The sequence below is a fragment of the Nomascus leucogenys genome, chromosome 7b (assembly GCF_006542625.1).
Source record: "Nomascus leucogenys isolate Asia chromosome 7b, Asia_NLE_v1, whole genome shotgun sequence".
NCBI classification, from domain to species: Eukaryota; Metazoa; Chordata; class Mammalia; order Primates; family Hylobatidae; genus Nomascus; species Nomascus leucogenys.
In genome coordinates, this window is record NC_044387.1 from 96,839,738 (window position 1) to 97,128,095 (window position 288,358).

At 36.7% G+C, this 288,358-nt stretch overlaps 1 protein-coding gene across 1 annotated transcript; it reads right to left on the bottom strand.

Moving 5' to 3' along the window:
• Positions 1-66,456: 66,456 nt before the first annotated feature.
• VEGFC (vascular endothelial growth factor C) lies at positions 66,457-183,648 on the bottom strand. Its single transcript, XM_012507985.2, has 7 exons — positions 182,905-183,648; positions 104,041-104,254; positions 102,282-102,472; positions 86,098-86,249; positions 70,841-70,947; positions 70,210-70,543; positions 66,457-66,962 (listed from the first exon to the last, which is right to left on the bottom strand). The coding sequence occupies exons 1-7, from the start codon at positions 183,046-183,048 to the stop codon at positions 66,848-66,850; spliced, it is 1,257 nt and encodes a 418-aa protein (XP_012363439.2). The 5' UTR covers positions 183,049-183,648; the 3' UTR covers positions 66,457-66,847.
• Positions 183,649-288,358: the final 104,710 nt, after the last annotated feature.

Genomic DNA, 288,358 nt, shown 5'->3' on the forward strand with positions numbered 1-288,358 from the left:
TGAAGAACTGTGATCCTCTCCCACGCTGGAAGCAGGACATCCATCACAGATACTGGTGGACTGTAGGATGCTCACCAGCCGTAGTGAGCACAGAGGTCTCATAGTTTGTATCTAGTTATACTAATATGTTGAGTTCTTGCAGATGTTTCTGTTGGCTGTGACTTCCAGAGCATTTTATCATGGGGATTTGTTTACTTATGTGTCAGGTTATTTTTGATGGTGTGATGGTCACTGTAGTTACAAAATTATTTTTAAGAAACTTTGAGACCTAATATAACTGTATCATTTTTTAAGAGAAATTTTGCATTAGCTTCTGCCAAGCACCTTGGGGCACTACCAGTCTGAGATCATCTTAATAAAGAGTAAAGTTTCAGGTTCCCTGGACTGTCTAGAGGACACACACTTGGGCTGCAAGTTTGCACAAGAGCTAATTAATTTCTAGTTCAGAGCAATTCTGGGTGTATAGTCATTGGCTCCTAGCTTAAGGAGGAGCCAATGGAAGAGGATTAAATTGGAAGAGGATGTAAATTGATTTTCCACATTAAGTGGTTCCTGGCGTTTGTTCTATTCTTCCTGAAAGGCCAACATAGCCAGTTCTTAGCTTGGTAGCTATTTCTTCTGATGAATAAAAGTCCACAGCACAGAGTTTTTTTGTATAGTAGGCTTACATCTCAAGAATATTGCATTTTTTTCAGATTTCGGACCCACAATTCTTTACTGTTATTTCAGTGTTTTTTTTTTTAATCATGTATATTTTATTGACTTAAAATTTGTCCTCAGTGGGAAGATTAGCTCAAATGATCTTCCTTGCCATGAGTCAGAAGTAATTAGATCAGGGTTTTGCATTCTTAGTACCATTAACATTTTGGGCTGGACAATTCTTTCAGGGCACTGTACTGTGCAATGTAGACATTTAGCAATGTCTCTGGCTCTACAGACTAGATGTCAGTGGTACCCTCCTCACCCCCACAATCATGACAATAAAAAATGTCTCCAGACATTGCCAAATAGCCCCTGGGAAGCACAATTCTCCTTAGTTGAGAAGCACTGCCCTAGAGTATTGATATTTTAAAATAAAGATTATGAAGATATTTGTAGTGTGTTGTGAATTAAAAATAATTGCATTCTGGTTCATTTGCCTCAGATTTCACTCTGTGATACAGAGGACATGGGTCTTTAAGATCCATTGGGAAACTGCAGAAACAATGTGGTAGAGTGGAAAGAACACTAGCTTTGGAGCCAGACAGGATTGGATTCTAAACCTGCCTCAACTGCTTACCTTGACAGACTACTAATTGCACGGCCTCAGGCAAGTACTTAACCTCTTCACCCTAACTTTCTACTTCTGTAAATTATGATTCCTCAAACGGTTGTTTGTGAGTAATTTACTTCTCATTTTGGTTCAGTTATTCACTCAGAGCACATAGAGTATGTAATGCTAACTTCTAGTTTATTTTTCAGATATTTTCTCAAGTATAGGCTCTTTCACTAAAGGCTTTGTTGAAAAAAAAATTGAAGAAAATCTATTGAACTAAATGTAGTAATCCACAAAATATTTTATTTTACTTGGATTCTTAAAGACTCGGTTTCAATTTTACTTTAAAAATGTTTTACAGGTTGGGAAAAAAGGGCAAAGAAAATTTTACACAAAGCTAAAGCAGTGCTTCATTTTTTTGGTATGTTTTTTCACATTATTGTGTAAAAATTGAAGAGGTAGAAAATAGGAGCCTTTTGCTGTAAGATAAGTGACGAACTTTTTTAATTTTATAATTTTAATTTTCTACTTCAACTTGAATCAGAGAAGTCAATATATTCTCTATAGTTATAAAAGAGCATTTAATGAGCAACAGTTTCCAGACAACATGGCAAGTTTTTTTTTGACGTGTTATCTTATTTGATTTTCACAAGAAACACATGAAGTAAGTGCTATTCCCATCTCACAGATTCAGGCATCTCACATATATGGAAGGTGTTTATCCACATTCACCCAGCTAAAAATAAATAGTATTAGATTTGTCTGCCTCAGACCCAGGGTTCTTAAACACTACATCATGCCACCTCTGACAACCAAATGCAAGAAAAGGAACAAAGATTTCAGGGATACCAATAAATCATGTCCTATGAGAGGAACATGAGCTTCATGAAATAAAATGGGAAGGAATCTCGAGGAAACACAGAGTTCATGGCTGGGTGTGGTGGCTCACACCTGTAATCCCAGTACTTTGGGAAGTCATGGTGTGAGGATCGCTTCAGCCTAGGAGTTCAAGACCAGTCTGGACAACAAAGTGAGATCTCATCTCTACGAAAATAAAAATAATATATTTTTATTTTTTATGAAAAATACAAAATACAAAATAAAAATAGTTCCAGCTACATGGGAAATTGAGGCAGGAGGCTAACTTAAGCCCAGGAGGTTGAGGCTGCAATGAGCTCTGCTCATAACACTGCACTCCAGCCTGGATGATAGAGTGAGACTCTGTCTAAAAGAAAAAAAAAAAAAAGAGGTTCAGGATATAAAAAATAGAAGACAGAAATAAACAACAGAAAAAGATGGAAGGTGGGGTCAGAATATGGGTTTATAGATAATTCATAACACTTATCAGACAGACCAAAGGAAACATCTTTATTTGTGTGCTTAAATACAGGATTATAAATGATACCTTCCTGCCCACCAAGTTTGCTTATAGAAAATGCTCCTCCCTTTGACACAGAGACAAGCTTCTTAATCATCAGATAAGTTCTAGCATTTGGACATTTATGGAACCAATGAATTACATTTTAAAGCTTCTGCCAAGTGCAGAAGTGCTCAATGGGTATTTTGTCTCAGTAAGGAGCATAGATTTTAGCCCATAGATCTTAGATAGAAAAGGCCTTTGAGACTCTCAGGTGGATTTTGCTGCCTGGGCAGAAGTAGTAATAAATGTTATTACACAGATACTCTAAAGACCACACTTCAGCCGTGACTGCTTAGCAATGCCTAACACTTCAGACTGTATTTGTCAAGTGAAGATTAAGTAGCTCCTAAGCCATTTCAGAGCTTGGCTCCCATTTCACCATCAGGTCTGATCTCCCTCTCAGTTTATAGCAGATACTAGTTTAATTAGTATAATTTTTCCTTCTAGGTACCTACATTTTTCTATTTGGCTTTGCATATCCAGGTACTATTCATAAGTTGCTATTAGATGGGGTTTAGCCTTAGTTCTATGGACTCCTAACAGGGACTTAATTTACAGTCTATGAATGGGTATAGAAGTTTTTCAAGAGAAGCTGGAAATTTATATTTTGATATTATTATCTCTCTAGTTTTAAATATTTGCAACTAATCCCGAATTTGCAAATGCTACGTGCTTCACACAGAGTCATTCTGTGGTTTGAATATTAATAGATCTGGGGGCTGCCAGTTTGCCACTTCTGAAGGCAAACAGAAATTCAGGTGGGATTGAGATCACCTGGGTACTCTGTCGGAATATTCCACAACTGTAAAGAGAAAAGAAAGAATGAAGTTTGGGGTCAAACTGTCTTGGGAGTTGATAGCTATGTCTTTGAACTAGTTACTTAATCTTTCTTATTCTCTATTCTAATTGGACAAAGAAGATAATGGGACCTGTCTCACTGGGTTGCTTTGAGAAACAAATAAAACAGCCCATGTAGCCACAAAATGGTAAATGAGAATCAGCTCAATACCTGTTTCCATTGTCCTGACGGATTCCAGTGATGACTGGTTTAACCGGAGAGTTATCAAGTGTTGTGTTGGAAACTCAAATAATTTGATGCCTATAGAAGCCTTATGTAAAGAAGAAGAAAGGGGTAGAAATATAGTATGAGACTACAGAGTTGGGGATAGAGTAGCACTGGTTTCCTAATTAAGTTATCTGTGCTTGAATTCGGTGATGTATTTGTTTTCCCGTTCCCAGTTAGCCTCACTGATCCCAATTTATTGTCCACTGATGAATGGCAATGTTCACAAATTTGGAAAACAGAGCTTCATTTTTCATAAAGGATTGCAGCCTACAGCGTGGCCATTCTTACAGGCAGGGAAGCACAGCCTCTGGTCAGGAGCCAAAAACAGACACCTGGAGGGAGGGGCAAAGAGAACAGGAATGTGTGTGTGTGTGTGTGTGTGTGTGTGTGGGGTGACTATACATATTCAATGAACTGGGGGGAGTTATGAATATTCATAAAGCAAGAGCACACACATGCACAACTGAGCTTCATGCCTCTTCATGGGACCCATGTCCAAAAAATGGTGGTATTAGCATAATCCTAGGGTGGAGTTTTCAGCCCTCAGATGTCAAAAAGTGAAGCAGAGGACATGAAAGCCCTGTCTCTGCATCCTCCCTAGAGTGGCCAGAACCACTCCATGGTCGGTGGTCTCTTACTAGGAAGGCATGCTTGTCAGATATTGTACAGAAATCACAAAAGGGAAGAGCAGCAGTCAGACCTTTGGTTGAAATCAGCGGTGGAGCCAGTCTTTCCAAAGGGCTGGCTTCTCTTTAGACTTTGGGGTAGAAAGCCTAATGGTGGTTAGAGAGGGTGAGGGTATAGCGAGACGTGCCTATCATGGCCAGAAACTCAGTTTTCAAGGTTTTTCTGGGGTCCCCTTGGCCAAGAGGGGCTTCTTTCCATTGGTTGGAGGGTGTAGGATTGCATTTTTATTTCTCGTTATTTAACCCCATTGCCTTATTATCTTGCCTCTTTAGAAGTTTGGAATTCAATGACTGGCACTTGAGAACACCCTCTCCACCCCTACTACCCCTCAGGCAGAAGCTTGAACTCCTCCTCCCCAGGGGGCACCCAATCTTGTATCCTCTTCTGCAGCGTTCATCTGCACAGGGTTACTAAGAATGAGTACACAGAAAAAGCATCATTTAGACTCTGATACACCTGAGTGGCAATGAAGCTGGGAAGCTGGCACCATCAGCAATGGGTGACTCTCTTCTTGCCAGCCGTGGCATAGCAATAGATAAGGACTTGATGCCATTCTCTGTAGTTAGTTTTCTATGAGATGTGAAGAAACATGCTAGGAAAGCTACTTTGTGAGTCTCACTTGATCCAAAAGAAATAAGGGAAGGCTTTTTTCCAAACTAGGTCCCCAGCCTAGAAACAGTAACTTGGGAGTAACAATAATCTGCAAGGGGAAAATGAAATAAAATGTGAATGTTGCTTTTTAAGTGAGCACATTGACCTGGTTAGACCTCAACGCTAAAATAACACAGTAGCAGGAAATGATTCAAATGTATATTTTAAGAGAATATTGTGTAGGTATACGCATACACACCAATACATTTTACTGCCAAATCATGCAATCTGTCAGGCTATAGATTACTTGGTGAAAAACAAATCCCAAATATAGGTGCTGTGTGGAACCCAAATCCATTTCAGTAAGGTGAAACAGATGGTGACTGAAATTTACTCAACTATAATTACTATCGAAGTTCAATTTGTTGCAAAGAAAGCTTATATGTTTGTCATTTAAAAAAGTAAGTTTTAAAATAAATTTGAAGTAAATAAAAAATAAAATAAAATGAAATAAAATAAATTTGACAGTAAGATGACACAAATTTAAAATATTTTTCAAAATGTTGCCTTGATGTACTCAATCTAGTCATTGATTGTACCCCTTGATTTTAATCCATCCAGTGCTAAACTTCCTTCACAACTTCCCAGAGTAACTATTTGATTCTTCATTCATACAGATACTTTATTCTGGGAGAGACAAGGTTCCACTCTGTCACCCAGGCTGGAGGGCAGTGATGCAATCATACCTCACTGAAGCCTTGAACTCCTGGGCTCCAGCAATCCTTCTACCTCAGCCTCCTGAGTAGCGTAAGCCAGCATGACTGGCTAAATTTTTATTTTCACTTTTGTATTTTTATTTTATTTTACTTTTTTTTTCTTTGAGACAGGATATTGATCTGTTGCTCAAGCTGGAATGCAGTGAGTGAGGCATGACCACAGCTCACTGCAGCCTTGACCTCTCAAGCACAAGCAGTCCTCCCACCTCAGCCTCTTGCCTCCCAAGTAACTGGGATTACCTACATGTGCAACCATGTCTGGCTAATTAAAAATAAAAAAACTGTAAAGACAAAGTCTCCCTGTGTTGCCAGGATTGGTCTTGAACTCCTGAACTTGAGCAATCCTCCCACTTTTGCCTCCCAAAATCTTAGGATTACAGGTGTGAGCCACCATGCCTGGCCCCTTTTTAATTTTTTGTACAGACGAGGTTCGTTGTATGCAGTTAGTCTATCAAGTGTTCATTGGCTCGCAAAATTTCAAATAAATCTCTGTTAATTTTTGGTTTCCTGTAACTTAGCCCCAGAATGTTCTCAGCTGAGGTTCTGTGAGTTCCAGTGTGTTGAATGGATGCAACCAGGAACAATGCTTACCTAGAAAAAACCTCCAACTGGCTCTCAGAGCTGAAGTATCTATTGCAATGCAGAGGGGAAAGGCAACTCTTTCAACAGTCATTTCAGATAAGTCGTTTCTCATCAATACAACTCTTGCACATAGAATTAATGTGCAGAAATATTGAAAAAATGCATTTATTATGTAATAAGGGAATTTGATTTCTATTGCCTACCTCTTTTAATGATTTCAAAGGGGTATAGGAATGGTTTAATAATACATGTAGTTAGGGAATTTGGAAACATATTCCTAACTACAAGACCCAAGAGATAGCAAAAAATAAAAAGCAATATTGTTTCTGTAAGTTGCTTGCATTTTCTATGCATCAATAAGCCATAAATTTTAAGAAGCAATGACTGGCGTGAACTCAAACTTTGTACTTTCAGTTAAAAATCTTAGCTGGTGACACATTGCAGAAGATAAGACTCCATCTTCCTCTTCCAAAATATATATACACTCCTCTCCCCACTCATTTGGCTGGTTTGTCCCATTTTATAGTAGGGTTGAAGTATTTCAAGCTAAGATAACAAAGTCAAATTCAAGGTCTTGTTAGCACAACTTGGGGAAATGCCAAGCATAGCAGCCTGCTATTCCTGACAGGTACAACTCCATCAGTTTCTTAAAAGAGAGAAAGAATGACAGAATACGCCATAGGGAAACAGAGTAAACTCCTTGGTGAGTTGCAATCACTGAATTATATTCTTTGGCACCTTGTGCTTCTATCTTTTATGGAGCCACTAAAAAAAGATGACAGGACTGAAAATAAAATGCAAGTCTTAGTAGAAAGGCTTCTATCTGGTCAGTCAATACTATAAGAAAATAGAGGATTTGAAGGATTTGTCCAAGATAAACACAAGAGAGAATTGTGCAATGTAAATAATACTGCTTGACCTTCTCTTTTTGCAACTAACAAACTGTCTTTAGGCTCTGCCAGCCATCCAGACCTCTTCCTCAAGGATGTTTCCAATGTGTGTTTTCATTGTGCTACTGTCAAACTCTGTAGCTCACCCTAGGATGTGGGCTCATTATTTCTGGAGTGGTTGAACAAAGTTTAAGTATGTGTGTCATCAGCAGGTAGAGAATCAGAGCTTCTCCAAGGATATAACCTGAAATATTTGTCAGCCAAACCTCAACAAATCTCATGTTTTTAAGTGAAAACTCACAGTTATAAAATCAGCATTGCTTTCTATTGCCATAACTTCCTTAGACTTTGCTCAGGAAACCAGAAAACTTTTGGAAAATGCAAGTTTTGTCCTTATCCTTGAAGCAAGGGGAATACGAATTTTTAAAAGTTATTTTTTCTTGTATTTGCTTCTAGGCATCTAGGCAGCTTCTCAGCAACTGTGCTGGGCAGATGGGAATCTAGTCTATTAAAAAAATATCTGCTGAGAAATACACTTCACAGCTGCCCATTTAGCTAATGTTAATTATTTGTAATGTCTTTTTTAATGCATTAGATATTATATTGCACCATGTCCAAACCCAAGCCCATCATTATAATTATATATAATTATCTGAAAGGAATATGTTTTTAAGTAAACAATCATGCCTAAGAAGTGTTTTAAAACAAGCAGATGAATGTATATCCATAAACATTTGAACAGTAGTTTGAAATATTTAGAATTATTATTAAAGCAACCTATAGAATGTGAGTTAATTTTAGGAGAAATTATAGACAGTGGGCCAGGCGCGGTGGCTCACTCCTCTAATCCCAGCACTTTGGGAGGCCGAGGATCACCTGAAGTCAGGAGTTGGAGACCAGGCTGGCCAACATGGCAAAACCCCGTTTCTACTAAAAATACAAAAAAAAAAATAGCTGGGTGCGGTGGCAGGTGCCTGTAATCTCAGCTACGTGGGAGGCTGAGGCAGGAGAATCACTTGAACCTGGGAGGCAAAGGTTTGCAGTGAGCCGAGATCACGCCATTGCACTCCAGCCTGGGCGACAAGAGTGAAACTCCATCTCAAAAATATATATATATATTATTTTATATATATATTTATATATATTTATATATATTTATAAATATATATATATAGAGAGAAAGAGAGACAGTGAAAATGGTAGAAAAAATAAAAAAGATAAGGAGAAACAGTGTATGTGGGGCTCGTCTGAAGCAAATACTGGCATCTGCTTTGTTTTGCTAATCAGAGGTGAATTTGCTATGGCTGGCTTAGACCATCGTTCACCAAAAGGCAACATGCACCGGAGTGCCCTTTATTCCTGATTAAGCAGCCTTAAAACCATGTATGGGTGGGCTCGGGATTCCTGATTGTTTAGTCAGGTTCACAAGATTACTTCCCTTCCATTCACAAAAGGAGAATTCTAGAAGTATGGAGAATAGTAGAATGGGTTTTAGCTAATGACAAGCCTTGTTAAACTGCCCCAGATGACTGCTCAGTCTTTGCCTAGTTAAGGCTTGGTTTCTCAGCGATGTATAGCTAGATCATCTTCTTTCTGTTTTGCATATCCTAAGCCAATGGGTTAGACATGTTGATACAGGAGTTAAAAAGGAATTACTTATACAGATAGCAAGGACCATGGGAGTCCTCAGTAAGGCTTTTTCTTTTTAATGAAAAGCAGCCCCAAATCATTTTCTAACAAATAGCAGCCTGCAAGCTGGGAGCTTGCACCGGTGAATGCTGGCAGGAACTAAGGACTAGACATTTTCAAAATGGTGGCTCCATCTTCCCTTCTCCGCCAGCCACATGTATTGTAAGGAGCAGACAAGATGGCACCCATCAACTGGAAAGTCCATTTGTATAAAGGGATTAGGGTGGGGCGACCAGCCTTCCTCATGCACTATATAAACGTCATACCTGATTGAACCAATCTGTGAGCCCTAGGTAAATTAGACACCACCTCCTCAAACTGGACTATAAAACTCCGGGCATTGGATGCCAGCCACTCCTTTCCGCTAGGAGACCCCTTCTGCTATAGAGGAAGCTGTTTCTCTTTCTCTTCTCTTCTACCTATTAAACCTCCAGTCTTAAACTCCTCCTGTGTGCCCATATTCTGAATTCTTTCTTGGCCACCACGTGACGATGAACCACGGGTTTACACCCCAGATGACGTAAGCTGCTTCAATATTTTATTATATATTCATTAAATCACCATGTAAGTGTCCTGAATTATAAATGAATGGCTGGCATAGAAATTTTCATCATTGACAATAATAAAAGAAAAGGAAGGCAGAAACATAACGCTACTTGCATTAAGAGTCATTCATCCAGTTTTGTTGCATACATATAATTTGCATAGAAAAAATATGACCTCACTAAAATTCCATGATCCTGATTGTGTTGTAAATATGAGATTATGTTTCATCTTTGATTGGAAACTTCGCTTTGCAGCTGGATGAACCCACTTGAATTCAGTCCACACACATGAGGGAGATAGTTGAGGAATATTTGAAAGAGATTTGGCTCAGGGGTCAAACATTTGACTAGAAAAATGGTTTCTTCTACTAATTGGCGTTGTAACCTTGCATATGTCACTTTATCATTTTGCTTCAGTTTCCTCGCTGTATATTTGTCTTTGTTTTCTTATTTTCTTTCTGCAAAAGTTTTTAACTCACAGAGTTGATGTTAGGATTAAAGAGTTAGCATGTGTAAATAAGAGGCACATGATTAATCTTCAAGAGGCAGTCAAGTGCACTAGCTAATAACACAGATTTTAGAGCAAACATACCTAGATATGGATCCTAGATCTGCCTCCTACTGGCTCTGTCCCTAGACAAGTTATTGAACTGTGTCTCAGCTCGCTGACCTGTGAAAGAGGAATGACAGTCATGCCTTGGATTGTTGTGCAGATTAAATGAGTGGCTATATGTAAATTACTTAGAAGGGTATCTGAGAAAAGAATAGATTGGACTGGGCAGGCTGGAAGAGGGAAAACTGGGCTCCTATCTGGGCAATGAAGTGTTGAAAGGGCAGATATGTTCTGAATGATAGTGGCAACAGGAGAGATGGAAAGAGGAGGCGGAATAGGAAATACATTTTCCATAGATAGCTGCTGGCCCATATTCAGGTCTCACTTTAACATAGTTTCACTTCTTTACGAAGGATTTCTCTGTCATACACTGCCCAGAATAAATCAGAGAGCACCACCTTCTCCTTCATAACACTTATCACAGTGTGATTAATTATTAGGTTGGGGCAAAAGTAATTGCAGCTTTTGATTACTTTCGATGACAAAAACTGCAATTACTTTTGCATCAACCTAATACACTCCTTTAAGGCAAGTCCCATAGTCTGTTTTGCTTAGCATTGTGTCTCTGGTATCTAGTAGAGTACCTGGCATCTAATTCTAAGTCAATACTTATTTGTCGAATGAGAGAATAAAATGGGTGCTATATAATCTGCTAAGAAAGAGGGAAAAAATTCTAATTCCCAGAGAGATTATAGAAAATGAAAAGATTAGAAAAAAAGCCCTTTGAATTTGTTATTCAAAGTTTGTTGAGACATAAATTCTAGAAATAGAAGGTTGATAAAGTCAGCTGGAATCAATGGAGCTTATGCTCATCCCCAAAGCCTATACCCACCTACTTCCTTTCTTCCCAGTGTAGTGAATGGGCCCAAACATCAATGACTCCACTCGTGAAATCTTTTTGGATGCCGTGCCACTTGTGAAATGCTAGTCAAATCTGCAAGATTTGAAGGTGATACCTTGCTGAAAGCATGTAAGACCTCATTTCCTAATCTGTGCAATTCCCTTCGGCAATATCCCCAACCAGCATTGTCCAGTTGTATCTGATACAGACAGAGCCAGGTCAGGAAGGCTACAGAGAGGTCTGCTGCTTAAGACTTTGGGGAGATATGTTGGAGACGAAATCCTCACAGCATAGCTATGACTATGCAAATGCTCATGTTTCAAAATACATGAGCAACATTTTTTCCTCTTGCAACAGGTGTGCATCCTTGATTTAGGCTTTAGCTGACTGACTGTGGACTAGTGTCTTCTCCAAGTTCAGGGAGTCTTAATAGGAGCATATTTAGCATCCTTGATTTCGGCTTCAGCTGACTGACTGTAGATTAGTGTGTTCTCCAAGATCAGGGAGTCTGAAGGGTTAGGAGTACATTTAGCTACCAGCTTCTTATCTACAAGTTGGAAGAAATAATCAAGCCTACCATTGTTGAGGATTTATGGGGCTTCTGTATGTGCTATTTGCACTCATTAGACTGGTTAATCCAAATAATGTAGGAGTGATTTATTTTCCACTGAGTTAACCCATAGTTTGAATTAGGCAAAATGACATATTGTTTTCATGTTATATAAGCACAGATAATTTGTAAATTAAGGATCAATGATCAGTGTGAAAAGATAGATCACTTGGATTAAAATAAGTGTTTTTATAACCTTCATGGAAAGAAAATGTGTAAAGAGAATTTATGTCATCTTCTCCTTAACAAGGAATCCCAACCTGTTACCAGCATCTCATAGAATGGAAAAAAAAAGACATATGTGTGCAATGCTGTACACAGAGCCCAAACCTAGAAACAGCCTGACGTTCTTCAACAGGAGAGTGGATAAATAGCACATAAAAGATAATTATGCAGCACAGAAAAAAAAGACACTGCCTGGCATTGATACTAAGGATTCATCTTAAGCTGTATCTTATTAAAGTCACAAGTTAAAAATAAGCATCATTTTTATTTTATTTTATTTTATTTTATTTTACTTTTGAGACTGAGTTTCGCTGTGTTTCCCAGGCTGGAGTGCAGTGGCACAACCTCGGCTCCGTGCAACCTCCGCCTCCAGGTTCAAGTAATTCTCCTGCCTCAGCCTCCCAAGTAGCTGGGATTACAGGCATGTGCCACCACGCTGGGCTACTTTTTTGTATTTAATATAGACAGGGCTTCACTATGTTGGTCAGGCTAGTCTCAAACTCCTGACCTCAGGTCATCCACCCGCCTTGGCCTCCCAAAGTTCTGGGATTACAGGTGTGAGCCACAGTGCCTAGCCAAAAATAAGTATAATTTTTAAATATCCATTTAGGAGCATATATGCATGTCTATATATATCATAAAGCCACATAAAAACAAGGGTTTCAGGATATTGATTGCCTTAGGTTGCGTGGAAGCAGATAGGAAGGGACCAGAGGAACCATAAAATTAGAGGCTGATGACTGTCTCACTGGAGGTTTCTTTTTTCTTTTTGTAAGGAAACGAACCACTTTAAAAAAGTGGGCAAAACATTTGAATAGACTTATCACCAAAGACACGCAGATGGCATGTAGCAGCCGGTTTACAGGAAGTGAACAGGAGAACACCCTACGTGATCCATTGATGCAAACAGGCAGATCTAGAATGTGGGTATACTAAGGACAACTGATCTCATTTTTCAATATAAGAGTGTGTTTTATTTATTTTTTATTTTTCTACCAATAGGAAATTATTTTTTATGTATTTATTTATTTATTTTTCAACTTTTGTTACAGGTTCAGTGGGTACATGTGCAAGTTTGTTGCAAAGGTATATTTCGTGAGGCTGAGGTTTGAAATACGAATGGATCCATCTCCCTGGTAGTGAGCACAGTACCCTACAGGTAGTTTTTCAGCCTTTGTCCCCCTCCCTCCCTCCCCTCTCTTATATTCCCTAGTGGCCATCATTCCCCTCTTTGTGTCCATATGTAGTCAATGTTTAGCTCCCACTTATAAGTGAGAACATACTGTATTTGGTTTTCTGTTTCTGTTAGTTCACTTAGGATAATGGCCTCCAGCTGCATCCATGTTGCTGCAAAACGACGTGATTTCACCCTTTTTTATGACTGTGTAGCATTCCATGGTGTGTATGTACCATATTTTCTGTATCCAATCCAGAGTTGATGGGCTCCTCCCCTCAGGTTATACCTTTTCCATTTTAAGAAGGATTTACTTCCTGACATTCCCCTGGCACTGCCCTCCTGGGCACTCTCTGCCCACTGAGCCCTCTCAGGGTGCCTGGACTGAAGTGGGACCCACCAAGTCCACCACACCCAGCCCAGCGTCTGACAGTCAGCAGATGCTCAATAAGCACTTGTGGTACAAATGCACAGGTGAGCAACAATTACTACATCTTTAACTTCACAGATAAAAATGTCTTGCCTTTGACTCCTTTTCCAGTTTCATATTTCTCTCAGCAGAGAAGAACTCGGATAATACCTCTCTTTTTCTGAGAACAAAACTCAGTTGCAGTGTTATGGATTAATTGAAGTGTTACGGAAGACTGGAATATTTTTAATGGAAGAAGTAGATAAAATGTGTTGAACTTACAACCAAATTTTGTGTGAAATATCTATACTGTTCTTATTTTTTGACAAACAGAAATCGTCTTTCTTGTTTTAAATGTCTCCATCCATGTCAAACGTCAATGATAGTTTAAGAAATAGGGGTCTTTTTACTTAAATCAGAATGTAGTACTTATACTATCTAACTCCAGAGGGTCAAATGAAGTGGAAATAATTTATTCTTACTAATTATGTTAAACAAATGTGTATTTAAAAAAAACACTATCTTTGGATAAAGAAAATGTGGCACATATACACCATGGAATACTATGTAGCCATAAAAAAGGATGAGTTCACGCCCTTTGCAGGGACATGAATGAAGCTGGAAACCATCATTCTTAGTAAACTATCACAAGAACAGAAAACCAAACACTGCATGTTCTCACTCATAAGTGGGAGTTGAACAATTATAACACATGGACACAGGGAGGGGAACATCACACACAGGGGCTTGTCAGGGGGTTGGGGGGTAGGGGAGGGATAACATTAGGAGAAATACCTAATGTAGGTGATGGGTTGATGCGTGCAGCAAACCACATGGCATGTGTACACCTATATAACAAAACTGCACGTTCTGCACATGTATCCCAGAACTTAACATATAATACTAAAAAAAGGCACTAATCTTAAAAAATAAAAAGCACTATCTTATAGTGCTATCAAATTTCAATAGGAGCAATTAAATAACAGCAGTTAAACTAAAAAGACAGAAAATTGCTTTAGAAAAGAGAAAACACAGACAACTCTTCTGTTGCAATTATGGGTGCTCAGAGGTCAGCTGCTGTGAAGGTGGAGTCAAACCTTCATGTGACTCTGGAGTCAAATCTTCATGTGATCCCGTTACAGCTTCAAGCTCTCCCTGCAGATTCAGGGGCTCTCCTGATGTTGTCAGGACCTGTGAGCCGCATGCAGAACAGCAGGAGAAAAGGGGCCACTGGAAAAGACTGGAATTAAAACTCTGTTTTAGCCAATATTTATCTGTTATGGTCATTTTCTTTTCTTAACTCATTGAGAGTTCTCTTGGTCAACAGAGTTGCCATCCAACTTTCTTAAGCCCTTTCCCATAGAAGAGAACCTGGTTTTGATAGGAAAAAATAATTCTTTCCAATTTTTGGCCCAGGCCTTTGGCCATCTTCCCATAGAGGTTGCACTTCTGAGATGTGTAGTTCATGCTAACATACGCTTTGGGAAGTTTGTTCTCTGTTTCTAAGCAGCACATTTTGTCCTTAGCTGATGTTCTCTGAAGCTTCATTGTGTCTTCTTGATGTATTTTAGGCAGTATTTGAAGTTTCAGCTGAAGCTTCTGAATCCCACTTTCAAGCTGTGAGTTTCCAGACTGCAAAGACACTTGCTCAGTTTGGAAACCTTTTACTAGTCCTGTAAGTTATTCATTTGTTTGATTTTTTTCAAATAAGTCTTTGAATATTTCTTATTTTTCTCCTTGAAGGCATTTAGTGGAAACATCTACATTAATAGATTCAATGAGTTTCTTCACCTTCTGAATGCTAGCCTAGGTGATCTCCATTTTCTGATTCACTCTTTGTCTCTAATTCCACGTTGCTATCATTCATGTAATCTTTAAAGAGATCAGGAAAATGTGTGATCTTCAGCACGGTTTCAGTCAGACATCTTAATTGTCTCTTTTTGTTGTTTACAACCGGTTTCATTCCTGGGTTTGAGTTTTCAAACACTTTTTTCTGTTCTTTAAGCTTTGCTTCCATACTGCAGTTTCTTGGGCAAACAGTTTTAGACTTTCCCAAAGATGAGTATTTTCTTTCAAAGCGTGCATTAATTTATTCTGAAGCAATTCTGCATCCTTCTGAGATACTTTTAAGACCTTTTTTTTTTCTTTTTTGCACCAGTCACTTGAGATTGGAGGATTTTCTTTTTTTCATTTTTTGTTTGTTTTTTTGTTTGTTTTCTTTTAGAGACAGGGTCTCACTCTGTCACCCAGGCTGGACGGCAGTGGCGCGATTTCAGCTCACTGTAACCTCCATCTCCCGGATTCAAGTGATTCTCCTGCCTCAGCCTCCCAAGTAGCTGGGATTTCAGGCATGGGCCACCACACTCAGCTAATTTTTGGATTTTTTGTACATATGAGGTTTTGTTACGTTGCCCAGCCTGTTCTGAAGCTCCTGGGCTCAAACAATCTGCCTGCCTTGGCCTCCAAAGTGCTGGGATTATAAGTGTGAGCCACCACACCCAGCCAAGATTAGAGGGATTTTGATGCCTTTTTGAGTGACCGTCATTAGCCTATGCAATGAAAATTCAAGCTCACTTTTCTGTCTTCTTCCGAGGAAATCTCCTATGTCCCCAAGTGAAGACCTGTTCGGACTTTTATTAAGTGCTTTGAAACTCAGAGTTTATTGCTTTGGAGGACTGGCTTTCACCACGGGTGACTTGAGGGCTTGATAGGCTTCTGTAATTATTCCAATCTTTTCACTAACTTTGTGATATGCTTAGATCTGGGCAGAAAGTCTTTTGGCCAGCTCATCTCTCCTTGAAGTCTGTTGGCTGTTTACTATAAAAACAACGATAGCAGCACACACCAGGATCTTCCAGGAAACCCAAAGAGACCTGAGACTTGTCTCAAGCTTTAGGGCAACACCAGAAAAGCACCCCACAGCTGCTCTGAGACCAGCTGGGAGGATAGCTTTGTGACAGAAAGCAGGCCCTCCATGGCTCCAAAGGGCACTGCAGCCCTGCCTCTGATTACCAGTATCCTGTAGGCCACAGCTGACTGCATGGAACCTCAGAGAGCATTGCCTTAAATTCAAACAAGTGCCTGGCAAGCAGGACAGACCACCAGTTGGGCTGGGGAGAGGGGGAAACCAACCAGGTTCTATAAAACGCACTTTGAGGCTGGGCATGGTGGCTCACGCCTATAATCCCAGCACTTTGGGAGGCCGAGGTGGGCACATCGCGAGGTCAGGAGATTGAGACCAGCCTGGCTACAGTGAGCTGAGATCGTGCCACTGCACTCCAGCCTGGGGGACAGAGGGAAACTACGTCTCAAAAAAAAGCACTTTGATTTTCTCTGCACACATAGAAAGTGATATTATTATCCAGTGCGTTTGGGGAAACGGAGAGATCTGAATGCAGCCAGAGACCAGCTTTGAACTTGCACTTTGAACTTGCACCACTCTAGGCCCCACCTGGCCATACAGAAGCCCCAGAAGATCAAAGCAGTGTTAATGCTATTCCCACTTCTCTGCGCATGGGCACTGGGGGGCATGATAATGGGCCTGAAGTAGAAAATGGCTCATGTGCTCATATCCCTGGGTGAGTGAACTCTCTTGAATCAAAGTTTTTCTCTGCAACAGAAAGGCTTGATTCTGTCTTAAAAGTACAGAGATGTCCCTGCGCCGATGGCTCCCACTCTCCCCTGTGTTTGCTCAATGCAAGCAGGCAGATGCAGAGGACTGAAGGGTCTCACTAGAGGTATTAATTAACAGAACTAAAAGGGGTATTAATTATTGAAGAACTCTGGGGAGATCATTTGAAACTGCCAAGGTCTTCAAATTTCATGGACTTTCTGCGGAGCAAGTTAGTCCTTGTTTGATCCAAGTGGATGGGGATGAGTCTTCTCTGGGGCTGCCTTCATGATCCAGGCTCCTTCCCTCATGTGGCCCTGCCATTTTCCGCACATGCCTCTCAAGGTCACCCTGGAGCCAGTCTCCAGTCCACAGAGTCATCTTCAGAAAGTGTGCTGCTGCAGAGAGCAGATCTTCTTTTGGCTAAATTTGCCACTTTTAATTTCTTCAAACCACATCTTATTCTCTTACTATCTTTCCAGTAGACGCAGGCTAAGAGCCTCCTTGTCCATCACCTGGGTCTCTACTATGAATGATTCCTCCCTAGTACAACTTCCAGATTCTCTGCCTCTGTCTGTCCTAAGTCGGGTGTCTGTAGGTAGAGTTCAGTTCTCAGACTGACAGCATCTGTAGTTGCAGTTCTGTGCGGGGAGATAGTCCTTGCTCACACTAATTCCTATTGCTGCTAAAACAAAAGGTCGCTGGCTCAGGCAGCCCTGGAAGAGACATGGGGCTACTCAGGTGGAGAGAATTACACTGCACAGCAATGTAGGGATGGTCTTCTTCCGGGGCATTCCAGCAGCCAGACCTCAGGGCACCATGGCCCAGAGTCATGTTGCGAACAAGAAGTTGCTGAGCACTGACAAGGAAAAGTGCCTGGACCAGTAGAGCTGTTTGGCGGAGCTTCCAGACCCAAATCCTACTATTCATACCCTTATGGGGAATGATGTAGCTCACTGGGTGGAGTGAATGATGTGGGGGCTGGAAAGGGCAGAATGGCAGGCTGGAAATTCAGGGAAGAGTTGAAGTTGTGGTCTTGAGTCTGAAATCTGTATGACAGACAAGCAGGGTGAGAATTTATGCAGGATTTTTATGGTACATTCTTTTTGTTTTTGTTTTGTTTTGTTTCAGTTTAGGAGACTAGGTCTTCCTTTGTCATGCAGGATGGAATGCAGTGGTGTGGTCATAGCACACGGCTGCTTCGAATCCCTGGGCTCAAAAGATCCTCCTGCTTTGGCTTCCCAAAGTGATGGTATGACAGGCATAAGCTTCCACACCTGGCCTCTATGGTACATTGTTGAGACAGAATTCCTTTTCCATCTTCCTACTTTTTAACGTATAATTTTTTTTCAACTATACTGGAAAAAAGGAGGACTTTCAAAAGTAGGAAAAATACAAACTCTAACAAAAAATAATAGTGTAAAATGGCAAAAAGGAATTCCCTTTTCTGGGATTGACAGAGATTTACAATTCAGAAGTAACCCTCAAAATGTAACTGAGAAAGCTCAAAGGAAGAGACAAATTCCCACACTTGATCTAACTCCGAAAGTACAGTTTAGGTAAGGGATGGCCTTACACTTCGACCCAGGGCAGGGGCACAGCTCGTCTCCAGACTCCAAAGCTCAGCCTTCGGAAGGGAGAGAAAATGATGAAAAGGTTCAAACCGTAGATTTCCTGCAGGCTTGACAAATGAAGCCTGACATCTCACCTGATTTTGGGAGTGTCTGCTCTCCTGCAGCAGGTCGTATTTTAACTATTTGACCCTAAGAGCAGGGATTTCTCAGCACAATATAATTGTGACAAAGCATTTGCTCTGACGCAGAAGCTGTTGACCTGGTTGGTGCCAAGGCCAACTTTGAGCAGATTTCCTGTGAGCAGATGGGTCAAGGAAAGTTTTTCACTGATGAGTAATTTATTTAATATTACCACATTGCCCTCTTCCTTTTCTGGGAGTGCCGCTAACAGAATGCTCCTTAGACTTGCCTGAATGACATTCACTGCCCGAGTGTGAGAATACTATCATTATTATTATTTTGTATAGGACAGGTTTGCTTGTTAAGGATGTTTTGTTATTTCAGCAGCCTTCAAACATGTAATAAATAAATTTCCCTTGGGCTGGCACTTCCTCTCATTTCCTGAAGGAGGGACTGATTGTTCTCACAGCTCCCCTGGGATATTTCAGGCCGTCTTCAAATGACTAAAGTGATGATGACGTCATTCCCTTGTGCACACCATTCACGTAGAGAAGCCGGGGAAGGTCATTTATAGTATCAGCATCAAGGCTGGGATTGTCTGCACTGGAATTTCTCTGAAGCTGAAGAAACCACCACATGAAGTTTCCACAGAATATGGTAGAAGAGGCTGAAACTCACTGAGATGCTCCTTTAGAAGATTTGCCTTGCATAGTACCATCTACAGAAGAATAAAAAGACTTGATTATTTCCGAAGAGAATGAGGCAGTGTGACTTCCAACACACAGTGCAGCTAGTTCTGCCTGACACTGGACGAACGCTGTTAAGCAGATAAGCCTTGCAAACATGATGGACATTTCTGGAAGATGATTACTTCTCTTCAGTGCCATGTAATTAGATTTTAATGTATGAAGCAAAGGTGCTAAAGCTATATTGCTGCCCACTCAGAATGATTGAATGATTATGCAAAATTTATTCCTCAGAAGTGTGGGATGCTCAGAGCTCAATTGCTTGCAGTCCTGCAGTAAGGAGCTATAATTTGACGGTCACTTAAACTGATGTTTTTTTCAATAATAATGAATTGTTCATTTTGTAAATGAACCCCAAATCCTCAGTCCTAGTAACTGACCAAACATTCCTGCGCCCTAATTTCAGGGATGTAATTATGAAGTTATTAAGTAAAGCCAAAAAAAATCAATATAAATGATTCTGAGGGTTCAGTGGGTTTATCTAACGTGACAACATTATTGGAATTATTATTAACATGAGTTTCTAAAACATTTATTTCCATAAGTGTTCCAAATCATTGTGCTTTTTAAAGTTTTTCTCCAGGGAGAGAAACAACACAAAAGGGGGGTGGGCTAGAAAAAAGGCTCTTCCTATTCTTTTCCTGTTCAAAATTTTAGCTGATTTCAATGCTACAGATTTATCATTTGGTGAATCCTATATGTTCTCCTTTCTCACTCCAAATCAAATATTTTATTCTTCTTCTATTATCTAAAGTATTAAAGTATATTCTATTTAGAAAATATAAATAAAATAAAGGAAGACAAATATTCTGAAATTTGAAACCAATATTGTTAAACTTAATTTTATTATGAAAATAAACCAGGCCAGGCGCGGTGGCTCAACCCTGTAATCCCAGCACTTTTGGAGGCCAAGGTTGGGGGATCACGAGGTCAAGAGTTCGAGAACAGCCTGGCCAACATGGTGAAACCCCGTCTCTACTAAGAATACAAAAATTAGCTGGGCATCGTGGTGCGTGCCTGTAATCCCAGCTACTCGGGAGGCTGAGGCAGGAGAATTGCTTGAATCCAGGAGGTGGAGGTTGCAGTAAGCTGAGGTTGCACCACTGCACTCCAGCCTGGGCAACAGAGCAAGACTCCATCTTGAAAAAAAAAAAGAAGAAGAAAATAAGCTCCACTCCAATTACACTGAATTTTACAGATATTCATTGAAGTATAGCAATGGCATGCCCTTAGCCTATTAAGTGTATTTGATTGATAATTTAAATATATAATTTATTCTCAATGCTGGCTTAGGAGTTAGATCGCCTGGGTCAGATTTTGTGATTCATCCATCACAGCTGTGTGACCTCTGGAAAATTACTTATTTTTTTCATGCTCCAGCTTCTTCACCTGATACAACGAAGTGTGGATAATAGTACATCTACTTTCTAGGGTTATTGTGAAGATTATGTGAATCAATTATTGAAAGTACTGAGAATAGTGCTTAGCTTATCCTAAGAATTCAATAAATATTAACTATATTGATAGTGATTACAACAGTAGTGTGCAAGACGATACTTAGCTAAATATCTTAGTAGATACAGAAAGCTGGGTGAGGTTAATTCTTGTCCTCAATGAGTTTATAGTGGAATAAGGCAAATAAGTGAATGACAATAATATAAAGATGAGAAGAAAATTCCGAAGTACTTGATATTATGTCGGGTTTAAAGAATCATTAATCCAACACACATTCTGAGGTACCCAGGGATTTTGGTGCCTGTGACAAGTTTTGATAAATCTAATATTTGTTGAATTGCTTAGGACAAAATTTTGATTTGAGAGGGTTCAAGAAAGCAAGAGACTAGAGGTACTTGAGGCATCCAACTATAAACCATTTTATCAAGGAATTTTGCAACAATGGGAAGCAGAAAAATAAGGGTAATGGAGAAAAAATGTGGTGTTCAGATGTTTGTTCTATTTAAGATGGGAGATAGAATCATATAATTTAATGATGAGTGACTGATCCAGTTCAGAGAAAGAGATCATGAAGAAGAGAGTAGAATTGCTGGAATGATGTCCTCTAGTAGGTAAGATTGGATGAAATCTAGAACATAAGTGAGAAGTTGGCCACAGGTAAGATCAGGAGGGCAACAGCTTAAAAGGAGGTAATTTTGGTATAACAGAAGCTGGTCAATGCACAGATATTGGGAAGAACCTTGTGGAAGTGCCCTTCTGATTGCTTCCAAGTTTTCAGTGAAAAAAAGTAGCTGAAAGTAAAGATTGGAGCTGAAATATCAGGTGTTCTAAGAGGGAAGAAAAGGTATATAACAATTGTCTAAGAGGCTGAGGGTGCATGTGGGTAAATGATGAGCAGGTACAGACTTGGGTTTTATCAGGGTTGAAGTGTTTGCCAAGAGTGCATGATGAGCGACAAGGGAATAGTTATAATTAAGAAGTATAAAATTTAATTTAAATTACATCAGAGAGATATGATGTCATTAGGAGGTAGTTGGTTAATGGTTAGCAATTCTCAACAAGCTAAAGATAGTTGTAACCAGAGGGAATGATAAGGAAAGTTCTCATAGAGTGGAATGCATGGAATTGATATTTTAGGGGGATTGTGGATATTGAAACAGACAAGGCCCAGAATATGGCCATGGGAGTAAGAGAATGAGATAGGTGGAGTAGGAGATCCTTCATTCACTTATTAACTAAATATTGTAGAAAAGAAGATCAAGGAACTGAGAAGAGAGGATATTATGTAATCTATATGAGTTTTGGTGTTGTAATATAGGATTGCAAGGAGTAAGAGTCATCCAAGAAAGAACTCTTAATAAAGACTTTCATTAAGAGTTTAGTAGGTGACTGCCATATGGAGGGAAGTGCATGGAGTGTGCTGATGTGTAAGCTGAAGCTAAAGGACTTGACGGGGGTAGAGGGGAGAATGGTCTCAAGAGTAAGGCCTTCCTTGGTCTAGAGGTGCCAGGGATGTGGCCAAGAAACAGTCATCTCTGAAGTGAACTGATTAGAAAAAGCCATGTTCTTAAGAGAAAGCCATATTTGGTTAGAGTTAAGTTTAAAGATAACAGAAATTTTTCTGACTACTGACTTTAAATTATGAAGGGTTCAGTGGAAGAAGGGTTTTAGATGTTGTGGAAGAATGGAGAGAGGTCAGAAAAGGCAATGTAGGTTAGAATCTGAAGGATGACATGACTGGGGAGACCTTGAATTCTTGTGAAAAGCAAGATAAGATGATTTCTCAATATTTTATGGCAGAGAGTGATAGAGAGGCCTGGATTGCTGGATGGAAGGAGAGGGAAGCTCTTGTCAGGAGGGCATGGAGATCCAGGAGGTCCTCTTCATTCAATAATGATGATGTGAAAGAGGGAATGAGTTTTCTTTTTCTTTCTTTTTTTTTTTTTTTTGAGATGGAGTCTCACTCTATCACTCAGGCTGGAATGCAGTGGTGCCATCTCAGCTCACTGCAACCTCCGTCTCCCAGGTTCAAGCGATTCTCCTGCCTCAGGCTCCTGAGTAGCTGAGATTACAGGCACCCACCACCATGTCCCCTTAATTTTTGTATTTTTAGTAGATACAGGGTTTCACCGTGTTGGTCAGGCTGGTCTCGAACTCCTGACCTCAGGTTATCCACCCGCCTTTTCAAATCCAGAGAAACAGAGTTCCTGAGATTCCTCTGGACTGGTGATGTTGGCAGGAGGTGAGCAGATGCACTGGCTTCTCTGATACGGGCAGGCAAGGTGGGTTTGACATAAATCCCGGATCAAGAATGGCCGTCAAGGTGACTTATTCTAGACCAGGGTCCTAGGGTTTCTCCATCTTATTACTATCAATATTTTTTGCTAAGTAACTCTCTGTTGTGGGGGCTATCCTGTAAGTTGTAGAATATTTAACAGAATCTCTGACCTCTACCCGCTCAGTAGCACCATCTCAATTGGGACAACCAATAACGTCTCCAGACGTAGCCAATGTTCTTTGGAGAGCAAAAAATCACCTCCGGTTGAGAACCACTTGTCTAAATCTATGTAAGGAATCATGAGAACGTAGGAGTCAGGGCAGTAAACTTTACTGGAATACATCAGGAAAGGCTTCACACAGGAAGTAATAATTTTCTAGGCAATCCAAACATTTGGGGAAAGAATTCACAGTGAGGAAATATTAAAAGAAACGATGTTGCTGTTTATTAAACTAATCGAGTCATTAGGTGGGACTGTTTCTAAATGAGTTGGTATATAAATTGAGGACTTTTATGTTTGTTTAGATTTGTAGGATGTTGACATGATCAAAAAACACTAATTGTTACCGCTTTGTATATAGAATGAAGAAATCCTATATCTTCCTTAAATTATGGCTTTTCGTGACCCTGAAATATACAACTATTGAAAAAAAAGACACAATCAATTCATATGAAAATGTCATAAGAGTGGAATTTTTCTCACAGATTTGTGACTGCAAACAGATTGTGAAAAATCATGAGAACAAGTCTGTTCATTGTTGAAACTATCTATTCCAAAAGATAGTCCTCATCAAAGTTAGACTCTAAGTCACAGTTTTAGAAAATATTTGAGCTGGTTTAATGCTACCCTTTTCATCTTCATTCTTAGTTTCCTCTTAATGTGTCAGTGCTTTTTATGTATGGGGTATTGCATACCAAAATTGACATTAAATTCAAAATATTGCTTATATAAACTCAAAATTGAGATAATTACAAACAACCGCATAACTGACTGTTCAGCTATTTTTCATTCAGCATCTTGGCCTCAAGTAAATATAGCACAAATATGACTTTAAAACAGATTGTGCCTTTTCAAACTTCTCATACTAAATAGCAGAGCCTGTACAATGGACTAATCTCACTATTTACAATGTCTTAATTCTTACGTTCAATTCTTGTTCAGTTTTCAACATCTATTGTCTTTGTGATGTAATCACCTCCTAACTGAGATAGATGAGAATTATTTTGTCCTCAGGAATGCATAGAGTTACTACGAGCGGTGACATAGTGAAAGTTTGGGACTTCCTTATGTGACTCAGTGCCCTGCTTAGCATCTTTATTCCCGTAGGACAGTCCTCTAGATGATCTTCACCTTGATAACTAGATTGACATAATCAGATGGGAATGATAATCATGAACTGAACCAACTGTGGGAAAAGTCACTTAGTTCAAGCTGATAATGCAAAGGCATTCTTCATATCATTTGGTTTTCTCCTTTCCCGTAAAAAGATAGAGAGAATGATCATTTTGGAGTAGTCTGCCAACAGTGTTCTGATCTTTAAGTAAATTTTAGGTAATTAGAGATACACTAACATATGGGATTATTATAAATGTGATGCCTTTAATCATTAGAATACTATTTGACAGTATTTACTTTTGAAGTTTTCCAAAAGTATTTTCTCCTGAAGGTTCTTCAATAGTAGTATCAATTTGGGACCAACAGTGTGTTGTAGAATCACTAATAAAGTTAATTTTTCCATTATGCCTTTGAGAGAATACCATCTAAAAAATCACACCATAGGACTTCACTTCTTGGAAATAGACATACCTTTTCCAATTTCTCCCTCTAAGAACAACTAAAAGCTAATTATACACACGAAACAAATTCTGAAAAGTGGAGAAAAGAAGGAAGACTGGCTAGGAACCTCAGAACCCAAAGAATAAAACAACAGTATGTCCCCTGGGTTTTCTTTCACCTCATATATATATCCCAGACTTTGAGACGAAGAAGCAGCAACCCAGACTGGCCAACAGGCAAAGACAAGAGAAACCTCAGCGAAGTTTGCTGTCTCTAGCTAAACTCATTAAGACTGTGTGGTATTGGTAAAGGGATAACAGATAAATCAATGGAACAGACTAGCTAAAGGACCAGAAAAAGGGCAGCCTAGTAAGAACACTTTTAGACAATAACTCCTCTACTCTAGCAGAATACCATAGAAAAAACTGTGGCCCCACTCCCACCCATGACAATAAAGACTGAGTGGGTAGCCTAGACTGCTGTTCTCACCACTGTAATGAGGTGCCCCAACCCACCCGGCAGTGTGAGATCAGAGAAGCCTGGGTAGGGAGCCGGAACTTTCATCCCTGCTGAGTGGCCATGAAGCATCCCTCTGAGGAAATGTTGGTGGAGACCTTGTGAAGATGCGGGATTCCCCATCTGTCAGTAACAGGGCACCTCTCCCCATCCCTCTCCCCTGCTGTGGTTATGAAGGTGGAGGCCTAGTGTGAGACTTTCAGCACAGCCCAGAGGCAGTGAGACGCCACCTCATGGTGTCAATGGGGAACAAACAGAGAGACCAAAGAAGAAATTCCTACCCCTCCCAGCCAGGGTAGCATCAGAGGAGAGCCAGAGGGAAGACAGAACCTCACCTCTAGCCAGGATTACCAAGTAGCCCCTCCACTTTGGGTGTCAACAGAAGTCAGCTGCGGTACCTGGATTTCTACCCCTGCCCATCTGTAACAAACTGGCACCCCTCATTACCCCGGCTGAAGAGGTGTCAGAGGACACCAGCTAAAATAAGTTTAAGTAAGATCAAAAGTATTCTACCATCATACCCTAAATGTTAGTAAATTTTAGGTGATTAGAGATACATGAACATATGGGATTAGTATAAATAAGATGCCTTTAATCATAAGAATACTATTTGGTTTTAATTAACATTACTTGTCATACCAAGATACAGTAAAACCACAATTTGAATAAAAAATGTCAACCTATAGACACCAACACTGAGATGACAGACATGTTTGAGTTCTCTGACAAGGATTTTAAAGCAGATGCCATAAACATATTTCAGTGTGTAATTATGAAGACACTTTAAGTAAATGAAAAAATAGAAATCCTCATCAAATACTTTCTATTCTTTTCTTTTTTGATAAGACTTTCTATTTGTTCTGGAAATAAATAGAAGAGATGAAGAAGAACCAAATGGACATTTTAGAACTTAATAATACAAAAAGTGAAATCTCAACAGAAGTTAGAATGAAGCAGCTACCCAATCTGGAAAGCAGAAAACAGTCTGGGAAAGAAATAAAGAGCCTAAAGGATCTGAGGGATTATAGCAAAAGATCTACCATTGGTGTCATTGGAGTCCTGGAGGGGTAGGAGAACAACAGCAGGGAACTGAAAAAGTACTTGAAGAAATAATGTCTAAAACATTTTAAATACAGCAAAAGACACAAACAATATAATGAATGGAATTGCTCTACCCAATTTCATGACATAATATGTTGTTATAATCATCAAGACTGTGTGGTATTGGTAAAGGGATAACACACAAATCAATGGAACAGACTAGAGAACCCAGAAATGTATCCAAACAACTATGTTCAACTAATTTCTGACAAAGGCACACAAGCAATTTGTTGAAGGAAAGATAGAGTTTTAAACAAGTGGTTCTCGGTCAGTTGGCTATTCATCAGCAAAAAATTAAATCTGTATCTAACCGTCACACTATATATAAAAATTAATTCAACATGGATCAAAGACTTAAAGGTAAAATATAAAGTTATGAGATGTAGGACTAGGCAAAGAATTCTTAAATTCAACACCAAAAGGACAATCCATAAAAAAGTTGATAAATTGTACTTCATTGAAAATGCACTGTGAAAGGATTAAAGAAGATTGAAAGGTGAAGATTGAAATACAAGCTACAGACTGGAAGAAAATATTTGCAAACCATATATCTGACAAAGGACTAGTGCCTAGAATATATAAAGGCTTCTCAACACTCAACAGCAAAAAAACGCAAACAAGCAAACAATTCCATAGTTACAAAACAATGAGTATTGGGTGAAAGCCACACAAAAGAAACAGAGCAAAATAGTGTCTTCCATGTTTGGTAAATCCATTGGGACTTAAAACTTAATTTCTTCCTGAATCATCAGTGTGTTTCTAAAGTTTATTTGAAGTTTTTCCTTTTAGATCACCATGTATGAAATTTAATTTTCTGTCTTCTCAACCTGTTATGGAATATCTGACATGTGATGACACATTATTTTCTTAAGAGTTAAGACAAGAGTTCCTCAGGGATGCTTGTATGTATCAACCTCGGAAAGTTTTTTATTACTGTGTAGTTTTAAGGTGATCACAGATAAAATGATTATTTTACATTTGTATGTCTATGAAATCCTTGTGTTAATCAGGGATATCAGTTACTAAATATACTACAGAAGAAAATACTTGGTTTCTTAAATAAGATTTTTCTTTTTTTTTTTTTTTTTACAGAATAAGAACTCATTCTAGAAATGAGTTGGATTTTTCTGGCAAAAAATGTATCACTAAATGATTTCTCCATGTTTTAAATCACTGACATTTTTATCCTTCCTGATGAAAATGAATTGTACAGGTCTGTTAAATACGCTGACCAAACTTCAGGAAAGTTGAGAACTTGACATTTTTTGCCACCTATTTTGCCCAAATTGAATTGGATATTCCTTTATGCTCTAAAAAAATCTCAATGTGAACCAGTGTAAAATCTACCTATCATCTCACTTATTATATTTTTTCTTGGGCTCTTTAAAAATTATGTAAGGAAATTTCACAGAGCAAACAACATAAAGTTTGTCTGGTGGAACAGCTAAAATCACACTGCTTCTTTTGTTATGTTATTCTTTATCCTGGAACTTTATATGGGGTCATTTATTAGCACACACTTTCCCTCTTTCTCATATTCACACTTAACAATGTTAGACTCCTTTCAATACCAGCTTTATTAGACATATGGACTTATGTAGAAATACGCACAAAATGTGTCCAAACATTTCCAAATGTTACTTCTCTATACCCTATTTAAATAATGAAAGTTTTATGCTCTTGTACACTCATGGAATATCCATGTTATATAGCAGAAGAATCCATTTGTTAAAATTGACATGACGTTAGGGAAAGTCTTATAACCTGGAAAAAATCTCAAAAATGGTATCTTTATTTTAGATCTGTTTACTATTCATTTAAAAGAGAGACAGAAACATGAACTACTGCCTTGGCACACATGAAGGACTAATTAGTATCTCTTACTTTTACCCAAATGCCTGAGGCCACACAGGAAAGAAAACAAAAAATTATCAGGGAACCTATGTTTCAGTTATGCCTCTCCCACTTGCCTGAGACTGTTAGTGATTAAGTAAACCTTTGTGTTTCAATTTCTCTATCTTGTAAAGTCCTGATAATATATGCTCCGCTTATTTCCTACAGATTTAAAATAAATCAGTGTTTATTACATAGTTGGCATTATTCCGAGTACTTTACATGCACGGAGGAATAAAATTATAATGACTTACTGTGCTTTTCAGTTCCAGTGTTTCTAGCTCCCTCTGTCTTTTCCCCACCCACTTCTCAAATTTAGGGATGCGTAGAGGCAAGACGTTTTATACTTACTGCCCTTGGGGTAGAGTTCTTACAGTAGTAATACAAGGAATCTACTGAGCATACTTGTTGCTGTTGTTTTAAAGTAGACTTTTGAGCCTCAAGGTCAAGTCCATGTCATTGAGACAAAACTTTTTCGAGTTTTCACATGTATCTATTGAATAGCAAGAGCCAAGTTTCCCTGTCTAAACAATAAACAGAGAATATATAGTAAGAGCTGGGTTTTTTCCTCCCCAGCCACCTAGATTGTATTTAAAATTCCACAGGTTGGGAAGAAGACGAGAAATTACAGAGGGAAGAGTAGAGTGAGGTTCTCTGTACAGGGACACTGGATGGCCCTGGTGCCATCTCCAGAGAGCCATTGGTTGAGATAATCTAAACAGAGCTGTGCACTCCGCTTTCTCGGAAAAGTGAGCAAGCAGGGTGTGAGCTTTTCTTGATGTGTGCCAGCCGGTGGTAGCAGCAGAAGTGTAGAGATGCTAGCATGACTTGCTGAGGCAGAAAAGGCTTGAGGAAATTTACTGAGTCTCTGCACTCTTGAAGATCATCTGTGTTTCTTTTTTTTTTTTTTTTTTTTTTTGAGAGGGAGTCTCGCTCTCTCATCCAGGCTGGAGTGCAGTGGCGCGATCTCGGCTCACTGCAAGCTCCACCTCCCGGGTTCACACCATTCTCCTGCCTCAGCCTCTCCGAGTAGCTGGGACTACAGGCGCCCGCCACCACGCCCAGCTAATTTTTTTCTACTTTTAGTAGAGACGGGATTTCACCGTGGTCTCGATCTCCTGACCTCGTGATCCGCCCGCCTCGACCTCCCAAAGAGCTGGGATTACGAGCGTGAGCCACCGCGCCCGGCCATCATCTGTGTTTCTTACAAGCCCACAAGACTAGGGATAGCCGAAAATGAAGCCATGTATCTGAGATCCTTGAGAGTGAAGTCAAGGAAAATAGAGACTGTGTTGACTAGCAATTGGAGAATTCCAGAAAAGTAGACATCTAAACAAATGACAGTGTGGTTGGCTGACCTCCTCCAAGGACCAGAAAGTGCAGAAATTCACACAGGGCAATATGGAACAGATGCCAGGAGCAGGTGTTCTCTCTCTGCACCACGATGTGTAAATTCCTCATGGCTAAGATGCTACTTGGTTAAATTTAAAGTCTGAAATGACAAAATTTTTCCATAGTTGACCAACATTATTTTTTCATCAGGTATATATTACCTAAAAAGAGAGATAAAATCACATTATAGACAAAAATTACATTATTTATTAAAAATGTTTCATTTTTTGCATTACTGAATAAATGGGATGAAATTCATGCCAATCTCACACACATGATTTTAACACCCACAATAGTTATGTGAAGAAATGATTATTATTATTGTTCTCCTTTTTACGTAGGGAATTGTAGGCTTTGGATAAGAAACTTGCCCAAGATCACATCGACGATATAGGGCAAAACTGGGAACCAAACAAAGTATGCCTGACTGGGGAGACCTAATTCTTAATGAAAAGAAATAATGAATGTGGTAGAATTTGCAAATAATGTGCTACAACAGAAGTTCATCTTACATACTTATTGCAAAATTATTTTTGTAGTCTGCATATCAAAGTATATAATCAACAGAGTGAGAAGACAAAAGACAATCTACAGTGTATTAGTTTGCTGGGGCTGCCATAACAAAAAAAACACAGACTGGTGTCTTAAATAACAGAAATTTGTCTTCCCACAATTCTGGAAGCTGGAAGTCCAAGATCAAGGTGTCACTAGATTAGGTATCTTTTGAGGCTTTGGCACATGGCCGTCTTCTTGCTTGCTGTGTACTCAAATAATCTTTCCTCGGTGTGCATGCATATCTGTGCCCTAACTTTCTCTTCTAAACTGACACCAGTCAAATTGGATTAGGATCTATCCATATGATTTCATTTTACCTTAATTACTTCTTGAAAGGCTTTACCTTCAAACACACATTTTGAGGTAGGGGGAGTTAGGACTTCAACACATCAATTCAGGGGGACACAATTTAGTCCATCACGTGTGGTGTAAGAGAAAACACTTGCAAAACATATCTCTGATACAAATCTAATATCCAGAAAACAGATAGAACTCCTGCACTAAATAACAATAAAATATAGGCTGAAGACTTGAATAGACATTTTGCCAAAGAAGATATAAAAATGGTAAAGAAGCATATGAAAAGATGCTCAGCATCACTCATCATTAGGGAAATGCAAGTCAAAACCACAATGAGATATCACCTCACACCCATTAGGAGAGTTTTTATTTAAAAACAAAAAACAGAAAATGACAAGTGTTGGTGAGGATGTGGAGAAATTAGAATCCTTGTACATTATTGGTAGGAATGGAATACGGTGCAGCACTTTGAATAACAGTATGGCGTTTCCTCGAAAATTCAAAATAGAATTACCATATGATGCAGCAACTCTGCTTTTAAATACATATCCGAAGGAATTGAAAGCAAGATCCCAAGGAAATATTGGAACATCAGTGTTCATTACAGCATTATACACTATAGCCAAGAGGTGGAAGCAGCCAAGGGTCCATCAGTGGTAAATGGATAAACAACACTGTATGTGGAATACACATACAATGGAATATTATTCTGCCTTAACAAAAAAGAAATTCTGACACATACTACATGAATGAACCTTGAGGACATTATGCTAAATGAAATAAGCCAGTGACAAAAGGACAAATACTACATGATTTTATTTACATGATCCATCTAGAGTAGTTGACTCCATAGAGACAGAAAGTAGAATGGCAGTTGCCAGGGGCTGGGAGTTGGGGGCGGGGTGGGAGGGGAGAAAATAAGGTGCTATGGTTTAATGGATGTGGAGTTTCAACTTTATAAGATGAAATGTTCTGGAGATTGGTTGCACAATAATGTGAATAGACTTTAATGCTACTGAACTGTACATTTTAAAATAATACATAAATTTCATGCAATATACACTTTATGCAATTTAAAAAAATATGTTTTCGAAGATTTGCTTAACATTTGACTCCAGGACATAAAATGAAAGACGATTTCTTTTACAAAAAGTATTTTTAAGCCAGCCACAGTGGCTCACACCTGTAATGCTAGCACTTTGGGAGGCCGAGGCGGGCAGATCACTTGAGCCCAGGAGCTTGAGACCAGACTGGCCAACATGGCAAAACCTCGTCTCTACTGAAAATACAAAGATTAGCTGGGCATGATGGCACTCGCCAGTAATCTCAGCTACTGAGAAGGCTGAGGCACAAGAATTGCTTGAACCGGGGAGGCGGCAGATATCCACTGCGCTCCAGCCTGGGCGACAGAGCGGACCCTGTCAAAAAAAAAATTATAAATATATAATAGGTTCAATAAACATATAGGATTCACTCTACAGAAATCTTGAGTTGTAATGTGTAATTTAGATTACATTATAGGTAATGTTTCATTACTTCTTCATGTCTATAATTATAAATCGATATATATGCATTTACAAAAAAAGGATCCATTTCAACTATCAATATCCTTTGTTCTATTTCCCCCACTTATGGAATGTCTGAAAATAAATATATCATCATATTTTATAGCTATCCACTTTCAGGAGATATTTTTTACATATTTTTAGTGCCTAACTACTCAGGTACCATCACCCATGTTACCACTTGGTTTCAAAATGCACATGAATTTCACCTTTACAAAATTAGATGTAGTTCAGAGCCAAATAAAAAATTCATTTCTGGAAATGAATAATTGTATATGGATGCTGTCAAGATAGTCTTGGCTTATGCGCCAATTAACAAACTTCCCCCAAATCTCTGTTCGCTTCATACAGCAAAAGAAGATTTCTAAATCTACTCTGAGTCAGGACAACGGCCACCTGCTATATTCTTTGGCCTTTTGATTTCAGCATGAGGCCTCCTCAGTAGTTAATCTTGAATGAAGAGTGTATTATTATTATTATTTTGAGACAGAGTATCGCCCAGGCTGAAGTACAGTGGTGCAATCTTGGCTCACTGCAACCTCCGCCTCCCGGGTTCAAGCGATTCTCCTGTCAGCCTCTGGAGTAGCTGAGATTACAGGAGCGCGCCACCATGCCTGGCTAATTTTTGTAGTTTTAGTAGAAACAGGGTTTCACCACGTTGGCCAGGCTGGTCTCAAACTCCTGAACTCGGTGATCCATCCACCTCGGCTTCCCAAAGTGCTGGGATTACAGGCATGAGCCACTGTGCCCAGCCAAGAGTATATTATTTTGCTAGCATTGATATAAAATATGCCACAAACTAAGTGGTGTAAAGCAACAGAAATGTATGGTCTCACAGTTCTGGAAGCCAGAGGTCTAAAATCAAGGTGCGGGCAGAGCTCTCTCTCAATTCTCTTAGGAGGAATCTGTTCTATGCTTTTCTCTTGAGCTTCTAGCACCGCTGGTGGTGCTTGACAATCCCTGTCTTGCACCTGTGTGACTCCAGCCTCTGCCTGTGCGTCGCCTGGTGCTCTCTCCTGGTGTGTATTCGCATCGTCTTCTCAGAAGGACCCCAGTCACGTTGGCTGGGGGGCCCACCATCCTCCAGTGTGACCTCATTGTCGTCTACCTAATTACATCTGCAAGAACACTATTCCCAAATGGGTCACCTTCTGAGGTACTGGCGGTTAGGACTTCAATATATTTTGGGAGGTATACAACCAAACTTACAACAAAGGAGAAGAAAGTAAGGGGGAATCACACTGTGACCCTTCAATGCTTTGGTCAAAAGGTGGCACAAGTTGCTTCTGCTCTCAATCCCTTGGCCAGAAGCAGTCACATGGCCCCACTTGACTACAAGTGAGTGAAGACACATCATTCCCATGTGCCCAGAAACTGACAAGCATAAAGCCTAATGGTTTGGATTCATAACATGTGGCTGATCTTCTGGGAGATGTCATCTGCCTCTCTTACTGTGTGGCTTTAAAACATGTCTGCAAATTCTCAGACAATCCTCTCACACAAGGTGGCATCTAAATGTCTTTGAATATGGACATGGCTTTGTGACCCACTTTTATTAGAATGTCGTGAGGCTCGGTTAGAAACAAAGCTGCTGTGGGGTACACGTCTTGGCAGCCCTGAGGGGGCACCTAAGAAGCCCTGCTCTCCTGAAGCCGCCGTGCTGGAAAGACCATGTGGCAAGGCCACAGAGAAATAGAGAGATGATGGAGCCCCACTGACGTTAGAAAGTAGCTATTTTAATATTCCCAGAGCCATCCTCCCACAGAGGTGAGAGAATGAGCCCTCGTATAATTCTAGCCATCAGTCTTGAAGTCCCCCAGTCACAGCTGAGGCCTCATGGGGCTGTGCTGTGCTCTGCTGGAATTCCTGACTCACAGAATCTGTGAGCGGAATAAATGCCACTAAGTGTTGGGGCGATTTGTTGTATTTCCATGGTAATGGGCACCATGCTATTTATATATCTCTGGCAGGATCAGTATCTTGAGAAGAGGGGTAGGTGCAGAGGCAGATGTGTCTCTCGTCTTTTCCATGTGAAAGGAGGAGTGGCATATTCTGGAAAGAGCTGAAAGCAAGAGGCTTACTTCCTGGTATTGCCTAAAAGAATTTAAAAACTATTCAGAAAGTAAATATATTATTTTTAAATATCCCTTCTGAAGATATCCCAGACCTTCTCTTTTCTTTTTTTCATTTTCAAAAATCTTTATTCACTTTTTAATTGATATTTAATAGATATACTTTCAGGGTACACGTGATAATTCGATACATTCATATAATGTATAAAGATCAAATCAGTGTTACTGGGCTATCCATCACCCTAAATATTTATCTTTTCTTTATTCTAGGAACATTCGAATTATTCTCTTTTAGTTATTTTGAAAGGTATAATAGGTTACTGTAAACTATGGTCACCCTACTAATCTTATTTCTTCTAACTGTATATTTGTACCCATTGAGCAATCTACCTGTCTCTTTTGTAAACAGCCTTTATTAATAGAAAACTGTACATATAAATAAATCCACTTTTTCAACATGGAAAATTGATCTCATCTTCTCATATTCTGATTTCAGGAGAAATCACCCTTCTTATTTATCTACTTAAAAATTTTACTAAGTTGTCTCTTTGTGCATTTATCACTTCAAAAAATTACAGTATTAACAGTGATTATCTCTTGATGATAGAATTAAGTGAATTTAAAATTTTAGTCCTAAATTCATTTATTTTCTGAACATTGTATAAAGAATTTATATTCTTTTTATAACCTAGTTTAAAGTGAAAATAGTTTTTGAGAAATATGACATGAGATATCAATTGATTGAGAAGGAATGGAATAGGCACCACAAGAGGGCTAATGGCACCAGGAAAGTTTAGTGTTAGGAAAAGAAAAGAAATATTTGGGAAAAGTAGAGGGTCCAGTCCAAACTTATGAAAAACAAGACAGTGGTAGAAAATGCTACTGGGATTTTTGTGGAGTTCTTTGTAAGCTAGAAGGAAGATTCTGCTTCTGATATAGAATTCAAGATTGTAAATTAAATGTTTAGGTAAATAATATAATCAGAATAGTGTTTTAGGAAGATGATTGTATTCACAGTGCTTCATTTGAAATATAGTGAAAAATGGGGGAGAAGGGGATTGACAAAATAATGCACAGTTGCTTACTTCCTACTTCGAAGAATAAAAGATGTTTGATGATGGACACAAGCTGATCTGAGAGTCAAGGAAGCTTTACAGAGGGTAAAGAAGAAAACTCCTATAATAAGTAAGTCTGGCTGTACTGTATTCTTCCTGAACAAAAGAACCATGTGTTTCTTTGTAGACTCTCTAGAAATAAACAAAGGAGTTAGTTTCTACTGATTAGGTCCTTCTTTAATAAAGTCCCCACCCAATAAACTAGTTTTAAGAACTAGTAGGGGCGGGTCGCCGTGGCTCACGCCTGTAATCCCAGCACTTTGGAAGGCCAAGGCAGGCAGATCACGAGGTCAGTAATTCAAGACCAGCCTGACCAACATGGTGAAAACCCGTCTCTACTAAAAATACAAAACTTAGCTGGGTGAGGTGGCACACACCTGTAGTCCCAGCTACTTGGGAGGCTGAGGCAGGAGAATCACTTGAACCCGGGAGGTGGAGGTTGCAGTGAGCTGAGGTTGTACCACTGCACTCCATCCTGGGCAACAGAGCGAGAGCAAGACTCCGTCCCCCCCCAAAAAAAAAAAATGGTTAATATGAAAAAGTATTACTAGTTCTTTTTTTGTTGTTTTTTGTTTTTTGTTTTTTGAGATGGAGTCTCGCTCTGTAGCCCAGGCTGGAGTGCAGTGGTGTGATCTTGGCTCACTGCAACCTCCGCCTTCCAGGTTCAAGTGATTCTCCTGCCTCAGCCCCCTGAGTGGCTGGGACTGCAGGCGCTCAGCACCACGCCCAGATAATTTTTTTGTATTTTTAGTAGAGATGGAGTTACACTCTGTTGGCTAGGATGGTCTCCATCTCCTGACCTTGTGATCCACCCACCTCGCCCTCCCAAAGTGCTGGGATTACAGGCGTGAGCCACTGCGCCCAGCCTCATATTAACTTTTTAACTATTATTTTTGTGATTGTCACTTTGGATTAATAGTGATTAGGCAACTGAAATATAGCTCTTAGCCCAACAGAAGCGTTATATTGCTTCAATTCTTTTACTGGAAACACATTGGGCAATTCAAAGAAATGAGCAAAGAATCAAATAGAAGTTGGAAAAAATATCCAAACAAGAAAACAATTTGCATTACCTCCTGACAGTTAGTTTTAAACCTTGTCTTACTGAAAGTGTGACTCTTCAATCTATAAACTGACCACTTCCTTATTTAAAATCAGAAGTTGAATATTTGAATTCATCTTCATTTCCAAAAGTTAAAAAATTTCCAAGAGTTTAGATAATTTTTCTTTAATTGAAGAATAAAGTTGTAGAGTTCTCCTCAGTAATATACTTCCAAAATCCTTTATCCTCTCAGCTTTTGTTTTTTTCTTTCCAAACTCCAGTGACAGAAAACAGAAACCAGCTCTGTACTTCCAAATTTCTGGAATAGTTGCAGATGAGTCAATATAAATGCCAATTTTCTGGTCTGGTCTAAAGTGAATATTTTGGTGATAGTTTTGATAGTTTTTGATACCTGGTGCTTTTGAATCCAGTTACAGGAAAAATGCAGCAATTTCTCACTTTTGTTTTTATGGAGAAAAAACACTCAAGCAAGTCATGTTTTTCTAAGTTGTTGTGGTTTTTTTTTTTCAGTATCAGAGAAAAAACAAAAAACATCTGTTTTCCTTCAAGTCTTTGTGACTTTCCATGTCCATTCCTCAGTTATTACCAACTGAATATAAAGTGGGTGATTTTTTTGGGATGCTTTCTGAAGAAGAACAGGAATAAATAAACTTGGGAATCTGATATTTCTGAACCATAAGATCTGCACTTTGGATTGGCAAGGAATTCTCAGCTCCTGAGAAACCAAACTATGACCTAGGTTAACTTGCTATTTGAATCTGGTTTGCACTCACCCCATGGCATCAAGCCGTCTCCATGCATGTGATGGTGGAAACATTTGCAAGATGTGGCACTGACAGCAAAGGTAGCATTATGACCTCAGGGGTCTGTGTAAGACTTGGGGCTTGGTCTGCAGTAGGAGACAATTATTCTGCAATCTTCCTGGTCCTGCCATTAATTTATTTAAGGTCCTGGAAGAACTACTTAAATTGGTCTCAAGTTCCATCAGCAAGATGGGAGTAAGTATACCTATCAATCTCAAGGGCATTGCCTGAATCATGACAAAAATAGATATTGGTAACTTACTTTACAAATCATTAGAGAGAAATATAACTAATACTATAGTCAACTCTTCTGAAAACTAAGATTGTAATAGAATTAATAGGACATTTCCGGGACTTACAGGCATTATATTTGAAATCAAATTTTCCAGATGTTTATTTTTTCTCTTATTCATATCAAATTCTGCCGGTAAACATGCATTGATATTAACTAGTATAGCCCAAATGTGTAACTATCATTATACCCAAAATTAATCTGAAATATTTGTCTGCTGATAGTTTATTGCTCTGCCTTCATTTAGTGTTACAGATGCAAAGGTGGACACATAGTGGATGCTTCATAAAGGATACTGATAAAAGAAAATACACTAAGTACCTGAGGTGATAGAGGTTGAAGTGCAACACTGTGCTTATTGCCCAGCTGCAGCTTTATACAGGAGCGGCATGCAGGGCTGGGGAATTACTTTTGAGTGCCCACTATGTACAATGCATAGCACTAGATATCCTTTAATGTACTAGCTCATTTAATTCTCATAAAAACCCTTTAGAATGTGAATTATTTGTTCCTTTTTTCCAAATGGTAGAACTTGAGGTTCATTGTGATGAATGAATGTGTGTGTAATCACAGCGTTGGTTAGAGGCAGAAGTAGAAGTCAAAGTTCTCTCTGACTCTAAAACTTAGACCCAGCTGATAGGCCACTTTCACTTCCTAAGAGCCGAAACTGGCCATCTAAGTAGGAAGGAATGAAGGTCAATTAGTGGATTTTGTTTGTAGTTTTTACAGTGTGGCTCCATTGATGATAACAAGTTATCTGTTAGGCAGAATTCTAAGATGACCCATGACCTTCTTCCGCTGGATCTTCCTCCTTTGATTGTGTTATATTACGAGGCATGAAGAGTTTGCAGATGTTGGGATTACTGATCAATTGACCTTAAAATAGGGAGATAATCTCGGTGGGTTTAACCTAATCACATGAAACTTTTACAATTTTCTCCAGCTGCTTGCAGAAGAGTAAGTCAGAAATAATCTAAGCATGGAAAGAATTCTACGTGAGGGAAATTAATCACTGCTGATATGAAAGCTGAAACAGATGGCTTCAGGGATGAGAGTGGTGCTAGGGGCTGCAAGGGGCCCCTGGTTAACCTCCAGCAAGACAACAGGTACTCAGCCCTACAACAGCCAGGAACTCAATGCTGCCCATACCGTGAATGAGTTTTGAGGCAGATTTTTCCCAAGAACCTCTAGAGAAGAGTCCAGGCCAGCCAACATCATTAGTTCAACCTTGTAAGGCTTTGAGCAGAATTGGCTTTCTGGACTTCTGATCTATAGGAAGGCAGGCTAATAAATGTGTGCTGTTTTAAGCTGCTAAATTTCTATAATTTGTTTTGCAGCAATTGGGTTACTGGTCAAATTAACATTGTTTGCACTTACACATACTAGTATTGTTCTTGACACAGTTCTGAATTATGAGTTTGGTTGCCTACTGGAGTAATTGGATCAATGTATTACTTTTCTTTAGTATGAGAGTTCCTCCACTGGAAGACTTGTTCTTTATTTGAGCATGTTGACGTGTGCCAAATCAGAGTAATGCATTGATTCTGTCAACTTTTAGTTCTTTAAAGATTACTTCTTTTAAAAGAGGATAGAGTTTGGTCTAAAATGTAATATTTTCTATATGTTCAAAAAGTGGACCATGTTTTTCATAGGAGATGCAAAGGCCTACCTGGTAGTGGAATGCTGTCTACAAAATGAATATGTCTGTGTTTGTGAAGGAAAGAAGTTATTGCAGAAAAAGTGTCTTGTGTACTGTTAAGAATTAAAAAGGCTTTGAATCCACTGGAATATCTGGCAACTTTGCTATAAAGTCTTGTTTTCATTAAAATGGTTTGGGCTGAACCTTTCTTTGATAATTTAAAATTCCTTTTCACTCTCCCTCCTCCTTTCTGCCTCTAACTCCCATGCTTAAAACATCACTGGTATTTTGGCAAATCAGGCTAAGTTAAAAACAAACTACTTGCTTACATATTCTCCAGCATCTGTCTAGCAGTCACACAAGAGTGCGCTGGCGCTTTCTTCCTGCTGCTCTTGTGTACATGTTTCCTGTTGCCCTTATTACTCACTGGCCTCATTATCCCTATCCAGGAATTCTATATTCCATGGAAAGCCTCATTGCTGAAATGGCCTAGACACGTAAACAATAGCATCTGTAATGTCCGTGTCTATTCACTTCTCTGTTTCTTTCTTTCTTTCTTTCTTCTTTCTTTCTTTCTTCTTCTTTCTTTCTTCTTTCTTCTTCTTTCTTCTTTCTTTCTTTCCTTCTTCTTTCTTCTTTCTTTCTTTCTTTTTTCTTTCTTTTTTTTTGAGATGGAGTCTCGCTCTGTCACCCAGGCTGGAGTGCAGTGGCACCATCTCAGCTCACTGTAAGCTCCGCCTCCCAGGTTCAGGCCATTCTCCTGCCTCAGCCTCCCGAGTAGCTGGGACTACAGGTGCCCGCCACCACACCCGGCTAATTTTTTGTATTTTTAGTAGAGACGGGGTTTCACCGTGTTAGCCGGGACAGTCTCAATCTCTTCACCTCGTGATCCACCCACCTCGGCCTCCCAAAGTGCTGGGATTACAGGCATGAGTCACCGCACCTGGCCACTTCTCTGTTTCTTCAGTCGTTTCTTCCTTTACTCTTATATTCTTTGATCTAGCCTTGTTTTGGTTACCAGTGTTATGTAACCAACTATTATTTACCTAGTACTGTAAAATTGCAACAGTTTTGTTACACTCATTGATTCTGTGTGTTAGGAATTCTGGTAGGGCACAGCAGAGATGGCTTATGTCTGCCCCATAATGTCTGTGGCCTCAGCTGAGGGTGATTCAAATATCTGAGGGTTGGAATAACCTGAGGGCTTCTTCACTCAGCAACCCATCTGGTGCCCTGGTACCTGAGTTGATGTGACTCAAAAGCTGGACTAAGGGCCAGGCATGCTGTCTCATGCCTGTAATCCCAGCACTTTGGGAGGTAGAGGCAGGTGGATCACCTGAAGTCAGGAGTTCGAGACCAGCCTGGCCAACATGGTGAAACCCCATCTCTACTAAAAACATAAAAATTAGTGCTTGGTGGCATGCGCCTGTAGTCCCAGCTGCTCAGGAGGCTGAGGCAAGCGACTCACTTGAACCTGGGAAGTGGAGGTTGCAGTGAGCCAAGATCACACCACTGCACTCTAGCTGGGCTAAGCTCTAAAGCCATTAAGAACCCTAGAATAGTTACACCCAGGACTGTGAGTACGCCCAGCCTGGGTGACAGAGTGAAACTCCGTCTCAAAAAAAAAAAACAGAACAAAAACAAAGGCTGGACTCAGCTGGAAATGTTGACTGGAACTGGGTTAGGATATTTACCCATTGGACAGGCTGCAGGTAGGTGTTCCACAATTATGGCTAGGTTCCAGGCTACTTCTGAACCCGCCCAGAACTGTAGCTAGGTTCTGTGAGAAACATACCAAGGGGCGATGTCCAAAGAGTGAGGGTCTCAAACATCCTGACCATAAATGCATTATGATACTTATGATCTGGTATTAAAGGTCACATAGCAGCACTTCCATGTGTGGTTGTACTCTATTAGTTGAAACAACTACAAGTCCACACAGGTGCAAAAGGAGGAGACATAGGTTACACTTTTTGAGGGGAGAGTAGCAAGGCACATTTTAGAGAAATATTTTGAATGGGATCTATTTGGTGGCCATCTTTAGAAAATGCAGCATGCCACAATCTGCCCTAGGACTACAACAATTTGTATCCCACTGACATGCAAAATAAAAACACCCTCTCCCAAGACCCCCAAAAGTCTCCATTTTGACCTTCATTTCAGACTCAAGGTCCAGAATCTTATCATCTAAATTGGGTGATATGGGGCTGGGTGTGCCGACTCATGCCTGTAATCCCAGCACTTTAGGAGGTCCAGGCAGGAGGATCACCTAAGCTCAGGAGTTTGAAACCATCCTGGGCAGCTTAATGAGACCTCGTCTCTGCAAAAAACAAACAAACAAAAACAAACCTAGGTGAGCATGGCGGCATGCCTATGGTCCCAACTACTCAGGAGGCTGAGGTGGCAGGTCACTTGAGCCTGGGAGGTCTAGGCTGCAGTGAGCTGTGATTGCTCCACCATACTCCAGCCTGAGTGACAGAGTGAGACCCCATCTCAATCAATCAAATGGGTGATATGTAAATAAGACACCTCGCATGAAGTTCCCCAAGTATTTCTTGCAATTTGACCTGTAAATGTAAGAGAGAGGTTATCTTTCTCCAAAACACCAAACATAGAATAGTCAAACCAATATAGAATAACCACTGCTATTCAAAAATGGAATGACTGTTTCATAGCAATTCTGAAATCCAGCAGGGAACATGTTACCAGTTCCTTGATAAGGCTTAGATCCACAACCTGAGAGTTCTTCCCTGCAGCTCTTATATTCATCCTAGGTTCTTTCTTTCACCCCGAGTCATTTTTCCTCTTTATAAGGAGTAGTCCATATCTACAGCTAAGCAGATTTGTATTTGTCTGTTTCTTTATTTTTTAAATCATGTATCTTGCCAATAAAAGTTTTGGAGTTCAAAAGCCTTTTTTCATTTGATACTGTCTCTGTCCCTTTTATTCCCATCTGATATAATTTCTTTAAAAATGTTGTGGGTTTGTTGTATGTCAATTTTTACGTCTAACATTTTGAGAGGGAGTCTCACTCTGTCGCCCAGGCTGGAGTGCAGAGCCAATCTTGGCTCATTGCAACCTCCACTTCTGGGTTCGAGAAATTCTCCTGCCTCAGTCTCCCAAGTAGCTGGGATTACAGGTGCACGTCACCAGGCCCAGCTAATTTTTGTATTTTTAGTAGAGACAGGGTTTCACCATTTTGGCCAGGCTGGTCTCGGATTGCTCACCTCAGGTGATCTGCCCACCTCGGCCTCCCAAAGTGCTGGGATTACAGGCGTGAGCCACCGCACCCGACCTGGAATAACATTCTTAAGACCTTTAGAAGCCTTAATATTTTTCTTAACAGAGACACACCCTGAAGATGGTTTGAAAGCTTTTGGTCCATCTCAATGTGTCTACAGGGCACAAACATAAATTTTTCCGAGGTCTGCATAAAGGGTTTTGTAGTCACATCTAAGATTTCATCTTGATTCCAAGACAATGTTTTTCTGCTAGCTCTCTGGATTTAATATTTGATTCAATGACTTTCTTAATTGAGAAGCCTTTTCTCTCTGGAAAGACTCTCCTAAACCCTTGATAGTTGTTCTTGAAAAGGAAGAGTTTATTTTTTAGTTAATTTCTCTCTGCTCTCACATTCTACTATAGCTGGATAGAAGAAGCCATAATGCACCTTCCACTCCTCTTCCAAAAACCTCCTTACCTTGATTAAGGTCATTAGCATATTTCTTATTTTCCGTATTACTGGTGGTAACTGTGTTGACAAGCTTTCTACCATTATATATACAAGTTTCCTTCCTCTAGCTTCCAATAACAATCTCCTCAGTCTCTTTCACGCTTACACTGACTCCTTTTTTGAGGGCTGTGTTACTTTTCTGTGGAAGCTACAATGAAGTACCACAAGCTGGATAGTTTAAACCAACAGAAATTTATTATCTCACAGTTCCGGAGGACAGGTCAAAAATCAGTTTCATTGGGGAAAGTCAAGATATTGGCAGGGCCATGCTCCCTCTGAAAATTCTTTTTTTTTTTTTTTTTTTTGAGATGGAATTTCACTCTCGTCACCCAGGCTGGAGTGCAATGGCGAGATCTCGGCTCACTGCAACCTCCGCCTCCTGAGTTCAAGCAATTCTCATGCCTCAGCCTCCTGAGTAGCTGGAATTACAGACACCCACCAGCACACCCGGCTAATTTTTTTTTATTTTTAGTAGAGATGGGTTTTCACTATGTTGGCCAGGCTGATCTTGAACTCCTGACCTCAGGTGATCCATCTGCCTCGGCCTCCCAATCCCTCTGAAAAATTCTAGGGCAGAATCTGTTCCTCGCCTCTCCCAGCCTCTGGTAGCTGCATCACTCCAATCTCTGCCTCTGTTTTTACTTTCTCTTTGTCTCCGGGTGTGGTCAAATCTCCCTCTGCCTTTGCCTCATAAGGACATTTGTGATCGCACTTAAGGCCCACCTGGATAATCTAGGAAAATCTCCCTATCACAGAATACTTTGATCACACTTGGAAAGAACCTTAAAAAAGATAACATTCACAGTTTCCTGGGTGATGATGTGGACATCTTTTGAAGGGCAATTTTTTAGCCTACTACAAGGCTTTTTGGACATCTGCCTGACACATAATCCTAAAATCAAATTCCACCTGTTTTAGGTTTTGTTTTGGTGGTACTTCATTTCTAGATCCCCAATTCTATTTCATTTACCATGATTGCATAAATAAAGCACCTCAGACCTTGTTCAAATAATTATAATCATGTTATTTTCCTCGAAGATCTTGTGGTTCAGGAATTCAGATAGGATTCAGTGAGATGTCTTGTCTCTGCTCCGTGATATCTGGGGCCTCTGCTGGGCTTTATTGGAATGACAGTGACTTGGAATCATGTGGAAGCTTCCTCACCCATATGTCTGGCACCTGGGCTGGGATGAATCTAAGGCGGTGCTCAGAGGGGAATGTGCACCAGAGCATCCGCATGTGGCCCTTCTGTGTTGCTGAGGCCTCATAGCATGGAAGCAGAGTAACCAAGGGATCCTCCTGAAAGGGTGTTTGGAGAGCCTTATGACCCCACTGGGCTCAGTCACAGCCCACACAGATTCGAGTGGACAGGACTTGTGATGGGGCAACTGCAGTGCCACTTGCCACACCATCTTCCTCCTTTTTTGTTCAGGTGTTTATAACGTGCTAAGTTTCAGTTCTTTTTTTTCTGTTTGAAAACTTTTATCTTAAAATAAATCATCTCTTTTTAGGATAAAGAAAACTCTTTTTAGGTTAAGGGAACCAAAGAGATTCAGCGTTCATGATGAACAAGCATTCACCCCCATCTGTATAATAAATCAGGAAACCGATGTAATGTGCAGACAGCTCCTGAATTAGCAATTGCGTCTCATTTAAGGAGTCCAAAAGAATACAGTGTAAATGTTTTAAGGCTCAACAGCCAGGTAGTGAAAAGAGTGAACTCTGGAGCCAGCTGCTCTGGGTTCAATTCCCAGTTATACCACTTATTAGTTCTTAGTTTAGGAAAATTTATTCAACCTTTTAGTGCATTACTTTCTGCATTTCTAAAATGGAGATCACGTTACCTTCCTCACCCAGTGCAATGGAGACTAAATTAATATCTATATGTAAAGCACATAAAGCAATATAAGAAATAGCAATACTCATTAGTTTCTGTGAAATCAACTTTTCAACTCATCTTTACTACTAGATGGCTAAGAATAGACACACACATAGACACCACCACCCTTCCCCCCAAAAACATGTAAAAACCTTGAATCACTGCCCTTGTGAATCAATGGCTAAGGAAAAGATTGGTACTGTCATGAATGTTTGAGAGCTGAGAGGGTCTAAAACAATTCAGAACACAAAATTTAACAAAAATATAAAAGGCACTAAAGAAAAAGAATCATTTTTATAATACCTGAATCACTTCCCTCTTTTTCTGCCTTAATAATTCTCCAGACAGTGAACTCTTTGGTGAGCCTAAATAACTCCTCAAGATGCCTGGAGGAAACGTCCCACAGAAGCAGGTTTTTTAAAGGACATTAATTAGTAGAATTGTTTTAACTTTATAGTTTTGAATAACAATATTTAAAGAGGGTCTGAATAGTATACCACATAGTTACTTCTCAATTTCTGCCTGTAGAAAATATGTTAAGAGTTTTCAGTAGAGAGCAGACTCAATCATGAAGACATAATAATTATTTACTCGGCTTGCTGTTTTTCATTGCAAATGTAAAGGCATTCTCTTTTTATGGACTCAAAAATCACTTTTTAAAAACCTGATTTTGAAAATAAATAGTAAAAATTATGACACTGGAATATTATCGATGAGTAGGACCGAGGAAAAAAGGGCAGAGTGGAAAATACTGGAAATGGCAAGGCCTGGAATTTCCAAAAGCATGAGCTGACTCTAAACCTTCAGATAAAAATTTTCCTCTCCTCGAACATTGGCCTCACACTTTTCTGGGTGTCATTTTGGACTGTCAAGGCTGAGATGAATAATTTGGGATTTTCTCATGACTTCTGACCTGTAGCAGCTTGGATTTACTTAGACTTCAGTACCTTCAAAATGACATATTAGTGTCATCTATGTTCTTTCATGGAGAAATAATTCTGCCTTCCTCAACTGTCCCCTGCCACTGAATTTAATATGTGAGCATTTTGCTGTTTGGAAGTTTTCCAACTTCCCCATAAAGACCAATCGATCACCTTGTTGCCCTTGTAAAGGTATGACTGCCTCTCTCAAAGAGAAATAGTTGAGATACTTGTGGCTAGAGGCAACTTATTTATTATTATTATTACTGTTATTATTCTTATGTTTGCCCAGTGGCAGATGAAAGGAGTTCTGTAGTAGCAAGGGGTCTGGCACCTTTGTTTCAGCTGGGGTGGCTTTAGAAGTGGGCCAAGCAGTCACCTGTGTGAGCTACCGATTTGTAAGACCTCTGTGTCTACAGATATCCTTTGTTGACACGTTTGAGCACCGTTATAGCCATAATTTTATTTGGTGGCATGTGACTGTTGAAATGCTCTTTGTGTACTTCGTACTTGCAACTCTGTGAGGCTGAAGCTGAACATTGTTTTCTGTGATTTATAACAACACAGGAGAAAGATTAGATCTCTCACATAATTATTCGGGGTTTGGCAGATTCTTGAGCTGGGTTTTCAGTGATTAGAAGAAAAAGGGGGCTTTGGAGCAAAATACTCCTTCATCATCTTGATTTTGGATGACTTTTATACTCAGGGTGGCTAAAATATGCATGTGGATATAGCAATGTAGACCTTATTTCTGAGGCATTAGAAGCCTCCTCTTATTTCTCTCAAGCTTTTGAAGAAGAATGTTCCAAAGGACACTGGACATGCTGCCTTAACCCAAACCACACCCCTCACCCTATGCTCCCCTCACCCTATGCTCCCCTCACCCTATGCTCCCCTCACCCTACGCTCCCCAGCACACTCACCTCACTACTAAAAATCAAGAAATATATTTACCCCACGTATATTACAGGTTTTGAAAAGCCAATAAAATTCTGATTCTAGTCTCCTTAACTCAGCTACTTTCAGCAGGAAATAGCCTGTTTTTTTCCATGAAGTGACTGTGTGATCCCAATACACTAGGGTCTTTTACTGAACAATATTTTGCGTATATTATAACTTTCTATTTCTTTTCTTTTTTCTTTTTTTTTTTTTTTAGACAGAGCCTCACTCTGCCGCCCAGGCTGGAGTGCCGTGGGGCGATCTCGGCTCACTGCAAGCTCCGCCTTCCGGGTTCACGCCATTCTCCTGCCTCAGCCTCCAGAGTAGCTGGGACTACAAGCGCCCACAACCACGCCTGGCTAATGTTTTGTATTTTTAGTAGAGACGGGGTTCCACCATGTTAGCCAGGATGGTCTCAATCTCCTGACCTCGTGATATGCCCACCTCAGGTCCCAAAGTGCTGGGATTACGGGCATGAGCCACTGCCCCCGGCCATAACTTTCTAAGACTGAAGATTCAATAGTAAAATACATTTTTTCTCTGAAATTTGACTGTGCAAATGATAATCTACAGTGACTTCTTTTCTGCCCATTTCTGACTCCCAGCTTTTTGCGTCTACTGGGCTAAAAAGCTTTGTGCTCTATATGAAATAGAGAAAGTGCAGGCTTGGGTTCTTCCAGGGCTCTGACACAGAGAAGGGGTGAGGGGACTCTTACCTATTGGCTATTTAAGACACTAGACAGTAGTATCTTAGTTTGAAGACAAAGACTGAAAAGCAGGGTAACTTGAGAATGACCTGGGATCTGATTTCCGAGATCTTTGGAGATCTGTAGGAAGATCTCCATTGGTCTCATGTTATTGATCTGACTCTCAAAAGCCAAAGAAGGAGCTGAACACCCCAGCTGAGTCTTCCTTGTCTGGAGTCTAGGGAAAGTAGGACTCCTCCAGGTGTTTCTGCAGAAACAGGCAGCTTCTTAACTATCAATAATGAGCCATAGGAATTAGAATCATGATATTCCAATTAATCAGTTCAGTAGATAAATAGCAAGAAAAGTCAATCACCTTTGAAGCTTGAATTATTTGACTGGAAGATCAGGTATAAAAATATTTCAAAGTCCAGAATGAAAATATTATGGAGATGAAAATCATGAGGGAAACGAAAATACCTTTGGGAGGATATATTTAAGAAGTCAAGCAGGTGATTAACAGAACGTCTAGAAGAAAAAACAAATAGCGAAAGGGCAATACATATACAAATAATATTGTATTGTGTAACCAAATTATCCTAAAACAAAGTGGCTTAAAACAGTATACTTTTTTTTAATCCCATAGTTTTGATGGGTCAGGAATCCCAGAGCGCATTAGTGGAGTGGTTCTGGCTCAGGGTCTCACATGGGATTGCAGTCAAACTCTCAGCTGAGTCTGTAACCTCTGAACTTGACTGTTGATAACACATCCGCTTTCAGCTAACTCATATGGCTACTGGTAGAAGGTGAACCATATGAATTGTTTTAAACAGAACAACCCAGAGCAGGGGTGTCCCCAGAGCAAGTGATTTAAGAAAGAGAATGAAAGTGAGTGAGCAACAATGCTCAAGATAGAAGCCAAAGTCTTATACCCGAATCTTGGGAGTGACTTGCCATCTCTTCTACTCTCTGCTGCAACACTTCAACCTTGGTATAACATTCGAGGGGACTCCACAAGAGTGGGAATACAAGGAGGTGGAGATTATTGGCAACCATCTTAGAAGCTGCCTGCCACAAATATTATAGAAGGAATATCTCTAGAGTTGAAGAAGAACCTGAACCTGAAATTTCAGAGGGCACACTCAATTCCAAGCTGGGTCAATAATAAAACATGCACACATATTCTTCATAAAGGTCTCCAATGCTAAATATCAAGTGGAAACCAAATAAGCTTCAAGTTTAAACTCACCTTTTACACCAAAGTAAAAAATGCGCAACTGGCCTGACGTATAGCTCTGCAAGAATGTCGGCCAGAAGACAGTGGGATAATATCTATAAGTGAATAACACACATGACTGCAACTCAAGGATTATAGATCAAAGGCCGAGGGGCGGTGGCTCATGCCTGTAATCCCAGCACTTTGGGAGGCTGAGGTGGGCAGATCACCTGAGGTCAGGATTTTGAGACCAGCCTGCCAACTTGGCAAAACCCCGTCTCTACTAAAAACACAAAAATTTGCCAGGTGTGGTGGCGGATGCCTGTAATCCCAGCTACTCAGGAGGCTTAGGAAGAAGAATCACTTGAACCCAGGAGGCAGAGGTTGCAGTAGTGAGCCAAGATCGCGCCACTGCACTCCAGCCTGGGTGACAGAGCGAGACTCCGAAAAAAAAAAAAAAGAATTATAGATCAAGATATCAAGCTGAGCTAGCATATGCCTAAATAAAATATAAAAGAGAATTTAGAATACATATCAAGCATTTACCCCGTGAGAAAAAGAATTGAGAAAAGACATTAACCAATCACCAAATAGACCATTATACAGAGCTCAAGACAGGGGAAGATAAAAGCAAAAAGGAAATACATGTAAACATTGTTGCATGGATGAGAATATATAATACAAATGGTAACTAGGACTTTTGAAAGGGAAGGATAGAATAAGCTATATTTTGGTAACTCTCAGCCCCCAGATTTCTTTGGCTTTCTACAATAAAAGCTCACTTCTCACTTGCTCATACAAATACTCTTAATGTTGGGCAAATCTCCCAAACAGCCGACCTCCATGAGTCCACTCAAATTTCAAGCTGCTTAAATGTTGTGGCTCTACCATCTTAAGACAAGCACTTCTCCTTGATCCTTGATTTTTCTGGGAGAGGAAGATGGAGGTTCTAGAATTCCACAAGGGCTTTTCACTGCCTCAGCCCAGAAAAACCCAACATGACTTCTTGCATTTTATTGGCCAAGGACCATTTGATGGCCTTGCCTGAGTATACGGGAGCTAGGAGATGAAATGCAGGAAATAAAGGAGAATTTTACGTATCTTAGCAAACATAGGGGTAGGAAATGTGAGGTGAACCAGGGAAAGTCCACTGCTACCATGGGGACATCAAGAAAAGACTACGAGATGATGGAAATCAATGTATTGCAAAGTCGTCATCTAACCGAGGTGGGTAGGACTGTGGGTCTTATTAGAGAAAATGGTTTTTATCTTGTCGTCATATTATAGTTGAATCTCTGCATTAGAGGACAGAAAGTGCAATTATCAATAAATTGAGTGGACATTTGAAGTGGATTTTATCAAACCGACAAAAATAAAGAAAGAGCAGGGCGTGGTGGTTCATGTCTGTAATCCCAGCACTTGGGAGGCCAGTGGAGCGGGGTGGATTGCTTGAGCCCAGGAGTTCAAGACCAGCCTGAGCAACATAGTGAAACTCCATCTCCACAAAAAAAATTAGCTGGGTGTGGTGGTGCGAGACTATGGTCTCAGCTCCTCAGAGGGCTGAGGTGGGAGGATTGCTTGAGCCCAGGAGGTCCAAGCTGCAGTGAGCTGTGATTGTGCCACTGCACTCCAGCCTGGGTGACAGAGTGAAACTTCGTCTCAAAATAACAATAATAAGGATAATAAGTAAAGAGGAAATAACAGTACAAATAAATAATATGATTGTTTATAAAATAAATCAATTATATGGGACATTAAACTAAATATGAACAAATCAAATTCTTACATTAGAATTTAAAAACATATTTGCTGTTTTCAAGAAACAAGCTTAGAACAAATGAATCAAGGAAGACTGAAAATAAAGAGGCAATTGCAAACTGAATTAAAAGAGTGGAGCTATTAATACCAGAAAATATAGCCTTTTAAGATGAAAGCACTGAATAGAATAAAGGGTACATTGTGTAAAACACTTCAATTCCAGTTTGATTTAAAAGTACATCAATCTATTGGGCAAAAATATATTCTTCATAATTGACATCAGAGTAATTAACATTGTGTGTGTCTGACCACGTGCAAAAACCGGTGCTAGGTGCTTCTGTGGAAATTGTATGTATTTTGGAAATGTTCTTATCCTAAGCATTCTGGCATTCTGCTCTCACGCTCTTCAACTTTGTAGATGGTTTGGGGTGCAATATTTAAAATATAAAGATAGATGAATATTTGTCACCATTATTGCAACTTATTTAATGCTACACATGATAAAAAAAATGCTAAATTTCTTCATTTTGTCGATCATTTGAAGTGTCATTGGTTCAATGGCAGAAGTCCTATAATCCAATGTGAAGACACTTCAATCTTCCAACTAAAAATGGTATCATCCTCTTTTTTCAGTAGTTCAACTTTGTTATATATTTTTGTAACTAGACCTAAAATTCAGTTGTGGCAGTTTCATTTATAACTGAATCAGATTTTGTGTTACAAATAATAGTTTTGTAATAATAGTTAAGGCACTATACTGAAAACAGGAAACATTTAAATGAAACCCATTCCTTTAGTCTGAGGCAGATAATATTTTCTTTTTTAGATATTATCTCAAAAGTGAACGTGTTGAGTTTACTTGACTATGAAGAAAACATTTCATAGACTATGAAATTACATGGAAATACCTGGTTTGCTATAAATAGAATTATGTGGCACAGGAGCTCACGAGGCCGTGGCGATTTAAAGTTATTCTGTTTTCGAAAAAAAACTTGGTAAACAGACTGCACATATGAAAGAATAAAGTCAGGCAGGAAATAGGAGGATTGCCAACCTGGCAATGTCTTCACAGGGCCTGACAGGACACAAAATTGGAAAGGTGCTGTCTAAAGTACTGAAATTCTTTTTAGTCACAATAACTTGTGGACAGAAAAAGAATCTGATTTCCTTGGTGATAAAGAAAAAAACTGGCGGACTGAAGTAAATATTTTTAAATGGAATGAATAACATTTGAATATTTTAGTCTGTCTAAAAAACACAAAACATAAACTACTAGATAGTGCTTTATTAGAAATTGTATCTAAAATCAAGCAGGATAGTTTGAGACTTCTTCATACAAATGGCTCCATAGTATATGGGCACACTGGGTGGGTGGATGCAGCTGAAGTTTTCTGAGAAGGTTATCCTATGAAATGAGGACAGCAACAGGGCAAAAGTGAAAAAAATAAAATTTGAGACTATTTCTGCAATGATTCTTTCTTTCAAATATGTCTATTGCTCATAATATTGTGTGAAGAAAAAAATACAAGAAGGCTGCAAGGTATAATGTTTTAAATGTGCTCTGTTACCTGCAACTTATTTGACTTCTGTTTGGAAAATATTCATGGCATTGTAGCCTGAAAAGCCATTTCATGATTGAAAGAGGTCACAGGTTAAATTTATTCTTATTTATTGTAAGTAGCATAGGCTTTTAACAGACATCATTCAGCTTTTAACCAGACACGTTATTTTGAAGTTTCCTAGAGCTGCCACTAGGGGGTTGAGATGTGAGTGTGGGGGTGCAGGAAATGGAAAAAAGACTACATAATTAAAAGTTTCAAAGATAAATGGATTAATCTTGAGCATATCCTGAGTACTACAAAGTCATCGTAAGGATATAAAATGAGAAAATACAGAAAACCACCAGCATGTTCACACTTACTTTGTGAACATTTGGCTTGATGCTTTTGTTTGTTTTTGTGTACCTAGGTGCTATCTTCTTGAACAGTGAAAGAGCAGCTTTTTGAAACATCATAGTCCACAGTCTGAATCCTCTGAATAACACGTGTCTGTTTTAGTTACCAAAACAATGCATCTTTCAAGCATTTATATATTATATATAAATATATAATAACATTGTGAGTTATTTACGTGAAACAAATGCATGCATATTTATTCAATGCTCTCTTCCTATTTAGTGACTCCATTGAAAAGAACCATAATATATGGAAAAATTACTTGAAAGTTTAAGAAAACTGAATGAATGCTTTGGAAAGACACAGTCAAGGTGAGTCAATGTTTTTAAAAAAGCTGAACAATTAGGTATGCACAAGTCAACTATTGATGTTTGGGTCAAACAAAAAAGAATTTTTTTTCAGATTGATTTGAGAAACTTGAATTTCTAATCCACTTTATTGAAATAAAAACTTAGAAACAAAGGATCACAGGTACTATGTCTGTAAGAAAGCCAACACCTAACTCCAAAGAACAGGTCTCGTTCTTACAGCAGAAGCCTAGTGAATCAGTGCACACGTCTATATAAAATTCAGTTATATTTAAAACATGATTATATTATACTTAATGATCCTCAGTTTCACTTTTAGATTAATGAGCCACCAACAATGCGCTCTGATTACTTAATGATAAGACCTTTCTATTTCAATAGATTTCGGTCTTTATGCTGCACAAATAGCAGAGGCTAAAAATGCTTATTTTAATGTTTTTAATTTTGTACAATGAAAATTAAACACCTCATACATTCCACACCTATTGCCAAGGGACATGCACAGCTGGACACAGAACCTCAATTGAGATTCTGTTACCACTTTCATTCGGTGAGTGCCATTCTCTCTCCTGCTTCTAACCTTCCTCTTACCCTGTGTTGTTTTTGACGTTAACAGAAAGATTTTATATTTTTATATGAAGATCAATAACTCAAAACGTCATTAGAAGAGAAAGCAGTTATTTTATATTTTTCTTAGTAGAAAACACCTTCACCAGGATTCCTTACAAGTTACCTGGTTGGTGACTAACAAGAGCTCGTGTCAATTCTGTAACCATCTTTGGGGGCCACTTCTGTATAGAGAGTAAGTTGCAAAGGCCATTTCCAAATTAAGGCATGTTTATTCTCAGCATGTTGAACAGACAAATTGTTAAGATGTGACTTCTTTCAATATCTGTGCTACGTAAACATTATAATCTTAAGAAGCAGTGGGACTTGGAGATAAAATGCCACCAGACTGGCTAGAAGTCCCTCATTCAATTCTGTAAACTCTGTAGTAAAATTCTTATGGAGACCACTGTTAACTCTCTGCTAGACAGATGACACATAGTACCTGGAGGAATTTATTTAAAAAAACTCTAAGACTGAAATAATCAGGTTTAGAAAAAGGCTGGTGATGGATCCAGTCATTTGCCTTCTGAAACAAAGCAGTCAGGCAGATCTGAATAAAACAGCAAGTTGCTGGGTAATTCTCCCACAGTGTGACAGCTGGCTACAGAGATCACCAGGGGAAGTTAGGCCCCCTTCCTCTTCTATATTGATGCTAATTTTGAGGTGATTAAACTAATATTCTCCCCTTCACACACCTCTAGACATCATTTGGAGATTAAAATTCCCAGAAAATACAAAGTAGGGAAGTTGTGGGAGTGATTGATATTATGTCTTATGAGATGAAGTCCTTGTGGCTATTAGGACCTAAGAAAATTAGGTAAAAGAAGAGAAATAAGGAACACATGCTGTATTCACCAGAGAAAAAAATGGTTAAGGCTAAAATATCACAATACTGATGAAAAAATCAAAAAAGATGAATAAAAATAGTATATGGTCTAGGAAGGAACCAAAAATACGTAAGAAAATAATACATAATAAAAGATACATGGAAGAAATACACACACACACATCCCACAGGAGAAAATAATTATTTGAAAATATTGGTAGAGAAATTGACTAAATGATTTGGGCAAAACATAAATCAAACCATACACTGAAATAAATTCTTGTTTAAAAAGTTCAACTTTGTATATATTACCATTAAGTAACCATTTACTTCTTTAAAATAAGATTTTTTTGAGACAAAATAATTGATAATTTATATCACAGATTCTCTGGCATGCTTACAATTTGTAAGTTTGTTTTCTCCTCTGGATAGTTTCACCTCCTTATGCTGGATATGCCACGACTCCACGAATTTTCTAATCTAAGAATGAGCATGTTCAGTGAAATATCATCAGTGTTGCAATACGAAGGAGCACGTGAATGTGCCTGCCGGGCGAGCCAAAAGCCCCTTCTTGTAGAACTGTGAAAGGAAAATAGGAAGTGAAAGCTTTGCCATGTAGAACATTCCTCCACACTGAGAGCACAGAGGATACAGACTTAGTTCGCATCCCAGCTTCAATCTTAGAGTGCCGTGTAGATATTCCTCTGTGAGGAATGACATTTCCTTCATCATTTATATAATCCTGAAATATCTTCTGGTTTCTGCCTTTGGTGTATAGGAAGCAAAAGCACTTCTTTTAAAAGGGGAAGGAGGGTTGGCGCGGTGGCTTATGCCTGTAATCCCGGCACTTTGGGAGGCCGAGGTGGGCGGATCATGAGGTCAAGAGATCCAGACCATCCTGGCCAACATGGTGAAACCCCATCTCTACTAAAAATACAAAAATTAGCTGAGTGAGGTGGCGCATGCCTGTAGTCCCAGCTACTCGGGAGGCTGAGGCAGGAGAATTGCTTGGACCCGGGAGGCGGAGGTTGCAGTGAGCTGAAATCTTGCCACTGCACTCCAGCGACAGAGCAAGACTCCATCTCAAAAAAAAAAAAAAAAAAAAAAAAAAAAAAAAAAAAGAAGAGGGAGGGGAAGTAGGTTAATATAATGAAAGACAGCAAAGTAAAATAGTAGTTTGACTACATAACATTTTGTTTTGTACCTAGAAACAACAAAAAACTACATTCTCAAGATAATAGAAAACAAAAAAATGCAAACAAGCAGAATATCAAAAGTTAAGTAGTATTAACACTTAAAAAGCTCATACAGTTTGATAAGGAAAGCAATCCAATAAAAATTACAAAGGCCTTGAATAGGTTTGTCACAGAGAAATACTTTGTCCATGCTTGAAAGCATGTTCTACCTCACTAGTGATCAATAAAACTGCAAATGAAAACAATTAAGATAGCTTTTTCACTCCCAAATTAGCCAAGATTTTTTGAAGATAGTATTAGTCAAGTTGCTATGAAACTTCAGTCTTTCGAACTCTTGGTTAGGGTACAAATGGCCACCATATTTTCTGGAGGGCAATATTGGGATTATATATCATGATGCCTAAAAAATTAACAGCTTTGACCCATAGGTTCTACAAATAGTAACTAGCCTAAGGAACTAGATCCACGGACAAAAATGTATAAACAAATACAAATTATTATTATATGAAGGATGAAAAATTACGTTCAGCTTTAATATTATGTGGTCATTCAAAATTGAAACATCGTAAAACAAAAATGTGTACACAAAAAATTATGGGCTAACTGCCTGAAACAAATTTGTGTAAGTCATGTGATCTCAGTTTTGTATATTCATTAAAATAGTCATAAAAATATAAACAATGTAATAAGTATGTTTGAATAGTATTATGATGGGCTACTTTAATTTTCTTATATATACATTATTAATTTTCTAGTGTAAACATGAACTTTTTCCAAAATTATTACTTTTAATAAGAGGTAGTAGATAAAATAACAGATTACAATAGCTGTTGTAAAATGAATTATTTCATACTCTGTTGTATCTGATATCTTTTATCCTGCAAAATAAAGTTTGCTTCTTAAAATGTTGAATTTGTGATTTTTTTTTCTCTTTTCCTCCTGCTTCCTCTTCCCCACCTGTACCTACTACTAATAAAAGTGAGCACAGACTGATGCTGAAAGATCTTATGGAATTTGACTAATCAAATCAATCATTCTCCAAAGGAGTAAACAAGTATAGGAAAAAATGAAATATGTGATCGGCTTATGGTATGTCTAATTCCAAAATATTAACTGAAACCTTAACATATGCATGGACAATAAATGGGATATTGAATAAATATTTATTGATCATCATTTACATGCAAAATCTGTTGTAGTTTTGATACACTATTGCATTGAATCTTTACAGCAACACTGACCTCAATGTGGATTAAGGAACTGAGGCTTAGAGAGGTTACATGGCCTAACAGCTATTGAGGAGTGTCGGGATTCAAACCGGGCTCTTTCTCCTACACCAAATGAACTTCATTAGCATAGTTTATTTGGGTCAATCTATTCTTTTTCACATATCATGTTAACGAAATGATGTATGTCTAACCAATTGGAAATGATCTAAACATAGTTTAAAATGCTGCTAACACAGTATGTATTAGCATATTTTTCCAAAATGGCAAAGTTGCTTACAATTGTGGATGCCCAGTCACCTTCAGATGTTGAATATAGTCCGCCAGGTTGTGGCTGCCTTACCAAAATATATAAAGATAGTGTTTTATTTCAAGACCAGCTCATTTCCCAAATGTGTGCAGAAGTAGTCCTTATAGAGGAATATTCTATGGTTATAGTAAAATAAAAATAGTACCTGAAAGCTGAAACCTGTGGATAATATTTAAGGTTTCTTGGGACTTACAATATCGAGGATAGTCTGTGTTTTTTATGAACATTATAGTATGATCCTGTTTTACTTTTAAGTTGTCTACTAGTATTTTAAAATTATATATGCACACACTCTTTGTCTGGAGATTTTTACAACTTTATTTTTAAATTACTGCCACCTCTCCTCCAAGCTCTCACAATTCTACACTTTAACCTTTTTGACAAACTATGCTTTGAATCACATTGACTGAACCTTCTGTTGTTCATCTTTTATGAAATTTACACTGGATTTCAGTGGATCTCTATAAATTTATTTTCCTCTGACGAGAGAAAGAATAAAAATTAAATTCAAATATGCTAGAAATGTGGTGAGAATTCCCAGCATAGCTATTGCTGAGTTAGAGTATTTTTTTCCAACAGCTGCTTAATAGTTACATATAACTTTACAAGCAAGTTATATGTTAAGGACATGGTGTTACCCCTTTGTTCAGTCTGAAGTACAGGAACACTTCGCATTGCTTAGTGACACTTTCCAGATCATGCTGCCTTTAAAAAAATGTGGTAACAATTCCCTCATAGTTAATGTTTGAAAAGTTCTGATTTAAACTGAGTTTATAAGATTTGTGAAAAAAGTGCTTTTTATTAAAAATGAAAAAAATTCCTACTGAAATGTGAGAAATTCTTAATCAAGTAGAAATTTGAATAAAAATTCAAATTTTATTTTCAAAGTTTATTTTCAACTTTTTGTCATTAATATTCAGGTACATTTAATTTTTTCATATTCATTTCTTTTTTGTTTCTTTCATTTCAAAAACATTTTTTATGAAGTTGAAACTGCCTCTCATTCTTGGAATATTTATCTTGATCTTTCACAGCAAACCTCCAGTCTCTGTGTGCTGTTTTACATATTAAAGGACAAAAAGTCAGGAATGATATATTCGAAGCACAAAGTTTCGTGACCTGATGTAACAAAAAGTATGACTGATTCCAAAAATGCATTAAAACATTGTTTTATGTAATCATAGTTGTGATAAATTTAGATGCTAAAATTTGATGTTTGGCTGAATACCAAGATTTTCTCAAGTTTCCTCCCTCTTAGAATTTTGAGGCTTAATTTCTGGATGCTTAGAAATTAATTAATTAATTTAATTCTGCTTAGAAATAGAATTTCACATTTGAAACCACCCAAGATTATAGAAATTATATAGTGAGGCCTTATTATGAATCAGGCACCGTTCTAACCTTTAAAATAATTGTGAATTTTGTAACCAGCAACCAAGGAATTAATTGCCCCTTGAAATCAACAACTGTGGCTGTGATTCTTGGTCCCCCATAGAATCCCAGTGTGGAGTGAGGCCATCAGTTTTATCTTCTGCTTGGAAAACCAGTTATAGATTGCCACAGTTATCACCAGAGTTCCTTCCAGTAACTTAGTTTACTATATTGGTAAAGAATGAAAGCATCAAACAATTGTTTGGAATTCAATATAAGCTCATTACAATGTGGGGCATCAAACTATCAAGGCAGCTATTTTTCAGTCCAATTTGGGAGCAAAATCCAGTTCATGCATACAGATAGTTTATCATTTTTACTTCAAGCTCAGTAAAGCCGTTTTTCAACAAGCTCTCTCAGGTAGAGTTTTCAGTATAACTTGAATAATTCTTGAGCTAATTATTCTCTCTGCAAATCTCCAGATTGTAAAATTCTTGTTTACTTTTCTTTTATCCCCAGCTCTCAACACTACTCAGATACTCTAACTGCCTTGGGATATTATCCTTGGTTTCAAAATGTTTGATTCATATTCGTTTTTCTTGCTAATTAAAATTTGGACATAAAGATTTCTAAGGACTGAATTGTGTCCCCTCCCCCAAATCCATATGTTCAAGCTCTAACCTTTAATGTATTTTGAGATAAGACCTTCAGGGAGGCAACTAAGGTTAAATAAGTTCATAAAGGCGGGGTCCTCATTCCAACAGTACTGGTGTCCTTGTAAGAACAGGAACAGACACCAGATCTCTTTCTCTCTCCATATGTGCAGAGAAAATCTATGGGAGAACGTAGTGAGAAGGTGGCCATCTGGAAGCCAGGAAGAGAGGCTTCACCAGAAACCAGCCAGGATGGCACCCTAATCTTGGACTTCTAGCCTCCATAGCTGTGAAACATAAATTTCTGTTGTTTAAGCGACCAGCCTGTGGTATTCTGTTAGGGAAACTCTACCAGGCTCTACCAGGGAAAGTGGGTTTGAAAATGCAACCTTCTGAAAAACCTAGGCATATTTGGATTTGCATCTATTTGCATCTGGATTTGCATCAACCAGGGAAACCTCTGTATGAAGATGCAAAGTCCTTGGTAAAATTAATTTTCATAAGAGAAGAGAGAATCAAGGCATATGAATTTGGTGAAAGAATTCTTAAAAGTTCAGGACTGTCCATAACTTTATTTGTAAAAATGAGAGGTTGACCTCTACAATGACTGAAAACACCTTCTAGGTCTAAACCAAATTCCTCGAATTATCTCAGATGCAGACAAGCGACTGATGATTGTTTAAGTGAACTCTGCAACCTCCAATATCCCTCCATTATTGAAGCTCTAGATTCCCGGAAGCCCAGGGAATAAGTTACCACATGATGTGGATGAGTAAGAGTTCTCTTTCCTACATGCCCTAGAGGGTGAGTTGTCAATCATGACTGCCCACCCAGATACTGAGGTAGGAGGTGGGGCTCAGACACTCGACCAAATGGAGGACTAGATAAAGCAGGTCCAGGGAAGAAGCACCTCCCCCTAAGACAGGCCCACCAGTGTACCATGTCAGCTTACCATTGCTATGGCAACACCTGGAAGTTAGCACCGCTTTCCACCACAATGACCTGAAACTTCAGAAGTTACGACGCTCATCCTAGAAATTCCTTTATAAACTCCCCCTTTATTTGCATGTAATTAAAAGTGAGTATAAACATGACTGCAGAACTGCCTCTTGGCTGCTATTCTGGGCACACTGCCTATGGGGTAGCCCTGCTCCACAAGGAGAAGCACCTCTGCTGCTGCTTCAATAAAAGTTGCTGTCTCACACCACTGTCTTGTCCTTGAATTCTTTCCTGGATGAAGCCAAGAACCATCCCTGGCTGAGCCCCAATTTTGGGGATTGCCTGTCCTGCATCAGTATGATAGGGACAACTGAGCTTGTAAATTTCTCACACAAAGAGCAAACCAGTCATATATCTTGTTAGAAAAAAAAATCACAACCAAATTCTCAGGTGATCCGAAATTTCATGTAAAAACTTCTGCTTTAAATCTAGAAATGAGGAAATTATTAGTTTCTTCATGCTCTCTCAAAAGCAATACACCATTGTATGAATACTCATAGATGATGTGGCATTAGAGTGTCCATGTGCACAAGCAAAGAATGAAGTTATTTCATGCAAAATAGCTTTCACTGTTTTATTTCAGACTTTTACCACTGAAATTTTCAAACAACTATCCCGGTATTTATCTCATTTACTTGATAAATACCACAATCCAATTCAAATACTGCTCAAGAAATAATATAATTTTGTCTTTACCATTCTTGTTCACAAATTGCAGAAATTTCTCTGTGCATTTCAAGAAGTGACCACACCTTCCCTATCCCTGTCCCAACAGATCATGAGACCCCCTTCATGTTTTCTTAAAATTTTAGTGTTCCTGCTTTTTCTCTTTTGTTTTCCTTTCTCACCCTTTCTCATTTTGTTCTATATTTTTCCTTCCTACTTTCTCCTTTTCTTCATTTCCTTCCTCCCTTCATTTTTCCCTCCCTTTTATTAGCAAGTCCAAGTGCTTGTCTGTGGCCCTTTACTTACTGTGTGCTCTATGAGGAGAATGAGTTTCAAAGGTTTCATTACAATTAAGAAGTGCTATATTAAAATGGGTATCAGTCTGTCAATCCAGAGCCTGGGAAAGAAAGGAAGGAAGCTGAGAATGTTTGAACTTAAGATTCCAAAATCTTATCTGATTCCTGGTATTCTTTTTCCTGTGATAGCTATTATTGAGCAGCAGTTGCCAAAAATATTGTGGAGTGGAAACATTAGAGCATGAGTGAAAAGAAAGAAATAATAAAGGGTTAAATCATATTGTTTAAGATGACAAGGTGATATAGAAAGAAAAAACGAGTGCTTTGAAAAAAACCTGTATAGAAAGGAAATATGAAGTGTGGATAACAGGGAGAAGCCATTTGTTACATGTTTAGGAAGGGTTCTGTAAAATCTGGACGGCGTGTGTTTAGCGATGTTACTAATACCAAAGGAAAGGGGTCCTTTTAAAATTGAATGGACAGAGTTACATTTTTTATAGGTGTAATAATATTTCCAATAAAGAAATTTAATGGGCCAGGCATGGTAGCTCGTGCCTGTAATCCCAGCACTTTGGGAACCCAAGGCTGGCGAATCACTTGAGGTCAGGATCACTCGAGACCAGCCTGGCCAACATGGTGAAACTTCGTCTCTACTAAAAATACAAAAATTAGCTGGGCATGGTGGCAAGTGCCTGTAATCCCAGCTACTCGGAGGCTGAGGCAGGAGACTCACTTGAACCCTGGAAGTGGAGGTTCAGTGAGCTGAGATCACACCACTGCACTCCAGCCTGGGTGACAGAGTGAGATTCTGTCTTAAAAAAAATTACTGAACAGAGCTATATAAACTATATACATTTGAATATAAGAAAATGAATTTTCAAACAGGTTAAGAGGATGCACAGCTGCCTTAAAATGACGAAAAAAATTCCACATGACTTTAATGGCACATTAAAAATATTGCTATAAAGTCCAATGGTATTTATGATTCCTGAAAACTTTTTTCTCTTTTTAAAAGTATTTATAAATTTTCTTTGTAAAATTAAGTATTTTGGTTTGAGACATTTTCAATTCTTTCTTAGCTGGACATTCATTACTTAGTGAATTTTAAAGAAGTTTTTAACAGTGTTTCACCATCATTTCTATCCAATCAAAACAATTAGTGCTGTTAGTGTGGACAGTCATTGTCATATTTCATCAAGTCTGATATATAATCAGTCCTGGTGGGTGAGTCTATGGGTAGCATCCATCCTTTTGACCTCTGTACTTACAATTATAAAGATGTCAAATCCCAGAAACAAAGGCCCAATCCCTAATGAAATCCTATCATCAGAATGCCAGATGGTCACAACATTAGAAATCGATTTTTGCTTCAAAAGCCTTGCCTGGACTGAATACAGTATATGTACATCTGATTGAGGTTTGGAAGGCATGCACAAGAAGTCTTAATTTTTCCTTCCTTATGAAAGTTTCATGGCTTAATTTTTTTCAAGATGTTTGAAAATAAATTTTTCAAAGTCTTTATCCGTATCACCTTTGATATGAAGAAATCAGAAAGAATGATGCTTTGAGCTATGGAAATGTGTTAGGATTTAAGAAGTAGAATTAGAATTATAGTATAAGGCTGATAGGTTTTTCATTTATTATTTTTTACATGCAACATTTTTAAAAGATAAATATTTCCTCTTAATGGGGTCAGTAATCTCAAGAATGCTGTGTCCCTGGAGTTCTTAAAATGTTCTGGTTTTGCTTTCCCCTTGTACATAGTTTAGAACAAACTTTGTAACTTCAGAGCCAGGATTTCATACATAATTTTCATCCAACTCTTTCCTTCACAGATTAACATGCTGAGACTCGGGAGGTGGTGATTTGCCCAGGGACACAGAAAAGTAAGGATTAAAAACTTAGTTTAGGATTCCCAATCCAGAGCTCCTTCTGTTACAGTATGCTTCTTTAGACAAGGAGTTGTTAGTTACGTAGTGAAAAGACCATATGAAACTGGCTCACACTTCCATAAGCTAGCAGATAGTTATTCCCCACTTTAAAAATATCCATATAGGGCTGGGCGCGGTGGCTCATGCCTGTAATCCCCGCACTTTGGGAGGCCGAGGCGGGCGGATCGTGACCTCAGGAGATCGAGACCATCCTGGCTAACACGGTGAAACCCCATCTCCACTAAAAATACAAAAAATTAGCCAGGTGTGGTGGCGGGCGCATGTAGTCCCAACTACTTGGGAGGCTGAGGCAGGAGAATGGCGTGAACCCGGGAGGCGGAGCTTGTAGTGAGCCGAGATCACACCACTGCACTCCAGCCTGGGCAACAGAGCGAGACTTCGTCTAAAAAAAAAAAAAAAAAAAAAAAAAAATCCATATATACCAACAATTTAAACATATGAACAGATAAATTAGTAATTCTTTCATAAGTAATTACTTTATGACACAATATGTGTCACTGACTTCCTTAAATTGTTGTTTGGGTATACGATAGACACTTTTATTTGGATTTATTCAGGACTTTCTAGAATTCATCTAGAAAAAATCAGACACATTCATGCTCTTTCTTCTGTAGCAGAGTGAAATACTATTTTTATGTTATTCTCATTTTTAATTTAAAAGGTAAAGTCCCTAAAAAATATCCTTTGGAAAACCTGCTAATGAAAGCTCAGATCTTGGGGACAGCATAGCAATGTAGAAGAGTGTGGGCCAAGAGACCTGTGTATACTCTTAGCCCCAGCACTTCCTACACAGATAAACATGGGAGCATGTAAGTAAGGAGTTTCGTAAGCTTTGCCGTATTCATACAGCAAATGTATGAAACAATTGCTGTAATATGAACTCTCTCACCTGTTGTGTCTGTTTCTTCTCTCTCATCCATTGAGTAAAATTCCTTCATAAGCAGGGTATCCCTTGAGAAAGCCTAGCGCATAGAGATAAGTTCATGACCCTTTCTCTTTTCTTTAAAGTGCATTCTAGGTACGCCAGTGAATTCAGCCTTATATTTGCCACTCAAACTTCTGTTTTGAGTGGTGTGAATATAAAGAACAAAGGTTAGTTTTAGAAATTCTAATAATGGAATCTGTTTCAGTCAAGCAGTTAGTAAATGTCAAAAGCTTTCTCCCAAAAAATCTGGATGCTAACCCTTACACAACTGCTCACCAAAACAATTTTTCCTTGAGTCTTTTAAACTGAGTATGAGCTATTAGTTTTCTGGACATAAAATTCTGTTTATAAACTTTCTAAGATTTGGAATATATTAACTGCTCTGAGATAATAACTGCTGCGAGCTTCCAGAGTTTTCTTAACTTTATCATTTAGGTTGACTGAATTCGCATCTCAGGACTCTTCTGCAAAGTTAATGAACATACTATTTTTTTAGCTTCTTTGCGGCATCACATTTGTTAATCTGATTAATTGTTTAGCTTTATCTTTAGCCCATTTTCTTTACTGACTACACAACATCTCATTCATTATAATGTGTTGAAGAGGGATTTTTATGGTCCACTTAAAATCGTTTGCAAGTATCTTTGGCAATGTCTTATCTTTGTTCATGATACTCTCACTTTTGGTCAAAATTATTACATCTCCAAGGACAAGATTAAATAGTTTTTCTGGCATGATTGAAGCTTTAGTTTTTGATTATTTTCATTTTTTGGTTTACCCCAAAAAACTAATGTTTAGCACACGGTTTAGTTTGTTTTTAAACCTGGTAACATATAACAGTCATTGTATCAGGTTCTACTATTCTTTACATGGCCTCAGGGTGCTTACTGAAACTTAGAATATATTTTACTCCTAATTTAGCTTAAAAATTAATAAATATATCAAATGTAAAAATGATCGGCCAGATCAACAGTAACAGATTACATAATGTTTATTTATATTCCTTTTGGCTCAAATAAGATGAAAACAATGAATCTTAGCTGAATTTCAAAGATGATGAGCATTTTATACACTAGGGATTGTGATTCCCTATAAGATGAAAAGAGGTTATTTTGATCCCAATTTTCGTTTTGTAATCACCCATTGTCAAATTTACTTTTCAAAGTTTTTTTCTTTTTTTTACTATTCTTAAGTTTGAAAACTTTCTAGACCTTAGCCAGTATGTAGAATGCCCAATGCCTATGTTGACTGCTGACAAGCTTCAGAGCCATTGTTACTAAAAAATAGAAAAATAGTCCATAATTTGTAAATGAGAGTGTTTTGGAAGACTGCTTTCCTTTTCTTTTCTGGTATATAAAAAACTTTACTTCATGAACTAGATGATAATGCTGTACAGAGCACACAGCTGGAATTCAGTAACCATTGCATTAAAGCCATTTTTTAAAGTTAGTATTGAAAACAGGATATTTTCAGGGCACTGACTTCCTAATTAAACAGTTTGAAAGAAAACATTATTTTGTAGCAAAATATATAGATACTGATATTTTGTATCATACTGATTTGTCACCTATACCAGTTAAAAATGTTTTAGTGGGCTCCTGTAGTCCCAGCTACTCGGGAGGCTGAGGCAGGAGAATGGCTTGAACCCAGGAGGCAGAGTTTGCAGTGACCCGAAATGGCGCCACTGCCCTCCACCCTGGGCAACAGAGCAAGATTCCCTCTCAAAAAAAAAAAAAGTTTTAGTTAAATTAATGCGCTACCTTTACATGCTTATGAGGAATATTTTTGCTTTTCAGGACTAATTATTTTTATACAGTAGTTATGACATACCAGTATATAATTCTCTGTCAACAAACAAATCACTTATTTGGTTTTATTTATGCAGGCAAAATCTTTGTTTTAGAAAAAGGTATTTTAGGCTAGGCACAGTGCTTCACGCTTGTAATCCCAGCACTTTGGGAGGCCAAGGTCTGTGGATCACTTGAGGTCAGGAGTTCATGATCAGACTGGCAGACATGGTGAAACCCCATCTGTACTAAAAATACAAAAATTAGCCAGGTGTGGCAGCACATGTCTGTAACCCCAGTTACTCAGGAGGCTGAGGCAGGAGAATCACTTGAATCCGGGAGGCAGAGGTTGGGGGCAGTGAGCTGAGATCACGACACTGCACTCCAGCCTGGGCAACAGAGCAAGACTGTCTGAAGAAAAAAAAAAGATAAAGGTATTTTAGTGTAATGCCTTTTTGAAAATGAAACAAGCACTTCAATTGTGTGGCTGAAATGTTTCCTTTTAAACATGCGTAAGCATTTAAATATTATTTTTAGTTTTTTTTTTAATGTATTGGATAGGAGCACTTCCACTCACAAAAAGTATTTTAGCTGGCCAGAAGAAGTCAAATATTTGGAAAAGATTATTTTTGAGAAAATATTTTAAAGCCATTTAAATGTATACTGCAGACTTTTCTACCAAGGTAAGATTCTGAATGTTCCCAGAGCACTGAATGACTTTTAATCACAATGCTAAGCAGTCTATCTTACAATATGTTTCATATTGATTCACTTGGTTATAAATTCAAAAGTATCATGTACTAAAATGTTTATAATCATTAAACATGTAAGAGATGAAGCAATAGCATTATGTTGTCCTCTGACACTTTCACAGGATCATACTTTTTATAATAGTAATATCTATGTGACATCTGGTTAGAAAAGAAAAAAGGGCAGAGAAAGATCAGTGTCTTCAGATAGTAGTTTTCGTTCATCATGTAAGATGATAATGGACTGAACTTAGCAGCTTATAATACAATTTTCATTTTATTTTAAACATATTTTGCATGATATAAAAATATTGATCACAGTGAGTTTTACCAATTGTTGTTGCTATAAAAATGAATGCAGAAACAATATTTTTAGTGGAAATAAATTATATAGTCATTCTTTAAAAAAAAAAATCACAAGAGAAAAATCTTGGCTGTTTGGTCATTGGCAGAAAACCAGTCTTTACAAGAGGCCTTTTGCAGATGAGCTCCAGTCCATTTCTGTAAAGTTCTCCACATGGTTCAGGAAACACAGACTTTTGTCTTTGTTAGCATGGACCCACAAGGGTCTCTCTGTTCACAGACAGTTCTACTGTGGCAACACAGTTTTCCATAATAGAAAATCGATGAACTGGAAAACAGTACAATCTTAGCTCATTTGTGGTCTTTTCCAATATGAAGGGACACAACGACACACTTCTTCACTATATGAAAATCCTGGCTCACAAGCCTTCTGGCGGTTCGTACATGGCCGTCTGTAACAGCTAGGAGAACAAACAAGAACACACTTATGTTAAAGATCAAGGCAATGGATTCATTATGCTACCAAGGTATTTCTGTGTTTTTAAATTTCAGACTAGAACAAAATTACTAATTTTATGATGAAATTGTTCATAAGTTTATAAAAGTTTGTTTCTGCTTAGAATTACAACATTTAAGAGGAATGGAAAAGCCTTCAAATAAAAGTCTTGCTTGCTGATAGAACAAATGGAAGGATGAGGTATTGTAAGCATTAGTTCCTTCGAAGTGCTCTTTGTTTCATGGGTGAAAGAAACATAAAACAGGAATTCTGAAAGTGAACACTGAAGCTCTGCTGACTTACTGTGATCACATAAGCATGGCAGAATTCACATGAGTCTGGGACTTGTATGGGACCCAGACTTCCAGGCAATTAAACCCAGCCATGTTGGCAGAACTGTGGTCCTCAGTGAGCAGCCCCACCCTCACTCTTGTGTCTCTACTTGGCAGCTGGCTGCATGACGGTGGCTAACTCTTCCTTTCCACCTTGGCTCCAGGTGAAACAGAGGCATTCTGGGGCAGGGAGGTGAGAGGGGCAATACTCAGCAGCGAGGGTCCCCTTCCTCCCATCCTAGACTTCCAGTTTCTAGTAGCGGTGAGAGGACAAATTACCAATTGGTCAATCTGTCCCCTGCCCTGTTGCTCCAGTGAATTGAGGCTTCATTTTTTGAGGCAGAGTCTTGTTCTGTCGCCCAGGCTGGAGTGCAGTGTCGCAATCTCGGCTTACTGCAACCTCCGCCCCCTGGGCTCAAGCCATTCTTATATCTCAGCTTCCCGTGTAGCTGGGATTACAGCTGTGTGTGGCCATGCCTGGCTAAGTTTCTGTATTTTTTGTAGAGCCAGGGTTTTGCCATGTTGGCTGGTCTGGTCTTGAACTCCTGGCCTCAAGTGATTGTCCGCCTTGGCCTTCCAAAATGCTAGGATTACAGGTGTGAGCCACCACGCCTGGTGAGAATTGGAGCTATCTTTGAAAAACATTTTGGAGTACGAGCATGCCTAATGTGTGGGAATAGGTGTAAAGGGAAAAGTGCAAGATGACCTGAGGTGGAAATCAAAAGTGTGTTACAAAAAACCCTACACGATTTGGTTTTGACATTTCATTTATTTGGCTCTAGAAAAGAAAGCATGTCTAGTTAACTTTTCTTAAACTTTGCAAATGCAAATTCATAGTTATGACTACTGGTATTCCTCTACTAAAAAGGGATATGATGCTTAATGATCCATAAAAGCTGTTAATTAAGGCAAGGAACCAAAGAATATAGACTCTGCCCACTGCACTTTGTAATAAATATTAAGAGAGAATGAGGAGAATATATATTTTCAAAATATGATATTTTCTCTTTTGCTCCAATTTATATCACAAAGCCTGGAATTATACACTTAGAAAAGTGAATCTAGGATGAGTTGCAGTAAACAGAAAGTCTTTTTGAAAGAACGTATAGTATTAGGAGAAATGCAATGATAGAAATATTGTCTGTGTTCATATAATTCTGTAGAAAAGTAGGTATGCAGACATAAGAATTTCAGATTTTTCAATGTATACTAAACTCACTCAAGAAGAATTCAATATAAAACATAGTTTAATAAGGCTTAAAAAGATTTAGTATCTATATCCTTCTGAAAATAGTAGCATATACATTTTTGAAATATCCTCTTGGTTATTACAATAGGAATATGTAGGTAAAATTGGAATATAGTTCTTTCTCAAAATAAAATGATACCTATGATGTACTTTGCAGTATAAGGGAAGAAAAATATAATCAATGAGTTAGCCAGATCCACTAAAGCCTTTTTATGCAGTAGCTAAAATATTAGTTTGGGAAAACCATCAAAAATATACATTAAAATAAGCACACAAAACTCTTGAGAATAAAAAGATGAACTTGTTATATACTGTGGAAAAATAATAATGAACATTACTGAAGATAGTAAATAAATTAAATACAAGCTTTTTTCTGTTAAAAAGAACATTATCTACCCATATGTAAAGAATGGATGTAAAAAGAGAATCCAGTGAAAGTGATTAAAAACAAATGGTCTGAAAATTAAGTAGACAACTAGGAAAGTACAATGTCATGTCATAGAAGAGATGAGCTTAAAGAAAAAGGCCACGGAAAGGACAGGTTACCTAAGGACAAAATTCTCTATTGGATTTGGCAACTATGAGGCCAATGAAACCTTAAACAGAGGTTTAACATAGCACTGTAGGCCATAAACCAGGTTATAGTTGGTTGAATACGTGATAGATGAAAGAGGTGAAAACAAATGCCTCGTTTTTGAGCAGCTTTGAAGAGGACAGACTTGGGTTGCTAAAGTATGCTCAGCTTCACAGTAAGAGGCTAATAAAATAGAAGAAATTTGGGAACTTCTATAAACTGAGGGGAAAAAAAGTAGAGTTGAAGATGTTCAAGTTACAGAAGAAAGAAGGAATGGCATGAAGCAATGTTGAAGGAATGTGGAGAAAATGTCAAATGCACAGGTCTGGCTTAAATAGTAGGATCACCTTATTCTCTGAGATTAAAGAGGAAGAAGTTCTGGGATTAAGATTGAATGTGCTTGAGTCGAGTAACTTCATTTTTATTTTTCTTGATGAAGAAGAGTGCAAAACCAAGTTTAAGACATGAGTCTTGGGTACCTTTAACAACATATTCATTTATTTCTCTAATTCTATCAAATACTTACTCTATCCAATACTATCAAATACTATCAAATACTAATTCTATCAAATATTTTCAAATATTCTATCAAATACTATCAAATTCTATCAAATACTAATTCTATCAAATATTTTCATTTCCAGATATAATTCTATACCAGTGGTACTCTCCTGTCCTTTGTTTGCAAGTTTTGCATAAAAATTGTCTGCATTTAGAACAGTTGTCCTAAATTATGTCTGAAGGCATCATACTTTTTGGTGGGGGTGAAGTGGATTGCCTGTACATATTTTGAAAACATCCCACAGGAACCACTAATTTAGAGTATATTCTGAGCTTGGATCTAATTTTGATCCTCGAGGCTCCTGTCTTGCTTTTTTGGAAGCAAATCCAGTCTCATGCAAGTTTAGCATTGGTTAAAAAAATATAAGATTTTTGTCTTTCAGAACTTATTGGCCTCATTCTAACAAGCAATTGCTACTTTGGTTAAGAAAACTGCTTTTGGTTTAGAGCACATTTCTAGTAAGAGAAATTAATACTCTTCATGAGGATCTCTTACCTGCATGTTTGGTGGTGGAACTTCTTTCCTTTTAACAAGCATTTCTGTGAACTTTCTGTACATTCACAGGCACATTTTCCAGGATTCAGGGGTTGATTTCTGGGGCAGGTTCTTTTACATACACACTGGCATGTGTTTTCATCAAATTCTCGGTTGGCCCCACATTGGCTGGGGAAGAGTTTGTTTTTACAGACACACTGGCATGAGTTTCTGTCTAGTTCTTTGTGGGGTCCACAGCTGGCAGGCCGAAGCCCCGATCTGCAGACACACTGACAGGTCTCTTCATCCAGCTCCTTGTTTGGTCCACAGATGTCATGGAATCCATCTGTTGAGTCTAGACAAACAGTCAGAGAATCTTTACTATACCTTACTTGGTTCTGGGTGTGGCATGAAACAAAAGCTTTAAAAGCATCTTCCTTTGTATGTTTTCCATCAAAGGATTGTGTACAAACATGAGTATGTTCCTTTATAAAGGAGTTCAAAGTAATCCCAATGTGAAGTAGAAAATGTACTATTTTTAGTCACTTATTTCAAAGAATGATGAATATTGTACATGTGGTTTTAATATTAGAGTATGTTAATCACAATATAGACCCTTGGCATTTAGTCTTTAAAGCATCATTCTGCTTACCATCTCCAGCATCCGAGGAAAACATAAAATCTTCCTGAGACAGGCATCTGCAGATGTGATTATTCCACATGTAATTGGTGGGGCAAGTCTTGTTCACTGCCTGACACCTTTGGAAGAAAGAGACGAGGTTTAGCAATGGAGTAACTGGTACCTAGAAAGGACCATCTCTGCTTACATATGTATCAAAATAATGCTTACAGACAAGCTTTAAAAATATAAGAATTATGAAATAAGATGTGAATGTTTTCTCCCAAACTATCTCTATCCACAACTGCTATAACATTCCAATTCCAGAGGTGATCACTGTTTGTGGTATGGTCATATAGGTCACCAGACTTTTATCTTTTTAAGGCAAACACATTGATTTGTATAATCATATAGGGTTTTAGCTTGTGAAATAAATAAGGCAAAACCTTTTACTTTGAAATTTCTTTTTTCCATTATAGAATATATCATGGACATTTTTATATGTCATTGAATAGAGTTCTGCTCCGTTATTTTTAGTGGCTATGCAATATTCCATACAAAAGATGTACCATTATTTATTTTATTAATCTCTTAGGTAATTATCTACATCACTTCAATTTTGGCTTTTCCAAGCAATACTGGAGGAAACATCTATGTAAATGTATCTTTACTGGCTTATTTCTGAAGCACAGATCCCCATGTTGTAAAGCCTCCGGAAATGAAAAATTTCCACTCTGTGCTCCACCAAAAAGTTATCAAGATACTTTGTTTCATTGTTGTTCTAGCTCTTTACTTCCTTCCTTCCCTCCCTCCCTCCTTTCTTCCTTCCTTCCCCTCCTTTCCCCTGTCTTCCCTCCTTCCTTCCTTGTTTTAGTAAAAATTATGAACCTACAGGCTTCAATCAACCAATTGCTCCTTTGATGGTCCAATGGCCCCACTGTTGCTACCTGAGACCCTTCTCTGTTGGTGCCCATGTGACATGAGCCCTCTGTGGGGTCAACATATATCACAAGCTCAGCTTGCTCATTTTCTCCTCCACACCTGGAATCAGTCATTTCTTCAGGAGCCCTAATTCTTTTGTTGGAAAACAGCATTTTAGAGGCTATCATTTAAGATCAGAAGTGTTTAGTGCCATCAGATCACATTACTACTAGATCTTTTCAGGGAGCAGAGCTAGAAAAATGCATGTATACCCTGTAGAATGTTTTCCTAGTTAATGTTTACCCAGTAGAAGGATTTTTGGTTTTAAATATCCTAATTTACAGAATATATATCAACTTCTCACTACCTCATTTTTTCATCTAATGTTGGTGTAGACATCAAATGGAAGTATTTATTTACATCTTTCACACTCTTACAGCATCACGTGAAGGAATTTTTCAAGAGAAAAATAAGCAAATCTGCATTTTGCAACCAAAATGCAGCTTGAACATCTTCCTTCAGCTTGAACATCATTTCTGAAGATTTACCAAAGCTTTCCTGTCCAGCAAGTCTCTACAGCATCTACTAGACATGGGGAAGGTCTCTTCATTCCTCTTAATATGACAGTTTGTCTAAGATTGCCCCCTTGTCCTCCATCCACCCATCACCTTCTGCAAATAGCAATGACTAATTTGACCTTTCTTTGTCCCTTCTTGAGTTTCTTCAAGAGTCATGTCTCCTTTAGCACAGTGCATAACAGTCTATTATATGGGTCCTTTATTTAATTTGGACTTTTAACTTTTTGATTGCTATTTGCTATGTTATCCCATAAAGTAACAATTTCTCATACAGCATACACACAGTCCATGTAACTAGATACGAAGCAACGGTATGTTAGTAACAGCAATAATTGCTGGATGATTAGGAAACAATATACATTTTAGATTTTATCAAGATAGTTTGTCACTTTTCTACAGGTGTTACTAGGTATCAGTTATTTTGTAGGAAACAGCTATGTTTTGGTTTACCTTCCATTCACTATAATTGCTCCCATTTGGAACAACAGAAATGTGCTCTCAATATCTATTTTTGGGAATAGATTGCTGATCTTAAGCAAGAGATTCCTGTGTATATTTTTAGAGAAAAAAATTCATACTGTTATCTCCAAATCCAATTAACATTACTGGATTTTAATGTACTACCTTGACTTCATACTAATAACTTCCATGAAAACCTTGGCTTCTAACAATCTTCACATAAACTGTTATTTGCTTTATCCTGCATATATTATGTACTTTTGTGTTTTTACTTGTGAAAATGTCAAACATGTATGTAATTATCAGAGTTAAGACTATGAGAAAAATGAACAGTCAGAGAAGTTCTGTATTATCAGCAAGTTACTTTTTTCGGCTTTTTGGTTTATGTTTTCAGGGTATCTTCTTGCCAAAAAATTGTATATATGTTTTTTCTCATTTTGTTACACAGATGATAGCATCCCTTACACACTATTTAAACCTTGTTTTTTCACTTATCAATATTTCCTGGAGAACATTGTACCTTCCTAATAATTTTAGGGAATTCCAAGGGCAAGTCTGTACTCATTGTGCATTTTTGTCATTATTTTCTTGGTTAATTATGAACATATATTGTTCTAGATAAAATGGAGACAGTCAGGACTTATCAATTGTCCAAAACAGTATCATTGTTTTTAAAATTTATATCCTCTTGATTGTTAGCATCCTTCCATCAAATATGATACAACTTATATTAAGTTCTATAATAGCAATGCAATTAATCCTGGCTGCATGAAACTCATAATCTTCTTCTATAAATGATGGTAAAACCATTTTGGTCATGTCGCTTCAACGTTGATCGATATATGGTTTAAGTAACACTGCCATGTTGGCATCGAGTGGCCATTATACCATGTTGGTGGGAAGTAGAAAGGCATCTTTCATTTTACCAACATGTAATTTATACTGCCATTACCTAAGCCAGTGTTATTCCAACTGCTGCTTGCAACCCATTAATGAATCATGAAATCAATGACATGGGCTCAGAAACGCATTTTAAAATGTAATAGAATGATATGTAATAAAATAGATACCAATAGAATACATGTGATACAGATTGGTTCCTAAAGAAAGCACCCTGCTTCAAAAGTGAGGAGCAAGTTCTTGGCATTTAAAACTTCTCATGTAAAAATGTGTGGGGGGGAGCAACATTTCCAAAATATTGTTATTTTAGAATGAAAGAAAATGTGGTCACGACGGACAGAGGTTTAGTAAAATTTGGTTATCTCCTTTACGTTTTAATCTCCAAAGCATTTCTACTTACTGAAATTTCTCTTCTAGTTCTGAATATTAAAGTGCGCATAAATACTTTAAAGGTTTATAATTATGTTTTTTTGTATAGTGTATTTATAAAAAACATTGATTCAAAGACATTCTGTCTGCAAAGCAAAGCAGGGAATTGCACAATTATTTGCAAGGTATATCTATGTTGAGAATCACGTGAATAAACTAACTTTCCTATCCCCCCACTGACCCCACCACACGCACACAGACAAAACCACAATCCTGCCTATAACATGTATGAAGGATAAAGATGCTTTTACCAGAATTGTTTCATTAATTATTTTCACAGCTTCACTTGACTTTGGTTTGGCAGCTATTGCTTTTCGCTGGTTAAAATCAGGTGACAAAAATATGAGTATATGTGTTTTTCAAACTAAAGAACAATTAATTTAATGATAAAGAAAATCTTAGTTTGCATTTATCTCTCCTTTGAAATATTAAAAGATAAATGTATTCCAAATATGTTCTGTTCCATTATATTCTAAACGTTGGGTAATAATTACTAGCTCTTATACTTTCAACATCATAGCAGGCTATTTTGTGCATGCTATTTTTGTGATTCTTTCATATTCTACACTCTTTGCCACTGAGGTTTTCCTACACCTGGAGATTTCTTGACTCCTCAGATACACATTTAAGGAACTAAAACATGCCATCACCTTTTGTTTGGCCTTAGTCAGAACTGAGCTGAAATGTTATTCTTTTTCAAAGAGCTATAATCTGCTATAATCATATATATATATATACACTTATACGTATATATAATATTCATGCTTTTTTTCAGCTTTATTGAAGTATGACTGATAAATATTGTACATATATAAGGTATACAAAGTGATGTTTTGGTATATGTATACACTGCACAATGATTACCACAATCAAGCTAATTAACATATCTACACCTCAAAGAGTTACTGTGTGTGTGAGGGGTGGGGGGATGCAGTGAGAATACTATTGAGTAGAGTAACTCTGCTGTACTATACGTTAGGTCTCCAGAGCATATTCACCTTGTAGCTGCAAGTTGTCACCCTCTAACATTTCCCTACGTCCCCCACCCCCAAGACCGTGGTGACCACTCTTCTATTCTGTATCTATGAATTCTACTTTTCTAGATTGCATATATAAGGGAGATCAGCAATATGCATCTCCCTGTGTCTGGTTATTTCACTCAGCATAATTTCCTCCATGTTATTTCATGTTGTTGCAAATGGCGGGATCTTTGTAATAGATTTCTAATTGAAAAAAATTAACTGCACCTTGATTTATGTTAAACTACTTATTGATTTATTTCCCCAGATCTCTCTTAAAATACTTCACAGATCATTCAAAATGAATGATAACATTAATTTAATGTGAATTCAACTGTAGCATGATGACTTTCTTGAAAAACAAATTATTTCTATAGATATGAACTGTGATATTAATCAAGTACTCTCATTGGAAGCTCTTTTAATAAGGTTTTTCACAACAACACAACAAATGAAAATTTGGCTTAACCATGTGGCACCTATGGTTCCATAGCTGTGTCCCTCAAATAGCCTTCCTATCCCTAGTCTTGTTCAATGGGAAGTGTGAGCCACCAGCATTAGTGAAACCCATGTTTCAAGGCAGGTACCACGAGCTCTCATGCACTCCTTCAGGGCATCTTTGTGTCACTCAGCGGGTTATCCAACAGGATGTTCTGTACCCCATTAAAGAAACAAATAAGGGAAACCTGACTACATTAATAATCTTGATAAATAGCAAAATAGGGTTTTGGTTTTCCAAATGCCAACTGCTGATGTTATCTGAACTTCAAACCTGTAATTATATTATGAAGAATATAGATACAGATCCTTCTTGCCCAAGCTTTCTGTCTGAATAGCAGCTGGAAGAGCAACTATATTCTTTCACTGTCAGAGCCACAGAGCCCCAGGTAAAAATGCTTCAACAATTTTGTCCCAAATGTCTTTGAACTGTTGTGTTCATCTTGAGTTTGTTATGCCTGACGCTTGTATACACTTGACTATGTACACAGAGACTGATTTGCTCATACTTTGGAAACAGCAGTTAATAGTGAATGGAGAGTGGTTAAGTAAAAGTGGCCTTTATATTCAACGTTATTAAGTAACTTCTTCAGTACTACAGGTAGAAATCAGAAATACATACATTTTAGGTTTCATATAAATTGTTAAAAAGGCACATGCTTAATAGTATCAAAAAACACATAGACTTATCTTCTGTTGTATTGATTTGTATTGATTCTGCATGAACTTGTGTTTGTGTCTGTTTGTGTTACTGTTTGCTTGTGTTCCATTAGTCTACTGACAGGGAGAACAGTGGACAGAGTTGGGGTTTGTTCAGATATTAAAGGAAAAGATAGTGAGTAGGATGAATCAATGAAAACTCCATAGTTGTAACAATTTTGCCAGTCTTAATATTTGAAAGGCTAATACAATCATTGCATTAATTTAAAACGTGGGTTTAGGCTGGGCACGGTGGCTTACGCCTGTAATCCCAGCATTTTGGGAGGTCGAGATGGGCAGATCACCTGAGGTCAGGAGTTTGAGACAAGCCTGGCCAATATGGCGAAACCCCATCTCTACTAAAAATATACAAATTAGCCAGGTGTGGTGGCACGTGCCTGTAATCCCAGTTACTCAGGAGGCTGAGGCAGGAGAATCACTGGAACCTGGGAGGCAGAGGATGAAGTGAGCTGAGATCATGCCATTGCACTGTAGCCTGGGCAACAGCATGAGACTCTCAAAAAAAAAAAAGTGTGTTTATATGCTTAATTTTTTCCTTTTTGTCTGAGTATAAATTAAGCAGTAATCTGCCACATACAAAAGCTCACCTAGTCTGAGACTGACTTGGATATAAAACATGTCACATTGTGTGGTCACCAACTGGCTAAGTACAGGACTTAACTGAGTTGGAAAGCCACCAGAACTGGGGATGGAGACAGGGAGAGTAGGATAAGTATGGAAGCTTGTGATTTTCTGCTCTACTATTTTTTATATTTTCTTGGATACACAAGCTTGAGAGAAGTATTGGCAGGTTGAAACAATGGAAAATCCATGATTACTGGATTTATCAGCTTGTCATGTAATTCAAGGATAAGTAACCAGGAATTAAGAAAAAAGGTCCTTCAACCACAGCCGCTGGTCTTATTACCTCGTCACAGCCACAAGTCATTAGCAGAAAAACAAAAACAAAACAATGATGACAATAAAAACATGTTATGGGGGTATAAGAGTTGATATGACATCAAAGTGGCTGGTTGATGCCAGGAATACAGGGGAGGAGAAATGAACAGGTGGAACATGGAGACTTTTAGGGCAGTAAAAGTATTCTGCATGATACTGTAATGATAGACACATGTCATTTATACATTTGTCAAAATCCACAGAACTTACACCCAAAAAAGAGGGAACTCTAACGTAAGCTATGGATTTCAGTTAACAATAACACGTCAATGTTGGCTCCTCAACTGTAACAAATGTACCATGCCAACACAAGATGTTAAAAATAGAGGAAACTCGTGAAAGAGGATGTTATATGAAAACTCTATACTTTCTGCTTTTTCTGTAACCTAAAATGGTTTAAAAATGTCTATTAAATTTTAGAAAACAACTGGTAAATCTGGTCTAATACGATATTAACAAAAATTGTCCATGTGTTTGGTTGAATGTAACTTTAAACTTTATGACAATCTTTGATCAAATAGCCCCCCATTCTAGGCAAATCACTGCCATAACTTCAGTGCAGAGATGTATTCATGCAATCTCCTTAGCTGTATATAGTTTGCTGTTAAGCAAGCCATAGGAATGCTGTGCTTTCAAGTATCGTATTTTAGAAGGTAGAAACGAGACTGTCCAAAGGCAGGCAAACTATGTATAAAAGTTACAGGTGATCCTTTGAAGTATGAGACAATGTTTAGATAATGAGCTTTGTAGGAAAGAGGATGAACAGACATATGACTTACAATTTCAAAAATAACTGTATATGGACATAAAGATTTTGAACTGGCAAAGAGGATAATTTCAGGGCAGACTAAAGATGCACGTTTTAAAATGCTGAAAAACAGTAGTTTCTGAAGATCTAATACAAGACTGTGGTCCAATTTACTAGAATCTAAGCTATCTCTCCATTTCTGCTCTGATATAGTTTATTAAATTAATGTTATTATGCTATTTTGCTTCATTGTCTTTTGGTAAAGCAATAATGTATAACCTTCAAATTAAAAAGGAAAGAGTAAAGCATTATGGCTAAAAGTAAAACTCAAGGATATTTAAGCATCTAGGCATTTGGACTGAGGATCTGTTAAAGATTAATATACCAAAGACACGGAGACCTCAAGTTCCAAATCAAAGATTTCCTTGACTATAAATCTACTCTATTCCTTAGAAATAAGATATGTTCTTATAAGAATAAAATTTTCTTAAATAAACCCTAGTAAGTGTAACTTCTTGCAAGCAAATAAGTTTTACTGAGTAAACAATGTCAACATTTTAATAAAAGAAATAAAAGGGCAGCAGATAAATAAGTATGCAAATTAGCCTTCAGGCTAGATTTATCCATTTTTTTCTCATCTTTTTTCATCCCTTTTCTCTTTTTCACCACAACGTGACTGTCTTCCAAATTGAAATAATACCTATCTTCTATATTTATTATCCATTAAAAATAATTCAAGATTTCTTGGCTATGCTGAACATTGTCTTGCCATTCATTCCTCTACCCAGAAACAACCTCTGCTCCCGTAATACCTCTACAGAATAGGTGAAATTCCCTAGGCTGGTGCTCAAAGCTTTAGAATCACAGCATTGTCTTTTCATTTAATATCCAATTGCTTTCACAGCTTAAGACCCAAATTAATCTGGTTTATTAACTGTCCTAAGAACGTGTTATTTTCTTACATCTTTAGGGACACTGTCCATGCTAACCAAATAACTAATAAATTTAGCACTATTAACTTCAAGGTCCTTGTCTATTTGACATAACTCTCTCCTCTTTGAATGTACTCTCTTGCGAATCTGTAGAGTATGTTGACTTCCCTATAGTACATTGTCACAGAATTAAAAAAACATAAAAACTTGTGTTTATTTATTTAATGGAATGCTATATAGTTATTAAATGAATAAACCAGGCCTACAGATAGCAATATGACTATATCTGTAAAACGTCATGTCAAGAGAAAAAAAGTAATGCCAACATTTTAACTTAAAATACAAAACACTCAAAGCTGCACTGTATAATATTTTCTGGTATGTTAATAAATCCAGACACAATAAAAATAGAGAAGAGTGAGAATAATACAATTTTCGAGTGGTGGTTACTTCTGGGAATGAAGAGTGAAGAATGATGACTGGGGATTTGGGTTGTATCTTTAGTAAATTTGACAAAATAGTTGTTATATTTCAAATTGGGGTAAAAGGGCACTTTTTTGTTTTGTTTTTGTCCTTGATGTTTGATATTTTTTAATTTATAGAAGTTAAAAATAAAGAAAATGTGGTATATATACACAATAGAGTACTATTTAACCATAAAAAGAATGCCATCCTGTCATTTGCATCAACATGTATGGGGCCGGGCGCGGTGGCTCACGCTTGTAATCCCAGCACTTTGGGAGGCCGAGGCGGGCGGATCACGAGGTCAGGAGATCGAGACCACGGTGAAACCCCGTCTCTACTAAAAATACAAAAAATTAGCCGGGCGTGGTGGCGGGTGCCTGTAGTCCCAGCTACTCGGACAGGCTGAGGCAGGAGAATGGCGTGAACCCGGGAGGCGGAGCTTGCAGTGAGCCGAGACTGCGCCACTGCACTCCAGCCTGGGCGACAGAGCAAGACTGCGTCTAAAAAAAAAAAAAAAAAAAAAAAACATGGATGGAACTGGAGGCTATTATGTTAAGTGAAATAAGCTGGGCACAGAAAGACACACATCTCATGTTCTCACTCATTTATGAGAGCCAAAAAGTGAAACTCATGGAGGTACAGAGTAGAATGATGGTTACCAGAGGCTGGGAAGGGTGGGTCAGTTGTGGGGGGAATGAAGAGAGGTTGGTAATGCATTCCAAAGTACAGTTATATAGAAGAAACAAGTTCTAGCATTCCATAGCAATAGTTAATAATATTTTATTATATATTTCAAAATAGCTAGAAGATTTAAAATGTTTACAACACAAATCTGTAGGATGTTAGTAGAAATAGCAGCGATCATTTATTGAATGCTTATTATGTTTTAGGCACTGTGCTAATATTTAACATGGATTGCTGGTTATAAAAATCACAACATCCTTGAGTTATTATTATGCTATTCTACAGTATCAGATTAACATGGTACGGTATGTCAAATATGGTATAATGCAATTGAACAGCTCGATTTCAGTGAAGATTACCTTATATTCTGTATGATGTTATACATAACATTCTTACTTATGTGCTAAAAAAAAAACAGTGTCACAAGAAAGTTTAGAGAACCTACTCAAACTCAAAGAGAAATCAGAGACTAAATTCTCAAAACTGGAAGCTGCCTACAGCATCCACACTCTTCAGCCCTGTACTATGTGATGTGTATCACGAATGGAGCCACCGGCAGTATTTGTATGAACATGAGACAATGTGTGGCAGATGCTTGGTGCTTTGTAATATTTAGTAAAATAAAACACTAATAATGTAACTATAATATGTGTTGTTCTTACTTGACTATAAGTGCTCTAAGTTCAGAGCCAGCCAAGCACATCTTTGTCTTCTCTAATAGGATCTAGAAGCATTCTTTATCTTAGTGACTTAACATACAGTTTATGGATGACTCTGGGAAATCTCTTTCCCTAATGAATTAAAGATTTGACTTAAAATGTTATTGTAAAGGTTTTAAAAAATCTACTATTTTGGCTGGGCATGGTGGTTCATGCCTGTAATCCCAGCACTTTGGGAGGCCAAGGCGGGTGGATCACAAGATCAGGAGTTCAAGACCAGCCTGGCCAGAATGGTGAAACCCCATCTCTACTAAAAATACAAAAATTAGGTAGGCATGGTGGCGGGCAACTGTAATCACAGCTACTCAGGAGGATGAGGCAGAGAATTGCTTGAACCCAGGAGGCAGAGGTTGCAGTGAGCCAAGATCACATCATTGTACTCCAGCCTGGGTGACAGAGCAAGACTCCGTCTCAAAAAAAAAAAAAAAAAAAAAAAAGAGAAATCTACTATTTTAAACCTAAACTACTTTAAAAATTATACTTAATAAAGGGATTTTTTTCTAGGCTTTTCAAAAATCAATTTTATTGAGGAGTAATTTGCATACAATAACATGCTCCTATTTTGAATTTATCATCTTTTCATAAGTTTATGTATCCACATTAACTACTGTCACAATCCAAATAAAGAATATTTCCAACACCTCACAATGTCTCTTTTGCCCTTCTCAGTCAGTCCCGATCCAAATCCTCAAACACACACTGAATTGCATTCTCTCACTCTAGAGTACATTTGTGTCTTTTAAGGGCCTCATGTAAATCAAATCAGAGCATGTACTCTTTTTAGCCCAGCTTATTTCACTCAATTTAATGTCTCTGAGATCCTTTTATGTTCTTGTGTGTATCAGCAGTTCACTCTTTTTACATTGCTCAGCAATGTTCCACTGTATGCATATACTAAAATGTGTTAATCCACTCATCTTTCATGGGCATTTGAGTTGTTTCCAGTTATTGACTAATAAAGAACATTTGTATACAAGTTATTGTGTGGAAATATGTACATGTTAAATTCATAAGAAACTGTCAACTGTTTTGCAAAATGATTGAACAATTTTAATGCCCATTGATGACATACGAGTTTTTGTTGCACCACATTCTGACACTTGTTTTTGTCGGCATTTTTAATTTTAGCCACTGTGGTGGTGAACGCTCCTCTTAAATCTTAACAAATGTTAGAATTTTATAACATAGCTACATGTCCATCATATACATATTATCACTAGTGTAGCTTTTATTAAATTGTGGGCCATAATTCATAATGGGTTGAGACCAATATTTTCACAAAGAAAAACAGAACAGAAAAAATTATTTGGGTATATCACAGGTAATAAGGCAAATATTCATAAAGGGAGCAAAATCATCCCTAAGGGGGTAAAAATTGGGTATGAGACCAGGGTGTGGCTGAAATCTTAATATCTCAATGATTTCTGGCTCTCCAAAAACCCAAGAAAATAATATTCCTTAATACTTAAATTCTATTCAGTTTTATTGGCCATTACACGAACAGCATTGGCAACGGAACACACCCCAAGTGTTTCCAATGTGTGAGCTATGAAATTATGGTGACTAGATGGCTGTGACTGGAGGATTTTCTCTTGACTGACTGAGTGATTTCAAAGTCATATACTGAGTGGTACCTATGTGGGCCCATTGGCTGCCATTGGTTGCCCTGTGGATATTGCTTATGCTTGATCCTTGGTGTTTTCGTGTGTGACTTGAGCTTCAGAGAATTAAATTATAATAATTTATATTTTATTATTAATTCTACAAATGTTAGTCATACCATTACATGTCAAATGATGAAAAGAAAAAGTTGACAATATCTAAATTAATATTTATCAGCTATATAAGTTAAAAGTTGTTTTCTCATACTGCGCAAAGTTAATAGTTAAGCTCTCCAAATATTTTTAAAGAAGTTATTTTAAAAATTATTTTACTTTTTCTGGAAAAATAGTGATTTTGAATGTTTTTATAAATTATTATATTTGTATTATATGTTCATATCAATTGCTACTTTGCATATGTAATTTGATATATTACAATTTATATAAGTAAACAGAAGACCTTAAGTTTCCCTGCAAATACAATTATAAATTTATGTTAGCTGTTAAGAGATTAAAAATGTTTAATTTAAATGTTAACTTAAACATTTTATTTTGTTACTTAACCCTACATTGAATAAAAAAGTAAGCTTTATACTTTCTTTTTATGTATAAAGCACAGAGATACATATAGTACAAAGACAGAGTATATTTGTGATATTAAAATTTTATGGGGTAAGTGATTAGGGCAAAAATGTTCATAAAAGGATCCTTGGGGTTGTCATAATGAGAAAGCTTGAACAGCACTATAATTAAGGACGATATTTTTAAATGGTAATTTGTTTTAGTTTTATGCTTATACATAACTAATTACATGTGAAGTTATCTAGTTATCTAATTTAAAACTCTCTAATATCGACATATATATATATATATACACAGACACACACTATGTGTGTGTATAACACACATCCTGGTTTGGAATATAAAATATATCTCTTACTGTAGATAGTGGTTTTAAAAATACTGAAAAACACATGGATGAGGAAATGAATCAGACTTGGATATTAATGGTAATAATAAATCTGCCCTTTAATGACTACCTTCTGGATACCAGACACTCTGCTAAGCATTGCATAAGCATTCAGTACTTCATTCAATCCTCTTTACATCTTTACAGTTTATATATAAGTAAACTGAGTTTCAGAGACATAAAACACCCACCTGATCATAAAGAACGAATTAGTGGCAAATCTGAATTCAGAATCAGATATGGCTTACTCTAAGACTCAGGCTCTTTTTGCTGTAGCTTCCTGTCTCTTCTTGACCTCAAACAGTGTATAGGACAGTAGTTACATGAATAAGTAATAATGAAAACATGGCAAATGCTATAAAATACATCCAGGAAATAAGTTATTTTATTTAACAAGCATTTATATACATTGTTTAGCCAACAGCTTTGGAGTGTGATTTCCTCCCTCATCTGTAAAATAAGGCAAATGCTGCTGCTGGCCTTCTAGATGATTTTGTTAAGGGTTAAATCAGACAATGCAAGTAAAGGGCTGAGGGAACAGGAATGGCTCAAGTATTTTTGAGTGTTGTTAGCTGAATGCTGCAGAGGACATAAACTTACTGGAAACACTCTCATATTCCAGTTCCACATGCAACATTTGCAGACCCTGATAAAGCCATGTGAGGATGAAGTTAATCCAGTGAATGCTATGGGTATTCAAGAAGCAAAGGTGGCCGTGGTATTTGGACAAGACAAATGCAGGAGAAAGACCTTTACCTGAACTCTGAGAAATGGAGAGGGCTTTGGAAAGGCAGAAAACAAGCCAGGGCCAGAATAGAAACAAGATACAGAGCAGGAAATGAGCTTGGCGTTCTGGGAATCGGACTTGGTGAAACACAGACTGGGTGAATAATGGAAGACAAAACAAGAAAGGAAGGCTGACACCAGAATAGGGTGGTGAGAAATTTGTGCTCAGTTCTTTGAGCAATTGAAAGTCACTGTTTCTGGTGAGATGAATGAAATGATGCCTTTTAAAGCTTACTTCATAAAACAGTGACATTATACAACAGGAGAAAGACTTGATGCTTGAAAACTAGTATTAATATCACTGCATTAAATCAGAGACATGCATAATGAAGTGGATGATAATGGCAGTGATGGAAATGAAATATAAGTTTAGCTTGGAACACATATCTCCCCCTCCTCCAAAATAATCAATCGTGTTTAGATGGGATAGAAGAAGAAGTAATGACAACTCTGTGATTTCAAGGCCTCAAAGAAAATGAGAAAACACTGCCATGAATAATGTAGAAATAAAGGATTTAACAAGTCTTTCTCTTTGTACTTACAGCTAATATAATTACAAACATAGCAATAGAAGATACATTTAGATAAAATATTATAAGTCAAAAATATGGTTAGATCTTCAAATGTCATTTTGGAAACCACGAGTATGGAGATAATGGCTAAAGCGCCCAGAATGGAGGAGTCACTGAGGGTTTCTGCTCAGGGCTGAGGAAGGTGAACAGAACTCTCTGGCCTGCGGGGATGAAACTGCACATACGGCATCCTCTTGAGTTCAGATGGTAGTGGTCTCTTGCTTGTATTAGCATACATTTATTCACAAATGTCTGTAAGATGTTTGCTTTCTCACATAAAAGGGAACAGATCTCTGTCACTGAAATTAGGCTATCCTCCAGGTTTTCCTAAACTGTCCCTGGACAAACAAGGGGTCCCCCTATCTGCCACACACAGCAGAGCAGTACAATGTGATTCAGTGGGGAAGACCATGGTTTGCATATTACATTTATTGTTGAGTCTTTTAAAAATGTAAGGTTTTCTTAAATTGTTTGTAATATATATGTTTTTTGATCAATTTATTTATACATTTGTTACAAATGCTAGATTTATGTAAGTTTCATCCATATACACCGGATATCCTAAGGAACAAAGGGTTGCATCCCTACTTTGGGGCAGAAAACTCTCAGGTCTTGGGCAGTAATGCATATTAATTATCAGCTGTTCACAGGGTCAGAACATGATCATACAGGAGACTGTGATAAGCTCTCCTATATGATCACATGAAGTATATGCTGCCACTTGCCCCTCCAAAAAAAATAGGATGGAAAGGAAACCTGAATAACAAATAATGGTTTGAATGTCAATTTGAAATGATATTAAGAGAAATTTTTTCAAGTAACTAAGCACTATTTCACTATTCAGACATTGCTGAAATAAGAAACATGGATATATATATATATATATACACACACTCACATATATATTTTTATATTTGAGATTGAAGAAAGCAACTGAATGCTGATAGACATAAAATTATTTATATTTACTTTCTGTTTTGGCCTAAAATCTTATCAAGGCTGAAATGTTTTGAACTTTAATATGATTTATGAGTTAGCATACCTGATTTCAGGAATGTTAAATCAATTAAGCTACCTTCCTGATATTTTATGAACACTGGTGGAATGTGTTTTATTTCATAGACATACTTCTTTTATATTGTGAACTACTTTGCCTCTAAAATGTGCTTCCCACTGAATTTTAATTTTCAGTTTATTTTCATTGTATACTATACAAAATTTTGTCTTTGTTTTGTATTTGAAGCAGAGTATATTATAGTAAATTTCACAGAGGTTATTTAACTTATGTTTACTTGAAAATAATTTAATATTAGTAGAGGATGCAGAAAAATAGATTTAATTCATACTCACTGTGGTAGTGTTGCTGGCAGGGAACGTCTAATAATGGAATGAACTTGTCTGTAAACATCCAGTTTAGACATGCATCGGCAGGAAGTGTGATTGGCAAAACTGATTGTTACTGGTTTGGGGCCTTGAGAGAGAGGCACTGTAATTTCAAATAACTACAAAGAAGGGACAAAAAGAAGAAAAAATTATATAGATGCTGTAAAGCACTTTTATGGTAAATATTGGAGTCCGAAAAAGACTAAGATTAGCTCTATATAAGTAGCTGTGTAATGTACGCAGGACGCTATGTTTTTTAATGATTACAAAGTAAAAACTGTCTTGCTCCTAACCAGTATCTTTTATCAGAGTAATAAATACTCCATATGTTTATCTTATGTCACTAGTTATGAAGCATATTAGAATTAGGATAACCAACTAATGATTACAGAGCAGAGACGTGACAGACCAATGCGTTCAAGAAAAAAGAACTGTTTCAAAGTTATAGATTATTTGAAATGAACATTTAAAATATTCCAGGGATTTAAAAAGTGTCACACACAGAAACATCTTTGTGATTTAAGAGCAAAGCTATTGACCACACAACCCAGAAATGCTTGGTTATGTCCTACTTAAAGTAAACTGAATACATAGATGTAAGTTACATAGATGTAAAGTTAATTTTTATTAAATTTCTACCTCAATGTAGTTTTATATGTCTTAGATCTCTTATAAATTGATTATGTTTAAAACAAAAAAAACCACATTTATAATTTAATAGATAAAGCTATGTTTCTGCTATCTTGGTAAAGGAATTATGAAAATAATGAGCTTAAAATAAAGTAGGGCATTTTACACAATTCTGAATTACAGTCAAAATTTAGTTTAACTGGTCTCCTTCTGAACGCCTTATTTATGGATGAAGAACTTCTCTTGTTCTCTTCCTTCTCCAAAAACAATGTTTTAAATTAAATAAACAAATACATCATTGATTAAGTAAAACTAAGTAGATTTAAATTCCTAAGGTTCTTACACTCTAAATCATTACCAGTAAAAATGGTAAAAGTGAAATCTTGCCCACTAACTGCTTGATAAGATCAACTTGCAGTCATTTAACTATAATTGAGCCACGTATTACTTGGTGTCTTCATGACAACCTGAGCAGTGATAAAAAAGATGACAAACTTCAAAGACTCGTGACTTGGCCTTTGCTGAAATTTCACGCCATCAGCTGAAGACCATTGAAAATATTTATGGGATAGGATTAGTTGCCAATTTTGTCCACGCCAACAAGAAGACTTTTAAAACGAATTCCGAATAATGAAATACAGAAATATCTAAATTATAAAATGCATATTATCTTCATTCGAGATGTATTCCTTATATATTCATTTAAAAATTTGGCTACTTTCTTTAGAAAACAATATGCTTTAGAAGAAATAGGTACAGGGTTACACCAGAGAGGCGGCTTTTATTAGCTCTCCCATTTATAAGTAGCATAAATTTGGAAAATTCATTTGACTTCTCCAAGCTGTATTTTTCTTTGATAATCAGTAACAGGATAACACTTGACTCATTATTCTCAGGATTATTATAAGGATTACATAAACTAAATGAATCTGACATGTATATTATTTGCTATACAGATCTAAGTTATTACTATTTGTGTAAATTCTCAAGATTCTAGGTATTCTCTACAGTACTGTCTGTTCTGCGTAGATAACTTCACTATGTGACCTCAACATATGCCACTATTATGATTTTGACCAGTTTCTTCTCTAAAAAGACATCCATTTATACAGGTTGGATAACATCTTTGATTAGATGAAATACTGCAATGGCAGTAATCCTTTGCACTGTATATACCTATTTTAAGAGAGAATTCTGCAGTGTCTTCATAAGCTACAATTTTTCTATCTTTTAAGACATCTATAGAATCTATATTAATAACTAGCACTATAGAAGACAAAGTGGTTTTAAGAAGCAATTTTTAATAAATTTATAAAATTACTTATTTTTCATATTTGTATAATTTATAATTTGATTATTTAAGCTCTGTAATAATGTAGACGGTAGGAAGGTGTACCTAAGAATTTAGGTCTAGTAGGCAGTCATATATATGTGTCTAGAGTTTAGGAGAGCCATTGAAAAGTCATGAACATTTAAGCTGTAATGGGAGTCTTGGACATTGATGAGATTACTTGATGAGCACTCTAAATGAAAAGAGAAAATGTCTAAGAATAGAAACCTGGGGCACAGGAACATCTATGAGGTGGGAAGAGGCAAAGGAACTACTGAATATGTCTGGGAAGAAGCATGACAATGATGGAGGATCGGGAGGGGAGACTGTGAAGCCAAGGGGTGCCAGAGAAAGAGGGGAGAGCTTCAAACAGGTGTGTGTGGTCACAGGGCCACATGTGTCTGGGAAATCAAATCTAACAAAAATTGACAGGAGATAACCAGCACCTGATGTGGTTCCAAGGGCTGTGGCAGGGCAGGAGCTGTAGGAAGGAAGCAGCAGTAGAGATGGGGGACAAGAAGAGGTGCTCCATGTGACTAGAGGGAAAGGGGTCAAGTGGCTCAGACCAGCAGAAACAATTTTGCTTACACACACAGTGTTTGTAATCTGATATGGTTTGGATCTGTGTCTCCTCAAAATCTCATGTTGAAATGTGATTCCCAATGTTAGAGGTGGGACCTGGCGGGAGATGAATGGGTCATGGGGCCAGATCCCTCACGAATGGCTTAGCACCATCCCCTTGGTAAGAAGTGAGATTTTGCTGTTAGTTCATGCCAGAGCTGGTTGTTTAAAGGAGTCTGAGACCTCTCTCTTCCCTCCCTTGCTCACGCTCCGGCAATGTGACACACCAGCGCCCCCTTCCATCAAGATTGCAAGCTTCCTGAGGCATCACCAGAAGGTGAGCAAATGCCAGCATCATGCTTCCTGTACAGCCTGCAGAACCATAAGCCAATTAAGCCTATTTTCTTTATAAATTACCCAGTCTTAGGTATTCCTTTATAGCAATGCAAAAACAAAGTAATAAGTAAGCACTGCAGGATTTGGCATTGTCTCCAGTGAAACCAGGCAGGACAGAGCCTGACAGTGAAGGTAAGGCACTGTTTGAGATAACTAACAGCTATTGTAGAAGAGTGTATGTTTTCCCACCCCAACCCTTGGCAGCATCATTCCTGCTCCCACTGATGGTTGCCCTTCCAGATTCTGCCCCAGCCTGTTTTCCAAATGGTAGACAGATTGCCATGAGCAGTATCAGTGATCATGAAAAGACCTCATCCATGCCTAGGTAGATAATGTTCACAAATCAGGATCCACCCATGGGTATCAAGCATGAATTCAGGAATAGCAGCTTTGAAGAATGTTCTGGTGAGATGAAGAATAGCTAATTCACATTAAGAAAGCATCTTCCTGGAAAACTAAGTGTGGCTCTATGCTTTCAAAGGCTGCAAGAAATGTGTTTTTGAATACACTGACTAAAAGAATAAGGAGGCAGGTAAAATAACACTAAAACCAAATCACTGTTTAGAGAAATGTCTTTTCCTCTAAGTTGAAGACTTTTATAAGTGGTAAAATGGAAGTACAGTTGGAGATAAAAAAATCTTTGTTGCAGTTTAACTACTTAAAGGAAATAAAGGAAATCAAAACATAAAGGAATAAAAATCAAAATCTTAATGACTAATATCTCATTTCTCTTTTATGTGTCTAAGTAGCAATGGGCAGGCTGAATTCAGTTAATTTTATCAAAAGGAACAGAGACTGAAAAATTAAAGTTAAAAATTTTTTTCTTCTCTTGAAACACATCCTCTATTCCCAAATTTTGACCTGCTACTTGATGATACCAGTGTGAAAAAATTTTAAGAGTCCAGAGAAAGACACCTTTGATAATATTAAAGGTAGAAAGAGTCTTGATAATTGAGTTTTATTTATCTATCAACTTCAGGAAAATTAGTAATATCTACTGGGAATATGCCGCCTGGGTATGTATTAAGATATAATTGTACCTATACTAGCTCTCGTCACATACTAAAGAGGCCTCTTTAATTTTTCAAATTCTTTCTGTACTGGTCTCATGTGTGTATATTGATTGACCTGCTCTTATCACCTAGACATGATTACAGTTTCTACTGCCTTTTCAATAAATATAGTAAATTCTATTTTCTTGTTTACAGACCCCTTTGTGAATTTTTACATAGCTATATCTAATCCGTGTGTTACTAAGAATTTCCGTAAGCTTTTTTCCTAGAGAGTATGTGCTTAGAAAATATACATTTTTTGAACTGAAAAAATAATAATTTAGAAGTGCATTATAAACTTGCATGGCGCCCTCCCAAAATAAATACGTAACATTTTCAAATCACTGGCAACTTTCCTACTCCACTAAATATGTAAGAATAAACAAGAGTACTTAGTCTTGAGAAACAGACATTAATTAGAGTTGTGGATCTTCAATTTACTACTTCTGAGACTTGGAAAAATTACCTAACTTCCCCAAGCCTCCGTTTCATTACCTATAAAATAGGAATAATATAATAATGGTGATTTCAGTGTAATGTTTGGATTTCTCTTCCTCCTCTTCTTTCTCTTTTTCTTTATTATCACTTACATCAGCCAAGATTTAGTTCAATTTTTGTTAAAGAAAGTCTAAATTTTAAAATTTTTATTTAAAATCTTTCCTTGTTTAGTTTTCAAAAACTATTTGTTGAGTACCTACATGACATCAAGCACCTTGCTAGAATCTCAGGATAACAGTCATCAATAATGACCTTGCCTCTATGCAGCTGATCAGAAAACTAACAGTGAGGGCAGGGCATGGTGACTCACACCTGTAATCCCAGCACTTTGGGAGGCCGAGGTGGGCAGATCACTTGAGGTCAGGAGTTCAAGTCCAGCCTGGCCAACATGGTGAAACCCCGTTTCTACTAAAAATACAAAAATTAGCCGGGTGGGGTGGCAAATGCCTGTAATCCCAGCTACTTGGGAGGCTGAGGCAGGAGAATTGCTTGAACTTGGGAGGCAGATGTTGCAGTGAGCCCAGATTGCGCCACTGCACCTTCACTCCAGCCTGGGCAACAGAGGTGGACACCCTCTCCGAAAAAAAAAGAAAAAGAAAAAAAATAACCTCACAGTGAGGGTGAATGAGAAAACAGATACACACAGAGAGAGATACTATGGTAGAATTTCTGAAATACCAAATAGCTTACCGTAAACACTGGAGTTTAATTCCCTTATGCAATTTGTTCTTGCCATTGAATAATGATCTGAACTAACACAGTAACTAGAATTTTCTCTCAAAAGAGTTTAGATCTATCCAAACATATCAATGTTTGAAACAGTAAGTAGATTATTTTAAGAAAATATGAATCATGATACTATTGTCAGACTATTTTGTGCTTTATTGTGTATAATAGTATTTTCTGTTCTACATTTAAGTTCATAGAACATAAAATTTATGTATTATTCAGCACTAGCTAATAACTCAAAGTATGTATGCTTATTTAGTAAATACTGATTGATGATGTATTTAACTGATAATATAATCTATTATAATTTGATATTTTGAAAATTATAATTTTTCTAAAACAGTTTTATACAATAAAGTGAATTGTTCTGGAACAATAAGTAATATTAACTTGTGTGCAATGTAGGACACAAAAAAATTTGTAATAATACAATTCATTATGGAACCTGACATGTACTTTAGGCATATAATACCAGTTGCTGGTTTTGGAGAACATCAAAAGGACATATAAAAAAAGGCATTTAAGCAAGGCTGGAAACTGAAAAAAAATCTGACTGTATATTCCATAAAACTATAATAAACAAGAGGAAATGGCAAGTGTTTCCAACTGAGAGTTTCCCAGTTGTAATCAACTGGCATTCTTTAATAGGAATATTTAATAGTCAATTCTCACCAACAAGAATGGACTTCAAATAAAGCCACATTTTGAAACAATAGGTTGTTTACAGCAGCATAGCAACAGCTATAAAGCAACAATTCCTAATCGTACTTATCTTGCTGGCTATTCAAGATAAAGGTGTAGAACTTCCTTACTGAGAGGATCTTGAGTTATAATTTAGTAGTAAATTATAAGTAATGTTTGTGTGGATACAAATATGACACAAAAAATGCCTTCCTTTAAAACACCATTATATCCTAAATATAACCAGTTTCTCTTCAGAACAAATCTCACTACCATATTTAATTTAAATTTAAATATTCTAAACTTTAGTCTATTAAGTACAGATATATGTACCCCCAGAAAAATACGATTAATAACTGTAAAATCAGATTTTAAAACTACACAAAATTTAAAGAAATAATCCCCCAAAATGGGAAAAGGCCTTAGCATTGCAACCACATGGCCAGCTATAAAAGGCCTGTGGAACTTAAATTGGGTTTGGGAAAGAAAATGGAATAACAGATAGCCTAACAGATTTAAATCTGATACTGAATTAATTTTAACATGTTGTTATGCATAAAAAGTATACACAGTACCACATTTAAAATAAAAATCTCAGTTGAAGAGTTTTAGAAATACTGAATAAAATATGTGAATCTCATTGTACCCTGGGTTGGAAAAAAGTGGTATTTTTCACACTTGCATTAATTATGTTCTTAAGGCAAATGTTATTCTTAAAGAAACTTCTGATAACTGGTACCGGCATAGAGTTCTTTTTCCACATCAGGATAAAACCTGATTTCCAACAACTGTGCTTGCCAAATATTAACTTGAGAAAGATACAATACAAATCACGTTCCACTTGCTGAATACATAGGAATGTAATAAATTAATCTTCCAGACTGCTGCAGTATTCTGTTTAATTAATGGAAGAAATATCTCTGACTGCAGTGCAGAATAATACCTCTAATTTCATTATATAGTTGCATATTTTACTTAGGTTTAAATATTTTTTGTTGTAAAATTTTATGAAACATCCAACTTAAATAAAATCGAGCATGTCTTTGTTAATATACATGCTCATATTATTGCTTTATAAAATAACGAAAAAGAAGTAGCTGCTTGTTTTTAAGATGCCAATGTAGAATTTAAAATCATGCTGCTTCTATATATCAGAATTAGCTCATAGCAAGCTAGCTTCCTAACTAAACTGGCTTCTTTAGTCTGGCACTAATGAACACAGCAAAGAACCTCTAGTTCCTTGAGCTTGGTTTAACCCCACCATTTTCAAGGAGACTCTAGAGACTGAGTTGTTTTTCTTTATTCTTTCCTGGATTTAGTAAAATATATAAGATAAATACTAACATTCAAGTAACTTTTAATCCAAATGTGTGCCTCAAAAGCAGATGACTTTCTTCTGCTTCTGCTTTTATCACCAAATAATTTACCCCCTGCAAAACTCATTTTCTACTTTTTGGTTATATCTCTTAAATATACAACCTCTCACAAGAAGATACACTCAAAGTGTATGTTTATGAAAGAGGTTGAAAAGACATCCAATCTACTTAACTTTTCAAAGCCACTTAGATATTTGTGTGGAGAACTCTGAAGCAGTTTTTATCGATTAGCACACTTTGGAATGCACAGTGCATATGCTTTTACTTTTCAATGAACAGCTGGCTTCCTCACACACCCTGATAACCTCCCCTTCATTGAGTCCCATTAAAAAAAAACATTTCTATGAAGTATCTATAAAAAAACTTGAGTTTAACATTACCTGAGGTACATTGTCCTTACAATTTATATCATTCCAATTGGTGGCTTTGCTACAAAATGTGCCTGGGACTCTTTTAACAAAATGAAAAGTCTTTTTTTTTTTTAACCTTAAGAAAATACAGCATTAAGAAATTTCCTTTTATATTTGAAAGAAATCATCACACACTCCCATTCACACTACACTGATAATGCAATAAATTGAACAAACCCAGGAAAAGGTGCTACTTAAGTACACGTTTTCAGAACTTGGAATATTAGTAAAAATGTAGGAACACTGCATTCTTGCTTTCAGAAATTTTATGCCTCGACCTCCCTTGGTTTGTAAACATCCTGGATATGCACTTCCATAAGCCTTTGTACTTTTCTTTCACAACACTTAAACTACTTGTTATTACTTGATAAATGTTAATTTCCCTTGCTAATTTGTTAGTTCCATTAGGGCAGGATCTATCCATCACTGTACACCTACATTTTGTGCATAGTATGCTTTTAGTACATAGTATGAAGCGCCACATAATGGGTGTACCATATGCACTCATCTAACTGAATTTAAATTAAAACTGTCTGCCGGGTGCAGTGGCTCACGCCTGTAATCCCAGCACATTGGGTGGCCGAGGCGAGTGGATCACTTGAGGTCAGGAGTTCGAGACCAGCCTGGCCAACATGGTGAAAACGTATCTCTATTAAAATACAAAATCAGCTGGGCGTGGTGGTGGGCACCTGTAATCCCAGCTACTTGGGAGGCTGAGGCAGGAGAATCGCTTGAACCCAGGAGGTGGAGGCTGCAGTGAGCCAAGATCACACCATTGCTCTCCAGCCTGGGTGACAAGAGGGAGACTCCATTTCAAAAAAAAAAATTATCCCTTATACTGTAAACAAAAATATAAGTGAATCCTTTGGATAGGAAAAGGGCATGACAATACAAAATCAAAGAGGGAAATGCAGGGCACAGCTAATGATGAATATTGGCTTTCCCTTGGTACTGATGTTTGCTCTTCTCTTCTGATACATCAATACCCTAAGAATTAATAAGCACACCAGGCTTCAAATGACATTTATCATAATGATGCTTCCTCCCAAATCTATATTTAAAGACCCAATTATTGTTCTAAAATTTTAGAAATATACGTCAAACCTTCTGGTATCTCCACCTAAACACCATTCAGACTTTCAAATGAGCATATTCAAAATTTGACCTTTGACCCCAAATTTGTTTCTTTTTATTCAAGTATTCATTTTATTCACGTCTAAGTGTTTGCTATGTGCCAACTACTGTGCTAGTGTTCAGTGTAATAAGCAGACACAATCTTTGCTTTCATGGAGTCTAGAACCTGTGGAATAAGACTGGGTGCAGTGGCTCACACCTGTAATCCCAGCACTTTGGGAGGCAGAGGTGGGCAGATCACCTGAGGTCAGGAGTTTCTAGACCAGCCTGGCTAACATGGTGAAACCCCATCTCTACTACAAATACAAAAAATTAGCCAAGTGTGGTGGCACACACCTGTAATCCCAGCTACTTGGGAGGCTGAGGCAAGAGAATCACTTGAACCCAGGAGGCAGAGGTTGCAGTGAGCTGAGTTCGTGCCACTGCACTCCAGCCTGGGCAACAAGAGTGAGACTCCATCTAAAAAAAAAAAAAAAAAAAAAAAAACCTAGGGAATGAAACAAAGATAAAACAATATGAAAGATAAGGTAATGATGCTAAGACACGGCAACAGTGGATGCTGTGGAAGCACACAACAGAATGTCCTGGAAGTCACATTTCTGTTTAGGCCTAAGGTTGAGTAGAAATTAACTAGATACATCGAGATATGGGATCATGTGTAGGGAGATGTTTCAAACACAGAGTACAGCATTGCAATGCTGGAGGTGACAGATATTGACATAACCCGAGAAGTGAAAAGAATTTGGGTCTTAGTGGTAAGTAGTTTTTGTGGGGAAAATCATTGACATTTGAGGCTGGACATTTAGGTAGCATCCAGATCATTGAGGGCCCAGGAAATTATGTTTAAGGGATTTTGTCTGAAAGAAGAGTTCCATTCAGAACACTAACAACTTAGAACATTTGTACCAATGAATCTGACCAGATGCTGGCCTAAGCAACTCAATTAGAAAAGACAAGCTTATCACCACACTAGTTGAATGCTGGCTCCATCCCAATAAGGCAATGTTATAGAGGAATTTTTAGCAGTATCTGACTTAGCATTAAGAAGAGTAAAAAAAAAAATCACTGCTAAAAAGTGGCAAATGGATTGGAGGAAAGGAAGAATGGTAGGAGACCAGTTATTAGGCTTGTCCAAGAGGAATGGTCTAGGTAAGGGGTAAATGTGGTCTAGATCAGAGTGGGATTACCAGCATGGAGACATTGGATGGGTCCTAGAGATGTTTGCAAGGTAGATCGAATGGCAATTAGTTTTAGTGAAAGGAAGAATAACTTGGCTTGACTAACTGGCTGCATGATGATGTCATTTACTAAGACAGAGAATACTGGAAAAAGAATAGGATTCACTTACTTGCTTATTTGGGCAAAGTGGTAGGGAATAGGTTGTAACTGTTAAGTGAAACAGACTGACCTGTCTGAGGGACAGCAAAGTCACAAGGTTGAGTGGACAGTATAGAAATCATGAGAGAAGACTGAATTGGAGGGAAAGGTTTGGGAAAAGTAAAAAAAGTAGGTGAGAAAACACAAGGAGAGTTACAGTCTGCAGAGAAGGTGTCTTAGGTCAGAATTCTCAGGAGAAATACCATATTTTTGATGAACTACAAATTTTTAATTCTCAAAATCTTCAAATCTTTAAAAAATTAAAATGACAAAATAAAAACTAATGCTATATGAATTTTAAAATGACTGCATTACAGATCAGAATGTATAAATATTGTGATTATTGTAAATATATAGCCTACCAAAAGGATAGAAAAAAACTAAAGGTAAAAAATCAACCAATAACAAAAAAGTAGACAAACGTCAGAAATTTCACGGGCAAGTCCTGATTTTTCACACAAGCAAATCACTGGGAAGAAGTTGAGAAAACTCATATCAACATGGTAAATCTATTATAAAAGTAAGCCTAAATTCTGCAAAGCTGGGAGGTGAAAGAGATGAAATACAGCAAGAAAAGATTCCATGTGATCTAAAGTAGACAATTTTCTTATAGCAAATATTAAGTACTGAGTAGACTAGGCAAAATTATTTCACCTATATGCAGCTTACACTTAGCACTAAATGCTCATCTTACCCCTGGCCCCTTGAAATTTCTTTTCTTTCTTTTTTTTTTTTTTTTTTTTTGAGGCAGGGTCTGGCTCTGTCACCCAGGCTGGAGTGCAGTGGTGCAATCTCTACTCACTGCAGCCTCTGCCTTCCAGGCTCCAGCAATCCTCCCACTTCAGCTACCTCCTGCGTAGCTGGGACTACAGGTGCACAACACCACGCCTGGCTAATTTTTATACTTTTATGGGGAGACAGGGTTTCACTATGTTGCCCAGGCTGGTCTCCAATTCCTAAGCTCAAGAGATCTGCCTGTCTTGGCATCCCAAAATGCTGGGATTACAGGTGTAAGCCACCATGCCCAGCCAAGCCTTGCAATTTCTAAAGCCTAAACCTCTCCAACACCTCCCTCTTGATACAGCAACTTTTATGCTACTGATCATACACACCTACCCTTGAATAAATACTTTCACTCCAATAACCACTGGGTGAATGTGACACCTAATTAGACCAAGGCAGAAAATGAATATGCAATGGTCAAAGAAAAACCACTAATGGTTAATGGAAGACTAAATTTATTTACTTTGCTTACGAACAATGTACTGATTTTCTGTTTTCCAAGTTTAGATTTTACCTAAGGTATGCTTAGGTATCTATTTGGCCCATATGTAAAGTACGCATTTATTTGGTCGACCAATAGTAAGAAAAATATAATGTTGGCTTTTGCTCATATTAACTAATGAATGAGAGAATAAAGAAGAATTTTCTTCCTTATCTGTAAGAGAAACAGATATCTAGATCTATCTACATATATCTCATCTAGATATCTAGATATAGATATATCTAGATATCTGTTTCTTTTACAGATACATATATGTATATCTGTATATACATATACGTATATGTATATATATAAACTTTGTATATATACGTATATATATAAACTTTTAATTTAGGTTTGGGGGTCCATGTGCTGGTTTGTGACATAGGTAAACTTTCATTTTAGGTTTGGGGTTTTAGTTTAGGTTTGGGGTTTTATTTTTGGTTTGGGGGTCCATGTGTATGTTTGTGACATAGGTACACTTTTATTTTAGGTTTGGGGTTTTATTTTAGGTTTGGGGGTCCATGTGCAGCTTTGTGACATAGGTAAACTTTTATTTCAGGTTTGGGGTTTTATTTTAGGTTTGAGGGTCCATGTGCAGGTTTGTGATACAGGTAAACTCATATCATGGGGGTTGTTGCACAGATTATTTCATCACCCAGGAATTAAGCCCAGTACCCAATCTTTTCTGTTCCTCTCCAGAAACAGGTATTTTTTAAAAGATCAAGCTAGGCCGGGCGCGGTGGCTCACGCTTGTAATCCCAGCACTTTGGGAGGCCGAGGCGGGCAGATCACTAGGTCAGGAGATCAAGACCATGGTGAAACCCCGTCTCTACTAAAAATACAAAAAAAAAAAAAATCAGCCGGGCGTGGTGGCGGGCGCCTGTTAGTCCCAGCTACTCGGAGAGCCTGAGGCAGGAGAATGAACCCGGGAGGCAGAGCTTGCAGTGAGCCGAGATCACGCCACTGCACTCCAGCCTGGGCGACAGAGCGAGACTCCGTCTCAAAAAAAAAAAAAAAAAAAAAAAAAAGATCAAGCTAAATTGATAGCGTAAACTTTTGTTTGGCAAAAAGACTCATTATTTGAAAATTCCACAAGTGTGTTAATCAGCTATTTTATTATTAATAATCTTCAAGGCAGCAGTTTTAAAGACTGGTTTAAAGGAAAAAGGCTAGGGGTCAGGGAACCAACTCCCTAAAACTGTGGGGGAAAATGCTATGGATGTGTCTGTATTTTCATTTGTTCTCATGAAAGCGTCCACAGTTTTTATGTGATACTAAAAGAGATTTGTGCACTGATTCTGTGGTAGGCACTGGGATAAGTAGTGAACAGACCCGTTTTTGCCTTTGTGGAGGAGGGAGACATTAATCAAGTAATAATGACTACATAACTATAAACTATGGGATTACAGGCTGTAATAAATACTATTTTAAAAGTATGGGAAACTATAAAGCTTTTACTACAAATATTGGGTCTAATCTAAATAGGTCAGAAAGTCTTGCCTGAGGCCTTGCCAAAGCCACTTGTCACCCAAACTGAGATCTGAAGAGCTAGCACCTCAGGAAAGAGGAGACAGGAAGGCCAGGTTAACTTAAAGGTGTGTGTACAAGGGCCCAGGACCAGAGCAAACACGATGATGCCCAGGAATTGGAGAAAGTCTGGAGCATTGGAAGTACAAGATCAAGAATTGTTACATTAGATGATGCTGAAGAGGGGCTATAGGGCAGAGATCGCAGGTTGTGATAAAGATGTGGTCTTAAAAATCCTGCATGTTCTCATTTATGTGGGAGCTAAATGAGTGGATCTCATGGAGGTAGAGAGAAGAATACGATTATCAGAGGCTGGGAAGGGTAAGGGTAGGGAGGATGGAGAGAGGATGGTTGAGGGGTACAAAAGCACAGTTAAATAGAAGGAGTAAGTTTTTAGTATTCAATAGTACATCAGGGAAATTGTAGTGAACAACAATATATTGTATATTTTTTAAAAAGCTGCAAGAGAAGAACTGTAGTGTTCCCAATAGAAAGAAAAGATAAATGTTTGAGATGAGATGGATATACCAATTACCCTGATTTGAACATTACACATTTTGTACAGGTATCAACATATCACACATGACCCTAAAATATGTACAACTATGATGTATCAATAAATATAACCTTTAAGAAAGATTTTTGTCTTATTTTAGGAGCAATGGGAAATCACTGAAAGGCCTTTATGCTGGAGACTGACATCAGATCTGTGGGGTTTTTTTTTTGTTTTTGAAACAGGGTCATGCTCTGTCACCCAGGCTGGGAGTGCAGTGGTGCAATCCTAGCACACTGCAGCCCTGAACTCCTGGGCTCCAGCGATCCTCGTGCCTCTGCCTCCTCAGCAGCTGAGACCGCAGGTGTGAGCCACCATGCCTAGCCATAGATTTGGATCTATGTTTTTAAAAAATATGCCTGAAAGTAATTTATAGAAAAGATTATGAAGAAAGGAAATGGAAGGAGGAAGAGCAGAGGGAAGGTTATGTCATTAGTTGGAAAGAGTATCCAAAGTACCTTGGTTTACTATTTGATTTAAATCAAATACCATATTAGGAATATAATCCAGAATATGTCATATTGCATAACTGAATTATTTTAAAATACAAATTGTTAACGGCATTCCAAAAATTGTATATTTCAATTCCTAAATCATCCATATTTATTTTCTCTAACTTTAAAAGGAAATGACATTTTTCTCAAGAGACTCAGCATACGAAAATTCCTCTTAAGAGGTTTGGCTTGAAGATAAAAACAACATTTTAATTATTAATATGTTTTAAAAATGAATATTACCTTTCAAAGAATATCTGCTTGGCCTAAGTATTTCTATTTAATTTATTTTAAAGGACGCAGTTCTAAAATTTAGAGGATTTTAAAGAATCCTGTTTTATTTCAGGGTTATGATAAAATACATAATACCAATAAAACCTGTTAAAGTAGTATTAATTTATTTAGAATAGTAAATACAAAACTATAATGTCTTATTGTTTATTTTATTGTTGTTTGATAAAGATTCGGGGAGGATAAATGAACTAAGGATAACTTTTGCTATGCCCAATAGTACAATTATAGTCTATTAAAAATATTAGAATTTTGGCTGCCACTGAAATATTATCATGTTCCCACAACTGTACATTTTTCTGGTAAAATTTCTAAATGCAGGACTATATTTAGAGTCATACTGTTTTCCTTGAGAACACATGTTGGAATGACCCCTACATTATTTTGCTGTGCTTTTAGGAAATAATCAGAATGAACTGCATCTGGCTAAGCTTAATATGATACTAAAAGAAATGATAGAAGGCCCCAAAGCATCACCTTTTAATTTTTTTTTAACCTTTACAGTTGAGGCGAGGCAAGCTGAATAGAAAATTTAGCTTTATAATTTATTTTTTGTTTCTTCTTGCAAGTCTTAATCTAAAATGGCTTGTTTCTTTATCAATTGGGTGAGCAATATAAAGAAACTCAATTTTTGAAAAGAAAGCAATTAATTTGGGTTGTATAATAAGGCAATGTCTCCAAACTCAGAGGCCAAATGGTCGTAACAGTAAAAATTTTAGAAATATTCAACTAGCTGTAAAAATGTAGTTCATGGAATTGAGATAGTAATCTTAACTGATTTCTATTAATATTATATTGAAATAAGAGTAGGTTTTATTACTGAAAACCATGTAGATCAGCTAAAGTTTGCATAAAATTAAAATGCTAATTTTCTGTCATACCACATCATACAAATCAAATCTAACACATCTTTCAAACAATTTCATTTTTCATTCTCCAGGTCAAAGAACAGTTCTGAATTTTGCCAGATTTACGTGTATGAGTCTAACTCCAAAAGCAGCTTGGAAAGGCCATTAGGACAACCACAGTTTTGTCTTTTGGGAGAAGTTTGCTTCAGCCCAGCCCACAGGTCTGGATTTCTCCAAACATTTCTGTTCAGAGGCCAGAGGTGCACACAATTTCAAACAACACTTTCATGGTTATCGCCAGCACATACGCGTGTTCCACAGCCAGCCTCCTCTACCACGTAAGATCCACAAAGTGGGTTTATGTGTCTGGTCCGAAAATCCCTGATCCAAAACCAACCTTAAGAGACATTTCCTGGTTATCAGAAGCTTACCATTTAATGAGATAAACTTCCCAGTTTATTCAAAACATTTGAGATTTAGTGTCAAGAGTTATTTCCTTTGCTTTCCACAGGAAGACAATAAATGTCTTCAGTGAGATGGCTTATTTCAATACTATACCACTGTTTCACAGAACACACGCATTTAATTTTACACTTTGAATAATGTTTGCACTGTTATCTCCACCATCCGAAAACTTACCCATTTAAAAGTATTTTATTGCCAAATGAACATGTTTATTCTTAAAGATCAACACACACATACACACATACATGTACACACATACATATGTATATTTATTGTTTTCTTCATGAGGCTTTGACTCCACTATATGAAGAGTTTGCAAAGCAATAAAGCATCAATTACTTTCTTTGTGACACTGTGTTGTCAAAAACACAAAATACTGAAAAATTGACTTCATTCCCCTAAGGAAAATATAAGAGACCCTGAGTTGAAACAAGTTACTTTAAAGCAACCAGAAGTTTAAACACATCATCCCCAAAGTTAAAGGTTCTGATTGCGGGGGCTCTCACGGGTAGCAGGAATGGGCAATACCCACCGTCTTGCTGAGGTAGCTCGTGCTGGTGTTCATGCACTGTAGCCCCTCACTGTTGCAGCAACCCCCACATCTGTAGATGGACACACATGGAGGTTTAAAGAAGGTGTTTGTTGCGACTCCAAACTCCTTCCCCACATCTATACACACCTCCCGTGGCATGCATTGAGTCTTTCTCCACTCATTATCAATACCTGTCAAGTCATAGGGAAATCAGTAAGTTTTATGGAAACCACCAAGATAAAAAAAGTCCACAGCAGCTGCAAATCACTCACATTCGATTTCAGATTTTAACATTTAAGTTCAATATATAACTAAAGAGACAGTTTATAGGATCCTAAATTGACTTGTGAATGACAATATGATATAACACTGAAAAGACAAGCTAAGGATATTTTCTTAAACTCATTTCTATAGCTAGGCAATAAGCAAAATTAGCATTATGCTTTATTAAAAGTACACCAATATCCCACAACACTAATGTTTGGTTTTTCTTTCTTAGCAAAATGGTAATTTAATATATGAATGTTTATAAGATGTGCAGAGAGAGTCATGTTCATTCTCTATAGTATGGGCCATTTTTGTGCTCTCAATGCAAATATAAATATAATTTTATTTTTCTTTAAAACTGAGTTGCATATGAGAAGACAGCTAGGGTTTTAGGTTCAAGTCAAAAATCCTTTTCAGGTGGACTATTTGGCAACCTTGGGTAATGTCGTGGCCGCAGCTACGTGAAATGCAAGGCTATTTTCCACCAACTGGGACTCATTCTGAACTTTCTTCAGCAAAGTCAGTGTTTCCTATCCCTTTTAGCTCTCCTCGGGAATTTTGTTTCTGATGAGTTAGTAGCTTACCTATAATACTGTTGATTTTTTAAATTCTGCATTACAAATAATGTACTTCCTAAGTATACTAGTTTATTTCTCCCATATTTCCCCTAAAATAGAATTTTTGGAAAAGGACATAAACTATTGGTTATACAACCATGAAGCCATTTTGTTTGCCTCTGTTCTCAAAATACTTTCCAATATCAAACTTTTATAGCGATTAAGAGCTACCAACTGAAGGCAAGTATGTTTTTAAATTACTCCACCACTTTTTAATTTTTTTTAATAGAGATGAGGTCTTGCTGTGTTGTTCAGGCTGGTCTCTGACTCTGGCTTCAAGCAATCCTCCCACTTTGGCCTCCCAAAGTTCTCGGATTACAGATATGAGCCTCTGTGTCCAGTCCTATCCCCACCAATTGATGCTATGACATTTTATGCAACATGATCATTTTCTGTGAAGCTTCATCCTAGATACCTCATCAGCTTAAGTCCCGCTCTGAGCCAGTTATCTATGAAGCAGCAAGGCAACGAGTGACATCTGAAAAGGTGATTTCAAATGAAGCATTTCTCCATCCAAATCAGATAGCAAATTAACATATAATTATTTGATAAGATAAAGAATGTTTAAGTTATTAAACAGATATAGTGTGTAAAATATAGCCATCTGTTTTAAAATTTTCCAATGGCTATCACCTGAAAAAATTAATGTGTGTTGTTTATGCATGGACCTATCTATCTCATATTTTACGAAGTCATCTTAATACTCAAAGTGAAATCATAAAATGTTCTGTTTTGAAGTAATTCTTTATTTTCTATTTGCTTTCTTCCTTAAAGGTGTATTTGGTGATACAAACACTGAAATTAAAGAACCAGGCTGGCAACTTCTACTGGTTTGATACATAAGGCTTACTATACATTTTATTTCCCACACTTACTTTTCAGGATCTCTGTATTATAATGTGCTGCAGCAAATTTTATAGTCTCTTCTGTCCTTGAGTTGAGATTGGCCTGTTCTCTGTTATGCTGCCAGCCTCCTTTCCTTAGCTGACACTTGTACATTTTCCAATATTCTGGGTAGAGTACAGTCATGAGTTCATCTACACTGGACACAGACCGTAACTGCTCCTCCAGATCTTTGCTTGCATAAGCCTGTCAAAGAAAAATGCAAGATCAATGACTTACCAGCTTAAGGGATTTAGAAACAAATGCACTATAAAACGGTTAGGTTTAATAATATCTATGCTCTGTTCCCTAACACAAATATTATTAATTACTCCTAAATTACTTCACTTTCCTTGGTAAAATTATATTTGTATTTTAATTGGTATGAACCAAAACAACTAAAAATATATATTTTGTTGTTAGGAAAAAAATTTTGTGATATAATTTTAAAATATTTTTAAAGTAGCTTATTTGTTTTATTCATAGCTCTTTCAAATAATTGGTCAATTTGTATGTTTGAAAATGTATTCATTTGTATCACTCTACTAAACAGACAAAGTTACACTGAAATCCACCCTAATGCTTTGATTTATTTTTAGTTACCTTCAACAATACAATATAATTAAGCAGGATGCTTGAGAGTAGGAATTTTACTTTCATGGGAGCTATTTTAGAACAAATAATCATATGAAGAAAGGAATTTCAACAACATTGTCACAGTAAGATTTATATTTTGGCAGAGTCTCTCAATATTTAAAAGAAAATTTTATCATCAAGATTAATACCACCTTCATAGAAATGAAATAGTTCAGAGAACACTAAATCTTCTTATTGATGGCAACTGCATATATAAGTGTACTCATTTAAGTAGAACATTCCAAATTATATTTTAGTAGTTACCATATCTAAGAAATAAATACAATTTTTTTCTAAATTATACTTTAGAATTAGGAAAAAGGAAACTTGTATAGCTTTATCTATCTGCCAGGTAAAATACAACATCAGTTGTTTATTTTTTATTGTCATGATTATCCCATCTTCTAAATATATAAGTAAATACTTTGGACACTTGTTCTCAAAGTTTAGTGGGAATAAGAGTTAATGAACGAACTGTCAGAAATGCAGGTAACTGTCCCTTACCTCTCCATGGTTTCTTGGATGGATCAAGAACCTACATTTTAACAAATTATAGTTTTTCCTGTCTAATTTTTGAAGCACAAAATGAACAAATTTGCCTTAAAATCTAAATCTTATTTAATCTGAAAAGTATTTTTCACTTCTATTTTTAAATTCTATGTAAGTGATTTTTGTACCATATATTGAGAAACATAATCTAATCTCATTTTTTAATCTCATTATAACAGAGCCTCCTAAAAATAAAACAGTCAATTACTAATATGAAATGTGTTGTTCCCTATTAGATAATGAAGTTGGCTGTGAATGTTGAGTTTACCCTTTTGCTACCATTTATGATGTGATTTGAGTATATCACTTAATCTCTATAGGTCTATGTTAGAAAAATATTTATATTATTCCATTACTTTCTGAAGTATATGGGATGATTCCTGATACACCATACAACCATACAAAATCTACTGAATACGGGAAGGGTGGAGGTGGAGAGGAGATCTTAGTTTAAATGCGAGTTACAAAACATTCTCTCACAGTTTCCCAATTAGATGTTTATAAAATATTTGACAAAAAAACTCACTTATGACACAAAATTCAAAACTCAAAAATGTTTCAGAATCTAAAAAGGTTACTACTGAAGGGAAAATTTATAAAAGTGATTATAAAAATAACACAATATGTGAGGTGATGGATATGTTAACATGATTATGATAATCATTTCACAACATATATGTACAGCAAAATATCACATCACATACCTTAAATATATACCATTTTTATTTGTCAGTCACACCTCAATAATTTTGGAAAAAAAACTGTACAGGTGTACTTGTGGTCACTGTTACCTGCAGTGAAATGTCACAGATCAGTTTTTGTTTGTCTCTGCTTGTTGAATAGCCCTAGAAGAGAAGGAGCAATAGGGACCTGTGTGTGATTGGACGGTTCCTGGAACTCTCCGCTATAAGTCAGCTGGGATTAAAGACAGGTTGTGACCTAGACTGATCACATCAATTTCCATAACAGGCCTGCATGTTCAGCCTAGCAAGAGGAGCTGCCATACAACATCCTTACACAATATAATAGAAGGTATTCACCAAACTGTTAAGAAAGGGATGATGGTAGACAGAGACTTTCAATTAAGTATTATTTGAAGTTTTAAGACAAACAAATCAGTACTGTAAAACTTCGAAATGAGAAATAACTATAACAATATTTATATTTATTTAAAAAAACACTGTTCCTCAATAGATCAGCTGGAGAAAAACATAAGCATAACATTCACAATAGAGAAAATGCAATATTAAAAAATGAAAAAAAGTAGAAAAGCTATTATATTTATACTCAGGCTGAAAAAGGCCTTTTTAAAGTGAATATAAAATAAAATGAAAATGTTTGTATGGCAGAAAACGCTGCGAACAAATTAAAAGACAATAAAGTATGAAATTATTTGCAATATACATAATGGATAAAAATGGACTAATATTCTTAAAATACTGCATGAATACACTAACGAAAAATTAAACTGGTGCTTCAGTAGAAAGATGGACAAAGAAGTTGAACTGAATATTAAGAAGAAATATAAATACTACATATTGTATGATGGCAAAAGTGAAAGAAGCTATAATTCTTTTCAATCCTGGTGGGAGTATAAATTTGAACATCTATTCAAGGAAAATGTGGTACTGCAGGTTGAAAGGCCTCTAATACGTGCTCCATTTAGATAGCCAATTCACTGTGGAATAAAATTTCCTATCCAAAAGAAGTGATATAATTCTGTCAGGTACATGTACAAATTCACTGTGCAGCTGTCTATATAATAGTGAATATACAAAGCAATCTAGCAGACTGGGCACAGTGGCTCATGCCTGTAATCCCAACACTTTGGGAGGCCAAGGCAAGTGGATCAGGAAGTCAGGAGTTCCAGACCAGCATGGCCAATGCAGTGAAACCCCATCTCTACTAAAAATACAAAAATTAGTTGGGCATGGGGGTGTGCGCCTGTAATCCCAGCTACTCAGGAGGCTGAGGCAAGAGAATTGCTTGAACCCGGGAGGCAGAGGTTGCTATGAGCTGAGATCACACCACTGCACTCCAGCCTGAGAAACAGAGTGAGACTCCCATCTCAAAAAAAAAAAAAGCAACCTATATAGACAATAATAAAGAATTGATGAGATAATTTATAGTAAAAACAGAAATTAGAACAGAAAGGAATGTAATAAAACTATAAGATGTTGATATAGAAGTATAACTTAGATATGCAAAGAGGTTCATGATATATTCTATGACAAAGTAGGATACACAATTTATATACTACATACACACACAGAAGGATCATATATACATTTAAAACATAATCTTTTCACAAAATAAAATTTATATATAGATTGCATAAGTGTGTGAGTAGTGTTAAGAGTAAAAGATATGCAACATAAAAAATAGTTATCTTCTCTGAATTACAGGATTAAGGTAATCATGCTCTTCTTTATACATTTCTGTATTTTAAGTTTTAAATGATGAACATACGTAACTTCCTATAACCAAAACAAAAGGTTTAAAGTAATCATACCTGAGCATTTTGGGAGGCCATATTATTAGCTCTCATTTTACCCTTTCATTTACTTCACTGCTCTTATTTCTGCATAGAGCATGCCTCTATATATTATTTAATTTACACTAATCATTGGCAAAAGTAGTCTATGGCAGATAAATGAAATACAAATGGCTTGATGATTGAGCAATTAATTCGCTTTTTCTCACTAGACTGTAATGATTATACTGGTGTGGAAGGAAAAGAAGCTTTAGTATCAAAAGACCCAGAAATACCTAATGTAAATGACGAGTTGATGGGTGTAGCAAACCAGCATGGCACATGTATACCTATGTAACAAACCTCCACGTTGTGCACATGTACCCCAGAACTTAAAGTATTAAAAAAAACCCATATTTCTATCTTTGCTGCAGATCATATTTAATTGAGTAAGATTAGACTTCTCTCTTTGAACTTCATTTTACTCTGTAAAATGGGAATAACAATATCTTTCTCACAGAGTTTTCGTGGTGATCCAAATAGACATTTGATATACAAGTATAATATGACTCTTGTAGCCAGAGTGGAATTGTCATTATAACATCCTTAGGGAACAAAAGCACAGTACAGAGATTATCAGATCAGCATTTTCACTCTAAATGACTAGTAACCTAGGAAGTGAGCATTGTCCCCTAACTGATAGGGTTGTTTAGTGAATATCTCAGTGAATAGTGACAGGACTGTTTACAACCTAACCACGGCACATTCACATTCACATTCACATTCTAGTTTGGAAGAATCTGAAGAGGTCCCAGTAAACTAGAATGAGTTCTGAGCCATAGACATACCAAAATCTTTCAAGTGGATGTGTTATGCATATGAAAGTCAAGTTCCTTCCTAATGCTTTCTTGAGCCTTATGTACACCAATGTTTTCTAGAACACTGAGGTCATTTGTTTGAACATTAATATATTCCTTTATCTTTCAAAGGATTTGGTGCAGTTTAAAATAGAGAGTGCCTTAAAATGGATGCTAAACTGTAATAAAAACTTCAACCAATGTAAAAGTTAATCTAATTTCGCATTCCAACTTGGATGGATCAATTAGGAGGTACTAGTAACTACTAGTAATCGTCAGCATTTATGCATTAGCAAACAGCAACCTACATGATATTCAGTGGAGGAGTCTGAGATGCTATGGAAGCCAAAGCTGAGTGTGCAATGACAACGTCAGGGAGCTACAGAGAATCGGGAGTCATTCCTGATTCCTAAAAGGCATTCCCTTCTGACTTAACAGAAGAAGGATGATACAAGATACCTCTTTCTGGGAGAAATTACAAGATGACAAAGAGTTTTGGGGTTTCTCCTGCACTCTATAACTCTCTTTGGTTATGAAGAGTCATAACATGAGATGAGCACTTAGGGGAGAATTGACAACTTTATGTTTTACACACATAATTATTGTTTTTTTAAAAAAACTATTTTTTCTCTTGCTTCTCTACTTTGACTTGGGGTTGTGCAGATGCCCATTAGGGAGAAGGCACAAGTGCATGCAAGTTGTCCTACTTGTAATATCCCAGAGAGTCAGTAATAAGTGGGAAGCAGAAGAGGCATCTAGGATTAATACCATTCATGGTTCTGGACTTGCTAATGAATGGCATTTAAAATCTATAAAAATCTTTTAAAAATCTATGAAACCAATGCCAACAGTCTCTTCAAATAACTGTCTTAACGACCATGTTATATATAAATGTGACATATTTAATAATTTTATGAAGTTGAAAATCAGGTGGAAATGCATAGACTTGAATTATGAAAAATGTTCTTTTACCTAGGAGCATATTCTCATCAAATAATAATAATCAGAATTGAAATAATAGGCAAGAATAGATCAAAAGAAACGTCTGATCACAATATAAGCCAAGTATCCTTATCCAAAATGCTTGGGATTAGAAGTGTTTTGGATTTTGGATTTGTTTGTTTTTGAAATAGCTGTATTTTACTGGTTGAGCAACCCTAATCCAAAAATCCAAAATCCAAAATGCTTCAATGAGCATTTCCTTTGAAGTCAAGTTAATACTCAAAGAGTTTCATATTTTGGAGCACTTTGGATTTTGGAGTTTTGGAATAGGGATACTCAAACTGTACCGTATTTTCATGAAGTGGCCACAGAGGGTCACAGGCAAGTCTGGTTACTTGTCCAATATATCTGTATTTTGGTGGAGAGGGGAAAAAGAACCTAATGTTCAAACTGGAAAACAAGGAATGTTTATAAATTTTAACTGTCCATATATCTTTAAAAGTTTATGAATTTTTTAACTGTCCATATACTAACTTTAAAAGTCTGACTCAAGTAATACCTCACATTTGAAAAAATGTACATTACAACAGATAATTTTATAAGGTAAAGCATAAGGAGGATTACTTGCTCAAATGGTCAGATTAATAATGTAAGAAATTTACTAAAATGTTTTAAAATGAAATATTTATCATATTATTCATTATACACATCATCTCTGTGTCCTAAGAAAATAAATAGTCAATTGGCATTAATCTCTCATAAGGTAGGTAATAAAGTCAGTAACTCTATACTACCATTAGTTGCTGAGTTATTCTTCCCCTAAAATAGCAAAGAAACTTGCATATTCTCATTCCTTCCTATTTGAAAATGGCAGTTGTATAACAGATGAACTTGTAGGTTCTTTCATTTTCTTCAGCTGTCTATGGTGGGTAAATTTGTACATTTTAAAAATATATTCTAATTATTTAAAATACTTTCTTTTAAGCAAAAATTGGGTCAAGTGGCAGAATAAACAAAATTTTGGATTTGAGAAACCTTCCAATACATAGTTATAAAATTCACTTTTAAAACCCCCTTTGATAGAGAGTCATCGATAAATATGGAAATTCAAACATATCCTTCTAAGGAATAGAGATTTATAAATGTGTCACATAACCTCAGCAAACCATTTTACCTAATGTTTCAGTGAAGGTGTGAGAGTCAGGATTCTTTCACCCTCAGACCACCCATCATCCGTGTCTACACCAATTTGATGTGCCACAGATAGGGAACCCTGGAATTAGATACTTAAATTTCAGCTTAATATTGGAAGTTTCTAATTGGAAATTTTAAATTTTAATTTTCAATTGAATTGGTGTCTGAAATGTTCTATTGCAAATGTTGAAAATAATACCATAATAGAGAATAGACTCTTTTTATATCTATTAACAGCATAAAATCTTATTTTTTGTCACTTTTTCTTAGTTTGTTACCTGTTTTAATTAAACACAAAACAAAAAAAATTATCAAAATCTAAGTAGGCTCTTAGGAAATTTTAAATATTCATTTACTCTCTAATGTAATACCAACGTAGACAATCAGTTACTTCTGCGTAATCAACACACTGGAAAACAAAGTACTTTATACACACTGATTTCCTGCACTGAAAACTACTTGCTTGACTTTTCTGGAAGGGGATCCTCATTGATTTCACTTTGGCAAATGGCAAAATAACTTCAGAAATATTAATTCAAACCTTTTTCCCTATATGATTGCAAAAACAGTACTATGTAGGTGAAGCCAAAAATAACAAATGGAATTATTCACTGAATATTAAGGCAATTCCAAGGAACTAAAATGGATTACTTGAATATTCCAATATATAGAACAGTAGAGCAATGGTTCTCAAATCAGGGTTGATTTGCCAATGATAGATCCTCCCCCAACCTTCCAATTACACGGTCCCCTGTTGCTCCTTTTGTTCACTTTTCAGAATCGTGGCACTAGTGAGTAGAGGCCAGGAATGCTGCTAATCATTCTACAAGGCACGGAACATTCCCCTACAGAAAAGGAATTACCCAGGCTAATGTGTCAATAGTGCCGCTATTGGGAAACCTGCAGTTAAGTAAGAGTGGGCCTTGTCAGATGCAATAATTTAGCTGTATAGGTAATTTATTAGCCTCTTAACACATCAGAAAGTTGAAATTTGCTTGAATTTCACCCTGTAAAATCACGTAGAAATGTCAGAATGAGTTAATCTAAAATACCACTAGCAACTAGACTTAGTAAATGTTCTTAGAGAGAATTATTTATTGAACAGGGTAATATATTATTTTCTTTTTACATAGGCATTTCTACACAGTGCTCCTTTGTTTCATAAAGAGAAGAGAATGGAGCAGTTCAGACATAGTATTCCTAGGTAAGTAAATATAAAACATTTCAGAATTATTTTCCTTTGCTTGCCTATAATTTCAAAAACAACCTTATATCTTTTTCAAAAAGGTTTATTCATAAAATTCTTTTGAAATTAAAAAGTGTAATGTGTTATTAAAATATTTATGTTTCATAAAATTTCCTTTCTTCTTTGATATTTTAAAAATCGATGTATGTCAATGCTGTTTAGTATTAAATGTAGTATTAATATTAAAGATGCCATTTTGGAAAAAAACCTAATTAATGAATAAAGTGAACAAATCATGACTATATAGTGTGATCAATTTTTACAAACTGAAAAAATCCCTATAATCATATCTAGATCAAGATACAGAACACTGACCACATCTTAGAAGCTATCTTTATTCTCATTTCTCTTCACAAAATGTAACCAAGAATTGTTGACTTCTACCAACCTAAGCAGTTTTTAGTTTTTCAATTTACATAAGTGAAATCCTATAGTATATAATCTTCAGTGTTTGAGTATTCTTGTTCTCAACCTTATCGTGTAAAGCAGTTGGTTTCCCTGCTGACTGATTTTCCATTACATGAACTACTGCAATTTATTAATCTCTACATGTCTTTTCTCTACATGTTTATTCTCTACATGTCTTTTAATGGACATAATACGCATTTTTATCAGTGGAGGGTGTATAAACAGAAATGGAATTGATGCAGAAATCAGGGCAGTGAAGTAAATGAAAGGGTAAAATGAGAGCTAATAATATGGCCTCCCAAAATGCTCAGGTATAATTACTTAGAACCTTTAGCTTTGGTTATAAAAAGTTACATATATTCATCATTTAAATTTTAAAATACAGAAATGTATAAAGAAGAGCATGATTACCTTAATCCTGTAATTTGTAGAAGATAACTTTTTTGTGTTGCATATCTTTTACTCTTACCACTACATGCACACACATACGCAATCTATATATATACTTTATTTTGTGAAAAGATTATATTTTAAATATATATGATCTGTGTGTGTGTGTAGTATATTAAGTTGTGTATCCTACTTTGTCATAATCATGAACCTCCTTTCATATCTAAGTTATACATCTGTATCATCATCTTATAGTTGTATTACATTCCTTTATGTGCTAATTTGTTTTTACTATAAATTATCTCATCAATTCTTTATTATTGTCTGTATAGGTTGCTTTTTATATTCACTATTATACAGACAGCTGTACAATGAATTTATACATATACCTGACAGAATTATATCACTTCTGTTGGATAGGAAATTTTATTCCAAAGTGAGTTGGCTATCTAAATGGAGCATACATTAAAGGCCTTTCAACTTGCAATACCACATCTTCCTTGAATAGATATACACATTTATACTCCCACCAGGATTGTAAAGAATTATCGTTTCCTTCACTATTACCATCATGCAATATGTAGTATTTATTTATATTTCTTCTTTGTTAATATTCAGTTCAAGTTCTTTGCCCATCTTTCTAATGAAGCACCAGTTTGTTTTTTCATTAGTATATCATGCAATATTTTAAGAGTATTAGTCCATTTTCATCCATTATGTATATTGCAAATAATTTCCTATTTTATTGTCTTTTAATTTGTTGCAGTGTTTTCTGCCATATACATATTTTCATTTTATTTTATGTTCACTTTTAGAAAGGCCTTTTTCAGCCTAAGAGTATAAATAATATAACTTTTCTACTTTTTTTCATTTTTTTATAATGCATTTTCTCTATTGTGAACCACATGACTACATACGTTGTTGGCACTTTTTCTGGATTTTTGGATTTGTTTCATTGATCTTTTTGTCTGACGTTATGCTAAAACCATACTATAACAGCTTTATAATTCCTTGATATTAAGCATATTATTTGGTGTATACCTGTGATAGCACAAATTTTGATAATATTATGGATATACAAAAATTTTTGCAATTTCATATTCTTTTTCTATGACTAATTTCAATTTTGCTTTTGAAAAAAACCTTGGGGTACTTGATGGCATTAAATAATATATGTCAAATGCATAGCCTAGTGCTGTACATGTTGACACTCAAAGATAGCTATAGTTAGTAATAGCCGTAGTAGTGGAAATTATAGTAAACATGTCAGCAGTAATTATATTAATGAATATTCATTAAACTGTGTAATAGGTTCAATTCTCAAAGAATACTTTAATATTTTCACTCACTTAAAACCTATATTCTTTGTGAAATCTAAATTTCCCCAATCAAATGTATGCACTACTTAAAATAACACAATGCAGACCCAAAGATACACATCTAACACAACGTCTGACAGAGTTTTGAGTTTTCTAAGAGAGAACAAGCTTTGGAGGACCATGCATGTATGATATAAGATAACACTAAGAGTATGTGTTTTGGGCAATGATATACTTGTGCTTCAATCTTTCCTTCTCTAGATACTATCTCTGTAACCTTTGAGGCTCACTTCCTCATTTGAAATATGAAGACTGCTGAAACAATGAAATGAGCTACTGTGAAATAAGGTATGTAAATAGCCCAGTGTTTGATTACACTAGGTTTCTGTCCCAAGTTCTTCTCAAGTTTATTTGTATTTTATTATTTTTTTCTTCCTTTTTTCAGTTAGGCTTGAGCTGAATTTATTATTATTATTTGAGGGAGATGAGTTTTTTTTCTTCCTCTAATGTTTCCATTTACAAAGAAACCATTTATTTATTTGCCTGTACATTTTATTTAATTATGTCCCTTTACACAGCAGAGTTAGAAATAGGTTTTTCTACCTGCTTCGAGGAGTTATATGAAAGATCAGTATTATGCCAAACACGTGAGCCTTTTCTCAAATAAGTGCAATGTGTTCAGATGCAAGGTAATTCCAAGAAGAAGTCATCAGATTCCTTATTACTCCCCTAAAGGGACATCTTTTTAGGATTTGGAGGCCTGGATAATCAGGATCCATTAAGCCTGTTAGAAAAGGCTGAGTGAAAAGAGAGTCAAAAAAGAAAAAGAGGATTATCAGGGGGGAAATATATCTGGAAAACATGGAGGAAATGGGGAGCTAGAATAAAGTTTCAGAAACTGGGACTCATAATGTTTTACTGATTTTCAAAGTGATTATGATATGCCCACTCCTATGCAAGGTGCGGGGCCAACACAAAAATCAACAGCTGCCACCATTCCTTGACCTGTCTCATTTTGGCAAAGAATCAGTTGCATCTAGAGTTGAGACATCCCGAAGCATCTTGTAGTCCAGAGCTCTCAAAAGCATGAACAAGGCTTTTTCTTAAAACAATCACAGCAAATACCATTCCATACATTTAAACACAATGCATTATAGCCAAAAAGAAAAAGCCTGTTTCCAGAGTATTTAAGGGTTTGCTGAGAGTGTCTTCAAGGGGTGGAAGATCAAAGTAAGGGATGTCTCAAGAGTTAAAGTAAACGAAAACAGCAAATGAGATTAGAAGCCCACTCATACTTTCCTCTCCAGCTCTGCTGTTGCTATTCCCGAAGTTCATGCTTTAATTACCTCGTTGTAGGAAATTACAGGTGAGACTAAATTGTTTTCCCTACTGCTGCTTCTCTCCCTCCCCATGCATCCCATACACACCAGCTGATCACTGTTCTTGAAGCATCACTCTTATCTGATGCTTCCTTCCTCAAAGGTCTCTCCTGGTATCCTACTAACTAACGAATAAAGCTTATATATATTCTGGAAGTCCTAGGAAGTTTTTAAATAAATGTAGTTAGTGATGATAATAACACCCCAAAGCCTATGGTCCCCCATCTATAAAATGTAGATAATAAAACATACTTTGCAAAGCTATTGTGAGTATAAATATGATATTTGTAAAAATAATAATAAGGCAGATATACTAGGAAGCCACTTGAATCTGAAAAATATTTTAAATAAATAACGAAGTAGGGAAAATATGATTTTAAAATTTTTATTGAATGACTACTATGTGCCAAGGAATATTCAAGGCATGCTACTTGTAAACAAAGTCTCTCCTTTCACAGAGTTTATAAGAGTTTATTTATTTTGAGAGCTAAGAATATTAATTATCAGCTCCTTACAATTTGTTATTCCCAAAGAATTTGTGAATTTTGAGGCACACCTGCTTTGTGTATTGCAACTAATTCCAGATGAATTTCTTGTTGCTTGCTTACATGCCTTTGGTTCTAAAGAATTCCAGATTAGTTACCAAAGTGGCAGGGTGGGGAATTTGTTGCTATGAAACAATGTTGAGTAAAACAAAGTTGAATTATTTAACCAGAAATACTGTGTCTAAAAACACAAAAATTCAATTTTGCTGTTTTACTAGCCCTTGAGCTGTTAAATTTCTCTGTTAAATGGGTAACTAAAACCCATTTAAGAATTTATTTCAAAGCAGCGCTGGGCGCGGTGACTCACGCCTGTAATCCTAACACTTTGGGAGGCTGAGGCAGGCAGATCACCTGAGGTCAGGAGTTCGAGACCAGCCTGGCCAACATGGTGAAACCCCATCTCTACTAATAATCCAAAAATGAGTCGAGGCATGGTAGTGGGTGCATGTACTTTCTCCCTTGTAGTGTAGCAGGCATATGGTATTCAGTGAAGAAATAAATGAAAGAAGAGGATTGGTATAATTTCCTTTCATTTTTCATGTCATGAAGTAACTTTACAAATAATACTTTCGTGGCTGGGCATGGTGGATCACACCTGTAATCCCAGCACATGGGAGGATAGCATGAGCCCAAGAGCTTGAGACCAGCAAGACCCCATCTCTATAAAAAAAAACAAAACCCCAAAATTAGACATATTTGTGCACCTCTGTAGTCCTAGCTACTTAGGAGGCTCAGGTGGGAGGATCACTTGAGCCCAGAAAGTCCAGGGTACAGTGACCTATGATCACACCATTGCATTCCAGACTGGGTGACAGAGTGAGACCCTGCCTCAAAAATAAAGTAATAATAATAATAATAATAATAATAATATTTCCTAAATTCAAAGTAAAACATTTTTTAAAAATTAAAGGTAATTTAATTACAATCTTCTTATAGTTACTCAAACAGTAATTATTTATAATGCTGCATTTGTTTTCTTACAGTATATAAAGTTTTATTTTAGAAGTTTTTCCCTGTTTAGTCTGAATCAAGAAATTTTAAAAAATTAACACAATTTTCTTTTTAGAGAGAACATTGAAAAAACAGTAAAACATTTTCATTTCAACTAATTATTTTTATATTTAAACTCTTCGACCAGATTAAGTCAATGGTAGGATAGGAAATTCACATTCCTTTAATCTGAATCTTTTTCTCTATTTTATTTTCACAGTCATTTACAATCAAATATGAAGAGTCAACTATTAGAAAAGTTTTTAAAATCCTATCTTACTAAAACAGAATGCAACAAAGAAAGAAGAAAATAAAGAAAAAAGGAAAGAAGGAAGGAAGACATAAAGCCTGATTCAAAGTGATTTTATAAAAAGTAACAGAAGTTTTTATTAATGTAAACATTAATTTGTGAAAATTATATTAATGAAGACCCCCTTCACTGAGTATTTTTAAATGAAAATCTTCTAAACACTTATTTGCATTTTTCTTCCTCTATGTAATGCAAGGTAAATTAAAACAGATGGTTTCAGAAATGCATTCTCAAAGTTGAATAGTTATGGGTATGAACAGGAAAGACAGAGTTATATTAGAACTAAAATATTACATCTCTAAGTCCTTTTTTCTCCATACTATACAAACTTTATCAAATTCATTACAGAGCTCTATAAGGATACCATTGATATATTCTCTTTCCTCTAATTCTGGAATTTAAAGTCCAGAACCTTGAAGAATCTTCTTCCTGCACTCTATGTCGCTTGTATACACAGCCTTATTGAATTTCCCTGCTTGGCTCCAACCTCTTATTAGCTAAAAAAACAATAATAGTAGTTTATACTGTCCCCAGTTCATCAGAAAGAAAGTCCTGCCACACTGGAACATAATGGTGAAAAATACTTAAGGATAGAGCTTACTGCAAAAGACCGAACGCAAAAAAGTACCAAGTGAAAAAGCAAAACCAGTGATCAAAAGTCAATTTGAAGGTAAGGACCATGAATTCAGCATCAGTGAGGACGAAATACTTAATTTGTATATCGTTCCCCTTGTGATGTTAAAATATCATTGATGTAACTCGTTCAGCTTGGCCCACTGAAGGCAGGTATATAGCTCTACTTCCTTCCAAAGCTCTACTAAAATAACAGTAATGAATTATAACCAGAGACATAAAACGAATAGGGTTGAAAATAACGAGGAAAGATATTGGTATATTTTTTGAAGATGAAAAATCAACAGAGGGGGTACCACAGGAGAGAAAGCTAAATACTATGTATCTGTAGATAAGAGTAACTATGAGCAACTAATCTTAAGACCCAGATCTACAGACGCATTTATTCAGCAGGTACTACACAAAATGAGAGACAGATAAAAAATGGAGATATTGACTGAAGTTTACTTAAAGACCAATTTGTCCTTCAGATCCCCCATCTACCATCCCTGCCCAGTCAAGCAACTGCATCTTCTAAATCTTAGCTTAATCCTAAAGGCTTATTTCATGGAGAAACTTAAACAAAGGCTTCAAACTCAGGGTCCCTAGGTACAGCAATGATTAGGGACAAGATGAACTGAAAGAGAGAGACAGAGAGAGAGAGGATTAAGAGAAAGCCTACAGAGAGAATAGCAAATCTCCAAGCCCCTGGTCTCACCTGGTTCCATGATAGCTGGCAGCCAGACATATACTCCCCAACCACCAACCCCACCCACTCACCACCACACACTCCCCAAAACAATAGAAAGCTTTTTCTCTGGAGAGTCTTTGTGACCAGAGGAGAAAGTTATATGTTGTTTACAGAGATTTTCCTCTTAGGGAGGTGGAGGAATCTTCCACCCACACACCTTATATCCAAGAAGACCTAACATATAAACTGAATTTGTAAGTAAAATCCTAAAAAGAAAAGCCCAGGCCCAGATGGACTTGACAGGTGAATTCTAGAAAGTAACTTTGAAAAGAAATACTACCAATTCTACACAAACACTTTCCAAAAATTTAGTAGAAAAAAAAAAAAAAACATGTGCCATCTTATTCAATGAGATCATTACTACCTTGATACCAAAGTCCAAGAAACACATGGAGATAAAAAAATTTCTTAAAGGCTTATGTTTCTTAGAAACACAGAGGCAAAACATTTCTTAGCAAAACAACAAAATGAATCCAGCCATACAGAAAAGGATTATAATCCATGAAAAAGTGGGATTTATCCCAGAAATGCAAGGTTAGTCTAACATCTGAAAATCAGTTTATATAAGAAACCATATTAACAAAGAAAAAAATGATATAATCATCTACATAAAAGCACAAAAAAGTATTTAACAAAATCCAACACTGAATTCTGATAAAAACTCTCAGTAAACTAGAAACAGAATGGAATTTTCTCAACCTAATAAAGGACGTCCATGAAAAACCCACAGCTAGTATCCTACTTGAGGGAAGGCTGACTGCTATCCCCCTGTGATACAGAACAAGGGAAGGAAATCTGCCTGCACTACTTTAATCAAATATGGAGGCTATAGCCATTATAATAATGCAAAGTAATTCATTTATTGACTAACAACATCCAGATTGGAAAGAAAGCAGTAAAACTAGCCGGGCACAGTGGCTCACACTTGCAATTCCAGCACTTTGGGAGGCTGAGGCAGATAGATCACTTGAGCCCAGGGATTCAAGACAAGCTTGGGCAGCATAGCAAGACCCCATCTCTACAAAAAATACAAAAATTAGCTGAGTGTGGTAGTGCACCTGTAGGTCCAGCTACTTGGGAAACTAGGGTGATAGGATCACTTGGGCCTGGGGAGGTCGGGTTTGCAATAAGCAGTGATCACACCACTGCACTCCAGCCTGGGCAACAGAGTGAGACCCTGTCTCAAAACAACAACAACAAAGCAGTAAAACTACCCGTATTTATTCATGGACTATATGATTCTGAATGTATAAAATCTTAAGGAATTTACAGAATATTTTATTAGAATAAATGAGTTTAGCAAGGTCAGAGAATACAAGACCAATATACAAAAATCAACTGAATTTTATATACTAGCAATGAAAAATCACAAAATGAAATCAAGAAAACGATTTCATTCACAGACCAAAAGAATAAATGATTTGGGAATAAATTTAACTAAAGAAGCATAAGACCTGTGCAGTGAAAATTACAAAACTTTGCTAAGAGAAACTAAGGATCTAAATAAATAGAGAGACCCACTATGTTCATAGATTCAAACAGTCAGTAATAAGGTGGCAATTCTCCTAAGGTTGATCTATAAATAAATGCAATCCCTATAAAAATCCCAGCAGGTCTAGAACTTTCTTAAAGCTACAGTAATCAAGACAGTTGTGTGTTGGTCTTTTTTGTATCACTATAAAGGAATACCAAATGCTGGTGCCATGCAGAACTGTGGTAATTTATGCAGAACCTAGCTAAGTAGTTTACAAAGAAAGAGATTTATTTGGCTCACACTTTAATATGGCACCAGCATTTTTCTGGTGAGGCTTCCGGAAGCTTTTACTCATGGTGGGAGGTGTAGAGGGAGCCAGCATCTCACGTGATGAGATGGGGAGCAAGAGAGAGAAGGGGAGGTCCCAGACTCTTATACAAACATTTTTTGTGTGAACTAATGGAACAAGAACTTACTCATTACCAAGTGGATGGAGCTAAGTCATTCATGAGGGATCCAGACCCATGATCCAATGCCTGCCACCAGGTCCCACTTCAACATTGCAGATCATATTTTAACATGAGATTTGTACATACAGCTGAACCATATCAGTGTGCTATTGGCTTAGAGATAGACTGATAGATCAGAATAGAGAATCCAGAAACACCCACCAAAATTTAAAAAAACAAACAAAACCAACTTACATTTATGGTGAAAAGATTTTTGATAAAGACACTAAAGCAAATTAACAGGGAAAGGATAGCCTATTCAACAAATGGTGTTAGAACAACTGGTTAATCATATGCAAAGACGAAAACAAAACCCTTATTTCTCACCATACTCATAAACTAACATAAAATATCATATACCTAAATATAAGAGTTAAAACTATGAAGCTGTTAGAACAAAATGAAGTTTTGTTCTTGTGAATTTCTAAACATGATATCAAAGCTGAAAATTTTTACTCTACAAAGGACACAATTAAGAAAATTAAAAGACAACCCCAAAATGTAGATGAAATTTTTGCAAGTCATATATCTGATAAAGGCCTTCTATCTAGAATATAGGAATAACACTTCCAAATAAACTAGATGACAAACAACACAAGGAAAAAAGAAAGGGCAAAATATTTTAATAGACATTTCACCAAAAATTATATTTAAATGGCAAATAGACACATGAAAAGATGCTCAACATATTAGTTATTAGGGTAAATTTTGTAAATTAAACTACAACGAATGATCACTACCTTTATCCACTAGAATAGCTGTAATCCAAAAGAATTACAACACAAAATATAGGTGAGGATGTGGAGTATTTGCAACTCTCATATATATTGTTAATAGGAATATAAAATATATACTATTTCATAAGCTCGTTTGACAGTTTCTTGAAAAATCATAATACACATAATATGGCCTGTAATTTCACTGCTAGTTATCTACCCAAGTGAAATAAATATATGTTCCCAGGAAGACTTGTATGTGACTATTCATAGTCATATCACACATAACAGCACCAAACTGGAAAAATTCCAAAATTAATCAACTGGCTATATAGATACATAAAATGGGGTATATGGATACAATAAAATACCACTCAGCAAATCAAACTGTGGATACATACTACCACATGAATGAGCATCAAAAACATTGTGTGGTGAAAGAAGCCAGACACAAAAGACTATATTTTGTATAATCCCATTTATAGGGCATTTCTGGAAAATGCAAAACTATAGAAAGTGAAAGCCAACTGGAAGTTGCCTGGGGCTGGGGGTGGAAGCAAAGACTGACTGCATAGGCACAAGGGAACATTTTAGGATCGTAAAGATATTGTAAAATTGAACTGTAGCAATTGTTGCACATTCATACATCATTATCCACTTACAGTGAGTAAATTTTATGGTATGTAAATTATACCATGACATATGGCATACTTCTATAAAATGAAGAAAAATGCTAAGAAAGAGAAAGGCATACAGACCAGGAAATTGTTCTCTAGCACTGGAGAGAAAGGCGCTGTACATAAGCCTTGAAAATAACTAAGTCACTTGTGACAGAAAGATAGAGGCTTCCAGGAAATAACAGAGGAAAAAAAATGGAATTTTAGACTAACTATTATATTTGTTGCCAATTTTCAGTGGAGTTTTACAACTACGTTAGAAACTGTAAAGATAATTGGTGGTAGAGACAATCAAAATAATTATTAATTCAAATAACTGTAAAATCATGTATAAGAAAAAAATAACAATAAATAATACAGTGTTGCAATAAAATAAACAACAAATTTGTATTTACCCCCCAACTTAGATAAAGCATAACTCCTTTAAGATGATGAACCAATGAGACTGGGGTTAGGAAGGAAGAAGAGAATGAATGGGGGTTTGAGGGAAGAATAAAAGCAGGGATAAGAGCCCAGATCCTTATCTTCTATAATAATAAGCCATGCGCAAAATCTCAATGTGAAAAATCAACAAAGAGTACCAAAAGTATAATATTTGGGAATATGGACATAATTACCAATAGCAACTATAAAGAAACTTGAAAGGCATTGTCTTTGGAGCATACAACTAAAGAATAGGCAGAGGACAGCTTTTCATTAGTAGCCCAGTGATGCTGTTTTACTTTTAACTATTTTCACATACCATTTGATTTTTAAAAATTGAATTTTCAGCAAAATCAAAATACATAACTCAATATGTTAGAGCATATAATTACACTACAGTGGAAATGTTTTAATATTCTCCATAATTCAGATTCTACTTTTTTTTTTTCTCATGTCTCCCAGGCTGGAGAGCAGGGGTGCAATCACAGCTCACCGCAGCATCGAACTCCTGGGCTCAAGCAATCCTCCCACCCCAGCCTACCAAGCAGCTGGGATTACAGGCATGTGCCACCATGCCTAATTAACTTTTAAAATTTTTTTTGTAGAAATGGGGTCTCACTCTGTTGCCCAGGCTGGTCTCAAACTCCAGACCTCAATCGATCCTCCTGTCTCAGTCTCCCAAAGTCCTAGGACGAGAGGTGTGAGCCACCGCAGATTCTACTGTTTAAAACAATTTTTCTCCTCCACTCCCCAATATCAATCTGTACTGGTCAAATAATTTTCATTGTCCACATGTGTAACTCACTCTTACTGTAATCTCTGCCTCTCATTAAACTACTTCTTCCTTTTTCTCATCCATCAAAATAGTACCCATTGTTCAAGGCCACATTTATATATTAACTTCAGCTTGAAGTTTTTGTCATCCACTTAAGCAATATTTCAACTTCATATTGTAGCTCTTAATTAGATGGTCTTTTAACACGGGGCAATTGTAGTCATCATCATTCAACAAGTACTTGCTGAATCATCTGTGTATACACGAAATCATTCTGTTTCTGGACAAAGAGACTGATAAACAAATTTGAGAGCTACTGGGTACCAAAATGTAGACTATTTGTTTATATCTGCACAGTGAGGAAGAGGAGAATGTCCAGATAAATCCAAAGTTTCTGTCGTGAGAGGCACTGGGTAAATACAGGATGCTATGGGAGGACCAGTTTGGGCTGTGAGAAAATAATGATTCATGTTGACCCTGCAAGTTGGGGAGCATTTAAGCCATCAATGTGACAATTCTAAATTGACATTAGGATACACGATTGTACTTATCCAGAGCACCCTATCCTGTAAATACAAATGTCACAGCTATCTATGTATCTAATTGGAAAATGTAACCATGAGTGTGATTGACAGTCCTGTAGAGGAGGTTATACAGTGAAAGTGCAATAAACAACCACCCCTGGGGAACTACAAAATCTGACATACAGATCCCAGGGGGTGAACCAGTGAAACAACAAGAGGAGAGAGACTGGAGATGTGGTGTCATGAAATCTAAAGTAAGAGAATGTTTCTGAAAGGAGGGAATGGTTTAAAAGTTAAATTCTTCTGCATACTTTGTGAAATACCAACTGAAAAGATCACTGGGGATTGGGGCAAGAGGAGTGATTTCATCCAGCACAATGTAAGGCAGAAAACAGGCAGACAAAATAAAGAGAGGTGGGTTCAGTATTTGATGAATTCTCCAAGATAATGGGACTTTTTCTACTGAGTTACAATGGGACTTTTTCAAGCCGGGCACGGTGGCTCACGCTTGTAATCCCAGCACTTTTGGAGGCCGAGGCAGGCGGATCACGAGGTCAGGAGATCGAGACCACGGTGAAACCCCGTCTCTACTAAAAATACAAAAAATTAGCCGGGCGTGGTGGCGGGCACCTGTAGTCCCAGCTACTTGGGAGGCTGAAGCAGGAGAATGGCGTGAACCCGCCGAGATTGCGCCACCGCACTCCAGCCTGGGCGAGAGAGCGAGACTCTGTCTCAAAAAAAAAAAAAAAAAAAATAGAATGAGACTTTTTCTACCAAGTTAAAAAAAAAAACAAATGGACCAAACTACAGGTTTGGTCCATTTTTAGTAATATCTTTCTACTCAGGTTCCTCAAACCAATCTATATCTAAGAGACCCCAGACTAAAGTTCAAGTTCATTCTTTCAACAAATTAGCACCTAAAGTTTTCTTGCATTTGAAACCAATAGCAATTAGCACTTAATTTGTTAGAAGAATTAAATTGAACTTTAGTCTGGGGGTCCTTTAGATATAGATTGGTTTGAGGAACCTGAGTAGAAAGATATCACTAAAAATGGACCATTAGAAGTTTTCAGGGGAGCCAAACAGTATCAATGAGAAGATAAATGACTCATTAGTTTTTGAGAAAAGAAGATTTCAAACCCAATTTCTCTTTCAGTGGAATTGGTGAAAGTGGGTGGAAAGGCCTGAATAAATAATGTAAACATTGCTTAGGTAGTCGGAAGATAAAATATGGAGAGAAGAAACAAAACACATTCACTGAAAAAAAAAAAACAACTCTTCAGAGAGCTTTTTTTCAGAAGAAAATATTTGTGGTCATAGATGAAGCCAAGTTTTCTTACACTTAATACCAATAGCAATTTATATAATTTTTAAACTGACAAATTATATTTCCAGAAAATCAAAATATTCTGCTTTCCAAAAAATCCACAAATGACAAACAGTGAGAAAACATTTACAAAGCACAAACTGGTAAAGACTTGTATCTGAAATATAATCAAAAACACAAACATGGACAAATGATTCAATCAAACTCACCAAAGAAGATAAACAGTTTACAAACAAACAAACAAAAAGAAATAATATAAAAATTAAATTAGAGAAATGCTTATTAAAACCTTAATAAGACACCACTCCACACCCATTAGAGTGGATAAAATTAAAAATACAACACTAAGTGCTCACAAGGACGTGCAGCAACTGGAACTCTCACATGTTGCTGTTGAAAATGTAAATCTGTACAGCCACTTTGCAAAAACAGTTGGGCAGTTTCTTACAAAGTTAAACATATACTTACTAAAATTTCAGTCCTGAATAGTATCTGTTTAGGTGAAACAAGAACTTATGTTCACATAAAAATTTGTATGCAATATGTTTATAGAGGTTTTACTCATAATAATGAAAACTGAAAACACCCAAATGTTCTCTAGCTGGGCAAATGGATAAAATGTGATGGTACATTCATGTAATGGAATATCCAACAATGAAAAGAAGACTGCTACTGATATCTGCCACAATATGAGCAAATCTCAAATGCATTATGACAAGTAAAGCAAGCCAAATTCAAAATGCTACATGATGTGCGATCCTTTTATATAACATTCTGGAATAGGCAAATCTACAGGGGGAGTAATAGAAGTCATTGTTAAAGGCTAGAGGTGGAGAATGAGTATGACCACAAAGTGTCACCAGGGAATATGTTTGGGAAGGGGAGAAGTGATGTATCTTGACTGTGGGGATGGTGGTTATACAACTCTATTTGTCAAAACCCGCTATAAGCAGTAAATTTCTCCATACGTAATTTCACCCTTATTAAAAAGAATAGATCCTAAATCTAAATTTTAAATACACATAAACTGAGAGCTAAATAGAATTTAAATTTTCATCTAAAAACTTAAACCCAAAGAAACTAAAAGGTAAATTTAAAGGGGAGACACAACCTTAATGCTCTTGATTTCTCAGCAATCTAAAGAACTTTAAAAAATAATTTTGCTGTCATTCTAGAAATAAATTGCTTGGTACAAACAGGATTTTATGAAATTTCCTTTTTGTTGTTTTCAGATGGTAAGATCTTCTCTTCTGAGACCTCTCAGTTGACAGCAATATTGAATTATGTTGAAGAACTTGACAAAACTAGTAATCTGTGGTCTTATTTGTGTTTTGCTTCTAGTCACCAGCTAGGTAACTCTGAATAAGTTACTAAAATTCTCTGGGTCTCAGTTTCTCCATTTATAAGACAGTGAGTGTGATAACTGTAAAACCTTGTATTTTTTTGTTTTTATACATAAACATACAATAAGTATGGCCAAGTACAATAAATAAAATATTAAATAAGAAAGTCATCAAATCACTTCCAGTTTAGGTGAAATCCACATGGTGTTTGGTTATATTATTATCTGTAATTTTGGCAAATAGTTTATAATTCGAAGCATATGTAGCAGTTACTGTAATAAATAAATTAGTTATTAAAAACCAAGAATTTACCACTGAGTTTGTTCCACTACAAGTGCTCAGCAAACAGACTACACTATCACATTTTTATGTTAGAAAACCTATCTTTAGACTAAGAAATATATGCGAGAATTTCTAAAACAAATAACGTTCACCTTTTGAAACTAAAAATAACCCCTTTTGTGGACAATCAATGTCAAATGTGAAGTCATTATGAACTAAGTGCAAAAATTGAGTGAAAGGAATTTATAGACTTTAAGAAACTGCTAAAAATAGCAAAAGCTAAGTGGCAGAAGGAATTTACATTTCTTTAGGAAACCTAAAGGAATGTAAAAGTATTTCAAAAGAAAATGTTTAGAATGAACATGTGAATTTATTATATATTCATATCCAAAATTGAGGGTTTCAGTTATAAAATGGCTGCGGGAAAAAAAATCAACAAACTTCTAAGCATGTAATTTTATAATATTTTTAAAAAATTAAACACTGATAATTTTATGCCTTTGTATGAAAGCAGAAATTTAATAAATGTAATTTAAAAGCATTCAGCCAATTTTTTTTTCTTTTTACTTTCAATGACTGTCGAAGCAAATGTTTCTGATTTTGCCAAAAATGCTATCTATAGATGATGAAGAGGCCAGTTATTGCTTTGCAAAAAGGGTCTATTTCAAGCCGCCTCTGTCACGGAATTTTGCTGTTTTCAATCTGTTTCGTCTCCTCTGGGAACTCCTTCCTACATCACTTTCTAACTGTAAAATAAATGATCCAAATACAATCTTTAAATCCCCACATCCTATTACAACTTCTGAAAACCAGTCTTTCAGGTATAAATGGAAATTTGTCTTCTGTTCATTATGACTTTAGATATTTTAAAAATATCGTTCTTTATCCAGCCCCTATAACCTGTAATTTAAGAATACCTTGCTTATCATTATTTCATCAGGGTAATGTTAGTGATTGTGTATTTTTATTTCAACAACTTAAATTTCCACTGTTTGGATGTAAAATGACAGCATTCTGACTCATCGGTCTTTGAACTGATGAGTTTCACTATTCACACATAAAACAGGAAAGAAAAGAAGAAGACAAAATAATACTAGTGGATATACGCCAGGACCACCTTTTCTTGTTTCAGCACTGGATGTTTTGGACAGAGGCTCTTAGAGGAAATCTTCCCAGAAATTAAATTCCTATTTTTGCCCATTCTGGTGTGTAGGAAGAGTTCAATGGAAATTGTGAGACACAAAATGTAAGAGGTTACATATGCAGGCTTCTAAATAGGGGCAATTTTGAACAGAATACTGCAGGGTTGAAGTTGGACTCTGGAGAATTTAGCATTGACCTGAAAATGTAAGGGACCATGGGACCACATAACATCATGCCAGCTGCTTCAAAGAGGTGCCTGCCATTTAGGTCATTTTCAAAATCATCATTTCAGAGGACTGTGAAATTGTTTCAGTGAATTATATAAAATTGTTTCCCATAATCTTTCAAAATGTATTTTATGTAGATTGGCACATTTAAACAGCCTTCTGTAATATCTTAAATAGCAAAGGCTTTGGAAACTAATTTGCCTTAATTGAAATAGGTGCACCTGTTCAGTCAAAAGTGGATTTACATCATTACCTGCTAGAAAAAAGACACCATCTCCACCTTGAAGCCCCACCTCCTCCACGGAATCTAGGCCTAAAAAGTATTTCTCAATTAGGAGAAAAACCTTGGAAGTAATTTGCACCTAAGTCACTAATGCAAAAACAGAAGACCACATGCTTTTGGACAATGATAGCTTTGAATTTCATTGTTTCTTAAAGTTCCCCCATATTTCTAGCAAGCTTTCCTACTAAAATGCCCATATTTTGTATAAATATCCTATAGCTAAATTTTGTAGTGTTTTCTCTTGATTTATATAACTTTAAATAACTACTAGTCTGCCTATACATATAGGCAGATATATAATAGTTAAGAGACTAGCTTTTAGACTTGGAATTTTACTCAGCTGTACCACTTATCACCTGTGGAACTTGAGTACATCATTTCCTCTTACTGTGCCTCAATTAGTTCTACTATAAAAAAATATAATAGATGCACCTGTCTTGTAATTTTTTATGATGATTTAAAAAGATGATGTGTTTATAGAATTTAACATAATGCTTAGTACACATAACACTTCATAAATATTAAGATATTTTCTCTGAGGCATTAAGTGAATTAAGTATTTTAAAGTTTAAATTTATACACATTTAAAGAATAAAAGACTATCTTGGTTTAAGTACTCATTTGAATGAAAATATTTCTTGTAGTGATTTAAAAATATTTCTTCTTTTGTAAAATTAATTTTGCATAATTGTTTGTTAATTAATTGTTAAATATGTCATGATTGCTTCAAAATTTTTCATATTCCTAATAAGGTACTGTTCACCAAATTAAAAACAATTCTTAGCTAAACACATAGCAATAGAAAAAACTATAGACTAAATATTTATCAATGCACTACACAGTGAAGCATAAGTCATTTTAATTTTAAGGATGGATTTTTAAGTAATGATCCTTCCAGTTCAACAAATGATAACTAATGTTTTTATTTTAAGTATTCTTAAACAAAATATATATCAGTATATAAATTTTAAGTGGTTATACAAAACATACACTATTTACAAACCTGACTGATAATATTAATGAAAAGACCACCCACTCTGTTGTATTAACTAATAAACATCCTAACGTCAAATGTAAACCAACGTTGAAAAAGAAATGTAAACCACCATTAAAATTAGTTCATTGAAGGAGGGAATTATATTAACATTATATTAATGTTAATGTTAAGAAATGTAGAATATTTTCCAACAAACTTTAATATAATTTCTTTTTAACATTTCTATGTTAAATTTGAGATGTTTCACAAATCAATAAAATATAATGAATCCAGAATTTATTCAATGTTTCCTAAAAGATAATTTATGTCTTTTAGTGTTCAGGTAATTTATGAATGTTCAAAATAAAAGTTTGAAAAGAAAAAATACCTTTCTTCACTTGATTAAAAAAGGCCCCAAATAATAATACAAATTCATGTTCTGAACAGAATAATCACAAAAATAGTTATATATTAAGTAACTATTGTAGGATAACTGCTTTTCTCCAGTAAAGCCATCCTTAGAAAATCATATCAATTCTTCACAATTTATTTTTCAGCATATTTTATTCCTTAGTGATTATTTAAAAATCACCCATGTTTTCAATTCCCATCATATATAATTACAAATTTTGTTTAAAATATATTTATATATCTTTATAAGCTACAGATGCAGAAAGCAGAAGACGAACAGAATATGTTTTGCAAATGAGAGATATTGTGGCACATTATTCAGTTGCTGAATAAAGGTTTAGTGGTTGTGATGGTGATAATAATTTAAACAAACTGAACAAACTGTCCTCTGGAAAGAATAAGATGCTAATACAGCTAACAAGGGAAGTAAAAGACCTCTTCAAGGAGAAGTACGAACCACTGATAAAAAATTCAGAGAGGACACAAGCGAATTGAAAAACATTTCATGCTCATGGATAGGAAGAATCAATATCATGAAAATGGCCATACTGCCCAAAGTAATTTATAGATGCAATGCTATTCCCATTAAACTACCACTGGTATTCTTCACAGCATTAGAAAAACTTTTTAAAAATTCATATGGAACCAAAAAAGAGCCCAGATAGCCAAGACAATCCTAAGCAAAAAGCACAAAGCTGGAGGCATCACACTACCTGATTTCAAACTATACTACAAGGCAACAGTAACCAAAACAGCAGGATACTGGTACAAGAAGAGACACATAGACCAATGGAACAGAACAGAGAACCCAGGAACAAAGCCACACACCTACAATCATCTGACTTTTGACAAACCTGACAAAAATAAACAATAGGGAAAGGACTCCCTATTTAATAAATGGTGCTAGGAGAACTGGCTAGCCACATGCAGAAAATTGAAACTTGACCCTTTCCTTACATCATATGCAAAAATTAACTCAAGATGGATTAAAGATTTAAATGTCAAACTCAAAACTATAAAAATCCTAGAAGATAATCTAGGCAATACCATTGAGGACATAGGCATAGGCAAAGATTTCATAATGAAGATGCCAAAAGCAATTGCAACAAAAGCAAAGATTGATGAATGGCATCTATTTAAACTAAAGAGCTTCTTCACAGCAAAAGAAACTATCATCAGAGTTAACAGACAACCTGCAGAATGGGAGAAAACTTCTGCAATCTATCCATCTGACAAAAGTCTAATATCCAGAGTCTACAAGGAATTTAAATTTACAAGAAAAAAAAATCCCATTAAAAAGTGGGCAAAGAACACGAACAGACACTTCTCAAAAGAAGACATACATGCAGCTGACAAACATATGAAATAAAAGCTCAGTATCACTGATCATTAGAGAAATGCAAAATCAAAACCGCAATGAGATACCATCTCATTCCAATCAGAATGGCTATTACTAAGAAGTCAAAAACAACACATGCTGGTGGTGTTGTGGAGAAAAAGGAACCTTTACACTGTTTGTGGGAGTGTAAATTAGTTTAACCATTCTGGAAGACAGTGTGGTGATTCCCCAAATACCTAGAGGCAGAAATACCATTTGACCCTGCAATCCCATTACTGGGTATATACCCAAAGGAATATAAATCATTATACTATAAAATCATTGCCCATCAATGATAGACTGGATAAAGAGAATGTGGTACATATATACCGTGGAAAACTAGGTAGCCATAAAAAGGAATGAGATCATGTCCTTTGCGGGGACATGGATGGAGCTGGAAGCCATTATCCTGAGCAAACTAATGCAGGAGCAGAAAAGCAAACACTGCATGTTCTCACTCATAAGTGGGAGCTGAATGAAGACAACACGTGCACACACGGGAGGGAACAACACACACTGGGGCCTGTTGTGGGGGGAGCTTATGAGGGTAGGGAGAGCATCAGGAAGAACAGCTAATGGATGCTGGGTTTAATACCTATGTGATAGGATGATCTGTGCAGCAAACCACCACAGCACACATTTACCTATGTAACAAACCTACACATCCTGCACATGAACCCCTGAACTTAAAAGTTGAAGAAAAGAAAAAAGAAAATCAAAGAATAAGACGCTAGACCCAGGCAAATGGTGAGAACAAACCACAGATTGAAATCGAGAGAGGAAGGTGTTGAGATCATTAAAGAAATAAAATAAAACAAGGTAAGTAATAAGTTGACACTTGCAAGTCTAAATGCCAGGCTAATAGGAGGTTATGCTTTGTAATTTTAGTAGCCTGCAATGGCCAGGAAACCCAGGAGAGACTCTGGAATGTCTGCTCTAGGCCAGTGTGCCTCAGCATCCTGCTGAAATCAAACTTCCAAGAGTTTAAAGGCATTTGGTAGATCACCTTATAAAACAAATCAGATATAGGAGCTTTGGTAAATACCACATCTACATTAAGTGGTGACTTGGCAGTTTCCACACTGGTTTGTGGCACTAACCATTTGTTTATAGTTTGATGATGGTAGAGCTGGCCCTGAAAGAAATCAGCCTCAAGCCTACTTAATTGAGTGGCAGAAAATGGACACGAGCCCTAGGATTTCTCTGTTTAGTAATTTGGGAGTTTTGTCCCCAGAGGCTGTGGAGAAGGGCTATGCACATGCCAAAACCATAGGTTTGAAATTGTTTTCAGGGCACAAAGAAAAGAAAAATCTCATTATTTTATAGTTATATAGACATGTTGATCAAAGCTAGCCTTCCCTAATAACTGGAATACTCACATTATTTTCTAGATGTGGCTCCAAATAACTTTATTTATTTTAGATTTGTCATCATCATTTAGACTATTCAGAAGAAAACACTGCCACAGGTCATGGAGACATTTTCAAAAGTAAATATTACAAAAATGTCCTAAACAAAGACAAAAATCACATGTGTCCGAAGTTCAGGTGATTTTTGTTTCATTGCACCTTAAACAGTTTTATATATAGTAGAACCTCAATTAACACATTTATTACAATAAATAATGTTCAAGGAATGAATAGCAAGTACTCAACAAAGGTTTGTTGTATAACGTTATCATCGATTAATTAGCCAGGTTAACAGCTTTCTGGATTTGAAAGTTAAACCAAAAAGAGGAATATAAAGGATATTTAGATTTACATTCTTAATTCATCAATTATTTTTATCAATGTAATTAATTGGTCATTGTCCAATATCCCTTAGGTATTGTTTGTTGCCACATGGAAGAGTCCATGTATTTATTTTTAAACCAAATGCTCCATTTTGATAGGCTGTCTTTCTTCAAAATCACTTTATAGTAGATCAGAAAGTTATACAACACAGGGAAGATTATGTTTGTTACATTTAAATCCTAACATTGCAGCATGGAAACATTTTTAGTGTACGGAACAGGAAAAAAATGTTTGTGCTAATTCCTGCTGATTTAATTGTTGGAATAATGACTGGGTTTATGTCAATCACTTTAGTGCCCAGGGCTGTGTGAGCTGGACAATCAACATTGATGAAAATTATATTGGAACATTCCACAGGCACATTAAAACCTGAACATTTCAGGCCAGAGAGTCCACTTAGGGGGTTGATTTATCTGGTATGGTTTATCTTTAGGGTCATAGCAATTGGGAAACCGTCAGATAGCTACTGAATTATGCTTTGTATGTGATGTCTCAGACCGCCAGATCTTAATTTTAAACTGAGTACACAGTGTCTCATTCATCTTAAAGTACATTATTCTATGGATAATTAAAAAAGATAAAATGTAACCTTCACTTGAAAAACCATTAAATGTATATTGCAAATTGAAATGTTAGGTGCAACTATTACTGATTGTACTGTTCATTAGAAAAAAGAAAATCTGAATTGCAACCAAGATCTACATAAAGGAAAGGAAAGGTGAACTAGAGAGATTCACATTATACAGTTTCTTGACATGTAACCAGCTTTTGGAAGAAGTTATAAGTGATACATTATTAAAGTAAATCTCCTAATTAAGTAGTTTTTTCTCCTCCTCCTTCTTTATATATTTAAGCATATAATTTAAGAGGAAGATAGTGATATGCAGATCAAAAATATTAATTCAAACCCTAGTTCCTCTGCTTTCTTTTTGTTTGCTTGTTAATTTTTTGTTTGGTTTATTTTAGATTCGGGGCCACATGTGCAGGTTGGTTACAAGGGTATATTGTTTCAGGCTGCAATTTGGCTTCTATTGAATCTATCACACAAATAGTGAACGTGAACACAGTACCCAATAGGTAGTTTTCAACCCTTGTTCTCCTCCCTCTTTCCCCCCATTTTGGAGTCCCCAGTGTCTACTGTTTCCATCTTTATGTGCATATGTGCCCAATGGTTAGCTCCTGTATAAGTGAGAACATGAAGTATTTGATTTTCTGTTTCTGTGTTAATTCACTTAGGAAAAGGGCCTCCAGCAGCATCCATGTTCTGCAAAGCACATCATTTCATTCTTTTATGGATGCATAGTATTCCATGGTGTGTATGTACCACATTTTCTTTATCCAATCCCCTGCTGATGGGAACTTAGGCTGATTCCATGATTTTGCTATTAAAAATAGTGTTGCGATAAACATGAGTGCAGGTGTCTGTTTGGTAGGATGTTTTTTTTACTCTTATATAATACCACCCAGATACCAGTAGTGGGGTTGCTGGGTCAAAGTGTAGTTCTATTTTTAGTTCTTTGAGAAATTTTCATAATGTTTTCCTTAGGGTTGAACTAATTTACATTCTCACTAAAACTGTATAAATGTTCCCTTTTCTTTTTCATCTACCCTCAAATAATTATTATTAATCATTCTGATTCTCAGCTTGCTTAAGCTTAAATGTGTTTCATAATAACTCTCTTGAAGGTTGTTCTAAAGATGAAAATGCTTAATATGTTTCAAAATGGCGTATCACCATCTTTATACATTTTGTTAACACTAACTTGTAAGTTGTAAAATTGCAAAAGTCAGACCTAATCTTAATTTTATTCAAATTCCCCCATGATTGTTGGTGTAAGTCTTGTTTATGATGATGTGAAAAGCCAAACGTTGAATTTATCCAACAAAAAAATCATATGGCAAGAACTCAGTCAGGTGCTGGAGAAGACAAGTGGACGTCTCCTAAGTTGAGACAGTAGTAATCCTGATATTATGGAAATATTACAATGATAAGCAACTGAGTTTAGCGAACTACAGAAGAGGGCCCAAGTGGGTGCTGCATCAAAGGAACCGGAAGAAGCAGATACTGAAGGCCAGAAATACTCAGCAAGGGACTGGCTGCCCAGGGAAGTGAGAAGCACAAGAACAGATCAAGTGAGAGAGCCAAAAGGTAGACCTGGGCAAACACCTATATTGGGCAGTGCTGGCAATTCTCCTAGAACATTCTCAACTTCTTGTTTCCTGTGGTAGGCCATCTGCATTCAAATAACTGAAGAAATAGTAGATGATAGAAGCTTGCTTCCAAAGTATCTATTTTCATATTAAAAAAATAAAAATGCTAAAAATATTTGCGACAATAAAATCTGTAATAAAGTGTGTATGCAGGTGTTTGATATGCCCTGTTAATTAATAAAAACTGAAATAATGTCCAATAAAAATTGTACAATAGAATCATAAAGTAAGCATAAATGATTAAAACCCTTGTCATAACAACTGACTAGAGACGGGATGCACAATTATGCACAATTATGTAGTCATCGGATATAAATAACGTATAATATATGTAAATAACATTAGTGAAAAACAATATATAATAATATAATCTGTATAAAACAATATATTATACTGATATATAAATATATAAATTATGAAATATATATTATATATAGATATAGATATACATGTCTGATGCTCCAGGATAGTAGATAATTGGCTTAAATCTCTCCAGCAGCAGTGGCATGTTATTTCATATTTCAACTTCTACTGTTTTATTTATATGGATATAAATGTATGTAGGCATTTAATAGTATATGTTATTCTGTGATTTTAAAATATTTATTCTGCAAGCTAAATAAAAATCACCTTTCTAACCTTTTCATAATACCTCAGCAATGTAAATGTGAAAGAAATATTGTTTCTGTCCTATGATCCCAATCTTGTGTGGACTCCATATTTAAGTCCACACAAATTTATCAACATTTTCATTTCCAAAACTGTTGATCATCATTCCAAAAGGGAACAATAGCCACAATTCCCAGAAACATTTGTTACCATATTTTTAAAGATTAGCTATCCATTCTCAAATTCATTACCTGACTCAAAATTTTCATGTTTACAGCATTAGTAAAATTTGAATGTAGTAAAAATCCCATTCTAAGGAAAAAAATGTCACTTTATGTTGAAAATCTTTGATGGTGATTAACTCTAGATTCTCATTTATATGAATCCATTGACTCTGTCTGGTTATGAAGTCACCAGATCAAATTATTTCAGTGAACTAAATTATACAATACCAGTCTCCAATTTATAAACATAATTTATTAATAAGCTACGAATAAGAATATACAGAGTGCTCAGAACATCTAGAGAATTCAGGGCAGCAGGTACACAATTTAAAAAGAAAAAAAAATAACCTATTTTCTTAGAAACGCTCAAGTGTCCAGGGCTAACTTTTCCTTCTGAAATATCAGGGTTCTTTTCTGAATGGAAAAGTAACTCTCCATTCCGTTTATAACCGAAGGTTCAAGTGGGAGGCAATGTAGTAGGCCTATAGGTACAAAGTTCAGTAGGCAAGGCCCGTTCCTGTATAGCCTTAGGCTGAAAGATGGCATTTAGTGGAGGAGATTTTGGAATCTCCATCCCAATATTTTTATAAAGTCGTTGATGAAGAAAAAGATATCAACATATGTTTATTATAATAGTAACAATTATTAGTATGTTTATTATTGTTGACCAGGGTCTGTGCTAGTTGTTAAAAAATACATTATCATCTCTCCTATAATACTTCAGTGTAGATATTAATTTGTTTTATAAATGAAGAAGCCGAGGCTTAGAGAGAGGTTAAATAGCTTACAAAAGGTATGCAGCCAGTAAGTAGGAAAGAGAAGACTGACTCAAGCCCATATGCTTGTGATTTTTGCACTAATTACAAAGCCTGTGTTACATTATTTCTACACTAATTCCAAAATCCCCTAACTTTTACAATCCCTAGCTGTAGTGTAGCCTTGATAACTGGGTCCCAGCCTTACCTTTTCTGTCTGAATTCTCCAGACAATCAGCTTTTTACTGGTACACAATAGAGACTGTCCTACATGCTAGTAACTGACCAAGATTTCAAGGACAGGCAGTCCTGAATCAAACATCTCAGCCACTTATCCTTAGGGACTTCTGAGTTTTACCCTTTTCTTGAATCTCTTGGGAAGCTTTATCAATTCCTTTATAAGTCATCCAGTTGATAATTACTTGCCTGAATTTTCTATTTATTAGTCACCATTTGTTTTCATCATTTTCAAAAATGAGACAAGCAAGGTGTCTCTGTGGCACACAAAAAATACCTTATCCCCACCTTGCCTCAGTCGGTGCTATCTTTCTGCCCTCTGCTTATATATATGATTGGTCCAGGGGTAGAGAAAATTAACTCATGCTAGGCTAATCATGTCCACCTTTATGAGAATTCTAAACTTATTTTTAAAAAAACACAGAGCTGGGCATTCTCTGGAAATGAACAAACAATATGTCAGAGAGAAAGATGTGAAATTTCACTGATGTCCAGCAGCCACCAGCAACCTTCCAGAGCCTTGGCTATGCAGTTTTTATTTGGTGTTCTGCACTATCACTGCATTAATCTTTAAAGGAAAAAAACCCTCTTAACTTAGTAGTTTGTGAGCACCAGTTTCCATTATTTGCTGAATAATAATATACTTTTAAAAACCTCTTCCTCTTCCTCTTCCTTATAATTCTTATATTTTATTGATGTGTCTTCTCTCCCGGTACTTACATTTTGAAAATTTGTGCAAATTAGGGTATAAGTGATAACACCAAATGCTAAACAGCCTTTTGATTGGTTGATGCTGTGGTTTCTAGTATGAGTAAAGCAACCAAGAGAAAGTTGGTTGCCATATTAAATGCACAATAGCACACAAACAATATCAAACTCCTACTAAAATTCCAAGCAACCACCAAATTTATCAAAGGTCACCATCCATCAGTTATTCATATAAAGCCAGTAAATTAAGGCAGATGCCAGATGTTGATGAACTCCTGTTTGCTGAATTTATTAACCAGATGCAGAAATTTACTCATTGCTTGAGTGCTTCGATATCACAGAGATAGGCACTTTAAGAATATGCAGATACGGAGATTAAACAGCATCACTTGACTGTGCATCTGCTGCATGACAATGCATAATGAATAAGTAGTATGCTTTTGCTTCATGTTTCCTATTTACATAATTCAAAGCTTTGACATCATGGAAATATATGATGGGATTGTATCCTGTTACATCATGCATAAAATCTAACAGTGTAGTTATATAAGCTTTGAAAACAGAAGCATAGGGAAATGAGATGCACTTAAACACTAATCAAGATAAATGCAAATTGAAGGCATGAACTGAATATGTTCTTCTTCACCAGGACTATGTATTAAAATAAACTAATTTGAGTTATTCATACATAAATGATGATCCCAATCTTATTTTGAATAATTAATAATGAGTGAACATAAAGGCACAAATAAATTAGATAAAAACAAATCCCTTAAAAAAAAAAAGAAATAGCACAGTCTTCATTCAAAAACTCTAAGGACTGTGACTGCAAACCCTGGGTCAGAAGGTAAGATCAGGCTTCTTAAGTGCAGCATGTAAATAACAATCAAGTTTTAAGGCTGGGTGTGGCCCTCACACCTGCAATCCCAGCACTTTGGGAGGCCAAGCTGGAGGACTGCTTGAGCCTACGAGTTCAAGACCAGCCTGGGCAATATAGCGAGACCCCCATCTCTACAAAAAATTTTAAAATTAGCCAGCCTCATTAGCCATGAGCTTGTAGTCTCAGCTACTCAGGACACTGAGGCAGGAGGATCCCTTGAGCCCAGGTTCAAGGCTGCAGTGAGCTACAATTGTGCCACTGTACTCTATCCTGGGCAACAGAGTCAGACCCTGTCTCAAAAACAAATGAACAAAAATCAAGTTCTCTTTCATTAAGCATCTTATAAGAAGGGAAGACAAATGAGGGTCAGGAAATAGGAGGAAGCTGCTTGGGGCAAACAATAATTACTTTGCTAATTACAAACTGAAAGTTCAGCCTAAGAGTTTTAAAAATATTATTTAAAATTTAAATATTAAAATACATAAAAATTTCATTTAAACAAATTTTTAGAACATTTCCTTTGGGATTAGCAAGGGCTTTAAAAATATATCTTGAGGCATTTAATATGTATATCAAAACTTTGAGAATTTTACATTATGCCAAGACTGCAGCAAACTGGTTTTGTTTTTTTTTTTTGAGACGGAGTCTCGCTCTGTCGCCCAGGCTGGAATGATGCAGTGGCTCAATCTCCGCTCACTGCAAGCTCCGCCTCCCGGGTTCACGCCATTCTCCTGCCTCAGCCTCCCGAGTAGCTGGGACTACAGGCGCCCGCCACTGCGTCCAGCTAATTTTTTGTATTTTTAGTAGAGACGGGGTTTCACCATGGTCTCGATCTCCTGACCTCGTGATCTGCCCGCCTCGGCCTCCCAAAGTGCTGGGATTACAGGCGTGAGCCACCGCGCCCGGCCAAAATAAACTTCTTTTAAATAGAAAAGAGATGTTATAGTGCTGGAAAAAATCAATTTGAGATTATTTATTCACAAATACTTTGATGTGCTCCTTTCATTCCAAGTTATTTAATTTTTTTATTTTTTAAATGTCAAATTTTGTGTACTTTTTAGCACACTATAAAATGTGTACTTTATTTACCCATAAAATGATTTTCATTACCTAAAATTAGGCTCTCAGAATAAAAATATTTTCTTTATTCTATCATCTATTAGTGTATATATTTAATTATAGCCACAAAGTTCAATTACTTAAGAATTTCTTATCTTGAATGTGAGGTACATATGTATCCAAAAATATTTATAGAATATAAAATTTTCAAGCACATAAAAAATAAAATCTTAGAAAGTGGTCAAATATATACCAAAAATCGAATTGTAAGTCATTAAATATGAAAACTGAAATTGAGATAGCATGTCACTCCCTCTTGTTATACAGAAGAGAATTTGGTTGAGTCTCTTACATGATTTTTTACTCTGTAATAACATAGTTAAGTAGCAGCAAAAGCAAAAATAAACTCCAGAACCCCTACTTAACTGTCCCACCATATACTATACTCTATAACATCGTTTCTCTTCATCTTTGAAAAAAACCTGTTAGCTTTACCTCGAATTACTGAAAATTACAGTGTAAACATTTATAAAAAAATTATGCCAAAATGCAGTATTAAAAAAATAGATCAGTAAACAATCTTCAATTAATGGAATATTTGAAAGAACTAGAGATTTTATTTCTAAAATTAAATTTTCAGCAAAATCCAAAGGGAAAATAAATATTGAACATTTTTAAATTAATCCTTACAGGAGTCATAACACTGGGTACATGAAGAAAGGTTCATTATTAGTCTGATCTCTGAAACTAAATGTAAAGCGGTTGTTCAGATAAATGAAGACCACAGCCCTTATTGTGTTGTGACATATCAGTAATTATGACTATATGGATTTATCAAACTCGCACATTAGTGATAATCAAATTAGATTTTTATAAAACTACATGATGATTACAAGAATAACCTAAAACAAAATTATATTTGTTTTGAAAGTTTAAAATAGAGACTGAAGAAAATATACTATATAGATACTAACTTGAAAAAAAATTTATGTATGTAGTAATACTAATGCCAGTAAGAAAAAAATGTTAAACAATGCATCAAAGGGTTCACAATACAGTAAAAGACGTAGAGTCCACTGAGAAGCCATTTCAATTATAAACCTAACGTTACTACCTTCAGATTTCTAAAGGACTTGCATGCCTAAACCCTTCGGGGGAAGCAGGAATTTAGTAAAATAGAAAAGATCCAACACAAATTTAACAAGTTTCTTCTCATAGGTATATATATAAAATCCTGTCTGGATTGACATCCTTTTCAGATACACAAAAACTATTTATGAAAACTGACCACCAGCTGGCTTCCAAAAGATCACAAACAATTTCAAAGAATTGGTATCTTACAGAACCAATGTTTTTGACCATGATGTAACTACAATAGAAATCATTAATTAATAGATACTGCAAAAACTGTCTGCAAAAAATTTCTATACGTTTGGAAACTTCAGTAGCCCATGGGTTATAACAGGAAATCCCAATAGGACAAAAAGAAAAAAAAGAGAACCAGAACTTTACAATAAAAGGAATACTTTTTCAAACTTGCAGGAAGAAGTTAAAAGAGAAATGCATACATTTATTTAATAAATGAAATACATTTATTAAAAACTATAAGACTGAGAATAATAAATTTAAGGTAATTCAACTCAAGAAGTTTGAAAAAGAATGAAAATGTACTTAATCTAAAAGGAAGGATTTAATCAACGCAACAGTATAAAATAGTGAAATATAAACACAGAAATAGAGAGAGCCAAAAAACCAAACAAAATTCTTTGAAGAGACTAAAGAGTAAACAGTCTTCCAAGAATGAAAGAGAAAACTTACAAAGAATTTTAGAATTGAAACGTGAATAGCTATTTATAGAATGGATGGCAAAAATCATAAGGGACTACTGTCGGTATTTTCATACAAATAAATTTGAAAATTCAAGGTATTTCAACCACATAATTGACAAAGGATTAATAGAATGATCAAAGAATTCCTACAAACTAAAAGGACAAGCATTCTTTTTCATAAGGAAACATCAAAATGTTCACTACAGTACTAATTGCAGTAGCAAAATGTTTGAAGAAAATGAAATATCCTCTACCAGAGAATTGCTAACCCATGGGTCATACAACAGATTTCTATATATATATATTAAAGCTATAGGCATCAACAAGGCTTAATCCCTAAAATAAAACATAAACAAAAACAGAAAATAGTATGTTGAAGAATGTATGTTCAGCACAACATAATTTACAAAAAGTTGGATAGATCAATGATATGTGTAAACGTAAAAAAAATGCATAAAAATATAAATACTAAATTCAGAATATTGGTTAACCTGGTGGAGGAAGGGGAATGAGATTTCTGAAGGCTTATATGGGGGTCTTCAATTTACCTGTAATTTTTTTCCCATAACAATATCTGGAAACATAAGGCAAAATGAAAGAATTTGATAGAGCCCCACTATGGGTGCCTGAGGCTTTTAGGACCCTGTCCTCCTCTGTATATTTGGAATATGTCATAAAAGAAAAAAATAGATGGATAAATTTCATATTTCTTTGCTTTTATAAAGTATAAGATTAAACCCAATTTAGCTTACATTCTGAAAAATTCAGTATACAATTCTTACCAAAATGTAGTATTTTTTTAGTTTTCCATGAAACTGTGTTAAAATTTTTGAGCTGTATCTTTTCTGTGATAAATACTCCAGTATCCTCAATATTAAATTGAAGGCCTCCATGGAGTTAATGAAGTTCTTTAAGATTTTAAACAAGTGGAAAATGGCAGACAGGCTGCCCTAGCTCCTGAAAGGTGCTAGGAAACAGAGGGCACAATTCATATGGAAAATAAAGGCCTGAAGAGTCACTGTTCCTCCAGTCTTGAGATGGCTTTTACATAGCTCATATTGGCACTCCGAACGGCCTGCTGACTTTCCATAATCTGAGTGTAATGGAGACAACACCCTTTGACTCCAAACGTTCTAAGGTTACTGCCAACAAAAACCCATCCTCCACTCTTAGTGTTCAGTAGGAGCACAATGCCTGTAGAGATGAAGGGATGAGATGCAAAGAGAATCACTTCCTTCTCTTCACTATTAAAATGGAAACGTCTTGAGAGAGTCTTTAGTCAGTTCAGTAGTGATGCAAAGACGAAGACATCCTCTGATTAAAATTTCCCACATAAGATGTAGATGTGCACGTCTACATCTTACGTGGGAAATGTAAGTTATATCACACAAAACTAAGAAATAATAACTTACACACAAATCTAAGTTATATCACACATAACTAAGAAACAGGACTTTACCATGTTAGAACTAGAACTTGGCTAATAAAATCAGGGGGGCTACAGGGAAAGAGCCTGGACTTCCAAGTCTACTGGCTAGGACACTTAGTAGCAAGATTTGTGGCCCAGTCGCTATTTGTGAAGTCTGCTTCCTCATTTGGTAACAACAATACCTATGATCAGATGTTATTTTAAGGACCAAAACTATAGTACACGACATAGAATATGTTCAATAAATGATTGTTAGAATTTATTGATGGAGGGTAGAAACTAAATGCATGGAAACAGGTGCACAACAGCTAGTTGTCATTGACAGCAATTAACTAAAACCTACAAGGAGGAGAAATTTTGCCCTGCCTCTCCTACCTCTAGCCTGATCCTGCTGAAACAGTCAGTGACAGGCAGCTGCTGTGGCATTCTTAAGGGCTGGTGAATGGTAGTGCTGACTAAAAATCAAACAGCAGATTGTTTATTATTGTTTTGCTTTGGGTCTATTTTGGGGAGGGCCAGGAAATGGCAGAGGGTATGAAGGAATGATGTAGAGTCCACAGGATGAAACACTCGAGTGCCAATTCCTTATGTACGGGTTTAAGAAGAGAGAAGCCAGCAACTGCACCTCATGGAATTGATTAGCTGTGTGAATTCCTCACGCATGAGTCCATGGCAGCCTGGAGTAACACTATGAAACTGCTCAGCAGGCAGCTCTTTTGGTCACTGGCAGCTAAGATGACCCTTTCATAGGGATGACTTGTTTATTTCTGTGCCCCAAAGAATCTTTGCAAACATAAAGACATACAGAGGGAAAAGATGGCATAGAATATTATTTTACCAAAGTTTTAGGAAATTGAGAATTAGAACAGTTTTATAACTCCTCCCTTGTGAATGATGCAGAGAAGTTTACCATTTAATAGTCCGCTAAAGTGCTTTTATTCCTGCATACATGAATTGTTTTAAAATATTTCTATTTAAGGCACAGAAAATGCAAATTAAAATGCATAAGACAATAACAAGGACAATTTTTACTCTCAATAGTCAATCTTTTAACTGTTATGACTTACTCATCATAAATATACTATATACTTGCCAGTTTGATACGGAAATACTCAGAAATCTACAAATTGACTAGGATTATGTGGTTTAATCGATATCTTTTGGATATCTGATTTCTGTTAGCATTATTATTTGCTAACAAAGCCAAATAAAATTGCATGTACTATGTTGCAGACTACAACGTCCTTTCGCCTGGATTATTCAAATTAATACTTATAATGAACTCATGAGGGAAGTCAGAATGTTATTACTGTAACCATATTCCAGATGACGAACATAAAGCGAAGAGAAATTAAAAGTTATCTGAGATTAAATAGAGAGTAATTAGGCAGAATTCCAACTTAGTTTTTGCTCACTCGAATTTCGAATTCTTTCAATGGTCAAAACACAGCATTTATCACTGCAGTGACATACAGACAGTGGAAATACTGCTATGATCTTTAAAACATAGGTCTAAGCTTGTTTTTTTTACTTGAGGTGACTTTACATCTGGTTTATTAGGTAGCTTACTGGTTTCTCATTGCTGCTGGTGTAAAGTACTACAACTTTAGTTGCTTAAAACATTAGAAATGCATTTTTTTACAGCTTTGCAGGTGAAATGTCTAAAATGGTTCTCACTGGGCTAAAATCAAGGTGTCTGGCAAAGCCTGTAAGGGGCTCTAGAGAAGAATACATTTTCTTCCCTCTTCTAGCTTCTAGAAGCTCCATGCACTCCTTAGCTCATGGCTTCCTTTCACCTTCAAAGCCATCAATGACCAAATGAGTCTTTTTCACATCACATCATTCTGAATCTAACTCCCCATCCTCTCTCTTTCACTTATAAAGAGCCTGAAAAGACACTGGAACCACGTAGATAATCCAGGATCATAATCTTTCCATCTCAAGATCCTTAATTTAACCACATCTGCAAAACCCCTTCTGCCATATAGGTAACATGTCCACAGGTTCCAGGAAGTAGGTTGTGGACATCTTTGGGGGCCATTATTCTGCTTACCACAGGTAGATTTGAGTTATCAAAAATCTATCTATCTATACCAGTGTGAATTGGGATGAATAAACATAGGAAAATATTTAAAAGTTTCTTAGGATATCCCCTGATAAGTCCTAAAGAGAACTGTTATATATTACAAAAAAAATACAACTTTCTCAAATATACCTACAATTCCTGAAAATACAGATTGTCACAGGGTCTGCACCAACATATACATTCAAATAGAAACCCATGTACTTAAGAGCATTGTCTGTATATTCTATCTGTCCTATTACAGGTAAGTAATTTCTATATTTCACAGTTTTCATGTAGTTACTTTCATCTGTTGGTTCCAATTCATATAGATGTACACATTCAGAAATGCATGCAGATTACCATGCATATATGAGTGGTTTAGAAGACCTTGTTAATAGCCTGCCTAGCTGTCCATGGTCTCGGTATTTCAGTAGATACCAGTCCAACTTCCATCTGTTATCATCTCCATTTTATTCCCTGAGTTTTTGCTCTTACTGCCAGAACCCATGCTGCCCACTTACAGCAGACAGGAGACAAGGAATTATGCTCCCCAGAGCAGCCCTAAGCCAAAGTTTAACGAGAGTTTTTGTACAAATACCCAGCTCCCTTGTACCTTGGTCAGGATAAGTCTCAGTTGTGTGTTCTACACTGTTTCACAGAGTCCCCCAGTAGAATTAAACTCCAGATACCCATAATGATAGCTTGCTTGATAACATACCATTTACTGGGTTCTCTCCCATCCTGTCCCATTTTACCATTTTCCTGCCAAAGTACCCTGGGATCGCCTCCCAGATAGACTCCTTGCCTCAATTCCCTATCTCAAAGTCTACTTCTAGGGAAACCCAAATTAAAACACTCAGAAATATTTATAGATAATTGTTATCATCCATTGACATGCTAGGTAAATACTGAACTATCATACATCCATAATCCTACTGATACACATATTCGTATTCATATCACTATGAATATTCAAACCATAGGTTCATTTCTCTATGATGAATGTATTACCACATTACTGTACAGCCAGTCAGATATTTTTAGGTGGATGACTCATCTAAACAGCTGAATGATGTATCTAGTTAAGTAATGCATTATTTACTATAATGCATTGTCAATGCATTACAGTAATGATTTATTATATGAATGCTATATTCCTATGCCAGAGATTATTTTATAGATATATTAGTTGATGTAGTAAATTAAGAGAATAATTTGGCACACGGGAGGGAGCATAATGTGACGTAGACATAAAAGACTATAGGTAAAGTTCTAATGTCTGACATACATGAGCTCAAATTCTGACTCTGCCACTGAAATAATTGGATAACCCTGGGCTTTTCTCCCACATTCATGACTTTTTAAATCTATTAAGTGATAATAACAGTATAAATTTATAATATTCTGAGATTAGAGGAGATACTATTTTCTTATTTAATAAAATGTACTAAATGCTTATAAGCAATTTTTGAATGTCAAAAATTAGTCTAGGTTCTGGGCATTCAGCTATGAACAAAACACTTCAAAGCTTCTGGAGTTTGTACTAAAGAAGTAGAATCAATTAAGGAATAAACAATAAATAAAAGTAGAAAATGAAGTGTTGTTGACAATAAACTGAGGGTCATGATAGAAACTGGGTGGCTACTTTAGAACAGATAAGGAAGGGTAGATTCCCTTAAGGAACTGGTAGCTGGGACCTCCACAAAAAAGAGCCAGTCATGCCCATCTAAGGAAGAACATTCCAGGCTCTTTGAAAAGAATGTGCTTACATGTTAGACAAGAAAGAGCTGTAGCCTTTTGCAAAGAGCGGGCATGGCATGTGGTGGGGATGAAAAAAATGTACTCTGATTCTGATAAGTCTTATCATCCATACAGAGTTTGGATTTTAGTCCAGATATGATGGAAAGAAGTCACTGCTAGGTTAAGATGTAGAAATGATATTTTCTCATTTACAATGAAACATACCCTGGCTTCAAGAAGTAGATTAGATTTTAAGGGTGTAAAGCGAGAAAAAGATAGGACAATTAGGTTCTATTGCAATCACTAGAGCAAAGGATGATGACAGCTTAACCTAGGAGAATAACAGGTGAAATGGATGGATTTGGAATATATTTCAGAGGAAGAGAAGCTTTTGACTTCCTGATAGATTGCTGGAAGGTTTAGGCAATTAGGTAAAATGAAAAATCAAGGATGTTCGCTAGATTGGTTATATGAATTATATATAAAGCACTCTGCTCAATTCTGGACACATATTAAACACTCAGTAAATGGTAGTTAGACAATAACGCTTGGTGGCTAGAAAACGGAACTTAAATGTAGACTGGTAAAATGAGGAATAAATGGACAGAGTATGTTAACAGGTGATGGAAATAAGTATTCATTATTAATTATTCCTTATTCATACTTTTTTTCCTAGGCACCATTCATAATCTGGACCTATATAACTAAACAGTGAATGTTAGGGGCCATAAAGGAACACACATGTGGTACTTGTCTCCAATTCCATTTCAATTACATGCCAACTGAATGGAATAAGCAATAATAAATACACAAGAATTAGAAGACAAAGGTCTCTAGATCTGTGATAAAAGCTTATAATATCAATATGAAAACATTATCCACCTCTTCTAATCTGTCATGCCACTCTATGCACAGAGCATAAAACTATAATGGGTAATTTGATCTGTTAACAACGATTTCAATAATAGAAAGCAAGACTTATAGTGCTAACACAGTAATATTGGTGCAGTCATAGATAATCAAATTCTAAAATCATTCTAAATATGTATTACCAGGGCTAAAAAACTTGAAGGAACATCAGCAAAAAAAAAAAGTACTCTTAATTAACAATTTTTGTGATTATTCACCACCTTGGGTTTAACTTTTAAATTGTCTTTCTTCTAGTTGAACATACCTTCTGCTAGTTTTCTTCATTGTCTTCTTCAGGTTCCAATTCTTTCTCACAGATTTAATTCTCATATAATTATCCTTATGTTTAAAGAGCAATAGTCCTCTTTAATCTACCTGAAATTATAATTAACCTAATTAAAGATTTGGTGTCCTAAAGGAAAATTTATATTCAGGAAAAGTATAGATTTACCATGTTTTGGGGGAATATTATTCCATTATATTTAATATACTGCCTTTGATTTAATCCCCATAAAGGTAAAAACAACTCCACTGGACATATCCTGAATCTGAAATTTCATATTTCATAAATCTGAAATTATGTATTCTGCTTCTCACCACTTCCTTTTGTAAATTACTCATTCATTAATATACATTCTTTATTACTCGGTTATGTGTGAAAATTCTTTGTATTTTTAACCCTTAGGAGAGAAGTTATTCAGACATAGTCTTATTAGAGTGAGAACTAAGACATACTGACAAATAAGTTATTAGTAGAAGAAAGCAAAGATTGGTTACCAGCAGCAAACAATATTCTATCGTATATTTGAGGACAAATATTTCCTCAGTTTTGAAGAAGGAATAAGCTAATTGCCTCAGTTTTTCTTAATAAAGTTTATTCATAATCATTGTGAGGTTTGCCACACTTGTGTCACCTTACCGATCTACCAAATGAATATCTAGCAGTTTAAGTTCTTTTCCAGTAGTAAATTCATATTTAGATGAACAAGTACCAAGCATCAATCATACCAGATACTTTCCAGAGCTAGGACATGCACATGTTTTAGTCTTGGCAGCTCGTGCTAGAAAACCTCCATCTTACTGACTAGAACTGAATTAAATGTGGTTATCAATCTTGATTGTTGTCAGGGAGGATGTAAGGTACATTAATAAGTAGCTTCCCAAATCGACAACTTTCTGACTTGCTGCATTTCTTGCTCTGAGTAACCTACCTCCAGAAAGTGGGCTCCTCTTCTAACCCTAGTGATTACTTTGTGTCCTGTATGCAAAGTCTGATACTTTTCCATGATGTCTACCTCTGGCCCCACATTGCATTCAAATACCAGTCGTCATTTACATCCATGCTGTCAATGCTTTTTCTCCTTAGATGCCCAGGTTTCCTGGACTCATACCATCACATGGCCATTGCAGCAACAAAACCCTGGTTTCTTTCATGTATTTAGCTTCCAGTGGCATTTGCTCAGCTCTATCCTTGGCATTGCAAGCTCATCCCACTGCCATCCAGGGCCAGTGATAACAGCCACGACTATTCATCTAAAAGTTCATTGCTAGCAAATTATATTTTAAATGCCCTAAGAGAGTTTCCCATTGAAAAGACTGAGACTTTCTGAAAAGCTAAGAAACTAAAATAAAACCTTACTGAAGTAAAAACTCAAAAACTATACTTTTTATTGAACTCTGGAATTGTCAGGATAAATTTTCTTTTCTTCAACTTATGTTTAGAAATTAAATGTAATAGACTACCCTTTGAAAGACTTCTTAGATCTGCCAATTTTGGGGTTGAGCCCATGTATTTGGGAGAGTAGGGGGAAAAAGGTACTTTGTTCAACCATAAAAAAGAAGGAAATCCTGCCATTTGTAAAAAGATGAATAAAACTAAAGGGCATTATGCTTAGCAATATAAGCCAGGCACAGAAAGACAAATATGCATGATCGTGCTTAAATGTAGAAACTTAAAAAAATCAAATGATAGAAGCAGAGAATAGAATGGTGGATACCAGGGGATCGGGGACTGCTGGGGTGGTAAACAGGGAGACGTCGTGTACAGGGTACAAAGTTTCAGTTAGATAGAAGCGATAATTTCTGAAGATGTAATGTACTCATGGTGACTATGGTAAATAATATTAAAGAGAGTAGATTTCAAACATTCTCATCACAAAAAATGATAAGTATGTGAGATGATAGATGTGCTAATCAGTTTGATTTAATCATTTCACAATGTATATCAATCAAAACGTCACAGTGTACACACGCATGTATCCGAGTTTTCATTTCTCATTTTTAAAAACTAAATAAATAAATAAATAAAATAATTTAAGTCTTCTATCTCCAAATACATCACTAGAAAAAGACATGCTTTTTGGAGAGGAGAGATGCAGCAATTTGTTTATATCGCATTTGCCAGTGAAATAAATTTAATTATTGGGACTGCTTCAATAAAATATATTAAAATATTTTTAAAAATCTAAAATGTTAACATGGTATCATTGACGAAGGCATAGCTTCCAAATTTAGAGAAAATATGTAAAGAAATAAGTGTTTTTTACACAGAAAAAATTAAAAAGAGTTAATAGCGAGGAGGACATAAAACAAATAAGTCGAAATGAGGTAATGCAGTTTTAAAATCATATTCTTGAGGAATAGATCAGGAGATGAAAAATAGGGTATTTTAAGAGATATTTTTAAAGCAGGCTATGAAATAATAGGTTTTATTTTCTCTGAATATAGCTTTGGAAAATATAGAGCAAAGAATGGTAAGTTTTCATGGTGACATTACAGATACATATTTTAAGATATTTATGCTTTTTAGAAATTACCTACAAAGATCTTAAAGTTCCTCTGTAACTTGAAAAACAATTCAAAATATAGGACATTTTTAATTGAATTTTATGCACAGGTTTCAATTAAGATACTAGGCAGTAGGCTTTTCCCTAATAGCTTCTCCCAAAGAAAAAATAATTTCTCTAGGCAAAGCCATCTTTTAGTGGTTGGTAGATTTAATCTGACTCAAGCCTCGCTAAAATATCTTCCAATGTTTTTAGGTTATACTGGCTATGTATTCTTAATAAATATTTATCAGCCCTGTAACTGAAGTTTCCCCAGAGTAGTAGGTAAGAAAGAAATGTAATGAGAATTCCACTCCACAGCAAGCTTTTTCTCTTTCCTTTTCTTATCCAACACTCCCCCTCACATATCTATTCCAGAATTTTTTCATACAAGCTAAAGCTGTTCTCTAAAACACAGAATGAAAGACTTAGCCCTTTCTCTAGCCAGTTTTTCCCATGCATGTGATATTGCCAAAGTCATATTTATTCCCCTCAAATACTCCATTCATTAATAATCTGCTGACTCCAAAACAATGAATTTTTTTTTAAAGAACCAAAGAAACGCGATATTGAGGGAGCTTCAAATGGCACTGATCTTAGTTGGATGTATTCTAAGCTCATCATCACTGACTCGTGGTACTAGCAATGATTGTTTTGCACATGGCAAAATCATACATAGGTAGGAAAAAGAAGTTTACGATACTGCAAGTCTGGCCCAATGGGCAAAGGTCAAAGATCCCATGAATTTGAAGTGATTTCCTCCACTTCAGAAGTGGAAGGGAAAAACGTTCTGTATTTTCTTGTGATTGATTTAACAAAAGCAAGTGAACATTAAAAAAAAAAGTGATTATAGATCCTATATAAAATTGTCCTAAAATTGTGAGAAAATTAAATTATACAATTGATGTACTAATATATTTACCTTTACTTGCAATACCTTTTCTCTCAAATACATTGAGATAATATTCAATGTAAGTATCAGTGAGAACTTACTTAAGTCCTCAGTGAACATTCTAATATAAATATCCTTAGCCTAGGATCATAAGTATAAAAATACTGTGAACATAAAGTCATAATATACAAACTGGTTCATAACTATATGCCCATGTAAGTTTTCTGGGGAGTAAATACATGAGTTTTATAGATGCTCCCTAAATAAAGAAACAAGGAAACTATGTCACAGTTTTATTAAGATTACAGGAATTTGTAATGTTGAATATTACATTAAGGACACAGCAAATGAATGTCAGTAAATACATGATTTTTAAAGGTGCTCCCTAAATAAACAAGGAAAACTATGTCACAGTTTTATTAAGATTACAGGAATTTGTAATGTTGAATACTACATTAAGGACAATAGTGAATGAATAAATCAGTAAATACATGATTTTTAAAGGTGCTCCCCAAATAAACAAGGAAAACTATGTCACAGTTTAATGAAGATTACAGGAATTTGTAATGTGGAATACTGCATTAAGGACAACAGTGAACGAATGTGCATGGGCGCACGTGTATGTATCTTCTGTCTCTGACTGTCAGCCAGTTTCCCTACGTTATACACGTGCCTATGTAACACTGGAAAAATAAACATGTACTTAACATCTTTGTTAACTTTATTCTTATAGGACACAAAAATAATAAAAGGGAAGTGCTTTCAGGCAGTTGGAAGGGATCGGAGGAGAGAGGAAGGCATGGAATACAAAATGAAACAGCAGAGAGTACTAGAATTCAGAGCTGGAAGAAGCCATCAGCCTGGAAGAAAATCTGGCCCGAGATAGAGAAAGGTAAGAAAGCTATAAAGAGTAAGCTCAGCTGTCTCTGACCTATCAGTTTTCTTTTCTTTTTTTTTTTTTTTTTTTTTTTGAGATGGAGTCTCTGTCGCCCAGGCTGGAGTGCAGTGGCGCAATCTCGGCTCACTGCAAGCTCCGCCTCCCGGGTTCACGCCATTCTCCTGCCTCAGCCTCTCCGAGTAGCTGGGACTACAGGCGCCCGCCACCACGCCCGGCTAATTTTTTGTATTTTTAGTAGAGACGGGGTTTCACCGTGGTCTCGATCTCCTGACCTCGTGATCCGCCCGCCTCGGCCTCCCAAAGTGCTGGGATTACAAGCGTGAGCCACCGCGCCGGGCCAGTTTTCTTTAGAATACATTTATATTGTGTCAGCGAAGCTCAGGGAAGAGGTGGAAATCTGTTTCACCCCATACCTATGACTGAAGAGGCTCTGGCTGTACAGTGGATACTCTGGTAGCTGATGTCAGATGTAGGCTCAGAACATGAGGCCTGAAAGTCACCAGGTCTTAGGGACAGTTCTAAAATTTCTTATAAAAACGGAATCAGTTATTTCTTGGTATGGTTTGAATGTCCCCTCCAAAACTCATGTTGAATTCTAATTGCCAACGTAAGGATACGGGGGGGAGGTGGGGACTTTAAGAGGTGATTAGGTCATGAAGGCTTTGCCCAGATGGGTGGGTTTAATGCCTTTACAAAAGGGCTTTCAGGTATCATGGGTTCTATCTCGTTGCTCTTCTGTCCGTCTGCCATGTGAGGAGCAACATTCCTCCCCTCCAGAGGACACAGCCTTCAAAGCGCCACCTTAGAAGCAGAGACGGGGCCCTCACCAGGCTCCTGACCTGCCAGCAACTTGATCTGGAACTTTCCAACCTCTAGAACTGTGAAAACTAGATTTCTATTTTTCATAACGTACCCAGTTTTAGGTATTCTGTCACAGCAGCACATATCAGACTTAAGACATTTCTGTTTCTAACAGTTCGGTAGAAGAGACTCTCTGAAAAAGTGCATCTATCTATTTATGTACATACATGCACACATATGTACTTCTATATGTCTAAACATATGTGTCTGCATATAGAGATCTATTAAGAAGGTAAAGTATTCCTAGGGGTGCAAAAATAAAGTGAAATAATTCAGAGAGTATTCAACACTAAGTCATATTCACCCTGGAACAGGTGCTCCAGCTGGTGAACCCGGGCTTTGAACTTGACAGTCTAACAGGCAACAGAGCCCAGACCTCTCTTAAAGAGTCTAATAGTAGATCCCTCAGTTAAGCTAGAACAAATCTATAGTGTTCTCTCAATATAAGGGCAAACTAGAAAAATAACTCTGATATACAGAAGGAGACTGCAAGGAAATTTGCCTGTCTCAACATTTGTTCTGGGTAAATGGAAGAAAGAAATCTCCTCCTTGGGATATAATCACAAGAAAGCTCTCATCCTAGTTGTGGTCTGAAGTAACACTATCTGTGTGGCTCAAGCAGCCTTAAGCCAAAAATACCTTTGAAAGTGGTCTTTATTTATAGCATCCACAGGTGCCGAGCACAAGCAAACAAAAAGCTGCTCTACAGAAATTCATCTTCAACTAATTCCCAAATACAATTCCAAGGAAAAAGGGCCAAAAGTGAAAGATCAGAAAGCACACCATTTCTATTAATAATAAATGCATATTTGGGAGATATTATACAACATAATCTCACCACATTGAAAATAAGAGAAAATGAAAAAAACTATACTTATAAACATGGATGAATCACAGAGATGATATTAAGATAAAGCAAGTTATAACAATGCAAGTTGCAAAGAGGTACATAGAACATCATTCCAATTACATAAATTTCAAAAGCAAACAAAACTCAATGAAATATTTATAAGGAATACATCTACATAAAACTCAATGGGACTGGTAGTATTTTATTTTTAACTTGAGTAGTGGTACACTGGCATTCATTTATTGTTATAGATCTTAAGTATATGTTATATTCTTTCACATGTAATCAATATTTAATAGAAATATCTTCAAATGATTTGGTTCATATTAACCCATGGGAAGTAAAGTAAATATTATTACTACTTTCAGAAATGCATGATTTAACCTTACAGGTTCCATAAGGTTTCTGTATCATTTGAGACACATTTATTAAATTTACTATGTGATGGTTATTGTAATCAGTTCTTTAGGTGAATATTTTCCAATTAATCCTCATAAGATTCCTCTAAAAAGGTCTTTTTTTTTCTGATTACAGGTGATAAAACTAAGTTTTCAATGGAACGGTATCTCAAACATAGTAAGAGGAATTTAAACCAAAGGCCTATCCAAACAAAAATGTGTTCCCTTGGTCACTAAGCCATACTAACGGTACAGTAATTATCAAGGTAGTTGATTTAGTAACTTCCACTTCTGACCATGACGGAATAGCTTGTGACAAAACAACGTTCCCACTGAGAACAACTAGAAAATATGAGATGAAATTAAAAGCAACAAACACCTATTTGAAGATATAACCGCAGAGACAGCCAAGGTTTCAGTTGCCAAGATCCTGGGCAGAAAAATAAAGTAAGAGAGGTGAGTAGACATTATGAGAGCAACATTTTCCCTTGGGTAATATAATATGATAGTCCTCGGATGGGTAAGAGGCTGAAAATCCAGGCGGAAAACAACAGAGTTAACAAGAGTGAGACTGCCAGCATTTTCATACAGCTGGAGAGACAAAACATTGAAGTTTGGGCCTTTAAAGGCAGTCATATTTGAGGGGCTAAGATCACGGACGGAGGGTACATAAGACAAGAGAGAAATAAGGCTCCCTGATACTTAAGGTTTTCCTTTTGAGGCATTAAGTTTTCAAATTATCCATGGTAAGAAGCAAAGAAGCTAAGCAAATATCTTCTGAAAAGCACAAGAATGTATTCAACAGTCTCATAGTGAGGAGGTTACAAAAATTGAAGTTCAGAACCCACCAAAAAAAAAAAAAAAGCTCATAAATTCATGGGCTCTGAATGGGTATCCTGAAACAATTCCCAAGGAAAGTGGGTAGGCCATACCAGACTGATACACACAGGCTTCAGAAAAGCTTCTAGCCATGTCATATTCTAATGGAACTGGAGTGATCTGTCCGCCTTTTAGCTGATTCTCTCTAGAAGGAAAAAACTGCATAATCTAAACAGTTATAATTTTTAAATAAAACATGAAACATTGAATCAAAAGTTTTCAGCAAATAAGAAAAATATCCATAAATAAGACTAACAAAAAAAATAGAAAAAATAGACAATAAAAATGAAACTTCAGCTGTGCTTGATATTAAAATAGGTATTGTATACTCAGGAAGCTGAGGTGGGAGGATCTCTTGAGGCCAGAAATTCAAGACCACTTTCGGCAATATAGCAAGACTGCCTCAAAAAAAAGAAATAGGTATCGTTAAAGTACTACAACTAGTATGTTTGAGAAAACAGAAAGGAAGATGAAGAATTTGAGCAAAGAATAGAATTTATTTTACAAAACAGAAATTTGAGAACTGTAAAATGTAATAACTGAAAATAGGTCTCAGTATACGGAATTAATAATATTAGAGCTAAAGAAAGGATTAGTGAACTGGAAGATAGATCAGTAGAAAACATCCAGAGAAAACTAGAAAAAAAAAGCATAATAGACATAGATGATAGGAAAAGTGACACAGAGATATAGAGCAGATAGTGCAAATGTTTAATATATATTTAACTGGAGGATAGAGACTATAAAGAAGGGATATTTAAAGAAATAGTGTTCTAGGATTTTCCAAAATAACAAAAAGCATCAAGCTATAGACTCAAAAATTGCTATGATCATCAAACAGATTAAACACAAAGAAAGCTACACCTAAAATACTACACCATAATAGAACTACTGGAATCCAAAGACAGAATTTTTTTTTTTTTTTTGAGACAGAGTCTCGCTTTGTCACCCATGCTGGAGTGCAGTGGCGCGATCTCGGCTCACTGCAACCTCTGCCTCCCGGGTTCACGCCATTCTCCTGCCTCAGCCTACCGAGTAGCTGGGACTACAGGTGCCCGCCACCACACCCGGCTAATTTTTGTATTTTCAGTAGAGACGGGGTTTCACCGTGTTAGCCAGGATGGTCTCAATCTCCTGACATCATGATCCACCTGCCTCGGCCTCCCAAAGTGCTGGGATTACGGGAGTGAGCCACCGCGCCTGGCCCCAAAGACAGAATTTTGTTCAAAGAAGAAACAATAAGATTGATAGTGGATGTAATAAAAAACAGAGGGTAATAAGGAAAAAAATCTTTAAAATATAGAAAATAAATGCCAACCTAGAATACTATACACAGAAAAAAAAAAAGAAAATGAAATGTAAAAACAAATATCCTTTGCCATAGCTTCCAAAATGTCTCATACCTAGGTACCAAAAAGGAAGATATGCAAGGTCTCTACACAAAAAGAAAAACTTAAAAATGTTTATATAATAGGATAAATGCTATAAGGTCAAAATAGAAAGCTCATTATTGCTAATATATCAGTTTTCCCCAAATCAATTTTTAGATTCAGTGGAATCTCAATATCTATATTCAAGGTGATATTAAAGAATAAACTGTAGGTATTTCTGTCAAATATTAAGATACAATGAAGCTGGGCATGGTGGCTCACAGCTATAATCCCAGCACTTTCAGAGGCTGATGCAGGAGGATCAATTGAACCCAGGAGTTCAAGACCAGCCTGGGTAAAACAGTGAAGCCTTATCTCTACAGAAGAACACAAAAATTAGCCAAGTGTAGTGGCGAGCACCTGTAGTCCCAGGTACTCAGGAGACTGAGGTGGGAGGATTGCTGGACCCTGGGAGACTGTGGCTGTGGTGAGCCATTCTTGCACTATTGCACTTCAGCCTGTGTGACACAGTGACACTCCGTTTCAAAAAAAAAAAAAAAAAAAGGAAAAGAAAAGATACTATGAAACTTCAGAATTTCAGACAGTGTGATACTAATGCCAGAGAGCATACAATCATAAAACAAAGTCCAGAAAGAAACCATATAGAGACATGATTTATTTACAAGGGTAACACTACAGAGAAGCAGAGAAATATGCTAAATTACCTAGTTATCCAAATTAAAAATAACTAGTCTTGATTTCTACCCTCCCCACTACACAAATGTCAATTCCAGGTTGATTGTAAATATAAATCTGAAAGTGAAAAAGCAATAAAGCTTCTACAAGACTATTTTCATAACATTGGATAGACAAATGTTTCTTGAGCAAGACATAAAAAATATTAATCATAGAGGAAAAACAAGAAAAAAAATCACCTTACATTAAAATTAAAGAAATCTGGCCAGTAAAAAGAAAGAAAGAAAGAAAGAAAGAAGGAAAGAAAGAAAGAAAGAAAGGAAGAAAAAAGACCAGTAAGAGATGGAAGAAGATATCTGCAATTGCAATACACACAGCTTTAAAAAGTCTGGCAACCAAATCATGTAAAGGAATTGTAGAAATCTAAAAAAAAAAAAAAAAAAAAAAAAAAAAAAAAAAAATACAACCAAAAAGAAAAATGAACAAAACACTTAAACAGGCATTTTATAAAAGAGGATATCCAAATGGGCAACAAGCTTGTAAAAAGATGTCCAACTTCATCAGTTTCCATGGAAAGGCAAAATAAAACCACAATGAGATGCCATTACATCACCACCAGAATAGCCAAAATAAAAAAGACTGACAATGCCAAGTATTTGGCTGGGATGTGAAGAAAAAATAGGTTGGATATTCATTCTCCTCACTCTCCCTCTGCCTCACCACATTTATGGTGCCTCACCATAGTTAGAGAAGTGTGTGCACTCTACAGTTACAGCTCCTATTGACAGCCCCTCTCCTACAGTGCCCAGCAATTTCCAGGGCTGATAGCACTATTCACTCACCTTGCCCCTGCAGGACTAGGGTAGTTAGGACTTCCCACTGTTGCTAGTACCTGGATGCTTCATGTTCTTTTGTTCTTTTCTGTTTCCTTGACACTGTCCACACCTCTATAAAATGAACCAGTCGTTAAACTCTTTTAATTGAAACACTGCCAGGGCAATGACTACTATTACTTGATAGAGATTTTGGTTTTTACTTTTTGTGAAGTAGGGAGCTATTCTACAATAGTAGAATAGTAGGGCCTTACATATAACAGGAGAGGAATATAATGTGACTTACATCCTAAAAGGATTATTCTTTCTGCTCAGTTGAGAATATACTCTAGGGAGGTGAAGATAAGAACCAGTGAGACCGGTAAACAGAACACTTTCCTGATCCAAGTGGAAGATGATGGTGGCTCAGGTCAGAGATGTAGCAAGTGGTTAGACTCTGGATATATTTTTGAAGACACATCCAAGAGGATTGGATTCCCTGATGAGTCTGAATGTGGGGTAGGAAAGAAAGAAGTCAAGGATGATACCATGAATTTTGACTTGACCAACTTGGGAGCAATTTGTTGCCACTGACTGAGGGGAGGTTATAGGTAGAGCTAGAGCAAATTTGATCAGAAGTGGAGAGAGAAAAATTTCAATTGGGAATGTTTAAATTTGAAGTGTCTGTTAGCCATCTGAGTGGAAATGACAAAGGGAGCTAGTTATATTTTAAAGTTAAGAAGACAGATTTGGACTAAAGATACAGATATGAAGATACCTAGAACCATGAGACTGGGTTAAATCACTAAGAGAGTGAATAGAGATGAAAAATAATAGAGGACAGTGGGCTGAGCCCTGGACACTTTGACATTACAAGTTCAAGGAGAGTAGCCAGCAATGGAGAATGGAATGGAGTAACCACCACTGCGGTAAAATGAGCACACTGAAGACAAAGCTGAAAAATAATGATCAATCATTGTAAATGCTGCCAAGTTAAGAGGATGTTTTACACATACATACATATATATATATGTGTGTGTATATATCTTTCAAATTTTTTCTGAGTACTATGATATTTTGACATCTTAAAAAAAAGTTTATGGCTTGGGAGAGATGGCCCTCCAGGGGCTGCCAATCCTTAGAAATAGCAAAGACCTCAGCAGGGAGAACACCTTTGGTATGCAAATTACCCAATCCAGAGCCATACCTCCTTTATCTGGCCATATACCCCAGGAGACAATATTCCTCTGTCTTAATTTCCCATGGTCAGTTATCAAGCAACTAGGGATTAATCCTATACCTTAGAGCCTACTGAAATTATTCAAACCAGCCAGTTCTAAACTGTTTACCCTACCCTACTCTGCCTTGCCTTTACCCTGAAACTCCAGTAAAGGCTGCGGTATAAGCTCTCTCCTCTTTCCTGTCTTCTGCCACATGGAGAACCACCCCCCACCCCCCATGCTGTGGTCTGTAATGTCAGTGTCCCTCCAAAATTCACATGTTAAAATATCAACCCCAGCGTTTTGGTATTAAGAGGCCGGACCTTTGGGAGATGACGAGGTCATGAGAGTGGAGCCCTCAAGAATAAACTGGTACCCTTATAAAAGAGGCTTGGGAGAGCCTGCTTCCTCCTTACCCCTATCACCATGTGAGGGGGACATACAACACGGCACCATCTATGAAGAGTGGGCCCTCAGCAGACACCTAATCTGCTGGCTCCTTGATCTTGGACTTTCCAACCTCCAGAACTATGAACAATGAATTTTCTGTTCTTTATAAATTATCCAGTCTAAGATACTTTGTTATAGGAGGCTGAACAAACTAAGACACCCTGTGACCCTGTGTGGCAGGTGGTGACCTCCTGTCTAAGACCTATGAGTATAATAAACTTTGTTTCCTTGTGCCTCTCCTGTGTGTCCTCTTGCGGTCTCACCTGTGACCATCACAGAAAAGCTCACAGAACAGAGGAGTTCTAATAACTGTTGGCTTTAGCAACATGGAGGTCACTGGTATCTTGGAGCTATTTGTTATTTATATTTAATAAATATGTAATTAGCTAGGAGATATTACATTAATAAATGGATATTTAGATTAATTTTATTCCATCTGTGGGGCCTTTGGTCACAAAACCTCAAATGAGAACCATGAAGGCATGAACGTGACTCACAGGGATGGAGTTAGACTTCTAACAGGCCCTGGAGTGGGAACTAATGCTTTATCAGTAGCTAACATGAGACAGTGCTTTAAATGAGCTCTGTTACAATGTTGTAACGTATACACTATTTTGCCCAGTTCACAGCCTAACTCAGAAAGCCTGACTCACAGAATTAAGGTCATACAGCTCCTAAAGCACATCACTAAATTCAAATCCAGTTCTGATTCGGCAGTCTATGCTGTTTCAACCTACCCTGTACTCTCCAGTAATAACATAAAATAGAATGATTAAAGAAGGTTAATCTGAATTATCTGGGAATCAAATCTGGGTCCCTCAACTCCCTGAAAGTATTATTTCCTAGTAACCCATGCCAAAAAAATAAGTCAATAAGACATATTCCTATAATGCTTGGGAAGAAATCTCTATTTACCAGAAAGAAGTCCTCAGATTAAAAAATATCTGATAGTTACATATGATCTTAATAGTAGTTCTGCAAACTTGATTAAATATTTAAGCTTCCAATTGTAGTTAGATCTTATCCCTCTTTTCCCATTGGGCAGAAAATATTTAGAAAACCTACACTAGCCAAAACCAGGTTAACTTCTTTTAACAGCTACCTAATGACTTCAGTCAGTATTATTGTTTAAAATTAATAGGCTACATTTAACAAAAACTTTATATTATTACATTTCTTCTCAAAACATGTTTAGCAAGAATATCTGGCTACTCATCTTTTTAACGTTGACAACTCATTTCCAATGCAAAAGGGTAAATCCTACTATTAACAGCATTGTTTTTGTGGAAACAGTTTAAGATACTAGTCACTAGCATGATTTTCTAAATATACTTAGCAGGTTTATTTGGCTACATATGAAGTCTCTTTTAAAACCTGACATATTATTTCCAGTGACCTGAATACGGTATTTATCTGAGAAAGCAGAACAGAATAAAGCCTCAATTCAGACTTTCCAGATAGAGAATAAAAATAGTATCTAATATATTTTCAACTTTGAAATTATCTATTTCTATTATAGTGTCCTCTGGATCACTGCCCCTGAAAAATAACTGAGCTCCTATTTTAGCAATATATGCTCTCTTGAGGTGGTTTCCAAAGATTAGGACACAGAGTTCAATAGAAGCTATGAGAATTCCACTGCAGCTGGCAAACACTGAGGCCTGTCATAGACTTTTCTTGTTTTCCCACATGATGAGCACCTTCTCCACTCCTCTCTTCCATCCACACGGAAGCCAATTCTGACTTGACCTTTGAGGTACCCATGAGAATGTCCATTCTTCTACCCCTCTGCCATAATACAACCTACTATTGTCTTTCATTCAACTGAAGGCACAAGTAACTGATAAACACACACACACACAAAGGTATTGCTCTCAAGGACATTTACTTAATTTTTAAAAAAGGAATCAAAGCTTGAAATAAAATAATTAAATTCTACTTGGAAAACAAATTAACCTGGTTTTTGCTAGTACAGCTTTTCTAAATATTTTCATCCTAATGGGAAAACATCAGCGTATGTGACAATTACCCTTATTCAAGGCACATTAAGAAGAATAATTCAAAACATTAAAGAAAATACTACAGTTGCAGGGGAAAAAATTTAAATAATATAAACTGGCCAAACCCTAGTGGATCAGATGATGATCTATGGAAACTGACCAAGGGAAAATATCTAAAGTTCAAATGCCCTTATAATAGCTGTTTTCTGCCATCTTTTAAACGTCTTTCCATGTCAAGTCCTTCTTAAGTTTGATACACAGTCTACTTAACAAAAAAAATTGTTTAACACACATATGATTATGAATTTGAATAATAAAAGCAATATTGTAAAATATGAAGAGTTGTAAGGAAATAACAGAGAAATGTATCCAAGGTTTCCATTAACATCATAAATGCACTAAATGCATTTTTGTGACCTTATGTTTTCCATTTTTGTATTTCTTTCTCCGTGAGTAATGTGTAAGACACTTAAGAGAGGCACAGGTAGAAACACTGCAGCAACATGAAAAGTCTAAGGTTCTTGTTATCTGGTACCAGTGCTGTGGACACGCCACCTGGAAGGAGGGGCCACTGTTTTTCCTCTGTGAGGACAACACACTGCATCTGTACCAGGTGTTTTATGGGTAGAGTGAATAAATTTTAATCATTCATCTCCCTCTTATGCTTAGATGTTTGTCATGATCACACAGTGTGGGATCTACAAATCAACACAGGAAAGTCGGAATTATGGTATTCTGTTATCAGAGGAGCCTGTGATCTGACAATAGCTGATCCCCCAATTTTCATATGACACTTGTGTGAAGAAAAAGGACAGAAATCTCCATCAGTACCAACTGTTCTCAGAAAAGGCACAGCCTAACAGAAAGAAAAGAATGAGCACGTTGGCTGCAGAAAGCCCTATTATGGTTTACACATTAAGAAATGGAGAGGAACCGATCCAAAAGAAGTCAAATTTGAAAATTTCCTGTTTCCAATGTCACAAAAATTACAGAGTAAAAGTGAAATCAACAACAATATGTTAAAGAAAATATTTTAATGTTATATTCACTTAATTCGACATTATTTAATTGGTCTTACACTGAAATCGACACTACTCAAATACTTTTTCAAGAGGAGTGGCCTTCAAGTTTTTCCTTTCTCTGTTATGCAGTTTGACACGATGAAATTAGCAAGTTTAAGTTATCATGTTTTATAAGTTTTTCATGTAAGTGCTACCTCTCCAAACTGGGATTTTAATCTTTTGGACAATCAAAAGGTCTTCATGATAGCATTCTTCTTTCTTTCTTAAAAACAATACTTCAGTAACATTAATCTTTCAGGTGGGTATACAAAGAGTACACCAATGTTGCAAACAACCTGGAGAAAACAAATCTAGAAATTATAATGACAAAATGTCACAAACGTAGTTGCCTTCTGCTATGGCATGAATGTGTTCCCCAAACTTCATGTGTTGGAAACTTAATCCCCAATGCAAAAGCATTGAAAGGTGGAACCTTCAGAAGGTGATTAGGTCATGAGGCTCTGCCCACCTGAATGGATTAATGGTGTTATCTTGGGAGCGGGCTCCTTATCACAGGAATGAGTTTGTTATATAAAGTACCACCTGTTCTTGCACTCTGGAGCAATCTCTCCTGATGTGATGCCTTCCACCATGAGAAGACACAGTAAGAAGGCCCTCACCAGACACAGCCCTGCAACCATGGACTTTCCAGTCTCCAGAATTGTGAGGAAAACTAATTTCTTTTTATTATAAATCATCCGGTTTGTGATTTACAGCAACATAAAACAGACCACGATACCTACCCAAAGTACATTCATTCTCCTTTTCTTCTTTGCGAGAAGAATTTCAATGTTGTTAGAAGATGCATGTATTTTCTTTATCGGCTTCTATTACGGCAGGAATGGCAAAAATGCACTTCTACCTGAGGAGATGTAATGGCAAATCTACTGGGGATTTCAGAGAAAACTTTTGCGTTGGTTTGAAAGTGTTAAGGCAACAACCTCCTCTCTCGCTATTTTTTCTTCCTTGAAATCAGACATAAAGCTGCAGAACAATCAGCCGTGTTGTGACCACGAGGAATGAAGCACAGAAGGCCAAACTCTAAAAATGATCAAGTGAAAAAAGCACAGGAGTCTGGACATTGATGATATGATGTTGCTCCATATGGTACCAGCCCTTAAATGCCCGTTGGGGCCTTTTAGTTACTAGAGAAAAATAAACTCCAATTTGCTTTAGCCACTACAGTTAGATTTTGTTACACACAAACAAATCCCATTTTAACTGATACTCTCCAAATAGTTAGTGAAATCACCAGAGAATGAAATAAACTTATTTTATGGTTTGATCGTAGCTATAAAAATAATAAATGTCTTCCTAGTATAAAAAAAAAAACAGAAGCAGGGGAGAAATTTTAGAGAAGGAGACCAAAGAGAGAAGAATAAAAGCAACATTTTAAAAAGTGAAGGCAAATAGTAGAGAGGTTAAAGAATGATAGCACTGAAAATCGATGGGAAGCAGCAATAATTTTCATGTGTAGGTTTGTTGTTGTTTTTTAAGAGATAGGGTCTTGCTCTGTTTCCCAGGCTGGAGTAGAGTGGCACTATCACAGGTCACTACAGCCTTGGACTCCTAGGTTTGAGTGATCCTCCACCCTCGGCCTTCGGAGTACTTGGGTACATGCCACCATGCCTGGCTAATTTTTTTTATTTTTATTTTTATTTTTTATTTTTGTAGAGATGGGGTCTCACCATGTTACCCAGGCTGATCATGAATTCATTTTAAATTACAGCTGAGTCATTAGGGTGAGGTTATATTTAATATACTTTACTTAACACAATAAAAATTTGAGTTATTAAACTCAATAATGCTCATCTTTAGAAGTCCAGAAAATTCACTTATAGAGGCGGCTTCATTTGTTTAGAATATTAAATAAATGACAAGTTAGTATTCTCTGCTTGTGAAATTTACTGGTTCCCTGTGCATTGCTAGGAAAAATAAAATAAGAGAATCAATAATACATATTATACACTTTATTTATGATATGTCACTACTTGCAATTATTAAGTAATGTATGCTGTAGGACTACTTAATATTAATTTAGCAGATAATTTTATTATTATTATTATTATACTTTAAGTTTTAGGGTACATGTGCACAATGTGCAGGTTTGTTACATATGTATCCATGTGCCATGTTGGTGTGCTGCACCCATTAACTCGTCATTTAGCAGTAATAGAATGAAACTGCATACTAAATAAAAATTTTGATTGATATTTTGAATTATTAAACAGAGCAAAAATTATGAGAATTAACTTTATGAGTGTTAGTTTTTAAATAAAATAGAAAAGAATATGTAACATCATTAATAACTTTGGAAGCCACAGAGCCAAATGAGAGAATCACTTCTGCTCGTCACTCAGCCACTATTATTTCGTTATGCTAATTACACAGTCTATGTGTTTGGAGTTTGTTAAATGTTTATTTTTGTGGCAAACAACTATCTTTGCATATGTAAAATGGGGACAACATGTGAAAGAGGAGAATATGAAACCGAAAATTTAAGTATCAAAGAATCAAGAAATGGAAAAATATAACCAATCCTATAAAATGATCCTCCTATATACACTCAATAAGTAAAAATACACTTCATGGTCCAGATTGTCTTGAAGATATATTACACATTAGAACATATGCTTTACTGTTGCTTTCTGCACTTGAAACATCTTGATTTGTATCCTCTAGATTGTCAGGTAAGAATGTCGTTAGAGATCAATTGGTCCAGCCTCAGACTAGGGCAATCTTCAGCCCGATTGATCAGATGTGAACACCTCATATGGTCAAAGTGGCTTGAGCAGAGGAAATACACTGTGCAGATAATACTGACTCACAGGTATTATAACAATCTACCAGATGGGAAATAATGTGGCAGAAGTGACTTTTAGACATTTACCCTGGAGTGGAGGATGATAAATCCACTGCTCCAAGTAGAAGCAAGTAACCTGCAGACAGAGGGCTTGTCAAGTATAAAATCTTTAATCATTTCAGATATATTACAGATTGGCCTATGGGCTCCAGCTCCAGAATTTTACAACTGAGAAAAAGAAATGTAAGGAAAGCGAAATATGTTGTGTTCATAAATAAACTATTAGAATAAATAATTTAAACAAGATTATATTTCTTATTTATCATTTGATGTTGATTTTTTTAACCCAAAACCTTAACTTGAAACTATTAATCAGTATAAAAGAGCTTGAGTATATTTAAAATTGTGTTGGACAGCCTGTTTCTTAGGAATAACTCTGTATGTCAGCCAATCACATTTTTGGAATCACCCCTAAACATTCCATTGACTTTTATAATTGCAGTTAAAACAGTTCATGTGACATCTGCAAGCAGTTGTTGACAGATGAGAAGATAAGCTTATATGCCATGTATTGTATTTCCAGCTGTTTTAAATTTAAATTAACATTCTTTCGTAATTTCTCATTTTGATGATTATGATGACAAATTCAGGCTTGCAAAAGCCTAGACTCAAACTAGATTTTTGAATAGTTCAAGTGTTTAATTACTTATTAATCTGAATGAAGTACATAACATATTTTCTTGTTTGCACTTGTTTTTACTATCAGTTCTGAGACTTCTCATCCAAGTTTGTCCTCTCTCAGTTCTTTCTAGTTACCATTTCCCAAACAATCAGAGATGGTCAAGGGTCATTCCCACGCTATTAACACTTTTAAAAGCTAGAAGAAACAAAGGCATAGGCTTACCAAAAAAAATAATAACCTTTATTTATTTGAAATGTGGCTATTGAATAAAGCTTCTTAAAGTATGTACAAAATATAAACACACAACATTTTAAAGGAATCTATCAGCCAAGCAAAGAATGTTAGGTTATAAAGACACAAATCATCTTAACCCTAAGGGTCAATAAATTAAGATCATGACAGTACTACTTTGGAAAGTTACTCCATAGTCGAGGCAACATATTACTTATTAAAATCTTGCTTTACATAAGTCTGAAAGTGTTCTTTTGAGAAACAAAGGTAAAGTTTTAAAATTATAAAACATTTTCTGATTTCCATGGAAGGAAATAAGGGAACAAGAAGAAAAGCAGTGCCCTAGCAAAAAAAAGCAAAAGTTTTCCCATAAATCCCTACTAGATTTTCTCTTATGGGCAAGAACTATTCAAGGGCAACATTAGCTGCAAAGGATGCTGGGAAGTGAGTTGAGTTTTTTTCTTTGTTTTTTAAACTGGGTACATGTGACCTCAAACACAATTTGGTCAAAACTACATTTAAAACCGCCAATTAACACTTTGAATTACACTAAAATAAAAAGGAACCAATGAACAGAGGCACAATACAAAACATATGATCAAGTTCACAATGAGTAGAAGCAGCACAACTGTGCCCTATATTTCACAGGTGTGGCCAAGGCCACCTACAGAAGAGCCTTACAAGAGAACCAAAGCCAAAGAGAGAGAAGAATATGGGTCAGAAAAGAATCATCGCATCCTGATACTGACACACAGTGGACCAAGCCCTAGCTTAACAACCGTCCTTTATTAAATAAAATATGATGCAACGGCCAAAGATTTATGGCAAAAATAGAAAATTGTTAACATTCATAAAGTTTTAGGTGTGTTTTATTTTGCTTGGCTTTGGTTTTTTGTATCTATCAAAATGAACAACTTAGACATGCTAAAAGTTTTATCATAGTATCAATATTTATAGTTATTCTATTATTTATCTTTAATATTTTAAATTATAAATAGCACAGTAAGTGTTGTATTGTTCTAATATCTCCTGCTTTAATATTTATTACACAGCATAACTGGACAGGAGATGTTTTAACTTCACTGAACATTAAAAACTACTGGCTAGGTGCAGTGGCTCACGCCTGTAATCCCAGCACTTTGGGAGGCTGAGGTGGGCGGATCACAAGGTCAGGAGATCGAGACCATCCTGGCTAACATGGTGAAACCCCATCTCTACTAAAAAAAATACAAAAAATTAGCCGGGCGTGGTGACGGGCGCCTGTAGTCCCAGCTACTCAGGAGGCTGAGGCAGGAGAATGGCGTGAACCCAGGAGGCAGAGCTTGCAGTGAGCCAAGATCGCGCCACTGCACTCCAGCCTGGCCGAGAGAGCGAGACTCCGTCTCAAAAAAACAAACGAACAAAAAACTACTGCATGGGCTTTGAAATAGCTATGTAACTAATTGTTATTTTCTGCTCTGGTCTAAGTTCTTGTCTATATTCATATACCGTAACAAATGAGTAACTATTGTCTATATAAAACTTTTAAATACCTAAAACACTTTACATCTTGGAATCTTACAGAATTGGAATTTCACTGAATCTTATAGAACTGTTTTCCTCAGAGTTTATATAATACCTAAATACTGGCTTATAGGCAATAACTAGCTAAATAATGAACAAATATTATGAAGTGACATATAGACATATAAAAGCAATTCTTGTTATATATAGGCCAGGCACCGTGGCTCACACCTGTAATCCCAGCACTTTTGTTTTCCTCAGATTTTATATAATACCTAAATACTGGCTTATAGGCAATAACTAGCTAAATAATAAACAAATATTATGAAGTGACATATAGACATATAAAAGCAATTCTTGTTATATATAGGCCAGGCGCTGTGGCTCACACCTGTAATCCCAGCACTTCGGGAGGCCAAGGCAGGCGGATTACGAGGTCAGGAGATCAAGACCATCCTGGTTAACACAGTGAAACCCTGTCTCTATTAAAAATACAAAAACTTAGCCAGGCATGGTGGTGGGTACCTGTAGTCCCTGCTACTCGGGAGGCTGAGGCAGGAGAATGGCATGAACCCAGGAGGCAGAGCTTGCAGTGAGCCAAGATTGTGCCACTGCACTCCAGCCTGGAAGACAGAGCAAGACTTTGTCTCAAAAAAAAAAAAAAAAAAAAAAAAAAAGCTATTCTTGTTATATGTAGAGGATCTATTTTATAGTCAAAATATGCCTAAATATCTGGTTCTTCAGCTTATTTTACTTGAAGGTATAACCAAATTCTAAAATAATCTTTCAAATACAACAACTTGGTATCTTTTCTGTTTATAGTTCAAAATGAAATTTTTCCCCACAATTATGATCACTGAGATGCTGAACTTGAATCAGAATAAAGCATAACTAGGAAAAAACAACTACAGAACAGAGGACAATATGACTTCACGTGCTGATGGTCTAGCTGTGGCAAATGCAGTTTTCTCACAATAGACATACTTGCTGGCAAGCTCTGACCACTAAACTGTGCTGGAAGTTACACAGAATTTCGATTGCTATTTGCTCACAATTATAATTGGGAGCAAGAAAGACAATGCCAAAACGAAATAAAACACATATTTAGGAAAAAAAACAAGTAAATAGGAGCTTTTTCTAGTAAAGAATGCTAGTAGAGGGAAAGTTGTTCCTTAGGATGCCCCCTTGCCACCAAAAAAAGTCTTCAACAGCCAGCCAGAGGCCAGAAATCCCAAATTATTTAACGCTACTACATATATTATAATCAAATGTTCGATCAAGTAGGAATAACCCAATTAAATAATTTTAGCTAAATCATCTAACTCTGATGGCAAGTTATTTTATTGAACAACTAAAGATTTATAAGGGCTATTGTAAATAATATTTACCTCTTAATTACCACATTCCCAGAATAGAAGTCATGCTTTGATGACTAAACATGGCCCGGCGTCAACCCCTGCTGCAAGACATTTGCTCTGATCTAAGCACCCCCTAGTTTGCATGTACAGGGACTAAACCTTCTCAATTTTCTAAGAATATTTCTTTCTGTCCTCATAAACTCGAGATATTCCTCCTAAAAAATACTGATTTCAAAATTTAGCAATGGAATAAATCAGTTTAACAAAATTTTAACAAAATTTTACATGTTGCCAAAGACTGGCCACCTTCTGCCCCCACCACCAATCAATCAATCATCACAGAACAGGAAAAAATGTCTAATTCTTCAGATTAAGTGCACATGCCATATGCTAGAGTGTATAGTGCTGTATTTATGAATACAGTATATGTACTAAGTTTTTCAAGCCATAAAACTAGCTAATATTACATTAAAATCAAAGCTATCCTAATATAATAACATCATGTATAAATCAAAATAGTGGGAAGATGTACAATTAGAGATGAAAAGACAACAGAGCCGATAGAACCTGATTTTCCAAAAGAATTTAAATTTAAATTTAAGAAAATCTAGTCCCAATATATAGTATTTTTTATAGGATGATATTTATATAAGTAAAACAATGAATAATTCCTCACCGTGATGGACATAGTTATTTTGTCATTAGTAAAAGTAGTTTGAAGTAAGAAGTTACTGGAAGAAGTTTTTTTCTGGAAGAAGTTTAAAATGTTTTAATTGCAAAATAGTATACTAGAGTACAAGATGGCATAAAAGGAAAGAAAAGAATGTGTAATTTATAAAGAAGATTTGCATAACACGGGTCTAAAATTTTGGTTTAAAAAAGAGTACTACCCTATCTGTGAGCACCAGGGGCACATCATCAAGTGGGGTGAAACACTTTCCTCTGGAGTGAAACATTAACCTCTAAGTTACAAACACTTTTAACCTTCTGAGGAGACCACGCTCCTGGAATGACTGCACATTTTTCCTATTGCACATAGGAAGGGAACTGCTAATGTCAGTGGGAAAGCAAAGCCCCCAGATATGAAAAAAAAAAAGATAAAAGGCTCCCTATCGATTTAATTAACTCAAATGTTAATACCTTAGGCTTAGAAAACCAGAAACTGTTCTGGACAAGAATGAACTTAAACAAGGACAGAAAACAATGTGCCAATGTACCACCAGTGAAATCATGTGTCTTCGGAGCTTTGTGTGCTATTAAGTTGGAGTGAAACCCACAGTAACATGTATGAAAGCCCATGTTTAAGACATCTTGGTCATATTTTATTAAAGAACGACAGCTCTTAAACATGTACATCTTTAACTGGAACTTGTCGCAGTTCTTACTAATGGCAACAGATTGCTTGGCATTTTACAGGGGTATCTATTAAAACTCTTTTCTAGGCCAGGTGCGGTGGCTCACGCCTGTAATCCCAACACTTTGGGAGGCAGAGGCAGGCAGGTCACCTGAGGTCAGGTATTCAAGACCAGCCTGGCCAACATGGTGAAACCCAGTCTCAACTAAATAATACAAAAATTAGCCTGCCATGGTGGCACGTGCCTGTAATCCCAGCTACTCGGAAGGCTGAAGCAGGGAGAACTGCTTGAACTCAGGAGGCGGAGGTTGCAGTGAGCCGAGATTCTTACTCCACTGCATTCCAGCCTGGGTGACAGAGCGAGACTCCATCTCAAAAAAACAACAACAACAAAAAACTCCTTCTAACCCATTCACTAAGCACTAAGCACGCATTTAATACTCAAGTGTAATACACAGTGCACCAAGGACAGCATGGAGTTGATCTCGACATCACAGATTTAATTTTAGCTGTACATATATTAATTTATATCATTTCAATTTTTGAATGGAAACTGAAATTATATCTATACAGTTACATTAAATTTAAATCAGGCATATGTGTCCTCCTCCTTCCCAACACATTGCAGCTATTTAACAGGGGTGTAATAAAGTTAAACTCAACATCAAGGATACATTTAATTAGGAAAATAGCACAGAAAAGCAAAATTTGAATTTCAGGTGTTTTGCACTAGAGGAAGCCCGAGCATTAGTCTTCTACGTGTGTTGTCTTAACATGACTTGAGGCTGTCATACTAACATTGTTCCTAGTTTTAGACAGATAGAAGAAAAAATGTCAAATCAACATGGCACCAAAAAAATCACCAATTTTAAATATTTTTAATGTTTAATTTACTAAGTTATGTGTCACTGTGTGCTATATTATAGTAACATAATAACTATACTGTGTTCTCATGGACATGAGCACAAAGGTACATTTTTCTAAAGTAAAACAGAATTGGTCTCTAACAGAGCAGGCTTCACTACTACCAATACTAAAGGAAAAAAAATATTGCATTAAAATTTATGACATCATTATTTGCTTTAATGTGTATCTGAAGCAGCTTCAAATTACCCAATTGTAAGTGTGATGGTCATGACTCATGAATAATTTTGGCCTTAATAAAATTCTAATTTGGCATGGACAGACACCAAAATTAAAAGAGAGATCTAGGACTCAGAACAAACAATGAATCACTATTATGTTAAAACTAAAATTTGGCTCTGAGACAAAGGGATTAGTTTGTTTTTTAGAGAAGTCATAAATGTCATGACCTGTAAGCAAACATGAATCTCAATAAGTGTTCTCTTTTTCAAAACATAAACTTGGAAGAGGACTTTTAAAAGGATAAGGTAACTAAATACACAAAACAGACACAAACAAAAAGAAAGAATTAAAAATATTCCATGTAGGCAATGATATTATAGTAAATTAAACCACAGTGATTTTAGCCTCGCATCTGGTATCTGATATTAACTAGCTACTTTCAAGAAACTTTGAGTGAGTGGAAATAACAATCCCTTTTACAGGTTATAGGAATTCAGTCACGGGATTCATGGCAGCTGTGTGGTCACTTCAGTTAAAAGGGAGTCAAGACCATTTTCTTTAACATTTCAGTCTGATTGCCAAATTCATCCACTCTTGGGGCAGGGAGGGACGTGGAGGGGCTAATTTAATTGTAAACAAAGACAAGGGAAGGTGAACTGTTTTCACTATTGTTCACCAAGTGAACTATTTGGTAAAATCATTACCAACACATCCTTTTAGGTAAGGTAATTATGTTTGTCATTTCAGTAACAGGGCATTAAACTTTGAACACTGCTTGGCTGAAGCAGATTAAGTAGTCGGCTTCCCATACCCTATTCAATTACCACAAGGGAGAAAGCGCTGGCTGTCTCAGAGTGGCACCCACTCACACACATGACTCTTCCTCAACTACCGCAATGCCAAGGTCTGATTATTTTCACAAATGTTTCATCCTTTTCCAATATTTTAGCAAGTTGGAACCAAAAGTATTATCAAGTTCAAGACTGTTTCTTCTACATAAAAAGAACATTAAATAAGCAGTTATTTGAATCCTGTTTCTAACAATAAAAACGTAAGCAAAGCACTTGTAAGAGAAAAAGAAATTAAGCTGGAACAGCGGCTCATGCCTGTAATCCCAGCACTTTGGGAGGCCAGGGCAGATCACTTGAGCCCAGGAGTTTGAGAGCAGCCTGGGCAACTTAGTGAGACCTCATTTCTACAAAAAAATTTAAAAAATAGCTGGGTGGGGTGGCATGTGCCTGTGATCCCAGCTACTTGGGAGGCTGAGGTAGGTGGATCACTTGATCCCAGGAGGCGGAGGCTGCAACGAGCCACATTCATGCTACTGCACTGCAGCCTGGGAAACAGAGTGAGGCCTGTCTCAAATTAAAAAAAAAATTTTAATAAAAAAAATTGAAAGAAAAATAAATTAGTGTGACAATGAAAAATTACTGTGAAGAAAATCACATTAAAATGTTAATTTGAATTCTATAATTGGGAAAATATAATAGCACTGAACTATAAAGCAGTTTATTATATGCTTACATACAATTCTAATTCTGAAATACAAATATTAATATGAAAATCACTTTTAAAAAGAGGATACAGTATCTCCATAGAGATGTGAATGAATAATATAGTATTATCTAATTTTTAATGTACTTACATACTACCTGAGGGTCTATTTAGTGTTTAGTGCTTCGTTCCAGTTCCAGTCAGAAAAAAAATTCTGTTTAAAAATGTGGTATCTGGTCAAAAGTTCTAAAATATCCAACTAACGTCTGCACTGGAATCCTAGGGAAGTGAATACTTTCTGGATGTTACTGAATCAAAAAAATATGCTTTCAGCTGTTCAAGAGCTGGGAAGTGTGTCCACCACTGATTTTTCATCCCTTTTTCCTGTCTGCTCATGGGCCTCCAACGCCCCCAGCACTGTAGTCTTCAGCACAGGGTAACCACACAAGTCACAGCACTGACTGGCAAACTGACAAAGAGAACCAGCAAACAAAATCAACTATTTGGAATAAACTAGAGTACTCAAGCAAATCAGCTTACTCTCAGAGAAGGAAAGTATCTACTCCATAATTCTTCCCGGTGTCCGCATATCTCAGACAGCACAGACTGTACTGTTACCATTCAGGAAGAGGGTCCCTTAGGAAAAGTGCAATCACATTTTCCTAAACAAATTCATACAAGTTTAACTCTGGCATATAGCATTCTACCATTAAGTTTTCTTTATATTATCCTCAGTGAAATTGTTGATATTTTAGGTATTCTGTGATGATTTCATTGTAAATTCAGAATGCATATTTATTTTTTGTGGCAATAATATAGATGATATATTTACACATCAAAGTAGCAACATTAGCATGTTTCATTAATAAACATTTAAACTTGAAAATGTGTAAGCTCTGAATATATTCAAGATGAGTTCATATTAAATTATATGGCATTATAAAAAGCTTATGTGTACCAAAGTCCTTTTCAGCCAAATGACCTAAGTATGAATGAAGCCCTTAAGGAGAGAGCATCATCCCAGATTCTTTGGTTTGGTGTGGTCTATGGACACCTGTGCTGCCCTCCAGGAGAGGAACAAACCCAGGCACCCAGGGGAAGTGGGAACATATTATAGGCAGAACTACAGTATGTAGCCTCCAGACACTGAATGATTAAACATCCTGCATTTCCTTCACCTGTTTCAAAATCAAACATCAGTATTACATCCTCTTGCTATATTTTCGAAATTGGGAAAATTGTCAGTAAGCTTATAATTTTAAAAATTTAATAAATTAGTTGCAAGGTGCTGAAGAATCACACTTATGTCATATGTCTAGGACATACTAGGACATAGTACTTACATGCTATATTCTGTTTGTTTTCTGATCATGAAGACTATCTATTTAACACAAATTTACAGAAAGCTTACTACATGCCAATCATGGTTCCAAGGGCTTTATATGTATGCACATGCTGTTTTTCTTTTTTTTTCTTTCTTTTTTTTGAAACAGAGTCTCACTCTGTTGCCTAGGCTGGAGTGCAGTGGCGTGATCTCAGCTCACTCACTGCCACCTCCGCCTCCTGGGCTCAAGCCATCTTCTCACCTCAGCCTCCAGAGTAGCTGTGAATACAGGCACGTGTCACCATGCCCAGTTAATTTTTCTATTTTTTTCTAGAGACAGGGTTTTCCCCATGTTGCCCAGGCTGGTCTCAAACTCCTGGGCTCAAGTGATCTACCTGACTCAGCCTCTGAAAGTGCTGGGATTACAGACATGAGCCACCACACCTGGCCTATATACACATTCTTATCCTCAAAACAACCTGATGAAGCAGGCATTAATTATATTCTGCATTTTGGAAGAGGACTTTTAAAAGGATAAAGTAACTAGGCTGGGTGCAGTGGTTCACGCCTGTAATCCCAGCACTTTCGGAGGCCGAGGCGGGTGGATCACGAGGTCAGGAGATCAAGACCATTCTGGCTAACATGGTGAAACCCCATCTCTACTAAAAAAATACAAAAAAAAAAAATTAGCTGGGCGTGGTGGCGGGCACCTGTAGTTCCAGCTACTGAGGAGGCTGAGGCAGGAGAATGGTGTGAACCTGGGAGGCAGAGCTTGCAGTGAGCCAAGATCGCACCACTGCACTGCACTCCAGCCTGGGCGACAGAGCCAGACTCTGTCTCAAAAAAAAAAAAAAAAAAAAAAAAAAAAAAAAAAAAAAAAAAAGGATAAAGTAACTAAATACAAAACAGACACAAACAAAAAGAAGGAATTAAAAATTAGCATCTACTCATCGTGCTACAAGAAGCACAGAGAAACCAAGTAACTTGTCCAAGGTCACACAGGTACTAAGAGGCATAGTCAGGACATGAATACAGAAAGGCATGTCCAGATCCTGTGCTCTTATCCACCGCACTGCATCTCTAAAAAAGTTACATCACTGACACAAGCAACAGTTATGTGACTGAAACAGGCAGAAATACTGGCAGTGAGTTTTTCCAGGCGCTATCACAGGCAGTGTAAACAGAGGGCATAGGTTCTGCAGTTAGCAAAATAGCTAGCTTTGATCCCAGCCTTTATCACTTATGGCTGCATACTTTACTACTGCATAAAAATAAGAGAAAATGATAATTTAGGGACGAAGTTTTAGGTAAATTAAATTACAAAATAAATGTCTAAATAGAAACTCTTCCAACTATAGAAGTCACAAACCACATCTTTCTGATCTACCCCAAAATGTACATCTTTCCACCTGTCCAAATGAGGACAGGTTGAAGCTGAACTCCTTTAGAAGTGAGTCTTTTAAACTTGTAAGTATCACTTTTTACACAAAGTTGTGCATTTGAATATTTCCTCTTTCAGTATGTCCTTTCTCTAGTAGGTGGCATCTCTTGAGTTTGAGTAAATTATTCCACCATATTAAAAAAAACTTTTATAAGAACAACTAAAGTATTTATATTGTTTATTTGGTAGTTTACCCACCTCCTCACATCTCCACCCCCACCTTTCTGGTCTCATTGTTAGCAGATTTTAAAAAGTAGGAATTTCCAGGACACTTTAGGGTTATCTCCTTCTCTCTTTTTTCTTAATTGCCCACTGACCTACAAATAAATGTGTGTGCAAATATGGAGATTCTAATCTTGTACACTTCTGATTGTCTAAATATTCTATTTCAATGAACTGTCTACAAATTCTTAACCAAGCAAGAAAGAACACATAAGTCACACTTGGCAGTCTGAAGAACTATTAAGAGGTGTATGCATGTATGTGTGCGTGTCGGGGGGGGCGTCTGTGTATGTGTATCTAAGCATGACCACTGTTTACACTGCCTGCTCTGTTTGGAATGCAAACCATAATGGCAGAGATGTCTATTTCTATACTTTTGTAAATGTATCCAGATAGCACAACGATGGGTGCCTACAGTAAGTCAGAAGTAATCACCACTATCATCACCAGCAATCAGAAGCATATAGAGGAGTTCAAATACCATATATGGGTGGCCACTGTAATGAGAAAGGCAGAGTCACTGCCAGACACTTTAAGAAACCCTGCAGTTGAAAATGGCTTCTGAGAAGCTTCTGGTTGACTTTCTTAGACACTTCTGTGCAACAATGCCAGGTTAAGCTCCTTAAAAACCTCACTTTCAGCATACCACTAAAGAATCTTCATTGGCTCCTGTTGCTTTCAACCCAAACTCAGACTTTCTCTTTGGTTTTCACACTTCCCACCATGTTCCCTTCAGTTTCCCTTAAAGCTCTTGACTTTTGCACCAAAGGGTTTGCTTCTAGCTCCTCAAATATCCCTGACCTTTACTTCCTCTGTACTTTGCTGTCATTCTTCAATATTCAAAACATCCCTCTCTCCCCCATTTCTGTAATTAGCATTTACTCATTTTTAACATTGGGTCTCATATCATTCCACCTTTCCCAGGCCTGCCCATGCAACTCCCAGAAGGCTAGCCAACAACTGGTGGTAACTCACAAGACTCTCTTACAAAACCACTTACATGGTCTGGATTTATAGTTTAATTCACTTGTAGTATTTTTAATGAGTAAATTTCTTTTCTCCAAAATGCTTATAAGCTTGTTATAGACAAGATCACTCACTCAACATTTTTTACATTACACACCGAACTGTAATTTCCTACTTAGAACTGAAGCTGCCACTAGTAAGAATTGATTAACATGCCCCTGAGTTGAAGTAGATTAAAGAGCAAATAAACCTGGTACTAATGGGTAAAAAAGGAATTAGGAGCATCCATATGGCTTCTTTCTTGAATTCCTGGATTACATTTCCCTGCCTCTTCCAGGCAGCCACAAGGCAATAAAGCAACAGAGGAAGGTCTATGGAACAGGGCTACAATCTATCTGCTTACCCAAAATGCCTGGAGACTGCAAGAGTCTCCGAACCTGGAATTTTTCTGGAAACCAAGTGCATAGACATATGAATACTCACACCCCAAAAACAAGCAGGACTGATGGCAGCATCATGTAAATAAATACACTACTATTTTCCCAGTGAAGATTAAAAATATTTAAATTAGAGAATAATGACTATAAATAGCCTTATGTCAGTTCAGATCAGGATTATAGCATCAAATAATTTAAGAAAATGTGCTTTTGCGGCCGGGCGCAGTGGCTCATGCCTGTAATCCCAGCACTTTAGGAGACCAAGTGGATCACCTGAGGTCAGGAGTCTGAGACCAGCCTGGCCTACAAGGCAAAACCCTCTCTCTACGAAAAATACAAAAATTAGCCTGCTCTAGTGGCACATGCCTGTAATTCCAGCTACTTGGGAGGCTGAGGCGCGAGAATTGCTTGAACCCACGAGGCAGAGGTTGCAGTGAGCCGACATCATGCCACTGCACTCCAGCCTGGGTACTAGAGCATGACCCTGTCTCAAAAAAAAAAAAAAAAAGAAAAGAAAGAAAAAGAAAATGAATTTTTGGATTTCAAAATTGGAAAAAAAGTATCATGGATAACTCCTAACACCTGAAAGCCACTAAGGCATGAGCAGTACAAGGAAACAGTACTAATCCACTGACAAAGCATTTAATGTACAATTTGATTAATTCCATGATGGATGCCCAATAAAGCAAATTAAATAAAAACAATCTCTGCTTTCTCATGGTTAAACATAAACTCTGAAAAAAAAATTAATCAACCGAGGAAAGAAGCCACCCAAAAAATTTACACTAGTAAGTTTCAGAAAAACAATTACACAAACCTAAAATATTTATAGTAAATTTTATAATTACACTATAAATCAAACTCATCAGCATCTCTTCTTGTTTAAAGTTCTCTGCTATATCTGTTTTTTCTAATGAGAAAAATCAATGATACCTTAATCCACAATTTATACAAATCTGTACTTACAAATATGTGTTTGTAACAAAAGGTAGACTCATATAGTATTTATAAAATGCACTCTACAGGGAATGATGTAACTGGTGAAAGGTGAAACAATATATGCTCAGAAGTCAGAGGAAGTATAATGCTTCTGCCAACTTAAATTTGTTCTTTCCAAATCCACCTATTTGTGAAAGGTCATTTGGCAGAGGTAAAATCACAATCTTTCACTGAAGTTACTTTAGCACAACTTTGAAAAACTGTCAGAAAATCTTGTTAAGCCTCCAGTTAAGCAGTCGTTCTTACAATATTACCATGGATTAGGTCATTTATAATTTATCTTTAGTCAAACGAACACCATGTGGTAAAGCCTGGAAGAAAGTCTGGGTTTATTTCCGTTTGTCCCGTTGTGGGGAATTAGGACCTAAATAAATGCAACAAGGTGCCCCTAACTGCAAAGTCACACACAGTGCTTTTCTCTGCCTTCCTGCATGCTGCTATAGTGTGCCAAAGGAGACCAGCAGAGGGGCTGAAAGGAGTCTGAATCACAGGCCCAAAGGCCCAAACCCATTACCACATTTCTCTAAAACACACATGCTTCTCGATTTACGATGGGGCTACATCCTGACAAATTCCCCCTGAGTTGAAAATACATTTAATATACAGTAGAGTACCTGTTGTTTACTCTCATGATCACACGGCTGACTGGTCACAGCTCACTTCCATTGTCCAGCATCCAGAGAAAGTATTTTACTGCATATTATTAGCCCAGGAAAAGATCAAAATTCAAACCTTGAAGTATGGTTTCTACTGAATGTGTATCGACTTTGCACCATTGTAAAGTCCAAAAGTCCTAAAGAGAACCATTCTAAGTCGGGGACTGTCTGTATATGCCATAAAACTTTTTTTAAAAGAAAAAAAGGAAAAAAAAATCTATTCTTTTTCCTGGTTAAGTCATTCAAATCTTGGGTTCATCATCCTTAATGAAATAAAATAATGTCCATATTATGGAGGTGCAGTGAAAAACAAAACTAATTTGCAAAGCTCTTTGCAAAGTGCATAACACGTTATGAATATCACAGAGAATTATTATAAAGTCCTACTCTCAGTAAGAACCCCAGGACTGCCAAAGGCAAGCAGGCAAGCACAGTCCCAGGGATTCGGGAAACCCTCATTAGTCTCACGCCAGTACCTCTGTTGGTGAAAACCCCAGCAAGAGCTGAGAAACAGCATTCCAGGTTGGACACATGGAGATAACTAGGAGGCCAGGACTTTCCTCTCAAGAGGAACCGGAACCAGAACTGGAAGTCCAAAATGAAATCTAAATCAACTACCCTCCGTCTTTCTCAACTCAACTTAAAAGGACAGGATTAGAGATCGATGGGTCTTAGGCATATGCCACTAATTAATTAACTGCTTTGTATGAAGCAATTTTGATAACTGTCTTGTGAATAAATAGCTACCAATCAGATATTCATAGTTCAGAAGAATATAATGGAGTGGAAATCAAAATGAAAGATGACTTGAACTTTCTATATCTAAAACCTCATATAACCAGCATCACTCAGAGGAATGTCAGAAATCTCTTATAAGAGTGGATGTTGACAAACATACTCGGTCATATACTATAAGAAAAACTGTAAATAGAACAGCTTTGGACTTGCTATTCTCTTTTGTTCCCATCATGTCCAGTTAATTTTACTTTTGCCTGCCTTACTTTTTTGACACTCTCTTGTTTGTGTTAACATCCTTCAGAGAAACATTTTAAGACTTTACAGTAAGTCATGCAACCACAAATAACTAGAAATAGGAATCCAGTAAATGCAAATATAAGTCAAGGAATAAGGAGATCTTCATTCTATTTGTGATTTTTACCTACAATCTTTTGTATGGCTTTACGGGTGGGCTGAAGGGCTGGATGGCTAACCTTGGTTCATAACTTGTGTGCTATTTTCGATTTTTTAAATATTAAAAAAGTTCCTAGGTGAAAGTTATGAAAAAATTGCATCTATTGGGATTATAGATATTTAACATCTTCTGTTTACCTTCTGAAATATTTTCTTGGGGTTCATGTAGTTATAGAAAATTAACTATTGATTTCTCCCCAGTTCTTCTCTAGTGCTTAAATCTAAATGAGGCGCTTGTACAGGCCACTAGGGAGAGACATAGAGTCTTCACATCAGTTTCTTGGCAGTTGTGTGACATGTTTCATAGCAAGGACACAACAGTTTCACTGAACGCATTAATGACACATGCCCTGTCAAGGCTCTATTCACCCACTGGGGAATGACACTTTGATGGAGCAATGAAATACAGCTTTGCTGTCTGTGGAACTCAGAGATAATGTTTCATATGGGAAATGATGTTTCATCACATGGGAAAAGAACCCACATCACATGCAGAATACTAACCCATATTCACCATACAGAATATAAAAATGGTTAAATATGAAAAGCAACATTTGCGAATAAAAATGCATAGTGATTTTCACGGCAATGGTAAAATTTGCCACATCACCAATGGCAAATTTTACATCACCAATGAAGACACTTTTGAAAGTTAAAAATAAGTTAACTTTTTTATGCTCCAATCCCACACCTCCTATACATAACACATGTAAACACACACACACACACACACACACACACACACTCTCAGGGTACATTAATTCTAGACTCACCCAGCAGTGAGTGACACTCATACAGGCTATTGGCTTATTAGGGAATGTTTCTCATTTTACTTTCTACTGCACATTTTCTTACTGTAAACCAAAGTAAGTGACCATAGCCAACACAGAGATGTTGCCTTACTAAATCATACTTTTACTAGTTTTGACTTTGCAGAAATAGCAAATAGGTACTGCAAAATCAAGGACTCAAATTATCAGAAGCGTTATTGAGCCAATTATTACATTTCTGCGGTATTTAAGAACAGAAAGATATTTTCATCACTATAGTTATGGCAATGTAAGTATAGGCACTGAAAATTATTTTTGCGATTCACAGAATGCAGTCTGTTCTATTTCATTTATATTGTTTTTACTCAAGAGGCATTCCTTTAACCCCTATATTAAATTATTACACATTCCAACATTTTAATGTTTTCCCAAAATTTAAATACAAAGGTAGTTTGATTTCCAAAAATTAGTCTTCTCAATCTTTAAGTGTATTTCAAAATATAAATATAAATAAAATACTTCAAACTATAAGGCTATTTATTTTCTACACATTGTGTGTGTGTTAATCAATAGTCAAATTAAAGTTGACTGTAACACACCACAGGTACCTCTCCATTTGCCACCAGTTGAAATAAACTACTGCAGTATAGTTCCAGCAAGGGGTACTGCAAGTGTTTGAACTGAAATGTCGAATATAACTTCTTTAGGAACTCTCTTAAGCATACTCTATATGGTTATGGCAGGTATGAACTTTTTAGATAAAGATATACTCTTTTAGAAGAGCCAGTAAGAAGCCAGGAACAAACACAAATCCTTTTTGAAAATCAGGATGCCTCAAAAGAATTTTGGCAACATTTTCAGGCAAAGGATTAAACACCTCTTTTTTAAAAGAAAACAGAACAAAAAACCCAAACAAGAAAAAAAAAAAAACAACTTAGTTTTCAGTATCTCATGACCAGATTTTAGGAATGAAGAGCTTATAAAGCTGAAACAAGCCTTGCATTGCTTGATTGTGATCTAATGACTCTAATCTCCTGTTACATCTCAAGTCTGACCAACTTCAAGTGAACTCTGAAAGCCCTGGAGCCTGGTTACTAAAGTCCCTGACACTTTTTTTCTAAAGTCGCTCACAGCGCCTGGTGCTCCGCAGAATATGAACACTCCAGGAAAGTAAGGCTGCGTTGACTGATCACCAGTGTCCCAGAATCTGTTTGGAGTCCCATGAATCAGCTGGGGAAAGAAACGAGCATTTCCCGACCAAAATGAACTCATACTCTCCAGAGCCCCGCTGACTGGGCAGGGTTCAAGACCCCTTGGTTGCCCGAGAGGAAACCAGTCTGAAATAGATTACGGGATCTCTCACTGGGCACCTCTCCGGGCCCTTCACTCGTGTAACTTGCTCGCCTCTCTAGTAACAACTTTCTCTTTAAAAAGAAGAAGAAGATTTTTCTCCAAAGCAGCGTGCACTGAGCTCAGTAACTTTGGATCCCACGTACACAAGCTTAAAGCACACACACTTTCCCCCGCGCAGGTTCTCGGGTCCGCCGCAAACCCTAACGCAAACCCTAACGCAAACTCTCGGGTCCTCCGCAAACCCTAACGCAAACCTACCGTGGCCTCGCCCGCGTCGGGCTCCGCGTCCGAGAGGTCGAGTCCGGACTCGAAGGCGGCGGCGGCGGGAGCCTCGCGAGGACCCAGGAGCAGCGCAGCGGCGAGCAGAGAACACGCCAGAGAGAAGAAGCCCAGCAAGTGCATGGTGGAAGGACCGGGGGTGGGGGACCGGTCCGCTGGCGGGGGCAGGGGTGGGGTCGCGGGCGCCGCTGCAAGGCCGCGGGCCCCTCCTGGTCCCTCTCCCCCGGGCTCCTCCCGGCGACCCCCCTGGGCGAGCCGGAGGCGGCGGGAGCGGGTCCGGGGCTCCGCGTTCCCAACTTTGCAGGGCGCCCTCCCAGCCAGTGCCGGGGAAAGGCGGCGGGTGTCAGGTAAAAGCCTCACAGGAAACCGGACATCCGAGCTCCCCGCATTCGGAGCCCGCGAGGTGAAGCGAGGGCGAGGGAGGACGCCGCCGCGGTCCGCGTCGGTGTAGCTTTTTGGAGAGGCGGGGGGGGGACACCAGAACACCCCGCGATGTTCAGCCCCTCCAAACCCGCCAGAGCCCTCGTCCCCCTCCTCCCTCCTCTTCCCCGAAGTGAGAGGAGCCGGGCCGCGGGCGCTGCGGCGGGGGCGCTGGCGGCGGTGCCGGGGGCGGGAGGAGGGCGGCGGGGCGGCTGGCGGCGGCGGGGCCCGGGAGCGCCGCGGCGCAGGAGCCTCCAGAGCGCGCCGGGCTGAGCGGCGGCGGCGGCGGCGGGCGCAGGGGCAGGGCATGACTGACGCGCCCTCTGCCTGCGCTTATGTGAGAGAAAGCGGCCGAGGGAGGGAGCGTGCCGACCCCGGGCTGCCCTCCCCTCTCACTCTCCCTCGGAAGCCGTCTCCCTGGAGCTCCCCGTTTCCCTCGCCTCCTCCCCGGCGGCCCCACCTCCCCCGGCCCCCTCTGGATCTCTCCCTCTCCGCCCCCGTCCCCTGCGGGGAGCCGGCAGAGGGGAAAGTTCAGTCCCCGGGCTGGCGGTTGGCGGGACCGGCTTTAGAGGTGATGCGACCACCCTGGACCACGTGGAGCGGGGAGAAACTGGGCACCGTGGGGTGGAGGGAGCCCCCGCTTTATCCTCGGCCACTCCCGAGTTCTTGTCCTCCCGCACGCCTGGCCCCCGGCGCCCTGCTCAAAGTTTGGCAATGTCCTGGGGGTTCTAAAAGTTCCAAGAGAAAGTCATCACTATGTCAGAGAACCCTATGGGACCTCGGAGGGGTCCCCTCTCTCCCTTGGTCTGTGTAGTTGAAAGTTGCCTGATGACGCAAGAACTGCAGTTCTCAGGATGCAGTGCAGGCTGTTGGGATGGATGCTAGTGATCCCTTTGGAATCCTAAACTTCTGACAGGTGAAGAGAAGGGCCAGACTCTTCGTGGAGAGTAAAGAGACACATTGTCAGCTTCTGCAAGAAGTTGGTTTACTTGAAAAAGGGGGTGATAGAGATGTGTGTGAGACATATTCCAGAAAGGATGTAACATCCGAAGAAAAGTGACTGCATTTCCCCATTGGAAAAGCACTGGGGTTTCCGTTGGGCTGGTGGCATTGGCTAGCTGCCTCCTTGGGGCAGGGTGAGCACGTTACAGAGGACCACGCTAAGGGGGTTCAACAGTGTACAGAACATCAAAAGTCTGCCTTTCACTCCCAATCTACTTTTAAGTACACTGATGTTATAGGTCCATAACATCTTACCGGAAGAAGAGACTTTCTTATCTGGTTCAACTCTAGAAGATTTGAAACTCCTCACCCATAATTTACTTGAAGGCTTAAATATCTCAAAGGACAGGGAAGCTTCCATTCTGTGTGGCTGTTCACTCCCTTTACTGATGAGCAACACTGCTGAAAAGCATTTCCTTCCATCTCTCTATTGCTTTTGACTCCTGGAGTTTTACACAATAAATCTAATCTCACTTCCACAACTGAGTCTTTCAAATATTTTGAAAACATTCATCATGGTCTCCCTAAGCTAACTTTACTCCTGGCTAAATATCCCTTTTATTCCCCAAGATGACAGTTCCAGTTTCCCCCCTTAACCATACTGTTAGCTTTCCATGTTCATGAAGTATGCGGTTGAGAACATGGCTCAGTACTTAGTGCTGTAATGAGCATGCAGAATGGACAGTATGCCTTTGTTGACACAGCCTTGGATTGAGTTTATTTTCTGGCAGCCAAATCACAGTGTTGACTCACACTACCCTTAAAGTCAACAAAATTCCTCAATAATTTTTCATGTGTACTGCTACTTAGTCACGTCTAAATTGCCCTGTATTTGTGGAGTTAAGTTTACTGTATCCAAGATGCTTTTTTATGTATCTTTATGAAATTCCATCCCATCAGACTCGGTCCATGATCCAGCCTGTTGAGATGTTTTGTGATTTGGAACATGGTCAGTGTATCACTCTCTTGCTGTCTTCCTGCTCTATGCATATTTGATCAGCCTGCCATAGTTATCTTCAGACACTGATAGATCTGTGAAAAGAGAACAGCTAAGGGCAGACTGGGGTAGGATTTGAATAGAAGGTGGAGTTTCCATTCAACCATTTGCTATTACAATGATTCTGAACTTTGATTGCACTTGGCATCACAAAAGGAGATTTTGAAAAAACAGATGCTTGAGTACACCTTCTGCCTTTCTGCTTTAACTGGTCTAACTGGAGTAAGGCTTGGACATCAGGATTCTAATAGGCAAACAAAATTGAGAACCACAGGCATTTCCAACACCCACAGGCCTAGCAGTGGGTGAAAACTGGAAAATCAACAAACTCAAAATATATCCAAAATATATTAATATCATATTAACTACTGTATTATTTAAATACAGCAGTAAGCTGTATTCAAACTTCTCACAAAAATGTTATCTTCCTGCTGCTATATTTTGAATCAGAAAATGCTGGCAAAAAGTTTACTTGAATAAAAAAAGGTCTCCAAAAACAATCATGCAGTAGTTGTTTAAGTATGTCTTAAGGTTGGTCGGGCACGGTGGCTCACACCTGTAATCCCAGCACTTTGGGAGGCCGAGGCAGGTGGATCACGAGATCAGGAGATTGAGAGCATCCTGGCTAACACCGTCCATCTTAGGGAGACCATGATAAATATTTTCAAACGTCGGTGAAACCCCGTCTCTACTTAAAAAAAAAAAAATAACACACACACACACACACACACAAAGAATGTCTTAAGGTAAAAACGAATAGTTGCTCAGGACTTTTTGTTTTTTTTCTTCCTTACCCCCTGGAAACACTTTTTGCCACTAGCAGATTTTAAAGGTTGAGAAAATCCTTTTCACTGGTTTGTGAGTTCATCACCAGCTTCATGCAAGAACTATTTTACAACAGGTCTTCTAAATCTGGTTTTTCAAAAAGCATCGCTCAGTCAGTGGAGAAAGAGAGGTAGCAGGGCCCCAGCCAGAATAACACCTCTTTTACATATTGAGTTTTCATTTTCTTTGATGATAGGTTTTGTTTTTTGTGTTTTGTGTGTGTGTGTGTGTGTGTTTGTTTGTTTGAGATGGAGTCTCGCTCTGTCTCCCATGCTGGAGTGCAGTTAGAGTACAGTGGCGCCATGTCAGCTCACTGCAACCCCTGGGTTCAAGCTATTCTCCTGCCTCAGCCTCCCAAGTAGATATGGGAGATGATAGCTTTGGACGGCAAAATAATGATGATAATATATCCATTGTACATTCTCTAATATCCATTCTGACCATCTACTTTATTTCTCATTTGTTATTCCCTACCTTCTTGCTTTGTTAGTTTTACTTTGTTGCTTCATTTCAAGCATTTTTAGCTGAATGCTTAGTTCATTTTTCTTCTTTTTAGTTTAAAAATACAAGTTTTGGGCCATGTGTGGTGGCTCACATCTGTAATCCCAGCATTTGGGGAGGCTGAGGAAGGAGGATCACTTGAAGGTACTTTGAGATCAGCCTGGGCAACACAGCAAGACCCCATCTCTGCAATCAATCAGTCGATCAATAAAATACAAGTTTTGTCTAAATTCTGCTTTATCTGTATTTCTCAATTTTGACACGTAGTGCTTCCTTTGGCAAACAGTTGCAAATATATCTTAATTTGTTTATATTTTTAACCCAAAAGTTATTTGTGTTTTCTTAGTTTAGGGATATATGATTTTTATCAATTTCTAATTTTATTATATTTAATTTTTGCTATAAATGATGTTGCTTTTAGAAATGCATTCAGGCTTTCTTTGTAGTCCTGGACATGGCTGATCATTGCAACTAATTCTGTGTGTGCTTTATTTTTGTTGGGTATTAATTTTGAGCTTATTATAATATTCAAATCTTGTTTGGGAATGACGTTAAAATCTCCAGTTATAATTGTTGACATGTTTTTCTGTTTCTGACTGTAGTTCTTTCTGTTATTTTTTAACATAATGGGATACTATATCATTTTGATCTAATTTTTTTCTTAGTAGTATATAATGTCTTATTTTTAACTTCTGATATTTTTATTTGAAGTTCTACTTTTTCTGATATTAAAATCATAGGCTTTAAGAATTGAGATCAGCTATGAACATGACTTAGGTAAAACTATGAACCAGTTATGTACACGTGACTTAGTTGTTTCTTCTAGGAAACATTAGCCTGGAAAAGATAAGACTGCAATCCAGTATTTAAATTCAGTGTTTGCTTCAGGAAATGCTGGCAAAACAATATATCGAAGACAATAATATTCTGACTCTGGTACACAGCCTGCTTATAAATGACAGTTTTCTTACCCACACTCTCACTTACAGGTAGGTGTTAACCAATCCTAAACTACTAGATCATGAACTCTGCCCAATCTTACTCAATTCTCCACTTTGAAAAACCCACCTTAAACCACTCGTGTCCAGACTCCAAAGCTCCACAACTATTCTGCTTCTGACTTACCCAAGACACCCTAAGACCCTGTCCAGGTGGCACTCTCCCTTACTGCTGTAGGTTTGGCTAAATGGAACTTTTGTTTATTGAAAAGTTTTCTACTGATATTTTGGGGTGTTCAACAACTTGGAGGTCCCATTGAAATCCTTCTCCCTTGTAGCTCAAGCAAAGATCCTAAATTCAAAAATAGCGCAAATCACTGAGGCCTCTTGAGCTTCCTGGCTTGGTGGGGGGAATCACTCTGACTGCAATGAAGGGTTAAGTCTTCTGTTAGATTTCAGTCCCAGTTTCTTTTTATCACGCTACCAAATGCTAAAAGATCTCCTTTCAAGAACCCTTTGATTATTTGATCAGACTTGAACAAATTTATCCTCAATGGATATCTGCCTTATTACTAACTATTGCTTTTTGTCACTGCTGCCTTCAAAATTTTCTCATGGGAGTCAAAAAAAGGAAGTTCATAAGAAAGAGAATAAGCACAGGTCCTGTTAAGTCAATTCACTGAGCCATCCCTTGGGACTAGATGCCCAGAAGGATTGGTATTGACTAGACAGATATTGCCATAAACTTTATCAAAAGCTTATACAACGATTTGAAGTCTTGTTTTGTCTGTGAGACACTGATTTTGAATGAGATCTCTTGGTCAAACTTTCCATCTTCCCAAACTGCACATTTATCAGGTTTGCCACTGGAGACTACCTAACCTTTAGTTTGAGGAGCCAAGGCCATGAGGTACACAAACAACTCATTTGACCACCCACTGCCAGATCATTTTGCCTTTTGTCTCAGACTAAACCTAAGTGCATATCCCCTCCAAGCCATATGCCTGCCTCCTACGTGTATTTTACACTATAACTAATACTATGTATCTCTGTCTAAACGGCTTAATTTTACCAACATTAATTTAGAATTTCAGAGGCCATTTGAGAAACCTTTTGTAAGAACAAAACTGTTCATTTGAGAAGTGCCTTATGGAAAGAGAGTGAAATTCCAAACATTCAATGATATGTATGTTCTGACTGATATAAGAAGTCTTACAATAAAAATACAGATTCTACAATTGCTTCAGTAATTATTCCATGGAAGGCGCAAATGAAAAAATGTGAAAAGCTCTTTTTTAGATCTGCCCAAATCACCACTTGAATCAAAAACATTTTACCTTTACTATTCCTGTTCTCTCACCCAGTTGCCCTCCAAGTTCCCCTTCCCTGATGCTCTTTCTGATGTCCCTTTTCTTACTGGCCAGCTAGAAACACTAAATGTTCAATTGGCTCTTAAAGTTGACCAAATCAGAATAAGCTGATTATGGCAGATTTTAAGCCCTGGGTTGGGTCTAAGCTAAAAGTCATTTTCAAAAACTTTCAAAGTCTATGCAAGGTAGGCATAAATTTACAGAGAAATTTGCAATAGTTCCAGGAACACATAATTCAGGGTTCCCAGATCTCTATCAACTGATTTATAGGTTATTATGAACCTCAAATGCAACAAAATGTGTCGGAAAAGGCAGTGTGAATACCCTGAGTATGATTTAAGAGACTCCACATTTCAGAGTAAAACCAGAGGAACTTAAAAAAGCTATAAATTTTAGACAAAACTTTTGGAGTTTATGCACCAAAACAAAGATGACAGCATTGGAAACCTCAGGGGGATGCTCCATCACACCTATAGAAAACATTCAGGTGTAGGTCCTGGAACATGTGCAGTGCCAGCTCTTGCCTCACTTTCTCTGAGTGGACTAATGTCAGAAATATGGAAATTTAACATACAAGCAAAACTGGAAAGGAAGATAATCCTGTTGCTAGACCTCCAAGCCCTCACGGAATGAAACTAAAGGGGAAAAAAAGGAAGTAGGAAATCAGTGACGCACTTCCAAATGAGTCTCAAGGACTCAGTTTCCTATTTGCCCTTAAATGCTCAAGGAGAATTTCTGTGTCTTAAAGGTGGTCTTGTGAATGTTTGATCCTGGCACTATCATATCAACCAAAAGACTTGCCACTGTCACATGACCTCTTTCTCAGAGTTAAATGACTCCAGTGGTGGCTATCTCTAATAATCCACAAATTCTCCCTGTTTCATACTGTGCCTGTCATCTTCAGACCTTACTGAGAAATGTTCTTCATAATCTGTCACTTTCAGAATGGCAGTTTGTTGTCACCAGTGGACCTCAGGTGGAAACTTGCAAACATTTTTCATTAAATTTCCCACCTCAAGAAGGACAAATTGATCACTGTACTTTGTCGACATTGGTGGGGTAATTTTATTGAGGTTGCTGAGAATGTCTCCGGTTGCTTGTCTCTTCTGCACCAGCATAATCTAGTTAAACTGTAAAGGTGGAGACTGGACAAGAACTCAAGTGTCAGGGTACCTTTGAACCCTTACAAATGGGTTTCATACAGTCACCTCCTTGGTATGGATTTTGAATATCCTAGTCAATGTTTGCTAATTTCCAAAGTGAGAGGAAACTTTTGTCTGCTAGAAAGGTAGATTATGACAGTAACAGGTCACCCTTTGAAGTTTGAATATTTCTCACCCAATTTAGGGCTCTACCATACTTTGGGCAGACATGGCAAAGCACCACAAGGGACTCACACAATATACTCAGTCTTATCACCAACAAGTATGAGTTGCATTTTCTTCATATTCTCTCCCAAGGAACCTTGGCATGACGTGGAAAACAAAGACTTTGTCATCTGGAAAAGGCAGCATAGAAAAAATTCCTAGAAACCACATTGGAAAGAAATAGCAGATAAATTTGACTAGGACAGCAGTTAAACTTGAGGGTATAGATGTCTGGATTCATGTCTCCCAGCTAAAAAGACACAAGGTTTGGCCCACTGACAAAAGGATTGACATTCCATTAGAAGATTTAAAATTAGGGATTCTAAAGTATTTTTCAGAAGCAAATGGCCCTTGGAATAGAGACAGCTTCTACCACGAAGCTTTGTTTCAAGATGGCAACTGCAGGATGTGGACAGCTTCCACTCAAGACTTACAAAGACTTACAAAATTGGATATTTCTTACCCAATTTGGGGCTCTACCATACTTTGGGCAGACATGACAAAGCATTATAAGGGACTCACACAATATATTCAGTCTTAACACCAACAAGTACGAGCTGCATTTTCATAGAAATGCAGACTTACGGTCAGGCACAGTGGCTCACCCTGTAAACCCAGCACTTCGGGAGGCCGAGGCGAGCGTATCACAAGGTCAGGAGATTGAGACCATCCTGGCTAACACAGCAGTGAAAGCCCGTCTCTACTAAAAATACAAAAATTAGCCAGGCGTGGTGGCGGGTGCCTGCAGTCCCAGCTACTTGGGAGGCTGAGGCAGAAGAATGGCGTGAACCCGGGAGGCGGAGCTTGCAGTGAGCCAAGGTTGCGCCACTGAGCAAGACTCTGTCTCAAAAAAAAAAAAGAAAAGAAAAAAGAGAAGAGAAGAGAAGAGAAGAAAAGAAAAGAAAAGCAGATTTACAAAAGACTTAACAAAATTTAGTTTTACAAGACTTACAAAAGTAAATTTTAATGGCTGGGCCACATGGCCATGCTTGATTCTGCAGGGTATTTTTTTTTTTCGTTTTTTCCTTCTATATTTTCTTTCATCATTGAAGGCTCAAGAGTCTCGATAGTTAACCAATGGTTGTTATTTCTTACCCAGTAAAAATTCATGTTCTCTAACTTGAATATTGCTTTCTGTATCTTTAGTCATTCCTTGACATGACGGCTCAAATATCAAGAGAAATGTATGCATGATGTGGCCAAAACCAACAATCATGCACACTTTTCCCTATGAGTGCCAACCTGCTAGTACCAATCGTTTGTTATGAAATACTTGATTTCATTCATAATTGGACTCAACCACTAGTTGAATTTTTATGTGAAAGAGAACAACAGAGCAGGTAACCAAAATCAAAACCTCCCTGGAAAGAAAGGTTTCTGCCTCCACTGAAATCATACTCAAAGATCCTTTCTCAAAGATAACATCTGCAAACAAACTTTCATGGAGAAAAGCCTCAGAAAGGGAACAAGGAACAGATGGTTTGTATTTAAGATCTGACTCAGATTTACAAACCTTACAATGAAGGCTTACTATGGAGGTAACTCTTTTGGTTGTCTATCATATATACCCTGGGTGACCTTTGGTGAACCTCTTTTTGTCACATAGGGTTTATGTGAATACTAAATTAGTTAATACGTGTAAGGAACTTAAAATAATATTTAGTATCTAGTAACCTCTCAATAAACCTTGGATAAAGCATTAATAATTGCACATGTGTTATTGTGTGTTATTAATATCATGTCTGATATCCTAATCTTTATTTCTTCTTTATATTTACGACATTTTTCTGTTGTTTTACCCTTGTATTTAAGTGACTATTCAAATGGTATCAGATTTGAACATTGACTTTCTTTTTTAAGCACCTTGAAAATGTCATTCTATTGTATTCCTTCATCAAATATTCTACCAAGAAATCTAAGCATAATAATGGTTTATAGCCATATTATGTCTCTTATGTATCTGGTTGTATTTTTAGGGGTGCTACAAATTCTAATGTATTTAGTACTCCCCCAAATCTTATGATATAGAAATTATTACAATCTATATTATATCAACAAGGAAACTGAGCTATGAAGAAGTTAAGTATCTTGTTTAATGTTTCAGAGCTAGTTTTTGACTGAGCCTAAATTCAGGGGATTAGGCACTCCCCTCTCCTTCCCTTTTATGAATGTAAACATGACACTGTTCCTTGTTAGATGGTTGGCCATTCTTGTTGGAAAATTTTCGAACATTTTCTTTGTTTTTTATTATATTGAATTTTACCATTGTTTGTCCATAGGGAATTATCCATAACTTCTTTAGCACAGTTTTGGCCCTTTTAATCAGTGTGTGTGTGTGTGTGTGTGTGTGTGTGTGTGTGTGTGTGTGTAATTTCTAAGAAATTATTAGTCAAATAATCTATACAAAGTATCTCTCTTGTTATAGTTCTCTAGAACTTCTTGCATACAGATATTGACATTTTACCTTTATAATAATAGCTTATAGTCATATTGTGCCTACTATGTGTCTGGCTATATTTTTAGGGATGTTGCAAATTCTCATATATTTAGTACTCCCCAAAATATTATTATATAGAAATTACTATAATCTCTCTCTATATATATATATCAACAAGGACACTGAGCTATGGAGAAACTCATGTGTTAACTTTTCTTATATTCCTTCCGTCTATCCATCCTTTCCTAATTGCATATGGAGATTCAGTTGTTCCAGCAAAATATGTTGTAAAGACTATTCTTTTCCCACTGCATTGCATTTGGACCTGTGTCAAATATTCATTGTCCATATATGTATGGGTTTATTCTGGATCTCCATTTTGTTCCATTGATCTGTTTGTCTGTCTTTAGCCCAACACCACATTGTCTTGATTACTTAAGCTTTAAAATCAGTCATGAAGTTGTCTAATGTTAGTCATCCAATTTGTTAATTTTTGCCAAAAATATTTTGACCAATCTAGCCAAACATATGTATAATACGTATTTCCATGTTAATTTCATAACCAGCTTATAAGTTTCTACCAAAAAAAGTCTGCTGGGATTTGGATAATGATCAAAACTTGATATAGGTCAATCTGAGTACAACTGGCATCCTAACAGTATTGAGTCTTCTGATTCATGAACAAGGTATATCTTGCCAAATATGTAGGTCCCCTTTAACTTCACTCTGCAACATTCTGTAGTTTTCTTTTTACAGGTCTTATATGTCTTTGACAGATTTGTCCCCCAATTTTTTATAATTGTTTATGCTATTGTACTGATTTTTTTAATTCAATTTTTTTTTTTTTGATATGGAGTGTCACTCTGTCGCCCAGGCTGGAGTGCAGTGGCATGATCTGGACTCACTACTGCAACCTCTGCCTCCCAGGTTCAAGCAATTCTCTTGCCTCAGCCTCCCAAATAGCTGGGATTACAGGCACACGCCACCACGTCTGGCTAATTTTTTTTTTTTTTTTGAGAGAGAGACAGGGTTTCACTATATTGGCCAGGCTGGTTTCAAACTCCTGACCTCAAGTGATCCACCTGCCTTTGCTTCCCGAAGTGCTGGGATTACAGACGTGAGCCACTGCGTCCAGCCTAAAACTTCAATTCTTGATTGCTAATTACAATTGATTTTTGTATATAGATCTTGTATCCTGCAGCCTGGCTAAATTTACTTATTAGTGCTGGTAGACCTTTTGTAGATTCCATAAGATTTTCTAAATAGCTGATTATGTAGTTTGTAAATAAAGACAGTTCTCATTCTTACTTTCCAGTCTGGATGCATTTATTTTTCTTTCCCAATTCCACTGGATATAATCAATACAATATTGAATAGAAGTTGTGAGAGTCTGCGTCTGTTGAGATGATCATATAGTTTTTCTTTTTTAGTTGCTTAATATGATGAATCATACTGATTGGTTTTTGAGTGTTAAACCAACCTTTTATTGCTGAAATAACTCCAAGAGTTTGTATAGAATTGGTGTTATTTTTTCCTAAATGTCTAGCATAACTCAATTAGCCATCTGGACCTGGAGTTTTCCTTGTGGTAAGATTTTTAACTGTAAATTCAATTTCTTTAATAAATATAAGTCCATTCAGATTATTAATTTCTTCTTGAATGAGCTTTTGTGTTTTGTAACTTTCAAGGATAGCTTTTATTTTATTTAAGTTGTCACATTTATTGGCATGAAGTTTTTTATAATATTACCTTATTATTTTTAATATATGTGGAATCTATGACGATGTCACCTCTCTTGTTGCTGATATTAGTAGTTTAATAGCTTGTATCTTCTCTCTCCCCAACCCCCATCAGTCTGGCTGGAGGCTTATCAATTTTATTGATTTCTCAAAAAGCTACTTTTTATTTCATTGTTTTTTTCTGATTTTTTCCTTTTTTTTCCCTACTCCATTGATTTTGGCTCTCATCATTATTTTTTCTTCAGTTTAGGCTGGGATTAACTTTATGTATTTATATATTTATATATTTTATATTTATATTTACATATACTTATATTTATATATAAATATTTACATATACTTATATATATGTAAATATAAGTAAAAATAAGATACATGAAGCAAAAACTGACTCAGTTGCAAGAAGAAATGGATAAATCCAGTTCAAGATATCAAAACTCTCTCTCAATGATTGATAGAATATACAGACAGAACATCAGAGGGGATATAGAAGAATAAACACTATTTATCAACTTGACCTAATTGACAAGTATAGAAAATTCCATCCTACCATAGCATAACATACATTTTTTCAAGTGCATACGAAACATTTACCAAGATAGATAATGTTCTGAGCCAAAAAAAATCAAGGCTAACTAAAGTTTAAAAGATTCAAGGTAAATTTACATATACTTACATATAAATATATATATACTTATATATATAATTAACCCCAGCCTAAACATATATATATATATATATTTTAGTATCCAAACACAAACAAGTCACTGATTTGAGACCTTTTGCCTTTTTAGTGCTGTAACTTTCCTTCTAAGTACTGATTTAGTAACTTACCACAAAATCTGATATGTTATGCTTTAATTTTCATTCAGTAAGAAATACTTTCTAATTTGCCTTTTGATTTTTTTCTTTGACTTGTGGGTTACTTATAATTGTGGCATGTAGTTTCTAAGTATTTTTGAATATCCTGGAAATCCTTCTGTTGCTTCTAACTTAATTTTATTATGAGCAGAAAATGTACTTTTTATGACTTGAATCTTTTAAAATTTAGTTAGCCTTGATTTTTTGGCTCAGAACATTATCTATCTTGGTAAATGTTTCATCTGCACTTGAAAAGAATGTATGTTATGCTATGGTAGGTGGAATTTTCTATACTTGTCAATTAGGTCAAGTTGATGAATAGTGTTAATTCTTCTATATCCCCTCTGACCTTCTGATGTTCTCTCTGTATATTCTATCAATTATTGAGAGAGAGTTTTGATATCTCGAACTGGATTTATCCATTTCTTCTTGCAACTGAATCAGTTTTGCCTCATGTATCTTTAATCTCTGTTAAATGTGACTATGTAACATACTGTTGGGAAAAGAAGACATTTTGAGAATAAAAAAGGGCTATAATGATAATTACACTGGAACAATAGGAATAAACCTAAATTGTCCTGAGAGCATATTTTCAATCCATGTTGAAAATGGTGGTGAAATATTTTTCTCTTGCATAATAGGGCCTGTGGGTAAGAAGTAGATGCTGATTGTGGTGGCTCTGCTTTCCCCAGGGCTACAGGGTTAGTAAGGCATTCTGCTTTGCCACATGGCTCCTATCTCAGGATTGCCCCATGCTGACAAGACAGAAGATATCACATGCAGGGTCTAGATTTCTCATTCTCACTTGCCATTCCATCACTGAATCCCACATATGTTGCTTCTTCAAACTGGCATATTGAACAATGAAGATTTGTGCTGTATAACTAGAAAACAACTCTATTTTTTCCCTACCACATACTCACATTTACTTTTGCCAATTGAATCAAAATTATGACGAGCCCAATGAGTTGTTTAATTATTCCTAGATGACAAAAAGTCTCCCTGTTCCCTCTAGACATAGAAACAGTCTGAGTTTTGTAATTTATTATCCTAATTCAGTTTAACAATGATATCTGGAAAAGAATTCCTGTCTTTGCTAAAAATCACAGCTTTTATCCTCTCCCTAATGATATTACAGTCTCACTTCCAACAACAGAAAAGGGGTAGTTCTCATTGTTTTACTTTGCTACCCCTCCACCTCCTTTTGCTAGCTACCTTTTCTGATGCTTTCAAGTCACTATAAGAGAAGGAAAAAGAAGAAGGTAGAGGGGCAAAGGAATAGGAGGAAAATTACTTCCTCACTTTCACTATTACTAGCCTAATACTGTGCCTTTGGTATTCTTTAATTGAAAGCACAGTATTAGGCTAGTAAAAGTCAGGAAATAATTTTCATTCAGGTTGCAGATGTTTAGAGCTAACTCTCTTGGATTATTTTGGTTTTCTGAAAACCCTCTTATCACTGGAGGTATTACACCTGCAGTTTGCCTGAACAGCATGGATTCATTAATTTTCCAACTGAGGGCTTATGCCATTTCTAAGCCAGATCACATAGTGCCACGTAGGACTTGTTAAGGATATGAATTTTAGGGAAATTAATGAGAAGTCAAACATTGGTCCTAGAATGGACCAAGGATGGAGAGTGGCATAATCAAACTTATACTTTTAAATGAATACACTGACTACAGTGACAAAAATAGACTGGAAGAGTTTTTGAGCAAATAAAAGTCAGAATACAATTGTGAGAATTCAGTCCAGAGAGGATCGTAAGTTTAACGAGAGTACTGGCAGTAGATGTGGAAATAGGTGGATAGACTCAGGAGAGTTAAAGTTTACAGAGTTGTCTGTTTTATTGGCCATAGGAATGAACAAGAAGAAAGTTGTAGGGCTAAATGTCAGGTTTAAAGCTTTTGCTATTGGATTGATGGAAGTGCCATTCAGCAAGATATGAAAGCTGAATAGGACCAAGTTATGCAGGGAGATTGCAAGTTCCACATTAGATATGTGGAGTTTCAGTTACCAGTGATGCATCCACATGGGGATATCGGATACTTAGCTCATGATATAATAGACTGGAGCCCAGAAGAGGGGCCTGGTTTGAAGACATACATTTCAGAGTCATCAATGCATACTAATTAGAGCTGGGGGAGTGAAGCTAATTACTTTGAGAGAAGGAATAAAGAGAATGGAAAAGTCTGAGACCAATCCTTGGCAAACACTATCATAAAAGTCAGGAAGAGGAGGATGAGCCCACGAAGGCATGTGACAAGTGGACTAGGAGTTAGAAGGAAAGCTGAGAAACCGGGTTGTCACAGATGTCAAAGGATGAGAGTAGAGTAGGATAGACGTAGCCACTGGCAATGTAAAATCCTGCCAATTAAGTAAGATGAGCTCTGGCAAAAACTCACTGGATTTCTCTGCTGATCTCATTTAAATATTCTGTTGTAATGTTGGACGCATAAGGCAGATTTCAGTAGGTTGAAAAGAGAAAGGAAAACAAGGAAATAAAGACAATGAGCATGGAAAATGCTTTTGGAAAATACGGATATGAGGGGAAGGGTTAAGTGGTAGCTGGTGTGGGAACTGATGTCAAATGTTGATATATTCATCTTTAATTAAATATGATGTGTGCATTGCAATTATGTTTTTAAAGAATATGGATTTTTCATGGGCAGATATGCAGGATAAAGTGAGAAATAAAATAGGAATGTACTCAAATATACATATATAAATATTATTCTAATTGTTAACTGTACAAGCAAAGAAAAAATGACTAAGAAAATACAGTAAATTTTTAACAGGTTATCTCTTGAAAGTAGGTTGGAGAATGACTTTTTCTTGTATTGTTCTTTGTGTATTTCACAAGATATATACATAGTTAATAAATACTAAATCAATATGTACTAATTGTGTATATATATTATATGTATATTATATATAGTATACAGGTATATAGTATATGTATACATATGCCATATATACACACTATATACTTATATATACATTATATACACATGCTATATATACATACTATATACATATATAGTACACATATATACTATATATAATGTGTATATATAGCATATGTATAGAGTATATGTATATAAATGTAGAGTATATATATACTCTATATAGATATATGTATATACTATATACTCTATACATATGTATATATATACTCTATATGTACATACTCTATATAGAGCATATACATATATATGCTATATGTATATACTATATACTCTATACATATGTATATGTACATATATACATATATACATGGGGTATGTATGTATATACTGTATAAAATATACTATATATGTTCACAATTAGTACGTATTCCTTTAACATTTATTTTAAAAACATTCTTTCTCCTAGACAATAAATATGTGTGAAATTGCTAACATGTATGTTAGAAATAAATTTTCAGTGCTGCAAAAGAAATAGCACTGAAACATAAATTTTCTCAGCAAGGCAATTTTACTTCTATAGAAGGATGCATCTCATGGATGAAGCAATGGTGAGAGCACACCTGAACAAGGGAGGGGAAGGGGTTCTTATTCCTGACACAGGTAGCCCCTACTGCTGTGTCGTTCCCTTATTGGCTAGGGTTGGACTGCACAGTCTAAGCTAATTCTGATTGACTGTTTTAAAGACAGCAGGATATGAGCCAGAGTGGCGGGGTGAGCAGTTTTGGCAGGAATGACTGTTACAGAACAGGTAACTAAAAGTGACTCAGGTCAGAGTAGGTGACCAGGGCTGACTCAGGACGGAGCAGATGTGAACTACTGATTAGAACTGGTGGAAAGGTTTTTTACTGAAACTAGGGACAAAGAGATGAAGAGAACAAGGAAGTTAAACTTTAAAATGGAGAACAAAGGACAAGAAACTTAACATACTGACATACTGATTCTTTGAAGAGAAACTTGGAACTCACTGTATTTAACAATGTAGAACACTAATTAAAGATAAAGCTTTATATAAATTCCTGAATGAGCATAAGCATAGTAAAAACTATAGTAATTTTGCAAGAAGCAATCAAGATTGGAGAGAAATGAGAATAAATAACCATGAAGGAAGTAAAAACTAGGCTTCCCAGGACCAGTGGGGAATTGGAAAAGCAAGACCATGAGAAAAGAGCAATCTACATGTTCTGGGGAAAGGTGCTGGAATGGAGGCAGTACACAGATCGGAATTAAACATGGTGGAGTTGGGTAGAAAAGTGGAGATGCATGTGGAAGGATGTAAGATGACAGTGCAAAATTTGGGGAGAAAGGAAGCCGAATTAGAGTTAGCTGAAATTTAAAAGACACTTGATATTGACCATAAGTTTAGTTACTACTCTGATTGTAATGACTACCCTCTGATAAATTTTAAACAGTAAAGTGACATGATAAGAAGAGCATTTTTGAAGAATGAATTTTTATTATTATTTAGGCCAGAATAGAGGTATGTTAGGAGATAGAGAAAATGAATTTAAAGATAGAGAAATAGGATAAAATAATTTCCCCAAAAACTTACAGGACAGATGGCAAAGAACTAACCTAGGTTGATTATGTGAGTTTGAACTTAAAAAGGATTGCTAGAGACAGAGTAAATGAGGGTACTGTTGAAGATCTACTATGTGAAAGTGGGAGAAGTCGAATTTTCACAATCATCATCTTAGTTTCTCCTAGCAATCCAGTGGGGGGCTTATTACCTTTTCTATGGATGAGGAAACAGAGTTAGAAATATTAATATTCATTTGGCTGAGTTCATACTATTCTGCAAAACTTAGGTGTGTATCTCCAGAATTTGTCTTATTTTTCTACTCAGCGCATTATATACAGCCCTGTGAAGACATAAAAGCCAAACCAAAATATAGAGAAGTAGGGAGAGATAACTTTTGGATCTGTTGAAATTGGAGTGCAGCAGGATATATAGGGGAGTACAGAGCTACTTTTGGTTAGCGTCCAAGTCGTTTTCATTGTTTTGGGTTTGCTTTTTTTTTTTTTTTTTTTGGCGGGGGGAACATCAATAAACTAAGGTATACCACACACACACAATTCAGTAGCTTTCTTAATGCCATTTCTGGAATTCAAGCCAAAGATTTTAACCCAAAAATATTGATGGAAATTCCTTCATTCCTTTATTCCTTCTTTCTTCCCTTCCTCATTCCCTTCCCTCCTCCCTGCCTTCCTTCTTTTTTACCCATCCACTTTCCTCCTTTCTAGCCTCCTTTTTTTCTTGTATAACTATTTTCCCTTATCTGACTGTGGAGCCATTCCTCTATCTATTAATGATCTCTATTTCTCCCTATTTTTCTAAGAGAATTTATGGCAGTTTATAATATGACAGTTTTATTGTTGCTTTATATTATTCTGTTGATATTGTCTTTTGATATATAAACTTTTTTTACATTTTTATGAAGTCCAATGTGTCTTTTTTTTTGGTTGTCTGTGCCTTTGGTGCCATATCAAGAAATCATTGCCAGTTCAATATTGTGAAGCTTTTTCCCTGTGTTTAATTCCAAGAGTTTTATAGTATTAGATCTTATATTTAGGTCTTTGGCCAATTTTGAGTAAACGGTATATAAACTAAAATCAATTAATATTAATAAAATAAGATTAGGATAATAAGATGAAGAATGACTAAAGAAGAAGTCATTAAAAGTACATGAAATTAATGTCAAATATATTTGAGTGAATTACTTTATCAGAGATTTTTATGTGTAGTCATCCAAATGGTTATTTGCATTTAAAGATAACCTTAAGTTCATGACAGAGTATATTTAGCCATCTGTTTTTTAATAGGTTATTTTTAAGACTTCAGTTTTAAAGAAAACAATAAGGTTTTTATAGGAATTTCATTATAACAAACTGGCACACATATAAATATATTGTTGTTTAAAATTAGAATGATTTCATCCATAGTTATTATGTTTTAGAATACAGATAAGCTGCAAAAGAAATCACAGGAAATGCCTCTTTTCTGAAAGAACACCATTAAACACTGTAGATAACATCACTCGCTTTTTGTACTGCATAGGTCATTTAGAGTTGACAGCATACATGAATAATTATATTTCATCTTATATTTTCTCTATACTAATGAAATGTTTAGTAAAAATAACATTTATTTTGAAAGAAATTCACAGAATATTACAGTGTTTAAAAATGACAATCATGTCTAAGAAGGCATCAATAATTCTGAATGTCTAAGAGAATTTATGTAGTTTGCACAAAAGTCAAGCTGGTAAACAAAGTTTCTTTAAAGTTACTGCATCAATTTTCATAAGGAATATTGGTCTATAGTATTCCTTTCTTGCAGTGCTTTGTCAGGCTTTGGTATGAAGTAATGCTGGCCTCATAGGAGTTAGAAAATGTTCCCTCATCTGCAATTTATTGAAAAAGTTTTGGAAGCGTTATTATTAGTTATTTAAATGTTTGGTAGAATTCACTGTTGAAGCCATCAAGTCCAGAACTTTCTTGTTCAGGAGATTTTTGATTAGTGATTCAATCTTCTTACTAGTTACAGATCTATTCACATTTTCTATTTCTTCATGCTTTAGCCTTTGTAGGTTTTGTATTTCTAGGAATTTGTCTATTTCGTCTAGGTTTTCCAACTTGTTGGTGTACAGTTGTTCATACTATTCTCTTATAATCCTTCTTACTTCTGTAGAATCAGTAGTAATGTCCCCACTTTTATTCTGATTTTAGCAATTTAAGTCTTCTCCTTTTTTCTTAGTCTATCTAGCTAAAAGCTATATCAATTTTGTTGATCTTTTCTAAAAACCAACTTTTGGTTTCACTGATCTTCTCTATTTTTCTATTCTCTATTTCCCTGATCTCTGCACCTAGCTTTATTATACTTCCTTCTTCTAGCATTGTGTTTAATTTGTTCTTTTTCTAGTTCTTTAAATTGTAAGTTTAGGTTATTGATTTGAGATTTTTTTTGTATTTTTTGATAAATGCATTTACACCTATAAATTTCCCCCTTAGAACTTGTTTTGCTGCATCTCATAAATTTTAGGATGTTGTGTTTATAATTCCATTTATTGAAATTCTAGAATAGGCAGACAAAACTAATTTAAGGAGAGAATCAGAACAGTTGCCTTGAGAGAAGTGTAATTGACGAGGGGAACATAATCATTGTCTAGGAAGGTAGAAATGTTCTATACCATAATGGATTTGGGTCTACATAGCTGTATACATTTGTGAAAATTTTACAGTTAAAATTTCAGTACATTCAGTGTATGTATCTTATACCTAAAATAGACTTATAATAATAGTAATTGTCATTATTCTTAACCATAATATAATTATCATTAATACTATTGTTGTTGATATTATTGAGTGGCAGGTGGGGAATCAATCAAAGTATAGATTTAAGAATAGCAGAACATGGCTGTGCATGGTGGCTCATGCCTATAATTCCAGTGCTTTAGGAGGCTGAGGCAGGAAGATTGCTTAAACCCAGGAGTTTGAGACCAGCCTGGGCAACATAGCAAGATGCCATCTCTACAAAAAAAGTTTAAAAGGTAGCCTGGTGTGGTGGTGCACACCTGTGGTCCCAGCTACTCTGGAGGCCAAGGCAGGAGGATCTCTTGAACCCAGGAATTTGAGGCTGTAGTGAACAATGATTGCACAATTGCACTCTAGCCTGGGTGACAAAATGAACCCTGTCTTAAAAAATAGCATAATGTTGATAAATATTGAAGCTAAGTAATGGCAAATGGGTATTCATTATATTCTGTTTACCTTCTATGGTATGATCTAACATTAAACAAAATAATGAAATTAATAATCTAAGGATTAACTCTCCAAAATTATTATGTTATGATATTCCAGAAAAGACTACATACACATTATATACAAATCCATCTATGCTTCAATCAATATTTTATAAAGCTAATCTGACCCTTGGGAAAGTTCTAGAGTAAGCTGTTTTTATTACTTATTTTTTCCATTTACATAGACTAGTATGCAGTACAGACTATAACCCCTCTGAATGGTTATGCCAAGAATTATTAAATGTATCACTATCCCTCAAGCCTTTTGAGTGCCACATTCTATTATAAATGTGAATTCTATTATACTTTCTTGTTCCTTACAATTCATAATGATTGCTGCCCCTGTGTAATTCTATTAAACATGATGTCAAATTGAAAGTATAATTCTAGTTTGCAAAATGTAAGAGTTTATGTCTCATGGTTTTCAATTATTCATCTTATACTTTAGCCACAATCCTTACTTGATTGTAATCTACCAATCTCACCTCAAATAAAATTGCAGACATAAAGTCAAAACAAGAAATTGGTATATTACAAAATCATAAAAAATTAATGAGACATGATATCTGCAAAACATTATGAGGTCATGGTTATTATTTATAACTTCCTCCATCTCTCTGTATTTCACATCTGCTTTGTTCTCAGAAAACATTGTAACTGGTCAGGATTCAATATCAGGTAATATAACCTAAAACTTCATTGCCAAAAATTCTGAGTGCTTGCTGGTCCTATCTGTGTGGAGTTGCAGTACCCATCAGTGAACATATAAGGCAGTACTAAGAGGTGCCTGTACAACCTCAGTTCTCAAAGGGTAGTCCTCCAACAAACAGCCTGAGCATCATCTAGGAATTTGTTAGAAAATTTGGCTCACGCCTGTAATCCCAGCACTCTGGGAGGCCGAGGTGGGCGGATCACGAGGTCAGGAGATCGAGACCATCCTGGCTAACACGGTGAAACCCCGTCGCCACTAAAAATATAAAAAATTAGCCGGGCGTGGTGTCGGGCGCTTGTAGTCCCAGCTCCTCAGGAGGCTGAGGCAGGAGAATGGCGTGAACCCGGGAGGCGGAGCTTGCAGTGAGCCGAGATCGCGCCACTGCACTCCAGCCTGAGCGACAGAGTGAGGCTCCGTCTCAAAAAAAAAAAAAAAAGAAATTTTGGATCTGATGCCCCAACCCAGACCCATTCTAACTAACTATGCATTTTAAACAGATTCTCCAGGCGATTCCTCATTAATGGCTTGTCAAACACTTCCCAAGTGTTGATAATCATTTGAGTCTTTGGTGTTGAGTTCTGTGACTCTATTTTATAGCAGCAATCCTATTTCCCCTCAGTAATCCTTATATATCCTAACGAACTTGTTAGCACCTGATGATCACATTTACTATTATATTTATGAGACATTCATACAAAATGGAAGTTAAGGGTGCTTCTAGTCAAAGGCAGAGTAGGACGCTCTCTAGGTGGAGAGAATTGAGGAGTTGATAAACCCTCAAATATTCCCACTGTGCTACAGAAGCTTGGCATTTCTTTTAAGGCAGGGGTGTTGAAAGCAACCGTACTCTGCATAATGCCAGGGTGCTGCTAAGCATCTTCTGCAGCCACTGTGTACGGTAAAAGGCAAAGCTAACAGGGCTGGACTCCAGAGCACCAGTGCTTCAACTGGGGTAACCCCCACTGTTATATTAGAGATTCACTTAACTTTTCTTTGGAAAAACAGTTTCTGCTAAATAAAATTAAAAATTGAAAATCCCTAGGTTGGCATATGACCAGGAGGTCATCAAATTACATACAGCTCTCAGGAAAGGTAACATATTAACCCATAATCATGCATTGCTTCGGAGAAAGAATCCGTTAATCAGGTTGGTTACTTGAGAGAACAGGGTGCTCAACAATTAAAACCAGAAAATTTACTTTTAATGGCTTGATAAAATTGGCTTGATAAAACTGACCCAATTTTAATATGTAATAAGAAAACTTGGACAGTCAGATAATTATTTGTGAAGCCAGGGTAATGGAAAGAAAAGTATTGATTAAGAGGACTATTTATGTGTATGCATGTGTATCAATATAGATATAGATACTGAATTTCAGATTTTTTAAAAAACGAAATTTCCTCCTTTAAAAAATGTTCTTTTGAATTTTTATTTAGTATATATTGTGTAATGGTTATTACAATCAGATTACAGAACACATCCTGTTCATCTTATAACTGAAAGTTTGTCTCCTGTGATGGACATCTCTCCATTTCTCTCATCCCCCAGTCCTTGCAATCATTGTAATACTCTTAGTTTCCATAAGTTTGACTTTTTCCACATTCCACATGTAAGTGAGATCTTACGGTATTTGTCTTTCTGCCCCTGACTTATTTCACTTAGCATAATGGCCTCCAGGTTCATTCACGTTGTCACAGAAGGCTGAATAATTCCCTTATGTATGCGTGCCACATTTTCATTATTCATTCATCCATTGATGCACACTTAGGTTGCTTCCATATCTTGGCTTTTATGAGTAATGCTGCAGCAAGCACAGGAATGTAGTGTCTCTTCAACGTACTAATTCCCATTTCCTTTGGATATATACCCAGAAATGCAATTACTGGATTATATGATGATCCTATTTTTTATTTTTTGAGGAATATTCTTACTGTTTTTTATAACAGTTGGACTAATTCATATTCCCAACAACAGTGTACAAGGATTTCCTTATCTCCACATTTTTGCCAACACTTGTAACCTTTTTTCTTTTTTACAGTAGCCATGCTAATAGGTGTGAGGTGATATCTCATTGTGGTTTTAATTTGCAATTCTGGTGATTAGTGATGCTAAGCATTTTTTCATATACCTGTTGGCCATTTATATATCTTCTTTGAAAAAATGTCTATTTGGGTCCTTTGCCCATTTTTAATTGAGTTATTTGGAGGGTTTTGTTTTTGTTTTTTTTCTTTTTGGCTATTGAGTTGTCTGACTTCCATATATATTGTGGAGATTGACTCCTTATCAGATAATTGGCAAATATATTCTCCCATTCCATAGACTGCCTTTTTATTTTCTTGGTTGTTTCCTGTGCAGGTTTTTTTGTTTTTGTCTTTGTTTTTCACTGTGCTTTATTACAGTGTCTGTAAGGATTGTCACCACAAAGAAAAAGGTGACTGCTTCATTGAAAAAAATTCCATGAAATTATTTTTAGACACCATATTTTTGTTTTTAATAGGGGAAAATACATGTAAAGAAAAAATGAGTTTGTGTGACTAAAAAGAGAGCACTGTTTTATTCTTTGTGAATATGAGCCATGACTAATGGTTAAGAGAGTTATTTTAAAACACTAGATGTATTGAAGGTCACAATTTAAAATTGGCTGACGTCCTAAATCTCTGATACACTAATTCTATCACTTTACATTGCAGGCTACATGTGTAGTAATATGTATTATTTAAAATTTTAATGTTTTAAACTTTTATCTTAAGTTAATACATAAAATTACCTATAACATAACCTATGACCCAGCTTGACATCCTCCTTCCAGGTAAGAAAGAATCTGCATGAGAACATAGGGAGGTAAGGGACAGACAGGGAACTGGGGTCATTAGAGTAGTGTCAATTATAGTTTCACTGTCCAACTGTGTAATCCCATGCCAATCCATGCCCAGAATCAGGCAAGAAGTGGGAACAAAGTGTATCCTCAGTATTTTGTCCTAGCTAGCACCCAAGTACTTTGTTTGTTTGTTTGTTTTGTTTTGTTTTTGAGACAGAGTTCCACTCTTGTTCCCCAGGCTGGAGTGCAATGGCACAATCTCAGGTCGCAGCAACCTCTGCCTCCTGGGTTCAAGTGATTCTTCTGCCTCAGCCTCCAGAGTAGCTGGAATTACAGGCATGTGCCACCGTGCCCGGCTTATTTTGTATTTTTAGTAGAGACAGGGTTTCTCCATGTTGGCCAGGCTGGTCTCAAACTCCCAACCTCAGGTGATCCACCCGCCTTGGCCTCCCAAAGTGCTGGGATTACAGGCATGAGCCACCATGCCCGGCCGCACTCATGTACTTTTAATAACTTTATTTTTGTTACTGTATCATAAGGCTACATATCAAAACTATAAAAATGAATAGCTCTGGGGTTTGTATGTACCAGTGCTCAGTAGGAAGAAAGAACAAAGAGTGATTATCTGGAATTATTTAAACTTCTAGACCAGCCCTGTGCATAGAAATATAATGTAAGCCACAGATATGAGCCACAGAGGAAATTTTAAATGTTCTAGTAGCCATCTTAAAGAAAAATAAAAAGCAGCAGGTGACATTAATTTTAACAGTATATTTTATTGTATCCAATAGATCCAAAATATTTTCATTTTAACCTGAAATCAATATAAAATTACTAATTGGATACTTATTTTGAAGTCTTTTTAATTGTACTAAGTCTCAAATATCTGGTATATATTTTTTAGTTACAGCCCATCTCAATTCAGACTTGCTACGTTTCAAGTATTCCATAGCCACGTGAAGCTAGTGGCCACCACAGTGCACAGCACAGTTCTAGACCATTATTCTCCCTCCCCTGCAATATAGCCCAGACTAGCCACATTTCTTTTTCTCACTAACCTATACTGTTTCTTAAGGAAGTCACTAATCGATCACTTTGCATAGCCAATTAATTGATAACTTTGCATACCCAATGCACTACTTCATCTTTAACTCTGCATTAGCTACATCATTTAAATGTTTATGCAGATAAGCAACTCACATTTTGACTTTCAGTTCCCTGATCTCTTCAAATCAAATGCATTTCCTCTCTCTTCAGCTTTAGTCATTCCATCTGAAGACCAGACTATGGACTTTGCATTCAAATGCATCCATTATGCCTCTCAATGCTTATGTTTTTGATATGGTTCGCTCAGACTACAGCCTCCCACACTTCCACTTTCAATGTGGCCAGTCTCTCATCTTCGCTCTTTGACTACATGGAGGCCACAGCCCTCTAATCCTCTGTCTTCTCGCTCTAGACCCTTTCTTCTTCCTAGTCACATTTATGTCCTGAACACGGATGGCAGAAGTCCACAGAGCCTGGTCTGAGGATGGTCTAAGGAACAGATGTCAGCAGAGCTGAAAACTGCCTCTAGGATATGGTGTTACCTTAGATCAGGGGCTTTGTGGTGTTCTTTGTGTTTCTTGTTACCAGCAGGCCCACGATAGACCTGTTCCACGCCATTTCACTTCAAAGATGCTCGGACATATGTGCATGCTAGGAGCAGCTCAGCTTGGTTCCAAGCTTTGACACTGCTACATGGCTCTGTTGACCCTTCCAGGGTGATTCCATCAGCCTCCATGGCTTTAAATAGCATGTACCCTGCTAGCTCCAGTACCAGCATTTCCAGTCCTGTCTTTAGCTTGCATATTTCTTGTCTCTTGCTTGATTTTTCCAGTTGTTATTGTCTTCTCCCTGCCCTTCTCCTCACATTGTTTCCCTTTTTTAATGTCTTTACTATCAAGTTCAACAAATAGAAAACTGGGAGCTATCCCCCTCCCAGCTCTATCTCTTCATTCTGTATATTTAAGCAACCAAATTCTGGTACTTCTACAGAAATCTCTCTTGAATTTCTCCCCTGTTCTCTCTATTCATAGTCAGCATCTTAGTTCAGGCCCTGACCTTTATACTATTACAAATAGCATCAGTATTGGTCATCCTGAGTCCAGGTTGCAAACCAGTTGCCACAGTGCTATTAACATACTCTTGTAAATTGTAAAGCTGATTATCTTATCCTTAGAATATTTTATCCACTTTCTATTGAGTATATCAGAGGCTTTCACATGCATTATTTTAGAGCAGAATGATTTTTAGAAATGAAATTAGCAGTGAGCTTAAATATACAAAAAAAACAAAAGTAGCAGAGAGCCTCACCAGAAATTAAATTTTTGAGAATAGTCCCTTGATCCATTTTTAGGATAGACCATGCCAGAAAATGTCTATGACCAACTGAAAGCATCCCATTGATGCTTTAGAAAAAAAGGGGAGAGTTAGGAACCCTGGAATCCTCAGAAGAATGAGTGCAGGGTGCATGGACCTATTTTTCCTCAAGATAATGTGTGTTAGGTTTTTCATACTTCTGTGGTTTAAATGGAAACTATGATTCTCTCCTAAATCAACTGCTGGGAACTGGAGGGACTGTGTATCCTAGATCCTTGAGGTGCAATCCTGCCCCACCCTCATGAAGTCAGCTGTTTCTCTGGCAAGGGTTGTGAACCACATTTCTGTAATGACAAACTATTTATTTTTAGTTTTTCAACTCTCTTTTAGTAAACATTGAAATTATTTTATCTTCTCATACTATAAGATTATTTCAAGTTTTGCTTACTCCTTCCAAAGATTTTGAGAAACAGCTATTTTTAGTTTACATAGAGAAGAAAGTCATAGATTCTTAAAAATGTAAATGTTCTATCTGTCAGCATAATCTTTCAAAGTTTTTTGCCTGTATGGATTGATTTTGTTTTTGCTGACTGAACTATCAAAATGGCCCCAACAATTGTGAAAGTATACAAAATTCAATTTTGAATGCATTACATTTACAGAACTATTTCCAGAAAAACAGAAAATGTCCCAATAAAAAGTATTTTCAAATGAAAAACCTAGAGTTTAAATATATATCCTTAAATAGATAAAATTTAAAGAAAACATTTTCTATATACGATTACAAAACTGGGCCAAAGAGATAGATTTTTTTATAGGTTTACATTTATATTGGAAATTCATGCAAATTTTCTAAATAGAGTTCATGACTTTTTGCTGACATTTTCAGTTATGGTTACTATGTTTAAGGAAAATGAAAGTGTATGAATGTAGGAGTATGAATATAGACATAATTTCATTTCTTCTGGAATGTTCTTGACAAAATTGAGGTGGAAAGAGAGCAGGAGTAGCCTTTCAGAAAGAAAGATTTGCTATCCACCTGGTATTTCATTTTAAAAATTTAAAATAAGATTACTTTATTTAAAGTTATTGCTGCTGCTGCTGCTGCTGCTGTTGTTGTTGTTGTTGTTGTTATTGTTGTTATAGCTGTAATCAGTCAGCCCAAAGCAAGAAATTTTGGAAGTTGACAAAGGTTGCGATTTCTTCACTCCAGCTACTTCCTGGTGTACATAACAACTCAAGATTTGCTGGGAAAAGCTGGGAAACATTGCAAAAAAGCACAGAAATTGTCTCCCTGTGAAAGAAAAGATCAAGATCCCATTTCCTCTTCCTTCTGAGGTAATACCAATAGAGATGAGTAAGCAGGAAAGTGTAAGATTTTTCTCATGGGGCATCTCATCCTGATACAGAGCTGAAGCTGGCAACCAGGCACAATGCCAAAACGTAGGTTGTTGTGGGGAAGGGCTTCTTGTGGGATCAATATTCCTGAAGACAGAAATCTCTGTGTTCAATCTCCAATCCACTCGCCCAATGCTTTGTGCTTAACAGGCATGCACAAATAATTTTTTTTAGTGTAAAAGTAGGAATCCAGGTATCTAAAAGTATGGAATGACTATAGCTGGATGTAACATTGGAAAAGGAGGATCAAGGAGATTTGCTTACCTTTCCCTTCTCCCAGAGTTACCTTCAACAGGCCTTGCTAGGTCAGTAGTAAGATGATGAGACTTGCAGAGCAGTAAGCAGGAACCACATGCAATACTCTTTACATGCAATGGTGGTTCTTGCTCCAGATCTTCCTCCCTGTGGTATTTGGAACCAGTACTGCCTTGCACATCAAGCTTCCATGGCAATGATATTGTCAGGACATTCCTCTGATGCATCCATGCTGTTGGTAGTGATAAATAAAGCTGGACTTCTTATTGGTCAGCCTTGGAGTCTCCAGCTTGGCAACACCTGTTCAAAAATAAGCAACCAGCATCTCATGGCGCTGTGCTGTCCTCCAGCATCAAGATGATGCTCCTGAATTCTGACAATACCTCTACTTCGGGAGCAGAAATTCCTGAATTATATGATCAACATTCCCAAGTAAATGGGATTATCCCAGGACATATAGGTTCACATTAATGTAATTAGTAAAAGAACTGTGATCTTTTTGGCCTCTCAAGCTGGTAAAGCAGGAAATCAAAACTCTGTTCATACTCTCATAATGTGAATTTCATTATTGCATGAGACCATGCTGTTTATTATGAATTTATCCAAGAAGAGAAAACATACTTCACACAATAGAACATGCTAAAGAAATATACCAACTTTCTCACTTATCTGGACAAATTAAATCCAACTTGCAAACTTGAGTTGTGAAATATAATAATAAAATCTATATGAAGTTTAAGAAGAGGTTTGTGATTAGAAAATGACAGAAAATTCAGAAAATTAATTTACCTATCAGTATTCCTTTTATATCCAATTAATTTATAATTTTATATTCTGTGCTAGGAAGCTAGTTTGTACTTGTAGAATATACTATATAATCCATAAATAGCCATGGCTTTTTCATTCAAAAAGATTGAGCATTGAGTTTGCTGTTGATTTTTCATATTGATTTTAAATAAATATTCTAAAATAAGATATGAGGGTCTTATCCCAAAGAAAATGAATTTTAAACAAAAGCATCAACTGTGCCTTGTATTCAAGAGAAAACCACTGGATTGCAAAAGTAGATATAGTTTTAATATTGGCCCTTAATTCTTCCTATAACTGTTTGGAAACACAGTGTGCCTGCCATCAGTATCGATGCTATGTGATAAATCAAACAGCAAAATATGTGAATGTGATGTGTCTGTCTTTTAAATGACTATTCTATTTTATTTTCCACATTTCTGTACACAGAGGAAGTAGATAAAATGTCACCTGTAGCTAATCATGAGGATGCATTTTATTGAATACTTCTAGGGTAGAATCTAGGGCATTTTCTGCTGAGCTGCTATCAAGCTGTGTTAGGGTACTGGATCGACCAATTACGTTTATGTTAGATTACTTACAAGGGTAGCAATACAATAAAACATTGAGACAAGGAAAGAAGAAATCTCTGTTGCCTTTGCTCCTTGAGTTAGTAAAGGCAAAGAAAAAGTGAAATTCTTGATAGCTGTCTGCACTGAAACATTTCAGCTCAATTCTCTTTCCCAAAGATCAAGTAAAGAAGGCTAATCTTGTTTTCTAGACACTTAACTCTTTTTCTTAGGCATCTTTAGTCCTTATTTTGCCTGAGAGCCTCTTAAAGAGAATATTGTATTTTAAAGTGACTCTTTAGTAATACAAACACAATAGTCCCGAATACATCAGTGTCACAGTAATCGTGTTCAGAAGTTCACACAAGCTGAATACCAGAAAGCTGAATGCCTTTCTTCCCAGTAGCGTGAATACTCACAAGGCATACCATTTTAATGGCAAATTCACTGCTATTTCATCTACAGAAATGATCACAAGACAACTGTGATAAATGGGAATATGAAAAGATGCATCAAAAGTAAAAATAGGGCCAGGCGCGGTGGCTCATGCCTGTAATCCCAGCACTTTGGGAGGCCAAGAAGGGTGGATCACTTGAGGTCAGGAGTTCGAGACCAGCCTGGCCAGCATAGTGAAACCCCATCTCTACTAAAAATACAAAAATTAGCTGGGCATGGTTGCGGACGCCTGTAATCCCAGCTACCCGGGAAGCAGAGGCAGGAGAATCACTTGAACCCAGGAGGTGGATGTTGCAGTGAGCCGAGGTCACACCACTGCACTCCAGCCTGGGTGACAGAGTGAGACTCCGTCTCAAAAAAAGTAAAAAAAAAAAAAAAAGAAAGAAAGAAATGGAAAGCATAGCCTTTTCTTAACATTTATCAACATTAGTGTTGTTCTATGAAAATTTAGATTTGGCTTACTTTGCTTATCAGATGAGTATGATAGCCATTTCACTACCAATGTGTGGGGTTTTAGATTCTAGATTAGTGGCCACTGATTCCTAAGTGGCAGAGATGTGCCACCAGACCTCTTAAAAGTCAGCAAACAAGAGAAATCCATTTCCTTCTGTAAAGCATGTGTCTCTCTACACAACATAGATGAAGAGCCTGTTCAATGCTATTATAAAAGATAATTGCCATCTTTACTTAAAGTTGAATGATAAAGTGAAATAAGCAATTCATTTGAAAGATTATTAGGACCTCTTTTATCAAAGATCAGAGGCTTTGGATTACGCATACCTAAATTTGAATTCGACCTCTGCTTCTGATAGATTTTGTGGCTTTAGGAATATTTGTTTCCCTTCTTTAGAAAGTAGGACTCAGGGGAGAGACCAAACTTTGAGGTCATTTAAATGACCACCTGTAAAATTCGTCAGACACCAAAAACTGTTGATCCGTGATTGTTTGTACTTTTATAAATTTTTAAATAGAAATATTGAATCGTGTTCTATCAAATAAAACATTATTTACTTGGCATAATGATGTTTGTAATAGTGTTCTAAAAATTGTCAAATGATATATAAGCTAAGTTATTATTGCTGAAATAACAAATTGAGTACAGTGTCTTGTCTTGGGAGAGCCCAATCCATCAAAGTCCTGGGTGATGATATAGCAGAGCAAAGCAATTCTGAATTCTGGGTTTCAGTTGCCTGGGTTTGAGTTTCAATTCTACCACTTGCCATGCGGCAGACATTGGACATGTTACTCAACCTATTTACACTTCACTTGTTTCATCTGTAAATTAGGAATAATTCTTATAAAACTAAATTGTGGGCTGTTATGAATTAATATTTGTAAAGTACTTAATATGGTGCCTAGCACATAGTAAGTGGTTTGAAAGGGTTAGATAAATATAAAACACTCAACATCAAGATGTCTGGAAACTGCCAAAGTGGTACATTTGAATTTTACTGATTCGATTTTAGCCCTAATTCTGACTGAGTTGATGTGTGGTTATGATCAGAACAGTGTTTAGAGTGAGTTGACCCAAAGCTGTGAGTGTGGGGTAAAAAATGATGGATCAGCAATTTGGGACACATGAGCTGATCAGTGAGAAATGTGGGATCAGGATAAGATGCAAAGTGGCACCATCTGAAACCAAGGATGCAGAAGAGTGTAAGTTTATAAGATAGTTTTGGGGCTGTGACTGAAAAACTACCACTGACCAGTCCTCTGTGCCATATGTAATGGAGCCAGTAGAACCCCATCATAGCTGTGTAGTCACCACCATGTTGGGATCCCTGAATCTGCTTTGGCCTGATGTACCCCAGCAACTCAGACTTCACAACCTAGCTGCTCACTCCTGTCTTGCCTATTTAGATTTAAAGGACCTCCCAGCCTGCTAATCAGACACCACTCTCACTATCAGGTTTTCCTGGCAGAAAACCATAGTAGGGGGCAACATTTGAGAAGAATCCTTAAATTCCCTGAAGTAGAGACTTGGGCCTTGCCTGCTCACATCAATAATGACACCTCAGTTCTAGGAACTTGTCAAGAAGTCATTATTTTACTTTTGCCAAAACTTTGTTAGAGCAATGAATTTTGTGTTAATGATGCTTGGGAATACTTGTATATAAAATAAGAGTGCTTGATGAGAGGGATGTCTGGAATTGAGCATATAAATGTTATATGCTGGAAAACTCACTAATTTTGGCAATCAGCTTACTAATTATTTGCGTAAGTTCTGTACAAAAAAATTGGTTTTCTGAAGGTCACAGAAAGCTCTCGTTTTTCTACAGAAGAAAAATGGATACATAGAAATAGAAAATGTAACTAATTGAAATAATCATCCATGAAAGTAACTTAGCTTGCCCAGGCGTGGTGGCTCACACCTGTAATTCCAGCACTTTGGGAGGCCAAGGCGGGTGGATCACGAGGTCAGGAGTTTGAGACCAGCCTGTCCAAGATGGTGTAACCCCGTCTCTACTAAAAATACAAAAAAATTAGCCAGATGTGGTGGTGTGTGACCGTAATCCCAGCTACTTGGGAGGTTGAGCCAGAGAATTGCTTGAACCCCGGAGGCAGAGGTTGCAGTGAGCCGAGATCGCACCACTGCACTCTAGCCTGGGCGACAGCGTGAGACTCCATCTCAAAAAAAAAAAAGAAAAGAAAAGAAATTAGCTTACTTAGCAAGTCAGGACTATACTCCACAAACAAGTAGAGTTCTCTATAAGAATTTAGGTTCTTTATAAAAATTTTATTTATAAAAAATGTAGTCCTAAAGAATAATTTGGTTTAAAAGTAATTTGGTGTTTTGCTCTTAGATTGAGGGTTATGAATTATGCTGGCAAGAAGATAAAATTGTTTCAAAGCTGGCACAATTTTTATTCTGAAGTTAAGACCTTTCAGCAGAGTATTCACATTGCTACTTTAGATGTTTGCCTCAAACTAAGGAGTTTGTGGTTTTTATCTGCCACAGAAGTAATATAATCCCAAATCAAATTAAGCTAGTGCTATGTTACTTCCTTAGTTTTAAAATTCAATATTCTTGACATTCATGACAGTTCCCTTTTTGAGAACTGGTTTTCTGCAGTTCAGTGATACTCCATAATGCCTAATAGATGCAAAGGTAAATATGGTATGGGCACATCTAGGCAGTTGGGGCTGAATACAGGAAGAATTCAAGCCCAGAACTGAAACACTGCCTTTCAAAGCTGATGTCATAGAAGGAATGAAGAGAGAAACAAGTCAGTTTATTTTGCCCCTGCCCTGACCTTCTTACACCAACCACCTGGGGTTGAGCCAAACCTCTCAAGTTAAGGACACACTCCTCTACGAGACTGCCCACACTCCAGACGCCAGCTGCAAGTTTGAGGTTCCCCAGGCCACCTTCACTACTGAGCAACCGGCTACAGATCTGGGGGTTGCCACGACCTCTTCACATCTGATTCACTAAAATAACTCACCAAACTTAGGAAAGTGCTGTATTTATGATTATACTTTTATTACACCAAAAAGCAATTAGAATCATCCAAAGAGAGAGACTCACAGGGTGAGGTCTGACAGGGGCCTAACCTGGAGCTTCCATTGTCCTGTCTTTGTGGAGTCCTAGATGACATTCTATTCAACAGACACTTGTGTGGCAATACTCAAGAGTTGGCAACCAGGGGTTCTCCTGAGCTTCAGTGTCCATGGATTTTATTGGGATTTCATTACATAGGTGTGATTGATTGAATTTTTGGCCATGCTACTCAATCTCTAGCCTTCCTACCTCCCTCAGGGATTAGGCTGTTATCACCCAGTTCAAAGTCCCAACCGTCCAATTACATAGTTGATCCTTCTGGTAATCCCATTCTAATTCATCTAATTAGCCTAAACTAAGAGCCCACTATGAGTCATCTTGTTAGTATAAATTATCAGGTGTGATCTGAGGGGCTCACTATGATTAAGAAAGACACTCCTATCTCTTAGGAAATTCCAAGAATTTAAAGGCTATCTATCAGGAGCTGGGGACAAAGATTAGCCAAATTCTTTATCATGCAGCCATATCCAGTCGAAAGTGTCTGAGTTCCTAAAGAAATGGGTTCAACATTTTAATGGTTTTTTCTTGTCCTAGTTCTATTAATAATGGCCTATAATGCTCTCTGACCCCTACATTCTTCTCTAGGTTTCTTAGTAGTGAGGTCTAACTTGCTTCCTTCCTCCTGGGCTCTAAAACTAAGGAGAGAACTAGATAATAGAATGGCTGATACTTACAGAAAAGTACCACACAATAGGTGTCACTCTAAGTGCTCCACACTTTTCTCTCAGTTAAATTGTCACAAAACGTTCTATGAGATAAGTACTATTACTACCCCTTTATTGGGATCAGATTTCTCTGCATATATCAGATAATAAAAATAAAGCAAGGCTGGGTGCAGTGGCTCACGCCTGTACTCCCAGCATTTTGGGAGGCCAAGGCAGGTGGGTCACTTGAGGTCAGAAGTTCGAGACCAGCCTAGCCAACATGGTGAAACCCTGTCTCTACTAAAAATGCAAACATTAGCCGGATGTGGTGGTGGGCACTTGTATAATCCCAGCAACTCAGGAGGCTGAGGTGGGAGAACTGATTAAACCTTGGAGGCAGAGGTTGAGTGATCCAAGATTGTACCAGGGCACTCCAGCCTGGGCAACAGAGCGAGACTCTGTTAAAAAAAAAAAAAAAAAAAAAAAAGCAGTGACAATACCAACGACAACCAGTAGCTTAAATATATAAATGTTTCTTTTCTCACACAGAAAATGTGCAGAGGTAGATAGTCCATGATGGACAGAGAACATATTCTTCCCCTGCTCCTGTTTTACCCTTCATTGCCCTTCACTGTACATACCAATATAGCTGTTCTAGCTCCAGCATCTATATAGAACACCTATTTATAATGAAGCTATAAATAGAATAGCTAGCATTCTATTTATTGCATCAGAAGAGGGTAGTGACTTCTCCATTTAAAGAGACTTTCCCAAAGGGCCATGCAGCATGCATACATACCTCTGACTCCCTGACTTACCCAGCAACTTGCAGTCCTGCAAGCTCCATTAATGTAAGTGCTCTATACAGGGGTGCCATTTTTAAAATTGTTTAGACTTTATTTTTAATGCACCTTTTCTATGTTTAGATACACAACTATTTACTATTGTGTTCCAATTGCCTACAGCATTCAGTGCAGCATCATGCTGTACAGGTTTGTAGCCTAGGACCATAAGCTATGCCATATAGCCTAGGTGTGTAGCAGGCTGTGCCACCTATGTTTGTATAAGTACAACCTATGATGCTCACACAACTATTAAATCGCCCAGTGATGCATTTCTCAGAATGTATTCCCATAGTTAAATGGTGCAGGATTGTATTCTAAATGTCCAGTTTTCAACAAAAAATATGAAGCATATGAAGAAAAATGAAAATATGGCCCACGCGCAGAAAAAAACAATTAACAGAAACTGTCCTCAGGAAGCCCAGTTATTATGCGGAAATTTCAAAAAGTTTGTGAAAAAATTGAATTAAAAGATAAAAATAAAAATTATAAACTCTGTTTCTCAACATAATAAGCTCCATCAAGTTCAAGACACTTTTATAAGTGATGATAGCAGCCATTTAGTTCATACTTAAAGAATTGAGGGTCCTGGAAATTTAACCATGTAAATGCAGTCTTTTTACATATTAACTGAAAAAAAAAATGGATGTTCTTTACAGAGATTTTTAAAGATTAGGAAACAAAGAAATGGCAGAAGGAGGCAAATCAGGACCGTAAAGTGGATGTCTAATGACTTTCCATTGGAAGTCCAGCCATATTGCCCTTGTGTGATGAGACGATTGAGCAGGACCATTGTTGTAGGGGAGGACTTTCTGGTGAAACTTTTCTAGGCATTTTTCTGATAAAGCTTTGGCTAACTTTGTTTAAATACTCTCATAACAAGCAGATGTTATTGTTCTTTGGCCCTCTAGAAAGTCAACAAGCAAAATTCCCTGAGCATTCCCCAAAAACTACTGCTGTGACCTTTGCACTTGACTGACCTGCTTTTGCTCTGACTGGACCACTTCTACCTTTTGGTAGCCATTACTTTGTGCTTTTTTTTCAGGATCAAACTGGAAAAGCCATGTTTCATCTCCTGTTACAATTTTTCAAAGAAATTCTTCAGGATGTTGATACCAGTTGTTTAAAATTTTCATTGAACGCTCTGCTCTTGTCTGCAGCTGATCTGTTCACAACAGATTTACTGTTACTGTTCACAATGATTTACCGTTCTTCCACCCATACTTCACCATAAATTTGATGTTTGTTCTTGCCTCAATTTGAGCAGAATTCACAGTGCTCTGATAGTGACTCTTTTTAAACTGATGTCTTATTTTTCCTGGTGCTTCAAAATTATCCTGTTCAGACATGTTAGTATGAGTTTATTTTGTTACAAATTTTTTTTTGAAATCCATGCATACTTTATAGGTTTTTTCTATAATATGCCTTTTTGAAGACCTCTCATATATATGGACTTCAAATAATTTATTTTAAATGTGTTAAAAGAAATAAAGGAATCAGTGGCTAATGCACCAAAGGAGATCATGAAAATAATGTCACACCAAATGGACATCAATGAAGAGACAGAGTATGAACAGGACCCTAACAGGAATTTTGGAACTGAAAAGTACAATAATTGATATGAAAAGTTTGCTAGAAGGACTAAATAGCAGATTTCAACAGGCAATGGAAAGAATCAGAGAGCTTGCGTATCAATCAAGTGAGATTGCTCAGTCTGAGTAACAGAATTAAAAAAGGAATGAAAAGTGAACACAGCCTAAAGACCTGTGGGATACCGTCAAGCATATCAACATAAGCATAATGGGATTTCAAGAAAAATAAAAAACAGAGAAAGGGGGCAGAATCAATATTTGAAGAAGTAATAGTGGAAAACTAAGACACATTATATGCAAACTATCAAAAACCAAAGTCAGAGATGATTTTGAAAATAGCAAGAGAAAAGCAGTTTGTCACCAACAAGCAGTTTGTCACCTACAAGGGATGCTTAATGTGAGAATAACTTCTGATTTTGCATCAAAATCTATGGAAGCCAGAAGCAAGTGAGATGACATATTCCAAGTGCTGAAAGAAAAAATAATTCCATATTGGGTAAAATTATCCTTCAAAAATAAAGGGGGAAATCAAGATATTTTCAGATAAATGTAAAAATGACAGCATTCATTGCTAGTAACTTTCTTGCTCTGCAAAAATGCTAAAGGGAGTCCTTTAGGCTGAAATAAAAGAATGCTATACAGTAACTATTTTTTTCCTATCTAACTTAAAAGACAACTGCATAAAACAATGGTTGTAAATCTATATTGAAGACACACTGCATATTAATACGTAATTTGTGATACTATCAACATAAATAGGGAGATTGAGTGGTATAGAAGCAAAGCTCTTATAAAATTGAAATTAAATTGGTATTAATCTAAACTAGATTGAAGTCAAAATTTGAACTAGATTGGTATTTGTTTGAACTAGATAAAATCAGGGAGAGTGATGCCTCCAGCTTTATCCTTTTTGCTCAAGACTGTATTGACTATTTGGGGTTTTTTGTAGTTCCCTTTGTAGATCCATATGAATTTAAGGATATTTTCCCACTTTTGTAAGAAATAACATTGCAATTTTGATAAGGATTGCACTGAATTTTGCATATCACTTTGGGTAGTAGGGACATTTTTTCAATATTAATTCTTCCAATCCATGAGCATTTGATATCTTTTCATTTATTTGTATTTTCTTCCATTTCTTTCATCAGCATTTTATAGTTAACAGATATTTTGTCCCCTTGGTTAAGTTTACATCTAAGTATTTATTGTAAATGGGATTTTTCTCTTAATTTTCTTTTCAGATAGCCCATTATTAGCATTTAGAAATGCTACTATTTTTGTATGTTGATTTTGTATCCTGCAACTTTATGAATTTTTTATCAGGTCTAAAAGTTTTATGATAGAGTCTTTAGGGTTTTTTATATATAATATCATGTTACCAAAAAATAGAGACAATTTCATTTCTTCCTTTCCTGTTAAAATGCCTGTTATTTCTTTCTTTTGCCTAAGATCTGGCTAAGTATTCCACTAAATCAACTCAAAATGATGAAAAACTTACATATTCAGGTCTTACCTGAAACCGTGCAATTACTAGAAGAAAACATAGGGGAAAAGCTTCATGACATTGTTCTAGGCAATAATTCTTTTAAAGATATGACCCTAAAAGCACAGGCACCAAAAGCAAAAATAGGCAAATGGGATTACATCAAACTAAAGGCTGCTGCACATCAAGAAAAACAATTAACAAAGTGAAGAGAAAATCCACAGAATGAGAATAAATACTGGCAATCATGCATCTTATAATGGGTTAATATTCAAAATATGTAAGGAATTCAGGCAAATCAATAGCAAGAAAATATATAACCTGATTTTAAAAATGGGCAAAGAACCTGAACAGACACTTCTCAAAAGAAGACACACAAATGGCCAATAGGTACATGGAAAAATGCTCAGCATCACTAATTATTAGGGAAATACAAAATAAAACCACAATGATATATCACCTCAGACCCATTGTAATGGCTGATCATCTGATCTAACAAAGTTATGGAATTGGAGAGTAGAAGAATAGTTACCAGAGGCTGGGGGTAGGGTAGGGATAAAGAGAATAGAGAGTTGTTGATCAAAGGGTTCAAAGTTTTAGACTGATAGGAGGAATCGGTTTTAAGATCTAGATCTATTCCACTGTAGGGTGGCTATAGTCAATAATAATGTATTATATATTTCAAAATAATTTAGAGAGTAAATTTCAAATGTCTCACCATAAAAAGTGATAAGCAAGTGAAGTGACGGGTATGTTAACTAGTTTGATTTAATCCTACCATACTGTATACATATATTAAAACATCACATTGTACCCCATGAATGTACACAATTGTGATTTGTCAATCAAAAATTTCTAAAAAAAAATCCAATAATATATGCAATATATATACAATTGTTTAGCCATATGTGAAAGAATGAATTTGGATGACTACCTCACACCATTTTACAAAAATTAACCCTAAAAGTGTCAAATAATACGTTTTAATTCTTATGTAGGAATTAAAGATATACAATTCTTAGACGGAAACACAGGTGTAAATTTTTGTGACCTTGGATTAGGCAATGGTTTCATAAATATGACACCGAAAGCACACGCAACAAAAGAAAATAATAAATATATTGACTTTATAAAACATCAAAAACTTGTGTCAAACAAAGGACATTATTAAGAAAGTGAAATGACTACCTTTAGAACGGGAGAAAATATTTGCAAATTATATATCTGCTAAAGGTCTAATATCTAGACTATAAAAAGAACTCCCACAACTCAACAACGAATGGCCAAATGACTCAATTTTTTTAAATGAGCAAAGGACTTGAACAGATAATTCTCTTAAGAAGTCCTGCACGGCCGGGCGCGGTGGCTCACACCTGTACTCCCAGCACTTTGGGAGGCCGAGGCGGGCAGATCACGAGGTCAGGAGATCAAGACCATCCTGGCTAACACAGTGAAACCCCGTCTCTACTAAAAATACAAAAAATCAGCCGGGCGTGGTGGTGGGCGCCTGTAGTCCCAGCTACTCTGGAGGCTGAGGCAGAAGAATGGCGTGAACCCAGGAGGCAGAGCTTGCAGTGAGTTGAGATTGCACCACTGCACTCCAGCCTGGGTGACAGAACGAGACTGGGTCTCAAAAAAAAAAAAAAAAGTGTGGTGTATGTATATATATATATATATATATATATATATATATATATATATATATATATATATGTATATATATATGTGTATATATATATACGTATATATATATACGTATATATATATGTGTATATATATATACGTATATATATATGCAATGGGTTATTATTTAAGCATAAGAAGGAGTAAAGTACTGATACATGCTACCACATGGATGATCCTTAAAAACATTCACTTGTGCTAAGTGAAAGAAGCCAGATGCAAAATGTCACATATTGTATGATTTTGTTTATATGAAATATCTGGAATAGGCAAATCCAGAAAATAGGTAAATTCAAAGAGGCAGAAAGTATTACTCATGGGGTGAGGGGAGGAGGAATGGGGAGTGACTCCTTGATGGATAAGTGCCTTCTTTTTGGGGTGATGGAAATTATCTGGCATTACATAGTGGTATATTTTGAGTATTATGTAAGCCACTGAAATGATACACTGTAAAATGGTTAAAATGGTGAATTTAAGTTATGTGAATTTTATATCCAAAAAAGATCTTGCTCAGAAGAAAGATCTTTGCTCCAGGACATCCATCTACCTTCTCAGTCCAAGGCTCTCAGCAGCTTCTTTTACATTTTTCCAGGAATATTATAACTTTTGAGAAACAAACTGCTTTTTTAAACATCACACTGGTAAAAAAAATCAAGAAAGTGAGAGTTCCATGTTTTGCTTTTAATCGGTATAAGGTATATTGTGAAGATAAACTAAATTTGAATAATTCTGAATAAATTAGTGGAAAATAATGACCTTATTGTTGGTTAAGTGCGGGGAAAATAAACTATTACATTTAGATGAACTTAGGCTTTTCCTTGTGAAGGTTGCCAGACTAGCTATTATTAATGTACTGTAACTTCCACAAGGTTTCTTTCTTCTGGTGAAAGATTTTTTTTTTTTTCCATTTTCTGATCAAAGCACTCCACTTGACAACATTCAAAAATGAGTGTGCCTGTGCCTTCTCCAAAACACCTTTGGTATGTCAGTGAGACCTCGTCATCCTCTAGTGGCTGTATTCAAAAGTTACATTCCACATAGATGTCCACTTGCACTTTAGCCAGTAGATACCATCCCCAGTGCTCACCGTGATACTCCGAGCATTTTCTTCTGGATGACTTCCAGAGCATCACAGCTCACGTGAACTGAGACTACTCTGCTTTAGCTCCATTCTAATGGAATGAAATACTCTGTTCGTCTTTTCTTTCTCACTGTTTCTATTCTCTTTACACCATCTCATATGCCAAAATATTCTGTAGAATATTTATTTTCTATTTTGAGCCACAACAGTCACTGTTATATAGATTCCTAATACATTTTTCTCAATATTTAGAAAAAGTGATAATCATAAGTAGTGTAAAATATTCCAGTCACCGAGTATGCACTATTAAAACATTTTCTGCTTGCACCAAACAGCCATAGCAGGGTTTTGTTTTGTTTTGTTTTGCTTTATTATCCGACATGTAGTCTCTTCAAAAAAAAGTATATTTTAGATCCCACAAATAAACGTATCAACACATCAAGAAACAGGTAGTAATTTATAACATTTTGAACTTGCACTTACATTTTTTTACTGATTCCAACCAAGAAAAAAGTAATGCAAATGTAAATCCCTTTAAAAATTCTATCATGAAGACAGAAATAGCTGCTGGATTTAAAATCTAATTTATAATGTAGTGATAAGAATAATAAATGTCATATGACTATGTAGAAACAGCATGTAGTTTCAAGCAACTAATGAGCTCTTTTGGAAATAAATAATTCTCTTTTGGATAAATAAATGTTCTCTTTTGGGGCTAATTCAATATTATCTTTTAATACCTGAAGCAGAGGGGTACCAGAATATTGCTGCAAACATCTGGGGGCAAGACTTTTGTCCAATATTAAACATGTCTGTAATATAAATATATTCTTTTAAAAATTATCTGTTTTTTATAGGAAGGAACTGTGTTGTATATTTATTTCAAATATTCTATACTTTAAACTGCTGTTATAGGAATATTACAGCAAATATTTCTGTGTGGTCAAAAGAAGGCAAATTAGGTATAAAATTTGCTTGGATGTATTAACTTGAGCTTTGGAAAGAGCCAGGAAAGACATTGAGATTTTTTTTGCAGCTTTCCAATCTTTCCGCCTTTCTCCTTCCCTTGTAGCTGTAGGATTGCCTCTCTCCACTCCTCACGCCAATTTTGCTGTCCTGCTGGGAACCCTTTTCGGAGAGAACAAGATAGATGATAGATAGATAGATAGATAGATAGATAGATAGATGATAGATAGATAGATAGATAGATAGATAGATAGATAGATAGATGATAGATGCTATTGTAAATAACATTCTACTGTCTGTCTATTAAATACCACGTTCCCAATTATTTATGTGTAAATTATCTGCAGTGTCTATTAATAGTGTGAATTTCTCACTCTTATTGCACTTTATTGTCTTGGTAGACTGGGATCACCGTCAGAGTACAATTACCTCCAGGACAGGAAGATAGGTCAAATTTAATACAATATGATTGCGTAAGTGTGAGTGGATTTTTCCTTGCTATTGATCAATTTCACTAGCTAAGATATTTGATATTTGTTTCATAATGCTAAAAATATGTGCAAATATTCTCTTTTATCAACACATTTATTGTCAGCCCTCCATATCTGTGGGTTCCACATCTGTGGATCCAACCAACTGCAGTTTGAAAATATGTTTTTAAAATGGATGGTTGCATCTGTACTAAACATATATAGTATAGACTTTTTTTTTTACTAACAATTCCCTAAACAACGTGGTATAACTATTTACATAGCATTTACATCATATTAGGTATTATAAGTAATCTAGAGATAATTTAAAGTATATGGGAGGATGTGCATAGTTTCTATGCAAATACTACATCCTTTTATGGGGACTTAAGCATCCGTGGGTTTTAGCACCTGTGAGGGGTCCTGAAACCAATCCCCCAGGGATACTGAGGGACGACCATATTCTCTATTACTTCCTTCAGTGAGGTTACTGACCTCCGCTGATAAATTCTCATGTATTTGTAATGGACTTAACTGAAATGTTTTTGTAAACATATAGTATTAGTGAGCAATTTCTATGGGTTTTATTTTTGCAGTAAGTTGGATTACTCACTAGACTGTGAGCTACTTAATGTCTTATACATCTTTATAGTCTCTGTGTTGCCCACAGTAGGTAGTCAATATTTGCTGAACGAAGTTAAACATTTTTTAATCACTATATATGATATCTCTTTGGCATAAATGGGTTTTTAATGTGTTAGAGTTTCATATGCTTAAAAATGTGTTCAAAAGAAAACTATCTTTGTGTCCAAAAGATTTATACAGTTTGCTTTTTAACGTCTGTGTGAATGAACCAATACTCTGTCTTATGTCACAGCTGGGCACTCCAATTCACCCCTTTAAGTCCAGCACTGCTAATTCCCTGACTAGCTTCCCTAGGAAAGGATATTCTTTTAAGTCTGGCGCTATGCTGTAAACACACTCCTGTTTATTCCAGCTAATGAGAAACAGGCTGTCTGGAAATGTCTCTGAGGAAAATACTGAGCAAATCTTTAGAAAATAAGGCTCTCCAGATTGATTGAAAAGATAACATTTGGTAACATGGTGCAAGCAAAACTATAATATCAAGCTCAAAAGAAGGCAAATTAGGTATAAAATTTGCTTGGATGTGTCAACTGGAGCTTTGGAAAGAGCCAGGAAAGACACAGAATTTTTGCATCTCTCCGATCTTGCCCCTTTCTCCTTCCCTTGTAGCTTCAGGATTGCCTCTCCCACTCCTCACACCAATTTTGCTGTCCTGCTGGGAACCCTTTTCTGGTCTTGTTATCTTTCTTTAAGATCAGCCAGGCTGTCTCTTCCTCTTTTTCTTCTGGTAATAAGGTGTCTAATAGTTTATAGCCTTTTAATCTAATGGCTCTTCCTGTGGACAGTTTCAAATCTCTTATTTAGATACTTGCATTTGAAAAGCCACTAACTTTTGAAACATAGTCGTTATTATCAAAAAGTTTTGTAGGACTGTGTCTTACTGAGCTTTGACTTTTGTACTTGGAGAATAGTTTTATCAAAAATATAAATTATTTCACTTATTCACTTAGGGTAAAATGCTTAACAGTAGACAAGTGACAAGACTTATATAAAAAAAACAGTTTCTCATCAAATTCTAAATCTCTTGAATCTCTCGTCTTCATAATTCAACTCCTTGAAACAATATGAACTGCTTATTGGTCATTAACTTATTTGTAAATGCAAGTGGAACTCCCATTTTAAATACACCCGCTATTGATTCTAAACCATACTCTAAATTTGTCTGTGTTGCCCATTCCCTTCCAACTTTAGCCATCGCTGAAACTTCAATTGCTTTCCTGATGCTACCAAAAGAGCAGTATCATCAGTGCCCCCTCACTAATCATGTAATCTTCCTTCAGAAAGCATTTATGTTTTTTGTTATTTTCCTACAAGAAGAGAAGAAAGTCTGTTTTGGACTTTGTTCAGCCAACACTATTAGGCAATTTCCACTAATAAAAAGTGTCATGAGCCATGATAGAAAAATTTTACTACTTTAAGAATTTTTTCCATTTCATAGCCAAAGAATATCTGAATTTTGGAGATAACACATAAATACAGAGTTTTAGGTTCTACAAAGAACTAGGGTACAGAAAAACAACTTGGTCATTTCCCCAGGAAATACTCCGACTACCAATACCACAACGACTCCTAACACCACTACTATAATAATTTCACATTTCACAGTATTTTCCCTTTCCATAGCTTCAATTGCAGCCAACATGGAATCCAAAGAGAACCAGAACTTTCGTTGTGAGAATGTTTTACACTTATTCCATTTACACTTAACACTTAATCATAAAAGTAGAACAGGTAATCTCAATGATATTTCATTGGAGGCTCTAAGAGGCTAAATGAGTGACTTGATTAAGTTTACCAGGTTTATAGCAGAAATCTACTAATGTCTATATTTCTGACCTACAAATGGCGAATGGGTCTAAATTTATGGGCCATAGACATTCAGGGTTCCATAGACTTACTTTAAAGAGGTTCATATCTACACATATTTATTTATAAACTAAATAAATATTACAATAATATCTTTGTATTTTTCAATGTGATAAAATACAAATTAACTTTTAAATGTTACTGGATTTAGAGTGTATTTTTATTATATATTTCTTAGGCAATGATTAAAAATAAAGTTACTACTACTATAGTGTCTGGATTCTTCTTTAATGTTAATGAAATATTTTCATACCAAAAAATGTTGGGAACCTCTGTACTAAATTATGATTCAGGTTGCTGTATTTAATTATGATTTGGGTCTCTGGGCCACAAATAAAGCTAGGAGAAGGAAAGAACTTATCTATGAAGAAAGCAAAGCTTCTTTTGGTTTTCTATCCACCCTTTCTGTAGCTTTTATTCCTATCTCTCACATCCTCACCCTTTACATGTCTCTCTTTCCTCCTCCATCAGGAAAAACAAACAAACCAAAAACCTCATGATGTTTATGGAAGCTACATGCATTTTTACTAACAGTATTTATTGAATGTCTATTGTGGATGTGGTAATGTGCTATACACCTTATACACATCAACTCATTTTATTCTGACATCAACCATATAAAGTGGATATTATTTGTCATATGTTGCAGATGAAACTGAGGTTCAGAAATATTTACCTTTCAAAGTCACAAAACTGATGAATTGCAAATTCATGATTCAAAATCATGGCTGGCAAATCCCAATGCCTACATTCTTTCAAAGGCAAATATTTGAATTTTTACATTTTTAAGGCTTAGGTATGAAGTTAAGTAACTTAGGTCATTCTAGAATATAGGGTTTCATTTTGTTATTTTAAAGTAGCATCTGTTCTTTGAACATAGAGGTTGTGTCTTCTTTGTTCACCTGTCAATCTTCAGCACATAGCAAAATGTCTAGCATATACCAAATGTGCAATGAAGCCTTTTTAAATCCTTTCTTGTTCTTTCCACTTTCTACATTCAGTTAATCATTCTCTCTCAAAAATGTCTCTTAAATTTTACTTCTCTTTATTTCTATTGCCACTGTATTTGTATAAGTTCTTGTTGTGAACAGAATCATGTCCACCAGAATTCATATGTTGAAGCCTTAACACCCAACATGACTATATTTTGAGATAGGGCCCTTAAATAGACAATTAACATGTAAATAATTGAGTGTGTGGTAGTTAATAAAAAGCCAGTAGAATATTAGTTACAATAGCATGCACCACATATACATCTTGCTCTCTTTGGGTTTACACACAATTACCTACTGTCCTATCCCTGTAACTGCAACATTAAGTATTGAAATTTGGGTCATAAGGGTGGGGACCTAATCCAATATGACAGATGTCCTTATAAGAAAAGGAAAAGACACCAGCAATGCACGCACAGAGAAAAGGCCATCTGAGGACACAGCAAGAAGATGGCCATCTGCAATCCTAGGAGAGGGGTCCCAGAATAAACCACCTTTAAATCAATTTCAAACCTATTGTGGAATTATTCATGCTAAACATGCCATAGTGTTTATATTTCTAGGCCAACATGACAAGCATATTAAAAATGACTCCAAAGCAGATCACAAATAGAATCTAAATTATTGACTGGTTTGCTTTTTAGAAAATTATGTAGCAATTCCCTCACTTAGGCAAATTTAATTTTAGCCTACTTTGCATGGTTTCCAACTGTAACTTTCCATGGAAAAAAAAATACAGGAAAATGGGCATGATATAGTTAACATCGTTGAAAATGCATAATGACTCCACCTTTCTGAATATTGGTCAAATGTTACATTCCTAAGAACTTCATTTCTGAATCATCAAACTTTGTTAGTGAAGACCTAGGTATGGAGGTTAAAAATCGTTTTTACAACTATTAGGCTACAAATAGTTATTACATAAAATTTGTAGATGCAATAGAAATTTGCTTGCCAAATATTTAACTAATTTGACTATAGTGTGAAATCTTCTTATAGTGGATGATCTGATGATTCATTGCTCACTGAGGACAGCAGTGTAGGAGTAAAATTTTAGTTATTTTGAAGAACCCATTTCTTAAAATGTATGGCATGAATTGTACTCATTATTTCCAGCTTCAAGCATTCCACCAGAATTACTCTGTTTCTTTGTTTGTGGTATAATCATGGGAAGTTCACCTAAGGACAGAGTGGTAAGTGTAGAAAATCCTGGTTTACTGCAACACATGGGGACTATATTTGGCCTTCCAATAAAGGATTACTTGGTCTGAAGTTTTAGCATGCAGCATCTAGTATTCAGGATAAAACATCATGTTTTTTCTTAAAATCCTGGTCAAAGTTCTGGTCAAATAGCATACTAGCTTTTTTTCTTCCCGCCCCCCCACCCCCAGGCAAAACTGCATTGTCATTGTGTCAGTAATATCCAGTTAATACCTTGTTAATAGCCTATACCCTCTAGTAGGCTTAAAAAAAATAAGGTCTTTGTAGGGTGGGGATACAGATGAACATAAATCAGAATTGATTAACAGTCCACAAGGATTGCCATGAAAATAATAGCTTCCTGGGTCCTTCAAATCCAATCTACCATCTAACTTTCAGAGTCAAAGCAATCTCTTTGACAGCCACTTGAGTTTATTTGAAATTAGATAAGTGGGGAAAGCATAGAAGCTTTCCTTTTATTGAATATAAATTAACTTCTAAAACATGGAAAAATAACCTTTCCTGTGATTTTGTGATGGGTGATCACATTGGAAAATTGTTCAAAGGTATTAAACTTACGGATTCAATAATGGATAATCTTTTACAGCTTTTATTTTTAGTGTCCCTTGGAGAACCCAATTCTTTAATTACTCTTGAAGGAGGAACACATCTTCATAATCCTTAATTTAGGTTCAATAGAGCAACAACAATCGTTGGATCAAGACAAGTCTAGGTTTAAATTCTGTATTTTTAACTTGTAGTAACCGGTCTAGATGCCAAGTTTCCCTTCATAAAACTAGGGTAGTACAGGCTCACTATCCCTTATTCACAATTCTGAAACCCCTAAACCACTAGAAACATTTTTTTCTTACTTTGAAGAAAAACCTGATGTGACCCGAATCCATTATCTGAAAACCTGACTAGCACTGATATGAGGCTACTTACAGCCTTTACTTACTCTATCCTGTGTAGATATGCATACATTTCACTGAGGAAGTATTAATGTTGTTTACCGCAGAAAGACACCCCAGGCCTAAAACCCGAAGATTTCAGAATTCTGAGACATATTTAGCCGGAAGGATTTCATATAAGGGATTATGGACCTGTAATACCAATGATGAGGATTCAAATGCAGAGTAAAAAAGTAATCAATATTAATTAGTAATGCTTGACCCAAAGTAGATTTTTTTCAACAAACATTGTTTCCTGTTCCTTCACAGACAAGTGTTCTGTGCAAAATTATATTCGTGTTAAATGATCCATTTATTGCCTTACTTCCCCAATAAATGTGTGATGACATCTTTAAAAAAAGAATAATTTTGGTTCAGATCTATAAGATGTGACAAACTGCAATTATGATGTTTGGAATGATTCCAACACAATATTACAGTTTTTTTTAAAGGCCATGCCATGGACAATTTCTTATTGTCTTACCTCACTGGGCACGCCCAGTGCTGGCCGTGTATTGTGACTTGCACAGACAGGAAGGCCACTAGGATCCTGAAATGCTAGAAATAACTCAAAAATAAAAAATAAACACCAGAAGTAAAAAGTTAGACAATGGAGAAAATGATTTAGAAGGAAAGCCTAAATATTTTAACTCACTGTTTGACTATAAAAATGTTTAAAGACAATGGCATATTCAGAAAGTATCTAAACCAAAGTCAGTGAGAGAACTACTTAACATGACACTACAGTGAATAACCTTAAAGGAATGTTATTCTCATTTATCTATTCAAGGTGACAATAGGACCAGTTCATCATTTCGATTTCAAGATTTACAGTTTTCCTAGTGTATCTTGGCTATTGCCTTGTTCTCATGAGTCTCTAAATACCGTTCACTAAGCCCAAATTAATTCTCTGAAGGCACATAGTGAAGCAGTAATACTGGTTAGCAATGTCTGTTTCATCAATGAAGCTACTGCTCTTTCCATAAGTATGAGTAATAGGTTAAAAATGTGCAAAGGGAAACTTGGGAAGTATGAGGGGTTTTCCAACTCCAACAACCAATTCTCTGATTCTCTGGACACCAGCTGGGTGTATAACAACTCAGTTCAATTCTGACACCCAGAGTTAGCTAAGACCCCACAGCTTAAAGGCTCAGTCCCACAGGACTACCCCCACTTCAGGTGTCTGTCATAAATCCTGGGCCTCCGGCACTTCTGACCAGCTGGCTATAAATTCAGGATTCTCCTGATCCCCTCCTAAGGTTTGATAATTTGCTAGAATGCCACACAGAACTCAAGAAGATGCCTCTCTTATGTTTACTGGTTTATTATAAAGGATACAAATGAACGTCCATATAAAGAGATACATAACATGAGGTTCAGAAGGGTTTCCAAGCAGAGGAGCTTCCACCTCCATCCTCCATGGGTGGACAAGTTCACTAATTCTAAAGCTCGTTGATTCCTGTTATTCAAGAGTTTTTATAGAGCTCAGTCTCCAGCCCTTCTTCCCTCCCTAAAAGTCAATGGTTGGGCTGAAAGTTTCCACCCTCTAGTCACTTGGTCTTTCTGGTAACCAGCCCCAACCTGAGGCTACGTAGGGATCCCATCCAAAGTCAACTAATTAGCGTACATTCTGCTGTGGAAAGGAGCTCTTTATACATAAGAGACTCTGATCAGGGAAATTTCAAGAGTTTTAGGAGCTCTGTGCTAGGCACTGGGACAAAGAACAAATATATTTCTGCTTTTTTTTTCTTTTTTTTAAATTATACTTTAAGTTTTAGGGTACATGTGCACAACGTGCAGGTTAGTTACATATGTATACATGTGCCATGTTGGTGTGCTGCACCCATTAACTCGTCATTTACATTAGGTATATCTCCTAATGCTATCCCTCCCCCGTCCCCCGACAAATATATTTCTTATTACACTACAGTAGTTCCCCCTGCCCCTTATCTGCGGTTTTACTTTCCATGGTTTCAGCTGCTTGTGGTCAACCACAGTTTAAACATAGTAATTGGAAAATTACAGAAATAATTAATTTTAAGTTTTAAATTGGACATCTTTGAGTAGTGTGATGAAATATTGCACTGTCCCTCTCCAGCCCACCCAGAATCAGAATCATCCCTTTGTCCAGAGTACCCATGCTCTATATATTGCCTGCCTGTTAGTCACTTAGTGACTGCTTTGACTGTCAGATCAACTGTCGGCAGTATCATCGCAGTGCTTGTCTTAAAGTAACCCTTATTTTACTTAACAGTGGTCCCAAAATTCAAGGCTAGTGAGCTTGGATTTGCCAAAAGAAGCTGTAAAGTGCTTCCTTTAAGTGAAAAGGTGAAAGTTCTTGTGTTAGTCCATTTTTGCATTGCTATAAAGACATATCTGAGACTGGGTAACTTATTAGAAAAGCGGTTTAATTGTGTCATCCTTCTGCACACTGTACAAGAAACAGTACTAGCCGGGCAACGGTGGCTCACGCCTGTAATCCCAGCACTTTGGGAGGCCAATGCGGACAGATCACTGGAGGTCAGGAGTTTGAGACCAGCCTGGCCAGAGATGGTAAAAACCCATCACTACTAAAAATACAAAAATTAGCTGGGCATAGTGGCACATGCCTATAATCTCAGCTACTCCAGAGGCTGAGGCATGAGAATCGCTTGAACCCAGGAGGTGGAGGTTGCAGTGAGCCAAGATCGCACCATTGCACTCCAGCCTGGGCAATAGAACGAGACTCCATCTCAAAAAAGAAATGTAGTACCAGCATCTGAAATTGTAAAGGAGAGAGAAACTTGTTTATAGTATATACAAGATTCAGTATTATCTGAGGTTTCAAGCATCCATAAGGAGTCTTGCATGACACCCCACATGGACAAGGGGAAACTACTGTATAGGAAGGAATTTTAAAAAACTATTTTCTGAAAACCCATTATATCCAGATCAACTACAGCATGGAGAAATCATATAAGTACTATTTGTGTTTGACTAATTAACATTTCGAAAAGAGAACCAGAAAATCAGTAGAGAAAAATTTATACTGTCAAGGAATGGGGAGGGGGAGCATCTAGATTTATTATCTCTCCCAGTAGAAGGAATGGAATGTTACATTTCACACATGAGTTTTTTTATGGAAGACTATTTTTCAATGTTAAAAATATCTCCCTCCCAACATTAGCTAATTTGGAAAAAAATAATTCAACTACATATCAGAGGACTATTACCAACTTCTAATGTAGTGAAAATTGGCAAATTATTATACACCAGGGAGACAGGATTTCATGACCTTCCTATTTTTTCTTTACAAAATGTCAGGGAAACCTTACTGTCTCACTCTAGCTGGATATTAATGACAATTATTTTTGGTGCAAACTCTTTTCAGATATAATGATGTCCTCTATTTTCCTTCTTGCATTGGTTTTACTCCCACGAGAATGACTTCCCTTCCATGCCCTCATTGCACAAGGCCAAAAATCCCCACAAATAGCTGTCAATCTTACTGTTTTGCACAGAAATTTTCAAACGTCTGGCAGGAAAACCATTCTTAATCTTTTACAATTGTAGATCAATATCTTAAATTTGTACCAAGAAGGCAGGAACCTATGTGAAAAGAAGTTGAGTGTGTTAGTCATTCTGACTCATCACTAAATAAGATTATTGAGGACTTAAATTTATCTTTAGAATATGTCAAAAATTTTCTTTAACTACATATGGCCTTTTATATGTTATTTTTTTCATGGAGACAAAAGTTGAGAACTCAAGTCCCTGGTTATCTGTACATAGCCAACTGGCTATAAGTCAGGGATCCCCACTAATCCCTGAATCTCATTATTTCCTCCATATGCAAAGAAATAAAAACAGTCAATGTGAGCACAGTAGGCTCTTGGTATCCGTGGGTTATGTATCTTCACATTTCAACCAATTATAGATTGAAAATATTGGAAAAAAGGTAAAAAATAACAATACAAAAATAAAAGTAGTACAAATAAAAATACAATACAGTGAACAATTATTTACATAGTATTTTTATTCTATTAGATATCATAAGTAATCTAGAGATGTTTTAAAGTATACAGGAGATATGCACAGGTTATATGTTAAAAAAAGTACTTCCTTTATTTAAATTAGATTCAAACAAGTTCCTATACATGTATATTTATATGGTTAGCAAATTTATTCGCATCCATGGATTCTGGGATCCAAAGGGGATCCTGGAACCAATCCCCTGAAGATACCGAGGGACAACTGTATGTACATAGCATTGCATTGGTCCAGCATCCAAATAATGTAAACATTTGCTATCATAGGTTTAATGCAAATTAAACAAAAATACTTTTTAAAAAGTAGTCAAGTAATTTTAAAAAGTTATTTTATTATTTAATTTCACTGTTCTTTAGAGTATACAGGCTACGTTTGTCGGCATTGCTCTGTATATCAACATAAGAGAAAGTTTTGAAACTAAGCAGGCCTCAGGTTGGATTCTAGTTTGCTACTGTCCATCTGGGTAAGTCGGGTTGAGTTAACCAGCCATGTGAAGTCTCGTTTTCCTCATCTAGCAAACGGACATAAGAGCACCTACCTCAAGGTGTAGTTGAGAAGACTAATGAGATAATATATGTCATAAGCACTTAATAATGATCGTTTTCGCTCTAGTTTTTTTACTCTAAGTATTTGTAACTTCTAAGTTTTACAGCATCTGTAGTTAAGATCAGTAGAAGCAATGCCACGGGGACACCTGTTGCAGGAACACAAGCAAGTCTACATCTTCTCCAAGCTAAACTGCTGAAGTGTCTTGGGTCCCTTCTTTTTGCCTTCTGCTTTACTTTTCCCTGACTTTGGTTTCTCTGGATGTGATTTCCTTCTGATACAAGTTCCTCAGTTCTACTTTTGTTTACCCCTAAGAACCTTTGGCATCTGAACTTCAAGCTCTTTTGTGTTGAATTTTTTGCTGCCCTCTGTTTATTTTATTCATTTATTGTTTTTCCTGATGCAATGTGGCTAAAGTGCAGCTCCAGATGCAAAACAGTTTTAGGTAAATTTTCGTTCAAGATTATTACATTAAAATTTAATAGTCATAGCATATTCTTGCCTTATAATTTACTATGAAAAAGCCCTCCATATTTAATATTTGAAATAAATCTACATGAGCTAAACAAAAATCATACATGTATACTAATGAGTAGAATACACTCTATATAATCAATGCATTGATCACCTATTAGTATTCACAGATGTTCTAATATATAATGTTTAAGGTATACGAATCTATACCAAAAACATTATTCTTATTAGCAGTTACAAAACAATGCTGCTAGTCATTCAATAATGACAGTATTTATCTTCTTCACAGAAAATGTATTTTTAATGGTGAGCATTTAGCCATTTAGTATGGCTAAAATAATACTAATAAATCATGTATTTATTTCAAGATATGCCAAAGCCAAGAGGTTTATGAAACCGCTTCATCATTTTCTGCTTGATTTTTCCCTCATATTCTGCCAGGAGTTATGGTAAATTCAGTCCTAATTCGATTAAGACATTCCCAGTCACCTCTTCCTCATATTCTTATGTACACTAGCCAAAAGTAGTCAGATAAGTAAAGTTTTCCTTTGACAGGGGGATTCTGATTCTTAAGCCAAAAATAATAGATTTAATGCTGGAAAGATTTAACAGAAAAAATAAACAGAAGATTTTTTTCAAAGGGAAATAAAAATATTGAAAGTGAAATAAATCATAGTAATAAAGCTGCAATAAACATTTGATTATTAAAATTCATTGAAGAGGTCACATTTCTATATCCTACAATAAGATAACATTTCTTTTTTCTGGGTTAAGTACTATCAAGGCCTTTAGCCTTAAGGCAACTTCCTGAGGCAACTTACAGTGGAGACTCCATAATCAACAGAAGCTTTGAGGGTCCCACCACGCACACAAGTGGAGTGGAGTGACATGGCTGTGGGTTTGATCTGAATGGGAACGAGTTTCTTAGGAAAGCCTAATTCACCAGTTCAAATAATGCTTGAGCAGTAATATTATAGCTTATGTGCTTTGTAAGAGAAGTCTTTAATGCAGGTAAAGACGGGATAAGTGAGTACAGGAACAATCAGGAGAAAAGTATACTTTAATGTACCATTTAGGGGATGGAGAAGAAAGAAAAGAAAAAGAAACAATTATTTCAAGGTCTCATTAACCTTCCTCCACTCAATCTATGTCAAGTAAACATCCCACAAGCGATTATGAAGAAATAGTACAGGTCGAGCATTTCTAACCCCAAAAGCTTCACAATATAAAGCTTTTTGAGCACCAACATGATGCCACATACAAGTGGAAAATTCCACACCTGACCTTATGTGATGAGTCACAGTCAAAATGCAGGCACACAACACAGTTAATTCAGCATCTCTAAGTGAATAAAGACCCTCCCAGCCTTTTTCAGCTGCAATATAGCTTGTCTTCACACACCCAGATTCCCCCATGCAAGCACGCCTACAAAGGGTAATAGAATGGCACACATGCAGACCATACATGTCAATGGCAGGTTCTCTGTGATGCCGCAAGTAGTGCTAAGCTCTATGTGCATTTCTCACTGTGTTTTTTGCTTATTCATTCTGCAGTGTAAAGGTACTGTTGAAAATGCCAAAAACAGCCGAGCGCGGTGGCTCACGCCTGTAATCCCAACACTTTGGGAGGCCGAGGCAGGCGGATCACAAGGTCAGGAGATCGAGACCAACCTGGCTAACACGGTGAAACCCCGTCTCTACTAAAAATACAAAAAGAATTAGCTGGGCGAGGTGGCGGGCACCTGTAGTCCCAGCTACTCCGGAGGCTGAGGCAGGAGAATGGCGTGGACCCAGGAGGCAGAGCTTGCAGTGAGCTGAGGTTGTACCACTGCACTCCAGCCTGGGCGACAGAGCAAGACTCCGTCTCCAAAAAAAAAAAAAAAAGCCAAAAACACCTGCAGATACCTTGAATGTAACAGTGATAAGAAAAACAGGGAACATTTATGTTTATCTATAGCACAGGAAGTCAACCTATTGATTGGAGAAACTGGAAAGTAATGTAGGTGTGAAACATCTTACAGAAGAGTATGGTGTTAGAATGACCACCCTATATTGACCTGAAGAAACAGAAGTTTAGACTGTTGAAATTCTATGCTGAAAGAAATGAACAGAAGTTAATGAAAAATAGAAAAATACTGCATAAAGCTGAAAGTGAAGATCTTGATTGTGCATTGAAAGAGGGGATCCATCAGCATCACAGTAATACATGCCACTTATTGGTATGCTGATGATGAAACAAGCAAAGATCTATACATATTCTTCTTATCTTCCAGCTGAAAGTCTCACAAAAATAATGTTTAGGCCATGAAATTTCCCCCAAATTTGACTTCATGAATTTGGCCATGCGACCTGGTATCCTTATATCAATGAAGAGACAGGATTTAACCATGTTGACCAGGATGGTCTCAATCTCTTGACCTCCAGTGATCCTCTCGCTTCGGCCTCCCAAAGTGCTGGGATTACAGGCGTGTGGCACCATGCCTGGTGGACAGATATGTTCTTTTTCTGATTCTGGTGATGGTTTCATGAAATATACACATGTCAAAATGTTTAAATCTGTATTCTTAAATATATGCAGCCAACTGTGTTAAACTTTGAGTTTCTAAAACTGTTTATAAACAAATAAAGCCTTTTTGTTTCAATCCCTGAACTGTCTGTTTTCCTGTTTCCAGAATAGATTCTTGAACTCTGCAAAGACATAATACAAGTACAATAACTTGACCTATATCAAAATTAGCCTTGACCTTGTTCATTGGTGAAAAGCTGCTATTTGCTTTTGGCCTTTGGCTTAGCCTTGGGAACTCATAAGCTGAATGCCTGTCTTACTTATTTATTTACCTGAAATTATACTGCATGTTGAATGATTGTAAAATCCTTGCAATCTTTTAGGTTGCCATCAAATTGAATCTCAGGAACAAGAACAAGATGTGTCATGAAGATTTATTGTTAATACCTGACTACTCACTTTCAAATTTAGGTTCACATTCTGGATAGATGCACCTTGAAATGTGTTTCATGTATTGGAATTTTATCAGTCAGTTGAAGAATACATAAATATCATTTTAAGGGTAAAATTAATAATAATTAATGATAATTATGAAAGCTATTAATTTTATGTACAAATCAATTCTTGAGAACTTTCAGGTAGTCAAATAAATACAGCGGCAGTTAATTGGTATATAATGAAAAGTAACATAGATGAAAATTCAGTTCTTGTTATTATGAAATCCAATTTAATTGTACTTTGGAACATTGCTATATTCAAGATTTATTGGCAATTTCTTCCAAAATGTGTGTGAAACAGTAAATTCAAGAAGATAGTAATCTAAGTGAGGGCAATAACTTTAAATTTGCTTCTGAAAATACTTCAAAAGCATGTACATCAACAAGGCAGAAAGCTTCAGTGTGTGGGATTGCTACAAAGAAATTGCATCATTATCATCAACCCAACAATTTTTATCTCTCGGAATTAGAAGAGAAACAAGTCTACATTAGTCTCTACTTTTGCATAGAGGAAAGGAATATAGCATTTTTATAAAAACATCAAGAAATGTACTCTCTGCTTGAAGATTCATGACCTTCGGAAAATTACTGGCTTACATTCTGCAAAACCATAGGCCAATAATGTAGATTTGTTTTAACGATGACTTTAATGTTGTACCAAAAATTTCTTCATTTCTTGTTTCATATCTCACAATTTTATGAATTGCCATTTGATATGTTTCTCAACATTCTCTCAGTCAAGATTCCAATTAGGAACTCTCTCCATCCTTCCTTTTTGTAAATTTGTATTCTCTCAGAACATCTGTTTTCTTCTTTACTACACAGTCTTCACCCCTTTCTTACACAGAACCATATAAAAATTCCCTGATAGGCCAGATATATGTATACCAATACTCGTGTATTCAACATTCAAAAGCACCATGTTTCATAGAAAGCAGTAATAGATTCTAAATAACATTTTTCCCTGGTACACATCTCCCTGGTACGCATTTCCCCTCCCTGAAAGCAGGAGGCAGCCATTGTATGAGAAAAATTATAGACATCTATAACATAAGATTCTGTCTCTAACTATCATGAAGAAGCAGATAATAGCATAGAGGCAAATATTATTTGACATATGACTAATACTTACTTTTGTCCCTGAGCTACATCTAACTCAAAGTACAACTGATCTTTTCTTGCATGGGGGACCTTCTGCGAGCCTGCCACATATTTGGGTAAAAATTTTATCTTGGTTACCTCCCTCACCACATCAAGTTAGACAAGAAGCACACTTGCAATAGAATATTTCTAGAGTTATGAGTATCTGGGAAAGGAAGAGTTGCTATTCCTTCAAAGGTTGGAACATTAAGGTTCAAAGTTCCTGAAATAGGAAGCCAGAATTCCAGGAAAGGTTCTCTCTGACAATTCTTCAAAATACTCTTCCCTCCCACCCCTTCTGGCTTGGGGTATGTCAGGCACATGTGTGCTCACACACATACTAATAGTCGAAAGAAATATGCCTGGCAGATGTCCTTGACCATTTTGGGGCCCTTGATTCAGAGTGCCTAAACTGAATGAATGTATCCTGCCTACATGAGGTCTGATTAAGAAAATGTATAAAGCAACTAGAAGAGTGGAAATACTAAAAAGTGTTTACTATTACATTATGTGTAGCTAATTAATGTGTATTAGCTCTTTTTGATTGTATGTAATGCTATCCAGAAGTCAGTGCAGAAGGGCAGGGGAGGCTTTTAAATTATAAGGGGCAAGTATTCTTTTATTTTAAAATTACTTAGGATAACATACAGGAATATACTTGGCACATAATATATGCCAATACGACGTTTTCATGTTATGAAAGAAAGGATTTAGAATCAGATAATCATAAGTCTGAATTTCTGTATTTTGAGATCCTACACATCAAAAAGTTAATATCTCAACCTCATGAACTTCCTACAAAAATGGGCATAGTAACATCAAATTCATAGACTTGTTGCCAGAATTCAATGAAATAATGCAGAGAATTGTACAGAGCATAAGGTTGTAGAAAAATACTACTTTTTTCCTCCTCTTCCTTTTACCTCAATAGTCTTCATTTAAATTTTCTGTAAAGTCAAAAAGTCAAATTAGATTATCTTTCAGCTCTAAAATTTTCTCTTTCTATACTTACACTTAGAACGACCTCTTCTTTCTCTTAACTTTCAGAGAAGCCCTTTAAATCTATGTTACCTTGAGCCATTTAGCACTGAAATATATGTGGCCTGGGTTCATTCTCTAGGAATGAGAATCTCATATCTTTCCCAAAGGCAGGCACTATATTGCAGGTTTCTCATGTATAGTTTACTATGCCAAGCAATGCTGAGCATGCACTTGTCAATAAGTACCTATTGGCTTGTTCAGTATTATAAATCCATACATAGTGAATCAGCATCTACTGAAAGGTGCAAATACTTTGAAGTGTCATTAATGCTATATAAGTGAAAGATTCATTTCATTTTGTTCTAGACATTCTTGAACACTTTCCTTGGGTCACTGAACATATTTAATATAGTCATTTAAAAGCATAGCAAGAGTACTTCTTTTCAAGGTCTTAGTGATAGATTTTAATGAAGAGTATAATGAAGGAGTCTATAGGGCTGAGCCTGCAGCAGGAGATAATAGAATGCAGCTGAATACATTAAAGCATAGTCTTCAAGGCTTCAAACTCCCGGCTTAAATGATGTCATATAATTTTATTCTACTCAAGCTTGGGTAGAAATTTCTCATTTCAAAAGTGACTGAGGTTGGTATTTTTGATAAATGGTATCTTAGCTCTCATTTCCCAACATCCTCTCTTCCTAAGCTAAAAAGAAACATGAAATAAAGGAGATAAATAACAAATCTTACTGATATATAGAATGATGCTTTCATTGTTTCAGACCAGGGGAGCAGAGGAGTCCAAGAGGCTAGGGGTAATGGTAAGTTCCAGATATATTTCCTTTAATCTTGTACCAATAGTTCCCTTTTTTCTCATTTTCTCAATACTTTATTTTAATGCTGAATCTTTTTCATTATGCTTGATATCTGAATGGGGTCATAAATCTTACTATATAGCACCTAAAAATTCCTGTCAAAGTAATTATTATTTTAAAATAATAAAATGTAGCCAAAGAAAACTTTTATTATTTACTAATAAAATTGTTGCAAAACATAGATTGGGTGTAAAGTTATATTTTTCTAAAAATAGCTTTTTGATATCACACAATCATGAATATTATCTTAAATTTAACATCATGAAGAAATATAAAATCTGAGCAGACCAATAATGAGTAACAACATGAAATCAGTAATAAAAATCCCCAATCAAAGAAGAGCTCAGGACCCTATGGCATCACTTTTTAATTTTACTAAACATTTAAAGAAGAACTAATACCAATCTACTCAAACAATTCCGCAAAATTAATGACTTGGGAATACTTCCAAATTTCTTCAATGAGTCCAGCAATACTCTAATACCAAAACCAGACAAGGACCAAACAAAAAAAAGAAAACTAGGCGGGAGCCAAGATGGCGGAATAGGAACAGCTCCGGTCTCCAGCTCCCAGCCCCAGCGACACAGAAGACGGGTGATTTCTGCATTTCTGCTTGAGGTACCGGTTTCATCTCACTAGGGAGTGCCTAACAGTGGGTGCAGGACAGTCGGTGAAGCGCACTGTGCGCGAGCCGAAGCAGGGCGAGGCATTGCCTCACTCGGGAAGCGCAAGGGGTCAGGGAGTTCCCTTTCCTAGTCAAAGAAAGGGGACACAGACGGCACCTGGAATATCAGGTCAGTCCCATCCTAATACTGCGCTTTTCCAACGGGCCTGGAAAACGGCACACTAGGAGATTGTGTCCCGCACCTGGCTCGGAGGGTCCTATGCCCACGGAGTCTCGCTGATTGCTAGCACAGCAGTCTGAGATAAAGCTGCAAGGCGGCAGCGAGGCTGGGGGAGGGGCGCCCGCCATTGCCCAGGCTTGCTTAGGTAAACAAAGAAGCCAGGAAGCTCCATCTGGGTGGAGCCCACCACAGCTCAAGGAGGCCTGCCTGCCTCTGTAGGCTCCACCTCTGGGGGCAGGGCACAGACAAACAAAAACTCAGCAAGAACCTCCACAGACTTAAATGTCCCTGTCTGACTGACAGCTTTGAAGAGAGTACTGGTTCTCCCAGCACGCCGCTGGAGATCTGAGAACGGACAGACTGCCTCCTAAAGTGGGTCCCTCACCCTCGAGCAGCCTAACTGGGAGGCACCCCCCCAGTAGGGACAGACTGACACCTCATTCAGCCGGGTACTCCTCTGAGACAAAACTTTCAGAGGAACTATCAGACAGCTGAATTTGTGGTCTCACGAAAATCCGCTGTTCTGCAGCCACCGCTGCTGACACCCAGCCAAACAGGGTCTGGAGTGGACCTCTAGTAAACTCCAACAGACCTGCAGCTGAGGGTCCTGTCTGGTAGAAGGAAAACTAACAAACAGAAAGGACATCCACACCAAAAACCCATCTGTACATCACCATCATCAAAGACAAAAAGTAGATAAAACCACAAAGATGGGGAAAAAACAGGGCAAAAAAACTGGAAACTCTAAAAAACAGAGCACCTCCCCTCCTCCAAAGGAACGCAGTTTCTCGCCAGCAATGGAACAAAGCTGGATGGAGGATGACTTTGACGAGTTGAGAGAAGAAGGCTTCAGACGATCAAACTACTCTGAGCTACGAGAGGAAATTCAAAACAATAGCAAAGAAGTTAAAAACTTTGAAAAAAAATTAGAAGAATGGATAACTAGAATAACCAATGGAGAGAAGGGCTTAAAGGAGCTGATGGAGCTGAAAGCCAAGTTTCGAGAACTACGCGAAGATTGCAGAAGCCTCAGTAGCAGATGCGATCAACTGGAAGAAAGGGTATCGCTGATGGAAGATGAAATGAATGAAATGAAGAGAGAAGGGAAGTTTAGAGAAAAAAGAATAAAAAGAAATGAACAAAGCCTCCAAGAAATTTGGGACTATGTGAAAAGACCAAACCTACGTCTGATTGGTGTACCTGAAAATGATGGGGAGAATGGAACCAAGTTGGAAAACACTCTGCAAGATATTATCCAGGAGAACTTCCCCAATCTAGCAAGGCAGGCCAGCATTCAGATTCAGGAAATACAGAGAACGCCACAAAGATACTCCTCGAGAAGAGCAACTCCAAGACACATAATTGTCAGATTCACCAAAGTTGAAATGAAGGAAAAAATGTTAAGGGCAGCCAGAGAGAAAGGTCAGGTTACCCACAAAGAGAAGCCCATCAGACTAACAGCTGATCTCTCAGCAGAAACTCTACAAGCCAGAAGAGAGTGGGGGCCGATATTCAACATTCTTAAAGAAAAGAATTTTCAACCCAGAATTTCCTATCCGCCAAACTAAGCTTCATAAGTGAAGGAGAAATAAAATACTTTACAGACAAGCAAATGCTGAGTGATTTTGTCACCACCAGGCCTGCCCTAAAAGAGCTCCTGAAGGAAGCACTAAACATGGAAAGGAACAACCGGTACCAGCCACTGCAAAAACACGCCAAACTGTAAAGACCATCGAGGCTAGGAAGAAACTATAGCAACTAACGAGCAAAATAACCAACTAACAGCATAATGACAGGATCAGATTCACACATAACAATATTAACGTTAAATGTAAATGGGCTAAATGCTCCAATCAAAAGACACAGGCTGGCAAACTGGATAAGGAGTCAGGACCCATCAGTGTGCTGTATTCAGGAAACCCATCTCACGCGCAGAGACACACATAGACTCAAAATAAAGGGATGGAGGAAGATCTATCAAGCAACTGGAAAACAAAAAAAGGCAGGGGTTGCAATCCTAGTCTCTGATAAAATAGACTTTAAACCAACAAAGATCAAAAGAGACAAAGAAGGCCATTACATAATGGTAAAGGGATCAATTCAACAAGAAGAGCTAACTATCCTAAATATATATGCACCCAACACAGGAGCACCCAGATTCATAAAGCAAGTCCTCAGTGACCTACAAAGGGACTTAAACTCCCACACAATAATAATGGGAGATTTTAACACCCCACTGTCAACATTAGACAGATCAACGAGACAGAAAGTTAACAAGGATATCCAGGAATTGAACTCAGCTCTACATAAAGTGGACCTAATAGACATCTACAGAACTCTCCACCCCAAGTCAACAGAATATACATTTTTTTCAGCACCACACCACACCTATTCCAAAATTGACCACATAGTTGGAAGTAAAGCTCTCCTCAGCAAATGTAAAAGAACAGAAATTATAACAAACTGTCTTTCAGACCACAGTGCAATCAAACTAGAACTCAGGATTAAGAAACTCACTCAAAACCACTCAACTACATGGAAACTGAACAACCTGCTCCTGAATGACTATTGGGTACATAATGAAATGAAGGCAGAAATAAAGATGTTCTTTGAAACCAACGAGAACAAAGACACAACATACCAGAATCTCTGGGACACATTCAAAGCAGTGTGTAGAGGGAAATTTATAGCACTAAATGCCCACAAGAGAAAGCAGGAAAGATCCAAAATTGACACCCTAACATCACAATTAGAAGAACTAGAAAAGCAAGAGCAAACACATTCAAAAACTAGCAGAAGGCTAGAAATAACTAAAATCAGAGCAGAACTGAAGGAAATAGAGACACAAAAAAACCTTCAAAAAATTAATGAATCCAGGAGCTGGTTTTTTGAAAAGATCAACAAAATTGATAGACCGCTAGCAAGACTAATAAAGAAGAAAAGAGAGAAGAATCAAATAGATGCAATAAAAAACGAAAAAGGGGATATCACCACCGATCCCACAGAAATACAATCTACCATCAGAGAATACTACAAACACCTCTATGCAAATAAACTAGAAAATCTAGAAGAAATGGATAAATTCCTCGACAAATACACCCTCCCAAGACTAAACCAGGAAGGAGTCGAATCTCTGAATAGACCAATAACAGGTTCTGAAACTGTGGCAATAATCAATAGCTTACCAACCAAAAAGAGTCCAGGACCTGATGGATTCACAGCTGAATTCTACCAGAGGTACAAGGAGGAACTGGTACCATTCCTTCTGAAACTATTCCAATCGATAGAAAAAGAGGGAATCCTCCCTAACACATTTTACGAAGCCAGCATCGTCCTGATACCAAAGCCTGGCAGAGACATAACCAAAAAAGAGAATTTCAGACCAATATCCTTGATGAACATTGATGCAAAAATCCTCAATAAAATACTGGCAAACCAAATCCAGCAGCACATCAAAAAGCTTATCCACCATAATCAAGTGGGCTTCATCCCTGGGATGCAAGGCTGGTTCAACATATGCAAATCAATAAATGTAATCCAGCATATAAACAGAACCAAAGACAAAAACCACATGATTATCTCAATAGATGCAGAAAAGGCCTTTGATAAAATTCAACAACCCTTCATGCTAAAAACTCTCAATAAATTAGGTATTGATGGGACGTATCTCAAAATAATAAGAGCTATCTATGACAAACCCACAGCCAATATCATACTGAATGGGCAAAAACTGGAAGCATTCCCTCTGAAAACTGGCACAAGACAGGGATGCCCTCTCTCACCGCTCCTATTCAACATAGTGCTGGAAGTTCTGGCCAGGGCAATCACGCAGGAGAAGGAAATAAAGGGTATTCAATTAGGAAAAGAGGAAGTCAAATTGTCCCTGTTTGCAGATGACATGATTGTATATCTAGAAAACCCCATTGTCTCAGCCCAAAATCTCCTTAAGCTGATTAGCAACTTCAGCAAAGTCTCAGGATACAAAATCAATGTACAAAAATCACAAGCATTCTTGTACACCAATAACAGACAAGCAGAGAGCCAAATCATGAGTGAACTCCCATTCACAATTGCTTCAAAGAGAATAAAATACCTAGGAATCCAACTTACAAGGGATGTGAAGGACCTCTTCAAGGAGAACTACAAACCACTGCTCAGTGAAATAAAAGAGGATACAAACAAATGGAAGAACATTCCATGCTCATGGGTTGGAAGAATCAATATCGTGAAAATGGCCATACTGCCCAAGGTAATTTATAGATTCAATGCCATCCCCATCAAGCTACCAATGATTTTCTTCACAGAATTGGAAAAAACTACTTTAAAGTTCATATGGAACCAAAAAAGAGCCCGCATCGCCAAGTCAATCCTAAGCCAAAAGAACAAAGCTGGAGGCATCACGCTACCTGACTTTAAACTATACTACAAGGCTACAGTAACCAAAACAGCATGGTACTGGTACCACAACAAAGACATAAATCAATGGAACAGAACAGAGCCCTCAGAAATGATGCCGCATATCTACAACTATCTGATCTTTGACAAACCTGACAAAAACAAGAAGTGGGGAAAGGATTCCCTATTTAATAAATGGTGCTGGGAAAACTGGCTAGCCATATGTAGAAAGCTGAAACTGGATCCCTTCCTTACACCTTATACAAAAATTAATTCAAGATGGATTAAAGACTTATATGTTAGACCTAAAACCATTAAAATCCTACAAGAAAACCTAGGCAATACCATTCAGGACATAGGCGTGGGCAAGGACTTCATGTCTAAAACACCAAAAGCAATGGCAACAAAAGGCAAAATTGACAAATGGGATCTCATTAAACTAAAGAGCTTCTGCACAGCAGAAGAAACTACCATCAGAGTGAACAGGCAACCTACAGAATGGGAGAAAATTTTTGCAACCTACTCTTCTGACAAAGGGCTAATATCCAGAATCTACAATGAACTCAAACAAATTTACAAGAAAAAAACAAACAACCCCATCAAAAAGTGGGCAAAGGACATGAACAGACACTTCTCAAAAGAAGGCATTTATGCAGCCAAAAAACACATGAAGAAATGCTCATCATCACTGGCCATTAGAGAAATGCAAATCAAAACCACAGTGAGATACCATCTCACACCAGTTAGAATGGCCATCATTAAAAAATCAGGAAACTACAGGTGCTGGAGAGGATGTGGAGAAATAGGAACACTTTTACACTGTTGGTGGGACTGTAAACTAGTTCAACCATTGTGGAAGTCAGTGTGGCGATTCCTCAGGGATCTCGAACTAGAAATACTATTTGACCCAGCCATCCCATTACTGGGTATATACCCAAAGGACTATAAATCATGCTGCTATAAAGACACATGCACACGTATGTTTATTGCGGCACTATTCACAATAGCAAAGAGTTGGAACCAACCCAAATGTCCAACAACAATAGACTGGATTAAGAAAATGTGGCACATATACACCATGGAATACTATGCAGCCATAAAAAATGATGAGTTCGTGTCCTTTGTAGGGACATGGATGAAACTGGAACACATCATTCTCAGTAAACTATTGCAAGGACAAAAAACCAAACACCGCATGTTCTCACTCATAGGTGGGAATTGAACAATGAGAACTCATGGACACAGGAAGGGGAACATCACACTCCGGGGACTGTTGTGGGGTGGGGGGATGGGGGAGGGACAGCATTAGGAGATACACCTAATGCTAAATGACGAGTTAATGGGTGCAGGAAATCAACATGGCACATGGATACATATGTAACAAATGTGCACATTGTGCACATGTACCCTAAAACCCTAAGGTATAATAAAAAAAAAAAGAAACTAAACTGACCTACTTTGAAAATAAAACTTTTCCTTTATTAGTAAATTAATAAATTAATTCAACCACTCAAAAAAAATAAATAAATAAAAATAAAAATAAATGTGTTAAGACTTGTTTTGTGACCTAACATATGATCTATCCTGGAAAATGTTCTGTGTGCACTGAAGAAGAATATATGTTCTTCTGCTGTTGGGTGAAAAGTTTTGTATATGTCTATTAAATCCATTTAATCTACAAAAAAAAAAAACAAAAAAAAAACAAAAAAAGAAAACTATAGACCAATATCCCTAATGAATATAGATGCCAAATCTGCAACAAAATGCCAGCCAACTGAATTCAACAGCACATTAAAATGATCATTCATCGTGATCGGGTAGGATTCATCCCATGGATGCAAGGATGGTTCAACACACACAAATCAATAAATATAATATGTCACATTAATGGAATGAAGGGAAAAACCATGTGATCATTTTAATAGATGCAGAAAAAGCATTTGAGAAAATTCAACATCCCTTCCTGATAAAAACTGTCAACAAATTAGGTATAGAAGATAAGTGGTCAACAGGTATATGAAAAAATGCTCAACATCTCAAACCATTAGACAAATGCAAATCAAAACCACAATGAAATATCACTTCACCCCAGTTAGAATGGTATATTAGCCCATTCCACCATAAAGATACTACCCAATACTGGGTAATTGATAAACGAAAGAGGTTTAATTGACTCACAGTTTTGCATGGCTGTGGAAGCCTCAGGAAACTTACAATCGTGGCAGAAGGGGAAGCAGGTATATCTTACATGGGGCAGGCAAGAGGAAGTGTGTGTGAGCGCAGGAAAACTGTCGTTTATAAAACCATCAGATCTTGTTAGAATTCACTCACTCTCATGAGAACAGCATGGGGGAACTGGCCCCATAATCCAATCACTTCCCTCCTTCAACACATGGGGATTACATGTCCCTTTCTGGACATCTAGGAATTACAATTAGAGATGAGATTTGGGTGGGAACACAGAGCCAAATCATATCAAATGGCTACTACCAAAAATACAAAAAATAACAAATAATGGCATAGATGTGGAGAAAGGGGAACTCTTATACATTGTTGGTAGGAATGTAAATAAAATATTAGCCATTATGGAGTCTGATTATGGATGTCCCTCTAAAAATAGAACTACCATAAAATTCTGCAATTCTACTACTGGACCCAAAATGATCCAAAAATCATTTTGTCAAAGAGGTAACTGTACTCCCATGTTTATTGCAGCAGTAGTCACAATGGCCAAGATATGGAACCAACCTAGGTGTTCAACAATACCTAGGTTGATGAATAAATAAAGAAAATGTGGTAGATACACAATTGAACATCATTTAGCCATTAAAAATAGAATGAAATCCTGTCACATGTGGTGAAATGGATAAACCTGAAGAGCAATACGTTAAGTGAAATAAGCCAGGCACAGAGAGACAAATACCACATGACCTCATTCATATGTGGAATCTAAAAGAATTTATCTCATAGAACTAGAGAGTATAGAAAGATAGTTACCAGGGCGTGGAAAGGGTAGGGGTAGAAAGAGCATAGGAATTTATTTTTATTTTTTTTTACAATATAGTTCAACAGCCCAGAAATATCAGTTAGATGCTTTCTTCTTCAGGTAACAGAAACATAAATTACTGTGGCTTAAAGAATAGCTTATTTTTCCTTATATACTAAGAATTCTATCTGTGGTGGCTGCAGGAGCAGGTTCCATATCTCAGTGAAGTTGGGATGATGTCTTCGTGATTTCTTGGGCCATTTCCTCATAGTTAAAACATGAGCCAGGTGCGGTGGCTCATGCCTGTAATCCCAGCACTTTGGGAGACCAACATGGAGAAACCCCATCTCTACTAAAAATACAAAAATTAGCCAGGTATGGTGGCACATGCCTGTAATCCCAGCTACTCAGGAGGCTGAGGCAGGAGAATAGCTTGAACCTGGCATTGCACTCCAGCCTGGGCAACAAGAGCAAAACTCCGTCTCAAAAAAAAAAAATGGCTGCTACAACTCCAAGGTTCGTGTGTGCACTTAAATAAAGAAGAAGGAAAGGAGGTATAGACCATTTTTAAATCGAAAAAGCAAAAGCTTCCTGCCAGATCTCAGAAAGTGAAAACAACAACAACAAACCCAAACAAACTAACAAACAAAAAGCAAAAGCTTTCGCAGAAATTTCCTATTATATTTAACTGGCCAGAGTTGTGTCATATGAAACTCATAGATGTGAGAGAATCTAGGAAAGTGAACATTTAAAAATTTCAGTTCTGATATCAGAGGTAGAAAAGGGAAAAAAGAATTAGAAATAGGCATTGAATAAGCCCAACCCATAGTGCCATCCATATCAGTTGTAAGTGTAGGTAACACAGATATATGTATAGGTCCAGATACGGGTTTTTCAGGTGATCCCACAAAGGACAAATAGAACAAAAATATTAAGGAACAAGTCAAGAAAGTGCTTAAATTGATAATTCATAGAAGTTAAGGGAATCCTAGAAGAGAATTCATCTATAGGGAAACAATAAAGCATCTAGATTTTTTAAATATGTGGAAGAACAAAGCTGAAAAAAAAAGCAATGGAGAAAGGACTCTCTATTCAATAAATGGTGTTGGGACAACTGGCTAGCCAAATGCAGAAGATTGAAACTGGACCCCTACCTTACACCGTATACAAAAATTAAGATGAGATGGATTAAAGACTGAAATGTAAAACCTGAAACTGTAAAAACCCTGGAAAACAACCTAGGCAACACCATTCTAGACATGGGAATAGGCAAAAATTTCACGACAAAGATGCCAAAAACCAACTGCAACAAAACAAAAATTGATAAATGAAATATACATAAACTAAAGAGCTTCTGCACAGCAAAAGAAGCCATCAACAGAGTAAACAGACAACCTACAAAATAGGAGAAAATTTTTGCAAACTATGCATCTGAGAAAGGTCTAATATCTAACATCTATAACAAACTTAAACAAATTTATAAGAAAAAATGACCCTACTAAAAATTGGGCAAAGGACATGAACAGACACTTTTCAAAAGATAACATACATATGGCCAAGAAGTATATGAAGAAAAGCTCAACATCACTGACCATTAGAGAAATGCAAATCAAAATGACAGTGAGATATTATCTCATGCCTGTCAGAATGGCTATTGCTAAAAAGCCAAAAAATAACAGGTACTGTCAAGGTTGTAGAGAAAAAGGAATGCTTACACACTGTTGGTAGGAGTGCGAATTAGTTCAACTATCATGGAAAACAGTGAGGTGATTTCTCAAAGACCTAAAAACAGAACTACCGTTCAACCCAGCAATCCCATTACTGGATATATACCCAATGTAATATAAATTACTCTATCATAAAGACACATGCACGCATATGTTCACTGCAGCACAATTCACAATGGCAAATAAATGAAATCAACCTAAATGCCCATCAATGGTAGACTGGATAAAAGAAATGTGGTACATATACAACATGGAATACTATGCAGCCATAAAAACGAACAAGATCATGTCCTTTGCAGGAACACAGATGGAGCTGAAGGCCCTCTTCCTTAGCAAACTAGTGCAGGAACAGAAAACCAAATACCACATGTTCTCACTTATAAGTGGGAGCTAAAAGATGAGAACACATGGACACATAGAGGCCAACAAGAGACACTGGGGCCTATCAAAGTGTGAAGGGTGGGATGAGGGAGAGGATAAGGAAATATAACTAATAGGTATTAGTCTTAATACCTGGGCAATGAAATAATCTGTACAACAAACCTCCATGACACAAGTTTACCTATGTAACAAATCTGCACATGTACCCCTAAACTTAAAAGTTAAAAAAACATGGAAGAACAGTAGTTGTGAGATTTACTAAATGAGAGAGGTAGATGGGGTAGTGGTGTGGTCAGGAAGTAGGAGTTTGAATTTGCGATCTCAGGTGTTGGCGCTTACGATCCAAATTAGTGATCCAGCAGTAGAATGTAATCAATATGGAAAGCAGGAGGCAGCCATTGTATGTTTTGGGAGAAAAGAAAGTAACATGAAAGCTTTTCTGTGAGTACCCTAATATGATAGCAGGTTGCAAAAATGTTTTGGAGATAACAAAGAATAGAACCAATTATGGAAACACAAGTTATGGTTTCTGCGTTTATACTTTCTTCCAGGAGAAGTAACTACTGTCCAATAAGCATCATTTGTGCTTTATAATTTATGTGCTTTTTGCATATCACAAAGTCTCCCTTTAAGCCCTGTCAGTTAGATGCCAGTCACATTGATCCCACATTGGCTCATGGAATGGATCGTGGTTGATCATTTTCATGAGCACCCATCCTAGAGCTGTGTTGTCAATAAGTCTGGTGCTCAGTACTTTAGCTCTAAGACATGTATTGGTGAATAACATTGAGCAGATGTGGAAGGCCAAGGTCTTACTTTGTTTTAAATTAAGGGACCTTCTGATTAAGGAATCGCAGCTTGTTTTCACAAATATAGTTTTGAAAGGGGATTCCATATGATGACACAGTTCCCAGACCATTTCTTGTAAATCTCAAATATTGTCAGTAACTGGCATCTAGTATAAAACCAGCAGTGCTTTGTAACTATAGAAGGATTAGCGGAAACTTGTCTGAGGCAGAAAAGAAAATGAAATTGACTTGCATTTGCAATCTTTTTGGGTAAATTCATTCAGTTTGTTAGAGAAAGATCCTAATTTCCCAAGATTGTGAAATCACCACTTACTGTTAGTTTTAACAGGGAGACAAATTCAGTTCCCTTAATCAACATGCCAAGTCTGTATATTTAAGATATATTTTTAAATTATACTTTTTATTATTTTTCATAAAAGTTATTTTGTTAGAGAAAAACAAAACAACCACAGCAAACAACCTTAGTTCAGAATCTGTTCTCAGTGACAAGGTTTCATTAGCCCAGTTACCTTCTGTTTAGTGGAGTTAAACTAATTGTTTTCGGGGCATACCTTTCCCCAGATTTTATAAAGTTAATGAATGTAAGATGATGTAAAGGCAAGCTGCTCAGCTGGGGAAGCTCAAGTTTTAAATAAAATCATTTTAAAGGCTATTTTTATTAGCTAAAAGGGAAAGACATTTTCACAGGGAGATCTAATTTCCTTTAATCTCTCCTGTTCAGTTTCTTCTCATGAGTTTTTCTAGAATTACTGATTGTCAGTTCAGGTCTGTTTTCCTTACACTCTCTTCCCTAGTCTCTACTTTAATTTTTCAATCTAAATAATTGGATCTTAAACTACAATAAATCCATTTTAACCAAACTTATTTTTCTTTTTAAAGTTATCAACAGTGTTAAGTGAATAATAGTTGTAACTTTAGAAGTAGCACTTTTTAGGTAATAAACTAGGAAAAAATAATAAAACAACTTCTAAGTATAAAAACTGGGCTTATTTTAGCTACTGCTGTTTAGTAGACTGAATCATTATCAAAAAAATCTGACTAATTCTCTTGCCTCAGAACTTTGCTGTGATCCCTGCCAATCCTATACAGTAAGCCCCAGAATCTCATCTCCAGAATTCTTTTCCTATTCAATTTGCTTTTATTATTTTGGCCTCTTTCCTCTGCCCCCAATGAACCCCAACTAAGTAAATTTTAGAGAAAAAGATGATGATTTCCTTCAACTTTTTTTCTGTTTTTATATCTTTTCAGTCATCCTTGTAGCTTCTGCAACTTGTTTTCTCTGTTTAATGCATCAGAGAAATTTTCATCAAAAATAAAACCTGTCTTCTATAAAGCATCCCTAATTAAATGGAAGTAAGACATAGTTTAAAATATCAAAAAGATACATACAGCGTATGCCTGTGGTTCCAAAGCAACAGATTGAAAAGTGGGGAGTTCCACCCATCCATTTGGAAATTTTTACTAGTTTGTTTCATTTTGTTTTTGCTGAGTTGATTGATTTGGCAATTTATTTTATGGTCTGGGCAAGGCTCTGTTTTCACATTGCCAACCAACTGGTCAATCCATTAAAGAATCACTCTGATGAATTTGTTCATGTCATGAAAACAAAATAATTTGTTCATAGAACTTTTTCTTTTTAAGTCAAAATGTTGGAGATCATATTTATATCAAAACATGTGCAATGTCTGTTTTTGCTGTAACAAAAGCATTTTTAAACAATGCTGTAGCTCTCACAGCATTTCTTTAGATGTATAATTGTTTGCTTGTAGTGTATTCATTTCTTCTAACTTTGTGTTTACAAAGAGCTTAATGCATTGTAGAAGCTTAATAAAAATGTATTAGGTTGATAATGATGTGCCTCTTCTTGCTGTTCTTACTCATTAAAGACTTTAAACTGCTGGACTACATGTTTTAAAATTGCTTTCCAGGCCAGGCACGGTGGCTCACACTTGTAATCCCAGCACTTTGGGAGGCCGAGGCGAGCAGATCACTTGAGGACAGGAGTTCAAACCAGACTGGCCAATGTGGTGAAACCCCATCTCTACTAAAATACAAAAATTAGCCAGGTGTGGTGGCACATGCCTGTAATCCCAGCTAACTTAGGAGGCTGAGGCACGAGAATCGCTTGAATCCAGAAGGCGGAAGTTGCGACAGAGTGAGACTCTATCTCAAATAAATAAATTAATTAATTAATAAAATAAAACTGCTTTCCAGATTTTTGAATAAAAAGCACATTCTGAGTCTTCTGTCTCCTATATAGGAATATTTCATTTTATGTATTGACAATGATTTACTCAGAAGTTCTTCAACAAATGTTGGTTACATGCATTGAAACTTTACCTTTGCTATATTTCACTAATCTTTACAATCCTTACCGAGATATCCAATATCCAAACTGAGGCTTAGAGAGATAAAATGAATTATCCAAGGTCACATATTTATTAACTGACAAATCTTCACTCTATCGTAAAGTGTTTCCTAGTTATCTGCAACTGTTATCTCCCTTTGTTTAATATTGTATATGATTTAGTGTTTGTGGAATTCTTTGAAAAATGAGATAAATATTGAATTCTAGAATTAGAAGGGGTATCACATTTCATATTTTGCTAGTAAATTTTTCTCATTTCTTGCAATAAGAGAAATATCTTCATCTCCCCCAATAGCATCTGTGCAACCTCAACTCTTAGCTGATGATCTCACTTCAAATTTTCCTGGAAAATAGAAGTTATCAGACAATTGTTAATCTAATGTCCCCACTACCAAATCCACTGGTCAAGTTAAATCTATCATGAACTTTATGAAGACAGATAAATTAATTCTATCATTCTATTTTTTTTTAATTTTTAAGACTGGGTCTCACTCTGTCGCCCAGACTGGCCTGCAGTGGCACAATCTCAGCTCACCACAACCTCTGCCTCCTGAGCCCAAATGATCCTCCTGCCTCAGCCTCCTGAGTAGCTGGGACCATAGGTGTGCACCACCACACCTGGCTGTTTTCTGTTTTGTTTTGATAGAGACAGAGTTTTGCCATGTTGTCCAGGCTGGTCTCAAACTCCTGCGCTCAGGTGATCCACCTGCCTCAGCCTCCTAGAGTTCTGGGTTTGCCGGCATAAGCCACCATGCCCAGCCAGTTCTATCAATCTTTTTCACATAGTTTTACATTTTTTTCTTGAGAAATTTTTTTTTTCTTTTAGCTTTTGTGAAATTACCTCCTGCCTCACTGGTCATTCTTTCTTTGTCTCTTTTGCTGCTTCCGACTACACTGCTGTATCAGTAAGTGTTGGACTGCCCCGAGGACTGTTCTTTGGTCTCTTTCTCTAAATACGCTCATTCCTTGGAAAAGCCCATCTAGTCCCACAGCTTGGAAATCCACTTAGGTGGATTATACCTGATGTTATCTTCAATCCGTTAGCCCTCCCTTAAGCTCAGACAGATATCAAACTGCATACCTGACATTTTCACACTGATGTTTAATAGTCATCTAAAATATCCAAGACAGGACATGTGATTCCCCCAACTCCTGACAACCTCATTTTCCTCTACTATGCCCATCTTAATTTCCCTCTAGCCATAGACCTGATCATTACCTGATACTGCTTCTCTTCTTTCTACTTCTAAATTTAATATACCAGCAAATACTATTGGCTGTACTTAAATAGACATCTTAAACTTGGCTAGTTAACCCATCTTCCTTGCTGCCATACTAGTCTAAGCTGCCATCATCGATGACCTGCATCACAACAATAGCTTTCTAGCACTTTCCTTGTGCTTTCACTTCCCTAAACTATGTTCTCCACACCAAACTCAATGTCACTCCATCATTAAACAACTACTTATTGAGAAAGCACCAGGAATTAGGTACTGTCCTAAGCATTGCAAATAAAATAGCAAACAAAACAAATTCAACCAGAAATCTCTTCTTTCTTTCCATTTGTATTTCCGGGGGACACTCAGTTTATATATATGTGTGTGCATATGTACATATGTGTTTGTATATACAGATAAATAGTATATTTGAGACAGTGATTTAAAAATAAAGCAAGATAGAAAAAGTAGAGTGCAGGGTGAGTGGAAAGCTATTATTTTATATACGGTTATGAAGAAAGGATTTGCTGATAAGGTTATATTTTATACAGAACCTGAAGAAAAGTGGGAATAAGTCATGTATCTGGGGAAAGAGCCATTTAGGTAAAACCAGCATTAGGAGAAGGGGCCTCACAGCAGAGTCACCTTGGTGTTTTCAGGGAACACGAAGGAGGCCAGCTGGGCAGAGTGGGCAGGAAGGCATTGTAGTGGAAGTAGTAGAAGCAAATCAGATAATTATCAGTAGGTCATATCATGCAGGCTCTCTTATAAACCACTATGCCTTTTGATTTAACATTAAGCCAATGAAAAATTTTTGAGCTACAACACATTTTTAACATTTAAATACATTACTCTGGCCACTCTGTGGAGAATGAGTGGGAAGGGTAAAGCAGGCAGGCAGGCCAGCTGAGAAGTTTGCATCATCATAATCTAGGTGAGAAGTTTTGCATCCCCGTTATCCAGATGACATAACGGTAGTTTAAACCAGGTTGCCAGGGCTGTGGGAGGGACAACTGGTCAGAGTCTATGTAGATTTTGTAGGTAAAGACTACAGCTTTCTTCTGGTGAATTGTAGTGAGACACCAAGGCTCTTGACCTAAGCAACTGAAAATGCTTTTATTAATGAGATGGGGAAAACCGTGGAAGGAGTGGGTTTTGAAAGAGAAAATAGAATTTGGATTTCAGACAGGAAATGTCTGTTAGACATTTAAGTGAATTCTAGTAGATATTTATATAAGTCAGTATGAACTTCAGAAGAGAGCTGGGGACTGCAGATAATAATTTATGAGATGCCAATGTACAGATGGCATTTAAAATTTAACTTGGTATAAAATTACTTAGAGTCTAAATATAGATGGGTGAGAGAGAAATGAATTCCGGGGCACTCTACTATCTCGAAGATGAAAAGAGGAGGAGTAGTCTACAAAGACATTATTTGTTATATCTCTACTTATTGATTGATGCACTTTATTTATATTTAGTTATAGGTTGTGAATGTCTAGGTCTTATCCCTGTTTTCCCTTTTCTTCTACTTCCTGACTAATAATTAAAATGAATAATCACTAAATTTATATAGGGATTTACTGCCTTCTATTTATGATAACATATTTTTAAAAATCCCTTTAAAATAAATATTATTTATAAAGTAAAAAACACAAACATGATTGAGGCATTTAAAATAAGACAGAGAGACAAATCAAAAATATTCAATAGTGGGGAAAAATAGTATAAAGGAAGTTATGTTTCTATACATCCACTGACAGTCAAGTTCCATATTCATATACTCTACGATAGGCAAAAATTGTACAGTACTAGCAACGTATGTTCATAAGAATCATACAACTCATGAGTTTTTGACCTGAGATCTTACCATTGGGAAGTCCCTTTCAATAAATCCATCAATTTATTGAAATGGTATGCATTATTTTTGCATTTAAGAGCATTTTTTCAGAAGAGAGAGGGGTGCATAGCTTTATTCACATTTTCTTTTCTTTTTTAATTTTACTTTAAGTTCTGGGACACATGCAGAATGTGCAGGTTTGTTACATAGTTATACATGTGCCATGGTGGTCTGCTATACCTATCAACTCGCCATCTAGGTTTTAAGCCCCACATGCATGAGGTATTTGTCCTAATGCTCTCCATCCCCTTCCCCACCACCCTCTGACAGGACCCATTTTGTGATGTTCCCCTCCCTGTGTCCATGTGTTCTCATTGTTCAACTCCCACTTATGAGTGAGAACATGTGGTGCTTGGTTTTCAGTCCCTGTGTTAGTTTGCTGAGGATGATGGTTTTCAGCTTCATCCATGTCCCTGCAAAGCACATGATCTCATTCTTTTTTTATAGCTGCATAGTATTCCATGGTATATATGTGCCACATTTTCTTTGTCCAGTCTATCATTGATGGGCATTTGGGTTGGTTCCAAGTCTTTGCTATTGTAAACAGTGCTGCAATAAACATACGTGTGTATGTGTCTTGATAGTAGAATGATTTATAATCCTTTGGGTATATACCAGCAATGGGATTGCTAGGTCAAATGGAATTTCTGGTTCTAGATCCTTGAGGAATTGCTACACTGTCTTCCACAATGGTTGAACTAATAATATACATTCCCACCAACAGTGTAAAAGTGTTCCTATTTCTCCACATCCTTGCCAGCATCTGTTGTTTCCTAACTTTTTAATGATCACCATTCTAACTGGCGTGAGATGGTACCTCATTGCAGTTTTGACTTGCATTTCTCTAATGACCAGTAATGAAGAGCTTTTTTCATGTTTATTGGCCGCATAAATGTCTTCTTTTAAGAAATGTATGTTCATGTCCTTCACCCACTTTTTGATGGGGTTGTTTGTTTTCTTGTAAATTTGTTTAAGTTCCTTGTAGAGTCTGGATATTAGACCTTTGTCAGATGGATAGATTGCAAAAATTTTCTCCCATTCTGTCTGTTGCCTGTTCATTCTGATGATAGTTTCTTTTGCTGTGCAGAAGCTCTCTAGTTTAATTAGATCCCATTTGTCAATTTTGGCTTTTGTTGCAATTGCTTTTGGTGTTTTAGTCATGAAGTCTTTGCCCATGCCTATGCCCTGAATGGTATTGCCTAGGTTTTCTTCTAGGGTTTTTGTGGTTTTAGGTTTTATGTTTAAGCCTTAAATGAATCTCGAGTTAATTTTTGTGTAAGGTGTATGGAATGGGTCCAGTTTATGTTTTCTGCATATGGCTAGCCAGTTTTCCCACCACCATTTATTAAATAGGGAATCCTTTCCCCATTGGTTGTTTTTGTTAGGTTTGTCAAAGATCAGATGATTGTAGATGTGCGGTGTTATTTCTGAGGCCTCTGTTCTGCTCCATTGGTCTATATATCTGTTTTGGTACCAGTACCATGCTGTTTTGGTTACTGTAGCCTTGTAGTATAGTTTGAAGTCAGGTGGCATGATGCCTCTAGCTTTGTTCTTTTTGTTTAGGATTGTCTTGACTATACCCCTAAAACATAGTGAACCACTCTAAATATACAACTTTTAAATAAATTTCACATTTCTTCCAAGTAGAGCTCACTGGTAACATTAAAAACTCAAATTTATACTCAGAAGACACTGGGGATAGGGGAACAAACGGAATAAGAGTCAAATTGTTACTGATTTTTAACAGGTACATTTGAAAGAAACAGGGTTAGAGTTGTTATTAGGGTGGTAGTGATTAGATTGCACAAATAACTGGGCAATGTCAATTCTTGGTATTCTGTGTTACCATTTCAGTTCTCAGTTTTCTGTTTGCAAAAGGACTTAAATTTTTCTTCAGTTGATTTTAGTTGAACATCCCCACTAAATATGGTAGAATGTGAAAGGCTATTTTTAAATGTAATAAACCATAAAAAATGCTTATGGTCTCAGATATCCTGCTTGTCCTCTTAATGATGTACACGTTGCATTGTGAGCTTGTGGTAGAATGGAGTTTGAATTTTGATAAATGTCAAAAAGTTAACAGGACTTTTATTTTGTTTCTTTGTAATCCACTCTAAGGTTTCTAAAACTCAAAACTGTATAATTAAATTTATCTATTGAAATTCTAAATTTTTGTCAATTGTCATGATTCACAGATATTCTTACATGAAAACAAACAAAAAAGACTCCAAACAATGCAAAACAAAATATTAAAGCACAAAAGAAGTCAATAGATTAAAAATGGTACGTTAACTTTGATTACTGATACCACCGGGAAAATACCTAGTTAAACCTTCTAAGCAGACCTCAGAAGATACTCTGCAATCTAATGAAAACTAGTTTTATAAAGTCAACAGGAGTCCTATCATAAAATAGAAATGTATGAACAACAGATTCCACCATCTTGGCTGTTGTCTTGAAGTCACCTACAATGATGAGCCCTTCACGATGTTTTTCTGAATGTTCTATACTGGACTTCCATTCAGAAATAAAAGATTTGGCAGATGGAATATTTTCATTCTTAATTTAATTAACTATATGTCAGAATTTTTGTTGTGTGATGCCTTTTGCCATTTTTAGTAGATAGTAGCAGCTGTAGAATTAATTAATGTGTACTTACTTCTGAGCCAAAATATTAAAAACAGGAATGATAACCCCTAAATTCTCTTACTTTGCCAAATGGAATATCTAGAATGATGCCAAAAGTGAATGTTGAGAGAAAAAAAAGAATAAAAGCTCTCTAAGCAGCTGAAATATTTACTGAAAGGCCATTATGCTATGTCTTTCTGCTCTTCTCTGAGAATCTATCAGATACATGGTTGGATAATAGTGCAGACTTTAGTTGACTTCCTGGTCCACAGAAAGTAAGTCCCACAGTCACATAAGGAAATCAGGGAAGTAGGAAGTGTTAGGGAATGTATGACTGTAGTGCGGCTAGGGGAGGGGAGGCAATTCAACAAGGGGAAAAAATTAGAAACGAATTTAATTTTAAAAATGGATATAAGAACCACAAATCCAAAACAGTTTGGAGCTCCTTAATACAAGTTAAAAATACCCTAGTGGTATTGAAAGTAGCACAGAATACAATTTATGTTATAATTATGTTCTTGGTTTATCCTAAAATTTGACCATATTTAATATTTCTGTTTAACCAGGAGAGAATCAGTCAATGCTAATGATTCATACCCTGAGAATCAGTTGCCTATTGATGGAAATAGCCAACTTAGGAGAGAGACAGACGAGATTTTACTTTAAAGTCAGCTATATTTTATATCAGTGCCCTCCAATAAATAATTTCTTTCTCTTTTCCCTGCCTTCCCTTTCTTCCCTTTGTCCCTTCTTTCCTTTTCTTTTTTTCTCTCTTTCTTTTCTTTTTTTCTTTCTTTTCTTTCTTTCTTTCTTTCTTTCTTTCTTTCTTTCTTTCTTTCTTTCATCTTCTTTCTTTCTCTCTCTCTGTCTCTTTCTTTCTTTTTCTTTCTTTCTTCTTCTTTCTTTCCTTTTCTTTCTTTCGACTGGGTCTCTTTCTGTCGCCCAGCCTGGACTGCAGTGGCACAATCTCAGCTCACTGCAACCTCCACCTCCGGGGTTCAAGCAATTCTCATGTGTCAGCCCCCCAAGCAGCTGGGATTATAGGCACCTGCCACCATGCTGGGCTAATTTTTGTATTTTTAGTAGAGACAGGATTTCACCATATTGGCCAGGCTGGTCTTGGACTCCCAGCCTAAGTGATCTTCCCACATCAGCCTCCCAAAGTGCCGGGGTTACAGGTGTAAGCCACCATGCCTGGCCATATACGTAATTTATAATAGATACATTAAGTAAAATGAAGTAAGTGAAATTACTTTGAATAATATATTTTCTTTAATATGTCAAATTTTATATAAATATATAATCAATATTTTAAAATATTTATGAAGTGTTTTACAATATTTTGGTATGGAATCTTTGAATCTAATGTATGTTTACACTTACAACAAAAGTATCTCAATTTTGGTACTAAATTTTCACCTGAAATGTTTGATCTATTCTCAGACTGTATAAAATTTACTGTTGAAAATGTAACTATGTACCCAAATTCATCCAAACACGCTTAAAATTTTCTAATAACCGATGCAAGCATTAGTTTTTAAATAAAATTTAGGGCAAGTAAACTTAAATAATATCAAAAATTCAGTTCTTGGGTTGCACTAGCCACATTTCCAGTGCCCAGTAGCGACATGTGGCTAGCACTGCAGTCTTTGATGGTGCTGTCCTGTGTGGATGTCTTTGGATAAGATTCTACAGCCCCAGTAAAAATGGGACAGCGAAACCAAAGAGTCAAGGTTTTGAATAATTAGACACAATATTTAAAACGAGTCTATCATATACTCATGACTCAATGAATAAGGAATAAATATTTTCATACAAAATCATTAAAAAAGTTAAGAAAATGAGTTTTAGATTTAAATAAAATTCATTTACCTGGGATACATTGCCCAGTGAGACCTGATTAATAAGACCTTAATGGATAAAATAAATGTCAGGTGATATTGAAAAAGATGTGTTAATGTACCTGAGAAACTGACAGAGGAGGTGAATATTTGGAGTAATATTCAGAAGGTCGCTGGATGGTTTAATTTTCTTTTTTGGAAACTTCAATTTCAAGGGAGTAGTAAAAGGTAATCTTTAAAAAATAAAATTATTAAGCAGAGATAAGACACTATCTGATTAATAATTAACTTTGTAAAAAGAAAAAATATTTTGTCCTGCCTTTCTACTAGGAAAATGTATAATGAAAACCACACTATATGCTATTATGTATGGCAATTTTAAGATTATATCTCTGGACATATACATAGTAAGCAAGTTATTTTCAGTGCTCTCATACAGACATGGTGCTTAACTACTGAATGGTGGAAATTTTGTTTTAAATTATTTAGAATTATATTTAATAGCAGTTGCATATAATTCAATTGTAAACTTGCTTCTTATATAACTTTACTGGTTCTTCTTTTAGCTTTAGTGTAAAATTAGGCAAGGCAGAAACTCACATTATGGAAGTTCCCCTGAGAAAAGTAGTTTTCTAAAAGTGTTTCTCTTTGTTTTCTTGTTCCCAATAGCAGAAATGTTTTTGTAAATAATGGCAGAAAAAAAATCACATAAGATTTGCAGTGTTTAATTCCCTTGAGATTAAAAGAATATTTTTCTTTAAATTAGTGGTGAGTTTTATCACCTTACATATACACAGATTCCTAGATGAATCCATTGTATGATTTTCAAAATACATATTCCTGACGTATTTTTATATTTGATCCATACCTCATTTTTTTTTTCTGGGCCTGCAGGGCCTGTACTATTACTGTGGTTTTCTAGATGAGTAAAATCAGGCATAGTGAGGTTAAGTGACTTACCCACGGTGGCTTATTGACAATAGGGCTAGAGCCAGAACCCGAGCTGAGAAGCCAGGATTTTATCCACAATTCCTTAGAGCTAAGTTACAAAGTATTTTTAGTATTTCCACTCACTCCGTGTCATTTAAGCCAACAAATAATGATTTACATAAGGCGATAAAATAATGTATTCTACAGAGACAGAGCAGGGCTTGGATAATTTTGGAGAAAGAAACAAAATCTCTTAAAAACTGACCTCATTGTTTGAGCTTCTTTCCAGGAAACTTTTCTATATGTACTAATTTTCTTGACCAGCCTCATAAAGCCCTGACAAGTTTATATTCTCTGTATTATTTTTCTTCTGAACCTTCTGGGGCAGTAAGAAAGCAATGATGCTCGCTGCAAACATAGGCTTTAGAATCTGACAGAGATCACCTGACTCTGACCTCAGTAACACTGGCCCCTGCTCAGGGCCTCAGGCCTTTGTGACTCAAATGCAATTTGAGATTGAGAAGCACTTCCATCTGTGTGCGTGTGGCCACTTGTGATGCAAGACAGAGGCAGGACTGAGAAGACGAGAGGTGGGCTTTGTTCCTGAGAATATCCAGGAGTCCAAGAGATCTAAACTGGAAGATGGCCTTCCAATTTAGAAGGTCAGTTTCCAATTTAGAAGGCCAGGTTTTTAATGAAGTAATATTTGTCAAGGTAAGAGTATGATATGGTTTGGATATTTGTCCCCTCCAAATCTCATGTTGAAATGTGATTCCCAATGTTGGAGGTGGGGTTTGGTGGGAGGCATTGAATCATGGGAGTAGATCCCTCATGAATGGTTTAGCACCATCTCCTTGGATGTAAGTGAGTTCTCACCTCAGTTAGTTCATGTGAAATTTGGTTGCTTAAAAGAGTCTGGGAACGCCCCCTTCTCTCTCTCTTGCTCCCACTCTTGCTATGTGACATGCAGGCTCCCCTTAGCCTTCTGCCATGATTGCAACCCTCCTGAGGCCTCACCAGAAGCAGATGCTGGCACTATGCTTTGTGTACAGCCTGCAGAATCATGAACAAAAATAAACTTTTCTTTCCTTATAAATTACCCGGTCTCAGGTATTTCTTTACAGCAATGCAAAAACAGACTGACATAGCGTATATGAGATATTTTGCTCAAAAATTTTTAGTTTGATTTGCTAAGTATTCAGACCTATGGAATACGAGTCTCCACCTATAATTTTGCCCTGATCCCTAAAAAATGTTGGAGGCAGATCCTGGAAGCAGAAGAGCATTTGAATTCTAAACTACTTAAACAGCTTCATAAGCTTAAGCAAACACCTTCTATAGTTTTATTCTTCATCATCTTTAAAATATGGACAATCAATAATAGCATTGGCTCCTTAGGTATTATGGTAGATGTGGAGTGTTCAGCTTAGTGTTTACAGCATTTAGTGTCTTCTTCTCCAACCATGAGCAATGATTAGTTTTGCTTTTCATGGGTTTAATGCTGATTCTTGTTACCTTGTGACATTTGATTGAAGTTATATATAGAAAAAGGTGAAGCTGACTTGACTGAGAGTGGATGGATCACTTCCAAGCTGCAGAAAGAATGTTAACTGATGTACTGTACTGTCATAACCTGGAGTTAACTGAACATGTCTTCATCTATGACCTAGTGTAGGACCAGAGTGAGTGACACAGCCACATCCAGCATCATGATGTGTCCGGAATTGGTGGGTTCTTGGTCTCACTGACTTCAAGAATGAAGCCGCGGACCCTTGCAGTGAGTGTTACAGCTCTTAAGGTGGCGCATCTGGAGTTGTTCGTTCCTCCCAGTGGGCTCGTGGTCTCGCTGGCTTCAGGAGTGAAGCTGCAGACCTTCACGGTGAGTGTTACAGCTCATAAAAGCAGTGTGGACCCAAAGAGTGAGCAGTAGCAAGATTTATTGTAAAGAGCGAAAGAACAAAGCTTCCACAGTGTGGAAGGGGACCCGAGCGGGTTGCCGCTGCTAGCTTGGGCCGCCTGCTTTTATTCTCTTATCTGGCCCCACCCACGTCCTGCTGATTGGTAGAGCCAAGTGGTCTGTTCTGACAGGGCGCTGATTGGTGAGTTTACCATCCCTGAGCTAGACATAAAAGTTCACTACGTCCCCATCAGATCACTTAGATACAGAGTATCAACACAAAGGTTCTCCAAAGCCCCACCAGAGCAGCCAGACACAGAGTGTCGACTGGTGCACTCACAAACCTCGAGCTAGACGCAGGGTGCTGATTGGTGTGTTTGCAATCCTTGAGCTAGATATAGAGTGCCGATTGGTGTATTTACAATCCTTGAGCTAGACATAAAGGTTCTCCAAGGCCCCACCAGAGCAGCTAGATACAGAATGTCGATTAGTGCATTCACAGACCCTGAGCTAGACACAGGGTGCTGATTGATGTATTTACAATCCCTGAGCTAGACATAAAGGTTCTCCACATCTCCACCAGACTCAGGAGCCCAGCTGGCTTCACCCAGTGGATCCTGCACTGGGGCTGCAGGTGGAGCTGCCTGCCAGTCCCGCGCCATGTGCTGGCACTCCTCAGCCCTAGGGTGGTTGATGGGACTGGGCGCCATGGAGCAGGGGGTGGCACTCGTTGGGTAGGCTCGGGCCGCACAGGAGCCCATGGAGGGGGTGGGAGGCTCAGGCATGGCGGGCTGCAGGTCCCGAGCCCTGCCCCGTGGGAAGGCAGCTAAGGCCCGGTGAGAAATCGAGCGCAGCGCCGGTGGGCTGGCACTGCTGGGGGACCCAGTACACCCTCCGCAGCCGCCGGCCTGGGTGCTAAGCCCCTCATTGCCCAGGGCTGGCAGGGCCAGCCGGCTTCTCTGAGTGAGGGGCCCGCCAAGCCCACGCCTACCCGGAACTCCAGCTGGCCTGTAAGCGTGGCGCGCAGCCCTGGTTCCCACTCGCGCCTCTCCCTCCACACTCCCTGCAAGCTGAGGGAGCTGGCTTCTGCCTTGGCCAGCCCAGAAAGGGGCTCCCACAGTGCAGCGGTGGCCTGAAGGGCTCCTCAAGTGCCGCCAAAGTGGGAGCCCAGGCAGAGGAGGCGCCGAGAGCAAGCGAGGGCTGTGAGGACTGCCAGCACGCTGTCACCTCTCAATGACCAGATAGATGATGGACTAACAATATCCATCAGGGTGGATAGAATTTCCTTCCTATTTCTGGGAGAAAGGAAAACACCTAAAGAAGCAGTGAAAGGCATGGGAAATTCTTTCTTGTCCTCTGGGTCTGAAGTCCTATGACTTCTGTCAGACTTTGCATATCTCCTTGTCTTCCTCATTCGGGAATGTGGGAGATCCTAAAGCCTAAGACCCAAGAATAACAAAGTAATGTTCTTAGTGAGATGGGAGTTCCATGAAATGTCCAAAAGGAGAGGAAAAAGTAGAATTAAGGAAAGCAAGAGAGGAAGTCAGGGGATGTAGCATCCATTGGGCTACATTGAAGAAAGCTGGATGTTGTTATTAGTCCATTTTCATACTGCTATGAAGAAATACCCGAGACTGGGCAATTTATCAAGAAAAAGAGCTTTAATGGACCCACAGTTCCACATAGCTGGGGAGGCCTCACAATCACGGCAGAAAGTGAAGGAGTTGCAAAGGCATGTCTTCCGTGGCAGCAAGCAAGAGAGTGTGTGCAGGGGAACTGCCCTTTATAAAACCATCAGATCTCATGAGACTTATTCACTATCATCAGAACAGCACAGGAAATCCCACCCCCATGATTCAATTACCTCCCATCGGATCCCTCCCACAACACATGGAGATTACGGGAGCTACAATTCAAGATGAGATTTGGGTGAGGACACAGCCAAACCATATCAGAGGTAAAGCTCTCTGCTAATTCCTGGGAAATGTGACAGTACATATCTGAGGGAGTATGACAAATAAGGAAAATGCATGTGTGTGTGCACATGTCTGTGTGTGTGAGAGAGAAAGAGAGAGAGAGACAGGCAGAGAGAGAGAGAGAGAGAAACAGAGATGGAGAGTTATACATACCTTTATCCGTTTTCTGCTTGGTGTGTCTGTGAGGTTGTTTGTGTGGGTTTATAATCTTTGTGTCGGTAACAGGTATTTAACATTTGTGAGCTCTGGGGGAACTTTTAAAAACACAATTCTAGGCCGGGCGCGGTGGCTCACGCTTGTAATCCCAGCACTTTGGGAGGCCGAGGCGGGCGGATCACGAGGTCAGGAGATCGAGACCACGGTGAAACCCCGTTTCTACTAAAAATACAAAAAATTAGCCGGGCGTGGTGGTGGGCGCCTGTAGTCCCAGCTAGTAGGAGAGGCTGAGGCAGGAGAATGGCGTGAACCCGGGAGGCGGAGCTTGCAGTGAGCCGAGATTGCGCCACTGCACTCCAGCCTGGGCGACAGGGCGAGACTCCGTCTCAAAAAAAAAAAAAAAAGAAAAACAATTCTAGCACAAAAATCTTTATAAGAAAATATTTTATTTATTTTTAATTTTTACACAGAAATGTTAAATGCTAGTGCAAAAACTTTCTAGATATATCTCTAATAGCTTTCGCCAAAAATATATTAATGAAACACTTTCTGTCATCTTGGGATTTTTCTCATACTGAATAGACTACTTATTTCAAGGAAGACTTCTAGCTTGAAATAAAATTATCCCTCTGTGACTACAGCATGAATCAGTGCCAGTTATTAAGGTGTTAAATATTACTTTAAGCCTAGTCTTTGGACTCCAGTTTTGTGACAAGCCACTCAGGTTGGAGGAAAATTTGCTCAATGCTACATCCAGAAATTAAACTTGAAATTTTCATTTAATTGGGCATTCATTCAAGTTATTAATATTTAGAGTGTTTCTCCCCACTTGATATGGTTTGGATCTGTGTCCTCACCCAAATCTCATGTTGAATTGTAATCTCCAATGTTGGTGGTGTGGCCTGGCTGGAGGCAACTGGATCCTGGCGATGGATTTCCCCCTTGCTGTTCTCCTGAGAGTGAGTGAGTTCTCATGAGATCTGGTTGTCCAAAAGTCTGTGGCACCTCCCTACTCTTTCTCTTCCTACTGCTCTGGCCATGTAAGATGTACCTTCTTCCTCTTCACCTTCCACCATAATTGTAAGTTTCCTGAGGCCTCCCCAGCCATGCTTCCTGGACAGCCTGCAGAACCATGAGCCAATTAAATCTCTTTTCTTTACAAATTACCCAGTTTCAGGTCGTTCTTTATAGCAATGAGAGAATGAACTAATAGAGACTAATATACCCCTCTAATATACAACATGTTTGAAATATGGTATAGGAAATTAGCCTTTTGCCCCAACTATACAAATTTTATAAACAAATAACAAATTAATGAACTTAAGAGTCACTGACAAAATAATCAATGATAACATACCAACTTTAGTCCATAGATTTGAAGGTGACATCTTCACTGTATGTACCCATGGAGGGCTACTCCCATAGCCCTGCCCAGGTCTTTCATTGCAGAGCTGAAATGGTGGATAGATAGCCTCAGTGGTTTTCACCGAGGTAAACGCTAAATTAGTGAGCACTAGAACCATGCTACTTTGAAATTGTTGTTATGTGAGGCAATAACTGTCCTTATTTTTTAGACTGCTTTCAATGGGCTTTATATAGCTTGAAGTTGTAGGTAATATGCTTCATAAAACTAACCCTTACCGAAGAATGAGCTAGTGCAACTATCACCCCATTTCTAAATGTTTGCTTTTCTTATGCCAAATAATAAATGCTATTAATGCCAATAAAGATGACCCAAACTATATACTAATATATGTTGCTGATACCATTTTCTAATAACTATTACTATTGAACATTTTTCTTATTACTGTCAAATTGTTTACTCTACTACACTCTTTTCCAGTGTAGTTTTACCACTTTGCATTCCTGACAGCAATGTGTGAGAGTTCCAGTTGCTTTGAATCTTTGATAGTAATTGCTATTTTAAAAATATAGGGAAGCAAAAATAAAAAATATATATAATCTAACCACATTAATTAATTGCAGTTTTCAATATTATTAAAATGTCAGTTCTCTCCAAGTAATGTGTAGATTTAATGTAATCCCAACCAAAAGCACAAAAGATTTTTTTAAAAATAGAATTTGACAAGGTGACTCTAAAATGCGTGTAAATGGAAATGGCAAAAAACAGCTGAGTCACTGTTGAGAAACAAAGCCAGAGAGCGTTGTTCTACAAGATACACAGACTAATATTTAAACTACAGTATTTAGCATATGTTGTGTTGGTGCAGGGAAAAATAAAACAATGGATAAGAACAAAGAATTCTGTTTAATTCAATTCCCAATTGAATAACCAATAGAAATGCATCTATATGTGCACCCAAAGATATGCACAAGAAAGTTTCTGGTATAATTTTTTTTTAATCCAAAGATTTATTGGTCCTTACTTAGGGAAATATTTATTGATGCCTATTAGCATCAGTTTATTAATCCTGCACAGCATCTTTCCAAGGTAAATACTATTAACTCTCCCATTTTATTAGGTTGGTGCAAAAGTTATTGCACTTTCTGTCATTAATGGCAAAAACCGCAATAACTTTTGCATCAACCTCAACCTAAGAAGGAACAGATGTTTAAAACAGTTAGATCCACTGCCCAACAACGCACAAACAGTGTAGTGGAACCTAACTCAGCAATCTCTGATTCCAGAATTCAGCTGTCAACTTGCTGGTCCTCTACTTCCCAAACCTCTCCAACCTACATTTCTTCCTCTTCTCCGGTTTCTAAACTCAAACTGACTTTGGAATGAAAGGGAGCAGCTGCTGAGGTAGGAAGGTCGGAGGTGGCCAAAGCCCTCCAAAAGCCTCTTTCCTGGAAGCTCCGCTGCCAAGGGTTCGGCTGGAGTCCCAGGACATATTCAGAGGCCGCCAGACCCCTGCATGAAGGCCCCTCCCTTGCAGCTCCTGGTTACCGTGATTGAATGATGTCCTGCAGCTCCCAGCCTCAGCCACCTATGTTGTCAAGGTTTCCTCTGTGAAAGCATCCAAAAACTCTGCCAGCACCTTCTTCTTTCCTTTTCTGTTTTCCCACCAGGGCCAGGCCAGGCTCTCTTGGCCATTTCCGATTAACCTCCTCAGAAGGCACAGAGCCACTCACACTCACAATTACTTAAAATAACACTAGACTTCAAATGCCCTAAATATCCATCAGAAATAAATGGATGCATAACATCGGGTGATAGAAGCCATACACAAGGACGTATACTATATGATTCAAGTCAAGAATTTCTTTTGTTTTTTTAACAAACACAACTAAGGAGCCATAATTGTAATTACCTTTGGGAAAGCAAGAAGATGTGGAGGCTTAGAGGAGTCACAAGGGAGGCTTCCAGTGGTAGTTACATGGGTCCCTGCTTTTCACTAATCCATCAAATAGTGCATTTGTGTTTTTTTCTAAATGTGCAAGCCATTGCATTAGTTTCCTAGGGCATCTGTGACAAAGTACCACCAACTGGGCGGCTTAAAACAACATAAATTTATTCTCTCACAGTGTTGGAGGCTGGAGTCCAAAATCAAGCAGCCAGCAGCCAGGCTTCCTCTGAAACCCGGGGTACAACCCTTCCTTTCTTCTCCATAACTTCTGTGGGTAACCATCGTTCCTTGACATCCCTCGACTTGCAACTGTGTCACTCCAATCTATGCCTCTGTTGTCACATGGTGTTTTTTCTCTATATTTCTGTCTTCGCATCTTTTTTTTTTAAAATAAGGACAACAGTCATATTGGACTAACAGCCCTTCCTACACTAGTATGAAGCCATCTTAATGACCCTATTTCCAAATAAACTCACATTCTGAGATATTTGGAATTATGACTTAAACATATCCGTTTCGGGGACACAATTCAACCCACAGCACTCCTCAACAAAAAAGTAGGAAAAAAAGCAAAACAAAAAGCTTTAGTCTAACCTCCTGGCTGTTAATATTGCCATATATACTTTCAGCTTTCTCTCTCTCTCTCTCTTTCTCTCTCTCTCTCTTTCTTCATATCTATTCATAGATTGTACTATGCTCAATGCTTTGATGATGATTTTTTAAATTTAGCAATACATTGTAAGAATTTTTCAAAATTATTACACATTTTTGTATTATATTAATGCTGTGTAATATTCCATTTTAGGGACGCCATACTTTTTAAAGTAGGTCTCTGTTGCTGTACACTGGGATATTTTCTGATCTTTTTAATAATATGAACAGTTCTGAGTAGAACTTCTTAATAGCTCAGTCACTGGATATATCCATAACAATTATTTGAAGTCAATTCCTACCTATAGACATCTACGAAGCTACTGCAGAATTACATGTCTTGATAACCAATAACAAACAGAAGTCTGGTATGCTTATTCCAGTTTTTATTGCCATCTGTGGTGTGAGAATCCCTGTTCCTCTCACCCACTCTGGCACCAGTGTTATTACCCCTTTTCCCTTTTACCAAATTTTTTATAAGGAAAACGTCATCTCACTATTTTAATGTGCACAGTGCTTACTTTTCAAAACTTTCTTACCCATATATATATGGAACTCTCCAGTTTACAAATGTTCATTCTTCTGCTCTGTAAACTGTTTCCTGTGCTTAATTTGGAAGGTGTGAAAGGCCAAATTTTTGTCATTAGAACTACCATTTGAAATAGTTTCTGGGCTTTTAAATTTTATCAACCAGTCAACTATAAAGATAAAAATAGAACTGACAAAAGATTGTCAAATAAGACATCATTATTTTGCCAAATAAAGATGTAAAATGCAAACCAGTGAAAACTTTTTAAAACCGTCTTTTTTTAAAGAAGAGGATTTTTTAATACAAGAAATAGAATAGCATAATCTCAAATTTAAAAATTGTTTATTACATTGAACAAATATAGTTTTAAGAAAACTTGCTATAATTGTTTCTGTTTTTCACATACATTGACAGACAGTGGAAATTTCACTGGGAATAGCAATGTTTCTCGGATCGGCCATGATTACCTTAGTGCAATTATACTGCTATTCAGCCGACCACATCCTCATAAAGCCAGGTCACTTGAAACAATGTCTGTCTGGGTGAGTTTTGGAGGGAACTGGCAGTTTCCTTTAGGTACTGTCAGTACAATACACTGATATATTTAGACTGGGATGTTGTAGACATAGCTATGTGGGATTATGCCTGTTTATTACTGATATTATCTTTAGGGCTTCTGAATTACTAAGAAAAATCTAAATGTCATTGGGCTCCTGAATTTAGATCTCTGAATAGCAACCAAAGAAACTAACTTAGACAGCATAGTCTCAGCTTAGAGAAAATTCTACTCCTAAAGCCACATTTGTTGATTCCCTTGGAAAACATTCTTTTTTTCTCGAGATGGAGTTTCACTCTTGTTGCCCAGGCTGGAGTGCAATGGTGTGATCTCGACTCAGTGCAACCTCCGCCTCTCAGGTTCAAGTGATTCTCCTGCCTCAGCCTCCCAAGTAGCTGGGATTGCAGGCACCCGCCACCATGCCTTGCTAATTTTTTGTATTTTTAGTAGAGACAGGGTTTCACCATGTTGGCAAGGCTGGTTTCGAACTTCTGACCTCAGGTGATCCACCCACCTCAGCCTCCCAAAGTGCTGGGATTACAGGAGTGAGCCACCGTGCCCAGCTGGAAAAACATTCCTTAAAAGTGTTTTACTTCCCGAAGCTGGTTCCAAAGGCTGGGCAGGTTCTACACTGCAGGTATCCCAGAAGCTGAAGAAGGAACTGCCCAACAGAGCTTCTTTGCACTCTTCCTTTCAACGTCGTGGTGTGGAGTTGTGTTGACACTTCACGTGTCCTATTGCTTTCCCTAGATTGGTCCAGCTTCTGCCACTTACTAAGAGAGAGTATGTGTTTCCGAGGCTAATTGCCTGTTGCTGGCTAAGATGAGCAAAGCTTCGATAGCCAAGAGTAAACATAGTTCTGGCTACTGCTTTTTATCCTTACTTTTTATCTGGTCTAATGTCAACACAAACTCTCCTATTACTATCTTTCAAAATGACGTGGGAATATTGTGGTTCATGCCAAAATCAACATGAAAATAAGGTAGAGCATATTCTGTTTGGGCTGATAGAGCAATAATATATTGTTGTTTTTCTTCTGTCTGCACATAGCCCTACATTTAGGCACTTTAGCATGTCCAGCCAAATTTTGCTTCCTAACATAGGTTTCATGTTCCTGTAGACGTTTTGTTGGATGCTCCTTTGGTATTAAAATGTGTATTTCAAGAGGCAGCAGTAGATTCTATTAAGCATGTATGTAAATGGAGAACAAATTTTTCCTGATCTTTATCCTTTCTTTAATGTAGATTAATTCATTATGAGTTGTGCCCTGTGTAGGCTCAATGGCAGGAACTTGCAAGATGCACACATTCCCAGGAAATGAGTTTATTTGCTCAGTAATATTATATAAATATATTGTTACCCCCATTTAAAAAGTCACCCTAAACATCCATAATGAAGGAAGTGCATAAGCTCTGACTCTTTAGGTCAATGTTTTCTGTGCTAAGCCATTAAAAGAGCATTTAGGAAAGGCTTAACCTTACTGAAATCATGTAGATTTATGACACTAGAATGCTAAGTCTGTTAACAAGTCAGTCATGCACTTGGAATAACTGTTCTTCCAGGTTGAGTGTCTCTCTCCTCAAAACCACAATACCACAATTGCTATAAATGGATTTATAATGTTTAGCAAAAACTAAAATATGTCTACATTTGAAGAATGGAATGGATGTTTTAAAAAAGAATTTCATGATTCAGAGACAGTTAACAGTCTTCTGACCTGGAAGAGGCCAAGATAGCAATTGCACCAGCAGAACCTTGAGTAAATAGAACAGCAATTATTGCTATTTCCACTCAGGGGGAAATTACTTCCCTTCAATCATCATCAAGAGGAGTGGTTCTGATGATGTTCAGACCTGCTTCTGTGTCTTGGGACCAGGCCAGGACATCGCAGGAAGGGCCAGCCACTGCAGCATCACCCTCTGCAGTGCTCAGAGCTACCTCTCCAATGCTGTGGAGACAGAGCTCCTTGTAAGCCTTAACCATAGCATGGTATTTAAGCCAATATGCCCACCATTTGCAAGTGCAGCATGTTTAGGACATAACGGGGATTTGAGGTAGGAGGCTTAGTTTTTTTTAGCTGTGTATTAGTTATTTAGACTTGGTTAGTTATTTAGACTTGGTTAGTTATGTGATATGGAAATCAATCTGACATTCCCTACAACCTAGGGTCTATACATAGTATCTGAATAAACAAATTTGCTCTCCAATTCCTATTTCGTAGTCATTCTTTAAACACATCTTAACTAGAGGCAGAAACTATTGTTTCATGAAAATAGCCATACACTTATATATACTTTAATACACTTACGTATACTTTAGCTAAAATGAAATTTGTAATTGTGTCTGCTCTAGTTTATAATACATGGTCTCATATATAAAATAATAATAATTATGATGGCTTTTTGTAATCATTATTATTCAATTACAATATTTTAACAATAACAATAATAATACTCTTATATTTCACAGACTACTTCAGGTACAGATCATAATAAGATAACTCAAATCCCTACCTTTAGTAGGAATTTATAATTTTGGGCTATGTGTTCCAGATGCCAAAGTCTCCTTTAAACGATCACAATTTATGAGAATTTATAATATTTAAAACAAATGAACACTATTTTATAATGAAATAATTTAATTAATTTGTGTGTGAAGTCAATGAATTTCTAAGACTGAATGTCCGTTTTGCCTACTCTGAATACTCTTGTATGACTGGTAGCAAGATTGGTCCTCACACATCAAACATAAGCTTTCTTCTGATGGTAGAAAGGCTGCTCTCTAGGAAAGCAAGAGTGAGATTCAATAAAATCCTGGTCTAGGTTTGAGTATGGGCTATGCTACACTCTCATGTGTGAGCTGGAGAAGTCTTTTGGCTTCTCCATACTTTGGCTTCTTAAATTGATTCATTTATTTGGCAATGATAATAATGTTCTAATAGGGTTGTTGGAAGACTAAGTAAGATAGTGAATGGAGAGTCCTACTCAATATCTGACTCATAGGTCCTCAGTCAAAGCTTTTGTCATTATTATGTGATGCCACAATGTTTAGGCATTGTCTCAAGATAAAACTCAGGGAGAATTGAGTACAAGACAAGATCGAGTTGTACTCATTTTCCATTTTTCAAAAATAATTTTTGTACCTTCTAGATTATAGAATCTGTGCTGAAAACTTGGATATAAAAAATGGATATTAAAATAATGGAGGAGATTGATATTAAACAGGTAATCAGATAATAATCACAAATGCTATTTAAAAGGCAGATTTATTTCCTTACATTTTATATTAAATTGTTGAGATTTGTACCTCTTTAATTTAGTTTACACCAATAAACATTCAAGATCTGCCCCAGGTTAACTGTCAAAAGCTCTTATTACAAGCCCATTACTACTATAGAAGCCCACAGAGATAACGGGTTCCAGGACATAAACATTTTGGAGTTACTTAAGCAAAGACGCTGTCAACGACAGGAGCCTCCTATATCAAATCTACTTACTTGAGACTTAAGATGTTTCAATTTTGTAAGACCAATAGTTTCCATTTCTTGCTTTCTGATCCCTCTAATTGTAATTCTCATTTGTGCAGTCTATCTAATAAAGACTTTTAGAAAGTTTAACTCCCATGTGCTTCAGGACCTTTGTGTGCAAGAGAGTATTAAGATTTCTGCTTTCATATCTGAGTTGTATCCATGATGAAAGATGCCCTAATGAAAACAAATTATTTCATTTAGTTTAATTCCCTGAAGTAAGAACTTTTTGGATCCTTGTTCTAAGAGAAAGTATAATTTTCTGCAATTTGTGAAAAAAGATTAGTTTTACTACGATTACCCCAAATTCTTGTTCTGTGTAGACAGATCCCTTATCTGATTAATGATGAATGGAATAGGATCCAGTCAGTCCCCTGGCTTTTCTCTTTTTACATGTAAAATAAACCAGAACATCTTTTATATTCGCTTTGACTGACAGACTCACAGAATAGAGCTAAACTGCAAAAACAACCGGGGTGCAACCAAAAAGAGCTGTCAGGTGAGGAAATGTCTCAACTCTGTGACTGGCCTTTAAAATCCTGCATTCGCTAAGTGATTCCTCAGTTTTATTAAGAAAACATTAATTATCCTACACGAATTAATTTTTACTATTTCAAAGAAAACACTTAGCTTGTTTGTTGGTTGAGTATGGTTTTTCTTCATATTGTATTTGTTTTATTTTTTTAAAATTACTTGTAATACAAAATTTGTATTTTAAAATAAATCAATGAGTTTGTACAAATTTTGAAATTATTTGGGCTTATGCTACCAACTACTTATTTATATTTACTCCATTAACTATGGAGTTTATAAATTTATAAATAAATGCCATAAAAGGCCAATATGTGCAGAGAGGGTTTTTTAAGTTAGGAAAATTTAAGGTACAGTGAGGCTCCCCGTAAAATCGTCATGTTGGAAAGTTTTGCCACAGTAACTGTTGGCTCTCCTTGTACCCAGTTCATCCTGGATATCTATACCTGCTCCTACCAAGACAATTTTCAGCAAAGGATTCTACCCTATGTCTTAGTGAGAATATGTTTGTCAACATTGCCATTTATCCTGTGTGAAAGAACAAGCAGATTATTTTATATTTCTGTGCCACATACATTTTCTTTCTTTTTCTCTTTCTTTTCTTTCTTTTTCTTTTCTTTCTCTTTCTTTTCTTTCTTCCTTCCTTTCTGCTTTCTTTCTTTCTTCTTTCTTTCCCTCCCTCCCTCCTTTCTTTCTTTCTCTTTCTGCATTTGCTAAGTGATTCCTCAGTTTTATTAAGAAAACATTAGTTATCCCACATGAATTAATTTTTATTAATTTTCTTTCTTTCTTCTTTTCCTTTCCCTTTCTTTCTTTCTTCCGTTCCTTTCTCTTTCTTTCTCCTTCCTCCTTCCCTCCTTCCTTTCTCTGTCTTTCTCTTACTTTCTTTCTTTCTTTTCTTTCTTTCTTTCTTTCTTTCTTCTTTCTTCTTTCTTTCTTTTTCTTTCTTTCTTTTCTTTCTTTCTTCTTTTTCTTCTTTCTTTCTCTATTTCCAAAGAAATTAACCTTAAAGAAATGGTTTAAAGGATGAGTTCTGACTGATAGAACTCGGTGGGACAGATTTGATTTTCTTACTCCAAGCCTCATAAGTTTATCCTCTTTTCTTGGATACAATATAACTTAGTAAGACACTGGACTTGAAGTTCTTCCTCTTACTGTGTATGGGATCCTATGGAAATTAGCACCCTGAGTTTCATTTTTCTTATATTTGAAGAGATTCTAATAATGTTTCTTGTGTGAACTAAATATTTAACTCCAGAATGATTGGCAAGGAGAAGGTGAAAAATAGGTGTTAACAAATCATTTTAATTACAAACTATACTAAATTTATGTACTCAAAACATCATAATTGTTACAACAATAAAGAGGGCAGAGGCTGTAATATGGTTAGGCTTTGTGTACCCACCCAAATCTCATCTTAAACTGTAACCCCCATAATCCTCATAATCCCCATGGTAAGGGTGGGCTCAGGTGGAGGTAATTGAATCATGGGGGTAGTTTCCCCAATGCTGTTCTCATGATAGTGAGTTAGTTCTCACAACAGCTGATGGTTTTATAAGGGGCTCTTCCCCGCTTTGCTTGCCATTTCTCCTTCCCACTGCCGTGTGAAGAAGGAGCCTTGCTTCTCTTTCGCCTTCGGCTATGATTGTAAGTTTCCTGAGGCCTCCCCAGCCATGCTGAACAGTGAGTCAGTTAAACCTCTTTCCTTTATAAATTGCCCAGTCTTGGGCAGTTCTTTATAGAGTATGAAAACGGACTAATGAGGCTGTCCTCAACTTCTTTCGTATTCCTGTAATTTTCAACACAGATGAAATTTTTAGGAGACTCTTACTGAAGTATCAAACTAATAATTTCACTAATTGGTAACATCATGAAATTAAATCCGACAATACTAGAGAATTCTGGGAAAATGTTATAAAAATAAATAATCTTAGGGAAAACTGTAGTTTTATTGTCAATAATTTAAAAATTTTGAGACTCGGTGTTGAGTAGCCTGAGTTCTCATACCCTTTTCTGTGGCATGATTTATCGAACAGATTCAACTAAAATAGTCTCTCAGATCAATGATCTCAATCTTGATTTATAAAATAATAAGATATTTGTTTTTAAGATAAACTATTAAATTTTAACCATTTTAATTGTGATATTTGATAATAATTTGTATTTGAACATTTATGGTATTAAATTCAGGCTATATTTTTAAAAATTGCATTTCTAAATTATTTCCTATGGAAATCTGGAAGATTTGTTTGTCTATAACGTACCAAATCCCAGAATAATGCTAAGATATATTTACTACCAATAATTCTTTTTTTGACGTTTCATAAAGTTTTAATTTTCCTATATTAAAACTACCCAAACTAGAATCTGAGCTTCAGAGTGAAAGAGAGGGTTATCAAATGTGTCTAATTTGTATCCACAAGGCACAGAATTAATTTCAGACTCAAATGCTTTGGGGAGGGAAGAAAATTATTTATATCATACATGCCAACTAATCATGATTAGGTTATAAAAGATGGCCAAAAAGCAGTTTTTGAGCTGCACTTTCCCCCTCAGCATCACGAACCACTTTTTCTTTCTCTATAGATTTTATGTATGTATGTATGTGTTATACATAATATATAATCAGTATATATTATATATAATATGTATGCATATATATATAATCAACACAAATTTGTGCACAAACACACATATACACACTAACATGCATACAACTCTTGACATATATGGGCAGGTTTCACTCAACTTTTACTACTGTTATTAAATGTTTGTCTCCTAGCCTCTCTCAGTATTTGTGTGTTCATGTTTCTTCACCTCCAGAGGAAAGGAAAGAAAATGTATATCGCACAGAAATATAAAATAATCTGCTTGTTCTTTCACACAGGATAAATGGCAATGTTGACAAACGTATTCTCACTAAGACATAGGGCAGAATCCTTTGCTCTATATTGTGCTGTGCAATATTGGATTTGGCGATGGCACAGAGGAGGAGGAAGAGAGAAGCGTCGGGAGGAAACATGCCTTTCTAACACCACAAGATCCCCGTTGCCTGTTCTGTCCTTGTGGATCTGACTCTTCAGTCTTTAAATACACTTTATTCCACATAGTCTATCTGATAATATACATAGACATCAACCTGCTCTCTGTATCTATCTCTCATTCATCTTTGTATCTACCACCTCTTTAAAAAGGCAACTTGAGACAGCATATGAAAAATTATACAACAAAATTAAAATGAGAAAGGTTAGGAAATTGAGTTAAAGGAAAAAGTTGACTGGGGAAATAAACTGAGGGGAATGATAATTTAAGTTTAAAAAAAATGCTACCTATTTACACTCCCAAGAGGCATTCCAGTTGTTAGTGAGAAAACTGGTAGGGGTGAGGGGCTTGTCCCGTCCCCTGCTCTGTCCCCACAATCTCTCCACACCCTTCCCAGGGACTCATGCTCCTTTCCATAAACAGTTGCACTGAAACTCCAGTCCAGTCCTGTTCTTTCTCATGCAGAGAATTCATTACTATTTGTCTTCTCAGGCATCTGTTCCACGCTCTGCCTTACTGCCCTTATACCAGCTCCTCTCATCCCAATTTCTTGTTGCCTAACATTGATTCTCTCACTTCACCAACTAATGTCTTTTCTTTCTGAGTCCAAACAAGACTCTATAACTTCAATCCATACAGTCACTCTGCCAGCGATTTGGATCAAGAAAGGACCTTGTGCCTAGTGCCATGATGGTGGTCGGGAGAGGACAGACATATTCCTAAAATCACAGATTGGAACTATATATTTGTTTCACCTAAACAGGGAAATGATACCGTCTATATCTTATCTGAAAGCTAATATATAACCAGGGGAAATTTTAACATTCAAGTAATTTAACACTTAAAGATTTCACGTTTTGTCTTTCAACTATGTGATGTTTTAAAATACCATATGATAGATAAAATGAGAATATTTTAGAGAGTGCAAAAGGGTCTGTTAAGAATATAGCCTTCCCATCGCGAAGGCCCGCGGCCGGTGTTGACGTGATGTGATTTCTGCCCAGTGCTCTGAATGTCAAAGTGAAGAAATTCAATGAAGCGCGGGTAAACGGCGGGAGTAACTATGACTCTCTTAAGGTAGCCAAATGCCTCGTCATCTAATTAGTGACACGCATGAATGGATGAACGAGATTCCCACTGTCCCTACCTGCTATCCAGCGAAACCACAGCCAAGGGAACGGGCTTGGCGGAATCAGCGGGGAAAGAAGACCCTGCAGAGCTTGACTCTAGTCTCGCACGGTGAAGAGACATGAGAGGTGTAGAATAAGTGGGAGGCCCCCGGCGCCCCCCATCCCCGCGAGGGGGCGGGGCAGGGTCCGCCGGCCTTGCAAGAGCTATCCATCACAAACCCACAGCCAATATCATACTGAATGGGCAAAAACTGGAAGCATTCCCTTTGAAAACTGGCACAAGACAGGGATGCCCTCTCTCACCGCTCCTATTCAACGTAGTGCTGGAAGTTCTGGCCAGGGCAATCAGGCAGGAGAAGGAAATAAAGGGTATTCAATTAGGAAAAGAGGAAGTCAAATTGTCCCTGTTTGCAGATGACATGACTGTATATCTAGAAAACCCCATCGTCTCAGCCCAAAATCTCCTTAAGCTGATTAGCAACTTCAGCAAAGTCTCAGGATACAAAATCAATGTACAAAAATCACAAGCATTCTTGTACACCAATCACAGACAAACAGAGAGCCAAATCATGAGTGAACTCCCATTCACAATTGCTTCAAAGAGAATAAAATACCTAGGAATCCAACTTACAAGGGATGTGAAGGACCTCTTCAAGGAGAACTACAAACCACTGCTCAATGAAATAAAAGAGGATACAAACAAATGGAAGAATATTCCATGCTCATGGGTTGGAAGAATCAATATCGTGAAAATGGCCATACTGCCCAAGGTAATTTATAGATTCAATGCCATCCCCATCAAGCTACCAATGACTTTCTTCACAGAATTGGAAAAAACTACTTTAAAGTTCATATGGAACCAAAAAAGAGCCCGCATCGCCAAGTCAATCCTAAGCCAAAAGAACAAAGCTGGAGGCATCACACTACCTGACTTCAAACTATACTACAAGGCTACAGTAACCAAAACAGCATGGTACTGGTACCACAACAGAGACATAGATCAATGGAACAGAACAGAGTCCTCAGAAATGATGCCGCGTATCTACAACTATCTGATCTTTGACAAACCTGACAAAAACAAGAAATGGGGAAAGGATTCCCTATTTAATAAATGGTGCTGGGAAAACTGGCTAGCCATATGTAGAAAGCTGAAACTGGATCCCTTCCTTACACCTTATACAAAAATTAATTCAAGATGGATTAAAGACTTAAATCTTAGACCTAAACCATTAAAATCCTACAAGAAAACCTAGGCAATACCATTCAGGACATAGGCGTGGGCAAGGACTTCATGTCTAAAACACCAAAAGCAATGGCAACAAAAGCCAAAATTGACTAACGGGATCTAATTAAACTAAAGAGCTTCTGCACAGCAAAAGAAACTACCATCAGAGTGAACAGGCAACCTACAGAATGGGAGAAAATTTTTGCAACCTACTCATCTGACAAAGGGCTAATATCCAGAATCTACAATGAACTCAAACAAATTTACAAGAAAAAACAACCCCATCAAAAAGTGGGCAAAGGACATGAACAGACACTTCTCAAAAGAAGACATTTATGCAGCCAAAAAACACATGAAGAAATGCTCATCATCACTGGCCATCAGAGAAATGCAAATCAAAACCACAGTGAGATACCACCTCACACCAGTTAGAATGGCCATCATTAAAAAGTCAGGAAACAACAGGTGCTGGAGAGGATGTGGAGAAATAGGAACACTTTTACACTGTTGGTGGGACTGTAAACTAGTTCAACCATTGTGGAAGTCAGTGTGGCAATTCCTCAGGGATCTAGAACTAGAAATACCATTTGACCCAGCCATCCCATTACTGGGTATATACCCAAAGGACTATAAATCATGCTGCTATAAAGACACATGCACACGTATGTTTATTGCAGCACTATTCACAATAGCAAAGAGTTGGAACCAACCCAAATGTCCAACAACGATAGACTGGATTAAGAAAATGTGGCCATATACACCATGGAATACTATGCAGCCATAAAAAATGATGAGTTCATCTCCTTTGCAGGGACATGGATGAAACTGGAAAACATCATTCTCAGTAAACTATCACAAAGACAAAAAACAAAACACCACATGTTCTCACTCATAGGTGGGAATTGAACAATGAGAACTCATGGACACAGGAAGGGGAACATCACACTCTGGGGACTGTTGTGGGGTTGCGGGAGGGGGGAGGGACAGCATTAGGAGATATACCTAATGCTAAATGACGAGTTAATGGGTGCAGGAAATCAACATGGCACATGTATACATATGTAACAAACCTGCACATTGTGCACATGTACCCTAAAACCTAAAGTATAATAATAATAAAATAAAAAAACTAAAAAAAAAAAAAAGGATATAGCCTTCCCAAGCACCCATGTACCTCAGTATCTCCCCCAAAGAAACAAACACAGAAACAAGAGAAATAAGACAAATTCAACCTCTTCGTTGTCTGCATCAATACATACTACTTTTCACCCCCCTGAAATACAGAAATGATGAAGTCCCTGTAGAATTAACTGAAAAATAAAGACAAAAAACTAGAGGAGAAATAAATGATCAGTTATCATTTCTCTTTCTGGCTTTCCCCATAGCTTTTTCAAAAACCAAATGGAAGAAAGATATATTTGTTATTCAGATATTTTACTGTAAAAATTGTGCTCAACAGAAATATTCTAGATTATCTTTGTCATAGCAATAAGTAAAATTTTCACGGAATTATTCCAAAATTTATTTCATCTATTCTCTTTTTTGTTCATAGACAGACTGAAATTATGCAGGGTGATACTCCTTTATGATTTATGATGGAATTACTTTTAAAATAAAACTAAATTTAAGATTTTTAAACTATCAAAATAGTAGTAGTATTGTAGAATTACGTAGTACTATAATATGATGACTTTATAATAATAATGCCAATAGAAATTAAAAGAAAAAAATCACCACTATGCTGAGTCACCAGTAAATCAACCTATTTGAACAATTTTTGTGTTTTTATTCAGTCTTTGCCCATAGACTTCACAATCTACACAGCATTAAAATCAAAGGCTTATAATTTTTACAAAGTAACATGGTCATTTTCCTATCCATAAATGGGTGATTAAAAAGCTTATCTCATGACAGGGTTTAGATATGAAGTTAAGGTTTTATTCTTAAAAAATATAGTTTTGGAAGAAAAATGATTTTCTAGTAATGTTAGATAAACAAGAAATCCAGGACTACGCAAAAATGTCAATGTAATTTATTTTTTAAAGTTTAGGCAACAAATTTTTAAAGTGTATTTGCCATTATGTCCTTATCGTAGAGTACTCTAGGCTGGAGGCAAAATCTTCAGGATTTTGCAAGTGCTTGGAATTTTAATTGTTACGATTTTATGTTTCCCTCCTCGAAGCTATTGATTCTGCAGCATATTCATGAAATCCTTTTACCTGGCTCAATCATAATTTTAATTGGAATTTGTTTTAGTAAATGTTTAGTAAATTATAGGAAAAAATAATTCCAAATGTGTAATAAAGGAAGTATATATATATATATTTAAACAAAAGCATGACTTGGTTTCATTGAAATAAACAAAATGATAAGGTAGCCACACATGGCCAATGTCTCTTGTGTCTTTTCCATCTAAATTACATTACCAGAAATAAATCAGATCCTGAATTGTCTGGAACTGGTGGTGAGAGAAAGGAAGGGCACAGATTATGACAGATGAAATGGACAAAGATTGTGTGTGTGTGTGTGTGTGTGTGTTGTGTGTGTGTGTTGTGAAAGAGTTGTTGATGATTTTATTGTGATAGGTTTGTAGACAAGTTTTTTAAATAATTTTTTCATCAGAAAGTTAATTTTGCTTCTTAGCACACTTACATGGAAATTCTACAGTACGTGTAAAATAGAAGTGTGCTTCTATATATGCATGTGTAATAGCTGACAGAAGAAAAATAAAGAGTTGACAGAAAAAACGGAGTATATCTTACATATCTCAGAAATAAGGAGAACCTATATGTCCCAGAAGTTATTGGTCATGGTAAGTATGTAAGAACACTTATAAATTAAATCAAAAGAGTTATAGATCAAGGGAGATTTGATAGCTATTATTTTCTTCCTCTTAAATGTCATATTATATGTGCATATTAATGCCTGTGTGATTAAACACATAATTCAGTACAATTATTTACTTATCCCAAAGTTAAGACTTGAACTTTCTTGAATTCATGGCTATTACTAGTGGTCATAATAATGATAATGAAATTATCAAAATAATTATAATAGCTACCAAGTATCCACAGTTTCCACTGTCTAGGTCCTATGTCTTACATACATGTTTTCATTTAATATGTTCCTAATCCCTGAAGTAGAAATTGTTACCTGTCTTAGAAGATCCTAAGGCTCAGCTAGTTCACACAGCTGGTAAGAGGTGGGCCTAAGGACACTGGAAACCAATGGTATTGTAACATCAAAGTGACAAGGCCACATGACAGAAGAATTTTTGGTACTAGCTTTTTGTCAATGTCAGTGAAGTTCTAATGGGTCATCAATGAAAAATTATATGGAATAAACTTACATACTTAGATTAAGTGACAATAACAAACAAAAACCTAGAATTTAGAAATTTCTAAACGTGATTGTTTCAAAATTCCAATTTAGAACTGTTTTCTTATGACCTCTAGTTAGTCATTAAGATTTGCAGCTATATTGACACATGATTATAAATTTAGTTAAATCTAAGTTTTAATCATCTCTTCTTACTGTAAAGATTTAGACAATATCTATCAAGAATAACATAATACCTACCAATATTTTATCTACTGATAACATAGTAACATATTTTCATAACTTACTTCAAAATATGATAAGAGATATATTTTAAGTTTCTGGCAAGTTCCTAAATGCCATGCTGTTTCTGATTTTAAAATATCTACCAGAACTTAAAAACATTAATAGAAACAACATGGTCATTTAGTCACAAGCACTTTTGCTTGTTTATTGTACTCCTATTTTTACTTAATCTAAGTACTCTCAGTTCTTGATCAGAGCCCAATGATATTAAATATTGATATTTGCTCTCAGGTATATTTTATACAACACCTAACATAAATGAAATGCTTGTCAGAAGATATTCATTCACTTGACACCTATAATTCTTTTTCAGCATACATGTACAAAAAGTTTTTGGTCCAAATAATAGAGCCTGACAGGATTTGCCCCATGTAGGCCCTGGAAATGTTTTCCTTTGTGCTGGCCTATTTCTTTGTCGCTAAGTCTGGAAAAAGGAACTTTTACAGAACTTTTCCGTGGTGTGGCAGTCCATAAATAAGGTACTATAACACTGAGCTAGGCACAAGTTATTTGACAATATGACTTGTATAAGTTGTCAAAAACACTTTTATTTAGGACTGGGGTTTTAATATTATTTTTAAAGAATATGTCGTTATAATTTATATTTTAAGTGTTTGGCTAGTGCTTTTACAAATTAAAACAAATCAGCTATTATATAGAAAAATACATTTTTGTACATGTAGCATTAAGAAAAAGAAAATGTAACTAACTTCTTTCAAAAGCCATAATGGAGATGATTCTACTTGGTCCACTTGACATTCCTTGACCTTTGTTACTATGATGAGCACCACCCATTTAAAGCATCTATGTCACCAAGCATTTTAACTTCATCATACAACTCAGTGCTTAACTGCACATAATGGTATTCCTTGCCAAAATTATACATAACCCACCCCCAAAATTGGTAGTATGCATCACCATAAACTTCACTGTATAGATTCTAAGGTAACTTCAACATGAGGATGAATTGGGACAAAGCTCTACTTATGCAAATGGTTCAGTTGAATGATGAGTTTGACCTGTAACCTGCAAATTTTGGAACATGGTCAGAATAGAACAGTAAACAGTTCCAGATATTTGCTAATGTATATTCACCAAGTACATGGAATTAATTTAAATACGTATTTTGAAGCCATTGTTTCTTCAAGGTACTTACATTTGAGACAAAGATTAGTAATCAAACTATTTTAATATAACACGTGCAGATTTTAGTTATTGATCAAAGTATACGATTAAAAGGTCAGTTTCAACATACAGAAATTAGCAAAAAAAAAAAAGTACCTAGTGTGGAATTTTCCTATGATATTGCTATGGTATTATAATGGATTTTTTGAACTTGAGCTTTACTTATATGTTGCATGATATGCACAAATATTATCAAGTGAGTTACACTGAGTTCAGAAAAAAAAGGTTATCTAATGGCAGGAGTATCACTTATGCCAATATTTACCCAAAGCCATTCTATTCCAATTAAAAAACTAGTTACTGCAAATGAATAAGAAGCAGTTCAACAAACAGAACCATATAACTGGCTTGACTTTTGTTTCATCTAAAACTAAGCATTTTTCTTTTATTTGTGATTCTTATTTGCTGTCTTTTTTTCCTTTACCTCTAATCCTCAATGAATTTTGTTAAATTCAGACCCTCATTACATCTTTTATTAAGATAACCCTACTATTGCTTACTGAGTTGCTTGATACTTTTAAAAGAAATGCTAGACAAAATACATTCTCTCCAGGAAATTCCTAAACTCTAACCTTTCAGGGTCATAGAGAGCAGCAGTTTGTTGGTTTGGAAAGTGACCTGAGTTCAGCTCTTCTCCAAACAAACCTTCAGATGTTATCTGTGTGTTGGCTTTCAGAAGACTGCACTGCTAACCCATAGAGATCAACAGTAGCATGTTTTATCATTTTTTAGCTTTCTGTGAATGACATTCATAGGGAAGGAAATATATGCATCATACAGAAATGGTTCAAAGATTCTTGAAGACTTTTTAAAAATTCCACATTTAGCAATAGAAATCTATTAAAAAAACAAAAATATCAAACAGAAGTTTATAAGGCTAAAGTGCTAAAGTCCTAATTAAATCTATACACTTCTTATATTGAAATTCAATGATCAATATATTCTTTAGATAGCTATTCCAGAAAAACAAAAGTTGTGGAACAATGTTTTAGTGTTTTCAGTTGACAAGATGTATTAATATGGCTGTCTTAAAATTGCAAACATTTCACTGTCATTGAACATTTTTATAATGATAATTAATTTTAGAAGGCAACTTGCAAAGCAAATTTTAAAAAATTCACGGGGCATGAGGTAGGTAATCTGAGAAGTTTTATTTCCTCCTTGTGAAGTTTAGAGATTTAATCACTCATAAAATGAACAACATTTATTGGAGTGAAGGGAAAGCTACAGTGAATTCTAGAAGTGTTTTTAAAAAACAACATTTTAACTTCTGTCTGTGCTGCAAAGCAGCTTCACAAAGGTGCTTGTTGTTTTATGTATTGTTTTTCTCCCGAAGGTTCAAACTTAAAGATCCCAACATGGCCCCAAGCTGTAAAAGCACATCTTCCAGTTCAAATTAGATTGACAACTTCCTATAGTCAGGGAGCAAGTTTCAAGCTTTAAGATTACATCCACACTTAGTCAAA

Excerpts from the sequence above, each read along its gene's own strand:
- VEGFC (XM_012507985.2), bottom strand. The coding sequence starts at position 183,048 with ATGCACTTGCTGGGCTTCTTCTCTCTGGCGTGTTCTCTGCTCGCCGCT. Across the intron at positions 104,255-182,904 it reads CCGACGCGGGCGAGGCCACG|GCTTATGCAAGCAAAGATCT; the intron begins GTAGGTTTGCGT and ends TTTCTTTGACAG. Across the intron at positions 86,250-102,281 it reads CGAGCTACCTCAGCAAGACG|TTATTTGAAATTACAGTGCC; the intron begins GTGGGTATTGCC and ends CCTTCTTTGTAG.